The 288358-nt window shown below is 42.3% G+C and overlaps 4 protein-coding genes and 2 long non-coding RNA genes across 25 annotated transcripts; 2 read left to right on the forward strand and 4 right to left on the reverse strand.

Annotated features, from left to right (window-relative positions):
* Positions 1-7481: 7481 nt before the first annotated feature.
* On the reverse strand, positions 7482-12005 carry LOC129350672 (copia protein). The gene is made up of 2 exons (XM_055017867.1): positions 10721-12005; positions 7482-10073 (listed from the first exon to the last, which is right to left on the reverse strand). The coding sequence occupies exons 1-2, from the start codon at positions 12003-12005 to the stop codon at positions 8071-8073; spliced, it is 3288 nt and encodes a 1095-aa protein (XP_054873842.1). The 3' UTR covers positions 7482-8070.
* A 4504-nt stretch (positions 12006-16509) lies between these two features.
* On the reverse strand, positions 16510-187103 carry pde4dip (phosphodiesterase 4D interacting protein). Of its 18 annotated transcripts, XM_055005960.1 has the most exons (44): positions 186945-187079; positions 184480-184637; positions 164137-164189; positions 158569-158636; positions 108640-108750; positions 106758-106834; positions 89195-89318; positions 88837-88997; positions 78523-78637; positions 67303-67440; positions 66818-66937; positions 66188-66280; positions 65772-65981; positions 59875-60033; positions 57907-58002; positions 56591-56728; positions 56316-56495; positions 55794-55985; positions 55460-55714; positions 54335-54497; positions 51281-51366; positions 50155-50288; positions 49461-49776; positions 49157-49337; positions 48916-49032; positions 43032-43497; positions 41543-41778; positions 41374-41422; positions 32528-32796; positions 31524-31700; positions 31152-31343; positions 30263-30544; positions 29744-29875; positions 28217-28336; positions 27893-28082; positions 27687-27811; positions 27218-27343; positions 24763-24888; positions 24139-24326; positions 23145-23276; positions 20945-21077; positions 20517-20563; positions 20297-20411; positions 16510-18283 (listed from the first exon to the last, which is right to left on the reverse strand). In XM_055005960.1, exons 2-44 carry the CDS (start codon positions 184563-184565, stop codon positions 18141-18143), a joined length of 6621 nt encoding a protein of 2206 aa, XP_054861935.1. In that variant the 5' UTR covers positions 184566-184637; positions 186945-187079; the 3' UTR covers positions 16510-18140. The 18 variants fall into 18 exon arrangements, with proteins under 18 accessions (XP_054861935.1, XP_054861939.1, XP_054861932.1 ...); XM_055005964.1 differs by lacking the exon at positions 184480-184637 and having other exon boundaries at positions 186945-187103; XM_055005957.1 differs by lacking the exon at positions 186945-187079 and having other exon boundaries at positions 184480-184712.
* On the forward strand, positions 111500-112826 carry LOC129347776 (uncharacterized). The gene is made up of 2 exons (XR_008600024.1): positions 111500-112069; positions 112168-112826. It is a non-coding gene; the product is annotated as an uncharacterized LOC129347776 (long non-coding RNA).
* On the forward strand, positions 182428-188270 carry LOC129347775 (uncharacterized). Its single transcript, XR_008600023.1, has 2 exons — positions 182428-182566; positions 184547-188270. It is a non-coding gene; the product is annotated as an uncharacterized LOC129347775 (long non-coding RNA).
* Positions 188271-198887: 10617 nt separating this feature from the next.
* On the reverse strand, positions 198888-216852 carry prrx1b (paired related homeobox 1b). 3 transcript variants are annotated; one of them, XM_035958549.2, is made up of 5 exons: positions 216113-216852; positions 208019-208194; positions 203390-203571; positions 201218-201283; positions 198888-199734 (listed from the first exon to the last, which is right to left on the reverse strand). In XM_035958549.2, the coding sequence occupies exons 1-5, from the start codon at positions 216357-216359 to the stop codon at positions 199602-199604; spliced, it is 804 nt and encodes a 267-aa protein (XP_035814442.1). In that variant the 5' UTR covers positions 216360-216852; the 3' UTR covers positions 198888-199601. The 3 variants fall into 3 exon arrangements, with proteins under 3 accessions (XP_035814442.1, XP_023148813.1, XP_023148814.1); XM_023293046.3 differs by having other exon boundaries at positions 199679-199736; positions 201224-201283; XM_023293045.3 differs by lacking the exon at positions 201218-201283 and having other exon boundaries at positions 216113-216847.
* Positions 216853-228524: 11672 nt separating this feature from the next.
* gorab (golgin, rab6-interacting) lies at positions 228525-235570 on the reverse strand. Its single transcript, XM_023293043.3, has 5 exons — positions 235352-235570; positions 234933-235248; positions 233327-233428; positions 233076-233216; positions 228525-231213 (listed from the first exon to the last, which is right to left on the reverse strand). The coding sequence occupies exons 1-5, from the start codon at positions 235404-235406 to the stop codon at positions 230799-230801; spliced, it is 1029 nt and encodes a 342-aa protein (XP_023148811.1). The 5' UTR covers positions 235407-235570; the 3' UTR covers positions 228525-230798.
* Positions 235571-288358: the final 52788 nt, after the last annotated feature.

Genomic DNA, 288358 nt, shown 5'->3' on the forward strand with positions numbered 1-288358 from the left:
ATGCTTAAATTGATTTGTTTAAATTGATTTGGTTTGAAGGAATTGCGGGGACAACATATTTTACCAAAGTGTGCATTTCAGCTCAGGAACAGCATTTGAAGGTTCTAAAAAATATCAAGGCTGCAGTAACGTGACCTTAATGGTGACACAAATTTCTTCTTCGAATGACTTGAAATGTGATAAATATGAAGGCAAATGATGTTTAAGTTGCTTTGGGTTGAAGGAATTTTGTGTCCACAACATATTTTACCAAAGTGTCCATTTCAGCTTTCCAAAAAAGTGAAGGCAGCCTCCATTCACCAAGAGCACAAGAAACACCTGGAAGTAATGCACCAATATCAGGGCAGAAGGAACGAACCGCCGCTGACGCGGACCAAGAGAGCGTCTGTACCAGGACAGGCTCTGCCTCTGAAGAAGAAGAAGCGCCAAGTGATCAACTGGACGACGGATCTGACGACGACCGATGCTCCGGGGCCTAGCGGATTGAATCCTCCAGCTGTGACGCCTCGCCACAGCCCAACGTGGGATCCAGGGATGTTGACCCCCAAAGCCCAAACTGGAGTAAAGGCGGTGGAAAAGATGGGCCAGCGACACGGTTTTCTCCTACAGCTGTAGGTGGCTGCGACCTTGTCGAGGTTGTCCACCCGTCCCTTGGTATGATTGTACTTGAGAACAGCAGCGGGTTTCCCTCCTCCTCTTCCCCCTCCTCCGAATTGTTCTCCCGCAAGCCCAGTTGGAACGGCAGCGGCGGCGGCGGCTGCGGCAGCGGCGGTGACGACGACGCTCTGATCCATGGAGAATGAGGACATTTTTGTTCTTCTTGGCCAGGTACGAGAGCCGAGGGTCTCCTCCTCCTGGCTCCGTGGCGGTCGCGACCATTGAGGAGGATACGGCCCTGCCCTTGCAATCGAGCATTTCTGGCAGGATTTCGGGTCTGTTGTGCCAAAGGGTGCAAAGGATGGCAAGTCCTCGATCCCTGAAGAGGCGGACCGGTAGCTGGCCCGAGGTGAAAAAGTTGTCGCACATCACGGTCCTACCCGAACCCAGCCCCTGGGTCAGGTCCATGACGACGCGACAAGCTAGGTTCTTCTCCAGGGGACCTCGTTTGTCGGGTATTCCCAGGTACATTTGCATGTGCCACGCGTAGCTGGACCTGGCTCGCAGGTGACCCATATCTTGAGCCCGTACCTGGGCATGTACTGCCTGAACGAACATTGTTGTTGTTGTTGTTGTTGTTGTTGCTGTTGTTTGGTGAGTAAGGAAAGAGGAGAGGAGAATAAGGAAAAGAAAAAGGGAGTGATTATTATTATTATTATTATTATTATTGTTATGACTAATTTCATTATGAGCTACCAAAGATGCAACTGTAACACACACACACACACACACACACACACACACACACACACACACACACACACACACACACACACACGTCTATAAGGTGACATCGGGGTCTGGGACGCACATTTCCGGCAACCTGGTTCACACCACAGGTCCCACACGTGTCTCGTGGCAGCCAACTTGTCTGAACAGAGGCGTTGCCTGGACTCTCTGGTCCTTCGGTTGTCAAACCGTAGCACGCTAGATGACGCTTTGAACGTCTTTAGCAACATGCTGGACCGCAGTGGTCGTCCGGTATCAGGATGCCAGAGACTCTCGCAGGCTTCGCCTCTGGACCTGTACACGCCGGAGAGAATGAGTGAGCCCAGGTACGCTCAAAACCATGTCCTGTACATCCTTCACCATCTAGATAAAAACAAATTAAAGCAAGAAAATGAAATACAATGCACGTTGTCATATGTATTTCCTTTTGGTTCGTGCATTTACTCCATTGATAGCGTATGCTAAAAGGACAATTATTTAATTTTTACCCTCCACCTCGAGATTGGTCATTTCGATCACTGTGCCCTGGATGTCTGGGTGGATGAACGCCAGGGGAACGTGGAGACTATGTCTTTGGTCGCATCTTTGGCAAAGGCCGTGGGTCCCAGAGCTGGGTGGAGGTGAAGATCGTTTTCGTAGTCATCATTTGCCCCCCGGGCGACCTGGGCACAGGCCTTCGCCGTCTCCATTGCCGGGCACGCTCCTCGGGCTCGGTTGTACTCCTTGTTGGGCTCGTCCCCTCTCATCCCGGAGATCGAGCTGCTGGAGCGGTGTCCATCGCATGTTGGTGGTTCCTTTGTCTGACTCTGGAGGGCCAGAGGAGGCCGTTTTGGTTCTAGGACTCTTGTTCTTGTTCTTGTTGGTGGTGCTGTCGGTGTGGTGCTGCTGCTGCTGCTACCGCGACTACTACTGCTGCTGAGCAGTAGTCGCGGTAGCAGCAGCAGCAGTCTCTTTTCCCCCGTTCCTGACAAGTTTTCAGGGTTTTCGTTGTTGTTGTTGTTGTTATTTTAGTTGTGCAGTAGAAGCAGTAGTCTCAGGGTTTCCCCCGGTCCCAATGAGTTCCTGGGTCCCGAGAGCTGGGTCTGAGCATGAGCATATTATCCTCTTCCTTCTGCTCGTCTTCAACCCCCATCTCCTTTTTCTATACTATATTGGTGGCCTACTATCTGGGTCTGAGGTGAGCCCCATGGTCGCGAATAAGGGAAAAGATACAGTCGATCTCTGTCACGTGTAGGAGGTGGTGGTGTCGGTGGGAGTCACCGTCATGTTTTTATTGTTTAGTTTACCCCGACCGACCGCTTCCGAATGACCGGCTTTTCTTCCTCCCGACCAACTGGGTCTTGCTTTTTTTTTTTGTTTTGGTGGTTTGGTTTTCATTCAGCCCGACTAACGGGCTTTCTTCCTCCCTATCAACCGGGTCTTGCTTTTGTTTTGTTTTTTTTGGTGGTGGTCTGGTTTGGTTTTCATTTTGCCCGACCGACAGGCTTTATTCCTCCTGACCGACTGGGTCTTGCTATTGTTTTTTTTTTGTGGTTTGGTTTGGTTTTCATTTAGCCCGACCGATGGGTTTTCGTCTTCCCGACCGACCGGGTCTTGCTTTTGTTTTTTTGTTTGTTTGTTTTGGTGGTTTGGTTTGGTTTTCGTTTAGCCCGACCGACGGGCTTTCTTCCTCCCAACCGACCGGCTCTTGCTTTTTTTTTTTTTTTTTGTTGTTTTGGTGGTTTGGTTTGGTTTTCATTTAGCCTGACCAATGGGTTTTTGTCCTCCCAACCGATCGGGTCTTGCTTTTTTTTTTTTTGTTGGGGTTTGATTTGGTTTTCATTTAGCCTGACCGATGGGCTTTCTTCCTCCTGACCGACTGGGTCTTGCTTTTGTTGTTTTGTTTGTGGTTTGGTTTGGTTTTCATTTAGCCCGACCAATGGGTTTTCGTCCTCCCAACCGATCGGGTCTTGCTTTTTTTTTTTTTTTTTTTTGTTGGGGTTTGGTTTGGTTTTTGTTTAGCCCGACCAACGGGCTTTCTTCCTCCCGAACGACTGGGTCTCGTTTTTGTTTTGGTTTTTTTGGCGGTTTGGTTTGGTTTTCATTTAGCCTGACCGATGGGCTTTCTTCCTCCCGACCAACTGGGTCTTGTTTTTGTTTTGTTGTTTTGTTGGTGGTTTGGTTTGGTTTTCATTTAGCCCGACTGACAGGCTTTCTTCCTCCCGACCAACCGGGTCTTGCTTTTTTTTTTTTGTTTTGGTGGTTTGGTTTGGTTTTCATTTAGCCCGACCGATTGGTTTTCGTCCTCCCAACCGATTGGGTCTTGCTTTTTTTTTTTTGTGGTTTGGTTCGGTTTTCATTTCGCCCGACCGACGGGTTTTCTTCTGCCCAACCGACCCGGTCTTGCGTTTGTTGTTTTGTTAGTGGTTTGGTTTGGTTTGGTTTGGTTTTTATTTAGCCCGACCGATGGGCTTTCTTCCTCCCGACCGACCGGGTCTTGCTTTTGTTGTTTTTTTGGTGGTTTGGTTTGGTTTTCATTTAGCCCGACCGACCAGGCTATAGTGTTTTCTTTCTTTCTTCATAAAAACATAGAAAACACACACACACACAGACACAGACACACACAGACACACAGACACACACACACACACACACACACACACACACACACACACACACACACACACACACACAAAACACAACAACCATAGACGTACTCTGGTGTGTGGTCACATACAGTTGTTGTTTTATTTTGTTTTAGTTGCTCACATTGGCTGAAAACAGGTCAAACACGACTTGTCACCATAAACATAGCTTTGCCTATGTTGGTCATGTCCACAACATCCTGATCCAGAGTGCGCCTGGTTCCCTCCGGGCAGCACTCCTGGGCTTTGACCTTGACTTTGAGCTTGAGGTCGCCTGTGACCTCCCCTGAGAAACACAGGTCCAGCTGCTCTTCGGTCAGGTCCGAGAGCAGTGACTGGTCGAAAGGCTCTGGACGGGGTTCCCCCACGGCCGTGCCTGGGGGAACCCAGGTTGTTCAGCTTCACCAAATTTTGTAGTACTGCAGGTGCAGCGGGGGAGAGTCGAAGATCTCGTATGCAGCAGCCTTGGCCCAATAGCTTGGTCCCAGCTCGACACCATTAACTTGTAGACAATCGAGAACCGAGCTGCCCATGTCCAGGAACACCGGCAGCTCTGCAGCAGCGTCGGGGATCGGTATGTGTTTCTCTTGTTGCTGTTGCTCTTGTTGCTGTTGCTCTTCCTCCTCATTGCTGTTGGTATTGCTGTCATTGTAGCCACTTTCGTCGCTATCGTCATCGTTGCTATCATCGTCGTCGCTATCATCATCGTGGTCACTGTCTGGTTGCGCTGGCTCGCCCATGATCATGTCACGTCGCCTCTCCGAAGCCTGGCTATCTGCGTTCTCGCCGCTCCCGGAAGGCATCTTTTTTTTTTGTTTGTGTTTTTCCCCTTGGGTTACTGGCAGACTCTGGCCGCTTTGAGGCTGATTATATTCCCTCCCTCCCTGCCCACCCCCCCTTCTCTCCCTCCTCTCTCTCTCTCTCTCTCTCTCTCTCATATGTGTACGGGAGTCATAGATAATTTTAAAAAACACATTCTGAAGGAGTGGATGTCTGGTCCCCTAGAAACCTAGAGGCAGTGACCGTGCACAAAGGTTAAAGTAAATGTTGTATTTTAGGATTCTAGGATTAGCCAAAAGATAACATAGTGATCATGTTGATGTCTGCATAGTCTAAACAGATGTTGATTTGGTCTGTTGAGAGGAGGACAGCACGGATGAGCTGCGGGACGGGACTGGTGAGCTGCAGAGTAGCGGTCCTGGTACCTGGACCTCATCATCGAAAGCCGACAACTAAATAAAATGAAGAAATGGTGTTGATAGCATCTGTAATTTAAAACCATTTTCTCCATTAATTGATTATTAATTTGTCCATACAATGTTATAAAGTGTTACAACAAATACCTGTAATAATTTCCAACAGTGCTAAATGCCTTGTTTTATTTGAGCAACAACTAAAAACCACCAAAGAAATCTGTCTATACGAAATGAATGCATTGAATTTCCACATCTGCAAAACTGGAAAAGAACAATCAGTGTTTTACCTTGAAACTATAAAAATAGCTGCACATTACCAGTACTCTTTACTTCATTGTGCTAATTTGATCATTTGAATCAGTTTTAGACTTGCATTAATGATAATGTTTGGTTCTTCAACAGAAATTTCAATGATTAAAATATAGTTCAATCATATGATTAAATGGGCCATTGTGTAATACAGGTCTTGTAATGAAATATTGCTGCTACTTTTCTCAGGTTTTCTAAGGCATTGTTTCATAGCTAGTTAGCTTACCAGTGGCTAACTGGATAGCAAACAATAGTCACGTTTACGAGAAACTACACGTGATACACGACAATTCAATATTATAGTTTATTTTTTTCTTTTTTTAAATATATTTTTCATATAAAAAGTGTCAGTAACTGACATCAGTCAGAAGTTTGAAAAAAAAAACCTCCACTTCCTCTCAAACCTCTTCCAAATGTACCATTCCTTTATCGTGCCCCTACCATGTTAACTGGCATAACGTTCATAATATTGTTTTGGAATTATGGTAGCTAGCGTATTGATAGTATGCTAACAGCAGGGTGTTTGAGGAAAAAAACTTACCAGGATCAGGGTCGGTGGGTCTGTTCGGCAGCCTAGCCTATTCATAGTATGGTAACAGCAGGGTGTTTGAGAAATAAAATTTACCAGGATCAGAGTCGGTGGGTCTGTTCGGCGGCCTGCATCCAGCATGGCTGTGGCGTTCAGGGCCACAGTTGGAAATCAAATAGAGCCTCCATTTTGGCTGGCTGGTCAAAATGGGGGCTCTTTTTGGCCAACAACTGCTGTGTCCCACCTCCCTTTTCTGATCCGTGTAGTCATTTTTGAACTTTTTAAGTTTGTTGAGGAGTTAGTCAAGGCGCCACTCGTACCAAACTAAAACTGGAACCATCTTGGTCGAAAAGAGGCTAGAGCAACCAGCAGCAGATCAAAATCAAACAGTTTTTATTACAAAAACCCGCACCCTCCGGACCACCGGTGCAGCGGTGTGTGGTGGCAGCCACTGGACAGATCCGGGAAAGGAGCTGCTCCATGTCCTCTTTCTGGAGGACGATGGGTGTCCAAGTCCTGTATCTGGAGGACTGCAACCAGCAGGAAGGGAGGGGGGGGGGTAGGCAGGCTCCTGAGGTCCGGTGGTCCGGAGGGTGTGCGCTTGCGCTGCAAGACATGTGGCAGCAGCCACTGGGTGGGCAGGTCCAGCACCTGCTCTGCATCCACACTGATTGCCAGCAGCGTGGAGTGCAGCAAGCAGGGAGAGGAGCAGATGGCAGGAAAGGGGGACCAGGCGGTGACCATGATATTTGTGTCCATTAAAGCTAATTCTGTTTCTAAATGCCTTTTTAATTAAAATAATCGAAATATATAATTTCACAAAGTCATGGTGGTGCATCAATGCAAGTCCGAGTTCAACAATAGTTCTTTTTCACATATATTAGCCAAAAATCTTGTCTGACCTCCTTTGGCCCTGAAAACAGCTTGCATCTATGCTGCCTTTGTTTTTACATGGTTATCCACAGTCTCTGTTGTTATTGAGTTCCAAATAGTTTTTAGCTATTCCCAGAGACTTGCTTTGGATTAAACTTTTGTGTGATCTGTTATTGAATTCAATAAATCCCAGATCTGTTCAATAGGATTCAAGTCTGTACTTTGACTTGGCCAGTCCATCAATTTCAGTACTCCATATTCCTTTTTCTTGGTCCAGTAGTCTCTGCACAGCTTTGAAGTATGCGTGGAGTCATAGTCTTCTTGGTATGAACCCACAACCAATCAGGTTCAATCCAGAAGGGATTCCATGATGCATCAAGATGTGGTAGTAGACCCATGGATGGTAACATGAACAAGAAGCTTCTTGTTCATGTTACCATCCATTTTAATTAATTTGCCCATCCCATTTCCACAGATGGAACCACATACCATAATAGAATCTCCACCGTGTTTCACTGTAGGTAAAATCCATCTAGCATGAAAATGTTCTCCAGCTTTTCTGCCAACAAAAACACAACGATGCTGACCAAAGAGTTCAAACTTGGACTCGCCCGTTCACAGTACCTTTGTAGCGTGAGACATCTCGCAGCAGTCTATCGTGAATGCAGTCACCACTGTGGCTAACTAGCACTAGCTCTAATGGCTAATATTCACGGGAGAAAATAACTGACGCTTCACCATCTCTTCGGCCTGGAACTCTCTCTCATACACACTGGCAATTTATTCTGCGCATGCTCACAATATACATTCCGGTGCACGCAGGCACTCACGTTCAGCATGTCGTCACTGCGTAGGCTATTCAACATGGCTTTGCCACTGTTTATCAAATATGCTTAACACTCCCACTCAAAGACATGTTTATAGCTCTCTCTAGTGGTAAACAAAACCAAAAATACATAACTCTAAAATAAAACCTTTGACATCCTGGCAGTGTTCTGAAAACCTCAAAAATAAAAATTTTTACATCATTATAAAACTTTGCAGTTCATATTTCTATCCAGAAACATTCATATCTGCCAGTTCACATTACTCTCCAAACAAATACCCCTTGAACTTCTCAAATTTAGCCTTTGTCAACGGCTTGGTAAGGACATCAGCTACCATGTTTGCAGTAGGGCAGTATACTATGCATATCTTCCCTTCTGTGTGTGCGGACCGTACAAAGTGATACTTGATATCCACGTTTGCTTCTCTGTCTGCATACTGGGTTTTTAGACAAAGCTATTGCCCCCTGATTGTCCTCGTATATCTTGACTGGTACATGCTGGTTACTACCATCCATTCCTCTAAGAAGTTGTACAAGGTACATACTCTCTTGAGTCGTAGCTGCTACTGCCATATACTCAGCTTCACAAGTAGATAGTGCCACTGTTGGCTGCTTCCTACTCTTCCATGATATAGCTGGACCACTCTCAGTTAAACTGAAACAGTATCCAGTTGTGCTCCTTCTATCATTTTTGTCAGCTGCCCAATCAGCATCACTATATCCCTCAAGCTGTAGGCTTTCCTTACATTTTCGATAGTGTAATTCTTGATCTATTGTGTCCTTTAAGTATCTCAGTAGGTGTTTTGCTGCAGCCCAATGTTGCTGCTTTGGTTCAGCCAGATGTTGCGATAGCTTACTAACAACCCAGCTCAAGTCTGGTCTGGTGCATGTCATAATGTAGATCAAGCTACCTACAATCTCTCTATATCCTGTTGAGTCAATAATCTCACCCTCACTGTCAAAATTTAACTTTTGCTCAGATGGAGTGGACCTCGGCTTGCACTCAGACATTCCAAATTTTGTTAACATCTTCACTATGTGTCTCTTTTGAGTCATCTTGATCGCTCCCTCATTGTGACTAAAGTCAATACCTAGGAAGTGTTTAAGTGGACCCATATCCTTCATCTTAAACCTTCTCTTCAGCATCTCCTTTACATCACTGAGTAATGTATTGTTACTCGCTGCTATAATTAAGTCGTCTACCCACACGAACAGAATCACTTTCTCATTCTCAGATTCTCTGCTGTAGACACAATGATCAGCATCATTTTGCACAAAACCATTCCCTGTAAGGTGATCATGCAGTAACAAATTCCAGTTACGACCGGACTGTTTTAAACCATATAATGACTTGTTGAGTTTGGACACTAATCGTTCTCCTGTTTCTGACCTAAACTTAAAACCTTCTGGCTGCTCCATATATACCTCACAGTCCATCGGAGCATGGAGGTAAGCAGTCTTTACATCCATTTGGTGTAAGGTAAGATCCTCTTGTACAGCCACCTGCATTAATGCTCGGACAGAGGTCATATTGGCTGTGGGTGAAAATGTCTCTTTATAGTCAATCCCTTCCACTTGACCATACCCCTTTGCCACGTATCTGGATTTACAAGTCTCAGATCCATCTGGGTTCTCTTTCACTGCATATACCCAGCGACCTCCCACTGCTTGTTTACCCCTCGGCAGTGGGGTCAGAGTGAAAGTTTTATTCTCTGTCAAAGAGTTCATCTCTTCTTCCATTGCATCAGTCCACATTTTTGATTTCTCAGAGTCCATAGCCTCTCTAAATGTTTTAGGTACATCATAAACTACTCTGTAGAAATAATCCACATTTTCACATTCATCATTGTTACACCCAGCTTTGCATTGGTACTCCTTTAAGTACTCTGGGGGTTTTCGCTCTCTCGTAGGATATCTCTCTTCTCCCTGTTCTCTCTGAGTGTTATCTGCTTGGGTTGGACTTGCCTCAATAATCTCCACACTAGGCTCTTTACTCCCTTCGGGCTGTCCCTGACCCTGGTTAACTACCTGTGGTGGTGTACCTCCATAACTCTCAATGTCATCCCTCATGTCACACTCTGTCTGAGTCTGACTATTTGCGCTGCCTTTTGTGATTGATTTCACGAGTCTGTGTTTTAGGACTTTTCCTGTCTCAGGATAATACACGTTGTATGCTGGGCTATATTTATCATAGCCGACAAAGATTCTTTTGTCACATCTGGAATCCAACTTCTTCTTTACCTGCTTATATACATAACATTCAGAGCCAAATACCTTCATATGAGATAGGTTTGGTGTTTTTCCTGTGAAAACACGGTAAGGCGTCTGCTCTAGACGTTTACTATAACACCTGTTGCGAATTTGAGCTGCTGTCTGTACAGCATAGGTCCATAATTGCTTTGGGAGGTTACTCTCCAATAGCATGCATCGTGACATTTCAAATAAGGTTCTCCACCCTCTTTCAGCAGTTCCGTTTTGGTGAGGTGAGTAGGGTGCTCCTGCCCGGTAAACTCCGTACTGTTATCTGATCTGATGCATTTTATCTTTCCATAGGGAGCTATATCTGCTATGAATTTCTCTGCAGCTTTAGTCGTGTCACTTTTTGCTCTGATAAAGTATGGAAAAATCATCCCACTGTAATCATCAGTGAATGCTATTGCATATTTGTATCCATCTTTATCTGCTGGTTCTATAGGACCGCATAAATCTGTGTGTACTAACTCTAGTATGGCAGTAGCTTTAGCATCTGCCTGCCTGTTTCTGGTTTGTGTAAACTTGCCCTGTGTGCATATTTCACAGTTTTGATTGGACTTGTCATTTTTCCTTTTTACTGACATTCCTTCAACCACCTTTTCTAATTTTGCAATATCATCAAAATTACAATGACCAAGTACCCTATGCCAGGTTTGAATGTCATGACAACCATATACTTCATCAACATTTTCATCCTCTACCGTACTAAGGTAATACAGCCTACCATACACGTCCATCCTGAATTTTGTACCATTCTTATTGACCAGCCAGTCGTCACCGTCCTTGAAGTGGATCTCAGCTCCATTGGTTGTCGCTGCCTTAACTGAAAAGATGTTCTGTGGGAACGATGGGATGTAGAGAGCTTGCTTGAGCCTCGTTCTCACTCGCCGTCCCTCGCTGTCCAGCAAGTAGATTTCGGCGTCTCCTCTCATTTTGGCCATCCCGCTCACCTTGGTTCCGTCGGCAAGCTCGATCTTGTGGTCCTCGGGTCTGAAGCTCTTATCCACCGTTTTGAACTTTGTGGCATCGTTGATCATATGCGATGTGGCCCCGCAGTCGACCATGAGACCCTTCTTGCTTCCTTGCTGTATAGCACAGTCACTCATCTGGAAGAAACAGAAAGTTGGAGACTCTTCCTCAGTCTCTCTATCAGCTTTCTTCACGTAGTCACGGCCTCGCCCTCGACCGCGGCCTCTTCCCCGCTGTGGTGTGTCCCACTTTCGATCCTCTCTTCTCTGTTGGGTGTCGTCAGGACACGCCCTGGCCATGTGTCCCTTTTTACCGCACGTGTAGCACTCGACATCAGCCAGGTCCATTTTCTTTCCACGTCCTCTCTCGCGCGCTCTCGTTGCCCCGCTAGTCTTCATTACTTTGTCTTCAACATTCACGTCACCTCTCCCATATTTCTCTGTACTCTCATAACTTCGCAGTTTTGCTTTAAACTCGACGAACGTTACAACATCCTTCGTCTGTGTGATGTGCACGACGAATGGCTTGTATGAGTCAGGTAGCCCTTTAACTACCATTGCTATCTGAAGTCTATCACTAATTTGTTCGTCTGCCCTTCTTAATGACGTGAATATAGTCTCTGCTCGAATAATATAGTCTGTCACTGTTTCATTGCTAGCTTTGTAGAGCGAAGAAAGTTCACAATATAAACTCACAACTCGGGGTTTGTCCTTTCCTGCGTAGTGTTCGCGAAGTATTTTCAGTGCTTTTCTTCCATCACGTTTCGTATCTCTCATTATCAACGACAAACTCTTGTTGTCCAGGCATTGCACTAGCTCCGCATATGCCTCGCCGTTCTTTGCCTCATCTTCCGCGAGAGCTCCTTCGTCATCTGAATCTATCTCCGGATCCTCCAGGATAACATCTCTGAGGCCACGCAACTCCATCTGCGCAAGGAACCTTGTTTCCCAGAGCTCGTAACTTTTCTCGTCACCGTCGAATAAAAGTCTCAGCCACCTGTGGCCCGCCTGACTGGGCCCATAACCTGTAGCGTTAGACATCTCGCAGCAGTCTATCGTGAATGCAGTCACCACTGTGGCTCACTAGCACTAGCTCTAATGGCTAATATTCACGGGAGAAAATAACTGACGCTTCACCATCTCTTCGGCCTGGATCTCTCTCTCATACACACTGGCAATTTATTCTGCGCATGCTCACAATATACATTCCGGTGCACGCAGGCACTCACGTTCAGCATGTCGTCACTGCGTAGGCTATTCAACATGGCTTTGCCACTGTTTATCAAATATGCTTAACAACCTTCTTCCAGTCATCTACTGTCCATTGTTTGTGCTTCCTGGCAAATTCTCGGTGTTTTTGGATGTTTGAAGGCAGAAATTAAGAATAGCATATAACCACTAAAACAGTTCTGGTCAGGAATGCAAGCAAATAACTGATTTGCATCTCAATCAAAAAGTAATAATGTGCTTCACTATTTTTTTTTTTTTTGTTTTGCTTTTTTGTGAAACAGTAAATTTGAAAATTCATGGATAACAACTGTTCTGCCTGCAGATAATTCATCATCCATGTGTGGCATGAGGAATAAGGAGAAGAATGCATGTTGAAGCGCGTAAATAAACGCACAGCGGCTAGGATTGAGATTGAGGTTGCGACAACGCCACCCAGGGGAATTTCACCCCCGGGATATTCTATTCAATAGGATCAACCAAGGATCATTTAAACACTCTCAAGGCACACACCGGTTCATAATCACTCGGGCGAGAGACGTGTTCCAAAAAATAATAATATCTTTATTTAATTACAACATTAATTATTATAAATAAAGGTCAAGGCCACCAGGTTAAAATAAAAAAATAGAAGCACTCAACTTAAATATTAAAGGGGTAGGTCGGCTTACCATGGCGGCAGGCAAAAATCAGAAAATCAAAGAGAAATGGGGTCCAAAAATAATCCCACACCTGTGACATGACACACCAACGAAAAAGGGGACTCGTGAAACCACCACCAGGGATTGGACTGCCGCCGAGGCTCGCTGAACCTGCACAAAAGAAGCAAATTATTAGTAAGTCACAGAAGCCTGGTGACCAGACCGATACACCTAATCATAAAACACGCACACACACACACGCACGCACGCACGCACTCATTCACTCACTCACTCACTCCACAGAACAATAGTTAAAACACATATACAATATGAGGCAATATAATAGCGTTACAAAGCCTAAGGCTTTAGTGCCGAAAGTGCAGCGTAATAAAACTACTACGCTGAAGCAAAGAGCCACAGAGAGAGCGAGCCGACACAAGTCGACGAGAGAGCTGAACAGAGAGCCGAAACAGCCGTAGGAAAAGACAAGAGCCGAAACAGCCGCCAGTCCAGGGAAGCGGTGGCGTCTGACAGGCCACACGCTTAGCTGCAGCCTATAGAAGGTAAACAATTAAACAAGCATAATTATCATTAGATGACTGTTCATCTGCGCTTCATTGATCACCTGCCCCATTAGAGCGATACATACCCGATCAGCCGTGGCGCAGCGTGGCAGCAAGCAGGCAGAGGAGACTTACCAACAACCGCAGCAGTTATGCTGCAGCAACCACACAACAAAATCAGGGACCAGTTACCACACCAGATAACACAAGTCAGACAACGTTAGCTTACCCCGCCAACATCGATGCGCCCACGGCACGCTGAGTGGAGCGACCCATCTCCCAGCGTCAGAGCCGTCGCTACGCAACAGAGCGGGGAAAAAAAGCCGTCACTACTTGCGCCGCACATTACAGAAAGTTAAATGGAAAAGCCCATTACCTGTACCAGCGATGTTACGTGCGCCCCGAGTTACCACGCCAGATCGAGCACGCCCGGCTGCAATCACCTCCACGAGGAGAGCTCAGAGCGGAAAGTATGAGACTGAGGTGAAGCCACCCACCTGTAAAAACAGAGGCTGGTAGAATTTATTTTTCCTTCTGTGGATGTTTGATTTGTGCAAAGCTGTTTTGCCTGCATTATATATTCCTTGTAGAGTTCCTCTTGAGATTTATGTGGATTCTAAACCCGCTTCCTGGAGAACTGTGTGAACCAGAACCTTGAGTTGATTCAGACTTTGCTTTTGTCAAATGATTTGCTGCTGTGTGCGTCGTTAGGTTTTTCAGTTGGGTGTTATTTGGCCATTTTGTGTAGTTATACGGAAATAATTTTTTTGTAGCAACTTGTTGATCACAGGAATGAGGCGGACGCCGTTTCCTTTCTTCATTACACTTTTGTATCTTCTCCTCAAACTGTCCGAGATTGTAGTTTTGTAACTCTTCCAGGAAAGATACTTTCTGTAAGAATGTACTCCACTTTTGTACTCCAACTGAACAATAGCAGGGTCTCGAGGGAGACCATGGTGTGGCTTATTATACTCAGAATTATTGAACAAATGTTTTGCCTGGGCAATTATTTTTTTCCAAACACAACCAGTATTATGGCTTATTTTACTTTTCTGGTACATTTTGCTTATATACAGTGGCGCCGGATGCCGCCACAGCGGTGATTGAATTGGCACAGTGCCATACAGCAGCCAGGAGGGAGAAACCATCCGGCTACACATGGTTAAATAATATACAGTTTAAAAAGCACGTAAAAAGTATTTTATCAGTATTTTAGTTTGAAAGGTTAAAAAGGGCTGCGCAGTGGAGTAGTGGTTAGCACTTTCGCCTTGCAGCGAGAAGATCCCTGGTTGGATCTTTCTGCACATGGAGTTTGCATGTTCTCCCTGTGCATGCGTGGGTTCTCTCCGGGTACTCCGGCTTCCTCCCACTGAGGTTAATTGATGATTCTAAATTTGCCCATAGGTGTGAATTGAGTGTAATTGTTTGTCTGTATGCGATGGTCTGGCGACCTGTCCAGGGTGTTCCCTGCCTTCGCCCCAAGTCAGCTGGGATAGGCTCCAGCCCCCCGTGCGACCCTCGTGAGGATCAAGCGGTGTATAGATGATGGATGGATGGATGGTTAAAAAGGATGCACTTTGCATTATGGGAGAGAGATGCCCACTTGTACACACGCAGACACATGGTGATAGCGTTCCTCCTGTTACGTTTTTTCTACACCCGTGATAGCAATGGCTGTAAGTTTTTTTCATTGTCAAGCGTTGACGATTACTATAAAATACTTAATTTGGCTGTTGTTTATTTGTAGAGACGCATTTATTGTGGTTAAGTCCGTTTTGAGCTCAGAAATGTGTTACGCTAATGTCCGACTATGTTAGCATGTGAATGAGCACATCAGCATATCAATGGCTACATGATAAATTACGTAGCATGTTAGCATAGCTTTCATTCATTAGTCTGACGTTTAGTGGTCGTTGGTAGCACTTTGCTAGCAGTTTATATCAATCTTTATCTTTATCAATCTTTATTGGTCATTGCACATTTTCATATACAACGAAATTTCATTTGAGCTGCCCTGCCAATGACAGCTCCGGCTGCTGCGCAGTGCTGCACGCACCTTTCTTGAAGAAAAAAAGAAAAAGGACATGTTGGGATCTTGCAAAGGGTAAAAGAAAAAAAAGGCTCGTACCAAATGAAACCTCCAATGTTGGGAAATTCAATTTGAGAAGGAACCTAAAAAAAACAAACCCGCAAACAGGCAAAGCATGACGTTAGACAAGGATAGTTGGGATAAAGATGTGGGGTGGTGGAGGGGGGAGCACCGCACAGTTAGCCGGTTCCTGTGCAGGTGCACGGATTCCTGGCTCCTGTGTATGGTGAGGAAAGCTTGTGGAGGCGGGGGGGAAGGGGGATATGGGAATGTGTGTGCGAATTATATCAACCTGGTAACTTTACAATTTAGCTAAAAATTTTTTTTTTCTCTTCTCTGTTTGTACATTACAGTTTCACTCATAAATTTTCACCTGTCATCCATGAGATGTAGGAGCAAGGCGCTCGCTTCCTGGCTTGTGAAAACCGAGTTTGGCTGTCTGTTTAACTGCATTAACATACAAGCTGTATATAACACGTAGAGAGAACAGTACAACAACAATAATTATATTTTAGCATTAAAGATATCATTTTGATTAAAGACCTGCACGTACTGGTGGATTAACCATTACAGAAACATAAAGATTTTGGTAATCAGCAATACTGTTAATTTAGGGCAGTGCACACACACACACACACACACACACACACACACACACACACACACACACACACACACACACACACACACACACACACACACACATATATAGCAATATTTAGAAGTAAAGCAACCATATGTTTCTAAGACTAAATCTAGCCATTATAATATATGCTCTAGACTATATTGGCATTAAATTAATTCATAATGGGGATATATTCTTGTCAACTTTACTTCTTTGTATTTAACCTGCTTTGAAACTGCTTCAGTGAATAAAGCGTTCCACAAAAAATAATTTCTCGATTGAACTTCTTGTATTCCTCCAATAGCAATATTATTATATATTAATTCACTGAAATATCTTGCCCAGATGCTAACAATAAAGGCACACACACAAAAACACACCAAATAAAAACACTACAACGCACAAAGCAATGCATTTTAGTCAAAAGAAAATAATTTTTGTTTGTGGGACAATATTTTACTTGAGAGAAACAATAAAAAGTGTTAGCAAGAAAGACACCAAACAAGTCAGATACTGTATTATCCCTTTTACCGAAAATGCCTTTCTTTTCTCTTTTAAACCCAAACATTTTAATAAAGAGAACATGCAGAAAAATACAACTTTGTCTTCTCTCATAGCAGTAAAAAAACCCCTGTAGTACACCCTAATATGTACATACATGAGATGTGGTTCCTAAAACCACACGTTTTGAAATTGCCCTTGGGGGAATTATACAACAAATATTCAAAACTGATTATTTTACACTTTAAATGGACAACATACAAGCTGTTTGGTTCGTCATTAATATACTATTACCGTGCTCTTTTATGCTCACACTTTGCCTTTACTCCATGTTATATCTAAAACTGATTCGGATTAAGGCAAATATGATTGGGCCAGTAAAACTGCTCAGTTGTCAAAGGGTGATTTTTTCTATAGAAATAGATTATCAGGTATGAAGGCATCTGTAACGTGCTTGTTTTAATTTAACTTGGTTTAAGATGCTACATATATCAACTTTTCATCACTGCAAGTTACTGTTTCAGTAAGAAGCAAATTGGTCAACCCTGTTCATATCTAAAGAGAACTGTCTCCATGTTTAACAGGAATACTCTGGACAGAAAAGAGAAAGGTCCCTCAAATGGTGTTTTGAGAGTAAATGCAAGTGAACATAATTTAACATTTGTGTGACTACACTGATTATTGATAATTCTATAGTATGTCTTTCTTATATTATCAGTAGTTGGCCATTTTTTGGACATTTTTGTCTACAGATAGGGCAAAACAAAAACATATCTACTGTACCCTTTGTTTCCACTAACTGCTCCAACCACATCCATTTATTCTACACACAAACTACAACCATGAGACTCCACAGAGGCCAAGAGGAAGCATTTGGCTGTTTGGTTTGGCTTTTTTGAAGTTCTCTTTTCCTGCTGACATCAAATTGATTTTATATTCTTGAATTGCTGCTGAAATTCAAAGCTGATGATGGCTTATAATTGTCTTTTGATTAGCATTTTCTGATTTGTAAGTTGAGAGAAAATGTGAGGAAGCTTTGGAAATTTTGTTTGAGAAATTCAACACTTAAAAAGAATAAATTAATGAAATAAATCGGCCTAAACTACATAAGACCAGTCTACATTTAAAACATGCAGTTATTTAACTTTAAATCCTTAACCAACTGGCCCCTGCAATCCCAACCACTGTTTTAAATTAGGTTTCATATTTGTTGAACTCTCATATTGTGAAAATGTAAAAGGAAAAAAATATCAGAAGCAATAAATCATAAGCCAATTTCCACTAAATTACAGAGGAGTCTCATATAAAGGAGGAAAAGCACTTCAGGTGCTGGCCTCCAGAAAAATCCTCATACCCACTGCACACATTATACCAGTAATAAAACAGTCACAGTCATTCACATCCATAAACAATCATGTGTCAAACACTCACATGAGATGCTTCTACAAGTAATACAAAAGACAAAATTTCCAGCATTCTCTTTTTTGAAGAGGAACACATATCAGTGACGAGGGACTTGGGGCTGCTGAATTACAGGAAAACTGCCTGCAGGGGGTGCAGCTGGTGAAGCAGGCCCTGGACAGAAGTGGAAGAAGAGATGGAGGGTGACGTTCTGGGTGTCACACCCCAGTCAGAAGAGAAGGTGGGTTCACAGACATTTCCTGTGTTTTTATCTGTAAGACAACAGAGGAAATATTCAGGAAATCTCAGTGGAGTTAATACTATTTCCTCAGAGCCTGTTATTGTCTCAATGAATTCTCTTTTGAAGATGATTTTATTGAATTTTTTTTTTACTGAATAAGATAAAAATAAACTGACAGTTTCAACTGATAAGAATTAGATTGAAAGCAAATGCCAACAAACCCTGGTGACAGAAATATTTGACCTCAAACTTCAGTCATGCGTGTTAAAACTGTATAAAAGGCACCTGGTGGAGTTGTTAGGTCTGTTCTCATCAAGGCAAGGCAATGTGACACTTTTCAAACCCAAAGGTTGTCACAGAGAATACAGGCAATAGCACAGGAAGCAAATAGTTGAAAAAGTGACACATACAAAAAAACACCAAGTAAAAACACTGCATATATAATGAATTTTTGAATTTAAACGCTATCTTAAACAGGTAGGTCTTTAGCTTGGATTTTTTTTAAAGTCACCACTGCCTCAAGTCCGTCTCGCAAATTGTTCCACATCAGTGTTTGCAACTAGCACTGCTCCCTTTAGACTGCACACTGAAAAACTGTCATAATTCATTTTGATGAAATATCACCACATTCAACTTGTGTATTACAAATACTTTGTACATGTAAAAACTCAATGCAATGTCAACCTTTCTCTCTCTCTTTCTCTCTCTCTCATCTCTCTCTCTCTCTTTCTCTTTCTCTCTCTCTATATATATGTATATACATATATATACAAGAATCTGTGTGAAATCAGTATTTCTACTCATGGAAGAATCTGTGCAATGCCTTTGATATGTACAATATTGTTATATTCAACATTCAGATGATTTTTTTCCTATGCCATTTAAGCCTCATATACAAGCAACAGAATTTTGAAGTTGATTCAGTGAGAAACTGGTAGCCAGTAGAGGGACCTGAGAACCTGTTGAACTTTTTTTCCTTGTACAATCCTGTCACCAGTATTCTTGATCAACTGAAGCCATCTGGCTGATGACATTACAGTAGTACGGCCTGCTAGAGGCAAAAACAAGGCGGCAGAAGGCTTTAATAGGACTGTTGAAATTTAATTCTGAATCCAGGTAAACATAGAGGTTTCTAGCTTCATTATCATACTGAATGGAGTGAGCATTGACTTCAATGGCCCCAAAAACCTTTACTTCTGTTTTGTAGTCATTTACCTGGAAAAAATGTTGGACTATCCAGCTACTAATTTGTTGAATGCACTGTCTCAGAAAGTCTATTCAACTATGACCATTTGATGGTACACAACTATATGTATTTGCATGTTGTCTGGATATATGTGAGATGAAATTTCAAATTTGGAATAGTTTGAGATAACAGGAGTATGTAAAGATGAAATGACATAGTTTGGATGCAACACACATCTGCCTCTGAAGTCGGTTTCTCTACAGTATTGAGTGCTCCAGTGTTAGTACAGCACAAAAGTGACCAGTATATATAAACACTGCTTGCCATTGGTAAAATAAGTCTTATTTTTTACTTTTAAATTCAAGCAAAATGGGTCTTGATGAGTATACCATGCTGCTTGACTGACAGCTGCAGCAACACAGGGATCAAATCACTTTTTTTCTGACAACTGTAACTTTACAAGCAAAGCACAAACATTGTTTTGGTATTTGAGAACCCAAGATCACATTTTTACATCTTAGGCAAGCTTAAGCTTGCCTAAGATGTAAAAATGCTTAAACTTAAGCTAGCTACAAGGTGTGCTAGTGCTTATTTAGTATGCAAACTGATACTGGCAGTTCACTTGTCAAAGGATATTTGCAAATGGGAAGAATATTTTCATGAGGAAGACTGTATATGGTCTTCAGTGTTAAGACACATATGAGTCAGGGGTACTACATTTCACAAGATAATGCAGAAAAGAAATGACCTGATTGGCTACATGCAAAACATTTTGATACAAAGTTATTTATCAAAAGCCATCAGCTTCATCGTGTGACAGGACACTACTCAGGTCTGAGCAAGGCTAGGGACTGTTACCTTTACCAGGCCAGGGGTATGAGGAAGAGGAAGAGAAAGAAGAGGAAGGTGAGGGAGAGGAAGCAGGAATGGAGAATGAGGCTTGGCGAAAGGAAGAAATCCTGTGTTCATTCTCCTGAGATGACCCAACAAGAGTCAGGAAAGAAGAAAAGACAAGAATAAAAGGTTCATTATGCTTTACAGTTATGTGACAACACTCACAGGAGAACTGAAAACTCACCTGTAAATTGATCTTGGCTCTCCTCAAGACATCTTGTGTTCTTGACACTGTAAACAAACAAACAGAGCATTTGTAAGTCATCATTTATTTTTTCATTGGGTAAACAGACCAAATCAGAATGACTAGCAAAGTGAAGGACTGACTTACAAAACTACAGTAATTCGAAATTCCTGCTCTAAGTTGTAAAACATCTTAAACGTCAATGGGGACATAAAAGGAGCAGACTGGAGAAATAGATAGAGGAAACTCATGCAAGACAGTAAAACAGTCTTGTGTGATCTAACCTGCCATCAAATGCTGAAAGATCATCATCATTAAGTTTTCAAGACTACAGTGAGTAACAGATGAAATATGTTTGTACTTAATATGATGTATGGCTTTATATTTTCCTTAAACGCGTAGTGTAGGTGAGTGACCGAGTGACTCACATTGACTAACTATAAAGTGTTCCATGCTATCTTTGGTGTTGTTTGAGCTCTTCACTTTCTCCATCGCATCCTTTAGAGCCTGATCTCGCTCTGAAAGCTTCAGTCGGAGAGAAACAACCTCCTCCCTAAGAACCTGGTCCAAAAAAAAAAAAAAAAAAACACATACATGGAAAATTATTACTGTATATCCACACAGCCAGTTAGACGTATACATAGTAAATAAGTCTGGATGTACGAGTAAAGGATTGGTAAAACAGATTTTTTTGGGAGTTTTACAAGGTTTGTCATTAAACGTCTAGAACTTAAGTTACCAGTGACTCAGCTAGTACTTCCTGAAATTACATTAGGGAGTAAGAGACATTGGCCAGTGTGTTACTGCCAAGAAAACCATCCAGCCTTCTCTACCATCCAGCCTTCTCTGCTTAGGGTGAAGCTTGAAGGAGCGGGAGTAGACTGTCACCTGGCTGCTTGGACCATCGACTACCTCACCAACAGACCACAGTACGTGAGGCTTCGGGACTGTGTGTCTGATGTGGTAGTCAGCAGCATGGGGGCCCCACAGGGGACAGTGCTCTCCCCCTTTCTCTTCACCCTGTACACATCGGACTTCCACTACAACTCTGGGAGCTGTCACCTCCAGAAGTTCTCCGATGATACAGCCATTGTTGGGTGTGTATCTGAGGGGGACGAGCGGGAGTACAGGACGGTCATCTCTGACTTTGTTGACTGGTGTGAGCGAAACCATCTGCAGCTCAACGCCAGTAAGACGAAGGAGATGATCGTGGACTTCAGCAGGAGGAGGACACCCCGGACTGCACCGGTGAACATCCAGGGTTTGGACATTGACATGGTGGACACATACAAATACCTGGGTGTTCACCTCAACAATAAACTGGACTGGACACACAATACAGAGGTTCTGTACAAGAAGGGCCAAAGTCGTCTCCACCTGCTGAGGAGACTGAGGTCCTTTGGAGTGTGCAGGACTCTGCTCAGGACATTTTATGACTCTGTGGTAGCGTCTGCTATTTTCTATGCAGTGGTCTGCTGGGGAGCAGGGAGCACTGAAAGGGACAGAAAGAGACTAAACAGACTGGTCAGGAGGGCCGGTTCTGTCCTGGACTGTTCCCTGGACTCCATAGAGGAGGTGGGTGAGAGGAGGATGTTGGCAAAGCTCACATCCATCATGGACAATCCCTCTCACCCACTGCATGACACTGTGGGGTCTTTAAGCAGCTCCTTCAGCAGCAGACTGAGACATCCACCCTGCAAGAAAGAGCGCTATCGCAGGTCCTTCATTCCATCTGCTATAAGACTTTACAACATCAGCATCACTGGCTGATGTTAACATAAACTGGACTATATCATTACCACCCCAAACCATAAAATTTGCACTGACATTCTTGCACTGCACATCTCTGCACTTTTAAACTTTATTTTTATTTTTTCTGTTAAGCCACTTTACCCTCATCTGTCACCCTTGTATATATTGTAAATATTATTACTATTGTTCTATTATTCTTTTATTCTTATCACTATGTCTACTGTTACATAAGCTGCTGTAACAATGTAAATTTCCCCTGGAGTGGGGAGAAATAAAGAACTTTATCTTTATCTTTATCTTTAAAAACTGAAAAATAAAAGCATTGACCTCACTGGCAATAGCAAAGTGACATAGAAGAATCACATAAAGCAGATTTTTAAAACTCCCGAATGGATCATGGCGCTTTACATGGCCCATTCAAACTCAAACTATCCATCCATCCATCCATTATCTATACACCGCTTAATCCTCACTAGGGTCGCGGAGGAGGCTGGAGCCCATCCCAGCTGACTCGGGCGAAGGCAGGGGACACCCTAGACAGGTCGCCAGTCCGTCGCAGGTCCACATACAGAGACAAACAATCACTCTCACATTCACACCTACGGGCAATTTAGAATGATCAATTAACCTCAGCATATTTTTGGACTGTGGGAGGAAGCCGGAGTACCCGGAGAAAACCCATGCATGCACAGGGAGAACATGCAAACTCCATGCAGAAAGATCCCGGGAAAGCCGGGACGCGAACCAGGGATCTTCTCGCTGCAAGGCGAAAGTGCTAACCACTACACACTGTGCAGCCCAAACTCAAACTATCAAATTCAAATTCCTTTATGTACCACCAGGAAGGGTTTGCTCAGACTTGCTGCAGGTTCTGACCTGTTGGGTTTCCTCGGACTCAGGCAGAGCTGCTCTCCAGAATATCTGCACAAGAGAATCAGCCTTGTTTAGGATCTGTCGCAGGGTCTTAGTGTCTGACAGCAGCTTTGTGACGGATCCTGTGCCTGAAGACTGAGACACAAAAAGTATTAAGTCAGTAAAATGTTAAAATAATGATTCATCTATACATTTTTCTGTATCACCAGCAGCCAAAAAACTGTTTAAAGAATCTTATAATAAAGCAAAAATAAATAAAATGGGCCAAAATAAAATAAATTAATGGACACTATGAGATAAAATAATGACTTGATGATGAAGAAATATAAAACTAAATAAATGGAATGAATAAACAAAAAAATGACTGAATCAGTACTTTTACATTTTTAACTGCATTTCCATTTTCAGAGATGTACTTTTGAATTGCATTGTTTCACAATGCAGTTTTCAAATTATATTTATGTTTTTCTCATAAAATCTCATATCACCAGCCTCTTAGCAAGTATAAAGAGCCCATATTATGTACATTCACAGTTTTAGTTTGGCTTGCATCTCTTTAAGGGCTCCTCCTGAACAGCCCAGTCCTCTGTGACTGGTCACTGGGCCTGACAAAGTGAGTCAACACTGGTTATTTACCGACACCACCAGATCTTTGAGTATAGGGATATAACCCTAGCAGAAGCAGCTCCAGTAATGAAGTACAGCATTCAAAACATCAATGGATAAAGATTTGGAAAATTTATTTATAAGAGTAACTATGGAGCAGTCTCATTTTGTCCAGAAACAAAAACATATTCTTACACTACAGCCTTTTTTCACAGAATAGATTTTATGATAGCTGCAAACTCTAAAAGTTACTCAGTGGAGCTTTTCATCTCCAATCTTGATTTAGATTTTCTTCAAAGAAACTAGACAGAAGATCAATCTTGACTAGTTTCTTCATAAATCCCCAGTATCGCCTGACCTCTCTGGTGTGTGTGGTTCCTCAAAATCTCACCTGTTGGAGGAAGAACTCCTGTGATGTACTCAAGGAAAAAAGGGTGGCTTCTATCCCACAGAGGATGGCACTTCCTTCAAAGATCTGCTGCTGCAGAGCCTTGAAATTATTAATGTGGCTGACTGCATGGCGGTCATTACTGTTGACAAAGGAGCAATTTGGGGATTGCACCTTCAAGGTTGAGGATGCTGTGAAGGAAAACAAGAATTTGGAAAAAGGACAGAAGAATGGTACATGAGTTGTATGTGTATTATACTGCAGCTACAATAAGGGCAAAGATGCTATCATTTACTTAAAAAAATCTGGAGAGGTATATTTAAGTCACTCTATTTGAGTCAAAACTGCATAATTTAACCCTCTATTGGGCATTTGCAACTGACAGTTTTACTCCAGCTTTAGCCACAGACGTTTAAGCTGCCCCACTGGCACATTTTCAACAGCTTGAGAGTACCATGTATTGGAATGGGTACCAAACCCCAGTACTAAACGAGCCCTGGGTGAAAATACCAGAGGATCGATTAGCTCTGACGGTAACCGTTTTGCAAACAGTACTTTAGGAATTAAGAACATTGAGTTGCACATTCTTTCTCGTCACCATAAAATGTGTCAGTGATGCATTTTTACCTTCTAAATCTAAAACAGAGTTATGTCTGTTGGAGCCTGTTAACTCCGACAGACAGAACTCCTGGTGTCTGAGGGGTGGAGCAGCTCCTTCACTCAGCTGCAGCTCTGTACAGCAACACAGATAACCTTTGAGAAGAGAAGCAAACATTGAAAACTGTGACTAAACTTCAGTGGAGTTGATGCAGAAAATGTTTGTTTCCACAAGAATAACAAGTCATTTGCATGTCAGAGCAGAAACTTTCAGTAAACGTTCATCGCATACAGGAGAATTTAGTGATTTAAGGGCTGCAGACAAACTCTGCCTTTCTTTATTTTCACTGTATCTCTGACTGAATGTTGATGTTAGTGGCAGAAGAAGTACTTCAACTGTTTACTTTTTGAACAAGTGAAAAGTGAAACAGGGTTTTTCAGCATAATGTGCCGACATTTAAATAGTATCTGTTGAGGTGGAGCTTTTAAATCTGATATAATGCTAGACAGTTTAACAAAACACGCTGCATAATATTTACATTTTTGAGTAAAACCTCTGACACTGTCCACAGTACTCTGATCATTCTCATCAACACAATATTAGTCCATAAAGTGATTTGGCAAGGGACTGCTTTACTTTGCTGCAAATAATTATTGTATGTATTTTACATTTCAATTGTCACCTTGCAGTAATTAATAATAGTGTCTGGTTCAAAACAATGTTCTTGCAGAGTGCTTACTCAAGGATTTCAGTTTATACCCAGTCGGTATGAGAAAATAAAACAACTTTAATTTTGTTCTTAGTTGTTTTGTTTTCTCTGAAAAATAGAAAATAATCAAAAAGTACCAAAAAGTGTACCGGATTGATAAGCAGCACTGGTAATAATAGCAGTGCCATGAACGATACCCATCCATAATCATGTCTTGTCTGAAGCTTAGAAGATTTTGCTGTACTTTAAGTGGAGCCGCTAAAATTTTTTTCCAAGGTTTCGGGGGCCTTTCTCTGGCACTTTCCTCCAGTGTAAGTGTGTGGTTGATGCTTCTTTTTTCACTTTCACAAACTCCAAAACACCACACTTTCTTGCAATTTTTTGTTGGCTTATTTCCTCCTCACCAATTTTCTGTGACATTTGTTCTGGTTTTCACTGCAGTCATATATTTCACTGCGTTTTCAATCACTAATTTAGCCACTGTCCATAAAAACTTTGACTTGTCACTGACCACGTTGTTTTTGACTTAACTAAAACTGGACATGCAATTGTAATATCTTTAGCACTGTAAAATCCTTTTTGATAAGAAATTTTCAAAAAGGATTTGTTAAAGGCATGGAGTGCTCCGGTGCGACATATTGATGTATCAAGAAAATCTGCTGTAGAGAAGAGAGTGGAGTAAGATGAGCCTGTGGGTTAGTTGAGCCACGACCTTATTTCTAGAAAACCATGGAAGATTATTGGCAATGTGACCAAATGTTTTTGAAGACATATCCATTCTACTCTCCCAGTGAAGAGAAGGAGCATGGAGTAAGAGGTGAGCACATTTGAGATTTACCAAAAACAATTTTCTGCTGTTCAAGGTAAATTTTTCATGTGTACGGTTTTATGAGTGCTGTGTCTGAACAATTATTGAGACATCTGAAACAATTTTACACACGTGTTGCTGCATTAGGAAGCTACACTATGAGGCTAAAATGTTAGCATGACGTTAGCTCTAAACTGCCTGGATGATGCACTTTTGTTTAAATGGTCGCAGTGGGGTTAGTTGAGCCACTGGCTCCCACCTATGATTACTGGTAAACAATTACATTACTGTAATTCTACATCATATTTTTACATTTTAGAACCAAAGTGATGTGACATTTTGATTTTGAGACCATGGCCGATGTGTGTAAGTGGAAAACACACAGGGCTTCAACTTCTCTTAAGGATTTGGAGAGAGCTGTAGGAGAAGTAAAAAATAGGAATTCCATACGTCAGGTGGAAGATGAAGCTCAACAGAATGACTTTAAAGCATTTCATGGACAAAAACAAACAAAAAAAAAGAAATAATCAGAACAGGGCTCAAGAGAACAGGACCTGCTCACCAGGTCTTGGATGAACAAATGGAGGCAGATGTTGCATTATATATGGTGAGGCCCCGTATACCTATATGTACTTCAACATAATTGAAGGCACAATTTACCCCTACCCCTGCTGCAGTCTGCTTTATTCCACCTCTTTGACCTGTTGCTCTCTGGCACCACCTCACTTCTGTTCAACACTCAACAACTACTCACAATATGTATATTACTGCTGCTACTAAAATTGTGTTTTTGTAGTGTTTTATAGTTTTACAGAATTTTAGAATGTTTCATAGCATACATTGATGGTGCACTTGGGGAGCGGCTCTTCTAATTGAGTTGTACTTTGTACAATGACAATACAGGGCTTTCTATTCTAGTCTATTCCTCATTACTTTAAGATATCGTTTGTGTGTATCAGCTACTGACCACTGAGGAGCTGTCTCCTGGCTTGAGGTTGTGTGTCATTCTGTTCACTCAGTTGCTGATCCAGCAGCGTCTTGGGGTCAAATGTGACAGTGCTGTGTCCTGGCTGGTCAATAGCACTGATCTGACCTGTTTAGAAACAGACAAACCCAGGTGGTGAATACAAAAAAGCAACTAGTTTATCTAAAAAAAATAAAAAAATAAGCAGGGCTGTGAATGTGAAACCATCAAAAGTGAAAGAGTTGTAAATTTGGCAGGAAATTTCGAGAAAACAATTTACAGTCTCAGATGTGATTGATGTATATACTTTGCACAGTAATCATGTCATGCTTTTATTTCCATTGTTTCTAGCTCATTTCGGATTGGTTCTGCATAACTTCTTTTTCAGGTTTTGCAGAATTATAGTCAGTTACTGATCTGCAGACAAAAAACAGAAAATGTGATTGATAGGCTGTGTGCGGACGATTCTTACCAGAGGGTGTGTTTGAAATGACTCCACAGACTCTACGATACACATGCAGCTCACATTGAAGGGAGTGGACTAAACTGTGGCTCTCACAGAGCTGCTGCCAGACGATGTTCATGTCATGCTGGAGCCTGTCAACATAAACATGCCACTTAGTGTAGCTTGTCATGACGAAATAATGACAAAAAGCTAGAGATGCACACAAACACTACCTATGGATAGATTCCTGGTCCCTCAGTCTGTGGTGTTTCAGTTGTGTGATCTCTCGGCTGTGGGATTCAGCCTCAGCTTGCAGCTTCCTGCTTTGCTCTGCCCACCTCTCTGCCTCCAACTGGGCCTCTTTCAGTCTGGACTGCTCAATGAATGCTGCCTCCCTCAGCTGCTCTGCCTCCTTATTGCTTTCTGCATGGGACATATGACAGCAAAGAGCACAGAGGATATTTTGATTTACCCCGAAAATTTTATGTTTGCTAGAGGTGCCTGAACCGACAAATGATCCTTCAGTTTAGGCTATGATAGAGAACATTAGACTGTACCTCTTGTGACCTGCTTTAGCTGGTTTTCCAGATTGACATTTTTCTCTTTCAAAAGCATAATCTCACTGGAAAGCTGGCTGGCTGAATCCAGGCCGTGAATGTAGATGTTAGTAGGAGCACCTGTGAAAGGGAGATGGAAACAAACGAGTCCCGAATAATTTGCTTAAAAAAACATTTTAAATGCACATGGAGGTGATGTGGTATTTTCATGTTCAGAACAATCAGAGAATGATAAAATTTATCTAATTAACAAATAATCAGTATTTCACATCTTTATATAATGATACTTCCTAATTCCTAATCTACACTGCCCTCCAAAACAATTGGAACACTAAGGCCAATTCTTTTTTTTTTTTTTTGCTGTAGGAGGAAGATGGAGGCCACAAGATTCCCAGGCTGTGGGGGACCAGAACTGGGTGAATGACTTGAACCAATTCTTCAATAGGTTTAATCAGACTCGTGCCCCACCCCACCCACACCTCTCCTTTCACAACCTTCAGCCCACGAACCCATCACCCACTGCTTCTCCTGCCAAATGTCTCTCGGACTGGATACTAGACCACCTCACAGACAGACCACAGTATGTGAAGGCACAGAACTGTGAGTCTATCTATCTATCTATCTATCTATCTATCTATCTATCTATCTATCTATCTATCTATCTATCTATCTATCTATCTATCTATCTATCTATCTATCTATCTATCTATCTATCTATCTATCTATCTATCTATCTATCTATCTATCATGTGCAATAAACCAATGGGCATTTCGTTCATGTAAATATTCTTGAGTTTGCGTTCTTAGTATCATTCCATTCTTCTGTTTTCCTTATTCTATTCTATTCTATTCTATTCTATTCTATTCTATTCTATTCTATTCTATTCTATTCTATTCTATTCTATTCTAGATTGAAAACGTTTGGGTTTGACATCAAATGATGAATAAATAAGTCCTATTCATTTAATCTATGTTAAGTCTATCTGTTCCAATACTTTTGCTCACCTAAAAAGTTGGTGTTCCGTTACAAATAATCCTATCTTCTAAGTTGTGTATCAGATCCAGATGTAAATACCTGGAAATAAAAGCTGAAATGTTGATCTCTTGTCTCATATGACTCTTGTCTCATTTGACATCAAACGATGAGTTTGATGTCAAACCCAAATGTTTTCAGTCAACAGCAAAAATAAAGGAATTGGCCTCACCATTCCAATACTTTTGGAGGGGAGTATAATTTATCGATGATTGTGACCTGACGTCAGGTATAGATTACTGAACAGGTCTTCCTGACTATTCAGTATTAGGTGACTTTATATTCTTAAAAGTCACAGAGGTCAGTCAAAAAAATACAAAGACGGACTTGTCTGTGCATGAACAGTTTGGGCCCTAATGGGTCCAAGAAGCAAGGCAGAGAAATCTGATGGCTGAATTGAGCAATGACTGCACAATTTAATATTTTGCAGTGTGTGTGTGTGTGTGTGTGTGTGTGTGTGTGTGTGTGTGTGTGTGTGTGTGTGTGTGTGTTACCTTTCTCTGTGGCAGTGCAAGCCAGTCTCTCTTCCAGTTGCTGTCGAAAGCGGTCATTGGTTTGAATAGAATCTTCCAGTCTCCTTCTCAGACTTCTAATTTCTGTCAAGTGCTCTTTCATTAAGTCTGAACCTACAGTAAAACACAATTTCAGACTAAAGATCTCATCTAAAAATTACAAACCACTCTCCCTTAATTAGTCACTTATTTGACTGTGGAAAACAATTTAAAATTTATTGTCAAATATAGATACATATATAATATTGATCATTGATCATTTATTTGAAGTATTTTATAACTTAAATGAGACATTGCTTGCTCTTCTTTGCTTTATATCATCATTTTATGTTTGCAGATACAAAATCTTGGGATTTCGAACTGTGAATCAAACAAAAAAAGCAACATTTACTATGGTCTATTCTACAGCCTTACTCATTCATCAAATAATCTAAAAATTAATCTTGACATTAATCAAAGAGACAAATGATGAGATAATTGAAGCTTTTACATGTGTTCTACCTGTGATGGTACCTGACTGGTACCCTGATGATCCTGATGACAGGTCGGCTCCAGCTCTCACTGGTCGAGTATCATAGGCCATATCCAATAATGCACTGCTGTGCAGCAGGTTTGCACTGGCTTTCATTGCCAAGCAGGCATCCAGGCTGCTGCTGCTAGCAGCACTGCCAAAAGGAGACGGTTGAAATCCTTGGTAGGAGAGAGACAGGAAGCCAGAGGAGTCTGGCTGCTGATGGGATAATGGGAAACCCTGCAGAGGTTTGGACTGGGGAGTGGAAAACCCTGTTGTGGATGATGATGAAGAATGAATAAATGAAAACACTGCAAAAAACCCCGACAATAATATGGTACAAATACACTGACTGTTTTCAAGTTTTAGTGTATTATTTAAAGATAAAGGCAAAGAGATGACAGCACAAAGAAAATAAGAAAGAAACAAAGGCAGTTAGGAAGATGTGGATTATTAAAGCTGGTTAGCTCTCACAGTTTCACACTGTTTGTCTACATGAAGCAGCTACAGTACCCACAGAGTAAGGCAAACTATAGACATGCATAGAGGCATGCCTACAGTATAAAGTGACTTTAAACTCCATAATATTCATGCTTTTCGAGAAAATGAGTACAGCAGAGCACACGCGTTAAATTAGACGGTCTACACATCTATATATCAAAATTCATCCCAGCACAGATGGCAGCTGTGGATAGCAAGTCTTGTACTTAACATTTACAAAGTTTCTTTGACATCAGTGGCTAGATTTTGTTCAGCTGAAATTCTCTTATATGTTTTTGCTCATTTAATTTTTTAGCTGTACATTCAGATATATATTTAGGTTGGTAAGTTTTAAACCTGCTCACACAAAAATATGCATGTACAGTCAAATCAACGCACTGTCACTGTCTCCCAACTGTCTCTGTAACATCTGCAGCTCCTGATGCACCTCAGCCAGGGAGAAGCCCACACCCCCGCTGCCTTGGTAACGGGTATGCAGGTTTGAGGGGTGAGGATGGAAGGGCAAGTGTGTCGTCTGGGTGGAGAAGCAGGGAGGAGGGTGATAGAGAGTAGAGCTGACTGAGGCAGAAGCTGAGAGAAAAGAAGAAGAGGAAGGTAAAATGATGGCCAGACAATAGAAAGCAGAAGAATGAAAGAAAGACACAAGAAGGTGCAGTCTGTACAAAGTATCAGCTCAAAGGCAAGAGGGGAAGGTATAATAAGCAGCAAGAAAAATCATGTGAAGGAGAAGTCTTCTTTTTAATAACTTGCCTGATGCATTTTTGGGTTTCTTCATACCTGTCTGACTCTGCGCAGCTGTAGGTTTGTGTGGTGAGCCTGAGCATTGCATGCTGGGACAGCTGAGACAGGACTGGGCACGGTGAGATGGCGTGATGGATGGAGCAATGGATCCATGGCTTGACATGGTGCCACAGTAAGAGTGACCATCTAGAAATAAAACCATTCTGCTGTCACCAAAGGACACAATGGAGAGCACAGACCATGGACACAGACATCACAACATTATCTGACACAAATCATCTCTATGTTTAATCCCTGAATGAATTCTGCAGTTTCACATTTCTGTCATTTGTGATGAATGAGGTGGAAATAACAATACTGGAGAAACTAACTTGTACACACTTGGACAAAATTGTTGGTACCCCTCGGTTAATGACAGAAAAACCCACAATGGTCACAGAAATAATTTAAATCTGACAAAAGTAATACTAAAAAAAAATTCTATGAAAATTAACCAATGAAAATCAGACACTGCTTTTGAACCATGGTTCAACAGAATTATTTTAAAAAATAAACTCATGAAACAGGCCTGGACAAAAATGATGGTACCCTTAACTTAAAATTTTGTTGCACAACCTTTTAAGGCAATGCTAACATGCTAACTCAGGTAGAAGGAAACTGTGCAATGTTTGGGGAATGTTTTTAGCAGAGGATTAATACACAATTGGTACGCTTGTGAGTACATTTGGCAGCAGGGTGGTGTATGTATAAAGAATATGACCAGACCTATTTCTCCAACCCTGTTCTACACACGTGGACAAAATTGTTGGTACCCCTCAATTAATTCCACAAGAATAAATGTGTAGGAAGAACTCTCTTTTGTGTTCAGTTATTGTGTCTATAGCGGTATTTTCTTGAAATAAAAGTTTTAAAATTTTTGTGCTGTTTCCCGTGTTGATTGTCTTTCTGTTATTTGGACATGTTTCTGTAGCAGGACAGAGATAAGTACAATCTGAATGATATACAGGTCTTACCTATGCTGACACCGGTCGAAGTCTGGGTTTCCTCCTGACCAAGCTCACTGTCTGGATCCATATCAGAGCACAACTCCAGCTCCTCCTTTGTGGATCCATGCTCATCGGACACATACGAGATGCGATCTGATTGGTCAGTTGTGTCTGAGAGGGCATGGCTACTGCAGGGCGTGTCAGAACGATGAGGATGATGATGTTGGTGATGCTGGTTTAGTTTGGCATGGAGAGACTCAATGACCTTGTCCTTCTGCTGCAGCTCCTTACTGAGCCTGCACACACACACACACACACACACACACACACACACACACACACACACACACACACACACACACACACACACACACACACACACACACACACACACACACACACACACACACACACTTACTTACTTGATGTACAACTCACACACATAAATCAAAATTCAATTTTCCAGTTAACTTCAGGTTTCATATTTTAAGTTTCTGTTCCCAGACCATAGGATAAATCTGGGTAGAGAAGGTAAAAGTTCAGCTCCTACTCCTCTATCAAAAACAATTTTGAGTTGCTTTCAAGCAAAGTCCTTGACATCACACAACTACACGTCTTAGTATGGCATATTACTTGTCCTATAGCCCATGTACATGAAAACCAGGCATGTGCGAGCTCATAGAACAGCACCTGCAGAAGAAAAATGATCCTCGCAATAGAGGACCTCTGCTCTGTGTGCACAAACGTGGTCCCACCAACACTTTTTAGACTTTGAAAGCAGGGCGAGTGCCTAATAACCCTCCGGCCTTTCTCCTGCCCTCTGACAGTCGTGGAAGAAGTACTCAGATCCTATACTCAAGTAAAAGCCAAAGTGTAGAAATACTCTGCTATCAGTAAAAGCGACAGTAAGCAAAGCAAAAGCAATGGCATCACTGGATTCTAATTTTTGATGAATTCATGTTTCACTGTTGCAGCTGGTAAAGGTGAAGCTGATTTTAACTGCTGACCCTTTGTAAATTTCCCCCTGCATGAAGAGCAATACAGTATCATAATAATCTGATAATAAGGCATCATTGTGGGGGACTTTCAACAATTCTAGGCAACAATGTGTGTTGATCATATTTTGTATTATTATTTGCAAGTCACTGGTGAATAAAGCTGTCAAATCAATGTATAGTACAACAACTATTGCACAAAGTTGTAAAAAGTACAATATGTAGCAGAAAATGGAAATAAGCAAGTAAAGTCTAAGTACCCCAAAGGATTTGGGTAGATGGACTTAATTACTTTTTACCACTTGAATGATGTCGATGACGACTAATACCACAAAGTGTGCTAAACTCAAACTGATGTGTGGAAGTAGTGTGCAGGCAGGAAGGTCAGAGAGGACCTCTGTGCTGTGGAGCAGCTCCATGAACTAACTCCAAAGTTTCACTGAGTCCCGCTACAGCTTTAACCACTTCCAAGATGTAACTCTAACTTTTAGAGAAGTTTCTGTTAATTTCTCTTATGCATTTTAAAATGATTGTAAAATGTGACTGTGAGTGGACAAATAAAGTCAGATAGACTAGTCATTAATTCTTTTTGACATAATAGCTTCCTTTGTACTGTTTGCATCATGTATTGTTAGCGAGTGCTTCGTGTTCGTTTTATAATTTTCTTGATGTCACTCTCTTGTAGTTTACTAGTAGACATCCCAGTAGTGTTTATTTCCCCATCAGTTGTGCTCCCCTTCCCCCTTCTCTTCCTAGAAGGCATGTTTAGTTTCCCTATCCTGTTACCGTTGTACATATTTTCACCTGTGCCCTCATGATTTGTAATAAATCTCCTTGTACTGATTCTTGTCTGCTTGTGCTCTATGTCTACACTTGGATTGAAACCATGACACCTCCAACTTTTAGATACAGTTTTTGTGACTCTTTCTACAGTTCTACAATTTCATTAATCAGGCACGTTTATCCAAAGCGACATACATCTGAGAGTTGATACACCACAAACAAGGATCTAGTCAGGAGAAAACAACCTGAATAAGAGTCATAAAACAAGTTCAAGTGTGATAATAGGACCTTGGTGTTTACAGGCAGTGCAGACGTAATAGAAATTTATTTTTTAACTTTTTTCTGTCAAGTGAAAAGGTATTTAGTGAAGATTTTCTCTTTCAGACTGACTGCCTACAATTTCACGTGACAAATTCTGTTTATTTTTAAATTAAATTAAATTCCCTAAAAATGTAATTGACAATGCAATTTAGTTGCATAGGACTGGCATTTTGTGGAAACAAGGGTGAAGTAACATTACTTTAGTTAATCACAGTTGTCCACATTAGTGCTGCTACAATTCAAGCAAGCATATTTTAAAATCATTGCTTTTACAATGAATTCTTTAAAAGAAGTTTCACTGCATCAAGAGAATCTGTGTCACACGAGCTGCCTTGTGATTTAAAGGATAACAAGCATCAGTGTTGTTCTAAATGTTTGAGTCACCTGCATGCTGTTCACATACAGGCTTTGCTGGCTGCATCGTGTTGCTTAGCAAAGACGGAATGGATAGCAAAGACATGAGGGGGGTTCTGGGACTGAAAGTAGTGCAAGGTGAATGGTCTAGCCTTTGACGGGTGAAGTTCTGAAATTCTGCACCTAACGCTTGGGATGCACTTTTTTTTCCTACCCAAATTGCGGTTCTACAAGTATCAAGCTGTTCAGCATTTCTTCAAGTGTTTTTGAAGCTGCTATTGTGGCGTTTGTCTGGGCATCAGTCATGTTGGCCGTTGTGGAATCCTCGTACTGCATGTGTGATACAAGGCCACATCAGGTCACATGTGTGAAAATGCAGACTTTCACTTTCATAACAATAATATATTTACACTGACATGGAATAAGTCAATACAACAATAGGTGGGACAAGCAACACACTCACCAACTACACAAGTTGCGTGGCAGTGTTGCCAATAACTGATTTAAATAACAGTGACAGATGCTATGGTGAAGATCATCTAATGCCATACCAACATACGCACACGTGCCCCTGCCCCTCTTCATGCAGAAGTGTCCTTGGGCAAGACACTGAACTCCAAATTTCTCCAACCAGCCATGTCTGGCAAAACACTCACCAGACAAATGTTTAAAAGAGGAATATATTGCTGTTTATTAAGAACCAGGCCATGCATATAACGTCTCTTAAACCACAATTTGCTGTTCTTGCATCTCTGTTTGTGTAATCTAGAATACATTCCTTATTTAAATAACGCAGCTTTAGGTGTTGGTGGTGGTAGGTTCAGGTGTTTAGACAAGCAAGGCAAACATTTTCTTCTTTTGTTCTAAACAAAGCAAATGAAAACCTGGCTTCAGGTCTGTAGTTAATACACAGATATGAGACATAAAAAATACTTTGTACTGTTGTTTAATGAACTGATATATATGAAATTTAGTTTCTTTTGTGCTCGTCTTACTTGTTGAGTTGTGCAAGCATCATTCTCCTTTCCCAGTCAGTATGTTTCTTCAGCAGTAGCAGCTCTCTTTCCTGAACCTTCCACTCCCACAGGGAGAAGGAGAACAAAGAGTCTCTGTACAGTGGGCTATTCTTCGACAGCATGACCTTCCACAGTGGAGCCATCACCCACCTTCAGTCCCTCTCTGCTTCCTTGGCCAGTGGCCCTTCAGGAGCGAGCTGGAGGGTGAAGACTGCGATATTCTGTTTTACTACTACTACTGATCAGCCACGACTCTCCTGTCTGCCCTTCTTTCTGTCAGACTCTAGGGTCAGTTGAACTTTCTCTGTTGCAGTATTTTCCTCTCAGCTCTGTTTCCAGAGGTAACAGAGCATGGCTCATTAGTTCAGTGGACAAAGTCCTATCCCTGGTGTGTATGACAGAAGGCACAGTAGACAGGTAGAGCGTGAGCAAGGGATGAAGGGATGGAGGGATGACAGAGTCATCAGTCATACAGGTAAAAAGCCCAGCAAATCTTGATTAGGTCTGGCCTTCCCAGGGAGATGGATTCTGGTGACTCCCTTCTCACACACACACAGCTAAAACAGATCCTGACTGGGCTGGGAGTATAGGTTTTAACCCAAATAATTCCTGAATCAGAATCTAAGGCAGGAACGATTATTTGTATTGAGATCATGCAGACTGAAGAAAAACTGGAGCTTCACACAGCAGATTTGAAAGATTTATGCATTTACTGGCATTCAAATGTTTTGGATCCAACCACACTAGATTAGCTGTACGGTTTGGTGACAGATGCAGGAATAACTCCCAGCATGGATCAAAAAGAATTCTCCTGTGTGCAGCTCAAAAAAAAGCAGAGTTGAGATTTTACCCCATCAGCACATGACGACATGAAACAAGAAACAAATATGTAGTGTCAAGTTTGAGGCAGATCAGACAAATGGGAGCCATTTTCGGGGTCTTTCCGTAGTATCTGTGTGGTCCCTAGCCTGGCCTTTGGCTGCCTTTGGACGGAACCTCTGTTGCTAGGCAATACCATCAAAGGTAAATATAGAATTTCACATAATATTCCACGTTTGGCCAGCAGGTACTGCGTTGGTGAATTTAAATACTAAGATACAAAACTAATGACTGGGTAAACCTGTAGCTGCATTCTGAGTCTACCTCTTTCCTCTGCAAATCAGCATCCTTCTTGTTTTTCTACTACTGCAGCATTTTATGGTCCCTAGATTAGTATTTTTCTGCATTTAAATCTTGAATAATGCTTTCAAAGGAAAGTCTCCAGCACCAATCACACAGCAGCGAAGCCCCAAGGCAGAGATGTCACAATGAAAGAGTAACAGAAAAAAGCAAAGGTGTGCAGCTGTAAACAGATGTCCAAATCCCAAGGGCTTGTAAGCTTATGCTCTCATCAGAGAAAGAAAGAAACAGAAGTTGAATGAATGATGATCACCCTCAAAATCCTCTTTCTTCTGCATGTTTGTGTGTTTTCTGACCACATCTGTCCGATTACAAACACATCCAGGCTTCCTCTCTGATGCAAGAGTGGATTCATAAAACAAAAACGCTGTTTTGTCTTTGCAGGATTGAAAAATGTAAAACAAAACAAAAAAAAAAAAAAAGCAAAAAACTATTTGGAATGCACTTCAGGCGCTTCACGAGGAAAAACTTTAGCTCCAGCCATAGCAAGAAGAAAATTCAAGAAGTAGGTAGAAAAGCATACAAATTCAAGTCATCACTGAATCATCCCCTATCAGTACAGAAATGAAAAAAGCCCTGGTCTATGATGAGTAAATCTTCCATAGTAGAGAGTGCTCTGCTGGATGTGTAGCATCATGTGCTGCTCCCGATATACTGAAGCAAAGTGATGTCCTTTCTGTCGAGCTTCATCCCTCACATGCTCTCTCTCTCGGCCTCTCTCTGTTCCCTAGCCCGCCCCTCCCTCTCTCTGCGTTTATCTCCTCCTGACCTATTTCCCTCCTCATTCGAGGTCTTAATAACTTAACCTGATTAGAGGCCAACAACATGCCCTGAAATGTGTAGCCCAGACTGTATGGACATGCTTACCGCTATCCATCCATGCTATATATGCTGTATTTAAACTGACCCTTCCGACTGCTTGATGGTATTATGTTCTGGATAGCATATTATCCAAGTTATACAAGTTAACACTGAATTTTATGTCAGCACCCCTCCATCAGATGGCACTGATTGATCATCATTTTGGAGTTCAAGCCTGACATACTGAATGTCTTTGGAAACTTTAGGATCTCCACTATTTCTGTAGGTTTGAACAATGTTTGGCTGCACAGCATCAATTTGTAATCTCAGACCCATTAAGAACATCGCCTAACCATGGGTTCAACAGACGACAAATAAACACTACCGTTCAAAAGTTTGGGGTCACCTAGTCCTTATTTTTGAAAGAGAGATAATCATGATTCAGTGAAGATAACATTAAATTCATCATAAATCCAGTCTAGACATTGTTAATGTGGTAAATGACTATTCTTGCTGGAAACGGCTGATTTTTAATTGAATATCTAAATAGGGGTACAGAAGCCCATTTCCAGCAACCATCACTCCTGTGTTCTAATGCTACATTGTGTTAGCTAATGGTGCTGAAATGCTAATTGATGGTTAGAAAACCCTTGTGCAAGGAGTCTATCCCAGGTGACTTAGGGTGAAGGCAGGGGACACCCCGGACAGGTCACCAGTCTCTACATATAGAGACAAACAATCACACTCACATTCACACCTACGGAAAATTTAGAGTTACTAATTAACCTCAGCATTTTTATGGACTGTGTGGGAGGAAGCCGGAGTACCTGGAGAAAACCCACATATGCACAGGGAGAACATGCAAACTCCATGCAGAAAGATCCCAGGTCTACGTCGAGATGCAGGATCTTCTAGCTGTGAGGCCATGGTGCTAACCACCAAGACGTGCAGCCCACATTATACTCTGAGGTACATAATATACAGAAAATAAAGGCACGGCAGTCCACTTTTGTGCTGTGCCGGTCGTCATTTCAGCATTGCTAATCCTGCTCATTTGCTACAAGAGATATTTCATGTATTCAGTGAATATTTGTCAGACACATTCTTGTCACAATGTGTGTAAAAGCGACAACCCCATTGTACATACTCTCAGAATCAGAATCACAGCGAAGCCAAAATGTGATGGTCGGCCATCTGTGCTCTAACAACACAATATTAGGTTACTGGAGGCCTCCCCCTCTCCCTCTTTCTTTCCCATTTAATGTCATTATGTCTGTCTCTCTGAGGGGCACCTCTAATATTCTACAAAGCACTGTGTCTTTATTAGTACTGACCTAGCACTCACCCTTTGCTACCCAAAACACTGGTCAAGCGTGAATAACCATATTGTTGTTATAGTATGTTTTGCCCATTTAATATAACTCAACAACACTTTCACACTACAACTTTTAAATGTGCAATAACTATTATGACAAATTTTAAAAGGCATTTCTTTTACCTTAGAGACATTTTATTGCTTTCATTTCACTAATTTATGAAAGATCTATGTTGTGAAACAGAAATAATTAGCTGCTATGGTACAAATGATTGAGCATCCAGGACATTCATCACTCATCCAGAAGAGAGGAGCACCACAAGCTGTGCTCCTAGCTGGAACCTAATGGAGTCATATTTATGTTTAAAGCTCAAAAAATTGTATATTATATTTACATTAAATAGCATGAATGAAGATTTAACTAATGAGGCTGAAAAGTCTGTGCTTAAAACATTCTTTGTACTAAACAATTTTCTACTGAAGACATGGTAATGTTACAGTTCATTTTAATAGGTCAACTTTGCAAAGTTTGCTAAAATGTTATCTAATCATTGACTTATTATTCAGATGTTTCTGTGTCAATAAATAATGAACTCAAAAAGCTAAGTGCTATGGTTCAGTAAAAAAATAGAAATAGTACATAGAATGAATAATGGAGAATTAATGGCTACTTGATTTTCCCTACTATGTTGTTTATTCTGAAATGAACATAAAACATAGCATCAAGGTTTTTGCTTCTCCAGCACAACTGTCCTGATCAAACTAGTGGTGCTATTTTGTTCATCATCTCTCTCTCTTTTTTCCTGTGCTGTCTGCCTAATTAGCTGATCAGTCACCTGGACTGTTAAAGATAAGATAAAATAAGATAAAGTTCTTTATCTCTCCCCACTCCAGGGGAAATTTACATTGTTACAACAGTTTATGTAACAGTGGACGTAGTGATAAGAATAAAATAATAATAGAACAATAGTAATAATATTTACAGTATATACAAGGGTGAGAGATGAGGATAAAAGTCTTTGCTCAGAGAACAGCTGTGTCCTGCTGCTCACCAATCCCTTGCAAAAATGAATGAGCTGTATGATTCGTATGGCTCTGCCCTACAACATGGGATGGGGAACTTGTGGATTTTGTGTGACTTCACAGCAGCTCCTCTGATAAACTGCTAAATGGCCCAGACATGAAGCCAGCTGTAGTCAGCAGGAAATAAGATTTGACATTGTGAGTAAGAAAAAAGAAGAATACAAGAAAGTAAATAAGGTTGAATATGGCACAGAAGATTGAAGAAACTGAGGTTTGCTGACATTTCCAGATTTTGCAGGGATACATATTTTGGCCAATCCTCTTAATCTCACAAATATGCAACCATTGTTAAATGGGTTGTGCAATGCATCAATATTTGTTATTTGTACAAAAAGCTCTTATATTGTTAAACTGTAACCAGACTTTGGTCTGTGGGTTTGAATCTCTGCATTACAGGATAATAGAGATAAGATTTGAATTAGCAGGGCATTGAGTTTGAGCAGAAAACCATTTGTTTTATTTATTTTTTTGTTATTCTTTTGACCATTATGGATGACATGACTTGGCATTTGTCAGTAGGGAACTTTTCGTAACCTCTATAGTTTAATACTAGAACTGTCAGTTGCTCTGCAATGGATTTAATTACTAATTTCACATTGTATCTGTTTACACAGGAAGTTGAGCAGCTTTTTAAAAATATGATATGGATGTCCCGCTTTTACTTGTGATTTAACATTAAGCTGCTAATCGATATTTTTCTTTCTATTCATAACTTACTATCTTTAATGTCATGTCTGTCTTTTACAGAAGTAAGACATGACATTATTGAGGAGAACTAGCTTTTGAACTAATTAGGCTTGGAGCTGTTGTGTTGTTGTTGCTTTTGCTGTATGTATTATTGAGTCTTACTGTGCGTATGGATGAAAAATGTTTTTGTGCTTTTTATCATTTTTATCAGTCAAAGCACCACACACCAATACTTTCCTTTATATAGAATCTGACTCCAAAGCAGAAATTTAGAGACAAAACATGATGATGCACAAACAAGGACATATACAAAAACACAAAAAGTTAATGAACACTGACCGGATGGCAAGCAGTTCTGTCTTCTCATCTGGATCTTCAGAGTGATCTCCTGTTGGAAAACATACAAAGAGCACTGATGTCATTAACTTTCCACTACACTTTTTGCTGATCAGGCAGCCTGGGTGACAGAATGAAACTGTGTATAATGAAATAAAGCCAAACAACTGACTTGCACTGATCTTTGCACTGGCTCGCTGTGCCAGAGCACAGTTCTTAGCTAGCTGGTCCCTGAAGCTCTGGCCCATGTAGTAGTCAATGTCATTGGCCCGCAACAGCTCCTCGAAGGCCTTTGTGGTGTCTCCCAGGTGCTGGGTGAGGATGTTGCACATGCATCGACCTTCTCGCAGTCTCTGGCGAAGGTGAGACAGCTCCCTGGCCTGACCTTGGATCAGTGTGTCAAATTTACTAGAGTATCAACAAAAAGAAAGTAACAAGTGACATATAGAATGTGAACAAAAGACACTTGTATAGACTATCTATATCATGGCGGTCTTGAGTTTCCTGATTCTCAATTTTCTATAATGGAATGATTCAAACTTATGCCTTACAAATGTCAATCATGCATTTTGGTTTATTCAAAGATAGATATACATTTAGCAATGCTAATATTTGATTAAATGGCTTTTGGCCATTTTCACCTCAACTAGGCACATTTGGTAGTCGTCTACAAGCTTCAGGTTGTATCTATGATCTCTCCTCTTGGCAGAATTAGTGTAGCACAATTCAATTTGACAGTTTACTGACTTGTTTTTTTCGTCACAGTCTCACAGGTTTTTGCTAGGGTTTAAATCAAAACTTTGGAAAGGACAGTCTAAAACCTTAATTCCATCAGATTTAGCCAATTGTTTACCATTTTTGATATGTGTTTAGGGCCATTGTCATGCTGGAATACCAAACCGTGTTCAAGACCCAACCTTCTGACTGATGATTTTAGGCTTTCCTGAAGAATGTGTAGGTAATCCTCCTTTATTATTCCACTTATTTTGCGTAAAGCTCCAGTTCCACTGGCAGCAAGACAGTCCCAGAGCATAATACTATCACCACCGCAGTTGATGGTAGGTACAGTGTTTTTGGAGTTGAAGGCCTCATTTTCTCTCTTCAAAACATATTTCTGGTCTTCGTGGCCAAATAGTTAAATTTTGTTTTGCATCTGATCACAGGACTTTTCTCCAGAAAGGTTTTCTTTGTCCATTCAACCCACAGAAAACTTCAGTTGAAACATAATTTTAATTTTATTTTCGAGAGGAAGGTCTTCCTTCTTGCATGGCAACTTCTAGCCCATGGTGATATCAAACATACTCGATTGTGGACACTGACTCCTGTGTTCCAGCAGCTTCTAGTTCATTGTAGACCTGCTTTCTTGGCGATTCTTGGTTGACTCTTGATCATCCTGAATGATTGTCTCTTAGGAGCAGGTGATAGTTGTAGTAGTAACATGGACTGAACCACATATCAAGCAGCAAGAGGTTGATACTGTAGGTCCAATAAAGTTTTTCCCATTTTATCCCAAAATCATCCATCCATCTATCCATCCATCCATCCATCCATACACGCAACCCATGGAGGGTTTAGGTTTGCACGATACATGTTCAGGGTGTACAGAGCATAACCAAAATAGTACCCAAAATAAAAGAAATAAATGACATTTTCCTTCTCACCCCGGCCAGGTGGCAGACTTTACGTCCTCAGTGACAGCCTTCTTGCCACCTTTCCTAAGCTGGTCTTCCAGTGCATCCACACGGGACACAAGCTGCTGAAGGCCCTTGTCTGCATGATGGTGAAGGGACAAAGTCAGTGGTCCTCCATCAGATGACTGCCAGCCCTCGTCCTCCTCTGTCCCAGCCCGTGAGGGAGAGGCCTGGAGGGACAAATTGATCTTGCTAGGTGTGGAGGGTCCATAGTCACTAGAGATGGAGAGGCTGCAGAGGCGGGTCTGAAGTCCCCGAATGACTCCCTGAGAGCGGGACAACTGTGAACGAAGGTCCTCAACATGGCACTGAAGAGACAAGACCTCATCTCCACAGCCAGAGCTTTGGGTGGTGGTTTTGGTGAAAGTGGTGCTGCTGGCAGGCCACCACTGGGAAGAACAGTCAAGAGATGTACACATCTCTAGGTCATCAAATTCTGTACAACATACAAGAGGGGTTTATCAGATTAATCAGACAAAAAACATGTTGCCTATGAGCAGCATTAAACTGCGTTTAAAAAAAATTAATCTGTGAGCATTTCCCATGTTTCCTTTATTATCATACGCACAGATGACAGTCAACTGAGCTTATGTTTACTGTTAAACAATGTTCCTCTAATTTTTCATGAGTCTGAGCAAACACACAAACTCCCTGAGCGGTCCCTTGGACCACTGTGAGCAACATCAGATGTGTGCACTGTGGTCACACCAGCATCACATCCATCCAAGTTACATGGTTTACTAAAAGAATCAAATTACAGCATTTACATTTCTGTTAAAACACTTTGTCAACAGGAGCCAGTTGAAGGCTGCAGTGAATTTGGTGACACTACAATGTATAAGAGTGAAGTTATTGAATATTTGTGTCTCTCTTTGCTGTTGCAGTGGTGTTGCAATTTGCAGACGGTCCCTGTGCACTCGATAGACACCAATACTATTTCTGCAGCTTGAAAGACAGCTACTTTTGATAAAACTGGGCTTGTAGCACATTGTCTGCCTTACAGCGATTTGAAAGAGGCATTGTTTATGTTTTGACAGCGTATATCTAACGAGTTATTGATCTTGGAAGTCTGAATCTGTGAATATCTTTCCAACTTTACCGAACCTGGGGCCACTACCACCCAAGGAGTGGTATATTTAATTCTGAAAAAAGCATTTAGCCATACCTAAAGCTTCAAGTGCTTTATTAACATGGAACTAAATGTTTTGTATTGTTTTATGATCACAGGTTCTGTCTGAAAAGAAGTGGCCTCATTTTAAACATTGAAACCATACTAATAAAATAAAATGTAATGACCAACCAGTGTGCAATACTGTATTCTGTAAAAACATAAACAACTGAATGCAGAATACTGGACAAAGAAATTCTCTACAGACATTTTTTAATCTAAATCTTATCTTAACACAGTTAATGTATTATCTTATTTATGTGTGTATGCATGTATTTATTGATTTATTTAGTACTGTTAACATATCAGAGTTCTGAGTGAGTTTTTCTTTAGATAGGCAAAGGCCATTTATTGATCACATATAGGCTATTAAATAAATGTTTATTTAAAACTAAAAAGTATTAAAAAAAAAACTTATATAGCATAGCTTATAAGCATATACTGTCACTAAACTACTGTATAGTCTAGGACCACATCAGCATGATTATAAGCATCCTCTGGTAAATTCACAACCATATACTGATGTCCCTTACCATATCTACTTCAGGAGATGATTGGGGGAGGAAAAACTGTGACCTGGTGGTTGGGTCCTCTATTCTCATGTTTCTTACATGTTGGTGTCCTGATGCTGCCTTACGTCAGCCAGTCCGTGAGCAACAGAAAACACAGTTTGCCCTGAACCTATTGCCAGGGGCTCGAGTCTTCCCACTCATGTTGGTACATTTGCAAATGTTTTTGCTTCTATGGACGTGGTGGAATTTCGGGTGTGGACATTTTTAAACGCACGGGAGCATCAGCGTCTGTAACCCTGCAGCCCGCGACTGGACCATAGGACCGGGCACAGAGTCTATCCGCTGGACCCAGTGTTGCCACCTCCTCAGTAAGGAAAGTAGCTATTGGCTGTCCTAAAAGTTGCTAGAAGCTGCTAAATGACCTCATCGCCTAATTTGCATAATTCCCCATTCTAGCCTCTAGTTCCCGAACTAGAGGCTAAATGCAGTGATTTATTTTAGTATGATAGTGAAGAAACATTTTCATTTATATCCCGCTCTGTAAGGCAGGACGGGATATGCAGTGACATTGTGCATGGGGCCGCGGAGCGATGTGGGTCTCCTCTAATCAGACAGTGGGACTGCTGCGGGGTTACTAGACTGTCCGCCTGTGCTTTGTGAAGGGGAGGATCTCACAGCAGCACCTGCTGCTCGTGGATGACAGTAACTGCAGAATGATCCGAGCTTTCATGTCAGAGTCTCCAAAACGCTAGATTTGTCGCGAAAGTGACCAGATTTAGCAAGAAGTCGCCAAGTTGGCAACACTGTCTGGACCTCGCATCGGGTCCTCGCTACATAGGTCCGACGAAGATGATATTGGCTGCCCTTAATATTTCCTGTGTTTTCTTTTATTCATTATACAGTTTTGATAAGTGTGTGACAGACGTGTATGGGACATTTATAAAAATACGGGACGCAACAATTAATTGTCAAATAAAGGACGATGACTAAATAAAATGACTAAAAACACCAACTTACAATTGATCCAATTTAAGGTGCTTCACAGAACGCATATAACGCAATATAAACTGTATAAAGTGGGCTTCTCTCGCTCAGACACATGTACGCAATGCACCCAAAACATGACGGACACTTACTTTCACGCTCTGTGGCTTTGTACACCTGTCTATCAATTCTGGGTAACGATCACACAGAAACTCTCCAATATTTTGGACTGCGGGATTCCGCATTCCCCAAACGTTTGCCTAATTGGTGATCTAACGCAAACAGCCCTACCAGACATTCATATCCAACCCACACTTGCAGCTATCGCCATTGCCAAAAAAACTATCTTAGTTAACTGGAAAGATAAGAAAGCCCTCAACATCATCCATTGGCTGAACCTCCTCACAGAAAACATTTCACTAGAGAGAATATCTGCTATCAGAAAAAACCAATTGGACTTCTTCAAAGAAAAATGGTCTCAATTTATTAAATCAATAAATATTAATCTATAGCCTCCGCTTGTATGTGGGCGTATGCCATTTCCCTCATAAAATTGTAATTATTATTCTGTCTGTGTGTATGGTCTGACTTCTCTCTGCTTTATTTCAGTTTATTAACCCTCTACCTTTTTAAGTAGGATGGCACCATGGACTTCAAGGCTGTTTGCATGCACTAGTGGTGTCCCTTCCCTATTGCTCTTGGGGTCGCTCTCTGGCTCTGCGGGGCTGGCGTGGCTCGGGGCCCTCTGCCTGGGGGTGGGAGTCCCCGGTGTCTCTCCCTTTGAGCCCTGGGTCTGCTGGGTCTGTGCGCTCTCCCGGGGCCTTGGGGGTAGCGGCGGCTGGTCTCTTCTGGCGTGCCCTGGCTGGCCCTGGGGTTTGGGGTGGGTCGGCCCTCCGGTCACTCCCCTGTCCCTTCCTGCTCTGCTTCCCTCCTCCCTCCTCTCCTGCCTGGCCGCTCGTCCTCGTCCCTCTCCCTCCCCTGGGGGGGCTGGGGGCCCTCCGCTGCCTGGGGGACTGGCATGGGGGCCGGGTGGTCTCTCTGGGGGGGTGGCTCTGGCTCATCCGGGCACAGGCCTTGGTACTTGCCTGTGTGCCGCCACTGGAGATCAGTTTCTGCTGGCTGGGGGCTTCTGTCTGGGCCCGGTGCTGTCCTGGGGAGTAGTGGGGTGGATGGGGTCTCGGTGGTGCTGCGGGGTGAGCGCCCTGCATCCTGGACGTGCCGGCTCCGGGGTGGGCGTGGGGGCTCATGGCCCTCGCTCCCTGATGGTGCGGCCTGGTCCTCCCTCCGGGGCGGGGTGCTGCATGCGGCTGGCCCGTGGTGGGGCTACGGCGTCTGCCGGGGCTCTGGTCTAGCGCTGCGACTTCTGGGGGTTTTGGTGCTGGCTGGGCCGGTCGGGTTCGGGTGGGCCCACCTCGGCCTCTTGCCTCTGGGCTCTGGGGGCCCTCTGCATCAGTACCAGTGGTCTTACTACCTGTCTCCCCCGCTGCTCTGTCCTCATGGGCCAGATCCACACCAGACTGCCTCTTACTGTGCACTTCACATACTTCACACATCACTGTATATAGTTACTCTTAGGCACATATAGGGACACGACAGTTAGGGCCCCGAGAGCAGGTGGGGGCAGGAATGATGGGCTCTGTGGTGGGCGGGGTTGGGGTTTGGGTGGCGGGTGGGTCTTCGTGCCCCGGGCCGCCTGGGTCGGTCTTGGCGCGCTGGGGGTGTCGGTAGCTGCTCCCTCTTGTTCTCCGGGTTCCCGTCGTTCACGGTGGCCCCGATGGCTCTCTGGGGGCGCCGCCCTGTGGCTCCTACGGCCCGGGGGGAGGGGTGCCCTGTTGGCTTGGCCCTGCCTTACCGTGATTGCTGTTCTGGGCTTCGGGGTTCTTCACACTTGCATGTTTGATCAGGTCTTGCCAGCTACTGCCGAGTCCCATTTCAGCGAATGATGGGACCCGCCAGAATGTGCTGAGAATCTCTCCAGAGTCTCTACCCTAAACTCATTCTCTCTTGCACTCGTATCCTCTTCTGGCCTGTTCTATTCTATTCTACACTATCAAGACATCCACAATTATGGTGCTCAGTACCGTTTGTTTAATTATTTATTTATTGTATCTCTTTTTCTTTTGTGCTGGTTTGGTTTTCTTTTCTTTTTTCAATTTTTTTTTATTTTTTTTATTGATGGACAGTTAGTAGTTGGGAATAACACACCACCTTACTATCTTTAATTGCAATAGCACCGCCTGTTAATTTCTATCCCTGTTCGTCCTGTTCGTCCTGTCCAGTCTTTGTTTCCCCCACACATCACTGAGGTGTAGCACTGCCCTCCCTGGCTTATAATAGGGAATTCTAATAAAGAATGTCTGCTTAGCTTTCAGGGAGGGCCGGTGATGGTCACACACATGCACTAAATATTAAAATATTTGGCTGCAAGACTAAAATATGCATCGATCTCATACAATGTTGACTCCCCTTTTGTGGAGTTAAACAATGAGAAAAAATGCAGACAAAAAAAAACAAAAAAAAACAAAAAAAAAAAAACAAATAAAGGACGATTCCGTATTTTAAGGGACGGGTGACAACCCTAACTCCAACAGCCATTCCATCTTAAAAGAATCGCATTTCTTTTTTACGTTGGCTTGGTGATGGGATGTGCCACTGCCCGTTCGTTTTGCCATTGTTATAAAGGGTCAACATAAGCAGCACTTAGCATCATTAGCGTGTCTTCACTCAACATCGGCCACACTGCTCTGCTAGCTATAACAACGGTGGCTGCAAATACGGACGCCTGTCAATGACGTTGATTCGCTGCATAAATACGTATGTGAATCGCATCATTGGCTGGAGCAGCCAGCCACCGGTCACTCAATGACTCGCACTGAAAAATAGCACAGAATGAATTATGTGTTTATTTTTATTTTCAATTTAGGTTGGATTTTTTTGTGCGCAGTGCAGATTGTCTGTGTGCGGAGACCGTGTCAGCAGTGCGCAGTTACGCACGCGTGCAGCTTAGAGGGAAAAGTGCTGTTAAAGCAGTACTTTGCCTCCCTCCAGTGTTTCTCTGACAACACTATAACTATACAGGGGAGCTATTTTTCAGAAAAGTTATTGACATTGTCATTTTTACATAACTTGGACACCTATCAAACTATGAATTGCCTCGTTTTCGTTTCGGTTTAAAACAAATACACAATACCTGGGCTGCTGGTGTCCTCCCTCTCAACTTCGTTCTCACTGCGGCCACAGGTCTCATAGCCCAGGTCTTGCGGGTCCACCCGGATCTGCTTACTGTTCTGTTTCACAGCTGTTTCTGCTGAAGAGACACAGAAAAAGATTAAGCTATACATTTGCATCTGTAGTTGGTGTTTGCTTATTTCATTAGGTAAATATAGTCACCACCTATCACATGTTGTATAAGTTATCATCTGTCCACTTACTAAGCAGCTCCCTGTAGTCTTTGAGCTGCTCCGCCTCAGCCTGCACTGTGGCCTCAGACACCATTAGCCTCTCCTGCAGCTCCTTGCGCTTCTGCTGCAGGTGAACTGATTTTTCCCACATCCCAGAGGACGCAGCAGTCTGCTGGCGACCAGCCAACTCCTTGTTAGCCAGGCCATCATCCTGAAGTCCAGAAATTATTGTCACTTGCATATATATTGCAATACAGTTTTTGGTTTTCCATCAATATCACATTTTAGACAATAAAACAAAACAAACAGAAATAATATGTTATGGTCCTCCAACCTGTGAGGAGTTGCTAAACAGGTCCAGGGATTCAGGTCTATTGGCTGTCTTTTTCCTTTGTTCATCACTGATTTGGACCTTAGCCTGAGACAGGGACAGCTCTCCATCACAGGCCTCCCACAGCTCTGATGTTTCTTCCTCCTCCCATTCCTCCTCTTCCTCACCTTCTATGGTCACATCCAGTTCCTCTTCCTCATCCTCATCTTCACCCTCCAGCACCATCTGCTCATCAATCTGTTTACTGCTTTTCTGCAGCCACTCAGTCAGCTGATGCTTTAAATTTTTGTTTTCTGTTTGTAGATTGAGTAGAGCTTTCCTTTAAAACAGAAAGAGGCGGGTTAAAAAAAAAAGTTTTGCCTTGTAGTGGCGAAACAAATGTATTCCTGTTGCCCCAGAGGATAAGGCTGGTCTTATTCCATTAGTCTCTTTTATTTTTTATTGTTGTCAATATATGCCACGAAAAACGACCGACAAAAACAGCAACAGTTCTGTTTCTTAATAATTTCAAGCCTACCCTGATTGTAGATCTCATAAAGGACATGAATTTCTAAAAAAGAAAAAAAAACTCACAAAGATAGAGGTTAATTGCTTAAAAATCAAATAGGTGGTAGCAGTGTGTTTGTTGTGAGTACTTAGAATAGCAAAACAGCTTAAGTGGGACTGAATCAAAAATACATTTGTAAAACTGCCTCACCTCATCTGTGACAGTGAGGAGAACCCAGCCTTCTCCAGCTGAGCCTTCAGCTCTCCCAGCTCTCTCTCCACCACTCTCTTCTGCTCCACTAACTGTTTCACCTCCATCAGCCCATGACCATCATGCCAAAGATCCTGGGACAGAGCATTTCTTGAACCTTCACAACTCTTTTCAGACAGCCAATCATCGATATGGCTAATGAATACATCCCCTCATATATAAAATACATGACTTATTTACTTTATTTATCCATTTTCCAAACAGGTAAATTGGAAAACCTCTTTTGCAAGGCAGACCTGACCAATAGGCAGTATAAATAAAAGAAGACTAATCAATATAAATTCAATAAATCCAATGTTACAAAAGAAAAATACTAAAATAGGACGAAACTTGGGCCAGGTGCAGACAGTGTAGAAAAAAGTAATTTACCAGACTTTCCAATAAGCTTAAATTTTGCCAGAGATGTCAGATTAATCTAATGCCTACTGGTTTGATATGTGTTAAGTTTTACTTTAGCTTTTTTCTGTTTTATTTTCAGAATATAATTTTTCTTGTGTGTTTCTGGTTGTTTGCTTCCATTGTTTTCCTTCTAACTGTATGCACTCGTATCACTTCACCCAAGCAGCCTGTGTGTACATATAATCTTTTTTCTTTACACCTAACAGAACAAACTGACCATTATGAGCAGTACACACTAAAAATTCACCTTAGCAAAAGTCTGCTTTGATTTGCTGAACCGCTTGTCTGTGTGTATCTGGGTCCTGTTCTGATTTATACATAATGTGGTTGGCTTTCATTCCCAACTCATACACAATAAACTGACTAGAATCTTGTCATCCAAAGAATGACAAGATCGTGAAATGTTCTTGTTCCAATGCTTCACTCAAAGTGCATCATACTTCATGTATATTGAGTCAAAAATCATTTTTCTAGCTGCACAATCACAACAATGAAAGAGGGTCTTGAAACAATAAAGAAATCTTTAGGCTAAAGAGTTTAAAGAAATCCCAGATGTCCATCATGAGATTGTTATGACTAATGGCATTAAGCAAAAACAGGGCATTAAACATCAAACTGACAACAAAATAAATTCCTGTCCAGATGTTTCAGCTGGTTTATTACATACCTTGGTGTTGGACTTCTCTTCATCAATGCTCTCAGTGTACTTGCTGTTAATGTCATCGGCCTGGTCTTCATCCTCCGAGCTAAGTTCTTGTGAAAGCAGAATATAATTATAGCAGGCACAGAAACACAACAAATCAACTGAAAAACATGGTCATAAATGTGTACAATCTTAAAACATGGCCATTCTTGACTTCCATTTTTTCAGCTTGTGACTCTGCAATGCAGCAACCATTCAACTGAGTGTCACACTGTCAACACAGAGAAAATGTGTATTTCTGAAATAGCTGTAGGTAATGTTTACCTGACCTACTGGAATTCCTCACTTATGTGATGGCGTTGGTAATTTGTAACATAGCACCCAGTAACACTACTAAGCTTTGGACCACAAATGAGTTTGACTGAATAGACCTAAGAACACATCTTCAGTCTTAAGATCTACTAAATGACCAGTTTTTTTTTTTTACTGTACCGTGCTGTATTTTAAAATGCAATACACTTATACCTTGCACAGGGATCTGTGCAGAGTTGATTAGAAAGAGTCAGATTATGGGATTTAATCCTGAGTTTGGAGTCAGTGAAAAATGCTCAAGTTCAGAATGGACTAGTAAAAAGGACAGATGGACATGGCTTCAAATTCCTGAACAAAGAGATAATGAGCAATCTGAGTGTGTGAAAGTCAACTGTGGTAGTTATTTCACAGCTAGCTAAGACAGGACTCTCTTTTGTTATCATCATGTAATATGTATACATTTATAGGTTATATGTCATTTTAAAGGGCTATACAGCCCAGCTCTCATCATTAGTGGAAATTAGTGCCAAATCTATACAATGATCAGAGCTGACATCACTGAGGACCCATAGGACATGTTCTTGTTTTTTATGATTTCAGGGTTTTAACAACCCTTTAAGACACATACTTTCTGTGATTCAGACATTCTATTAGTGATTATAAACCAGAATTTATAATATTACCTGGAAAGGGGAGAAATTTTTGCATTTCCTAAACTATTATGGGGGGATTTCAAATATTTGGACCCATGGTCAATGGTATTTTATCCTTGCTACTGCTCCCAAAACTTCCTCATATGTAAAGACGTAAAAAAAAAGTTTGACATTTAATACTTTTTGTGCTAAAGTCCAAATGAGTGTAAAATAATTGCATCATAACGAGTTGTATCATCAGCATCATCAGCGTGCTTTAGTTTGACACAAGTTCACACAATCATGGGAGCATGTGCTGTGTTCATCTGTGGTCTCTGCTCTTGGGTTGCCAAGCTTTTTTGTTTGTTGGTAGGTTTTGTTTATCTTTTCTAGTTAATGAATATAGTAAACATGCAGTGTGCTTTCATTTGGGAAGTGGAGAAAGTTGCACTTTGTCGCAGTACAAAGGGGAAAATAATGAAAACTTGAGTTAGTGCAAACACATAAAGAGAGTAACTTGAACGATACAAACAATGCAAACCTTCTGAAATCAAAAATGCATTATACAAGTGTTGCAAGTTTTGGTTTATTTATTAGGCACTGCTATAGAACAAGTTATGGCCTGAAAGTTTATAAATTTGTTTATAAATTTGTTGAAATGTGCTGGAATGACTGCAATGCATCAAATGTGCCCCTTCAGAGAGTCTTTGCAGACACATAAACTTTACATTCTTTGGATTTTCTGACTATAATAAGAAAAAAATATATACTTACTGTGCTCCAGTGTGACACTTTAAATAATATTCACCCATTTCACACCACAGAGTATTCAAGCCAATGGTTGTTAGATTGCACAAGCTACAAAAAATCTGAGAAGCAAGCTCTAAACTAAGTGTACAGTATCATAAGAACAACGGCAACATAGCAAAAGTTTATATCTCCATATTTTTCAAGAAGCATGCGACCTGGGTTCAGAAGACTCAATCATACTGCTAAATATGCAAAGACATAACCACTCAACTTTTGCACGGTACTAGGTTACATATAATGACATTTAAAACTGACAACATTTTTACAAACTAGAAAATATCTTGGTATATTTTAAGCAAAGCAGTTGTATGAATAGAGTAACATTGCAATAACTGCACTAAATCATTAACAAAGCAAATAAATAAAATATTGTCTGAGATGTTTCCAAACTGGCTGTCAATCAGACCAGACCCAAATGAAGAGGCTGAATAATTTGTTTCAAAATAAATTAAAATGTAACATTTGCACAATAAATGATAATAAAAACTAAATAAATTCTCAAAATTTTCAAACTTCAATTCTCCAAAGGTGCAGTCGGTTTTAATGATCAATTTTAACATCGAGACATTAGTTATTTGCATTTCTCTTTTGTATTTAAAAAAAAATATTATTACATTGTCCCCCACCACACCAAACTGGAATCATGCTTTCTCTTTTTGTAGGTCAGTGTTTCCTTTTATACCCAATCCCTCAACAAGAACACCAGTGAAAATGAAATTCCCATAATGAAATGTATAATGTTTTAGAATCATTTTGGTTGCAGTTAGGGTCCTGATCTCTTCTAAAACGTATCCTGTGAGCTTGCTATCTAAAAGTCATTTATAGAGTTTTGTTATATGTGTAGCCATTGCTACAAAAACAATTAATTGTTGTCACAGTGAGGTTGGAATCCTACACAAATCTACACAGACTGGGAGGATTTGCAATTTCAAACAGTGTATAGCTTGTTAGGGCTGAGAGGCCATCCAGTCTCTCGGCCCAAATTTAAGCTGCTGCTTGTTAAAGGATGAAATAATGTTGATGTAATTTTAAACGTCTAATTAATAAAACACACACTTCCATCATCAGTGTAAAGAAGCAAGCAGGCTGACAACCGTTGAAAAGACCTTGGGATTCATCAGGCTTTCAGCACTGGTTAAAATACAAAAAGTGTTCCATGTTAGTATGCTCACCAAGAAACAAAATGTTAAATTTATGGTGAATTAGTACAAAAGCCACCACCACAGTGAGTCACGCCGCTGAGAGGCCCACTCAACAGCCACTAATCCCTGGCACCAGAGGAGTTGCTATTACAGATACTGTCCCATGGTTTTCTGATGCCCACCTCCAGACTCAGGCTGCCTACTGTTTGGCCAGTCATGGCCAAGAGCAGGGCCTCTGGCTAAACCATCCTGATGGACCAGACTCTCCCTCAGCTCTTGGACCTCCTGTGTCAGTCGCTCCACCAGGGGGAGGCCTGAAGGATCCATCATCTGTAGCTCAAATTCCTGCAGTACACACAGACACAGACAGACACGGACAGACAGACATGTGTGCACACACACACACAGACACACACACAGACACACACAGAGACACACACAGAGACACACACACACACACACACACACACACACACACACACACACACACACACACACACACACACACACACACACACACACACACACAGTGACACCGTAGATGATTAAAAGCCTCAGCTAAATTTGAAATCTTTGTTTTGCTGATTTTGTTACCTTTTATGTTAATGAATATTGCTCTCTGAGTCCCTCATATTGTGGTAAATGTTTCCTGACTGACAGTAAAAAAGCTCTTAGAAATGCTGTGAGTCTGGATAAGTACTGCCTTTTGAATTTTCCCTTCAGCGCTGTCAACTGTTGTTTCATTACAGTTTAAAAGTCAGGAGCTATTATTTACTGCTGATTCTTCTTACAAGTAAACTAATCACTTGACACGTTTATTCATTATATTATACTTTTCTCTGAGTTTCACTGTTTAACAGATATAAGGTTCTCATTCACTCATTTAATCTGGTCATTTCAACCCTTTCTTTCAATGTTCCACACAGAAAGCCTTGTGGTGGCATTAATTCCTCTCTTTTGTTGTATGCTTGTAAAATGAAACATCAGCAGAAAGTGTTGTACTTCACAGACAAAAGTTTAACAATTATTTTAAAAATGGCATGGAGAAGCAAGCAGATTACACAGTGAGATTACACAGATCAGTATGACAATAATCTGTTGCTGTAATGATGGAATTAGCATTGTGACAATGGACATTTTGCAGAATTAGTAGAAGAGAATATCATAATGCAGTACAAGTAATTTCACAACCCTTATTATTATTTACTTAGGCATACTTTGAGTATGAGCTGTTTATATGAGAGGTTAGAGTAAGATAAATTATAAACATGCTAAAAAAAAAAAAAAAGGCACTCTCACACACTAACCCTGATAATCTCCTCCTTCACATGCAAAGCCCTGTTGAGGGAGTCCAGCCTGACAGCCTGACTCCTGCTCAGCTCCCTGCTCTCCTTCTCCCTCCTCAGGGCCCGATGAAGTTCCTCCTGAACCGCATGGAGCTGCACAGCCAAGTCTGGTCCAGAGTCCTGCTGTGATCCCAGACCTGAGTTCAGCTGTTTGCGAAGTACCTGAAGTCTTGATGCTTGCTCAGTTATCACCTCACCAAGCCGGGTTGCAGAGTCCTGGAGGGAGGCTGTTGTTAGTTTTCCTATATACAACTCTAATATTCAGCCTGCATTTCTAGTTGGTTGTTCTGTTTACCTGAATGTATTGATCCCTGGAGATGATGTTTCTGAGCAGATTCTGGACCTGCTTCTGGTGGTCGTGGGCCTGATAGGCCCGGTCAGCTAGCACTTCCTGGAACAGGCGGTCTTTAAGTTGGAGGCCGACCTTCAGCTCCTCCATAATGCTTGGAGCAGACTGGACCTGCGCCACCAGGGAGCAGCGCAGATCCTACATTCAAGAGCCATGGAAACATGATTGTGTGGGATTGTTGTCTTGAGTTTAACTTCATTCATTACATTTTGTTACCATAGCATAATCATTAGATTCACCACAATTATTAAAAGAAGATCCGAGTTGATAAAAAATCCCTTACTGTTAGATTAAGTTATTTTGAACAGTAATATACCCTTATTGTAAAATGATCACAGGACGGTGCTTATTTATATTAACATGGCATTATGAACAAACACACTGGGAAAAAAAATTGCAGTTATGCCGGTCCTAACTGAATACATATTTCCAAAAATTGATTCTATTTTGGTCCTCCCTTCTCAATACCTGTGCTTCCTGTGTGCGAGTATGTAGCGCTGCTTGCAGCTGGCTGATAATGGCATCTCTCTCTGTCAGGATGCGGGTCTGCCTCTCCTCGCTCTCCTGCTGCTGCTGCTTGATATTCCTAAAGGCATCACACACCTGCTCCAACTCCAGAACCTTACCCCGCATCAGCATTTCCAGGCTCTGTCACACACATACAAACAACCAAAAACGAGGGTAGGAGCAGTCAGTACATTAAAAAGAAAGAAGGGTGTGTTTCTGTAGGAGCTTTTACTTACAGTGATGGTCTCCTCGTTGTTGGCCAGGGTGCAGCGCTGCCTCTCCACGTCTCTCTCCTTCTCTCTGAGGAGCAACTGCAGTCGACGAGTCTCTTCTTCTTTCTCCTCCATGCAGCGGAACTTCTCATCCACCGCTTGCTGAGGGTTAGCCGAAAAGGTGTGAGTCATCACTAAATGGTAAACTGTTTGCATTTACATAATGCTTTTCTATGTTATTGCTACTCAAAGCACTTTACAGTGTTTCCCATCCACTAGCTTTGGGTTCAGCGTCTTGCCCAAGGACACTTCAGCAAGCAGAGGGACTGCAGATTCAACCAACAACCTCACAATTTGTGGGCAACCTGCTTTACCACCTGAGCCACAGCTGCCCAGGCCTGATGTGTAGAGCTTTGACTTAGCATGCATCTAATCAGATACCTGTGGGTTTGAGTCCACAGACCAAAAAAACCCCACTTATCTTACCTTATGGATTTTAACATGGCATTAAATTAAATGAATAAAAAGACTTTAAGACTTGTATTTTATGTTGTTTAAAACAGTAATCCAGAACTTCTTTTAAAGCAAAAGCACAGAATAAATCACCGGATTTGCCAAGATTTGCTCATGCATTTATCTACAGCAGCCTACTGTAAAAGTGGATCACATTGCTGTCAATGTCAGTGTTAAAGAATTCATTTTAAATTATGTTTGTTGTGTTACAAATGAACTAGACCTCTCAGGTAGTCTACGTACTGTCCTCTGAAGCAAAACTAAACATGAAGACTCACCATTGACTTTTTACGTTCCACATATCTGGATCAAACTCCCAGAAAACGAGTGGTCAGTTCAGTTCTTTGAAATCAAGGCTTAATACAGGGCTTTCTGTTTGTGGCTACCTTTGATTAAAATAAATTTGAGCATAAAACATTTGTATCGCACAATGCCACGCAATTTTTATTCTTTGCTTATTCTCTGGTTTATTCTGTTTTAGGCCTATTATTACTTTATATCCTAGTTTATTCTTAGTCAAAAAAACATCTTTTTTAAATGTATTTCTTTGTAACATTTCTTAATGTATTTTATGTTTAATGTAAAGCACTTATTGCCTTATTGTTGAAATGTGTATCTTGCATATGCTTTCATGAACAAAAAGATTTATTGTGACATTTAAAGCTAAAAGTGAAGGATGGGTACATAGTGCATGATTTAAACACCATCTCATGAACATTAAGTATGTCTTGTGACTCACAGAAGGTCACAAGACATACTCAACACTGTTGGCCTGTGTTTAGTGCATTTGCTGTTTCATGTGTTGGTATGTGTGTTGTGGGGCTCACCTCCAGAGCCCGGTCTTTCTCCTTTATACGCTGGCAAAATTTCTGAAGCAGAGAGTCTCTCTTCTCCTTTGGGTTCTCCAACAGTTCAGAGCAGTCCTGATGCACAGAAGACAGAGTTTTTCAGCACAGCACACAAGTGTACAGTGTGTGTACATGTCTGTGCGCATGTACACACAAGGGTATAGCTTGTGGGGTATAGATAATCCACAATGGATTTTAAATGAAACAATCAAGCTGTGTTTTAAGTGCAGAGCTTTCAGCTTTAACTGAGGGGATTTACTTCTCTTTACTTTAATCAGGTGAACGGTGTAGGAATTACACCACATTTTAGATGTGTCCACCTGACACATCTAACCTGTTCCATGGTCAGGTGTGTGTTATTCTCTCATTTATCCATTTACAAGGAGCAGATAAAAGGTCTGGAGTGCATTTCAAGTGTGGGATTTGTGTTTGGAATCTAGTGAGGCCAACTCTCAATAACAAGTCCAAAGAACTGTCACTATCAGTGAAGCAAGCCATCATTAGGCTGAAAAATCCAAACAAATCCATCAGAGAGATAGCAAAAACATTAGGTGTGACCAAATCAACTGGTTAAAAAGACAGAATGCACTGGCGAGCTCAGCAACGCCAAAAGACCCAGAAGACCACGGAAAACAAGTGTGGTGAATGACAGAAGAATCCTTTCCCTGGTCAAAAAAAAAACCCTTCACAGCAGCTGGCCAGATCACGAACACTCTCCAGGAGGTAAAAGTCACCAATTAAGAGAAGACTTCATCAGAGTCAATACAGAGGGTTCACCATGAGGTGGAACCCATCAGGGACCTTCAAAAACAGGAGGGCCAGATTAGTTTGCCAAAAAACATCTGAAAGAGCCTGTGCAGTTCTGGAACAACATCCTATGGACAGATGAGACAAAGATCAATTTGTACCAGAATGATGGGAAGAGAAGAGTCTGGAGAAGGGAAGGAACTGCTCAAGATCCAAAGCATACCATCTCATCACTGAAGCATGGTGGTGGTAGTATCATGGTGTGGGCATGTACGGCTGCCAATGGAACCGGTTCTCGTATATATTTACTGATGATTTGGCTGCTGACAAAAGCAGCAGGATGAATTCTGAAGTGTTTCAGGCATATTTTCTATTCATTGGACGGTGCTTCATGGTGCAGATGGACAATTGACCCAAAACATACTGCGAAAAGCAACCAGAGAGTTTTTTAAGACAAAGAAGTGGAATGTTCTGCAATGACCAAGTCAGTCACCTGACCTGACTCCAACTCAGCTGCGTTTCACTTGCTGAAGACAAAGCTGAAGAAAAAATGCCCCAAGAGCAAGCAGAAAGTGAAGACAGCAGCAGTAGAGGCGTGGCAGAGCATCACCAAGGACCAAACCCAGCGTCTGGTGATGTCTGTGGGTTCCAGACTTCAGGCTGTCATTGACTGCAAAGGATTTGCAACCAAATATTAAAAGTGAGAATTTGATTTATGATCACGTTAGTTTGTTCATTTACTTTTGGTCCCTTGATAGGGTGGGGGACGCATATAGAAGGTGTTGTAATTCCTCCAATGTTCACCTGAGTTGGATGTAAATACCCTCTAATTAATAAAGCAAATCTTGATCTTTTCAAATCTACCGTTGGGTGTACAGAGCCCAACTGCTGAAAATTTTGTCAATGTCAAAATATTTGTGGACCTGACCGTAGGTGAGATGAACAAACATGCCACTAAAATCTATACTGTTGACAGTATACATTCCACATAACAGTAAATGGAACCGTCTACCTAAACTAAAACATTCAGCAGTTTTTCACTCCTTGTGGTGTGAGTGATTTTTCAAGTTGTACCTAGACGCTGTCACAAGACCTACAGCTTACCTAACTCTTTGATGCATGGTGTCTGCTAATAAATGCAACATGGTAGGCATTTGTAGTGATTTACATAGACAGTTTGATTGTTTCAGTGTGTTTGACCTTCATCAGGTGCTCTTTGGTCTGCAGGGACATCTTCAGCTCTCTGATTGTCTTCTCTCTCTCCTCCTTCTCCCTCTGCCTGTCTTGCTTGCCCTCTCTCAGCTGCTCATCTCTGTCCTGCAGAGCTGACTGAGCATTTTCCAGAGCCAACTGCAGCTCCTAAACATCACATATACATGACATGATAGAGTACACAGAGCCAAGATATAAAACTGTCATGCAACTACAATATCTGAGTCTGAACTAAAGTTAAACATACTCACTAAAATAAAACAGTGAAAGATGGTTCATCAACAGGTGTTATTGAATAATTCTGATAATTCTATGATTCATTAACATCAAAATTACTAGACCTCCCTGAGTTTGAGCTTTTGATAGGAGGTGATTTTAATGCGCCGGGGCTGCATGAGATAGACCGAACAGGGTTAACAGAGGGTAGAGATCAACAGCTGTCCTCTAAAACATTACGAGAATTGGCTGCTGATCATGGACTAGTGGATATTTGGCGTGTGATGAACCCTTCCAGTCAGGACTTTCCTTTTATTCTGCTTGTCACAAGATTTTCTCAAGAATCGATTATATTTTTGCCTCCAATACTCTTTTTAGCAATATTGACAGCACTACTCTGTGTCCAACACCACTATCTGATCACAGAATGGTGCGTTGCACTTCTTTGATAAGAGCTGGCCAACCTAGAGCTCCTCGTTGGCGTTTTAATACTAGTTTACTTCAAAATGATGTGTTTATAACAGAACTGGAGGCTGAATTAAATACTTTATATACACACGTGGACAAAATTGTTGGTACCCCTTGGTTAATGAAAGAAAAACCCACAACTGTCACAGAAAGGATTTGAATCTGACAAAAGTAATAATAAATTAAAATTCTATGAAAATTGACCAATGAAAATCAGACATTGCTTTTTAACTGTGGTTCAACAGAATTATTTTAAAAAATAAACTCATGAAACAGGCCTGGACAAAAATGATGGTACCCCTAGAAAAGACTGAAAATAATGTGACCATAGGGACATGTTCAATCAAGATGTATCCTCTAATTAGCATCACAGGTGTCTACAAACTTGTAATCAGTCGGCCTATTTATAGGGTTACAAGTAGTCACTGTGCTGTTTGGTGACATGGTGTGTACCACACTAAACATGGACCAGAGGAAGCGAAGGAGATAGTTGTCTCAGGAGATTAGAAAGAAAATTATAGACAAGCATGTTAAAGGTAAAGGCTGTAAGACCATCTCCAAGCAGCTTGATATTCCTGTGACTACAGTTGCACATATTATTCAGAAATTTAAGATTCATGGGACTGTAGCCAACCTCCGTGGACGTGGCCGCAGAAAGAAAATTGATGACAAATGGAAGAGACGGATAATACGAATGGTAACAAAGAGCCCAGAACAACCTCTAAAGACATTAAAGGTGAACTCCAGGGTCAAGGTACATCTGTGTCAGATCGCACCATCCATCGTTGTTTGAGCCAAAGCGGACTTCATGGTAGACAACCAAGGAGGACACTATTGTTGAAAACAAATGATAAAAAAGCCAGACTGGAATTTGCCAAACTGCATGTTGACAAGCCACAAAGCTTCTGGGAGAATGTCCTATGGACAGACGAGATGGAACTGGAACTTTTTGGCAAGACACATCAGCTCTATGTTCACAGATGCAAAAATGAAGCATATGAAGAAAAGAACACTGTCCCTACTGTGAAACATGGAGGAGGTTCTGTTATGTTCTGGGACTGCTTTGCTGCATCTGGCACAGGGTGTCTTGAATCTGTGCAGGTACACTGAAATCTCATGACTATCAAGGTATTCTAGAGAGAAATGTGTTGCCCAGTGATAGAAAGCTTGGTCTCAGTCGCAGGTCATGGGTCTTGCAACAGGATAATGACCCAAAACACACAGCTAAAAACAGCCAAGAATGGCTAAGAGGTAAATATTTGACTATTCTGAAGTGGCCTTCTATGAGCCCTGATCTAAATCCTATTGAACATCTATGGAAGGAGCTGAAACATGCCGTCTGGAGAAGGCACCCTTCAAACCTGAGGCAATGGAGCAGTCTGCTCATGAGGAGTGGACCAAAATACCTGCTGAGAGGTGCAGAAGTCTCATTGACAGTTACAGAAATGGTTTGATTGCAGTGATTGCCCTCAAAAGGTTGTGCAACAAAATATTAAGTTAAGGGTACCATCATTTTTGTCCAGGCCTGTTTCATGAGTTTATTTTTTAAAATAATTCTGTTGAACCACGGTTCAAAAGCAATGTCTGATTTTCATTGGTAAATTTTCATAGAATTTTTATTTATTATTACTTTTGTCAGATTCAAATTATTTATGTGACCATTGTGAGTTTTTCTTTCACTAACTGAATGGTACCAACAATTTTGTCCACGTGTGTACATAAACAGTGCATCTTTCGACGACCCACGAGTGCTATGGGATGCAATCAAAGGCTGCATCAGAAATAAAACCGTGTCATTCGCATCAAGTCTTATTCAAAACAGGAAGTGCCATATTGACTTTCTAGAGACTGAAATTGTAGCAATAGAACAAAGTATGTTGAATGATATGTCACCTGGAAACATGAACAAGCTCCAGAAGTTATTGGATGAACTTAGTAGTTTACTTAGACTAAAAACAGAATTCATTATGCATCGCACGAGAAAAAATCATTATATGAATAGTGCCCGACCTAGCCGTCTTCTTGTGCTCAAGTTAGGAGCAAACAATCAATTAGCAAATATTGCAGCAATTAGAATTGAAGAAGGAATTTTAACCTCTGATCCGGTAAAGGTTAATCACACCTTTAAAGCGTTTTTTCAAAAGTTTTTCAAAATACACATCAGAGGTGAGTTATGAGGAAAAAACCTGTAATGATTTTTTGAATTCGCTATCTTTATCAAAATTGCCCCCTGATGCTGTACTCTCACTAGACACACCCATCACTTTAGAGGAGCTAGGCCAAGCTATCCAATCAATGAATAAAGGCCGATCACCAGGCATTGATGGTTTACCTCCGGAGTTATATTCGGCTTTTTGGCCTCAGCTCGGCCCTTATTTGTTGAATATGATAACTGCTTCTATTTGTAGAGGATCTTTCTCTACAAGTTCTAATATGGCTATAGTTTCTCTTCTGTTAAAGAAGGATAAGCCTCCTGTTGATTGCTCATCTTACAGGCCTCTAAGTCTCCTCAACTCTGAAATCAAACTGTATGCAAAGGTTTTGGCATCCAGGTTAGAGCGCTATATGCCCCATCTTGCTCACCATGATCAGACCGGGTTCATTAATAAAGACTAGCTTCGGATAATGTCCGCCGCCTACTTCATATCATAAACTCCAGTTCAGAAAATAACAGCTCTGTTCTTTCTTTGGATACGGAGAAAGCTTTTGACCGGCTGGAATGGTGCTAGTTGTGGTCTGTGCTCCGACATATGGGCTTTAGTGATAATTTTATTTTCATGATCAGACTGTTATATGTTAACCCTTCTCCTGTAGTGATAACTGGTAATATCTGTTCTTCTAGGTTCCCAGTTTGTAGATCTTCATGCCAGGGATGCCCTTTGTCCCTGCTTTTATTTTCGCTGTCATTGGAGCCTGTAGCTCAGGCAATAAGGCAGTCAGAGATTATAGAGCCGATCAGAGTATGTGACACACCACATTTTATTTCCCTTTTTGCACAAGATATTTTGATTTTCATAAAGAATTTGTCAAAATCACTTCCACACCTGATGAAAATATTTGACACTTTTAGTAAAATTTCTGGATATAAAATCAACTGGAGCAAATCAGCATTAATGCCACTCGATGAGCAAAGCGGTCAGACTCCCACTTAAATTTTCCTATACCTGTTGTTACTAATTTTAAATATTTAGGTGTTTCTATTTTTCCTTCTTTGGATTCAATAACCACAAACAATTATGACTAGATTCTCAAGGATATAGAGGAAGATTTAATGAAATGGGGCAAATTCCCTACTTCCTTCCAGTCTAGATTATTGGTGATTAAGATGAATGTCTTGCCATGGGTAAATTTCATAAGTTCAATGTTACTTCTCATCCCTTTAAATAATTATTGGAAAAAGTTACACTCCACAATAAACCAGTTTCTCTGAAATAATAAAAAACCCAGAATTAAAATATCCACACTGCACAGGCACAAATCAGCAGGAGGTGTGAACTTACCCAATTTTGAGTGGTATTCATGGTGCTTCATCTTACGTCCACTTGCTGTCTGGCTAAATCCAAATAGTCTGGTTTCATGGCACCCCATTGAGGAGAAATTAACATGTCCATATAACCTACATAATCTGATATATTCCAATATATCACATAAGGTAGTGAAACGTGATTTCGGACCAATTATTTCACACCTTTTCACTGTGTGGCTTAAAGTCCATCAATTTGCAAAAATACATTCTAATTTTTTCTGTCAGTCTCCAATCTTTCATAACTTTAGTCTTCTAATAGATGGGAAACCAATTTCCTTCCCCCAGTGGAGTGATAGAGGAATAAACACTCTTCAAGACGTTATAGGGAAACAAGGTCTCCTTGAATTCCAGGAATTACAAAGAACTTCTGACCTTTCAGGCACTTCCTTCTTCTTTTATTTACAGTTACGTGCAGCAATGCGCGCTCAAGGTGTTTCGTGGGACTCTTAATTAGAAGATCATCCTTTCCATATCAAATTGAGTACTAAAGATAAAAACAAAAGTATTGCCTCCGACTTATACAAACTGATAGCTGAGGCTTCTTATAAACATCTGCATCTAAACAGACTTTGGAAAAGTGATATTGATGTTCCCTCAGAACTAAACTGAAAATCTATTTGGTCAAATATTACCATTTCATCTAGAAATTCAAACCATCAGATGACTGACTATAAATTTATCCATCGGTCCTATTTTACACCTCAAAAACTTCATCAAATGAAACTCAAAAATAACTCATTTTGTGATTTCTGTCCAGGAAATACCATTGGTACATTTTTTCATTTAGTTTGGCAGTGCCCGGAAGTTAAGAGTTTATGGAAGAACATTTCAAGTATATTATCTGATGTAATGGAGAGAGCTGTTCCTTGTTCACTGTCTCTACTATTACTTAATGACATCTCTTCTCTGAAATTAACAATAAATAACAGCCGTCTTCTGTTGGCTGGGCTTACAGCAGCCAAGAGGATGATAGCTTGCCTTTGGAAAACCCCACATTACTGTCAACCAAGAAATGGCTTTCTTCCTACAAGAACATTGCACAGCTAGAACTTACCACAGCATGATTACATGTAGCTAAACCACAAAATATCAACTGTTGGTCAAACCTGGTAAAAAAAATTTGAGAGCTTATTATAAGAACTATACTCTAATTCTCATTTCTGGCTGTACAGTGAATTGTATGCTTATCTCTTTTATATTTTGTTTTCTGTCCATCTGGTTAAAATGTACAAAATGTCGTACAGATGTGTTTGCATGAACTGATATACTGGTATGTACACAGCGATCCTGAGATTTCTGGACTAGGGTAGAATGAGTGAGTGAATGAATGATGTATGAGTGTATGAGTTTTTAGTTTTTGGTTGTTTGTTCTTTTCTTTTTGTTTGTTTTGTTTTTTCTCTGCCCCTTCCTTATGTATGTGTGTGTGTGTTTTTTGTTATTTGAACAATATTGTGCATTTACTATGCTAACCGGGAGTAGGGTGGGGGAAGGGAGTTAATGGGGTGAAAACAAAGACAGCAAAGGCAGTGATTTACTATACTAACCCTATCGATGGGTTTATTTCATTTCCTTTTCCTTTCTCATCTGTCTTAACTGCTGTCTGTTGAAAATCAATAAACATTTGATCACAAAAAATAAATAATTCTGAAACAGACACACTCCTCTGTTTCTCACCTGGTTGTGCCTCTCCGTCTCCCTCCTGTGCTGCAGTGCTCCCTGCAGGTCCTTCTCTAGCCTCTCCATGGCCCGCCTTAGGTCCTCTCCAGTCCTGGCTGCCTGCCGTTGTGACCTCTGGCTGGCCTGCAGCTCCAGCTGAGCCTGGAACAGAGACGTTTGCAGAGCCAGGATCTCTGCCTGACCTCTAATAGTCTCTGCACCAGAGCCCTGCAAGGAAAACCAGACAGGAAGAAAGACTGAAGAGAGGAACAGATAAAGGACACAAGGGCTTCTCCAATTCAAAACAGTGGTTCACTATATCTCAATTTACAGGGTACAGAAATAAGATTTTAGATAATAATAATAAACAGGGTGCTGATTGATATTACAAAGTTACAGTTAGGTAACATTCACTGTCATCGTAGTGGACAAACCTGCAGCTGCTGCAGCTGATTGTGGTTAGCGAGTTCTTTGAGACAACACAACATCCTACTTTGCTCCTCAATCACCCTGTACAGCTCCGCAACCTGCACACACGACAACACAATTTAAGTCAGACACTGCATACTTTTGTTAACTTTGAGTTTTGACCTTTAACTCCCCACTCTGCTTAAACTTTTAATTATCTGTCTAAATGCATTTCTTCCCCACTCTAGTTCCTCCTTACATTTTTTTATCTTTCCATTTTTAGCTTTAACTTTTTTCCCAGGTCTGCAAAGTGGCTTGGTTAGCACTGTTGCCTTGCAGCTAGAAGATCCCTGGTTTGCATCCCGGCCTGGGCCTGGGATCCTTCTACATGGAGTTTGCATGTTCTGTGTGCATGTGTGGATTTTCTCCGGCTTCCTCCCACAGTCTAAAAACATGCTGAGGTTAATTGGTCATGCTAAATTGTCTGTAGGTGTGAATGTGATTGTAGCCCTATGATAGACTGGTGATTTGTCCAGGGCGTCCTCGGCCTTCACCCTAAGTCAGCTGCGATAGACTCCAGCCCCCCCACAACCCTAATATAAATGGATGGATGTTCTTTTCCTCTGTATTCATCCATCTATCCCTCACTCCTGTACCTCTGCCTCCTTGGAGTTTACAGTATCAGTCACGTTCTGGATATTTCGTTCCTGCTGCAGGGCTTCCTCTCGGACTAACCGCACTTCAAGTTCCATTTCACCAAGACGCTCCTGCAGTTTCTACATACACAAACACAAAAAGGGGAATTTACCTCTTAACTTCTTGGAACATTATTTGATTTCTGCTTATAACAGATCTTTTCTTATGTGAGGATGGCTGGATGGATGGATGGATGGATGGATGGTAAAAGAACCAAGTTAAGGTGCAAGAAAAAGAACAGATGGTGGTGGTACAATATAAAAGTATTTTTTTCTATGATTAAAAAATATAAATACAATATAAGAATAAAAATAAAAATAAGAATAAAAATAAGAATAAGCATGCAGAGGGAGTGCCAGGACCGTGGTGTACCCCAGATCATCGCACAGTTAGTTCATATTCAGATGTGCTCAAAGTGTGAAGATGGAGGGTTGGGTGTTTGTACCTGGTTCCTGGTCTCACTCTCTCTGATCTTGGCCTGTAACGAACAGACATGATCCTGGGCCTTCTGCAACTCTCCAACACACTGACCTGCAGCATTCTCATACTGGCTTAGCTGACCATGCTGCGCATCAATTAGCTGCTGAAAAACCCAGGAGGAATCATGTCAGTACAGATCAGCCAGCAGGGGAAATCTGTAGTAGTTCTAAATGATAGTGTGATCAGGACCAAATATAGTAGATTATGAGAAGGTATAAAGGTTTATGCTTAAACGGTAAATTCAATCATAATTTTAGTAATCAATTAACATTTTGACATTAATTTTTACTACAGACTTAAAATCCTCCAAGTAGCTGTCATGCTGTGAAATTAATCCTTTATGGTAATATTGGACAATGACAATCACATCATTGTTTGCTATTTTTAGTGAAGTTGTTCATCAGAACTATAGTTATCAGTGGCTAAAAGTTGCTGTACCAAGAAAATTATTGTATGCTGTGTGTTGTCCTTCCAGCTGTTGCACGGACGACTAAAAGTGGAAATGAATTGGAGCTCACTCCAGAAGTGGCTGTTGCCACAGCAGCAAACTGTTGACCTCCTCTGTTTTTATGGTGTGATGTCAGTCAGCTCTCTCTGGCATTTTTAGCGTCATGTTCAAATTTCTCTACAGCTGTTTCAACTATTCCCCAAAACTATTCTAAGTCCAACTGTAGGGCTGCAAATGGAAAATTTTTACAAGAAAATCATGCTATTTTTTAATACATGGATTCCATTGGCTTCTAATAATTTGCTTCTAAGTTTCCTGGGGAAAAATGGTACTAATTATTTGGAAAATAAAGAAAATTCACACAGTAATAACAAATAAATAGTTTGCACTTTTCAGAGCAAGACCAGGATTTATAGGGAAATTCCCCTGAAAGAACTGCTGCATTTACATCCAAACAAGTCAGTTCTCATGTGATTCTCCACCATCTGTTGAACTGTATTCTTGTTTGTAGATGTATTTAACATTCATGCTAATGTCTCATCACTGACTGTAGGTTGGTGAATCACTGAAATTATGCAGTTTATAATCAAATTACAAAGTCCTACGGATAGAATGGAGGACACGCACAGGGAATTGACATTTTTTTGGACATTCATAAGATGCTATTGGACTGGCCTCAGTGCTAATGAAGACAATTCATTAAAAATAAACAGCACTGAGCCCTCACTGCATATAAACAGAATATTCTCTGCTAGTTAGACAGTCTAAAGGTTCACAACTTCTAAGGTCTGTCTCAAACATAACTAACAAAAATTAGTTTTTAAAATAAATTCCCATTTTGTTAATTTTGCAAAGCATCATTTTGATTTGACTCCACCAGTCTCATATTTGCTTCAGAAAAACTTTGGAAAATTTTCACACAGAACAAGGATTGAGGACTTTGTCTCCATTGCTCACATTGAAACTGATTTGGGAACAGATCACTTCAGAGCCAGTGGGGCCTACTGGCTCTGAAGTGATCTGTTCCCAAATCAGTGTGTCGGGAAAGGGGATTGACGATTGTTTTCAGACACACTTCCTTTAAAACCTGATCTTTAAGACTGCTCTGCTTGATTTTTGCCCAGTAGTTAGGAGAAAACCCAGAAATTTTTGAACCACAAACAGGGCAAGCTGTTAGTGGACTCATCTCTACACTATGAGCTGCAGTCAAGCTAAACTAAATCGAATCAGGAAATAAATCTCAGCAAATCTGACCTGAAACTAACTATAAACAATCTGGTGTGTTTATTAGTGTATGAATGTCATGCTCATAGGTTTCCTCATTCATACCAGTAAAAGGTTCGCTGTACAGTTATTATTGCTATATATTAGACCAGCACATACATGTGTAACAGCCTATAACAGAGCTGTCTTGTCACTGCCTAGCAAACAGAATCACATTCAAATTGATCATTAACCTAACAATAGAAGTTATGAAGCCAGATGAGACTGAGAAGGACCTTCGCATGGGCCAACTGCAGTAGTGATTGGAGACTGTTCCCATGGCAACTGCAGGGTTGCTAGGTTACTGATGAAGAGGAGTATTTCTGCTCCCTGAGAGGGTAATCAAGTCATTGTGTGTGCTGAGCTGTCAGCAAGAAGAGTAAAACAGTTATTTAGAGACATGTTATTCAGTCTGGATAACAGTCAGATTTAGTTGGTTGATCTTAATGGGTGTTGCTGCATCTGACCCTACATCTGATTCTACAGTGCAGTAAATCCTAGATTTGTACCTTAGTTTTTAGCTGTTTTAAATAAAAAAGGCAACCTGGACAATCAGTTTAAATCATGTCTGGAATCAGCCTCGTCCAGATTTTTCTTTTTTTTTTTTTTTGCTGCAAGAGCAAGAGAGAATCTACTGTATTTTCACTGCAAATTGCATTTAAAAAAAAAATCTAATTATTTTTTTTTCTTAAAGAGGCACTCCCACAAAATTTACAGACTTGTTTAAGTGTATTTATAAAGGTTCAACAAGTTTGTGCAACAAAGTGTAAAAAATAAGGTACTGACTGATCCCTGGTGTGGCTTGAACTCCAAAAACAGTGGATCCTACATTTCCCTTAAATGCACTACAATAATCAATTATTCACTCCCAGTCTGGGAGACACCCAAAGCTTTCAGACTCCACACCACCATTTTAGGTTTTTTGTTAAAAAATTGTAATTTCCATCTCAACAAAAGAGGCAAAAGATCTTTCAGCCTAGCTGAGTGCATCAGTGAGGTTGAAAATTTCCTGAAGTACTGTGGCTTCTGAACTACCTGCTGAAAGTGAAAGGGACCGCACTGAACATATTCATCTAGCCACTGTTGCTCCATTTCAACCAGTTCTGGCATTACAATCTCTGGTATAATCTGGTGGCGGTAGAGGTCGCAGTCTGCTTCACCACAGGGTGAGCGCAGTGGGAAAGGCAGTGACAGGCCTTGTTCAAGTTTGGCTTTGACGAGAACTGGAAGCTTGCTGCCCTTTTGAGGTTTCACAGGCCGGTACTCCCAGTCCCGCAGGAGGCTCAGCATCATTTCAAGCCCAGAGGGGGAGGTCTCACTTGGTGGTTTGCCCCAAGGAGCATCCCTTCTCAATGGAGCGTTCTGTGCATCTTTATCTGGTTCAGTGTCTTCGCTCTGTACGTGGTTTGCAGAGGGGGAACCAATGTCCACGGTGGTATTGAGAGACTCTACAGATGATGCAGGGCTGAAACGGGTCTGGTTACACATGGTTTTCTCAGTCTCTGTCTCAGCTGAAGGGGACTCAGAGGTGACAGCTGTAGCCTCAGCTGCTCCACAGACTCCGGCCAGATCCTCCATCCCCAGGGTGGCTGCTGAGTAGCGGGTAGACGGACCGCATGATGTGCTCCTATGTCCAACCCGTCTAGGCACCTTACACACGGCCTCATAGTCAGAATCAGTGACACGCAGTGCTGCGCAACCTCTGCATCGCATTGGCTTCTGGCCAGAGATGGAGTCTGCTCCTGTGCACTGATGGTGGTCCAGAACAGGGTCCTCCTTATCAGCCCATGACTCATACACAGAGTAAGCCAGATCATCCTGGATCATATCTGAGTATCTCATATCCTGCAGTGCTGAGAGATCCATCACAGGAGAGCATTCACACTCCACCTCAATCCCAACTACAAAGGCAGATCCAGATGGTGCCACATTGCAGTCCTCTGTATTGTTCTTCCAGTACAGGTGTCCAACACACTGCCTCAGCCGGTCTTTTTCCAGCAGCAGCTTATGAAGACGCTTGAGTGACAGTGCCTCTACCCTGGCGATCACTGTATCAAAGCGGTACATACGGTCCAACATGAAGGCGCACTTGGAGCAGGCAAACTCACCACGGCCGTCCCTGATCAGCTCCTGACCCAGGGCGTGGGACAGCAGAACCTGCAGATTGAGCTTGGCTGCAGGGTGAAAAATCCATCGGCGCTGGTTGCCACAGAGCTCGCGGGCGCAGATCCTGCAGGTGTCTTTCATTTTCCCTACGTCCAGCATCACAACGGTATGTGACAATGTGTCATATACTCATCAACTGATTTAAAGTCAGTTTCTTTTAATGCATGCAAGAGATGTGGGGTGTTGGATGAAATAACATCTGTTCGGACTAACTTTAAAGTGCTCAATTTTTGCTTGGAGTTTTGCTCTGGTGTGTTCTAGCGGTTCTTGCACTAATAAATCCAAGCTAAAAGACTTTAAATAATCAAATGCACTTATTTCACAAGTTACAATAAATTAAAATTAGTCCAGTCTGAGAAATGCCTTCTTTAGTTTTTATACCTTTTCAGCTTCTATGCTTTCTAATAATGACAAGTAAGCTGGCAAGTAAGCTTGCCTTTACAGTTTTTATGTATTGGAAAAACAGCATTTGCAGAGGAAGATCCCGAGCTGCTACTAAAAGTTCCAAAACAGCTACTAAATGGAACATGCCCCCCCCCCCCCCGAGCTTCCGTTAAAGTTATGAAAATACATGTCATTGTGTTTTTTCCACACTGTATGGGTTTTAACTTTGGATTAAATCATTTTAGAAGCTTTGTCAAAATGAATCAAACAGATTTCAACGTTGGAAGGAGGTTAATTATGTTTTGAAAATCTGCAAGAACAAACTGACAAACTGCAAGACAAACTGTTGTCTATTCATTCCTTTGCGATGAGAAGAAATAAAAGTAGGTCGCTTTATGATGGAGATTAGGAAGTTGCAGCAGCATCCGTTCTAGTTTCTCCAGTAAACATTCAGGTGTATTGGGATCCGGCTGACAGGACTGATCACTGGGTTCAACCCAACACATTCCCCACAGACCGGATGTGAGTGAATCTCTCTGTCACGGGTTGCAGTTTCACTTCCTCGGTGATGAAGTACAGACGTCTTGTTGTATCGTTCAGGGTTTCAATCCCAAGCTTTACTCCTGAATGATTCCTGTGTAAAAACAAAACAAAACAAAAAAACGATCCTCCTGGTGTCACTGCGGTATTTTCTGCCGTTTACATCAACGGCATCACATTATCTCCGCAGCGCAAATGACCAAAAAAAAGCCTTTTTTGTCGACGGGTTGGATCTCTGTAGCTTGAACAGCTTTTGTCCATGTCCTTGTTCAGTCCTCTGGAACCGACCGCCGCTGGCTGAGGATGCCGCAGAGGAGCGGCTGTCTGACGGTTTCACAGCGAGATGAGGAAACGTTCACACCAACCGAAGATCGTCTACAGTGGGAGGAGGCCTCACTCCGCAGTTTAACTATTCAAACATTGGGCCTTTCGTTTGCTGCCCTGTCAGTCCCAAAATTTTGTTTGATTTCTACCTAAATGTTCAAAGTACGTAACTAAAAATAAATAAATAAATAAATAAATAAATAAATAAATAAATAAATAAATAAAACTATTATTTCATCTGAGTGCAAAGAAATCAGACACCACTAAAAAGATTATGTGCATTAAATTACCAAAATTGTCTAATGACCGAAGACTATTTCCACTACTGATCAAACCTCCTCCCCCAGCAATTCATTTAGTCTGCAAAGTGGCATTATTACTGAAAATGTTCATTATAATTTCCTACAGACCACGCATCCTTAAATGATGTTTAGTGTGACCAGCAGTGGGAACACAGAGTCCTTAAAGTTATTATTATGTACGACAAAACATCAAGTCCTCACAACTGAGTGGCTAGGAATAGAAATCATCTGGGCTTTTGGGTTCAAAAATGGTATGCTTAATGGTAAACAGTTTGCAATGACACAGCCTCTTTGTACTTTAGTGGTACTTCAAACGCTTGACCATGTGTTTTCTTTCACACATTCACATACCAATGGCGACAGAGTTGCCATGCAAGGAGCAACTTCCGGTTCAGTATCTTGCCTAATCGGCATGCAGAGAAGCAGGGAACTGAACTGACAGCCTCGCAGAAGTGACAACAGCTACCAACAAGTCACAAGAGTTGCTGATTAATTTTCCGTTGATGGTTTAATTAATTATTTGACTCATCTTTGCAGCGCTATGTATAAAAATTTACATCACTGTGTATCTTGGTCACATAAAGGTTCGTAATTATTTTTACCTCTTTTTCTGTCCTCAATATCAGTATAGGAGTGGGAACTCTTGCAGCTTCTGGACTGAACTATTTCCAGGAAATGGAAGGGGGTTGAGCCCTATGCTTTCATGTACTGACTGTCACTATCTAATCTCGTCTGTACGCTATCTTCACTCTTTGTTTTTCTCACTCTTTATTATAAGCGTGATTATTCTGCCGTGACTGTCAAGATCTCATTCACTACAATAGAAACAGTAGGCAGACTTTCCCTGCACCCTCTCAACTCTTCAACTTGGAATATCTTCCTTTATGTTTGGAATGTGATGATGCTGGAAGTCTGAATCTGTGAATATCTTCCAATTTTACTGAACTTGGGGCCACCACCACCCAAGGAGTGGTATATTTGATTTTGAAAAAAGCATTTAGCCATACTTAAAGCTTTAAGCGCTTTATTAACACGGAATTTGAAATTTTGTATCGTTTTACGATCACGGGTTCTGTCTGAAAATAAGTGGCATCATTTTAGACAGTGAAACAATACTAATAAAATGTAATGACCAACCAGTGTGCAATACTGGAGTCTGCAAAAACATAAACAACTGAATGCAGAATACTGTACAAAGAAATTCTCTACAGACATTTTTTTTAATCTAAATCTTAACACAGTTAATGTATTAACTTATTTATGTGTATGCATGTATTTATTGATTTATTTAGTACTGTTAACATAGAGTTCTGAGTGAGTTTTTCTTTAGATAGCCAAAGTCCATTTATTTGTCACATATAGGCTATTAAATAAATGTTTATTGAAAACTAAAAAGCATTTTTTTAAATAAACAACTTAGGCATCTATTGAGTCACTAAAATACTGTAGAGTCTAGGACCACATCAGCATAATTATAAGCATTCTCTGGTAAATTGACAACTACTGTAGGAAATCTAGCTGATCACATCATGATGTCCCTTATCATATGGACTTCAGGAGATGATTGGGGAATGAAAAACTGTGACCTGCTGGTTGGGTCCTGTCTATTCTCATGTTTCTTACATGTTGATGCTGCCTTACTTGAGCCAGTCCATGAGCAACAGAAAACAAAGTTTGCCCTGTACCCATTGCCACTAACGCTGTCAGGCCAGCGGTTCTCGTCTTCCCAGTCACGTCGGTATATTTGCAAACGTTTTTGCTTCTTTGGACATGGTGGAGTTTCGGGTGTGGACATCTTTAAACGCACGGGAGTAGTGCGCAGCACCGTCTGTAATCAGGCAACCCGCGACAGGACCATAGGACGGGTCACACAGAGAAGGTTTATCCGCTGGACCTCGCAATGGGTCCTCGCTACACAGGTCCTACGAAGATGAAATTGGCTGCCCTTAGTATTTCCTGTTTTATTTTGTTCATTATACAGTTCCAATGAGTGTGTGACAGATGTGTATGGGACATTTATGAAAATATGGATCAATTTAATTTCAACAATTAATTGTCAAATAAAGGACGATTCCGTATTTTAAGGGACGGGTGGCAACCCTAACTCCAACAGCCACTCCATCTTAAAAGAATCGCATTTCTTTTTTACTTTGGCTTGGTGAGGGGATGTGCCACTGCCTGTTCATTTTGCCATTATTATAAAGGGTCAACATATGCAGCACTTAACATCATTACCGTCTCTTCACTCAACATCGGCCACACCGCTCTGCTAGCTATAACAACGGTGGCTGCACATAATGAAGCCTGTCAATGACATTGATTCGCTGCATAAATACGTATGTGAATCACATCATTGACTGGAGCAGCCAGTCACCGGTCACTCACTGACTCACATTGAAAAATAGCACAGAATGAATTATGTGTTTATTTTATTTTCAGTTTACGTTGGATTTTTTTTTTTTTTTTTTGTGCGCAGCGCAGATTTTCTGTGCGTGGAGACCGTGTCAGCAGTGCGCAATTGCGCAGACGCGCATCTTAAACGAGACAGTGCTCTTCAGATGACTGGTTTGATGTGAGGGCAGAGCAGTCACCATTGACAAACTGAACCTTCTGGCTACAATAGGACAGTATCTAGGCCTTTGATTTATTTTAGGTAGTATGGTGAGGTATACCATAGAGAAAGGAAAATAAATGCCTGTTTCTGTTGTATCATACTCTTTATGTTTATATTTCTGAACACATTGATCCTGTCATATGATTAATACTAAAGACAAAATAGGTATGATGTTTTGAAAACTGCATCAGTCTTCATAACATGTAATGCAATATATTTTCACAAAATGTAATACAGCTGACAAAAGCTGGACAATTTAAAAGCCAAATAATTATGTTTTTGTAATTTGTGTTTTCTTCCTTGGATTTTCATTCCTTCCTTTTGTAAATTATAATTTTTTTTTAAATTTTTTGTTTCAATTACAGATTTGTCACTTGGCTGTACTGTTAAAATCTGTTAAAAATTTTATAGTTTAAGTATAAAATAGTAAAGTTGATTGTAAGTTGCAAGCTTGAAAATTAGAACAGTATCATCAACACAGATTTGGAAGAACAACATTTTGCTATAATATGAAACACTTAGTTTTAGGGATTTTTTCTTCTTTCAAGCTTTTCTTGAAAAGGAGAAAATGAAGAACAGGAGCCAGAAACAAAGACGGGGACATAGGGAAATTATTGAAGAAGGCAGTGACAAAAGGACAGAAGGATAATGAGGAAAAACAGGAAATTATTTTAAGAAAATAAAAGCAGCAGTCTCATAAATGTGAAAATAGATAGATAGATAGATTAAACCTTTACTGATCCCGCAACGGGGAAATTTACAAATGCAGAGTAACAACGCAACAAAGCAGTAAAATGCCATCTTTGAATTGCTAGACTCATAAGTATATGTGCAGGGCAGGTTAGGCAACACAAGATGGAGCTAGCTCTCCATGATCTGAAAGGAGGAAGGTGGTGAAACATACTGTATGTTGATTCATCACATATGCACACTCCACTTCATATGGTGAACTGGCTGCCAATAAAAACAGTCAAGTTTTGTTGTGAGAGTGAATGACTACCAAAATATGCTGCAGCTGCAGTAGGTAACAATACACAGATCTCGTATCAAGCAGATGTTTTTATCGATCTATATTTATGACCCTGCCCTCATCTAGCTTATCATACATGTATCCAACTGTGTGTTATATGTTCCTTGTTCCCCACCCCCCTCTTCTCCCATCTCTCCCCCTCTACCTCTACTCCTCTACCTCTGTCCCTCTACCCCTCTACATCTATCCCTCTACCTCTATCTCTACCTCTCTCTTCTGTCCCTCTCAACCTGCCCGGCCAGCAGGCAAATGGGTTCCCCTACATAAAGAGCCGGGTTCTGCTCAAGGATTTTTTCCCTGTTAAAAGGGTGTTTTCCTTGCCACTGTCGCCTTGGGGTTTGCTCTGGGGGTCAGGCATATGGGTTCTGTAAAGCGTCTTGAGACAATTTGACTGTAAGTGGCGCTATATAAATAAAATTGAATTGAATTGAATTGAATTGAATCCTGACACTGCAGAAAAGGAAACGAACTCAAGCTTCACACAAAACACCATTTAGAATGTTCTTTTCTTTTGGCTGTACAGTTCTCACAGCATTTAAATTGTAATGAAAAAAGGTGCATTGACACTGCAAGCTATAAAAGGCAGCTATCACCAGCTTCCCCCTTTTCCTTCAGGCAATATCCTATCAAGATTTATTGTTTAATGATGAGTTATGTCACGTGTTTCAACTACATAAACATCGACAGCTATATCAGGTAACAAGAGCAGTATTAATTACAACCAAAAAGTACCAATCGTGGTAGTTTTTATATTAGAAATATTTTATATTTTATTTTAATGCTGGTTGAAAAAATAACCAAAAAATACTGTTCTTGTCAGCTATAACATGCATATGTTTTTTCTTAATGGACATTTGCTACTCTTCAAATCTGCCAAATTTTCACTGACCTGCATGAGGATCTACAAATAGTTTAATGTCTACATCAATTTACCCATCTGGGCTTTGAGCCAGAACACTTGGAGTAGAGAAATGGGAGATGAGGGGAAAGGTGGGGGAAGTCTAATTTAGTCTTCTCATGTGAGCGGGTCACGTTCAGAGCCTAGATTTGAAGTCCGTATCTACTAAGCTGCTACAGGTCCTCAGGACTTTAATGTAAGATAAAGCAAAGATTATTAAGTTTTTTTTTAACAATTACATTTTTTTTATTTTTATTTAAGATAGTGCCTGTTAGGTCTGATAAGCTGCTCATGACTGACCCATGTGCTGCAATGCAGATCTTGAGGCAACTATCTTTTTTTTGGAGACAAGCTTTAGAATAACTAGAAATTTTCATTAGCCTTAGCATAATTTTGAAAAGTGTAGTTTTCTTAGTGCACCAGTTGGACCTGTTGCCTTAATATGGCATTAATTTATCATTATTTAAAAAGTATTTATTTATTTTTTAACTCTGTTGTGAAATGTTTACATTTTGACTAAGTTTATGAATTGGTGTGTCTTCCTCAAACTCTGGTCTTTTACCGGAGACCTGGGAGTTTGAGGGATCTGTGTTCTGCAGGAGAGACTTCAGATGTTGTACGTGGAATCTGCTGGAGCCACTTTTCCAGTTTGGAGGTCATAGCTAGCATGCTACTCTTACCAGCTGGCTCACCTTGGCCTTCATCTTCCACATATGTTCCAGTTGTTCCTTCAGCCCTCAATATTTTTCAGTCTTTTCATCATTTTTCCTCCAGGTATTACTATCAGATGGGATTACCATATCTACCACAACAACTGCCTTCTTCTGTTCCTTGTCAACCACCACTATGTCAGTTTGATTAGGGAGCACATGCTTGTCAGTCGGGAACTTGAAGTCCCACAGGATCTTAGTTCTGTTGTTAGCCACTTTTGGTGGTCTTTCCCACTGAGACCTGTGGATTTCTAGGCCCGTTCAACGCTGCTTGCAGCTTTAGTTTCAATTGTCTCCCAAGTACTGGTTGGTTTCTAGGTGTTTAGAGGTCATAATAAAATTGAAAGGTACAGTAGGTATCAGCAAGAGCCCAACAACACATTTCCATCAGGAGGTTAATTCAGCTGTGCTTGCTGTGCAAAGGTGGATGGATTCAACAAATGGAAAGCTGTATGGAGTATTTGTTAGAAAAACATAAAGAAGATGGGAACATGGCAATAAAATACCTCAGATTCTTGTTCTTTCCTCTTCAGAGATGAGACAAGGTTGTAAACTTTGACCTCAAGCTCTTCAACCTGAAGACCCAGTGAATGTTTCTGTTGTGTCAACTCCTCAATCACTCTAACAGAGAGAGAGCAGTGAGAGAAATAAACAGGTTAAAATGGTTAAAGCTTCACTGAATTTCATATATCTAACTCAGGGCCACTGTTGAGACAATATGTGTATCAGAGCACTGGTCTTTTGTTTACCAGTCATAAGATTTTAAAATTTGACTTTTGATCTTGGCTAGATAAAACAAAGTGCCTTACAATGTGTTTTTCATTCACCCATTTACACACTCTTGGTGGAAGTGTTACTATCAGGAGCAACTTGGGGGTCAGTGTCCTGCCCAAGAACACCTAGACATGGAAACCAATTGCAGAGTATTGTCAAAGTATGCAGCAAAATTGTGGACCTTTCATTGAATGACTTCCCTGAATTTAGGACTTTAAGGAAGGGCCCAGTACATTGGACTGATGTGAGCCAGCTCCTGTCCAGTGAGTTCAAGTCGCTAACCGCTTGGTTGCAGATATAATACGACTGAGCCATGCCATCCACAGCAGCCATGAACAGGTCATTGGTAACTCTTTTTTTTTTTTTTTTTTTTTTTTTTTTTTTTTTTTTTTTTTTTTTTTTCTTTTTTGTCTGCATTTGTTCTCATTGTTTAACTCCACAAAAGGGGAGTCAACATTATATGAGATTGATGCATATTTTAGTCTTGCAACCAAATATTTTAATATTTAGTGCATGTGTGTGACCATCACCGGCCCTCCCTGAAAGCTAAGTAGACCTTCTTTATTAGAATTCCCTATTATAAGCCAGGGAGGGCAGTGCTACACCTCAGTGATGTGTGGGGGAAACAAAGACTGGACAGGACGAACAGGACGAACAGGATGAACAGGGATAGAAAATAACAGGCGTTGCTATTGCAATTAAAGATTGTAAGGTGGTGTGTTATGCCCAACTACTAACTGTCCATCAATAGAAAAAAAAAAAAATAAAAATTTGAAAAAAGAAAAGAAAACCAAACCAACACAAAAGAAAAAGAGATTCAATAATAAATGAACAAACGGTACTGAGCACCATAATTGTGTGTGTCTTGATAGTATAGAATAGAATAGAATAGGCCAGAAGAGGATGCTAGTGCGAGAGAGAATGAGTTTAGGGTAGAGACTGGAGAGATTCTCAGCACATTCTGGCGGGACCCATCATTTGCTGAAATGGGACTCGGCAGTAGCTGGCGAGACCTGATCAAACATGCAAGTGTGAAGAACCCCGAAGCCCAGAACAGCAATCACGGCAAGGCAGGGCCAAGCCAACAGGGCACCCCTCCCCCCAGGCAGTAGGAGCCACAGGGCGGCACCCCCAGAGAGCCACCGGGGCCACCGTGAACGACGCGAACCCGGAGAACAAGAGGGAGCAGCTACCGACACCCCCTGCGCGCCCAGACCGACCCAGGCGGCCCGGGGCACGAGGACCCACCCGCCACCCAAACCCCCACCCCCCCCCCCCCCCCCCCCCCCCCCCCCCCCCCCCCCCCCCCCCGCCCCGCCCACCCCCCCCCCCTCTCCCTCCCCCGAGGGGGCCAACGGCCCCACACAGCCAGGAAGCCAGACACAGGGGCCGAGCGGCCCACCGAAGGGGCGGCAACCAGCCCATCACAAGGCAGGCCACCACCGGGAGCCGGCCAGAGGAAATCGGAGCCGGGACCCGATGCGAGTCCAGAGAGTAAAAATGGACAGTGTGGTGGGGCCCGGCGATGCCGACAGGGAGGCACCCCGCATACCCCCCGCACCAGGCCCCAGGCGAGCGCAGTACACCCAGGGCCCCCACCCCCCGCAATGCGCCCTGACAACCCACCGGGACAGAGCCACCACACGCCACTAGCCCGCAGCACAGCCACAGCGCCCACCAAGACGGCCAATCCAGCCCCCGCAGCCCACCAAGAGCCATCGCACCTGCCCGGACCCGTCGGGCACGCAGGAGAACCCCCCCCGACCACAGCCCCCAGGTCCCGGGGACCCCCCAGCCACAGCAACACGGATGATGGTCCACCCCCGCCACCCCATAGCCATAAGGGGGCCGGGTCCCACCAGCGAGGCCATATTAGTGAAATCCCCCCATTACTCCCTATTAATATGTCTCCCGATCCCAGACTGGAGACATTATCCCTGCACCGTGATAGTGTAACCCTGAGTGTCATGTGGTGCATTAAAAGTGGGGAGGCTGGGCGAGGCGTCCAGGGGGCAGGCCAGAGGACCACAGAGGATGGCTACTCTGCAGCCTACCCTGACCCAAGTTCCCTGAGCCGTCCCAGACCTACCCCCAAGGTGTGAGTGTGTGTGGTGCATTAAAAAGAAATTAGAGAGCAGGGGAGGCAAGCAAGAGGGTGATGGGGAAGAGACAAGGCCGTAGAGCCCTGCCATCCGCCCCACCACAGAGCCCATCGTTCCTGCCCCCACCTGCTCTCGGGGCCCTAACTGTTGTGTCCCTATATGTGCCTAAGAGTAACTATATACAGTGATGTGTGAAGTATGTGAAGTGCACAGTAAGAGGCAGTCTGGTGTGGATCCGGCCCATGAGGAGAGAGCAGCGGGGGAGACAGGTAGTAAGACCACCGGTACTGATGCAGAGGGCCCCCAGAGCCCAGAGGCAAGAGGCCGAGGTGGGCCCACACGAACCCGACCGGCCCGGCCAGCACCGAAACCCCCAGAAGTCGCAGCGCCGGAGCAGCGCCCCGGCAGACGCCGTAGCCCCACCACGGGCCAGCCGCATGCAGCACCCCGCCCCGGAGGGAGGACCAGGCCGCACCACTAGGAAGCAAGGGCCATGAGCCCCCCACGCCCGCCCCGGAGCCGGCACGTCCAGGATGCAGGGCACCCACCCCCGCAGCACCACCGAGACCCCACCCACCCCACCACACCCAAAGACAGCACCGGGCCCGGACAGAAGCCCCCAGCCAGCAGAAACTTATCTCCAGTGGCGGCACACAGGCAAGTACCAGGGCCTGTGCCCGGATGAGCCAGAGCCACCCCCCCAGAGAGACCACCCGGCCCCCATGCCAGACCCCCAGGCAGCGGAGGGCCCCCAGCCCCCCCAGGGGAGGGAGAGGGACGAGGACGAGCGGCCAGGCAGGAGAGGAGGGAGGAGGAGGGAAGCAGAGCAGGAAAGGACAGGGGAGCGACCGGAGGGCCGACCCACCCCAAACCCCAGGGCCAGCCAGGGCGCCCCAGAAGAGACCAGCCGCCGCTACCCCCAAGGCCCCGGGAGAGCGCACAGACCCAGCAGACCCAGGGCTCAAAGGGAGAGACACCGGGGACACCCACCCCCAGGCAGAGGGGCCCGAGCCACGCCGGCCCCGCAGAGCCAGAGAGCGACCCCAAGAGCAATAGGGAAGGGACACCACTAGTGCATGCACACAGCCTTGAAGTCCATGGTGCCATCCTACTTAAAAAGGTAGAGGGTTAATAAACTGAAATAAAGCAGACAGAAGTCAGACCATACACACAGACAGAATAATAATTACAATTTTATGAGGGAAATGGCATACGCCCACATACAAGCGGAGGCTATAGGTTAATATTTATTGATTTAATAAATGGAGACCATTTTTCTTTGAAGGAATCCAATTGGTTTTTTCTGATAGCAGATATTCTCTCAAGTGAAATGTGTTCTGTGAGGAGGTTCAGCCAATGGATGATGTTGAGGGCTTTTCTTATCTTTCCAGTTAACTAAAATAGTTTTTTTGGCAATGGCGATAGCTGCAAGTGTGGGTTGGATATGAATGTCTGGAAGGGCTGTTTGCGTTAGATCACCAATTAGGCAAACGGTCGGGGAATGTGGAATCCCGCAGTCCAAAATATTGGAGAGTTTCTGTGTGATTGTTACCCAGAATTGATAGACGGGTGTACAAAGCCACAGAGCGTGAAAGTAAGTGTCCGTCATGTTTTGGGTGCATTGCGTACATGTGTCTGAGCGTGAGAAGCCCATTTTATACAGTTTATATTGTGTTATATGTGTTCTGTGAAGCACCTTAAATTGGATCAATTGTAAGTTGGTGTTTTTAGTCATTTTAAATGTGTTTTCACAGATTTGGGTCCAAAAATCAGAGTCAAAAGATTTGGATACGTCTTTTTCCCATTTTTGAGTTGGTAGGTGTATAGAGTGTGTCTTTGAGAGTAAACTATAAATTTTTGAGAGATTCTTCTTATTTCTTGGAGAGAGTTTCACAATGTAGTCGACAAATTCAGGTGGCTGTAAATCCGTTGGCTGTAAAGTAGTCTGAAGCGATGGAATTCTACTTGTAATAGTCTTCTTTACCTGTAGGTACTGAAGAAAATTTCCATTTCTTATTTCAAATGTTTGGAATAAGTTTATATATGTCCTAAATGTGTTATCATCCAGAAGGTGATGGAGGTGAGTGACTCCTCTCTCTGCCCATGTGCTGAAATAAAGAGCTATTTTGTTGTTTGCAAAATCAGGGTTGTGCCAGATTGGGGAGAGTATACTGGGTTTTAATTGAGAGCCTGTGATTTCCAGTGCTTTCCACCAAGCAGACAAGGTGGAAGCGATCATAGGGTTCTTGAAGCAGGAGTGATGTTTAAGAGCAGAAGAGATAAAGGGAAGGTCAGAGATTTTGATCTGGTTACAATCTAACTGTTCTAGTTCTAGCCAGGAGTTATATTCTTCATGTGGATGTATCCATTTGGTGAGATATTGTATTTGGTTGGATAAATAATAATACATGAAGTTGGGAGCCTCCAGTCCCCCTTCGGATTTATTCTTCTGGAGGGTAGTCAAGCTGATTTTAGCCTTTTTATTCTTTGAGTAGAATTTACCAATAGCGGAGTCTAACGATTGGAACCACTTTGATGTGGGTTTAAATGGAATCATGGAGAAAAGATAGTTGATTTTAGGTAATATTTTCATTTTGACTGTAGCTATTCGTCCCAAAAGGGAGATGGGGAGGTTGTTCCAACGCCTCAGATCATCACAGACTTTGTCCAAAAGTGGAGTGAAGTTCAGGTGAACTAATTCTGAGAGTTTGGAGGAAATATTTATGCCCAGATATCTGATGTTGCCAGTAGGAAAAGAATAATGCGAGTTTTGGGCTGCGGGCTTCCACGAGTTTTCTGTTAAAGGTAATATAATTGATTTTGACCAGTTGACGGAGTAGTCTGAAAGACGCGAGAAGGTTGTGATGAGGTTAAATACTTCCTTTACTGAAGTTTTGGGTTCTTGTAGATAAAGTAAAATGTCATCTGCGTATAGGTTAATTTTATGTTCAGACTCCAGAGCGCAGATACCTTTGATATCGGTGTTCTGACGTACAGCTGTTGCTAATGGTTCGATAAAGATCGCAAACAATAAGGGAGAGAGTGGGCATCCCTGTCTTGTTCCCCTTTGCAGACTGAAGCTTTGTGAAGTGATCCCATTAGTGGTGACTGTAGCCTTGGGTGAGTTGTACAGAGCTGATACCCACTGGATAAATGATTCTCCGAAGCCAAATTTGTGGAGCACAGCAAAGAGAAAGGACCAATTGACTTTGTCAAAGGCTTTTTCTGCGTCCAGTGACATAACAATAGCTTCTTTGTTGTGGCGTTGCGTCAAAGAGATTAGATTTAGAAGTCTTCTGATGTTGTTGGTGGAGTGTCGGCCATTTATAAATCCTGTTTGATCGCTGTGAATTATTGACGGGATGATTTTCTCCAGCCTAGAGGCGAGAGCTTTTGAGATAATTTTGATGTCGGTGTTGATTAGTGACAGAGGTCGATAGCTAGAGGGAAGCGTAGGATCTTTGTCTGGTTTCAATAATAATTTAATTGCAGCTGTATTCATGTGCGGACTGATATAACCATTATTTTTAATCTCTGTCACTGTCCTGAAGAAAAGGGGTGCTAACATTGACCAGAAATGTTTAAGAAATTCAGCAGGGAAACCATCAGGACCAGGTGCCTTGCCTGCTGGCATACTGTCTAATGCACATTGTAATTCTTTCATAGTCAATGGAGCATCTAATATGTCTCTGTAATTTGACGTTAGTTTGGGCATGTTTAAATTGTTGAGAAAATTATCTATATCTTCTATGTTTGGGTTAACTGCTGCTGAGTATAAACTCTGGTAATAATTATAGAAGGTCTGGTTGATTTCCTGAGGTGACTGAGTATATTTTCCTGAGGAATCCTGAATTGCTGTTATGAAGGATTTTTCTTTATTGCGCTGGAGTTGGTTCGCCAGAAATTTTCCTGATTTATTATTGTGTTCGAAATCATTATATCTTAGCTGTTGTAATAAAAACTCTGTTTTCTTGGATAGGATATTATCGAGGTTTAGTTTTGCATTTTGTAGTTCGGACCATAATTGATCACTTGGGTTTATTGCATAATTCTCTGTAAGTTGTTTAATTTTTTCTTCAATTTCTTTCTCTGTTTGTAGATCTTTTTTTTTCTTGTATGAGGAGTATGATATTATTTTACCTCTGATTACGGCCTTTCCAGTTTCCCAAAGCAAAGATGGGGGTAAGTCAACAGAGTCATTGTTTTTTAGAAAGTCTGCCCACTCACTCCTTATTACTCGATCAAATTCTGGGTCTTTGAGTAGAGAGATGTTGAGGCGCCAAGTCTGAGGAGGTTTAGGGATGGAATCTGTTTGCAGGCTGAGTGATATTGGTGCGTGGTCGCTGATAATGATTGGGTGGATTTTAGTAGTGACTTTATGTGCGATAGAGTTATTTAAGAGGAAAAAGTCAATTCTTGAAAATGTTTTGTGTACCGCAGAGAAAAACGTATAGTCCCTCTTTGTTGGGTTTTTGAGTCTCCAGACGTCGTCTAGTCCGAAATCTTTCATATAGTCATGTATGACTTTAACTGATTGTGATTGTTTTACGTGTATTGGACTATTAGATCGATCTACTGAAGGGTTTAAAACTATGTTGAAGTCACCACCGATAATAGTTATTGAGTTAGCAGATAAGTCTGCTAAGTGAGAGAAAACAGTGTGAAAGAAGGCTGGATCATCATTATTCGGAGCATAGAGGTTTACAATAGAATATAATTTATTAAAGATTGTTGCCTGGATAATAATATATCTGCCCTCTGAGTCCGTTACTGTACTGTTTAAAGTGAATGGAATTCTCTTATGGACTAGAATGGAGACCCCTCTTTGTCTGCTGTTATAACAAGATGAAAAGATGATACTATAATTCGAGTCTGATAAACATTTTTCTTCCGACTGTAGTAAATGTGTTTCTTGAAGGAGCAAAATATCTGCTTTTAATTTAGAGACATAGTCCATGATTTTAACTCTTTTTGTTTGTGAGCGTATGCCATGAACATTCCAGGCTACAATATTAAACTTGAACATACAGAGAGAAGATGTTCTGTCACTGAGTATGTAGTAATGTAATATAACATCTGTGTGTGTCCTTGTGAGCTTTCTGTTGCTGTCTGTGAGCTGTGAGTGTTGGAGAGAGATGTATACAGCAGGTCAGGATCTATATATACATTATATAATAGCACATCATTGCCTGGAAAACTATCAACAAACACATTATAAAACATACAAGCACAATAAACATGGGGGGTACATAGAGTGTGAGTGAGAGTGTGGGGGGTGAGTGTGTGAGAGGGGGAGAGAGCTAAAGGGAGACATATAGAGAGGGAGAGAGAGAAAAGTAGAAGGAGGAGGGGGTTCTCCAGTGGGGAGTGTAGGTTAGGAGAGTGAGACATTTACACCTGTGACATTTTTTTTTTTTTATAACATTTTCTAACATAAATGACTAAATGATATATTAAACGTTTAAGCCATTTTTTTTTTTTTTTTTTTTAGAAGAGCCAGGTGGTAATGGAGGGTTCCCGAAATAGCTGCCCATCTATGTATAGTTTGTCCACAACCAGTGCAGTCCGTTTACCTTTCTGTCTGTGTTCTTTCATGATGGGGTATAATACTTTGCGCCTCTCGTTGATTTCCCTGGGAAACTGGTCGTTCATCCCGAACGACGTGCCTTTCAGCTCCCGTCCTTTGCTCCTTACGAGCACTTTCTGCTGGAAGTGCTCGAACTTTGCAATGATAGGACGGTGACGGTTTCCTCCTCGGGGTCCGAGCCGGTGGACGTGGTGGAAAGTGATGTTTTTAACAGTTTCCGCAGGGATTTTAAGCGCCGACACCATGAAGTTTTTAACAAGGGTCTCTGGGTTATCCGGTGTGGACTCAGGGATACCAGAAAAGATTAGGTTGTCCCGCATGCTCCTCGACTGGATGTCCAGGGACGGTCTCCCTCAGGGTTTTGTTTTCTTTTTTAAGTGTATTCACCTCTGAAGTGACCGCTGTCAGCGTGGACCGGAGTTCGGTGTTGTCCCTCTGCAGATCCTCGATCTGCTGGTGGGTGAACTCCAGGCTTGCTTTCAGGTCTTTTATCTCCTGGTGAAGCAAACTAAGAATATCGAGCTTCTTATTAATAGACTCGAGAACACTTACCTGGATATCCGTGACCTCCAAGTCTTGTGTGTCCGTCGAGGAGTCTGCTTTCTTCCTCTTGCTCGGGTTGGCGTCTTCCATGGTGCACCGGACGAAGTAGTCGTCAATAAAGTTCTCAAGGTCCTCCACTGTGAGCACTACCGTTTCCGATCTTGAGCAGGCTATTTAGTTAGGTTGTTGTTTTATTTATTTATTTATTTTTAATACAAATACGTCGAGATAACGGCGATTTGTTTACTTCTCATCTAGCAGCTGGGAGCCGCCATGTTGAATTTCGTCACTCTCACTGAATCTCGCGATCTCACAGCATCTCGCCATTGGTAACTCTAAGCAGTGCAGTCTCAGTGAACCTCTAGAATTCAGACCAAAATTTTCCAGTGCAGTTAAAATTTGTTATATTCTGAGATTTAAAAAAAAAAAAATAAAACAAAAGGTAATTTGGAAATACGTATATAATTCTGAGGGAGAAAATGATCTAAAAGAACAATAAATCTATACATATATGATCCAACGTATAATATGTAATCATATCCATTGATTACAGAAAACATATTTATACACCAAGGGTAAAACCAAAGTACAAAGGATACACATGATTATGTGTTGTTGGTCTGCACACATACTGACTAAAATTAAAATAAGCTGTGATGTTTAAAAAAATCATTAATGTGAACATTAGTAGAGTTGTCAACATGTATATCAAAATTGCCACAAAGAACAAACCTGTCATATTTAAGAAAAAGAGCTGTTTTAAATTTAAGGATTTCTGGTAAAAAGATGCCAGTTGACTCCAGAGGGAGCTCAGAGAAGAGCCAGCGCTCGTCTGCATCAAAAGGAGCCAGTTGAGGGGATTCAGACATTTGATTCGGTTGCCTCCTTTGGAGGTTTTCCCAAGATGTCCATCTGGGAGGAAAGCCAGAACTTGTTGAAGGGATTATATATCTCATCTGGTCTAGGAATGCCTTGAGATCCCCTAGGAAGAACTGGAAAGTGTTGCTGGGGAGAGAAATACCTGGAATGACCTGTTTCAACTGCTGCCTCTGTGACCTGATACCCAGATAAGCAGAATTAAATGTAAGGAAGGATGGATGGATGGATGGATGGATGGATGGATGGATGGATGGCATTGGGAGACATTAAATAATAACAATTAAATTCAGATTGGGACTGCCAAGTTTAAAAGCAAGTCCTTTAAAATAAAGAAATTCCTCAGAACATAAAAGATAACCATCGAAGCTCTTCCTAAAAAGAAAAACACTCAGAAGGCCACCACTATAACTACGTTACTCTTACTTGAGTACAGTTTTTGGCTACTCTACCCACCTCTGTACAGCATACAGATATCTTTCCTTGCAATTTGCAACGCCTGGAAAAAAAGTGAGTTGAGGTATGAACTATAGGGTCTGGTGGTGGCCACCAGGCAAGGAGAACAGCAATATCCAACAAGAGAAGGAGGCTGGCATTCTACCATTTGGTAGTGATCTACTGACACCAGCAGCTAGGTAGCTCCAATGCCAAAAACAAGCCCGGTTATGCTAGCAGCAGCTCCAGTTGCAGTAAGACAGGAAATGTATAGCTCACGGTCTGAACATCCAATAATTTTATATAACAACCAAGATCTAAAAGTGCAGCATAAAATGCAGCTCAAAACTGGCTAAAAATGTCCATTTTTGGCAGAACTCTGATGGACCCGCAAAACACAATGGAAACCCATGCTGGCTTTATTGGCTATCATATCTGATCTGGTCTGAAAAAGACCTGTTATTGGTCTTATGTCACAAGCACAAGCTTTAAACATAAATTACCTGTCTTTGTCAGTCAGGACTCGCTGGGTGAGCAGTCCACCTGATCCTTCATTGTTCTCCAACCTTGCCTCTATTTCTCTCTCCACGGCTAGACAGCACTGGGCCTCAGAGTCTGCTAACAAGGCCATCCGTTCAGCCTCACCTCGTGCAAGTTCAGCCTCCTGAACACATCATGGACAGAAGAAAATGCTGGCAACTTCTTAACACTGAATCAATGTAAACTTCTTCATGTTTTTGTAGTTACTCCAAATATTGTACACCATCTTGTTTCAATATTTTTTCTTTCCAAATTCTAGTGTTTTATTCAAATTTAAATAAGCAGTGTTAAGTAATGTAAAGCTTGTCAGTGAACCTGTACCTCTTGCAACAGCTGAACTTTGGTTTCCAGGACACCCTGCATGTGCCTGATTTCCTCTTGTCGCTCCACCAGGTGACACTGCAGCTCTGCTTTATTCTGATTGGACAGGCTTTCTGCTGTTGATCTAAATGGGTTGCAATGTTTGTAGAGCAATAATTACACACATTAAACAGCAAAATATAATCATATCTTTCGTGACAAAACACCTGATCTAAAATATATAGATTCAAATAACAGTGCAATGCATTTCTAACCCCAACAGTTGACTATAGCAGACAAATATTTTACAGCAACGATAGTTGATGCCTTACGGACATCCACCTTTAAATACATCAAAAATTTATGTTTAAAACCTCTATGTACAAAACGTAGAACGATATTAGGCATCTGTATCAAATATTCAAAAGACAGACATTTTAAAAATCTTTCATTATGAACCAAACAGAGATGTCCAGTTAACTAAAGAGAACCTAAAATCATTGACTAACACACGTGCAATAAAAATAAGACTTTGGATTTGGGTCTTTTCCTCCACTCATGATTCATTCATGTTGGTCACTTGGGTTGGGTGTCATTGACAGAAGCCTTTCTCAAAAGACTTGCAATGTCATGATGCACTGTATGTGTCTAAATATTTATTAAGCACTTCACAAAATGTAATTTATAGTATGCCAGTTCATGCAATTTATGAGAAGTTGTGAGTTTCATAGGCTCTTATTTCTTAAGTTGCTCTTTGGTTAGGTACTGAGTCATCATAGACTGGGGCCCTATCACAGTAGAAGATAGACCTGTGTTTAAAACTTTAAATTCTCTGCATTCCATTTCTTAAATAAAAGAGAATGTATAAAAAATGTTTGCAAAAAAATGCACATTGTGTCAGAGTCATGCAAATGGCAATGACAATAGACAATGCATCAAACATGGGTGAAGTACGAATTCTAAAATTTGAATTTTTCACACAGCTTGAAATCAGCAGCACAAAAGATTTGAACAATCATCAGCAATTCAAGGCTGAATGAAGTGTTTATGTACGACATTATGATACTACAGAGAAGTTGACCTTTGGCCTTTGAAGTACTACCCCATAGAATTGCAAAGAGGGAATAGCCTGTCTAATTTTCATATTTGGATGGAAAGGAAGTTTAAAAATTTGCTACTTGGATCATTTCCTGACCCTGGATCCTCTGATGTTGTTGTTGCTGTTTGAAGTAATTTACCAAATAGCAAACAAATATGCAAAAGGGGCAGAAAGCAGACCCTTTAGTGCAGAGTTAATAACAAAAGTTTCAATCACAGAGAATTGTGTTTGGTGATAGAATGGAAACATGGATTCCAGTTGGTAATGTCTCCTGCCCTCCTCTGAAGGATGAGGAAGCAATCTGTTAGTGCAGTGCTTACAATTAGTTTATCTGGCTTGCCAGTGACCACTGAGAAGAGATCAGTTGACATCCAGGAAAGACTGGAGGGCAGCCAGGAAAGACTGGCTGACGGCAGGAAAGACTGCAGTAGGGGTGGCAGGGCTAGTTACTCATGTCACAAGTCCAAGTAGGTTCTACTTGGACGCTCAAGCTAACTACAAGCAGAATGTGTCAGGCTGGCTGCTGCCAGGCCGAGTTAGTGCCCTCCCCTCTCCTTCCTCCTGCCTGTTAGGGCAGCCCAGCAGCAGAGAGGAAGCAACAGGTGTTCCCCATCAGCCACAATCAGCAGCTCAGGGGGTGAAACGGATCAGCCTCCTCCAGCTCACTATAAAACCGGACACAACCCAGCTCTCATCGTGGGAGCGTAAAATGGAAAATGGAAAACGAAAATGGAAAAAGAAAGCGAAGCAAAAGGAAAGAAGAAGAAGGAACGACGCATTGCTGCTGGACCCACCCGTTCCTGCCGATTGTGCCGTCAGCACTGGATCCTGGATCCTCCGAGCGAGGAGACCCTCAACCGAGCCGATTTCCCCTTTTTGGTATCTTTCCCCACTCACCGGTTGCTGCTCCAAACCTTGACTGCCATCGTTGTGAGCAAGTTCGGAGCATCCCCAGCGTACTTGTGAGTTTGTTGTCCCGTCTTAGTTTAGTTTGTTAAAGAAACACTGTGTGTATAAGGACTTTGTTTGTAGTTACCTCTCGCTATCATTAGAAGGATAGCCCCGTGTTTAGTTAATATTTTTGAAATGGACTATTCTCGCCTGGGTGTTGCCCACCGCGAGTTGAGGATCAGTTTGGGCCTGTACAGTTCCACCCGGCCCCAAGGAGCCGCTGTAAGGTTCAGAGCCTAGTGCGCTCTACTTTTAGTTTATTGTATATATAGATTTCTGTTGTTGTCCCTGAGGACATTTATCAATAAACCTGAGTTACGCATTATTTATGACTGTTCATTTCCTGCGCCTGAGCTCACATTGAACAATCGTGACAGTACGCTCCCACCAAGACATGAGCTCAGCAGGTAAATGTAACAGTTGGAGCCAGCCCGAATTGGAGCCAGCAGGCTCAAAGGCTGGCTCAGCTCTTTCACCAAATCCCCTGGACATTTTTTTTTCTAGTGAGGAAAACCATTTATATTATGACAACCTTTTCGAATTATGGTGTGAGTGGAAAGAGGCTCGGGATCGGGATCACCGAGACATGACGGTGTCTCGAGGTCGCAGGGCAGCCTCCCAGATGCCCTGGTTAATGGGCCACCTTCCAGCCCACATCCAAAAGTTTTTGAACTCTCCCTTGCGGTTTGTTACCCTTCCTATCTCAGCCACGTATCCAACCTGCACTCAGCCCGCTAGCCTCCAGCCCACTAGTTTCCCCGCTAACCCCGAATCCACCCCACGTTGTGTTAGAACTGGTGTTCTGAGTTTTCAGTCGAGGAGTAACCATGGACATACTCCATTACCCGAATTCCCCGCAGATCCTGTTTCCCCTAGCCCCCTGGATGATGTTAACAGCAAGTCCCCTTTCGATGGGACCCGTCTCGCTTTTAAGACAAGCCCTGGTCGAAAGCGGGGTTCCCGACACCGGAGTCCCCAGTCACCTCTAATCTCCATCTCCTCTAATGACCTGTGCTCTTTCCTGCTCGATAGAGCACTCGGACTAGATAATTTCCACCCAAGTCAGACCAGTTCCCCATCAGAACCTGCCCCCCAGCTGCCAATTGAGCCTCATGAGAGGAAGCCTCGCCATAGGAAGCGTGGCTCTAGAGGACGCCATACCTCACTGCTCCCTGGCCCCCAGACGCCGCCGCCGAGTGCCGCAGAGGTCCTGCCGCCGCCGAGCGCCACCGAGGTCCTGCTGCCGCCGCCGCCGAGCGCCGCAGAGGCCCTGCCGCCGCCGAGCGCCGCAGAGGCCCTGCCGCCGCCGAGCGCCGCAGAGGTCCTGCCGCCGCCGCCGCCGCCGAGCGCCGCAGAGGTCCTGCCGCCGCCGAGCGCCGCAGAGGTCCTGCCGCCGCCGCCGCCGAGCGCCGCAGAGGTCCTGCCGCCGCCGCCGCCGAGCGCCGCAGAGGTCCTGCCGCCGCCGCCGCCGAGCGCCGCAGAGGTCCTGCCGCCGCCGCCGCCGAGCGCCGCAGAGGTCCTGCCGCCGCCGCCGCCGAGCGCCGCAGAGGTCCTGCCGCCGCCGCCGCCGAGCGCCGCAGAGGTCCTGCCGCCGCCGCCGAGCACCGCAGAGGTCCCGCCGCCGAGCGCCGCAGAGGTCCTGCCGCCGCCGCCGCCGAGCGCCGCAGAGGTCCTGCCGCCGCCGAGCGCCGCAGAGGTCCTGCCGCCGCCGAGCGCCGCAGAGGTCCTGCCGCCGCCGAGCGCCGCAGAGGTCCTGCCGCCGCCGAGCGCCGCAGAGGTCCTGCCGCCGCCGCCGCCGAGCGCCGCAGAGGTCCTGCCGCCGCCGCCGCCGAGCGCCGCAGAGGTCTTGCCGCCGCCGAGCGCCGCAGAGGTCCTGCCGCCGCCGCCGCCGAGCGCCGCAGAGGTCTTGCCGCCGCCGAGCGCCGCAGAGGTCCTGCCGCCGCCGCCGCCGAGCGCCGCAGAGGTCCTGCCGCCGCCGCCGCCGGGCGCCGCAGAGGTCCTGCCCCCCAGCTGCCAATTGAGCCTCATGAGAGGAAGCCTCGCCATAGGAAGCGTGGCTCTAGAGGACGCCATACCTCACTGCTCCCTGGCCCCCAGACGCCGCCGCCGAGTGCCGCAGAGGTCCTGCCGCCGCCGAGCGCCACCGAGGTCCTGCTGCCGCCGCCGCCGAGCGCCGCAGAGGCCCTGCCGCCGCCGAGCGCCGCAGAGGCCCTGCCGCCGCCGAGCGCCGCAGAGGTCCTGCCGCCGCCGCCGCCGCCGAGCGCCGCAGAGGTCCTGCCGCCGCCGAGCGCCGCAGAGGTCCTGCCGCCGCCGCCGCCGAGCGCCGCAGAGGTCCTGCCGCCGCCGCCGCCGAGCGCCGCAGAGGTCCTGCCGCCGCCGCCGCCGAGCGCCGCAGAGGTCCTGCCGCCGCCGCCGCCGAGCGCCGCAGAGGTCCTGCCGCCGCCGCCGCCGAGCGCCGCAGAGGTCCTGCCGCCGCCGCCGCCGAGCGCCGCAGAGGTCCTGCCGCCGCCGCCGAGCACCGCAGAGGTCCCGCCGCCGAGCGCCGCAGAGGTCCTGCCGCCGCCGCCGCCGAGCGCCGCAGAGGTCCTGCCGCCGCCGAGCGCCGCAGAGGTCCTGCCGCCGCCGAGCGCCGCAGAGGTCCTGCCGCCGCCGAGCGCCGCAGAGGTCCTGCCGCCGCCGAGCGCCGCAGAGGTCCTGCCGCCGCCGCCGCCGAGCGCCGCAGAGGTCCTGCCGCCGCCGCCGCCGAGCGCCGCAGAGGTCCTGCCGCCGCCGCCGCCGAGCGCCGCAGAGGTCTTGCCGCCGCCGAGCGCCGCAGAGGTCCTGCCGCCGCCGCCGCCGAGCGCCGCAGAGGTCTTGCCGCCGCCGAGCGCCGCAGAGGTCCTGCCGCCGCCGCCGCCGAGCGCCGCAGAGGTCCTGCCGCCGCCGCCGCCGGGCGCCGCAGAGGTCCTGCCGCCGCCGCCGCCGAGCACCGCAGAGGTCCCGCCGCCGAGCGCTGCAGAGACCTCGCCTCTCTGCAGCAGTCACCGAGGTTCCACTGCCTCACCCGTCTCCGAGGGGGTCGACGACGCCGCCTCACCCGTCTCCGAGGGGGTCGACGACGCCGCCTCACCCGTCTTCGAGGGGGTCGACGACGCCGCCTCACCCGTCCCCGAGGGGGTCGACGACGCCGCCTCACCCGTCTCCGAGGGGGTCGACGACGCCGCCTCACCCGTCTTCGAGGGGGTCGACGACGCCGCCTCACCCGTCCCCGAGGGGGTCGACGACGCCGCCTCACCCGTCTCCGAGGGGGTCGACGACGCCGCCTCACCCGTCTCCGAGGGGGTCGACGACGCCGCCTCACCCGTCTCCGAGGGGGTCGACGACGCCGCCTCACCCGTCTCCGAGGGGGTCGACGACGCCGCCTCACCCGTCCTCGAGGGGGTCGACGACGCCGCCTCACCCGTCCTCGAGGGGGTCGACGACGCCGCCTCACCCGTCCTCGAGGGGGTCGACGACGCCGCCTCACCCGTCTCCGAGGGGGTCGACGACGCCGCCTCACCCGTCTCCGAGGGGGTCGACGACGCCGCCTCACCCGTCTCCGAGGGGGTCGACGACGCCGCCTCACCCGTCCTCGAGGGGGTCGACGACGCCGCCTCACCCGTCCTCGAGGGGGTCGACGACGCCGCCTCACCCGTCCTCGAGGGGGTCAACGACGCCGCCTCAACCGTCTCCGAGGGGGTCGACGCTGTCGACGCCGCCTCAACCGTCTCCGAGGGGGTCGACGCTGTCGACGCCGCCTCACCCGTCTCCGAGGGGGTCGACGCTGTCGACGCCGCCTCACCCGTCTCCGAGGGGGTCGACGCTGTCGACGCCGCCTCACCCGTCTCCGAGGGGGTCGACGCTGTCGACGCCGCCTCACCCGTCTCCGAGGGGGTCGACGCTGTCGACGCCGCCTCAGTTCTCGAGGGGGTCGACGCTGTCGACGCCGCCTCGAACGAGCCTCCGCCGTCGGCCTCCCGAGGGGTTCTGCCGCCTCCACCGCCGGCCTCCAGAGTGGTTTCGCCGCCGGCCTCCAGAGTGGTTTCGCCGCCTGCCTCCAGAGTGGTGTCGCCGCCGGCCTCCAGAGGGTCCCCGTGTCGTCCGCCGCCGGCCTCCAGAGTGGTGTCGCCGCCGGCCTCCAGAGGGTCCCCGTGTCGTCCGCCGCCGGCCTCAAGAGTGGTTTCGCCGCCGGCCTCTAGAGTGGTTTCGCCGCCGGCCTCCAGAGTGGTTTCGCCGCCTCCGTCGCCGGCCTCCAGAGTGGTTTCACCGCCTCCGTCGCTGGCCTCCAGAGTGGTTCCGCCTCCTCCGCCGCCGGCCTCCAGAGTGTTTTCGCCGCCGGCCTCCAGAGTGGTTTCGCCGCCGGCCTCCAGAGTGGTTTCGCCGCCGGCCTCCAGGGGGTCCCCGTGTCGTCCGCCGCTCTCCAGAGTGGTTCAGTCTCCTCTGTCGCCGGCCTCCAGAGTGGTTCCGTCTCCTCCGTCGCCGGCCTCCAGAGTGGTTCCGTCTCCTCCGTCGCCGGCCTCCAGAGTGGTTCCGTCTCCTCCGTCGCCGGCCTCCAGAGTGGTTCCGTCTCCTCCGTCGCCGGCCTCCAGAGTGGTTCCGTCTCCTCCGTCGCCGGCCTCCAGAGTGGTTCCGTCTCCTCCGTCGCCGGCCTCCAGAGTGGTTCCGTCTCCTCCGTCGCCGGCCTCCAGAGTGGTTCCGTCTCCTCCGTCGCCAGCCTCCAGAGTGGTTTCGTTGCCGGCCTCCGGAGTGGTTTCGTCTTCTCCGTAGCCGGCCTCCAGAGTGGCACCCGGGCCGGCCTCCAGAGTGGCATCCGGGCCGTCCTCCAGAACGGCCTCGTCTGCCCGTTCAGCACCCAGGTCATCCTCCGGAATGGCCGTGGGTGCCTTGTCCGCCCGCCTTGGAGTGTTTTGTTTTTGACCAGCCCTTTGAACAGATTTCTGGTCTGTTTTGGACTTGTTTATTTGGCTTAGCGCCACCCCCAGACTGTTCAGGACACTTGATTTTTGGCCCTCCTTCCACATCCCCTCCGCCCACCCATCTCCTCTTGGACTTTTTGTTTCGGTCCCTCCCTGTCCATCCCCCTCCCCCTCCCGGGATCACCCTGTTCGGGCACCAGGAGGTGCCCGTAGAGGGGGGGGTACTGTCAGGCTGGCTGCTGCCAGGCCGAGTTAGTGCCCTCCCCTCTCCTTCCTCCTGCCTGTTAGGGCAGCCCAGCAGCAGAGAGGAAGCAACAGGTGTTCCCCATCAGCCACAATCAGCAGCTCAGGGGGTGAAACGGATCAGCCTCCTCCAGCTCACTATAAAACCGGACACAACCCAGCTCTCATCGTGGGAGCGTAAAATGGAAAATGGAAAACGAAAATGGAAAAAGAAAGCGAAGCAAAAGGAAAGAAGAAGAAGGAACGACGCATTGCTGCTGGACCCACCCGTTCCTGCCGATTGTGCCGTCAGCACTGGATCCTGGACCCTCCGAGCGAGGAGACCCTCAACCGAGCCGATTCCCCCTTTTTGGTATCTTTCCCCACTCACCGGTTGCTGCTCCAAACCTTGACTGCCATCGTTGTGAGCAAGTTCGGAGCATCCCCAGCGTACTTGTGAGTTTGTTGTCCCGTCTTAGTTTAGTTTGTTAAAGAAACACTGTGTGTATAAGGACTTTGTTTGTAGTTACCTCTCGCTATCATTAGAAGGATAGCCCCGTGTTTAGTTAATATTTTTGAAATGGACTATTCTCGCCTGGGTGTTGCCCACCGCGAGTTGAGGATCAGTTTGGGCCTGTACAGTTCCACCCGGCCCCAAGGAGCCGCTGTAAGGTTCAGAGCCTAGTGCGCTCTACTTTTAGTTTATTGTATATATAGATTTCTGTTGTTGTCCCTGAGGACATTTATCAATAAACCTGAGTTACGCATTATTTATGACTGTTCATTTCCTGCGCCTGAGCTCACATTGAACAATCGTGACAGAATGCCAAGAAAAAAGCCCAGTGGCCCTCCGAGAGGTGGGATGGAAGATGGACCAACAAGGACAGACAACACGGTAACGAACCAAATGGAAAGGACAAACGACCAAAGGATCCAAAGACAATGCAGCTGCGGATGGTCAAAAATAACAACATACCACGGTCTGCGCATCCACCAGGGGAAGACAAAGTGTGTTGGCAACAGCCAGCAGCAAATTTGCACTGCACTAGCAGGTCAGACAAAAAGGAGTCACAGCCAGGTTGAGCACCACAGTGCCAGTGATCCCAATACTGCGGTTGGATTAGACCAACAACGCCAGTCTTCCCAGCAGACCCCACAGCAGCAGCAGAACACCCCACGGCAGGAGAGCCACAGTACAAGTATAGTGCCCTCAAATCGCCCTCTAGAAAAGCACATCCACAAACCCAAAGTTAAGTGGCCGAAGGCCAGCGACAGGCATGGAGAACCTTCGATGAGAGCCTATCCCATATCGTCCAATCCTCACTAAGAGGCAGCGTAACCTCCAAACTGAACATCTTTGGTAGTCTCATCCACGAGGAAGGGAGAAACCATTTTGGAGTTATGCCCCCAAAGAAGATCGTCCCTAAACCACAGGGAAGGCGAATAAGGGAAATCTTCCAGTTGGTCAAAGAACGACGCCTCCTGAGGAAAGCATGGAGAAGAGCTGAGGCCGAGGAAAAAGACGGCCTAAAGGACCTCTGGAACAAGATCAAGGAAAGGCTTGCACATCTTAGGAGGGCAGAAAGGATAAGGAAGCGCAGGAGCTGCAAGGAGAGAGCAAGGGCACACTTCTTCAGGGAGCCCTTTAAATATGCCCGCAGCCTCCTGGAGGAGAAGAAGAATGGGGCATTACAGATCACAGAGCAAGAGCTGGAACATCACATCAAGGAGCAGCTGAGCGACAACCAGAAAATGACACCCCTCGGATCACCAGGCGATGTACCCCGCCCACCTGAGCCCTCCACAGAATTTGACATATCTCCACCCAAGTGGTCGGAGGTCAGACATGTCATAGATAGTGCATGAGCAGCATCAGCACCCGGACCAAATGGAGTGCCCTACAAGGTGTTTAAGAACTGCCCCACACTCCTCAAACTGTTATGGAGACTCATGGTGGTTGCTTGGAAAACCCGGTCCATCCCATCGTCCTGGTGTAAAGCAGTCACCACCTTCATCCCAAAGGAAAAAGATTCCCAAAACATCAAGCAGTTCAGAGGCATCACCCTGTTGAATGTGGAGGAGAAAATCTTTTTCTCCATTTTGGCCAGACGCATGACCAGCTATCTCCTGGCGAACAAGTACATTGACACCAGCTGCCAGAAGGCAGGTGTTCCAGGGTTCCCCAGCTGCGTGGAACACTCTGCGATGATCTGGGAGCAGATCCAGTCAGCCAAACGCAGCAAGTCGGACCTCCATGTTGTCTGGCTGGACCTCGCAAACGCCTTCGGATCAGTTCCCCACCAGCTCATTATGTATGCCCTCGACTTCTTCCACATTCCATCATGTATCCAGGACCTAGTGGGAAACTACTTTAACAATCTGTACGTCTGTTATACAACCCGGGATATCTCTACTGGTTGGTACCAGCTCGAGAAGGGTATAGCAATGGGATGCGCCACCTCTCCCATCCTCTTCACACTAGCATTTGAGGTAATCCTGACAGGAGGAAGGCAGATGGCCCGAGGAGTGAGATCTCAGACAGGCCAAAGGCTTCCTGCCATACGGTCCTATATGGATGATGTCACCACCCTCCTCCAAACAGCAGCCTGCACGTCTAGACTCCTCAAATGCCTACAGGAACTGCTCGGATGGGCCCGCATGAAAATCAAGCCTCGCCGCCTGTCGATCCGAAAGGGAGTGAGGAACGACAACATCCTCTTTACTGTGGATGGCGAAAGGATTCCCTTACTGGTGGAACAACCCGTCAGGAGCCTTGGCAGACTATACACAGCTGACTTGTCAGATAAGAGCATCACAACCCAACTTCAGGACAGGCTCCACAAGATCGACCAATGCTTCCTGCCAGGGAAATTCAAGGTTTGGTGTTACCAGTTTACACTATACCAACGCCTGATGTGGCCTCTGAAACTGAGTGACATCACCTTGACAACCGTCCTGAAAATGGAGGCAAAAGCCAACAATTTCATACGGAAATGGCTTGGCCTTCCTCGATGCTTCTCCACCACAGCACTTTTTGGCAGAAACACCCTACAACTTCCACTGCAGTCCATCAGCATGGGGTATAAAAAGGAGAAGGTGAGACTCTTATTTGAGCTAAGAGACTCAGCAGACCCGGCCATCCAAGCTGCCAAGCCTCATGTTCAAACAGGACGCAAGTGGAATGTAACCCAAGCAGTCAACCAAGCCATAGACCGACTAAAACACCACAAAATTGTTGGCTTCGCACAACAGGGCAGAACGGGCTTAGGATGGGGAGCAGCACCAAAGAGATGGTCAGCCACCATGAAGGAGAGGAAAGGCTGGTACATCTAGAGCCCAGAAGGGGATCCAGTTTGTCAGGCAAGGGAGAGAGACTCAGCACCACACACACAAGGCCGGGCGCTCCCTCCTATCACTAGGTGGTGAGTGGCAGCTGGCAGCCGATCTCAACCGCCAGCTGAAATTCCCTCCAGAGATCACCACATCATCTCTACGCCCAGACATTGTGCTATGGTCAGCTTCTGCCAGAACAGTGATCATGGTAGAGCTCACTGTTCCATGGAAGAAGAGATGGAGGCTGCATATGAGAGGAAGAAGGAGAAGTATGCGGAACTATCAGCCATGTGCCAGCAAGCTGGATGGAAAGTTTTCACTTTCCCAGTTGCAGGGGCTTCACTGGGACATCCACTCAGCGGCTCCTGAAAACTCTGGGAGTAACAGGTCCCAAAAGGAAGCGGGCACTCCGGGACCTGGCGGAAGAGGCAGAGCAGGGAAGCTTCTGGCTCTGGCTCCGGAGGAAGGACAAGGCATGGGGAAAAGAAGAATCCTAAAAAGGCTGCAGGGAGTGGTAGGGAGACGTCCCTACCGCTGCCCCACCACCCCGAGATGTTCCGGGAATAATGGGGCGAAACATCAAAGAAGGGTGGCTCCCGGCTGGCGACCCTGCAGCCTGCACAATGGCACCGGCGGAGGTGTGACAGGCAGAAATGCCAAGCAGATGAATCTTCTGTGCTTACAATTAGTGCTCCTCCACTCAACAACATCAACAGTCAGATCACACTCAACTTTTTCCTCCTCATGTTTTTCAGCCTGACTCTGTTATGGTTGTAATTAAAGACAATTTTTTATGCAACAGCTGGACAGGGACCTTAGGGCTCCTATCTCCACTCCAACATTTGCTTTCCTTCAGGGTTCGAATTTCTACCCTTCATTATTTTGACACTGTGCCTGCCTATTTCAATTAATTACTGTCTATACAGAATGTTAACACTGTGTAATCAAGCAGTGGTTGCTTCACCACCTAGTCTATAACCATGTCCGCCTACTGCATTCTGCATGAGCAAGGACCACGCCATCAATTAAAAGCATCCAAGTTTGTTAACTGTTATGATCCCTGTTCCAGCTCCTGCCTTTCTTTCTCCTTCCTTTTTTCTTCCTTCTCCCTTCTTCTTCCTGTCTTTGCCATCTGTCTCTTTTGTATTTCTGTCTCTCATCCTGTCATCTCTCTTCCTGTTGTCTCTCTCTCCTTGTCTTGTCCCTCTAGCTCCCTCTGTTTGTGTTTGTTGGTCTCTGCATCTGTCTGTCTGCCTCTCTTGTTCCACTCACCTGTCTACACTTTGCTGATTGCTGTAATGCACATCAGCCCCCCCCCCCCCCCCCCCCCGATTTAGTTTTCCACACCAAGCCTGTGAACCTCTCATCTGCTTCAGCCCCTTGGACTCTCCTGCTTCCCCCCCATCCTGGATTTCCCCCTCTTGGACTCTGTTTTGTTCCGACCTGTTCGTGGATATTCCCCAGCCTTCTATCTGCCAGTTTTGTTCCCCCACTAACTTCTGGATTCCCCGAGCCTGCCTGCTTTGCACCCCTTAGTTCTGTTTTCCCCTGGTTTAGTAAGTACATTGTTTGTTGTCAGTTTAGTTAATCCCTGTTTGGTTTTTTTTGTAGTTGAGCTGTGTTTTTTTTTTTTTTTTGTAGGTGTAGTTTGTAGCTCATTCTTGTCTTAGATTTGGTTTAGTTTATCTCCTGGTTTGTTTTCCCCTTTCTGTATTGGTTTAGTTAGTTTTTGTTAAAATAAAGACCTGTTTCTGTTGCCACCTGTCTGACTTATCTGTACCCCCCCCCAACATTAACTGAGAATACAAGTGTAATGTTGGTCAGGGTCAGAGGTCAGGTAAGTGACTGTGGTAGAGGGAAGGCTTTGCTGAGGATCAACTCCCTGGCTTCCAGACTTCCAAAAAAGTCCAACTAAGGAAGTAGAAAGGCTTCAGCCTTGTACAGAACTTGAAGGCTGGAGTGGATGCAAAGCTGTTAAACTTGTAAATATCAGTGACAAAAAGCATTTCCATGGGTTCTGGAATATTTTGACTGAAAGCTGTTAAAAGCTGATCCAATGGAGACAGAGTAGCCAGATCCTGGACAATATGAGAACAGTCTCAAGTGCGAGAGGAACAAGAATTGGATTGCCACTTTGGCAGGCTCTGTAATGTACACAGGACTGTAAATGGAAACATATAGAATTTCTATTTTACTTAATATACAGGGTGTCCACAAAGTGTCTTTACAGTTTCAAGAATTTATTACAAAGGCAGTTTGTAAGATATCTTAACCAAATTTGTTTTATTGTAATCAGTGTTCATTAAAGTTTGTATCCACATTGAAATTGTGTGTTTCAGGTATGCTGTTATTGAAAATGGTACTGTTAAATGAAACTCAAGGTTTTTCTCAGATGTTCATCGTCGCCCACTCCTCTCTTCATCCAACACTGTCCCTGTCTCGATAAATTTCTTGTGCCATGCACAAATTGAAGGACGTGATGGTGAATCTCTTCCATACTTAGTTCTGTAGTTTCGTTGAGTCTGCACATCCGATTTTGTCTCAAAAAACCATGGTACACATCGTGCCTTCTCTTGAGGAGTAGCCATTTTTTAGGGTTTCATTTAACAGTGCCTCTTTTTACCAACAGGATACCTGAAACACACAATTTCAATATGACGTCGGTCCACCTTTTGCAGCTAGAACAGCTTCAGCTCTTCTGGGAAGGCTGTCCACAAGGTTTAGGAGTGTGTTCATGGGAATTTTTGACCATTCTTCCAGAAGCGCATTTGTGAGGTCACACACTGATGTTGGACGAGAAGGCCTGGCTCTCAGTCTCTGCTCCAAAGGTGTTCTATCGGGTTGAGGTCAGGACTCTGTGCAGGCCAGTCAAGTTCATCCACACCAGACTCATGGAATTTTTCAAAATGTCTTGGTATGCTGAAGCATTCAGAGTTCCTTTCACTGGAACTAAGGGGCCAAGCCCAGCTCCTGAAAAACAACCCCACACCATAATCCCCCCTCCACCAAACTTTACACTTGGGCACAATGCAGTCCAACAAGTATGGTTCTCCTGGCAACCGCCAAACCCAGACTCGTCCATCAGATTGCCAGATGGAGAAGCAGGAGTCATCCCTCCAGAGAACACGTCTCCACTGCTCTAGAGTCCAGTGGCGGCGTGCTTTACACCATTGCATCTGACGCTTTGCATTGCACTTGGTGATGTATAGCTTGGATGCAGCTGCTCGGCCATGGAAACCCATTCCATGAAGCTGTCTGCGCACTGTTCTTGAGCTAATCTGAAGGCCACATGAAGTTTGAAGGTCTGTAGCGATTGACTCTGCAGAAAGTTGGCGACCTCTTCTCACTATGCGCCTCAGCATCTGCTGACCCCACTCTGTCAGTTTACGTGACCTACCACTTGGTGGCTGAGTTGCTGTCGTTCCTACACACTTCCACTTTCTTATAATACAGCTGACAGTTGACTGTGGAATATTTAGGAGTGAGGAAATGTCACGACTGGATTTGTTGCACAGGTGGCATCCTATCACAGTTCCACGCTGGAATTCACTGAGCTCCTGAGAGCCACCCATTCTTTCACAAATGTTTGTAAAAGCAGTCTGCATGCCTAGGTGCTTGATTTTATACACCTGTGGCCATGGAAGTGAATGGAACACCTGATTCTGATTATTTGGATGGGTGAGCGAATACTTTTGGCAATATAGTGTATCTATCTGTCTGTCTATCTGTCTCTGTCTGTCTGTCTGTCTGTCTATCTATCTATCTATCTATCTATGACCATTTAATATCGTCCCTAGACATAGCTATTGTATATAAAAGTTAACATCACCTTGATAATAGAACAGAATAGAGTAGAACAGACTAGAATAGATCTTTATTGTCACTATTACAGAAAACAATGAAAATCGGTTTAGTACTCTCCAAATAGCAGCATTAAAAATAAACGATATAACACACCCTAAAAAATGTATACAACATATGAGCAAATATACAGTATGGAAACTGTTTGTGGCTAGAGACCTGCTCTACACATGATTATTGGACATGATATGAATTGCACTGACATAAATATTGCACTTGTAGGTATGTGATATCGTCATTCAGGGGGGAGGGAGCAGACATCTGACAGCTTGGGGAAGTCTGCTGGTGTAAACGTCTCTGAGGGGAGGTAGTGTGGTCCCAATCACCTGTTCTGCTGCTCTCACCACCGGTTGCAAGACCTTCCTGTCCTCTGCAGTGCAGCAGGTGAACCACACTGTACAGCAGTAGTTCAGTAGGCTGTCAGTGGTGGAGTGATAGAAGTTTATGAGCAGCTTTTGGGGGAGATGAGCTTGATGGAGCTTCCTGAGGAACTATAGTCTCCGTTGGGCCCTCCCCACCTGGTGTGTAATGTAAGTGGACCATGTGAAGTCTGCAGAGATGTGGACCGTGAGGAACCTGAAGCTCTCCACCCTCTCTACCTTCTCTCCGTCAATGTAGAGGGCGGAGTGCTCAGTGCACTTTGATTGTCTAAAGTCCAAGACCATCTCCTTGGTCTTTCCAGTGCTGAGGTTCAGGTTGTTGTGATGACACCATTGTTGCATATGCTGGACCCCCTCCCTGTAGGCTGATTCATCATTGTCTCTAATAAGTCCTATGATGGTGGTGTAACCAGCAAACTTGACGATGGTGTTGCTGGAGTGAACAGGAGAGCAGTCGTGTGTGAATAGAGAGTAGAGGAGGGGGCTGAGGACACACCCCTGAGGAGTACCGGTGTTCAGGATGAGAGTGGAGGAGATGTGGTCTCTGATCCTGACGTTCTGGGGTCTGTTGCTTAGGAAGTCCAATATCCAGGAGCACAGTGAGCTGCTGAGCCCAAGGTTGCTCAACTTCATAATCAGTTTGTGAGGGAGAACTGTATTGAAGGCGGAACTGAAATCTACAAACAGCATCCTCACATAGGTGTTACTCCCTTCCAGGTGTGTGAGGGCTGTGTGGAGAGATGCGATGATGGCGTATTCCATTGACCTGTTTGCCCTATATGCAAACTGATGTGGATCGAGGTCAGCAGGAATAGCAGCCTAAATATGGAGTGATATGAGTCTTTCAAAGCCCTTGGTTATGATGGGGGTTAGAGCAACAGGGCGATAGTCATTCTCACTGTGCTCTTCTTGGCCACAAGGACAATGGTCGCTGTCTTAAGGCAGATGGGGACTGCAGACCATCTTTAACCTCTCGCTACTGCGAGAGGTTAAAGATGGTGGTGAAAACCTCTGCCAGCTGTTTTGCACATGACTTGAGCACTCTTCCTGTGACACCGTCTGGACCCGGTGCTTTTCTCATGTTGACTCTGCTGAGGGTGGCTCTGACCTGATGCTGCTGCAGCTGGATGGGGGTGTCGTCCCTCTCTGGAAGAGCAGTGAAGGTGTGGGCCTGTCCATTGTGTTGGTCAAAATGAGTGAAGATCTGGTTCAGAGTGTCCAGTAGGGTGCTGTCTGTGGAGTCTGACATTGCCTGACCATCCTTATAGCCGGTGAGTCTCTTGACTCCCTGCCACATGTTCCGGGTGTTGTTGTTGTCAAAGTGTTCCTCAATACGCTGTTTGTATTTGCGCTTGACCATTTTGTTGCCTTTCTGCAGGGACCACTGTGCCTCTTTATAAGCCTGTTGATCTCCTGACTTGAAGGCAGCCTCCCGCTCTCTCAGCAGGGCATGCACCTCACTGTTAAACCACGGCTTTTGGTTTGGGAACACTTTGACAGTCTTTGTTGACGTTACACTCTCAGAGCAGAAGGTGATGTAGGAGAGCACAGCAGATGTGTGACTCTCCAGGTCTGCCCCTTCTGCAAATATCCCCCAGTCTGTGGTCTCAAAACAATCCTGCAGGGCTCAGGTGGCTTCTTCAGTCCATACACAAATTCTTTTTGATGATGGTCTTTGACTGCAGATCTTAGGGTTATAAGCAGGAATCAGGGAAAGAGAGAGAAGATCTGAGAGTCCAAGGTGTGGCAGGGGGATGGATTTGTAGGCATCTGGAATGTTTGTCTAGACCTGGTCCAGGATGTTACTTTCCCTAGTTGGAAAACTCACATTTTTAAAGAATCTTGGCAGTACTGATTTCAGGTTGGCATGATTATAGTCTCCTGCCGCAACACAGTCCGGGTGCGCCGATAGCTGCTGGTTTATGGAATGTTGTAGTGTATCCATAGCAACCTTAGCATTAACTTGCAGCGGCACATAAACTGCAGCTATGATGGCCGATGTGAGCTCTCCTGGTAAATAAAAAGGTCTAAACTGTACCATCAGATACTCTACATCTGGACAGCAGTGAATGTCTTTAACTGTGGTGTTGGTGCACCAGTTGTTGTTCACATAAACACACAGTCCTCCACCACGTCTCTTATCGGATACACTTGTTCTGTCCGCTCTGAAGTTAGCGTGGCCTGCTAGCTCAGTTGTGGCATGCGGGATGAGAGAGTCCAGCCAACTCTTTGTTATTTTAATACACCTTGGTTTAGTCTGTTACCATGATAATACTTGCTATTTAGCACTAAATGCAAAGTACAGATGAGGCTGATGGGAATGTCAGTAAGTCTGCAAGAATGCCTCACTAACAGGGGCTAGAGGTTGAATGGTTCATAATTCAGAAACACAACAACCACAAGGCTCCTTTACTCTCTAAATCCTCTCCCTTTAGTACGAACCCGCAGTAGGATCCTACCCCCCCCACCGCCTCACCTCTTCATCGTCCAGCCCAGAACACAGAGCCACTTCAAAAGCATTTCAGTGCTTAGTCCATACATTGCATTCCTTAGAGCTTAGTCCATGTTGTGATAGCTAGGTGAGCCTACAGGCCCCCAAGCTCACACATGAAGAGAGGCTGTCAGGTTCTGACAGCACTTGGCACTAATATAGAGTCATGCGGATTCATGGGAAATAAACTAGCAATGAAAGGGGGTGGTTCATTCTCAGGATTCTCCAAATGCATTTCTACAAATCTGTGCAGCACAAGCAGCTCAGTATTTGAAAGCATGGTGGTTACTGCAGGAAGAAGTCAAATACTTACAGTGCTTTGTCCAAAAGTTGTTGTTTCTCCTCAAGCTCTTTTTTCAGGCTCTCAACTTCAACCTTCAATTCGATGTTCTGAAAGATATTCATTAAGCAGAACAATAAAAGGTTACAGATAGGAAGTAAAGTGATTTTTCTGTCTTATAAATTAAATTTCATGTTTTTGGAAAATGACAAAATTACAGGTGTTGACTAGATTAGACACAGCCAATACTAGTTTTTAAGTGGCAGGTAGTTTATCAATTTGGATGCTTCATGGTACCTTGTAAATTAATTTGTGAAATTAAGCAAGCAACCTATAGGTTACTTTAACATATGAAGAAATGAGACTCTTACTGACACAAGTTAGTTCAGGTCACAGTTTTCACAAAAGAAATTTGACCTGAATACAATTTAATTAGTGATTTAGGCTTAGCTAACCAGTGACACAGGTACCCCCAAATCTTTACAGTTCCACTTCATCCTTAAGCAGAGAAATGGCTCTATTTTTCATTTGAACTTCTGTTCAGTATACATAGCAGCAAGATGCTACCCAACACTAAATCAGTTCATAAGTCTCACATGCCAACCCATATCTCAGGGAGCTTAGTAGGTCTATAAATAGGCAGTGGTGACAGGACCACCTGTTGCATCTGTCTCCTCTCAAAACCCCGAGAGTCACATTTACCAACCCCCTATCACTGATTCACTTTGAGCTATTACTAAAAGCAGCAACAAACTGGACCAAACTGGCTATTACTCCACTCACGTGCAGGTATTGGACTTCACTGATGATTTATTTTTCTGTACATCAGTCTGGAATTACATATCAGTGCTCCTGGCTGAACCTTATGTTCATGTGCAGTGGGTTTGATTACTGACACACTGACAAAGAACACATTTCACAACTTTAGTGTTGCTACTTATAAGTGAAAGACCACTCACGTGCAACATGTTAACATGCATATAGCTTGCACACGTGAAATCAGACCAGTACTGTAAATGCACAGTGTGCACGTAAACATGCAAACTGAGTGGAGGTTCTTGAGCAAACATAATATGGGTAGTTGTAGATGATTGAAAACAGGTCAGACTTTTAATATGGGGGCTAACAGCCATTCTTTTGGCAGTCATGTGAATCTCTTTAAATACACTGCACAGTTTCCACAGTGAACTGAAATCTTATTTTTCATTATTAAACAAGTTCACCATTTTCAAATTATTGTGCTTCCTTTTGCAGGACCATAGTAGTGAGGACTAATTTCAGTAAACAGGGTCTGCTGGGTCAGTTCAGAAAATGCATTCATCTATGTAAACTAAAGAAGAGAATAAGGAAAGATTGCAAATGCAATTCAGATTACAAAATGCTTGTGCTACAGAATGTAGTCTTTTAGAGACTTATTCAAGTCTTTAAAAGGCTTTTTAAAGTTCTCATCATCACCAGAGCAATCACAATGACACCGCAACAGCTATGTACATACAAAACAAGCCTTCCCAAGTCAGATTCTTTTGTCTTTGATAAGGCACTTAGAAATCTAACTTAAATTTGTTAGTTCAGCACTTGAGTAATGTACTCATTTACAATTAACCACATTTTGATTTTTTTCTGCTTTTTTTCCCTGCTTTTGGTGTTTTTGTGACCATGCTGATCTGACAGCATTGAAACAACTGTAGTATCTAAATCAGTCTCATAGGCAGGAGTGTATGACTGCTTGTTTCAATAACTGTTGCAGAGTACAAACCTGCCGTCAACACGAGATACGGTGAAGCGCAAACCTGTGTAGCTCTGCAGAGCACATAATTCAAGAAAAACATTAAGTTCACGCAAACACTGATGTTTTTGAATAACTCCATAAACATGTCTCACAGTTAAATTTTCACAAAGATTGTGATTCTCTAACCTTCTTGAGCACATCATCACCGCTCTCTTCAAAATTAAGCTGGAATGTTTCCTCCAGGAAGTAGATCCTGAGCTTCAGGCTGAAGTTCTCCTTCTTCAGGTCATTCAGATGCTGTGAGATAGTGCGGTAACCAGGGACACTAGAGTTAGACATGATAAAAGGTTGCTGTTTTGCAGGGGACACTGCAGCCCCCCATTTAGTACGGCATAATATGTGAAAATACAGGGCTGCAAAAGCTGTCTGAAAAATCTAACTATTGTGTTGATAATGCACAACACAAATCAGGTTCTCTGCTCTTTCGTGTTGTTACACATCAACAGGCAGAAACAAGAACAGAATACTAGTCAAAACATAAAGGGGGCATGAGCTCCTCTCAGGGTGGATTTGGTACTGGAGCCAAAGGAATGCTACACAGGCAAGCAGCAGGGGATTATGGGTGCTGGGTGGAAACGAAAGGATGTTTCCTTTTTTACCATGAAGAAGACATGCCAAGAATGTGAGACAGCGTATGCATGTATGCATGTGTGTGTGTGTGTGTGTGTGTGTGTGTGTGTGTGTGTGTGTGTGTGTGTGTGTGTGTGTGTGTGTGTGTGTGCACTTGTGTTCCACTGCAGCAGCAGCCATCGGCATCGTTGCACACTCACCAAGTGTGGCCCTCAATACCAACAAGGCACATTTTGGAAATTTGTACTTCCTAGTTTGATTAGGTGTTCATACTTGACTCCAAGAGAGCCCTGCACAAGAATTCCAATGTTCCAAGACTGTCTGTTTGCTCAAATGGCAAATAAAAATCTTGAATTTTTTTCCGGTCCTCTCTTGGTCATGCTTTAAATCATGGTAAAATCATGATTACAACCTTCTGATGAAGGTTTAGAATTTTTGCCAAGTGGGGGACTGGCAGGTGTGTGTGTGTGTGTAAATACACACACACCACAGCAGGTATTTCAATGACCCATTCACATACTTCTGACACTCCTCTATTGTTTGAATGGCTTGCTGCAGGGAGCCTTTGGGGCTGTAGAGGGGCTTTTTTTTTTTTTTAACACATTACTTACTGAGGGAACCGGTCTCTTTTGACATGATTTAAGTCTTTTTGGTAAATGTTAATGTTAATCCATGTTCTAACTAGCTTCAAATTTCACATGACATTATAATCAAGGCTTACATTTAGATACATTTTCATAGTTAATACAGATGTGTTTCTTTCTTTCTTTCTTTTTAAAAAAAAAAAGATCAGCCCGAAAACACCCTGATCACGTCTCACTGGAACAGATTTTCAGCCAATCTGACTTGTTTCTACAATTGGTTTATTATAGAATGTGTGTTGATACATATGAGGAGAAACAAAGGTCCCTATTTCTACTTTGTGAAAAGAAAGAAGTCCCGTATTTGATGGGACATAAGGACATGGGGTCCCACTTAGATAACACTGAGTGATGTAAACAATCCACAATTACCGTAATTGGTATGAAAGTAGTGAACGAAAACTGTGGGTGAAAAATGGATAAAAATAATGATCTAAAGTTAATAGAATTAAAAAATTATACTTTAATGATCATCAAAACATGACTGGTCCTTGTGTCCCACCCCCCACCTCTCTATCTCTACCTCTACACCTCTATCTCTACCCCTCTACCTCTTCCCCTCTACCTCTATCCCTCTATCTGTATCCCTCTATCTCTACCTCTACCCCTCCATCTCTATCCCTCTACCTCTTCCCCTCTACCTCCATCCCTCTATCTCTACCTCTCTACCTCTTCTGTCCCTCTCAACCCGCCCGGCCAGCAGGCAGATGGGTCCCCCCACATTAGAGCCGGGTTCTGCTTTAGGTTTTTTTCCCTGTTAAAAGGGTGCTTTCCTTGCCACTGTCGCCTTTTGGCTTGCTCTGGGGGTCAGGCATATGGGTTCTGTAAAGCGTCTCGAGACAATTTGACTGTAATTGGCGCTATATAAATAAAATTAAATTGAATTGAATTGAATTGACTGAGCTTGTAAATGAAAGTTGCCTGTATGTTTCAAGATGTGTTTTGAGGTAGATAAACAATGGAAGTAGATTTGCAGTGTATTGCATTCCGCCACTGTCTAATTGACTGGCAGCCCATAATTTTGAGACTGTAGGGTGGATATTTAACAGGCTATTTACTGAAAAAGTAAAGTCTTTGTCACGGCCACAGCCTGAGGCTGTGGTCAGTTGCAGTACTCTCTCCTCCTCTGGCCCTGTTCTCTCCCTCTCTCGCGCTCTCTCGCAGGATTCTTTTTTGTGGACAAGAAGGATAAGACTCTCCACCCTTGTATTGACTACTGTGGCCTCAATGATATTACAATCAAGAATTCCTATCCTCTGCCCCTAATTAATTCGGCGTTTACTCCTTTACAAGGAGCCCAAATTTTCACTCAGCTTGACCTTACAAATCCATACCATCTAATCCGGATTAAGCACGGAGATGAGTGGAAGACGGTTTTTAACACCCCATTAGGGCATTTTGAATATTTAATTATGCCTTTCTGCCTCACCAACGCCCCAGCCGTTTTCCAAAATCTCATTAATGACGTGCTTCGAGACATGCTGGGCAGATTTGTTTTTGTATATCTTGATGATATCCTGATTTTTTTTCTAAAAATTTGGAAGAACATGTGGGCCATGTCCGACAAGTCCTCGAGTGGTTATTGAAGAATCAGCTTTTTGTTAAAGCAGAAAAATGCGAGTGTCATGCTTCCACTGTCTCCTTTTTCGGCTACATAATTTCACCTCGACAGATAAAGATGGATCCGGAAAAGCTCTTAGCGGTTCGGGATTGGCCCACCCCTGAAAATCGCAAGCAGCTACAAAGGTTCCTGGGTTTTGCCAACTTTTATTGAAGATTTATTCATAACTATAGTAAAGTGGCAGCCTCTTTAACTTCCACCCTAAAGAACTTCCAATGGTCCCCTGACGCTGATGCAGCCACCGCCCAGGATGATCAATGATGCTCCCGCATATACCGTCTGACAGTTAGTGGATGTGCGTTGGGCGGGGGCGGGGGGTCCAGTTCTTAATAAACTGGAAAGGTTATGGCCTGGAGGAGAGAAGTTGGGTGGAGACAGATTCTGGATGCTACACTCATCAGGGACTTCTATCGTAGGCATCCGGATCGATTTCGTCGGGCACCTGGAGGTGCAGGTAGAAGGGGGGTACTGTCATGGCCACAGCCTGAGGCTGTGGTCAGTTGCAGTTCTCTCTCTCTCTCTCTCTCTCGCTCTCTCTCTCTCTCTCTCTCTCTCTCTCTCTCTGGCTCTTAGGTGTGTGTTGGTGCAGAGGTTGGCTGCAGGTGCTGGTAATCAGTGATTGGCAGATTGTGTGCAGGTGGGAGTCATGCAATCAGGCTGCTCCTACGCCTCTACTTAATCAGATGCCACTCTTCTTTTGACGCGGGACCGTGAACAACGACTAGTCAGTGCATTGCACAGTCTAAGTCTTCGCCACTGCTGTTGTATACTTTCAGTAATCCTGTTTTCTTTAGTTTGACTCCTGCCTGCTTCTGTTTCCAGATCTTCTGTCTGGTGCCTCTGCCATCGTTTCCTCTCCAGATCCGTTGTGAGAAACACCTGCTGCTAGCCGAATCTGTGGAGATCCTTACCTCGCCACCTAAGACGCCATGACCACCTAAGCAGATAGAGACATTGAGGAAGCCAGGATTCCCACACCTCCACTTCAGCCACTCCACCGCTGCCATTACATCTGTTTGGGAGGATTCACTATCTGGACTGGTTGAGCCTGGCCTTCCCCTGATTCCGAACTCTGTTATTCTGAAGCCCTCAGTTAAGTCCCTGTTCCTTATTGTTAACCTGTGTTAGTATTTGCAGTCATTCGTATAATTCTTATCCTGTAATATTTTCTGGTTAAGGTTAGTCATGTAAATAGTTTTTCTGGCTCTGGGTTAGTCTTGTTCAGGATTACTGTAGTGTTTATTCTGGTTCTTCTTTGTTTAGTCCTCTGTTTATTTCGGGGATTCCTGCCTTGGTGTTACCAATCGTGGGTTTTCATTTAGGTTTCTTTATTGAGTGTAAATATTCTGCCAGCCCATTAGAGCAGTTCATTCCATACTGAGATTTCAGTTCAGTATTGCTTCCTGTTCCATTTTGTAGTTTCTGGTAAAATTGTAGTTCTTGTTTTCCTGTGTTCTAAATAAAAGTATTCTAAAACTTGATCTGTCTGTAATCTCTTCCCTGCACCTGAGCCTCTGCACTCACATAACAGTCTTAAAATGTTATTTAATACATGTTTTTGTAATATAAAAATGCTCAACCTAAGCAGGTATCCGAACTAGTTTCCAACTTGTAATAAAATTGACGTCAAACCACAATCTGGGGGGAAAAGTATCGTTTCATCAAAGGGAAAAAGAATTGAAGCCAAAACACAATTAAAAATTAACTTTGTCATCCCAAACTTTTACTTGTTTTTGAATTAACAAGTAAAATACTGATTTAAAAACCTTTACTGAACTACTATAATTTTTTAGTCCCAAAAAACTCCTGATCAGTTTTCACAAACACAGGGTTTCGATCAGTTTTTTATTTAATTTGTTTTCTAGAGGATGGTGTGGCCGTGTCCAGACGCCCATGTGACTGCTCTGCATAGACTTTGGGTTTATGTCTTCTTTTTTACTATGTTCACTTTTATAATGTCATTTTCTTTCCCCAGTAGAATAATGCATGACCGTAGCACACTTCTAGGCATAAGAATGCTTATTATAAACAAATTATATATATATATTGTATATATTGTAAATGGCGTGGGGAGAAATAAAGAACTTTATCTTATCTTATTCTAGCTTTTTTTTAACGAAGATGGGACGTGGCCACCTCAGATCCTGCTTGACACTGACGATAATAACACAGACAGCGACACAGAAATGAAGAAGAAAAAAGCTCCAAGGGTGACAAGGTGGTGTTCGGAACACGCTAAAAACTCAGGCCCATCGCCTACCCCTGTCCAGTATCCTTCTTGCTAATGTCCAGTCACGGGGAAACAAGTTGGATGATATCAGCAAGATATGAAAGACTGCGACATTGTCTGCATGACTGAGACATGGCTCACATCTCTGGTGCCAGATCAAGTCATCCGGTCATCTGAGTCTTTTTCTGTGTTCTATAAGGACAGGTCGGAGGAGTCTGGCAAGTCTAAAGATTGTGGAGTTTGTTTCATGGTCAACAGCCACTGGTATAACTCCCAAAGCACGAGAACTCCCTCCCACAGTTGATTTTACAGATTTGGAACATCTAACCATCTTGTGTGTATTCCATCTACCCCAGGAATTCACCTCAGTCATTGTCACAGCGGTATACATCCCACCACAAGAGGACACCGACACTACACTATTGGAGTTACAGGACATACTGTGTTGGCACCTAAACAAACACCCGGACACTGCCCTCATCGTGGCTCGGGATTTTAATAAGGTGAACGTTAGGAAAGTCATGCCAAATTGCCAAAGTGTTTCACCAGAGGGAGCAACACACTGGACCACTACTACACACCATTCAACGAGGGCTATAAAGTGGTTTCTCTGCCTCCACTCAGTGAATTGGACTATGTCGCCATTCCCCTTATGCCAAGGTATAAACAAAGAATGGTACAGAACGAAGGTGTTGTGACAAGGCAGGTAAGGCACTGGAATAACCAATCTGAGGCTATGCTGCAGACTGCTCTGAGTGATGTTGACTGAAAGAATTCTGCAATTTCATTTAGCAGATGCTTTTATCCAAAGCGACGTGTATCTGTTCCAATCCAGCTCCAGTGATATGGACGAATTTATGCAAGTGTTTACAGGCTTCATAGTGAAGCTGGTAGATTATATTGTTTCCATGGTGACGGTTCATATTTTTCTGGAGCAAAAGTCATTGGCTAACAAATCTATCTGCACTGCTCTAAATGCTCATACCGGTCTGCACTTATTTGCACGGTGAGTGCAGACACTGCTCTGGCAAGTGACCTGAAGCTTTCTATGCACAGTTTGAAGTGATCACAGACTCTAACGCTAGCGCAGACTCTAAGAAGGCAGCCAGTCCAGAAGGCATTCCAAGAAGAGTGCTGAATGCTGAAATCCTACGCCGACCTACTAGCTCCAGTGTTCACAATACTGTTCAATCTCTTCCTGAGTTAGTGTGTGGTCCCCACATGCCTGAAGAGAGGAACTACTGTCCATTCCTCATCATATTTTTGATTTTTATTTTATATTTAATTATATATTTTATATCGGCCGATTAATCGGTTATCGGAATTTTTTTCAGCCAAATATTGGAATCGGCATCAGCCTCAAAATAATCCATATCAGTTGGGCCCTACTAAACAGCATGTTGGCCCTCTTGGTGGGAAATTTGAATACAAAAAAAATAAATAAAATAAGACAGAACAGTCGACCAACTTACAGTAATATGCACAAAATGCAGGAAGGAGTTTTCTTGTCACTGAAGCACTTCCAGCTTAAAATACCACATTAACGCAAAGCATGTGTTCATCGAGGATTCTAACATGAACCTTTAAAGGTGTTTAATAAACACCTTAAGTGCACATTATCTTTTTTTCTTGAGTCTGTTTGCCCATGCAAAATGAAACATGATTAATATGGATTAAGAATGAATGATATTTAATCGCGAGTAATCGATATTAATCCACAGCAACCATGTGATTAATCTGATTAAAAAATTTTATCGTTTGACGGCACTAATTAATTTATAAACACGTATATTTCTATTCATAGATTCATCTGTCTGCCAAAATGTATTTGAAATGAAAAACTTTACTTATTGTGTCAAATATTGCTATTTGACAAAAAATGCGATTAATCACAATTAAATAATTACAAAGCCTCTAATTAATTAGATACATTTTAAAAATCGCATCCCACCACTAGTTTTTAGTTTAGAAGCACCAGTATGGTTAGCACTGAAGTTATGAGAATAGAGAGAACCAATGATAACCTTCCTCTGTCAGTACAACAACAAAATACGTTCAGATCTACTTGAAATATTGACATCAAGGTGTTTGTTTTATCCTTTATAAATAATATATTTGTCACTTTATGGGAGAAACTTTGTGGTGAATCTGGATTTCATGATCGAAGGTTCAGATGAACTGCAAAATCTCCATTGACCAAAGTCACTAAAGGTTAGGCATTAAAACGAAGGGCTTAAACTACTGACCAAAACATACACACAGCATGTAACATTTTTTCTCTATCAAGTTTTGAACATTAGGAAACACTGTCTCTCTGCAAGTGAATGACTGACAACCAAGTGTGTGTGTGTCCACCACTAAAATTGCATAGATTTGTTTTTTTGTCTATTTTTAGTGTAAACTTAGTTGTACCAACATTCTTTACCATTTCAAACTATCTTTCCCAACCCTGCAGAGTTTTGCATTAGCAAAGACATACAATGCGTGGCACAAGTTTAACCCTGGAAAAAGGAATGACCCATGTCTCAGTCATTCTAAATCCTTTAATGAAAGGTTCATGAATATCATGAACTAACTTGATTGTTAACTTCAGGGTAGACAAATAAGATTCAAACCATTCACCTTCTCGGACACAGCACTCACCACAATACCCGTACCACTCATGAACTTCCAACTTTAGAATCTTTGAAGAAAATGATGCCATTAGTTCTGAAAAATGCAGGAATTAAAAAAAAAAAAGTACTATCTAATTTTAATACAGTTCAATTTCTATTCAACCTAAAAATAAATAGAAATTATGTACTCCTTTGGCTTCTGATCAACCTTCAATATATTTTTTGTTTCATGTTTAAGTTTCTTTTTTTTTTTGGTTTTTAGTTCAGAGAGGGAGTCAGAGCAGTTGTTCAACTGTATCATTTACTCAGCACTATAACTATAACTATAACTATAACTATAGCACTATAACCCAGAATGCTCTGATCAGAGAACATTCTTATATACAGTGTAAAAAAAGTTCCAACATAAGTTATTATTCATCAGTTTCATTCTGCATTACCTTAATGTTATGTGGTAATTTCTATGTAATATTTTATACTGATAAACTTCCTGTTGCTTCCTTTACTTTCTTTCCGCACTCGATCAGAATGTTCAACCATCTCTCCTGTTTAGCTTCCTCTCTGAAATATCATATTAGTATTCACAATAGTACTGATTAGAGAAAGAATAATTTAGAATCTTTAATCTGACATTGTTTTTTCTAAAATGAATGTCGTAAATGTGCTCATCAGGCCACAACAAACTGTAGTCTTTAAATCAGAATTGCAAATGAAAGGTATACACACACACACACACACACACACACACACACACACACACACACACACACACACACACACACACACACACACACACACACACACACATATACACACACGTATAAATATATATGTATATACATATATATGTGTATATATGTATACATATGTATATGTATATATATGTATATATATGTATATATGTATATGTGTGTATATATATATATACATACATATTTTATTTATATATATATATATATATATATATATATATATATATATATATATATATATATATATATATATATATATATATAAATAAAACATAGATGCCTATATAGAAAAAAGTAGTTGTTACAGCAATGATAAATGCATGCAGTGATTAGTGCATGTAACCAAGCAAAGCGAGTTAAGAACAGCTAAATAAACAAGTAGATCAAAGGACTTTTACATTTGTATATAAGTCTGAGGTGCTTAAATTATTAAAATTTTAGAGTAGCACTTTTTAAAGACTTTGTACAAATTCATTTGCATAAACACACACAGTTAATTTCTAGGCTATGATTTGTACAAAAAAGACTTCTACTGTAGAAATTGCATCTAATGGCTGTTGCAGCAACATTTCAGTATTATGCTGCAAATGCACTAAAGAAGTTACCAAAACTAAACTAGCAGGAATTTTTTTTATGAGCTAAAGGTGAACAGAAAATAAGTCACTGAAGCTCAATTGTTTCATATTTCGAGCATTCATAATTCATGCATTTTAGAAAACTCTTCCCATTCACTTTACTTACTAAACATTGTTTTTGTAGAAAGAAGTCGCAAACTCCCCATCGGCAGGAAATAAAGCAGATAAGGTGCAACAGGATCACTCCAAACTCCCTAGTAGGATTATTAGCATTTGTAAACATATCACAAAACAAGAGAGTCTGACCACAGGGAGGCACCAGTGATCTACCAAAACTCCCAAAATCTCTGCAGAGCCCAGTATGGACTGCAAGGCTCCAGTAACTGTTTACAGAAGTTGCTCTATTTTATACACATCTGCTTATCCTAGGGTCGAAATCTGTCAATAAATGATGTCTTTAAAAATCATTTTCATGTATTATTGACAGATGTATTTTTCTTTACCGATATCCTAAGATATAAACTTGACCTATAAATAAAAACCAAACTAGCTATTAAAAGTAGCTATTTAAATCTAAGAATAGAATATAGCTACTGCGACCACTATAGTGAAAGGAACTAAGGAGACGTAAAAACTAAAAAATCTGCACAAAAGGGAGCAACTTACTAGCCCAAAATGAATTACTAGTATACTATATTTTGAAAAAAAGCAAATTTAGTCTTAAATTTCTTTATAAATTATTATAGATTTTGCTTCACATAAAAGACAAGACAATTATATTGGCAAAGAAGAAACAAAGATATGGACACAATAACCAGAGAAACTGCATCCAAAGTTGTTTAAATCAATCCAACTGGACTTTAAGAAAGTTCCTTGAAGACATTTAACCTCTCATCCAAGAGGCTTCTTCAGTTCAGAACTTTGGATAACCATGACCTGGATGAATGAGAAACTACACAGACAGAGAAACTGCACTTATCTAATTAATGTAACTATAAAAATCTGAAAAAACTTGGGTTGATTAAAACTGCAATGTAGAATAATATACATTATTTCTGTTTATCTATAATATGTCAGAAAATAGTAAGAAATATAGATTACAAGCTCTAAGGGCCTAGCACAGTCCAAATTTTCAGCAATATTCAATTCAATGCAAGAGCTCTTTAGGCAGCTTGACACCTATAGCAATAAATACAAACATAAGTGATAGCTGAAACCTCAAATCCTCTCATCAGAGAGTGTAGAACCAGAAAACGTGGGAAATTACCCTGCATTTCACTACCGTGACTGTTAGATTCTATTACATGAAGACAAACACTCCTCTTCCTGTCATACGTCTATAAATGCCCTGACTGCCCTGCACACCCGTTTGATCATGTTGCCATGCCCTGTCCTTCCACCCTCTTCTACTGCCTCTCTTCTTCCTCTCTCCTCCTCTCAGATAGGGGGATCTGATCCTCAGTGATGCCTTCCCCACACCACAGATGCTTACCTTACCTCAGCATCACATTTATTCTTACTTTCATGCGCATGTCATTGATGGTGTGGTCCTTCCAAGTGAAATACATACATAAAACAGTAGACTCCTTACCGATTTTCATTTTCTACTTAATACATGTTTAACCCTTTGATGCACAGTGTGGGTCAGGAGATACCCATTTTCCATTGGATTTGGGTCACTTTTGACCCATGTTGTGTATCAAAGGGCTAAGAGCTCATCTGTACACTGAGCCCTAGTTACACAACCAAGTAGCCTAACATTGTGCTTGGAGTGTATACAAAGACGTAGATCCTTGTGAGCATCTGAAATGCACTGTATGTACACCCTTGTCATCTGGTTTAGTCAAGGCACTTTGTTTCCAATGAAGCAAATCCTAATGCTACAGCATAAAGTGATAGTGTGTTCTGTCTTTGCATCAATGATTTGTGTTTGTCACTTTCCCACTGCAATGTGATCCAATGCTCCATCAATATATCAATATGATATTTTTACATTTTCTGTTATAGCAGCAGATTGATGTCCAGGGTGTCATAAATACTTATAATGGTGCCTGTCTATAACCAGCAATGCACTATCCACAGCTACTTGTCAGACAGAAATGATAAAATAAATGTGACATCAATATGATGCTGAAGACAACATTTTATGGCAAACTCATTTTGACAGAATTTGAAAGCACAAAGTCACTAATAAAAATAAATCATCAATCATAAATTATTTGAAAAATCAACTTTGTAAGATTTCTGGGTTGCTATCGCCGTGGGATACGTGGTAAAGATGATCAGTGATTGAAGTGGACACACTCACACAAACATTTGAGTAATCTTTTTTTTGACCAAGAGCATTTTTGAGAGGTGCCGTGCCTACACTGAAAATCAAAGTGGAGTTGATGAGAGTTGGAGAAAAAACATCAACTGCAGCAGCTCATCCAGAGGTCATGCAGAGAGAAACAACTGAATTTATTGCAACACAACGTGTCCATGAAATGAAGTCATTCTGATTCACCAGGACTTTTCCAGTGTCAGAGCATAATCCAGTACTAGACAACAAGGGGAAAAAGAAGCATGAGAACACTTTTCCAAGCAGTTTTTGCTCGAACTTCTACACTACGGTGTCCTATTATTTAGATACAAACTCAAATCCCTGTTCTTAGAATGAAAAGGTATTAAGACTTTAAATATCATGAGACAAGGGAGGATCCACATTGAATATGTTCACTGTCCCTTTCCACATTTTCCACAAAGACTGTTCCTTTCTCAGAGATGGTAGGGGGCAACCATAACAGTTTATTAACCCCCATCCTCTGCTTGCTCTTTATGTCAAGAAAGATTTACAAACCAACTCTGTAGCAAAAGGAGTGTAATTGGAAGTTGGCATGTGGAGTGTGTGAGTTTGTCTGTGCTCTGAATTGGCAGAGCACTGCAAGTTTTCCCCCTTTACCGGTAACAGGAGCTCCTTGATGCCAGCCAACTTGACGTTTTCCAGACCTGCTCTCTGGCAGTGCCAAGCCTCTAATGCAATTCTGCAGGGGTATGTCAGATTGTGTTTATTATGCTGCCATGGGCCATGGTAGGCATGATGGTTAAAAATTGTAATTTGTAAACCTGATTAAATCATCAAGAACGCCACTAAAATATCCCCAGGAGCTAATTAAAATCATGGACTGAAAGAAAAGAAGACTATTGCTGAAAACATTAGCAACCTGATAACACCTGCACTGGATGGATGCTGCCTACAACATTTAGTTGTGAAACAGCTGGCTATAGTGAGTTTATGAAAGTGCATAAAGAACTGTATAAGAAGTAGGAGTCTGTAGGAAAAAATCATGTTTTGGGTTAAAAAGCACTCTTTGACAACATGTAATGTTGAAGCCTCTACTCCCTTTTCGGAGCTACCAGAGTGACAAGTCCCATCTGTTCTAATATATAATTTGTTGACTGAAAAAGAGCAGTAAAGCAAATAAATAAATAACAAAGACACTATAGTGAAACAAGGAGGCTGATCCATGCGTCTCTCATTGTTCAAGTCAAAATTGATAAGCAAGTAGCTTTGTGATTGTTGTTTTGCTTCTGTTATGTTTGGACTTGGATGTGTGAGGTGGCCTCTGGTTTTGGTTGAAAACAGGCCAACACGACAGAGACTGCTTTAGCAATTATTTATTTCTGACTAGTGTTTGTTTTTGACTATGCAAATGCTTAATTAAACAGTTTTCTAGTGCATCTTGACCATGCCAAGAAGTTTAACTGTGTGCAAGAATTTTGTTTTATTTAATCATGCTGAATCAACAGACTCAAGCTCAAAGCTTGTGCAACATTTTTGGGGAAACTATTTAACCAAGTGGTTTCAGTGCAGTAATAGCTGAAATGGTGTTTGTAAGGGACTCTGACATCAAGATTAATTTCAACATTATTACAGACATAATATGATGTGTCTTGTGTTGCAGGTACAAGGACTGTGATGACTTGAAACAGCGTTAAATCACAGAGGTCACACTGTTGTTATTAGTTATTAGTAAATATAGGACACTGTGAAAAAACTCAAGCTAAATCCAATAAGAAACCTTTAACAAGCATGTAAAATAACAGAATTCATTAATCTATATACACAGACACACAGACACACACACACACACACACACACACACACACACACACACACACACACACACACACACATATATATTAGTGGTGGGACGCGACTAAAAAATTCATCTAATTAATTACAGGCTTTGTAATTAATTAATCACAATTAATTGCAGTTTTCGCAAATAGCAATATTTGACACAATAGGTGAAGTTTTTCTATTCAAATAAAATTGTGGTTGACAGTTGAATCAATGAATAGACATATGCCTGTTTATAATTTAAAATTTATTTTAAAAAAGGAAAATAGGACATATAGAAAAAAGTGATTTTGATGATTTAAAGCCTGGATTTAGTTGTTTTTTTTCCACTGTATGGCACATAAAATCAGCATAAGAAGTTCAAAGAGCTTTCGAAAGTTGAAAATCCAGACATTCATTCTGTTTTCATCTTTTCTGGGTCTTATGAATGGTGTAATTTTGATGGTACTTTTTATAGGAATATCAATTTTTATTTATGTAATTTTTTTATAAACAAAAAGTTTATAGTTATTAAAAGAGATATTTTTGTTGTTTAGGTTATTCCTCCTCCAAGGAGGCAAAGCCTCGACGGAGTAAAAACTTAAACCACAAAAATGTTTGTTTCATTTCTATTTATCTGCATTTTTCATGTGTCTGCTACGTTCAGAGATTACTGCAAAATCTAAATGCAATTATAGCGATTTTATTCAACATTTTAAGACTTTCTGTAAACTCAAGCACTGTCTAGAAAAGTGGTCTATTATGGGATGGCTACACCGTTAGCCGTTAGCATGACTGTCGCAGCTAACATTAGCTCTGGTGCTAACAGCAAAATGTTTTACATTGAGGTGATACCGTCGGCTTGAAGTGCTGCAGTGATCAGAAAACTCTTTGTTGTACAATTTGCACACAACCAGGCTTTTATCCAAGCTGCCATCGGGAAGATTTTTAAAAGAAAACTTTCTGCCCAACAAGCTCAATCTCATCTTCCTTCACTGTTCACCAGTGCCTGACTTCACTCAATGCTTCCTGTGCTTCTTCTTTATGGCTACAAACAGACTTTAGGTTCATTACCGCCACCTACTGGGCTGGAGTGTTCATCAGAGTTACCGGTGTGCCAGAAACGAGGGAACTGAGGAGGGTGCAATTAATTAATCGCGTTGTTATTTTTAATGCATTATTTTCATTGTAATTAATTAATTGAAATTAACGTGTTAAAGTCCCAGCCCTAAAATATATATATATATATATATATATATATATATATATATATATATATATATATATATATATGTATGTATGCATGGCCATAATAGATGGCCGACCCTGCTTTGATTTCAGCCTAGCTGCATTTCAAGAACAAGCCAATATATTTTGAATTGCAATTATATATGGAAAGATAACATCCTTACAATAGAAAAAAACAAATGAATGGAGTTCCTTCATTCATTTACTACAAATTGTTTTTATTGGAAATTGTGCATGTTAATGTCTCATTGTATTCTGAAATGAAAGCATAGAACAAATAAACAATTAAATGTTTAAAAAAAAAAAAAAACAGCAATTCAGAAACCAAAATGTATTTTATACTTTTGGCTCATCAAAGTAGCCACTTTTGGCAAATATAACAGCTGAACACACTCATGGCATTCTTCAAATCAAAATCAAAATCAAATATTCCTAAGAAAGTTCCTCTGAACTCTGTTGCTGAAGTTCCCCATAAATGTGTGGCACTTGCAGGCTGCTTTGCCTTCACTCTTCTGTCCAGTTCATCCCAAACCAACTCTATGGGGTTTAAGTCTGGAGACTGTGCTGGCCACTCCACGTTTTCAAGCTTACTATCTTGTTTTTTTTTTCCAAAGGTAGTTCTGGCATAGCTTGGACTTCTGTTTTGGGTCATAATGTCTTAATGTAGGATGAACTCCTGACCAATGTTCCCTCTAATTTTTCATGAGTCTGAGCAAACACACAAACTCCCTGAGCGGTCCCTTGGACCACTGTGAGCAACATCAGATGTGTGCACTGTGGTCACACCAGCATCACACCCATTCAAGTTACATGGTTTATTAAAAGAATCAAATTACAGCATTTACATTTCTGTTAAAACACTTTTTCAACAGGAGCCAGTTGAAGGCTGCAATGATTTTGGTGACACTACAATGTATAAGAGTGAAGTTATTGAATATTTGTGTCTCTCTTTGCTGTTGCAGCAGTTTTGCAATTTGCAGACGGTCCCTGTTCACTCCATAGACACCAATGCTTTTTCTGCAGCTTGAAAGACAGCTACATTTGATAAAACTGGGCTTGTAGCACGCTGTCTGCCTTACAACGATTTGAAAGAGGCATCGTTTATGTTTTGACATCGTATATCTAACAAATTATTGATGCTGGAAGTCTGAATCTGTGAATATCTTTCCAACTTTACTGAACTTGGGGCCACTACCACCCAAGGAGTAGTATATTTGATTTTGAAAAAAGCATTTAGCCATACCTAAAGCTTTAAGTGCTTTATTAACATGGAACTAAAAATTTTGTTTTGTCTTATGATCACAGGTTCTGTCTGAAAAGAAGTGGCCTCATTTTAAACAGTGAAACCATACCAATAAAATAAAATGCAATGACCAACCAGTGTGCAGTACTGGATTCTGCAAAAACATAAACAACTGAATGCTGAATACTGTACAAGGAAATTCTCTACAGACATTTTTTTTTCATCTAAATCTAAATCTTATCTTAACACAGTTACTGTATTTATTGATTTATTTAGTACTGTTAACATATCAGAGTTCTGAGTGAGTTTTTCTTTAGATAGGCAAAGGCCATTTATTGATCACATATAGGCTATTAAATAAATGTTGATTAAAAACTAAAAAGCATTTAAAAAAACAACGTAGGCATTTATTGAGTCACTAAAATACTGTACAGTCTAGGATCACATCAGCATGATTATAAGCATCCTCTGGTAAATTAACAACCATATACTGATGTCCCTCACCATATTGACTTCAGGAGATGATTGGGGGATGATAAAGTGTGACCTTCTGGTTGGGTCCCCTCTATTCTCATGTTTCTTTCATGTTGGTCTCCTGATGCTGCCTTACGTCAGCCAGTCTGTGAGCAACAGAAAACACAGTTTGCCCTGAACCTATTGCCAGGGGTTCGAGTCTTCCCACTGACGTTGGTACATTTGCAAATGTTTTTGCTTCTGTGGATGTGGTGGAGTTTCGGATGTGGACATTTTTAAACGCGCATGCACCATAGGACTGGGCACAGAGTCTATCCGCTGGACCTCGCATCAGGTCCTCGCTACATAGGTCCTACAAAGATGAAATTGGCTGCCCTTAATATTTCCTGTGTTTTATTTTGTTCATTATACAGTTTTGATGAGTGTGTGACAGACGTGTATGGGACATTTATAAAAATACAGATCAGTTTGTCAAATAAAGGACGATTCTGTATTTTAAGGGATGGGTGGCAACCCTAACTCCGACAGCCATTCCATCTTAAAAGAATCGCATTTCTTTTTTACTTTGGCTTGGTGAGGGGATGTGCCACTGCCTGTTCATTTTGCCATTATTATAAAGGATCAACATAAGCAGCACTTAGCATCATTAGCGTGTCTTCACTCCACATCGGCCGCACCGCTCTGCTAGCTATAACAACAGTGGCTGCATATAATGACGCCTGTCAATGACGATTAGCTGCGTAAATATGTATGTGAATCACATCATTGGCTGGAGCATCCAGTCACTGGTCCCTCACTGACTCACATTGAAAAACAGCACAGAATGAATTGTTATGTGTTTATTTTATTTTCAATTTAGGTTGGATTTTTTTTTGCGTGCAGCACAGATTTTCTGTGTGTGGAGACCGTGTCAGCAGTGCGCAGCTCAGAGGGAACAGTGCCCCTGACCAACTAGGAAGTACCAGAGGGTACTGCATGGCGCTGCAGAATGCTGTGGTAGCCGTTCAGGTTCAGGGTACTTCTCACTCAATACAATTCACTGACCCTGGATCCAGCAAAACAGCCCCAGACCATCATGCTTCCTCTTCCATGTTTGACAGTTGATGTCACACACTGAGGAACCATCCCTTCTCCTACTCGATGGCATACAAAAATCCTGCGTGATGAACCAAAGGTTTGAAATTTTGATTCATCAGTCCATAATACCTTCTTCCAGTCTTCAGTAGTCCATTGGTGGTGTTTCATGGCTCAGGCAAGCCTCTTTTTCTTATTCTGACGTCTTAGCAAGGGCTTTCTTGCTGCAACTCGACCTGTCAAACTTGCAACTCCAAATCTTCTCTTCACAGTTGAAATTGAGACTTCTCACTACAACCACTTCTAAGCTGTGCTTGAAGCTGTTGTCCTGTGAGCGCCTATCACCAAGATGTTGACTCTCAGAAACTTGTCTTCTGATTGTGTTGTGGTCTTGGGTGTTCCAGACCTCTACCTGTCAGAGTTCCTTCCAGTTTCTGAGTGCCTTTTGACGGTGAAGAAAACATCTTGACTTTCTTCATAATTTTTCGTAGGAAAGACCTACATTTTTAAGTGTTATGATGGTCTATCTCTCTTTTCTATTGTTAACTGCTTTTTCTCACCATTTTTATAGCAACACACTACTTTCTGCAGTACAATACTGTTTAAATAATGCTCCGGAGGGTATAGTGTCACAGTGTATTCCAACACTCTTTTATGCAGACAGAGGGGGTTGTAAGTAGTCAAGAAAAGTTGAGACACCTGTAAGATTTGGTAGCACCAACTTTCAAGGCTTGATCAACCTCCATTGCTACAGAACAGCTTTAAGTTGTTTACCCATTTCTTGTTCCCTGAAAAAGGCCTTTTTGTGTAATTCTGAAATGTACATTATTTTAAAGTTTCTGATAATTTAAACATAATGTACATTAATGTAACTGGCTAACCTTACCTTTTTTTAAAAGCCTCTTAGCTTAAAAAACTAAAATTGTCCATCTGTAGATCACATCTTGTAAGTCCAATGGAAACCTTAATCTTAGCCCCATCAATTTGTCTTGTAAAACAATCAGTGAAAAAAGAGTTATAGCTGCAAATTCAACAATGTTAAAGTAGTACCCCAAAGGATGCCAAGCTTAAATGCATGAACTTCAAAAAAGTTAAAAAAAAAAAAAATGTCTCAGAAGCCTTTTAAACACTTACAGATTTCACTGTGTCACAACTGTTATAGATGGAAGACATTACAGAGGGTGGAGGACTGTAGGACCTCATCTCCTCATCTCATCTCACTTTCTCTCTCTCTCTTTGGTTTTGATAAAATCCTTTCCAGATGTGGTGGCAGCAGCTGTATGTGAGTGAAAAATGGTCTAGTGTGAAGGTGGCGGCAGCAGACGGTCTGCTACAGTGCAAACCTCTGATCGGGGTTTACTGGGGTGGAACAACACGAGTGGATTTGGTAAGGAGACAATTCAATGACTTTTCCACACTATCTGCCAAAGGTAATGCAGTAAAAAAAAAGCCAAAAAACCCCCCAAAACAACGATTATGTGACATGTTGATTTTGACACTGGAATAGACTGACACATTAAGTTCAAGTGCACACAGCAATGTTTGTTTTACAACCTTCTTTAATGTCCAGAAACATGCTGTACATTATGTACACAGCAAGGACTAAACTGAGACCTGTACTTTAAGATGAGGTCAAGACAAGTGTGTTGCCTGCAGCCTATGGCAGCTGTTTTAGTGGAAAAGAGTGGCTCACACAACTGGAAACCCTGGCTGGCCTCTCTGTTTAGCTGCAGCCCTCTCTGTGTTTCCATGGCTATTTACTCTGAGCGCCATTGTTTTGCATTAATGATGCCAGAGAACAAGAGGCATGAAGCAAAACAGGATCTGAATCTCTTTAAAAGCACACACTGAGTCCAGGCACTTAGATACAAAGTATGAATGCAGAACGAGGCCTGAGCTGGAAGAGGATTTTTAACCTCACCTCCACAATGGGGACAAGCAAGCGCCTGGGCCAACTCCACTCTGTAACACAAGATCAAAAACACTCGTCATCTGTATAAAACTGAAGCCTGAAAGCAAATCAATAAATAACAAGCAAAACCCTATTTTGTCTCTATAAAGCTCTGTGGCAGAAATCACAGACAAGGGTTTAGGGTACTTGTCGGTGCACTTTGCTGTTTCACTTTGTTGTTATGTTACCAAAGGAAACCAGAGAATTTCTGCTCTGAGCCTGATTTTTTACAACCACTGCCACAGCTAAAGAAGCACCTACATTTTGGGAGCAGGCCCATGACTCTGACACATCCTCTCCTTCTGTCTCAGTTTAAACCGTTCCTCCTTTCCCTTTTGAGTTCTTTAGTATTTTCATTCACACCTTAAATCCCTGCATTTCCACCTCCCGTAGATCTGTCCCATACTGGCCTACTTTGATATTGTCTTCATCCTGGCCTCCTTCTGTTTTGATGGGATACCTTGTCTTAACAAATGAGCTTGCAGCTGACAGGTGTCAAAGTTGTTCACATACCTAGTCATTCCTCGTGTTATTATCATTTTGTTCTGACACTTCCATTCTTACTTTCACTTTGTCAAAGCAACACCAATGAGTAAGAGGAAGGTGTGTGTCAGTTTCCAGGTTAGGATCTCTCTTCCAGGGCTACTGTGTTTCTTCTGTGCATATAGTATATCTGCATTTTGAATGTCCTGGTGGAGAGGTATGCATGCACATTTCTTTGCCAGTTGAGGTCTTAGATATATGTATCTGAGGATCAATTGTGCTGTGTTTTGTCACTGTGATGCACAAGGCAGAAAAATCTGTAATCTGAATGAAAAAGGACTTTTTCTGGATGCAGATCTGGCACCAAATACTCTTATAAAATGCCCCCTCCATCTGTCGTCCATCCCTCTATTCTCCTTAATTCAGAGGTGTGAGCACTGTGAGTCAGCCAGAGAGGAAATTACCTCATACAGGGACTGAGGGAATAGGGGACTGACGCAAAGATAAAAGCAGAAAATCAGGGCGTAGTCAAATAGGGGGTGGCGTTGGGAGCTTGGGCTCTATTAGTCAATCAACATATTCATTTCTTGAACAAAAATGCCAGCATCTCAAGTTGCAAAAATGACATCAATCTGTGGGTATGCATATTTCCTACGTCTTCACAACAAATCAGCTACCTAAACACACTTTACATAAAGGTCATCAAAAATGTTGTTGAAACTGATCTTTCACCTGCATAGTAGCCCTAGGTTTGGACAGACAAACACTGTTGGATTCCATTAAGCATAGATTGGACACAACACTGAATCCACTGACAGGTTAAATTAATAATATTGATTTTCTCATTACAATTCACATTTTTTTTAATGTTACATTGATACATGCTGGCACAAAGCACAAGCTGCCACGGCAACGGCACTTCTCTCCAACCAATTAATAATTCATATTTGCCAGAGAAAGAGAACAACTTCACGCAGTCCCTCAGAGACTTGTTGAGGACCACTTTTTTATCTACAAATTCTTCTGACTGAATTTTCTCAGTCTCTCTTTATCCCTTTCCCTCCTCCTCTCTCTCCATTTATTGGTCAAACTTGGAAGACTCAAGGAGGATTTAGAATGTAGTTTCAGAACAGCAAAAGAAATAGTGATTGGGACAGAAGAGACCATATAGCATGACCAAAACAATGTGAACACACCAATATTTAAGAGTACTTTGTCTGGGCCTGATTTCCTAGATTGATCTCTTTTATTTTTCTAAATTTCCATTGGCACCAAAGCTTAACATTTACTCATTCAATTCTAAACCATTCAAAAATTTGACTCATGTTCACTCCACATATGTCATCAAATTTGAGTGGCCTATGTTGATGTTTTCTTCACTGATCCAAAATAGAAACAGTGTTTTGGCACTTATCTTGACTGTACCTCCACTGTTTATCTAAGACTCTCTCTACAAGCTGAATATTGAAGGTAAAAATTTTTTTAGCTGAAGTTCAGGAGCAGGACCACACCTTAAACACTCCCCTTCCTGTCATTTGTCTGTCATTGCCTTACCCACCCTGCACACTCATTTGTTCTTGTTTGTTTTACATTCTCATCAGCACCTTGCATTCTCAGACTGTGGTCACTTCAGAATCCCTATTGAGTGCCTCTGCCTGTTCTGAAGAGACAACTCTACTCAGAATTTCTATCTCTACTCTTCTCCCTCACCTAGCAGCTATAATCTGAGTGACTTCATTAAGGGATAACTAGCCACCTCCAGGAGAGCAAATGAAATGTAATTACTCCCTCCTCAATTTTCACTCAGCATAGATGACCAAGGCAGGTGTGCCTTCAGGGAAGCCGATTTATGCAGCATCCAGACCCGCATTCCCACCCTCCTGACAGATCTCCCAACAATATCCTTTGACATGAAATCTCTGACCTGGCCGTCATGGGTTTTTAGAAAGCTTTGAAGAGAAAGCGGTCATCTACAAACTGTTGATATAAACCACAACAATCCTCTCTCCAGGTGATGCAGCAGATGTGTGCCTCATCATGTCATCACCACACTCTCCTTAGCTCTGCCCAGGTGATCAGTATAGCTTTGTTCTATTCCCCATTTATCCCATCAACCAAGTCCCAGCTGCATCACATCAAACAACATCTCTATTACTTTAGTGGCATTCCACCTTTCCACTATCACATCTTCTCAACAACTTCCTCCCTCCTCTTCTGGCACTAGGTTGTCAGTTTGTCTGCTCCATATCTCCGTTCTCAGTAACCTCTTCCTCTCTCTACTGACACTGCGTTGCCAGCTCACCTTTCCTCCTTCCTCTCTTTCCAGCAACTTCTCTCTCCCTCTCTTTCTCTTGCTCCTCTCTCTCTACTGGCACGGGGATGCCAGCTCATCTGTCTTCCATCCTCCTCTCCCAGCAACGTCTCCCTTTTTCTACTGGCACTGGGCTGCAAGCTCATCTTTGCTATTTTTCCCTTTGCCAGCAAACTCCACATCTTTCAACTGACACCCAGTTTGCAGCTACATTCTGCAGCACTAATGACCTTTTATAATCAAGTTTTCTTCCTGCAGCCCATCAACGATGTTTTGGCCTTCCATTTATTGTTCCTCTCCATGCAAATATCCTTCAAGGAGCTTACAGTTTTCCCCGGCAAAAATGATCCCTCCACCAAACAAACCACCCTGTAAACCTCCACCAGTCTCAGCCTGGCTTCCCCAACAAAACCTTACTGCTGAATATATCAACCTACCTGATCTGCTCATTCTTCTCCCTTGACTAACCTTCTCAAGGAAAAATGACTGACAGTCATGAAGGTGTTTTCATGATGCACACTAAAGTCCTAGCTGGTCTCTCTGGGGGGGTGGCTCTGGCTCATCCGGGCACAGGCCTTGGTACTTGCCTGTGTGTCACCACTGGAGATCAGTTTCTGCTGGCTGGGGGCTTCTGTCCGTGCCCGGTGCTGTCCTGGGGTGTGGTGGGGTGGGTGGGGTCTCAGTGATGCTGCGGGGTGGGCGCCCTGCATCCGTGGGGGCTTATGGCCCTTGCTTTCTGGTGGTGCAGCCTGGTCCCCCCTCTGGGACAGGGTGCTGCGTGCGGATGGCCGGTGGTGGGGCTGTGGCATCTGCCGGGGCGCTGCTCTGGTGCTGTGACTTCCGGGGGTTGTGGTGCTGGCTGGGCCGGTCGGGTTCGTGTGGGCCCACCTCGGCCTCTTGCCTCTGGGCTCTGGGGGCCCTCTGCATCAGTACCGGTGGTCTTACTACCTGTCTCCCCCGCTGCTCTGTCCTCATGGGCCGGATCCACACAAGACTGCCTCTTACTGTGCACTTCACATACTTCACACGTCACTGTAAATAGCTACTCTTAGGCACATATAGGGACACGACAGTTAGGGCCCCCGAGAGCAGGTGGAGGCGGGAACGATGGGCTCTGTGGTGGGGCGGACGGCGGGGCTTTACGGCCTTGTCTCTTCCCCATCACCCTCTTTTTTGCCTCCCCTGCTCTCTAATTTCTTTTCTTTTTAATGTACCACACACACTCACACCTTGGGGGTAGGTCTGGGATCTTGGGTCAGGGTAGGCTGCAGAGTAGCCATCCTCTGTGGTCCTCTGGCCCTCCCCCTTGATGCCTCGCCCAGCCTCCCCACTTTTAATGCACCACATGACACTCAGAGTTACACTTATCACGGTGCAGGGATAATGTCTACTGTCAGGGATTGGGAGACATATTAATAGGGGGTAATGGGGGGGTTTCCTGATATGGCCTTGCTGGTGGGACCCGGCCCCCTTATGGCTATGAGGTGGCGGGGGTGGACCATCATCCCTTTTGCTGTGGCTGGGGGGTCCCTGGGGCCTGGGGGTTGTGGCCTGGGGGGGGTCTCCTGCTTGCCCGATGGGTCCCAGCTGGTGCGGTGGCTCTTGGTGGGCTGCGGGAGCTGGATTGGCCGTCCTGGTGAGCGCTGTGGCTGTGGTGCAGGCTGGTGGCATGTGGTGGCTCTGTCCTGGCGGGTTGTCAGGATGCATTGCGGGGTGTGGGGGCCCTGGGTGTGCTGCGCTCGCCTGGGGCCTGGTGTGGGCTGGGGTGGGCGGGGTTGGGGTTTGGGTGGCGGGTGGGTCCTCGTGCCCTGGGCCGCCTGGGTCGGTCTTGGCATGCTGGGGGTGTCGGTAGCTGCTCCCTCTTGTTCTCCGGGTCCGCGTGGTTCACGGTGGCCCCGGTGGCTCTCTGGGGGTGCCGCCCTGTGGCTCCTGCAGCCCAGGGGGAAGGGGTGCCCTGTTGACTTGGCCCTGCCTTGCAGTGATTGCTGTTCTGGGCTTCGGGGTCCTTCACACTTGCATGTTCAATCAGGTTTCGCCCAGCTCCTGCCAAGTCCTATTGTCAGCGAATGATCGGACCCACCAGAATGTGCTGAGAGTCTCTCCAGAGTCTCTACCTTAAACTCATTCTTTGTTTCACTAGTATCCTCTTCCGGCCTATTCTATTCTATAATGTCAAGATATCCACAATTATGGTGCTCAGTACCGTTTCTTTAATTATTTATTTATTGAATCTCTTTTTCTTTTGTGTTGTTTTTTTTCTTCTATATTTATATAGCGCCAATTACAGTCAAATTGTCTCGAGACGCTTTACAGAACCCATATGCCTTTTTCTGTTTTATTGATGGGCAGTTAGTAGTTGGGAATAACACACCACCTCATACTCTTTAATTGTAATAGCACCGCCTGTTAGTTTCTATCCCTGTTTGTCCTGTCCAGTCTTTGTTTCCCCTGCACATCACTGAGGTGTAGCACTGCCCTCCCTGGCTCATAATAGGGAATTCTAATAAAGAATGTCTGCTTAGCTTTCAGGGAGGGCTGGTGATGGTCACACACATGCACTAAATATTAAAATATTTGGCTGCAAGACTAAAATATGCATCAATCTCATATAATGTTGACACCTCTTTTGTGGAGTTAAACAATGAGAATAAATGCAGACAAAAAAAAAAGTCCTAGCTCAAGTCAAATACCTCATACCAGTAGAGTTTACCCATGCATTTTCTCCTTCCTTCTCATAGATTACCTGACAGGAAGACCAAGTTTGTCAGGCTTGGGAACTGTGTTTCTGGGACATTAAAGAGCAGTACTGGGGCTCCACAAGGAACAGTCCTGGCTCCATTCCTGTTCACACTGTATACATCTGACTTCAAATACAGCTCTGAGTTCTGCAACATTCAGAAATACTCAGATGACACTGCTATCGTGGCATTTATCAGAAATGGACATGAAGCTGAATACAGGGATCTGATAAGTGCCTTCAGTGACTGGAGTCACAAAAACTGCCTGCTACTCAACACCTCAAAGACAAAGGAAATGATCATAGATTTCCGCATATCCAAACCTCCTTTTCAGCCAGTGAACACTTGTGGTGTGGACATCAAAGTGGTGACATCGTATAAATATTTAGGTGTCCACCTTGATAATAAGTTGAACTGGTCTAAAAACATAGACTTAATCTACAAAAAGGGCCAGAGCCGACTTTTTTTTTGCCTCAGAAGACTTTGATCATTAGACATCTACAGTAAGATGCTGCAGATGTTTTATCAGTCTGTGGTAGCAAGTATCCTGTTTTATGCTGCAGTCTGCTGGGGAGGCAGCATAAAAAACAAGGATGCAAGGCATTTGAACAAACTGATTAAAAAAGCTGGCTTTGTGGTTGGAATGAGATTGAACACACTGGAGGATGAGGCGGAGAGACGGGCACTTAGAAAGATCACATCTGCCTCATCGGTGGACGGCTCCTATCTCTGCACTGCAGGACAGGAAGATTCAGGAAATCTTTCTTACCATCAGCAATTAGACTATTTAATTCAAAAGTAAACAGATGAGACCAGACAATTGAATTTCCCTTCGGGGATTAATAAAGTCATTGTATTGTATTGTACAGAGGTGTCATTTGCTCAGTTTTTCCTACTTAAGAGTTCAACAAATACCTGAACCATATTCTTGACCTAGTTCTCCATTTTGGAGGCACAGCCATACAGCCATTTATCATAGTTTTGTTCCGTTTGCTGCCAATACAGCAGCTCGCCTCCAGCAGCTCAGTCAAGACAAGACACAAGATGTGAGAGCATCTCAACGGAGAGTTCTACCGTAGCACCTTTGTCACACGTTTAGCTTTAACATGTCACATATATGGATCTTTAAATGAACCAGTCACCACACAATCCACCACACTGTTCTATCCCCTTTCCAAAAACCACAAATTTAAAGCAGATCTTTCTCCTACAATCATCTTCACTCTAACTCATGTAGTATCTGATGTGTTACTTATCATATGGAATCTGGGATGTGTGACTTATCACAATGGAATATGTTCTCCTTTTAGAAGGTACCTTTATAAGGGTTCCTATGTCCAAGATATTGATTGACAGGGCTCTAAGGAGTCTCTGTGTCTAGGAGGATGGTTGACGGGGCCCTCTGTTTGCTATTTTGGTCTTTTAGCAGAAACCATTTGTTGTGACCTCATACTTGACCTTCTTGTCCAAAGCATATAAAATGACCACCGGTCCTTTGTTCGAGGGGAGATTCATATTGGCTGGGGAACTCTCCACAGGCAGACCATGGTACCTGTTCAGATGCTGTCTAATTTACGTAATAAATTATATCATAAAAGCAACCAGTCTCAACAGATGTTTTCTTCAACATCTGCACATCCTTGATGGCTAAGAGAAACTACGACACGCACCACTGCTAGCAGCTATTGCAGAAGCCACAAGGTTTCACATACGCATGCCCTTGTGCCAAGGCATTGACATGAAGGGAAGACAAGTGCATGTGTCCCATAGAGGAAACATCTGCGACAACCTTAACTTAGCCAGTTGTAGCACATCTCAATGCAGATCCCTTTACACTTTTTGAAATTACCAAGTGCCTTCAGATGGCTTCATCCCTTTAATCATCTTACTTCCCTCGGTATCTTTGAGTGCTGCAATCTTTACTCTGGAATTAAATATTCAATTGCAGCAGACCCTCTGCTGGCCAAGGAAGTAAAGAGGTTTTGTGACCTTGACATCAACAATCTCCTGCCCTCATTTATGGCACCAGAATGCCAGTTTTACTAGTGTCTTTACTACTCATAAATGGTTTGCTGCTTACATTTCCAGCACTAAGTAACCAGTTTCTCAGAATGTCAAAAACATCCATCTTAAATTTCTGACACTTTCACTAACCTCCTTCTCCCTTCAACAAGCACCACACTGTCTTACCAAGCACCAGGGCATCACTTGTTCTCACCTCTACTTCCCACATCAACAAGCTCCTGCTCTTATTTATGGCATTAGTGTGTTTGTTTCTCAAACCTTTCTCCCTCACTTTAGCAATCAGTGTCATGCAATTCTGATGCCAAGACTGCCAACTTCTCTCCCTTATCAATCTCCTCATATCAACAACTTCCCTCCACCATTTCCTCTATTCTCTCCCTTCAGCAATTCAACACTTCCAAGACATGCACTGGGATTCCAGACTCCCATAATTCTGTTATTCCACTCAACAACTACCTTTAGCTGATGCTGACTCACTATTTGAGAACCCACTAAGCTACCGCCCAGAATCTCTCCTTGCTCATTATTCAACAAAGTCACCATTGCATTTTTCACTTGTTCTCCCATCATTTACACCCTTAGTACTGGACACAATCTGTCATGGACTCACGCCATCAGCGCCGACGTGTGCCTCTCCGCTGCCGACAACATTAAGGCATATATATATATATATATATATATATATATATATATATATATATATATATATATATATATATATATATATATAGCGCTTCGCTGGTTCTAGCCGGCACAGCTCCCCACGTGACGCTACCAGCCAATCAAATTTGCATTTCCGCTTCGAGCAGTTCTGCAACCCAGTTCTTCCAAATGACTTTGTCCCTACGTTTAGCGACTTTTCAGAGCCCGTTAAGGACTTGTCGCCTAGAGTGACTAGTGACTGTAAGTTGAAAAGTGTCGCTAGTGTTGGTCCACGAGTGTGAGGGTTTTCTCTCTTGGACGGCCACAGGCTCCTCTCTGTCCTCCATGGAGTGGCAGGCAGAGGAGAGTTCTAGTAGGCGTGTTGGTAACTGAGTTGGCTGTGCACTGCGAGATGCAACACATCTCTGATTTCAGGACAGCAGGAACTTAACAGGTAATCTTAATTAGCCACGTTTCACTCAGTAGTTCACACTTGTTTTGACAAAAATAAGTGAATGAAAACAGCATTAGGAATTCTGTTGTATTACTATGTGCACAGATAGATGGAGAGTAGAAATTAGAGAGATTAACGAATTTTCATGTCGACTTAATCTCGTTAATTTCCAATAAAAGTAGTTGTCAACAGAGTGAGATGTGCACAGAGACCACAGGGAAGAGGGGCACCCTTACAATGAGAAGACTGTAACTATGACATGTTCATTTGAACCACTAGCATGGGTTAAGAAGCTAAAATAACAGCAACTTTTTTGAGGAGCATTTTTATTAGAATGACATTACTTTGTTTTATATTGATCTTACTGCACTGCAGGATAAAGTTTTGTTTTGATATTTTAGTTATATTTATGACAATTTATGTCATAAATTGCGTATTTTGGCAGTGATTTTGATTTTAATTATATTTGAGAAATGCAGGTGCCAGGTGAATCTGAGTTGTGCAGTAAACTGACATGAAACAAAGTAAATTGTTTTTCAGTGATTTATTGAAAATATACAAATATTTTTAAATGAATTGCACCAGAGAAAGTAAGAGAGAAGACAAAGTTGAGTTGGAAATTACCCAGTTGAACACTGTAACTCCAGTTTGTCATGCTAGTGAAGTGCTACAATGTAATCTGTGGATGTGTTTGCATTATTCTATGATGCATTTGTCATAATTATTTTTCTTAGATAAATTATAGCCATAGACAGCACATCAAATGTCTGAGTAATAAATATAGAAACAATCTGGGTAAATGAAAGTTACAACTGTAGTAAAGAACACTTCCAAAGAGTGAGGGGGACGGGAATGTATTAGTGTATAACGTGATAACGTGTGTGTGTACTGGCTGAAAATGTCCTGGAAAAGTCCTGCAAAATAATTTCAGGGAAAGAGTGGGAACCCTGAGTAAGTATGGTTTTCAGCAAGAATATACTGGTTGGATGATATTTTCTGAAATGCACTTTGAGAGTCATAGCTTAATTTCCTTCTATTTTTAGTTCCGCAGGCCTGTATGTTTGATTTTCTTTCAAAGAACAAGAAATATTTTTTAAAAAGTTGTTTTTTTTATACTAGCAATTCAACTGGGAGAGTCGTCTCTGTGGGAAAAGCCCAGGACTTTGCTCTGAACACTCTAGATAATTCCAATCCAAAACCCTATATAGAGACCTGTCCATCAAGAAAACAAGGAAAACATATTTCTTCAGCATCAACATCTCTGCGATTGTAATGTCATGTTTTGTTGCAACTTGCATCTAGTAGTTTTCAATGGCAATGCATCTGAATACACATCTGTACAGAATTCAGCTGCCGGACTTGGATGGTTTTGGATGCTTGAGAAAGCCAAGTATTTTGTTCTACAAACCTGGCATAGAAGCTGCATCCACAATATCAGTCATAATTCAGGTTCTGCATGTGTTTGCTGGCTGCTGGTCCTTAGACTGGAAACATTTGAAATCTTCCACAAACCGCCTCTCACTTTTTGGAGGTGCCAGAACTAATCACAAGACATGAACACACCTACACATTCGATAATGAGCATAAGCAGAAACACTGCATATAAAAACGCACACTCTCCACTGCACAACCGAACAGACAAAAACAATGATTATGATAATTAATTTATCTTCAGATCAGCACACACACAACCCCAGATATAACAAGGACACCAGATAGAGTCAACATCATCTGCACATCAAAACACCAAAGCGTCTCGGATATGTTGTCCTTGCTCCCGAGCCTCTGCTCTGTACCCATTGCAGGCAGCAAGGGCAAAGCCAAGCAGATACTTTTCATCAGTTTGTGTAAGCAATGATAAACACATTACATCTATGCAAGAGAACATGTTTTTATATTACAGTTCATGCACAGCTTTCGCAGTTAAAATGCCCCGTTTCCCATGGTTGTATATCAGAGTTATAGTAGGTCTGTGTCTCATTTCTTTGTGTTTAGGCAGTCTTGGAGCTCTAAATTACAGTATCAAGTTCCCTGCAAACTGAACCAACTGTTAGCTGTCATGGCCGATTCTCCCATATAGGCCACTTTTGTCTCTGGGAAGTAGTGCAACCCAATCTATCCCTGAATTTTGGACTCCCCACTTGGTTTCATTTTAACTGTACAGAGAGAGAGAGAGCAGACATATCTGAAAAAACAAACACATACCCATAGAACAAAGTTAGCAATTCTTTTTTTTAGCTTCTTCTTCTCTAAATAGAAAGCAGAAAAAGGGCTGCTGGCAGAAAAACGCTTTGTGAGTGCAGAGCTGACAAACATTGGAAGACTTAAATGTTAAGGACATCAGAATGTGTGTGTGTGCGTGTGTGTGTGTCTGTGTGTGTGTGTGTGTGTGTGTGTGTGTGTGTGTGAGCATGTGCATGTGTGTGTGTGTGTGTGTGTGTGTGCATGCATGTGTGTGTGTGTGTGTGTGTGTGTATGTGTGTGTATGTGCGTGCGTGCGTGCGTGCGTGTGTGTGTGTGTGCATGTGCATGTGTGTGTATAATCCTGAATATATACAGTTTTGTAAAGTCAAAATGTACACCTTCATGTATATACAAACATACACTCACTCTGATAACAGCAATGGAGCGTAATCATATATCTGAATGGTTCTATAATGTATAATTAATCCTGATTACAAGGATGCCTCCAGATTTTTTTAATTATAGGGGTAGCAAGATGGAGCCACAGAAAGTCTTTGGGTGTCACACAAAATCCAAAAACCATTACTTGATGTAAGAAATTTTACTGTGCTTTAATATTTATGTTGTAGGGGCTATTAACAAACTATGTCAATCAGATACTGATGTGTCTTATTTCACATACTGAAGGTAACTACTTGTTTGTTAATCACAGACTAATGTAGGTACAGTAACATTTTTGGCATTAGACTCCACTCTAAGTGTTGCAGTGTATTTGACTGGAAATGTTCACCCATAGGCAAAACATGTGGAGTTTGTTTATGATTTCAATATTGATAATTCTGTCATTTATCAAACACATTTGCATTTGTAGAAAAGTGTACACCTAAATGTGTACTGTTATTTTCAGTGGTGCAAGTGGACAATTTGACCACTGAATAACAGATGGGTCCCCACTGACTGTCACGAAAGTGCACGAATGGATGAATGGATTTTGCACTGTATAAACTATGGTGCACATGCAAGTACTGGTTTGTGTGTCTGCGAGTACTGTATACACTGGTTGCATGCCCTCCTTTGTGTTGTCTATGGATGGAAATCAAAGGGACAAGGAGAATAACCTGAGGGCCTTGCTGCACTGAACCATCAGGAGGATGAGAAACGACTGTATAATGAGACAAAGAGGTGAGGGGTAGGGGGATAGAATAGAATAGAATAGAATAGAATAGAATAGAATAGAATAGAATAGAATAGAATAGAATAGAATATTCTTTATTGTCATTATACAATGTATGACGAGATTGCAGAGCTTCTCCTTTACAGTGCAAGGAAATCTTAAAGTAGTGCAAAAACAGTCTATTTACATATATACATTATAAATAACAGACATAAATAACGGAGTGAATATAAATAGCAGTGAATGAGACAGTGGTGTATATTGCACAGATGCACTATGTTGTTGGCTTTGTGTGAGACCTGTGAGAGTTCAGGGTGGTGATGGCTCTCGGAAAGAAACTGTTTTTAAGTCTGTTTGTTCTCGCTTTAATGCATCTGTAGCGCCTTCCAGAGGGCAACAGATCAGAAAGCTGAGAACCGGGATGTGAACTGTCCTTGATAATGTTCTGAGCTCTGCTGAGGCACCGGGTGGGGTAGATGTCCATGAGGAAGGGGAGAGGACAGTCAACAATCCTCTGTGCTGCTTTGACTGTCCTCTGAAGCCTCACTCTGTCTGCCTCAGTGCAGCTCCCGTACCAGGTGGAAACACAGTACGTCAGCAGGCTCTCTATGGATGAGCTGTAGAAGGCCAGCAGCAGCTTCCTGTCCAAGTTTTTTTCTGAGGACTCTCAGGAAGTGTAGCCGCTGTTGAGCCTTCTTTATGACAGCCATGATGTTGTCTGTCCAGGAGAGGTCATCGGAGATCTGGACTCCCAGGAACCTGAATGTGTGGACTCTCTCCACACACTCGCCATTGATGTAGAGGGGGGGCGGGTCAGTTCTGTTCCTCCTGAAGTCCATGATGATCTCCTTTGTCTTTGAGGTGTTTAGTGTCAGGTTGTTTACTGAACAACAGGTTGTGAGTTTCTGGACCTCCTCTCTGTAGGCTGTCTCATCACCTTTTGAGATCAGACTGACCACTGTGGTGTCGTCAGCAAATTTGACGATGATGTTGTTTCTGTGGACCGGTCTGCAGTCATAGGTGTAGAGACAATACAGGAGGGGGCTCAGCACACAGCCCTGTGGTGTACCGGTGCTCAGTGTGCGGGTGGAGGAAAGGTGGGGGCCAAGTCTCACAGACTGGGGTCTGTTGGTTAAGAAGTCCTTAATCCAGCTGCATGTGAGAGGGGGGAGGCCCAGGGTGTCCAGTTTGTTTATCAGGATGTCTGGTATGATTGTGTTGAAAGCTGAGCTGTAATCCACAAAGAGCATCCTGGCATAGCTCTGCGGTTGTTCCAGGTGGGTCAGCACAGCGTGCAGAGCTATGGCGATGGCGTCCTCTGTGGATCTGTTCGCTCGGTATGCAAACTGGTGGGAGTCGAGTGTGGGGGGAAGACAGTCTTTGATGTGCCGGAGAACCAGTCTCTCAAAGCACTTCATTATAACCGGTGTGAGGGCAACAGGGCGGTAGTCACTGAGGCTGGTTGTGGGTGACTTTTTTGGTACAGGGATGATTGTGGCAGATTTCAGGCAGGTGGGGATGACTGCTTGGGCCAGGGAGAGGTTGAAAATCCTGCAGAAGATGCGAGCCAGCTGGTAAGCACATGCTCTGAGCACCTTTCCAGGGACTCCGTCTGGACCAGCAGCCTTCCTTGGGTTCACTGCCAGGAGCACACGCCTCACATCATGCTCCTCCACAGTGAGTGGGGGGGTGCTGGAGTCTGGTGGGGGTAGGGCTGGGGCAGATGAGTGTCGCTACGAAGATTCAAACCGAGCAAAGAAGCAGTTGAGCTCCTCTGACAGCGACTCGCTCAGGTCTCCTGGTGTTGTATCACAGCCTCTGAAGTTTGTGATGCTCTGCAGACCCTGCCACACCTCCCGTGGTCTGTTGCTGGTGAAGTGGGACTCTATCCTCCATATAGTCCGCTTGGCTTCTTTGATTCCTTTTTTCAAGTCAGCTCGAGCTGCACTGTAGAGAGCTCTGTCACCTGACCTGAAGGCAGCATCGCGGACCTTGAGGAGTGAGCGGACCTGTCTGGTCATCCAGGGTTTCTGGTTTGGAAAAACCCGGATGACTTTGTCGACAGACACAGTTCCCATACAGAACTTAATGTAGTCCAGTACTGTCCCTGTGAATGTGTCCAGGTCCTGGTGTTCAAAAAGGTCCCAGTCTGTGTGTTTGGAGGCAGATTAAGGAGTGCATTCTCAGGCCAAGTTGTTACAGTCTTTATGGTGGGCCATGATCTGCGTCTCAGTGGGGTGTATGCAGGGATGAGCAGCAGGGAGAGATGGTCTGACTGGCTGAGGTGGGGGAGGGGTGTCGTTCTGTAGCCGTGCTTGATGTTAGAATAAACATGATCTAGAGTGTTTTCCCCTCTGGTTGGACATTTGACATGCTGATGGAACTTCGGGAGTACAGTCTTTAGATTGGCCTTATTAAAGTCTCCAGCTATAATGTGAATGCCATCGGGGTGGGCCCGCTGCTGTTCGTTTATGGCGTTCAGCAGAAGAGAGAGCGCCGTGCTAGCATTAGCATCCGGTGGAATGTAAACAGCAGTGACGATCACTACTGTTAGCTCTCTCGGGAGAAAAAAAGGCCGGCATCTAACAGACATGTATTCAATGTCAGGGGAGCAGTGTCTCTCTATAATCACGCTGTTGTTACACCAATCATCATGCACGTAGATACGGAGTCCCCCACCTCTGGTTTTGCCGGAGTCCTCGGTCCGATCCCAGCGGTGCAGAGAGCAGCCGGCAAGCTGCACGCTAGCATCGGGGATCTTCGGGTGAAGCCAGGTCTCCGTAACGATTAGTCCAGCAGATATGTAAAAAAAATGTGCCTTTGGTGATACAAGCATGAAATTTGGCACACTGCTAGGGCAGTATCTTACAAAGATTTTTGGATATAGGGACATTCCAGATTCTTTCCAGGGCCAAAATGGCAGCCATTTTACAAAATAGACGATTTTGTGTTGTACGCGACTTAGGATTCATGTGAATACAACCATATTTACTTATTGAAGAAGCATACCAGTGGTTTTATTCAACTAAATATTTATTATAGCAAATAAGAGACAGCAAATTACCTAACATCAACTTACATAGTCAAAATTATACAGTGGAACCTCTAGATCCAGGTAACAAAATTTACTATATGCATAGATGCATGTGTACATGTTAACATACATGTAATTAGCATCTGTGATCTCTCTTGTCCCAACACATGGTTCTACTCTCTCATACATTCCCCACCACAGTGACATAGAGCTGTGCACTGGAGTGCAGCCTTGGCACACTTGCACTGTCCTCTGCATCCCTTTCTGCAGCCACACCTTAGAAGTTGCCGACATGCCTCAGTTGCCTCTGGGAGGGTTGTCCAGTATATGTCCCAGCCATTATCGGTGTGAACCCACCCCCAGTCACTGGGGGATGGGAGCTCTGGTGTGGACACCATCATCTGGCCTCAACAGTAGTCGGCTTGGTAAGCAGCTCTCTTGATGTGCTGTTTCAGGGCTTCTCGAGTTGGGGGGAGAGCATCTATTGATCTGCCAGTCTGGGTGAACAGGTGCTTGCGACACTCATTGACATGTTCCTGACTACTGGTGCGATCATAGAGCAAAACAACAAAACGCTCCAGTGCATCCATGTGGTCATCTATGGCTGAAGGAGTTGGCGAGGCAGCCAAGGCACAGAATGCTGCAGTGACATCAGTGACCTCATCACAGGCTTTCCAGGTTTCCCATGCTTTTTTCTTCCCCCTGCCTCCGAAGCTTGAAATGGTGTCACATCCAGTGAGGGCATGGAAGAATGGCAACCCTCGACACTTGTTAGGTCCCAGTGCCACAGCCATCTCGTGAGCGGCCAAGAACCTGAAGTTCTTTCCTGTGCCAAAGGCAACCCAGAGCTCATCAATGTCCAGACGTCCAGCTGCTATTGTTCCCCAAGTCCGTGGAGATGCTTAGCACCCTATCATAGGAGACGGAGAGACCCAAGTGGAACAGAGTGTCAACCAGGTCTCGTTTGCGAGTCTTTGTGTGCATCAGCATTCCCAGGTACACAGGCAAGGGGGTCTCCCGATTGTGGCCGTGCGTGATAGACTCAATACTCGTACTCTGTCGGCGGCATGCGTAGCTGTTGAACATGAGGAGCTGTGAGATTGTAAGAGTCGGTGTTGATGCAGATGAGTGGCCTGACTGCTCTTGGATCGTAGGACCATTCAGGATCATAGCAACTAGTGCCAGGAGAGAACTTGGCACGGATTGTTCTTGACGGAGGGCGTCAAATGAACCACTGAAAGCTGTCTTCATCTTCAAAATATCTCTTCGGACTATGTTCGCGGCTCTAGCAAGATGAACACCATCACTATCAGCATCGTGTTCACAGGCCTTGTGAAGGGCTGATTCGATGTCCTTGTTGAAAGCAAGCAGAACATCTTGGCCAGGTTTGTGCTCCTCCATGTCCAGAAAATATGCCATGATCCGGTACTTGAGTTTGGTCGAGTGGACACGTCCAGGCAAGACTGTTCCAAGCTGTTTCAGCCGGTTGCTGTACAAACTTGTTAGATCTGCCAGCTTGAACACTGGTGCCACATGAGAGCCTATGCGGGCATCATCGATGTAGGACACCAGTTCTCCGAGAGCTATGCCATCATTGATATCATCCTGGTCATCCAAAGTTCTCTTTGTGTCCCTTGCTTTGTTATAGAGGGAAACCAGACACTTCACATGGTACAGGGCATCTTGCGCCATCATATCTCCAGCACTCAGTTTAGCAATAAGTGACTTGTCTTCTAGTTTCAGAGCACATTTCCTGACCCGTCTGTCCAGGTCAAAGGTAGAAGCTTTGCGCAGAGACTCGTTACCTGCTGGCTTGTCACAAAAGAAACACGTTTCGAGCAGTGTCTCTGAGCGGTCCACACTCTGACGGGTAAACTTTGGTGTCACGCCTTCGGTATCGCCACTGGTTGTTGTTTTCCTCTTCTCTGCCCGAGTCAATTGAGTTTTGTTGTATTGTAATCTGCACGAATCATGCCACTTAGCCCTGTGGTGCTGGAAGGTGGACTCAATACCCTCACCATCGTCTAAGCGGGACATGTCGAGAGATTTTGGGAGGCAGTTGATCTCACTGAACCTGAGAAGGTTGTCTGCAAGAGTCTGGTATCCAGATCCTCCTGTGCTTCGCTTGGAGTCAGCTGGACAATGAAGAGGTTCAGTGGTGTCCATCTGACACAACACACATAGGTTCCAGTCTGTCTGGTTAATTGATGTAACAGTCATACTTGGCCCTCCCTGCCGGGGGTCTAATAGTTTGAAATTCTTGGCCATTGTCTCGAAGAACTCTCTGGGAAGAACCACCACCAAGTAGGGGATTAGTGTATGGCTACACTACAGTGGAGTTATCACCTGAAAACAGAGCAGAAGAGTTAAAATATTGAACCCCAGCCCAGAGGAGATGCATAATTATATACACAATAGAGATTTGGGTGACTGGCACTCGATGTCCCCAACAGGCCACCATACATTATTTCTTTGCGCTGTTCAGGACCATATTAAAACCAAATCAATAGGAACACACCATTGTAGTTTCAACATTTCTATTATGCAATTATAAAAATGATACAGTGAGTACATCAGTATCGATTGCGCAAATTTGTGTATTTAATCATGACATTGCTAGCTACTGGTATGTAATTATTAATGGAGATATTCATGGGGTCTAAGTTCCTTTCACCAAGTTTGATTTTTTTTATCCATTTATATTTCCAGGAACAATATTCAGGTGTCATTCAGATGCATGATTATGTTTCAGAGCTCTTATTCCAGCCATGCATTATTGCGATGGTAAACTGTTATCTATGCCCCTCATAGGCCACCGTAGATGCATATTTTTAGTCAAATATGAAATAGATAATAAAGCATGTGCATACTAGTTGATAATAATCATATTATACTCAATACATTGTGTTTTGCACCAAGCACATATGACTTTGCTGATCTTGTAGGCAGAGTTTAGTTATTCGTGGCAGCCATTTTGTAAAATGGCCACCATTTTGACCCTAGGGGTGATCTGGAATGTCCCTATATCCAAAACGTTTCCTAAGGGTATGCTATAACTGTGTACCAAATTTCATGCTTGTATCATCAAAGGCACAAAACTACCAGAATATTTCACAGATCTGCTGGACTAGATGAGAATGCAGCAGTCTCGAACGTGGCGATTACCCGCAAGTTGTAATTCCAGGTCGTCCGTTTTGTGTGTGATGGATCTGGCATTGGTGAGGTACAGGCTCGGTAGAGGTGGCTTGTGTGGATTGGTCTTTAGCTTCAGCAGAAGGCCAGACCTGTGGCCCCGCTTCTGCTTCCTCTCTCTCCTCCGCCGCTTCCTCTTCCCAAGCCCGACAACAATCCACGGAGAGCCCGGCGGTCTCGCTATCTCGTCTGGGATCTTGTGGTTATGATGAAAGTCTCTGGAAACAGCTATCTTGTGTCGATAGCCGATGCCCACAAGGTCTTGGCGGGTGTATTGGTTGTACGCCGAAGTGGACGTACATAGAGTGGAAAAACAAACAAGAATAGAAAGCAAAAAGGAGCACTGAAAGGGGGAGCCGTGAGCCGCTGCGTCCGAACGCACCGCCATCTTGGGCAGTCATCCCAGGTGAATGGATGGGGTTAGAACGAGGGATGAATGACTTGATGGAAGGAGGAGGATGAGGAGAATGGAGCAAGCAAGATTTGAGGGCAAAAATGTGGCAGAGAAATGAAAGTTTGGATATCGGGGCAACAGCAACGTGAGTCAATTAAAAATGACCCAGTCTCCTCTGGGTTATTTTAATACATAACACAAAAATATGTACACTTGTGTAGGGTGTGGAGGCCAGGCTTTGGACTGGCATTTGCCTTGTATATAATTTGACTCTGACTAATTATGTCATTAAATACAATCGGCAGTATTGACAACCGAAATTTCTCCTTAACCTTTAAAGAATATAAAAATGTGCTGTTTGCGAAATACAGCAACTGCATTCAAAGCAGTATACATGGATTTCTGCAACATGTGACACATTACAAAAGAATTTTGAAGCATTCCATCACTTAAGCGCCTGCCTGTAGCTATGCATACTTTACAGAAGGCATGAAATTGTTTGTAGGAACATATATTATTATAAACCAGATAGTAAATATTAAACATACAAACATATTAGTGCAGCTTCAACAGCCTTTAAAAAATAGTAGTTCCATTACTTTCATCATGTAAGTTAATACGGCATAATCTTTTGTCTGTTTATCAATACTAGAGAGACCTTTTCTGATTTATTCCATTGTTTACATAGTTAGCATTGATTAGTGCAGTAAATGTGTTTCACTGTGTATTTACAATATGAAAATGTTATGTATTAAAGAATATTAAGTACTATTCCTTTACTAAAGAATGCAGTTTCCCTCGGGATTAATAAAGTACCTTGATCTTGATCTTGATCTTGATCTATTAAATATTATCAGTAAAACAAACAAATATACTACTATAGTATCAACAGTAAAGCACTTGTTGAATATAATGATCCCTTTTACAGTTTTATTACAGTATATTTATCATATTAGTGGAATGTTATTACTGCTGTTTCAGCTGCATCCTACTTTTGTCTGAGAAATTTAAATTCAACTATAACAGACGGATTAAGAGTGCAATAGTTCCCCTCTGATGTGTAGGAAAGTGGAAGTGTAAAGCAGCATAATAATACACTACTCAAAACACAAACTACACTTCAGTACAGTATTTGAATGTATTCAGTAACTTTCCACTGCAGGTCCACAGCTATACAGTTGTGAACACATGCTTTCCTGCACTTGTAAAGCATTGTGTATCATGGCAGTCTTGAGTTTCCAATGACTCTTACAGCCCTTAATTATATTTGATGGAATCATTGAAACCCATGAGTCTTCATCACACCTTAAGCCTCAATGGAAGTTTGCTGATGCTAGCATTTGTTATGATCCTGCTCTAGCCCCTGTCCTTCTTTCTCTTTCTTCTTTTCTTCCTTTTCCCTTCTTCTTGTCTTTGTCATCTGTCTCTTTTGTATTTTTCTCACTGATCCTGTCATCTCTCTCCCTGTTGTCTCTCTCTCCTTGTCTTGTCCCTCTGGCTCCCTCTGTTTGTGTCTGTTGGTCTCTGCATCTGTCTGTCTGCCTCCCTTGTCTCACTCACCTGTCTGCACTTTGCTGATTGCTGTAATGCACATCAGCTGCAGTAATCAGTTCACTCCATTCACCTGTTCTCCACCTCACCTCCACCTATTTAAACTCTGTCCTTTATTAACTCCCTGCTGGATCATCGACTCACATTCCGTCACAGACTCTGGTTCCCCCCTTGGATTTAGTTCTTCATACCAAGCCCTGTGAACCCCTTGTCTGCTTCAGCCCCTTGGAATCTCCTGCTTCCCCCCATCCTGAATTTTCTCCACTTGGACTCTGTTTTGCTCCAACCTGTTCATGGATATTTCCCAGCCTTCTGTCTGCCAGTTTTGTTTCCCCATTAACTTCTGGATTCCCTGAGCCTACCTGCTTTGCCCCCTTAGTTCTCTTTCCCTTGGTTTTGTAAGTACATTGTTTTGTTGTCGGGTTTAGTTTATCCCTGTTTGGTTTTTGTAGTGGAGCTGTGGGTTTTTTGTAATTCTAGTTTGTAGTTCATTCTAGTTTTAGTTTTGGATTAGTTCATCTCCTGGTTTGTTTTCCCCTTTCTGTATTGGTTTAGTTACTTTTGTTTGAATAAAGACCTGTTTCTGTTGCCACCTGTCTGTCATGTCTGTGCCTGCACCTGGGTTCTCCAACCACCCTTAAACCTTTAGCTTAAATACAATTTTGTACTGAGTTGTCAAATAAGAGACTTTTCTCCCTTTAACTTGCTACTTTGTGTGAAAATGTCTCTGTAGCATTAAATGAGTATAACATCACAAACATGGGAAAACACTGTGGCACTGCCAGGTAAATGATTCCCCAGCTCCTGGCTGCACGCTACGGCTGCACTTCATTATCTGTCTATCCTCTACCTTTCTCTGACAAATTCAATAAATGTCCATGTGGTTCCAATTAGGCCCTCGTTAGCAATAATTGGCCTGCTATTTACTAACGACATTACTCAGCACTGGCTGGTGCGGGCTAGGCTGGTCTGATCTGAGCCAGCGTTCTGGGCTTGTTAGTTACCTGCCAACAGTCTAATGCCCTGCAGAAACCTGCAATCCCAAAAGGTAAATTTACCACAGCTTGAAACCCCCTCAGATGATTTTCCATACTGCATTTGTTTTTCACATTCATCAGTTTTAAAACAATAATTTTGCTTTGACCCAGGACCCTAAAACTGCATTAGTTCTATTGCTGTTTTCACTATTTAGCAGCCGGTTACAACTGCATCTCTACGAACAAGCATTATTCAAATCTGAAAAACTTTACTTTTAATTGTAATAAGGAACAACCTAGAATGAGATATGAAAGACATAAATTTAAAGTGAAGTACCAGATAACAAGAATATTTTAAGGGTAAAGAAAGGTGAAGCTGTACATGTTTTTTGGGTTACCCACCAAGTTACACTCACTGGAAGAAGAGTCATGGATTAGACAAAGCTGTGGGTAACATTTGACTAATTTGGTGTTTTCATCAGCATCCCCTAAACATGTCTATGGCTATGACCAAATGAGCATCACATACCATTCAGTCTTCTGTGTCTGCCTCTTAAACACAAACTGCAATCATTCCATTCTGTTTGACCCAACAGTTTCCCTCACTGTACCAAACCTTTCTTCCAAAGCAAGATATTTATCAAAATGTGGATTTTTGTATACTGTTATACACCTAGAATAATTTGGGTGATGTAATAGTACAACCATAAAAAAATTATTATGGGTTTGCATTTGAAGTATCATATATTTGTTATAACTGTGCTGGAAGAAGCAGATGCTAAATGCACAAAAAGCAGATGCAGTGTAGAAAAAGCATGAAAAGTAAATTGATGATGATTTTAAAAGAATTACTACACACACACTTGCACACAGTTTTTCAAGGTATTCTACAGGTAGATTGAACATCTTGGAAAAGTTCCCTCTGTGTCCTCTGCCTCTTTATGAACCTGGCTATGTGTATTGGATTATTACCATGCTTGTAAATGAAATTAGTGCCAGACACCTCAACATGTAAAATACCATAACCTTTTGCATAGTGTTGCATATGTGGTACAGAAGAATGCGTTTGTAAACTACCTGGAGTCATTAGTGTTAAGATGTTTTGGAGAGGTTCGGTCAGTCTTATCTAGCGTGGGCAAAAGTGTTTGCTATGTGCAGCATTTGATGGTTCAGTTCTACGTTTTGTTTCATAGGCTATTAAAACTATATTTACAGAGTAGAAAGGGTACTTGAGCATTAGCTGTTGAAGACAAAAGAAAAAACTCCTGATATGTTTTCAAATAGGCTCTGAAAAAGCAAAAAAGTTGAGCTGGTCCTAGACAATTGATTCCTACTGAAGCACCTACTACACAAAACATACACTGCTATTGCTGCAAATTCTAACAGGGTTCACTGATTTCCAAAAAAGTATCTCCTCCTTGCAGTTTTGAACAAACATTACTCCAACAGGAGAAATAGTGTATTTATCTGTACAGTCCACATTTGGTGGCCGTGGTGAGTATTTGTGGCAACAGGATGACATGTGGGATTCAGTCAAAATAAACCATAGTGTGTGTGCTCATAATGGAGGCACGGTGTGATAAATATGTTTGGTAATTTCAACAGTAGAGCGCTCTGGCACAGAGGAATTTAACACTAGGCTCCACACGTGATACTCGTCAGCAGGACACAGCTGTATCTTTTAAACATATACCTGAGTCAAGCTGCTGGGAAAACAAGGCCTTTCAAAACTAAATTGAGTTTGAAAACATGTAGACATGCTCAGCAGAATCATCACAATCAAAATAAGTTGCTGAGTAGTGCTTGAACTCATAAAATAGTAATGAGAATGTCAGTGACAGATAGCATTAAGGAGAAACGGTGGCAGACTGACAGAGGAGTATGGGGACCAAAAGAGATGAGCAGGATGATTTCAAATAGAAAAGCAAGTGACTGATGAAAATCAGGAGTTTCCCATGCTGCTGCTGGTCTATTTTCTTTTGCTCGTAAATACTGCTAGCAATTATTTTATTTACAGGCTCTCTCAGTCACAAATGAATAAAAAGGTTTCATCAAAAAGTAGTTGTACCCAAAATACAGCAGAAAAACTTTCAATTTCAACACCCAATTTTAATGCGCTGATTCCAGGAACCCGCTCTGGAAATAAATGATGACACATGTGCATAGGCCAGCTCTAAGTTAGGAATTTTTTCAAACATGAATTTTTCCTCTGCAGCGGGTGATTTTCTCTGGTATGTGAGGAAGTAAAGGAGTAAAGAAAAAGAAGTTTCTCTGTTCTGAGGTCTGCTCTCCACATGTTGCTCACTACCTTTTATAAGATATCCCTGCCAAAAAAGAAAAGTTTAAAGGAGGTGTAGAAGGAAAAGCGACAAAGCGAGAATCTGGAGAATGCATCTGGGAGAAAAAGAGAAGTAAGGGAGGAGGAGAGTAGATAAAGGGATGGCTTTAATTACACACAGATCTGGCCATTACTAGCCCATAGAGAGACTATAAATTAATAACAAATGGAGACCATCCATCAGTCCATCAGTAATAAATTACAGCATGCCGGCTGATGAGAAACACGCCTACTAACAGTTGGAGCAGTGACACTGACAAGATACAAACAAAGCAAAACTTTGCAAATATTTGAAATGTTCTGTACTGCAATATTTGTCCAAAGCTTGAAAAGTCTGGCCTTGGTGTAACTTTTAGGCCCACATACCTGATTGGTGCTGGATGGTGATAGTTATAAAAAGCACTGTGTACAGGACTTTTTTTTTTTTTGTCAAAATTGTGACTGGCAGACAGCAAACACCTTAGGACCAATTAGCTGGGCATTAAATGCTTAAATGTAGTTTTTTTTTAAAAAATCATGTAAAGCATAATTTCTCAAATTTCATTTGGTCAGGCCTTTGTTACCCTAACTGTAACTAAAGTATGGCTTTTTTAGTGGTTTTTATCTGTTTTATTGTTGTTCTTGACACATTGGGTGTCAAGAAAGGTGCTTACAAATAGAATATATTATTATTTTTATTATTATTATTATTATTATTATTATTATTATTATTATTATTATTATTATTATTATTATTATTATTATTATTATTATAAAGAAAAGTGGACATTTCTTTAAAATTATGTAGATTTTAGCACTCTCAGGCACATGCCTGTTTTGTGATTTGATTAAAACAACAGTTTCTCCATGCTTACCTGATGTCTTGATAAATTTTGTATAATATACACTCCCCTCCAAAAATATTGAAACAGTGAAGCCAGTTCCTTTATATTTACTGTAGACTGAAAACATTTGGATTTGACATCAAACGCTAAATATGAGACAAGAGATCAACATTTCAGCTTTTACTTCCAGGTGTTTACATCTGTATCTCATACACAACTTAGAAGATAGCATTAATTGTAACGGAACACCAAATTTTTAGGTGAGCAGAAATATTGGAACAGATAACAGGCTTAAAATAGATTAAATGAATAAGACTTAATATTTAGTTGCAAATCCTTTGCTTGCAATAACTGCATCAAGCCTGTGACTCAGGAACAAAATAAATACCGTCTTGTCAGATATAAAACACATATTCTGTCTTACCACTGGGAGTATGGTGAGAACAAATTACTGTACATTTTGGCTTATCAGTTATCATTCATGGCCGATGCTGTCATCAAGTCAGTATGTCTTCTCTGACTTCTCTGTAGAGAACTAATTTATTGCGCATGCCTGGGATCAGTTTACATTTTAAGTTGAGCTTGGACTACAAGTGCACCACTCAGTCCCTTAGTTTTTCCAGACGGTGGTGCGGAAGCAGTACACTGAAGGATATCTGGAGTCATAGTCCCTAGACAAATCCTCTGAGGCTTCACAGATGCTACAAGATACTGATGACAACTTAAGGTGGATTTTTTATGTAAGTAAACCTGACTGCACTGAAAATCCATCATTTCATCAGTGATTCATCTGTGAAATATGATCTTTAAAACTTTTTAAAGAAACTTAGGTTTATGACTGGATTACTAACTGGCCCCTGATAAGCCACCGTGACCATCTGACGGTTGGTTTTTTTATTTACATGTGACTCCTAGATACAACAGGGCTTGAAAATTAGCCAATAATCACATTCCAATAAACAACTGGGGCTTTTAGGGCTTTCAGGGATACAGAGCAGTGGCCAACTTTGCTTTGCTAAGCCTCCAGCCTTGTTTGGGTGACTATCAATTAACAGTTTGAAGTCTTTTTTCCAGTCTATCCATCGAAAAAGTAACTGGCAATATAGGCAGATATATGGTACACAGGCTCATGAATGTCAACAAAATCAACCACATTTGCTGACAGAATATGTCAGAATGTATACTGTGTACTGTAATGTATACTATAAAGCAAATTAATACCAAAATAATGTTTATTCATTTCTTATTTGATCACACAGTTATATCTCTGACTTGCTATGCAGTCATTATGAATGCAAAATGGTACCAAAATGGCAACAATGCAAAAGTACTGTTATGTTATAATTTTAATGAGACACTGAAATTTCAGCATTTTCGAGGATGTGAAGTGAAATGGAAGGCTCAAATAAAGGAATGAAAATTCCTTGAAAAATCATATCTCATACTATACATATAATTGATTTTGTCCAGATTGTACTGCAGGTTATTGCTGGTGTCCCTTTTTGGATAAATGACAAAAGAGGCATATACCAATGCTCATGCTAAAGATTTTAAAGTAAATTTTAAAGAGCAATTGTCATGCCCTTGCTAAAACAATGTAAATCCACTGAGAACATTTTTACTCAGTGTTTATGTAGGAAAAGATGGTTTGAGCGCAAGTAGATCTGCTGGTTAGCTGAGCTGAAAGCTGAGCTGCTGTGTATTGATCTTCAGCCTGTCTGAGTGCTGCTGTGTTGAAAACTGACTCCTCTAATGTCAGCACATCCATTAAAGCTCATCAGCTCACCTACCGGGTACACTGCACACCATACACTCCCCATCTTAGTGCTGTGATCATACCAAAATGACCATGCACTTAGGGTAATGAACATTTACTTTATTTATTCTCAACTTGTTACATAATATTGTAATTAGATAAGTTTCAAATGTTTTTAAAGAAATAGGATTGTTTCCTTATGTATGTTGGTCAAATGTTTTATTCTCATAAAAATGAAAATACTGTCCCAATAATTAGACAAATGCCAAATATCGGCCTCAATAATCTACCAGGGCAATAATCCATCAATCCCTATTGTAAACCCCACTATAACCACTTTGCAACACACTTGCACCTACTTTGAAAGGTCTATTTCTCATATACAACGCTCCAGACTAACTAATTCACTGGACGTGCTGGTGCGACTAAACGTCCAGGTGGTTTAGTGAAAGACTAATGGCTCTGGCAACTCCTTAGCAACTGACAACCACTTGGGGAACGTTTTAAGAACTATTACTAGTACCTAGACAGTTATTAAGGTGTCAGCCACACATTAGCTATCTAATTGAAACTGTTAACTTTGAATTAGTGTGTTTGGTCTTTGATAGCAATATAATAAACATAACTGTCATCCATCCATTATTATCTATACACAACTTTATCCCAGCTGGCCTGCCCTGGAGCCCAGGCTATGGCCAGTCCATCACAGAGAGACAGACAACCATGCACACTCACACTGTCAATTTAGGATCACTTAATGAAACCCTGTAACACTCCACAGTGAAAATACCATTTAATAACATTTCCCTTCATTTTAACTGTACATCACTGAGCTTTTTGTCAGCACAGTGCTGTAATGTTGTAGTGATGGTAAGCACCATGCTCATTTTCTGCTATTACTGAATGGGCTGTACATTTGTTTGCTTTCTTTGTGTTTTATGCACTGTCACTACTTCTGCATTTTATGACATACCATATAGAGCTGAAGTTGGCAGGCACAAAAATCAGTGAATCATACCCACACACACACATAGTAATCTGACCTGAAGCCTGGTCAAGATGAATGACTCTGGAGCTAAAGTGAATCAAAAGAAATATGCTATTTTATTCACATGCAGTTCTGCTCTCAGCTGCAACATTGATATAATTTGGATATTCTGCCTTTGTTTTGGTCTCTGTACAGTGCAAATACAGTCCTTTTCTACCACTCTATCTCTGACAGACCTTTCACAGCATATGGGTGTTTTTACAACTGAACATTGAGGCCAAGAAAAAAAATAACAGATTACCAGCCTTAATTTGTCCTGAGGTTTTAATGGCCAAGATTATACATAATCCTCCCCCTTCTATCATTGTAAGAGTGTACACGGTCTGTTTGAATTTACATTTATAGGTAGCCATGTGCTTTCAATTTATCCTGTGTACTAATGAAGGCCATTTGAGAAAGGGGCCTTTTGGTTGGGTGATTTTCCTTTTTTCTTTTTGAAAACCTCAGGACTGGATGTTTGACAGGTGCAAATACTGCTTTGGCAGGTTTACATTTCTTCCAACCAGCTAGCAGGAGGATTGATTGTTTAAACTGACACAAATGTGGAGAGAGGACAAACTGTACAGAGACACAGTCAGCCATAGCCTGGGTTCACTAATCAAGACTGCTCTATTAACATGAGAGGACCAGCCACACTATCACTGTCAGAGACTGTAATGTAAAACTTCAGAGGTAAAGAAAGGTCAACCACTTTAATGTGTTCCATCAGAATGTGGATATTTTTCAAGCGAGACCCTGACTGTTATGTCTCTGCTCAACATTGAAAATCAGTTGTTTCCAGTTGTTATACTTTGAGAGTCTGAACTGTAAATACTCCAGCCTGCCGATGGAAATCAAAAAAATCGTATTCTTGCCTGAGAAAGTCTTACACAGTAAAGATATTTTTGCAGTTTTTTGTCACATTTCTCAGTTTCTCAATAGAAACTGAATAGATGGATACAAGTAGTAATGTCACAGCCCTGATGAGAGAAGATGAGGTGCAGCTGCAGGACCTGCGCAGCTGCAGCTAATCTCTCATCCTCCCCTGCTATAAAGACTGGCGCTGTGTGCAGTGCAGCGCCGGATCATTGTCTGTCGTTCCTGTGATATATATATATATATATATATATATATATATATATATATATACACATATATGTACACTGCCAAGGAGGCGGAACCTTGGTAGAGTCATGTGATGATACACACACACACACACACACACACACACACACACACACACACACACACACACACACACACATATATACATACATACATATATACATGCATACATACATACATAAGGGCTGGGACTTTAACGCGTTAATTTCGATTAATTAATTATGGCGAAAAATGCGTTAAAAATAATAACGCAATTAATTGCACCCTCCTCAGTTCCCTCATTTCTGGCACACCGGTGATGAACACTCCAGCCCAGTATGTGGTGGTAATGAACCTTGAATGAAGTCTTTTTGTAGCCATGAAGAAGAAGCACAGGAAGCACTAAGTGAAGTCAGGCACTGGTGAACAGTGAAGGAACATGAGATTGAGCTTGTTGGGCAGAAAGTTTCCTTTTAAAAGTCTTCCTGATGGCAGCTTGGATAAAAGCCTGGTTGTGTGCAAATTGTACAACAAAGAGTTTTCTGATCACTGCGTCACTTCAAGCCGACAGTATCACCTCAATGTAAAACATGTTGCTGTTAGCACCAGAGCTAACGTTAGCTACGACTCATGCTAACGGCTAACGGTGTAGCCATCCAATAATAGACCACTTTTGTAGACAGTGCTTGAGTTTACAGAAAGTCTTAAAATGTTGAATAAAACTGCTATAATTGCACTTAGATTTGCAGTGATCTGTGAATGTAGCAGACAGTTGAAAAATGCAGCTAAATAGAAATGAAACATTTTTGTGGTTTAAGTTTTTACTCCGTCGAGGCTCTGCCTCCTTGGAAGAGGAATAACCTAAACAAGAAAAATATCTATTTTAATAACTGAATTATAAACTTTTGTTTTTAAAAAATTACATAAATAAAAATTGATATTCCTATAAAAAGAACCATCAAAATTACACCATTTATCAGACCCAGAAAAGATGAAAACAGAATGAATCTCTGGATTTTCAACTTTCTGAAACTACTTATGCTGATTTTATGTGCCATACAGTGGAAAAAACAACTAAATTCAGGCTTTAAGTCATCAAAATCACTTTTTTCTGTATGTCCCATTTTTCTTTTTTTAAATAAATTTTAAATTATAAACACATATGTCTATTTATTGATTCAACTGTCAACCACAATTTTATTTGAATTGGAAAACTTTACTTATTGTGTCAAATATTGCTATTTGACAAAACTGCAATTAAATGTGATTAATTAATTACCACACCTGTAATTAATTAGAATGATGTTTTTAAATCGCGTCCACCAATAATATATATATATATATATATATATATATATATATATAAAAAATAAAATGTTTTTTAAAAAAATGAAAAACATTTTATTATTCAGTGGCAACAGGATTCCCCAACAATAATGTACAGTACTTTTGTAATTGTACAGTGATGTTGGTGCAGGATGTGATAAGAGCTGACATAGAGTTTGTTTGAAACCAATATACTCACGTAAAGTTTCAGCATGCAATGGGACCTAAAACACTGATTAGACATAATATGGATCCAGCCAAACTCAGGTTGCATTGATCTTGGCTACTTTGAACAGAGTGGATTCATGAAACTTTGATACAAGTTTGCTGAAAAAAGCCTCAGTGGTCTGCATATGCAGACTTTTGAAAATGTATTTACAGTCTAAACAGTTTCACTGCTGGAACGCTAATGTTTCTTGTTATTATATTATTGTCATAAGGATAGGGTTAGCACTGTCGCCTTGCAGCTAGAAGAACCCCGGTTCATGTCCCGGCCTTCCTGGGATTTTTCTGCATGGAGTTTGCATGTTCTCCTTGTGCATGCATGGGTTTCCTCCAGGTACTCCAGCTTCCTCCCACAGTCCAAAAACATGAGGTTAATCAGTGATTCTAAATCGTCTGTAGGTGTGAATGTAAGTGTGATTGTTTGTCTCTATTTGTAGCCCTGTGACAGACTGGTGATCTGTACAGGGTCTCCCCTGCCTTCACCCTAAGTCAGCTGGGATAGACTCCAGCCCCCTCGCAACCTGAATGAGGAGTAAGCAGTGTGTGGATAATGGATGGATATTATTGTCATTTTTCTTCTTTTAATTTTTCTCAGCTAAAAATGTTTGTATAGTGAAAGACCTGGATACCAAAAGTGAGAAGTGGGTTTCAACCAATGCAATCATGATGTGATGCATATCATTTCAATGGAAGTTTAAATTAAGTTTAAATTGAAATATTAATTAGCAATGTGCACTGTGCAACTGTATTATACAGGACATCAGCAAAGGATTTCATATTGGCAAACAAAATGTTTTTATTCCAGATCTGGATAAGGACCAGGGCAAAGAAAACAAACAAAAAAGTGAAAAAGTTGCATCCTTAATATTAATGTAATAATAAGGAAACAGTATCACAGTGTGTGACAGGGACTGTGAGGAGCCAGAAGGAAAGAAGAGAATTCTCTGAATCATTCAGAATCTCAGTTGCGACATCATTACCACAAACACACCTAAATCGTCATTAACAGTGAGCAGAGGTAAGCCTATGACACAGAAGATATTAGCACGAGAAGATCGGTTTTTGCTGTTGCCTTATTTTGCCAGCTCTTCTTCCCATCGCAGTTGTAGCATCACACACTCACCAAATAGCATGCATGATCTGACCCCAGTCAGGGTAATAAAATGACAACACAGCTTGTATTAGAACACACACTCTTACCTGTTCAAACTCTCTGAGGCTGTGCATCTGTACCGGCGGGCCTTTGTCTGTTTCATCACATGAAAAATCTGCACAAACAGAAACATGGAGGCGAATTGATCAAATAAAATATTAGGCTATCATTCTAAACATACCCTGTCTTACCTGTAACTTGGGGCTTCCTATCTGGTTCTTGTTTGCATTTCCACTGTTCATTTCAAATGCTTTTGATATAGTATACATGCCATTGAAAAGACTCCAACATTGGTACATGCTGATTGTAAATGTGGGACAGAACAATGGAAGAACCTGCACTGATGTTGTTCATGAGTTTCTTTGAGCCAGTCCTGCGTCCTAAAATTGTTTCTTAACATGGAAATTGCTTTCCCAGTGGCCGAATTCCATTCAGATCTAACTTTTGTTACATGAATTTTGAAACTGAGTCCACATGGGGTGGGTAGGATGGATGGTGGGCAGATAAAGCCCTTAACTTTACACTAAAGACTAGGCTTTGCATCCAGGCTTCTGCCTTGGATTTAGATAACAAAAGCACTTTGGTTAGGGAAAGGTTCTGGCTTTAAATAAATGTTTGATTTTGTCTTGAACCAGCCCATGCTCTTTCCCTTATTTTATCTAAGAGCTGCCATGGACTAAATGTGGCAAATAAGATGAATATTACTGTAATCTCTCTAAAAGTGCACATTTTATTTCAGGTAAAAATATTGAAGTAGAACATTAACTGATACGCTTTATATACACATAATTGCAACTTTTCACATTAAATAATATTTCTTCATTAGAAAAGACAGTGAGGTTGCAATTCTGTTTTCTTTAAAACTTATTTGCTGGAAGAATTTAGTTGCATTGAAATGTAATTCTTAGGAGACAAGACAGATGTTTGTACATTAATCCATTAGCTATATCCACTCAAGCTTTTAGAGAGTCACAGCTTTGTGCATATCGAGGATTGAGGCTCGAGAAGGCTGCTGGAGGGGCTGTGAGTGAGGATGCACAGCTGTATCCTCACTGTGTCCTCTATGGTTTTACTGAACAGACTGAAGAATCTTATTGGAAAGGTGCTTGTTGTGGAAGGAGCCGTTTCCTAATGACAGATCGAGCACATTCAATGTAGATTTTTTTTTTCTAAATATGATACAATTGTTTATATCTTTGAAGCACTGTATTGAGAGTGGATTAGGGTTACTCATGCTCATTTTCTTCTTTTTCGCACATAAAATAAAACAATGTACAGGTGATCGACTGTGTCACACTTCATATTTACATGACGTGGCTTTAAACTGATGCTGTAAGGTGAAGAGGTCTCATTTTGTTAAAAACCTGCTGCCTTGACTGTTCTCTCCTTGCATCAACTCCTCACCTCTCCTGCTTACATCTCTGGTGGGAGGGATTACTATGAGATTAATGGTCAGAGTCAGTATATTGTGTAGTTAATGCAGCCAACGATACCATTAGCATTAACTGTGTCCCTCAAAGCTCTGTGGAAATTGTGAAGAGAGTTGACATTTCTTTCCTACCATTTGCACATGTGTACTGCATTTTAATACAGTTACTAAACCTCATTTAGACATGTTTCTACTTCTACTGTAAGACAACAGAATGACTATTAAATAGTGACTGAAATGCAGCCTCTTAATACTACATGTTAATCAGCAGTTATTTCATACTTATTTCCAAGCTGCTCCAAGCTCTGCTTTAATGAAATATTGATTTCGTAGCCAAGCCATTGTCCGACAAACTCGACATACAAAAAAACAGCAGTGCTTCGAATTCAGTAGTATGGTCATGTAAAACGATTGCTCGGAGAGAAAGTTAAAACCAAGAGAAGGTCCCTCTTTCAGGTACCAGCTGCTGAACCATCAGCCGTTTCTCTATGTCAGTCACAGAAGCATGTGACGAATGTTCTCTCCGACATGTGTAGATAGTAGCATATCAATGGTTTGCAGCTGGTAAGCTGAAAATGTGAGTCTTTCATTAATTTGCTGAAAAGGGGACAATACAGAGTACATATACAATAGGGTCTAACAACAAGGACTCAAGACTTGCATTGTCTGAACAGTGTAGAAAGTAGTTACAAGAACTGAAGCAGAAACACTGGAGCTCCTACTGTTGGGGGGGCGGGGGGGGGGGGGGGGTTGGAGAACTCAGGCGCAGGCACAGATAAGTCAGACAGGTGGCAACGGAAACAGGTCTTTATTTTAACAATAACTAAACCAGTACAAAAAGGGGAAAACAAACCAGGAGATAAACTAAACCAAATCTAAGACAAGAATGAAGTACATTACAAAAACTACAAAAAACCCACTGCTAAACTACAAAAACCAAACCAGGATAAACTAAACTATGCAACAAACGAAGTACTTACAAAACCAGTGTGGGACAGGACTAATGGGGCAAGGTAGGCAGACACGGGGAATCTGGAAGTTGGCGGGGAAACAGGACAGGCAGACAGAGAGCTGAAGACAGAGGGGACCGGCAGTTATCCACGAATGGGGGTGACAAGAGTCTAGGTGAGGCTATGGCAGGCTGGAGACTAGAAACAGGGCAGGTGGAAGTCCTGAGAAGAACAGAGTTCAGGTGGGGAAAATCCAGGGGGAAAAACTGAGCCAAAGAGTGGGGAAGCAGAGTCCAAAAGAGAGCAGTGAGTCCATGACAGGGAGTGAGTCTTTATGATCCAGCAGGGAGTGAATGAAAGGACAGAGCTTAAGTAGGTGGAGGTGAGGTGGAGAACAGGTGAATGGAGTGAACTGATTACTGCAGCTGAAACTCATGGTTATCAGCAGGTAGCAGAATGCAGGCAGGTGAAACAGGGAGAGCAGGAGGGTGAGTGACAGGGAGAGAGAGAGACATGAGGGAGAGGTGACAGACAGAGGGAGCCAAAGAGACAGGTCATAACAAAAACAAATCAGGACCCAAGGGAGAAAGGAGGAAAAAGAGGAAGAAGGGGAAAGAAGGGCAGGGGCTGGAGCAGGATCATAACACCTACAGAGTAAATGGACTTCACATTTCCAACATTATCAGGAAAACGATATCTAAGCCTGACCTCCGGCCTCTGTTTATGTAAAAGCATAATATAAGAGACTAAATAGTTTCAAATCAGTGGATTTAGAGACATATCCTGTTGATAGTTAAGTATTATTTCAGTTACAACATGTTTCAAAATCTATTTTCTGTGTTGCTTGACATTTACGATCCCTCTCCTGTCACTGATTTTATCTCCCACAAATTCAGAAACAATTTTCATGAAAATAAACTCTTTCCATCTAAATATGGAATAGATGTAATGATACATGCATGCTTCCTTCACAATGTGCAACTCTATGAAGTCCCTGCCTGTCTCTCCAGCCACTCCTTACCATTGGGCTGCAGCTTGAGCACACTAGCTCACCAACGACTCTGCTCATGCCATAAAACTACTCTATGCTACACAATGGCAAGTTGAAATATTGTACTAATTCAGCCATACATATTTGAACCAGAAAGTCATCTGAAGATGAATGATGATACAGAAATCATCACCCCACAAGTTGACAGAATCAGGTCTGTTACCTATGAAACTGTATGTAAAGTCTGAATCTGTGTTTTTGAGACTGTCAACAGTATACTGTACCTTTAACTAAGAAATGATGAGCCATGGTAATAAACTGCTTATTTCAGTCGTTCCAGCTCCAAATAAGGTAATAAAACAACCACACATTTCTTGACCATATCACATAATCATCAGCTGGTGAAAGATCCTTATGTGCCTAAGAATTGCAGATATGGAAGTTTCTATTATTTCGAAACCTTTGGGATTTCATTTCCTTACTAGCTTATTATTTGAGCTTGATCGTTTGCTCGCAATGTCTGAAAGACTAGGTGTATTTTTAGAAAAGCTGAAACACAAAACAGGTTTGTCTTTGTAAACAGTGTTTAACATTTCCAAAATGTCGCTTAAATGAAATCTTATAATACTTACTGCTTACAGTCAAAGTGTATATAATATATATATATATATATGTATATATATATATGTATATGTATATATATATATATATATATATATATATATATATATATATATATATATATATATATATATATATATATATATATACACATATACGTATATATATATATATATATATATATATATATATATATATACACATATATGGGCTGTGTGTTCATATACACACACATACACTCAGAACTAACACAGTAGACTGTAGCCCAGCTGAAAGGCTTCCAGAAGCCTTAAGACATCTCAAGCCAAAAATGCCAGGAGTGTTCCCAGACAACTTCGACACTCAATGGTTGAGTTTTATTCCTTTGAAAGCAAGGCCAGTTATACTGCAGGAGAGAAGGGGTGCGGGTGGATCAGATCCCATGGGATATAATCAAGACAGCTTTGGCAGAGTTTTTATTTTTGACAGATCTTTAAAATTCCAGCACATTAAACATTATTACAAAGCAGTTCTATAACATAAAGGTCAGAGGTATTCTCAATAAACTTTTTAGATGTTAACTGATGCAGTGACTGCAGCAGGCCATATTACAAAATACAGCCCAGTGCTGATATGACTGATGCACTGCTATAAGCATGCAAATATTCATATTTAGTTTTACTGTATTTGTAAGGACCCTCACCCATGCAATATAATGCCTTCCCTTTGTCCAAATTGTTACTGAAATCCTTACTGTTTAAGCTTATATATGGAATTTTCTAACCTCGTCTTTATCAGGGTGATACCAGAAACTGTTTAGATTTCCTTTTGATAGATTTACACTAATTTATCATGTGACAAACATATACAAAAAATCAGAATGAATCACTTCTTCCAAATTCCCACATTAAATTTAAAAACATTTTTAAGAAATAAGAAACAGTAATCACTAAACAAATTCTGTCTCCTAAAAATCATTGCAAACCATCAATCAATGTTACATTTTTATCTTCAGTTTAAGAAAAAAATGTATGTTTTTTTGGCCCAAAGTACTCTTTCCACATTTCTATTATTCAACTTTTCTCAATAATCCCAAACAAATTAGATTTTTTTTCAATACACTGAAGCACATTCCGTCAACCATTAATAATATTATCACCAAAAAATATTTTAGTGAGCAATTGTAACCTTTTTTCAGCCAAATTTACTATCAAGACTGGAAACAGATTGAAACAAAGTAGTTTAAATATAAATAGGTCAACAGCTGCACCATAGGGAATGATTAGAAAACTATGGGAGCAGAAAAATAAAAGTCACCAAAAAACATTTGATCAGCATCAATTTTACTTGCAGTAAATGTAGCCAAAACTCTCAAGCATCAAAGATGTTAAAAATCTCTCAGACTTTGCAAATCCATTCTCAGACTGAAGTAGAGAGGAAGGAACACAGATGTATAAAAAGGGTGGTGGCTGTTACTAACAGTTAACATAATCATTCATAGAGCATCATTGTGGCATCAATAAATAGCTGATTTATCAACACAGAAGCTTGTATGAAAGGGTGAGAAAACTCTAATGAGGCTTATATTATAGAGGCATGGACACAAATTGTTTAAACATTTCATGATATTTGAAGAGGCGCTTACCCATCATAGGTCCAATGGTCTTCAGCCTGACCTCTTTATCTGCACCGCAATGCCTGGAAAAGAGACAGCTGTCAGGCAAATTCCTTCAGATAATGGACTGTTCCGTGTGCCTTCCTGAGCAGCCACAAGCTAATTGTTATCTTTACATTAAACCCCACTCTCTACCTATGCCCTGTCTACATGATACATCATTGAAAATGTGGTAAACTCTCCACAGCACAGAGGGTCAAAAAGTGCCTTCTCATTGATTTGTCAGAGACAGCAGGCACACTCACACACTGGTGGTGGAAACTGAGTCAGCGCATGCTTCAAGTCACCCAGTCATCACTCACCACGGAGAGACAATACAAAGATAGACAGCAAAGAATCCATGAAATCCTTCCACCAACTGCTCAAGAAACTCTCAGGGGCTTCCTGCCTATTTATAATTTATACAGTCATATATACTGTATTAAACAAAGATTGCTTGTTCACCGATTAAGAGACTTATAAAAGACTTCATTAGTTGATGAAGTGGGGACATTTGTGTTTTCTTACCTCAAACAACAGAGAAAAACAAGCGTTTTAGTCTCTGCAGTTCACTTCTAAAAACTGGCATGAAGTTGGTAAATAAGGAAGGTTTTAAAGCGAAGGTTAGATTTTCCTCCTTACTAGCACATCTTCTAAAGCTTTATGAATAATTAGTAAGAGAGATTAAGTTAGAGTCGATCATGTCAGGCTATTAAGACCTCACTTAGTAACTAAAGGGAAAATAAGGTTGACAAGGTAGCTTCACAACAGGGTGAGAATGGAATAAGTTCAGACAGGAATCAAAAGCTTTCAGATAAAACAGCGTATTGTTTTGTTTTTTTTTTTTATTTAATGACATCTTGGCCATTTAAGTGTGTGTGCCAGTCAGAACTACAATGACTTCCATGCTGGCCTAAAGAAAATGACACTTTAGGGGCGGGAGTGATCGCGAGATGCTGTGAGATCGCGAGATTCAGTGAGAGTGACGAAATTCAACATGGCGGCTCCCAGCTGCTAGATGAGAAGTAAACAAATCGCCGTTATCTCGACGTATTTGTATTAAAAATAAATAAATAAATAAAACAACAACCTAACTAAATAGCCTGCTCAAGATCGGAAACGGTAGTGCTCACAGTGGAGGACCTTGAGAACTTTATTGACGACTACTTCGTCCGGTGCACGATGGAAGACGCCAACCCGAGCAAGAGGAAGAAGGCAGACTCCTCGACGGACACACAAGACTTGGAGGTCACGGATATCCAGGTAAGTGTTCTCGAGTCAATTAATAAGAAGCTCGATATCCTTAGCTTGCTTCACCAGGAGATAAAAGACCTGAAAGCAAGCCTGGAGTTCACCCACCAGCAGATAGAGGATCTGCAGAGGGACAACACCGAACTCCGGTCCACGCTGACAGCGGTCACTTCAGAGGTGGATACACTTAAAAAAGAAAACAAAACCCTGAGGGAGACCGTCCTGGACATCCAGTCGAGGAGCATGCGGGACAACCTGATCTTTTCTGGTATCCCTGAGTCCACACCGGATAACCCAGAGACCCTTGTTAAAAACTTCATGGTGTCGGCGCTTAAAATCCCTGCGGAAACGGTGAAAAACATCACTTTCCACCGCGTCCACCGGCTCGGACCCCGAGGAGGAAACCGACACCGTCCCATCATTGCAAAGTTCGAGCACTTCCAGCAGAAAGTGCTCGTAAGAAGCAAAGGACGGGAATGAACGACCAGTTTCCCAGGGAAATCAACGAGAGGCGCAAAGTATTATACCCCATCATGAAAGAACACAGACAGAAAGGTAAACGGACTGCACTGGTTGTGGACAAACTATACATAGATGGGCAGCTATTTCGGGAACCCTCCATTCCCCCCTGGCTCTTCTAAAAAAAAAAAAAAAATGGCTTAAACGTTTAATATATCACTTAGTCATTTATGTTAGAAAATGTTATTTAGAAAAAAAAAAAAAAAAAAAAAAAACTCACAGGTGTAAATGTCTCACTCTCCTAACCTACACTCCCCACTGGAGAACCCCCTCCTCCTTCTACTTTTCTCTCTCTCCCTCTCTATATGTCTCCCTTTAGCTCTCTCCCCCTCTCACACACTCACCCCCCACACTCTCACTCACACCCTATGTACCCCCATGTTTATTGTGCTTGTATGTTTTATAATGTGTTTGTTGATAGTTTTTCAGGCAATGATGTGCTATTATATAATGTATATATAGATCCTGACCTGCTGTATACATCTCTCTCCAACACTCACAGCTCACAGACAGCAACAGACAGCTCACAAGGACACACACAGATGTTATATTACATTACTACATACTCAGTGACAGAACATCTTCTCTCTGTATGTTCAAGTTTAATATCGTAGCCTGGAATGTTCATGGCATACGCTCACAAACAAAAAGAGTTAAAATCATGGACTATGTCTCTAAATTAAAAGCAGATATTTTGCTCCTTCAAGAAACACATTTACTACAGTCGGAAGAAAAATGTTTATCAGACTCGAATTATAGTATCATCTTTTCATCTTGTTATAACAGCAGACAAAGAGGGGTCTCCATTCTAGTCCATAAGAGAATTCCATTCACTTTAAACAGTACAGTAACGGACTCAGAGGGCAGATATATCATTATCCAGGCAACAATCTTTAATAAATTATATTCTATTGTAAACCTCTATGCTCCGAATAATGAAGATCCAGCCTTCTTTCACACTGTTTTCTCTCACTTAGCAGACTTATCTGCTAACTCAATAACTATTATCGGTGGTGACTTCAACATAGTTTTAAACCCTTCACTAGATCGATCTAATAGTCCAATACACGTTAAACAGTCACAATCAGTTAAAGTCATACATGACTATATGAAAGATTTCGGACTAGACGACTGGAGACTCAAAAACCCTACAAAGAGGGACTATACGTTTTTCTCTGCGGTACACAAAACATTTTCAAGAATTGACTTTTTCCTCTTAAATAACTCTATCGCACATAAAGTTACTGCTAAAATCCACCCAATCATTATCAGCGACCATGCACCAATATCACTCAGCCTGCAAACAGATTCCATCCCTAAACCTCCTCAGACTTGGCGCCTCAACATCTCTCTACTCAAAGATCCAGAATTTGATCGAGTAATAAGGAGTGAGTGGGCAGACTTTCTAAAAAACAATGACTCTGATGACTTACCCCCATCTTTGCTTTGGGAAACTGGAAAGGCCGTAATCAGAGGTAAAATAATATCATACTCCTCATACAAGAAAAAAAAAAGATCTACAAACAGAGAAAGAAATTGAAGAAAAAATTAAACAACTTACAGAGAATTATGCAATAAACCCAAGTGATCAATTATGGTCCGAACTACAAAATGCAAAACTAAACCTCGATAATATCCTATCCAAGAAAACAGAGTTTTTATTACAACAACTAAGATTTCGAACACAATAATAAATCAGGAAAATTTCTGGCGAACCAACTCCAGCGCAATAAAGAAAAATCCTTCATAACAGCAATTCAGGATCCCTCAGGAAAGTATACTCAGTCACCTCAGGAAATAACCAGACCTTCTATAATTATTACCAGAGTTTATACTCAGCAGCAGTTAACCCAAACATAGAAGATAATCATAATTTTCTCAACAATTTAAACATGCCCAAACTAACGTCAAATTACAGAGACATATTAGATGCTCCATTGACTATGAAAGAATTACAATGTGCATTAGACAGTATGCCAGCAGGCAAGGCACCTGGTCCTGATGGTTTCCCTGCTGAATTTCTTAAACATTTCTGGTCAATGTTGGCACCCCTTTTCTTCAGGACAGTGACAGAGATTAAAAATAATGGTTATATCAGTCCGCACATGAATACAGCTGCAATTAAATTATTATTGAAACCAGACAAAGATCCTACGCTTCCCTCTAGCTATCGACCTCTGTCACTAATCAACATCGACATCAAAATTGTCTCAAAAGCTCTCGCCTCTAGGCTGGAGAAAATCATCCCATCAATAATTCACAGCGATCAAACAGGATTTATAAATGGCCGACACTCCACCAACAACATCAGAAGACTTCTAAATCTAATCTCTTTGACGCAACGCCACAACAAAGAAGCTATTGTTATGTCACTGGACGCAGAAAAAGCCTTTGACAAAGTTAATTGGTCCTTTCTCTTTGCTGTGCTCCACAAATTTGGCTTCGGAGAATCATTTATCCAGTGGGTATCGGCTCTGTACAACTCACCCAAGGCTACAGTCACCACTAATGGGATCACTTCACAAAGCTTCAGTCTGCAAAGGGGAACGAGACAGGGATGCCCACTCTCTCCCTTATTGTTTGCGATCTTTATCGAACCATTAGCAACAGCTGTACGTCAGAACACCGATATCAAAGGTATCTGTGCTCTGGAGTCTGAACATAAAATTAACCTATACGCAGATGACATTTCACTTTATCTACAAGAACCCAAAACTTCAGTAAAGGAAGTATTTAACCTCATCACAACCTTCTCGCGTCTTTCAGACTACTCCGTCAACTGGTCAAAATCAATTATATTACCTTTAACAGAAAACTCGTGGAAGCCCGCAGCCCAAAACTCGCATTATTCTTTTCCTACTGGCAACATCAGATATCTGGGCATAAATATTTCCTCCAAACTCTCAGAATTAGTTCACCTGAACTTCACTCCACTTTTGGACAAAGTCTGTGATGATCTGAGGCGTTGGAACAACCTCCCCATCTCCCTTTTGGGACGAATAGCTACAGTCAAAATGAAAATATTACCTAAAATCAACTATCTTTTCTCCATGATTCCATTTAAACCCACATCAAAGTGGTTCCAATCATTAGACTCCGCTATTGGTAAATTCTACTCAAAGAATAAAAAGGCTAAAATCAGTTTGACTACCCTCCAGAAGAATAAATCCGAAGGGGGACTGGAGGCTCCCAACTTCATGTATTATTATTTATCCAACCAAATACAATATCTCACCAAATGGATACATCCTCATGAAGAATATAACCCCTGGCTGGAACTAGAACAGTTAGATTGTAACCAGATCAAAATCTCTGACCTTCCCTTTATCACTTCTGCCCTTAAACATCACTCCTGCTTCAAGAACCCTATGATCACTTCCACCTTGTCTGCTTGGTGGAAAGCACTGGAAACCACAGGCTCCCAATTAAAACCCAGTATACTCTCCCCAATCTGGCACAACCCTGATTTTGCAAACAACAAAATAGCTCTTTATTTCAGCACATGGGCAGAGAGAGGAGTCACTCACCTCCATCACCTTCTGGATGATAACACATTTAGGACATATATAAACTTATTCCAAACATTTGAAATAAGAAATGGAAATTTTCTTCAGTACCTACAGGTAAAGAAGACTATTACAAGTAGAATTCCATCGCTTCAGACTACTTTACAGCCAACGGATTTACAGCCACCTGAATTTGTCGACTACATTGTGAAACTCTCTCCAAGAAATAAGAAGAATCTCTCAAAAATTTATGGTTTACTCTCAAAGACACACTCTATACACCTACCAACTCAAAAATGGGAAAAAGATGTATCCAAATCTTTTGACTCTGATTTTTGGACCCAAATCTGTGAAAACACATTTAAAATGACTAAAAACACCAACTTGCAATTGATCCAATTTAAGGTGCTTCACAGAACGCATATAACGCAATATAAACTGTACAAAATGGGCTTCTCACGCTCAGACACATGTACGCAATGCACCCAAAACATGACTGACACTTACTTTCACGCTCTGTGGCTTTGTACACCCGTCTATCAATTCTGGGTAACAATCACGCAGAAACTCTCCAATATTTTGGACTGCAGGATTCCACATTCCCCGAACGTTTGCCTAATTGGTGATCTAACGCAAACAGCCCTTCCAGACATTCATATCCAACCCACACTTGCAGCTATCGCCATTGCCAAAAAGACAATTTTAGTTAACTGGAAAGATAAGAAAGCCCTCAACATCATCCATTGGCTGAACCTCCTCACAGAACACATTTCACTTGAGAGAATATCTACTATCAGAAAAAACCAATTGGACTCCTTCAAAGAAAAATGGTCTCCATTTATTAAATAAATAAATATTAATCTATAGCCTCCGCTTGTATGTGGGCGTATGCCATTTCCCTCATAAAATTGTAATTATTATTCTGTCTGTGTGTATGGTCTGACTTCTCTCTGCTTTATTTCAGTTTATTAACCCTCTACCTTTTTAAGTAGGATGGCACCATGGACTTCAAGGCTGTGTGCATGCACTAGTGGTGTCCCTTCCCTATTGCTCTTGGGGTTGCTCTCTGGCTCTGCGGGGCCGGCGTGGCTCGGGCCCCTCTGCCTGGGGGTGGGTGTCCCCGGTGTCTCTCCCTTTGAGCCCTGGGTCTGCTGGGTTTGTGCGCTCTCCCGGGGCCTTGGGGGTGGCGGCGGCTGGTCTCTTCTGGGGCGCCCTGGCTGGCCCTGGGGTTTGGGGTGGGTCGGCCCTCCGGTCGCTCCCCTGTCCTTTCCTGCTCTGCTTCCCTCCTCCTTCCTCCTCTCCTGCCTGGCCGCTCGTCCTCGTCCCTCTCCCTCCCCTGGGGGGGCTGGGGGCCCTCCGCTGCCTGGGAGTCTGGCATGGGGGCCGGGTGGTCTCTCTGGGGGGGTGGCTCTGGCTCATCCGGGCACAGGCCTTGGTACTTGCCTGTGTGCCGCCACTGGAGATAAATTTCTGCTGGCTGGGGGCTTCTGTCCGGGCCCGGTGCTGTCCTGGGGAGTAGTGGGGTGGGTGGGGTCTCGGTGGTGCTGCGGGGTGGGCGCCCTGCATCCTGGACGTGCCGGCTCCGGGGTGGGCGTGGGGGCTCATGGCCCTTGCTTCCTAGTGGTGCGGCCTGGTCCTCCCTCCGGGGCAGGGTGCTGCATGCAGCTGGCCCGTGGTCAGGCTGTGGCGCCTACCAGGGCGCTGGTCGAGCGCTGCGACTTCTGGGGGTTTCGGTGCTGGCCGGGCCGGTCGGGTTCGTGTGGGCCCACCTTGGCCTCTTGCCTCCGGGCTCTGGGGGCCCTCTGCATCAGTACCGGTGGTCTTACTACCTGTCTCCCCCGCTGCTCTCTCCTCATGGGCCGGATCCACACCAGACTGCCTCTTACTGTGCACTTCACATACTTCACACATCACTGTATATAGTTACTCTTAGGTACATATAGGGACACAACAGCTAGGGCCCCGAGAGCAGGTGGGGGCAGGAGTGATGGGCTCTATGGTGGGGCGGATGGCAGGGCTCTACGGCCTTGTCTCTTCCCCATCACCCTCTTGCTTGCCTCCCCTGCTCTCTAATTTCTTTTTAATGCACCACACACACTCACACCTTGGGGGTAGGTCTGGGACGGCTCGGGGAACTTGGGCCAGGGTAGGCTGCAGAGTAGCCATCCTCTGTGGTCCTCTGGCCCGCCCCCTGGACGCCTCGCCCAGCCTCCCCACTTTTAATGCACCACATGACACTCAGGGTTACACTATCACGGTGCAGGGATAATGTCTCCAGTCTGGGATCGGGAGACATATTAACAGGGAGTAATGGGGGGATCTCACTAATATGGCCTCACTGGTGGGACCCGGCCCCCTTATGGGGTGGCGGGGGTGGACCATCATCCGTGTTGCTGTGGCTGGGGGGTCCCCGGGACCTGGGGGCTGTGGTCGGGGGGGGGTTCTCCTGCGTGCCCGACGGGTCCGGGCAGGTGCGATGGCTCTTGGTGGGCTGCGGGGGCTGGATTGGCCGTCCTGGTGGGCGCTGTGGCTGTACTGCGGGCTGATGACATGTGGTGGCTCTGTCCTGGTGGGTTGTCAGGGCGCATTGCGGGGAGTGGGGGCCCTGGGTGTACTGCGCTCACCTGGGGCCTGGTGCGGGGGGTATGCGGGGTGCCTCCCTGTCGGCATCGCCGGGCCCCACCACACTGTCCATTTTTACCCCCTGGACTCACATCGGGTCCCGGCTCCGATTTCCTCTGGCCGGCTCCCGGTGGTGGCCTGCCTTGTGATGGGCTGGTTGCCATCCCTTCGGTGGGCCGCTCGGCCCCTGTGTCTGGCTTCCTGGCTGTGTGGGGCCGTTGGCCCCCTCGGGGGGGGGGTGAGAGGGGGTGGGGGTGGGCGGGTGGGGTGGGGGGTTTGGTGGGGACTGGGGTGGGCGGGGTTAGGGTTTGGGTGGCGGGTGGGTCCTCGTGCCCCGGGCCACCTGGGTCGGTCTGGGCGCGCAGGGGGTGTCGGTAGCTGCTCTCTCTTGTTCTCCGGGTTCGCGTCGTTCACGGTGGCCCCGGTGGCTCTCTGGGGGTGCCGCCCTGTGGCTCCTACGGCCCGGGGGGAGGGATGCCCTGTTGACTTGGCCCTGCCTTGCCGTGACTGCTGTTCTGGGCTTCGGGGTTCTTCACACTTGCATGTTTGATCAGGTCTTGCCAGCTACTGCCGAGTCCCATTTCAGCGATTGATGGGTCCCGCCAGAATGTGCTGAGAATTTCTCCAGTCTCTACCCTAAACTCATTCTCTCTCGCACTAGTATCCTTTTCTGGCCTATTCTGTTCTATTCTATACTATCAAGACACTCACAATTATGGTGCTCAGTACCATTTGTTCATTTATTATTGAATCTCTTTTTCTTTTGTGTTGGTTTGGTTTTCTTTTCTTTTTTCAAATTTTTATTTTTATTTATTTATTTTTTTTTATTGATGGACAGTTAGTAGTTGGGCATAACACACCACCTTACAATCTTTAATTGCAATAGCAATGCCTGTTATTTTCTATCCCTGTTCATCCTGTTCGTCCTGTCCAGTCTTTGTTTACCCCACACATCACTGAGGTGTAGCACTGCCCTCCCTGGCTCATAATAGGGAATTCTAATAAAGAATATCTGCTTAGCTTTCAGGGAGGGCCGGTGATGGTCACACACACATGCACTAAATATTAAAATATTTGGCTGCAAGACTAAAATATGCATCAATCTCATATAATGTTGACTCCCCTTTTGTGGAGTCAAACAATGAGAACAAATGCAGACAAAAAAAAAGAAAAAAAAAAAAGAAAATGACACTTTATGATGACAAGCTAAGGGAACAGAGGCTGCAGGAGATGTAAGTAAATGGTCCAATATGACAACAGTAGCTGAGTAGACGACAGTAACGCTCTCCTCAGCAGCTGCGTGGCAGCAGACCACCAGAGCACTAACCAACAGGTTGAAGTTGTTTTGCGTGAGAACAACATTTGTTCTCACATATGCTGGCTTTCTTAAACCACAAAGCAGCTCTGCGTTAACTATGTTTCAGCAAATTGAAGCAACTAGCACTTGCAACACACCCCTAACCTGGCCGTCCTACAGAAGGAAGCTGACATGCTTACTCCATAATCTGGCAAACATATACTCTACAGTGTTGGAAAAAAAGTTTTGGGACACCCTTAAAAGGTTACACAGTCTCAAATATTGTCATGAAATATTTGTGAAAAAGTCTTTTTTTTTCCTCTTACTTACATCGAGGAGTCCCTTGATGCCTTAACAGGCGCTCGCTGGTTCTCAACCATGGACCTTGCCAGTGGTTACAACCAGGTTCCAGTTGCAGAGGTAGATAGACCTAAAACAGCCTTCTGTACTCCGTTTGGCCTCTTTGAATGGAATCACATGCCTTTTGGCCTCTGCAATGCCCCAAGCACCTTCCAGAGGTTGATGCAACGGATCTTTGGCGATCTGCAATGCCAGTCGTTGCTATTGTATCTTGATGACATTGTGGTTTTCTCTTCCACCGTGGCCCAACACCTGGAAAGATCGGAGGTGGTGCTCAGGCGGCTGCAGCAGAAGGGCCTCAAGGCTAAGCTCACCAAGTGTGCCTTTTTCCAGCGGGAGGTGCGTTTTTTGGGCCATGTGATCTCTGACCAAGGTGTTGCTTCCAACCCCAGCAAGGTGGAGGTGGTCGCAAATTGGCCACCTCCAACTACCATCTCTGAACTGCGGTCGTTTCTCGGTTTTGCAAGTTATTACCGCCGGTTTGTGGAAGGTTTTGCTAAGTTGGCTGCTCCTCTACACAGGCTGGTGGCAGAGATGGGGGGCACCAAGTCTGGGAAGAGATCAAAGCATGTAATTGCTGAAAAGTGGTCCGACGACTGTCACCAGAGCTTTGAGGCACTTAAGACCAAACTTACCACCGCACCTGTGCTGGCTTATGCCGACTTCTCCCTCCCCTTCATCCTGAGGTCGACGCAAGTCATGGTGGTTTAGGAGCAGTGCTGTTTAGGAGCTGGGTGTCAATATAAGGCCAATTGCTTATGCAAGCAGAGGTCTGCGGCCCACTGAGCGCAATATGGACAGCTATAGCTCCATGAAGCTGGAGTTTTTTGCACTCAAGTGGGCTATGACTGAAAAATTCAGGGAATATTTGCTTGGTCATAAGTGTGTGGTCTATACTGACAACAATCCGCTTAGCCACCTGTCATCTGCCAAGCTTGGTGCCACGGAACAACGCTGTGCCCATCTTGCACTCTTTGATTTTGACATCCGATACCGCTCGGGGAGGGTTAACAAGAACGCTGATGCGTTGTCCCGCCAGCATCTTTCTGGTGCACAGAACATGAAAGCTATGCTCCCTGGCACATCACTTCCTGTACCCTTGCAACAAGCCCTGCAGTTGGAAGAGTCCAAAGCAACCCAAGCTGCTATCGCAGCTTTGCCTCATTATGCCCCTTCTAATCTACTTCAACTTCGGCAGGCTGATCCTGTTATCCAGGAAGTTTTGGAGTTCTGGATACAGAAGTGGCATCCAAACCAGACAGAACGCCGACATCTTTCTCCACCTGCCTTGGCTCTCCCGCACCAATAGGACCGCCTGGTGGAGAGGGGTGGGATCTTGTATCGGCAGGTCTATCATCCTGATGGTGCCGTGGCAATTTTGCAGCTGCTGTTGCCGGCCACCTTGAAAGAGGAGGTGCTAACCGAAGTTCACCAGTGGCAGGGCCACCAAGGTGTGGAGAGGACCTTGGAGCTGCTACGGCAGTGGTGCTATTGGCCAGGCATGTCCTCTGATGTGGCACAGTGGTGCCAGTCTTGTGAGAGGTGCCAGGTTGCCAAAAACACACAGCATGTTGCTCGCAGCTTCATGGGGCACCTGCTGGCCTCTCGGCCAAATGAAATCCTCACCATGGACTTCACTGTGCTGGAACCCACCCATACTGGGATTGAGAATGTCCTCGTCATGACCGACGTTTTCAGTAAATATACACTGGCCATTCCTACCCATGACCAACGCGCTCCCACTGTGGCTCAGGTTTTGGTCACGGAATGGTTTTGTAAGTTTGGTGTCCCGGCCCATATACATTCTGATCAGGGTCGCAATTTTGAAAGCTGTCTGATTCAGCAGCTTTGTAGCCTTTATGGCACTGAAAAATCTCTCACCACTCCATACCATCTGGCTGGCAATGGGCAGTGTGAACGGTTCAATCGAACACTCCACAACTTGCTGCACACTCTGCCTGTCTCTCGGAAGGGGGACTGGCACTCCTGTCTGCCCCAGCTCCTGTTCTCCTATAATACCACCCTCCACCAGTCGACTGGTGAATCTCCATCCTTGTTAATGTTTGGCCAGGAGCCCCGGCTCCCAGTTGATTTTCTGTTGGGTCGTGTTCAGGATCCTGTTGGTGACATCACCGAGTGGATTCAGGAGCACCAGACCCGCTTACAGATTGCCTTTGAGGGTGCCCAAGAGATTTTGAGAGTCGCAGCAGAGCGTCGCAAGAACAATCATGATCGGCGTGTTCACACTGCTCCACTGCAGGAGGGTCAGTGGGTGTTGTTACGGGACTTCAGTGTGAAGGGGCGCACAAACATTTCAAGTGTCTTGCTGGACTATTTAGTACAACGTGCAAGTGGCGTCAAGTAGGTCACTGGTCATTTGTTATGCCTGGTTCAGTTAGGGCAGGGTCCTGTACACATGTTAAAGGCCTGATCTATTTGTAGGAAGCTACGGCGGCTAACCTGCTTCTGTCGTGCTCCATCTTCCCCGTGTGTGTGTGTGTGTGTGTGGCTCTCAGCCATCTGCAGGTACATGGCCTGTTTTGTTTTCGGGTAAGGCATTACCTTATCATTTTGCATCATTAACCTATGTCTTTTTGTGTTGTTTGGGTGTTTAGTGGCCAATTGGCTCTGATTCCTGCTGCTGCTTTGCTGCAGCTACAGTTTGCCTCGGGTGCCGCAGGCTGAGCTGCTTCACTAGCTTCGAGGCTACCAGCATCAGGTCTACCTCCTCACAGTTCCGCGCTGCTCCGTCGCGTGGTTGTATGATTGGCCAACACTGAGCATCGACGAAGCAGCTGGGTTTCGTTTTATTATTGTGGTATATTTGCACTGTTGGCTTTTTATGTCGAGCCTCTGGCTCTTGTATTTTAAACAAAGTAAACAGTGGGGACACTCTCCCATTATTTGTTAAGTGCTGTTATTTCTATTAATTTGGCCCTGAGTTTGCTTTGGTTTAATCATTTTGTTTAAATTTCTTGTCTTTTTGTGATTTAGTAATTATTTTATGTTCTGTATATTTTTTGATTACCGGATATGTTTTTTTTCTTTGATTTTGTGATTAGATATATGTTGTAATTTAGTCTTTGGTTTGTTTTTGGTTAGGTTTTTATTGTTTTCCAAGTGAGTAGTTTAAACAACGTGGCCTCAGTTTGTTCTGATGTATTTTAGCAAATCAAGCTAATGTTCTGCTGCGTGTTGTTATGATGGGAGGCTGCTGAGGGTCGGAGTGTTTCTGAGAACAAACCCGAGTTAAGCTCGAAGTTCTGCTCTGGATCTGTTCCACTGAACACACAAACTAACACACAACACAGCAGTGGACGTGCTTCTATGTTGTGAGTTTTCTTGGTGAGACAATAAATAGTTTTCTGACTCGTTCTTAACCAGGCAGCCTGTGTTAAGTTGTGATTATCCCCAGCTGACATGGGCGTGATTCCTGAACAATCACCAGGTGTTAAACACCTGACAGGATGACAAGCTGATCGGTAGCACAATGAGTAAAACAGTGAGCTTGTAATTTTATCGCTGGTTAACGTGGTTTCGAATCCTCTCGTCGTACTTGAAAAATATGTGTTTTTTACTTCAGCCCGCACATTTCTTTTTACTGTCTGTAGATGATATTTACACGGATATAGACTTTATTAAGTAGTGATGCCGACATTTTTCGGCGAGGTCTTCTTTATCTGGTATCTTTATTTCACGTAAAGCCAGGTCTGATCGTGACGAATCTGCAGACGAAACATCTGGAGATGGCAACTATTGCCAGGTAACCTGATCACCAGTTAAACTGTAGCACCGGCAGCAACTGTCCACATTTACAGTTCATCCAGTGTACACTGGCTTCTCACACTTGCCCTCTATGACTGGCTATATCATCAAGGTGCATCTCACTATGCCTCCGCTTCCACATTCGTCTCTGCAACAACACACACCGCTGCAGCGCTCATCCTTAACTCACCCTCACTCACACACATGCACACACACACACCGCAACCTGCCTAGGTTAATATAAAGGACAGCAGGCTAACAGGTAACTGACACAGTGTTCACTTGTTGTCATGGTTACGGCAATGGCCGCTATATCTCGCAATGGAAAATCCTCAACAAATCCGTGGATCCAGACTACAGACCTGATCAAAATCTTAAGACCAGTTGAAAAATAGCTAGAATTTACCTTTTGCACATTTGGATCTTAATAAGGTTTTAAGTAGAGCTGCAATATGCAAAAGCAAGAAGGGGGAGTGAGACAAAAAGCACTTTGAAAAAGTAATTTATTGAAAACAACAAGTAAACTGAAATAGGCTGTTTATCAGCTGATCAAAAGTTTAAGACCAATGCTCAAAAAATTACAAAAAACTCTCCAAACCAGAACAAAACATTTTCTCAGTTTTTCTCACCGTTCTTGTTAATCTCTTCAAAAATTCGTTTGGGCATGCTTGATGTGAGTGTTTCCAGGAGGCTGGTGGGAACATTGCTCCAAGTGGTGAAGATGGCTTCACGAAGGGCATCAACTGTCTGGAACTGATGGCCATTTTTATAAACTTCCCTTGCCATCCATCCCCAAATGTTCTTTATGGGATTTAAATTAGGGGAACATGCGGGATGGTCCAAAAGAGTGATGTTATTCTCCCTGAAGAAGTCCTTCGTCAAGCGAGCATTGTGAACTGCAGCATTGTCCTGTTGAAAAACCCAGCTGTTACCACAGACAAGGGCCCTCAGTCATGAGGGATGCCCGCTGCAACATCTGCACGTAACCAGCTGCCGTTTGACGACCCTGCACCACCTGAAACTCCAGTGTTCCACTGAATGAAAAAGCACCCAGATCATGATGGACCCCCCTCCACTGTGCCGGGTAGAAAACATCTCAGGTGGGATCTCCTTGTCAAGCCAGTAATGTTGGAAGCCATCTGGACCGTCAAGGTTACATTTTTTCTCATCAGAGAATAAAACTTTTTTCCACCTTTCAATGTCCCGTGTTTGATGCTCCCTGGCAAAGTCTAAACGGGCAGTTTTGTGGCGTTGTAGGAGACGAGGTCTTTGAATTCGTTTTTTGTTTTTGAAACCCTTTTCCCACAGATGCCGTCTGATGGTTATTGCACTGCAGTCGGCACCAGTAAGGGCCTTAATTTGAGTTGAGGACCGCCCTGTGTCTTGACGGACAGCCAATCGGATCCTCCGGCTCAGCGCAGGTGTAATTTTTTTGGGTCTACCACTCGACTTTTTTGTTCCATAATGCTCAGGATCTTTCAAAAAATTTAGAATGACTGTCTTACTGCATCCAACCTCAGCAGCAATGGCACGCTGCGAGAGGCCTTGTTTATGCAGCTCGACGATCCGACCACGTTCAAGAAGAGAAAGCTTCTTAGCTTTAGCCATCAGGAGGGCATGACCGTGTGAATGCCTGACAGAAGATGAGAATTTTGAGCAGATTTGGGCTTTTATAGCCTGTGGTCTTAAACTTTTGATCAGCAGATAAACAGCCTATTTCAGTTTACTTGTTTTCAATAAATTACTTTTTCAAAGTGCTTTTTGTCTCACTCCCCCTTCTTGCTTTTGCATATTGCAGCTCTACTTAAAACCTCATTAAGATCCAAATGTACAAAAGGTAAATTCTAGCTATTTTTCAACTGGTCTTAAGATTTTGATCAGGTCTGTATAAACTGCATCACTGCCAAAATCTAATGAGGTGGTCCTTTTGCCATTTCTGACCTTCCCAGAAAATTTCACCCAAATCCGTTTGTTTTAAACTAATGTTGCAGACGGACAGACAGATTCACAGACAAATGTACGCCGATCGTCACATAACTCCGCTGCATTCCGTGGCAAGTAATTAACAAATCGACACCGAGAGGAAAGTCGCCCTGCACATGTTGACTATGTTAGGCTCAACATACAGCTGTAAGCCAGCTTCTCAACTATGAATATAATCCAAACTAAATATGGTTCCAGACTCATCAATGAGCTTTAAATGTGGTTGAGAATGACCCTGACACCATTCAGACCACGATTCAGAATACTGGCAGCTCAGTTCTCCCATTAAGCAGCAGGGGTATAAGGGGAGTGATACAAGACAGAAAAAAATGTAAAGGTGTTCAACTGTTTAAATTTTTTGAGATTTAGGTATTGTTAAAGATGTAATCAGTTGGTTCAGGTTGTTCAGTCATTATTTTTCACTTTATTTTAGAATGTACAGTTATATTGAAAGTTATTTATTAATAAATGTTGTCAAAATGTTTCCGAACCGTACTGAATTTATTTGATTTGATGGTCAGTTATTGATTACATGCAGACACTAATAAAACTACCAGGTTACATCAACATATATCACACTAATTCAAGTTAGGCATTAAGATTTTCTGGATCTTTGCTTTAATGCATTTTCTCTGACTGGACCTCTTTGAATTTTAGTTGAATACCCCTGCGCTAAACAGCACGTTGGCCCTCTTTTTGAATACAAAAAACACCCAAACATGGAACAGTCGACCAACTTACAGTAATAGGCACACTCTGCAGGAAGAGTTTTTTTCACCGAAGCACAGTTTAATAAACATGTTAAGTGCATATATATTCCTTTCTTTCTTGAATCTGTTTCCTCATGCAAAATGAAATACGATTAATATAGATTAAAAATGAATGATATTTAGTCATGATTAATCTAAATCCCCCCGCAGCAACTCTGTGATTAATCTGATTAAAAATGTTAATCGTTTGACAGCGGTTATATATATATATGTATATATATATATATATATATATATATATATATATATATATATATATTAGGGCTGGGACTTTAACGCGTTAATTTCAATGAATTAATTACTGCTAAAATAACGTGTTAAAAATAATAACGCAAGTAATTGCACCCTCCTCAGTTCCCTCATTTCTGGCACACTGGTAACACTGATGAACACTCCAGCCCAGTAGGTGGCGGTAATGAACCTAAAGTCTGTTTGTAGCCATGAAGAAGAAGCACAGGAAGCACTGAGTGAAGTCAGGCACTGGTGAACAGTGAAGGAAGACGAGATTGAGCTTGTGGGGCAGAAAGTTTCCTTTTAAAACTCTTCCTGATGGCAGCTTGGATAAAAGCCTGGTTGTGTGCAAATTGTACAGCAAAGAGTTTTCTGATCACTGCGTCACTTCAAGCCGACGGTATCACCTCAGTGTAAAACATGTTGCTGTTAGCACCAGAGCTAACGTTAGCTACGAGTCATGCTAACGGTAACGGTGTAGCCATCCCATAATAGACCACGTTTCTAAACAGTGCTTAAGTTTACAGAAAGTCTTAAAATGTTGAATATAATCGCTATAATTGCACTTAGATTTGCAGTAATCTGTGAACGTAGCAGACAGATGAAAAATGCAGCTAAATAGAACTGAAACATTTTTGTGGTTTAAGTTTTTACTCCATTGAGGCTCTGCCTCCTTGGAAAAGGAATAACCTAAACAACGAAAACATCTATTTTAATAACTTAATTATTAACTTCTTGTTTATAAAAAAATTACATAAATAAAAATTGATATTCCGATAAAAAGAGCCATTAAAATTATACCATTTATTAGACCCAGAAAAGATGAAAACAGAATGAGTCTCTGGATTTTCAACTTTCTGAAGCTCCTTGAACTACTTATGCTGAATTTATGTGCCATACAGTGGAAAAAAACAACTAAATTCAGGCATTGTCATCAAAATCCCTTTTTTCTGTATGTCCTATTTTCCTTTTTTTGAATAAATTTTAAATTATAAACACGTACATGTCTATTCATTGATTCAACTGTCAACCACAATTTTATTTGAATTGAAAAACTTCACTTATTGTGTCAAATATTGCTATTTGACAAAACTGCAATTAAATGTAATTAATTAATTACAAAGCCTGTAATTAATTAGATTAATTTTTCAAATCACGCCTACCACTAATACATATATATATATATATATATATATATATATATATATATATATATATATATATATATATATATATATATATATATATATGATATGCAATATAGGACACTGTTAGTGTGAAGTAAAATACAATAACAATACAATAATACAATAACTTTATTATGAATGAACCCTTAAGCTGCTTTAAGGGGAAAAGGGGAATGTGGGGATTATTGGATCCACTGTCGTAATTAACAGACTTGAACAGATGTCAGGAATAAACAAAGAAAGTTAAGGCAATTTCATTGAAATGACTGAAATTAGTTCAGCCAATAGCTGCCGAGGATCCAGGAACCACTTGTGGGAGTCGAGACCTCATTGTGTATTACTGGCAAAAAGGCTCTCCTTTTTACTGAAAAGTAAAGAAAACTTTTTTTTATTGTATTTTTTCTGCTTTCAGTGCAGAGGATAGCATTTTCTATTCACATTGAATTCATGAATGCACTTATGCATGCACAAACACATATAACACAGCCACAGCTTACAAACCTCACACTCTCACCAAAAGAAAAGCTGAATAACCTTACCTTCCTCTATAAAGAAATCCACTCATTTTCAGCTGAATAACTTAAAGAAATACACAAATGCTCTTCAGATTCCCATAGCTCTGACAGACCCTCTTTATATATTTCCTAAGCCATTGGGTAAGGATGAGTCTTCAATCTGACAGTTTCCACAGACCACATCTGTTTATCTCCCAGGTGTCAGCCGAGTTCCAGTAAACGGACAAAGGAAAAATATCAGTGGCAAAAAGTAGAGATGTGAATAGACAGGAGTCTTCCAGCCAGCTGTATCTGACTCTTCAGACCCAGAGTCGAGTGACCACAGTCAAGTTGTCTGGCCACGAGGCTACCGGAGGAGCAAGCCAAGCACCCATGCAGTCATTTGACGTGGCAGAGAGAGCAGGAAGGAGAAGAGGTAAACACCACTGGGGAGCAAAGGTACACAGAGGCTGCCTGGTTCAGCATGAAAGAGTGATCTGTTTCAACTTGTTCCCAAACAGCCTCTTCGCTAGGTGTGTGCGTGTGTGTGTGTGTGTGTGTGTGTGTGTGTGTGTGTGTATCAGCATGTGTACAAACCACACTAATGACTCCCTGCCACTGCTTGTAAAACAGTCACTAAACTGTCAGTTGACTATTTGCCTGTGGTACTTTTTTAAGGCAGGGTGGAGCACAAGGAGTATTGTGTGTGTGTGTGTGTGTGTGTGTGTGTGTGTGTGTGTGTGTGTGTGTGTGTGTGTGTGTGTGTGTGTGTGTGTGTGTGTGTGTGTGTGTGTGTGTGTGTGTGTGTGTGTGTGTGTGTGTGTGTTTATGCATCACCTCTTCCCCTGCAGGTGTGTATGACATGTTGGAGCAGGTAAAACAAGGTATGATTCCACACACTCCAATGTAAAGCAAACACAAAGTTGCTTTACCTTTTTGTCTGTGGGCCATACACAGATACATACAGAAGACACATTTTAAATTTAAAAAAAAAAAAAACTTAGATATATAAGAGAGGCTATTAGCAGTTTCTTGAGAAAGCAGCTCAAATGAATCACAGATAAGCTGTACTAACTCTATCCAGAGCAGCACACTGAGTCTGGTTGAGCAAGGTCGACATCAAAGACAGGCAATGGCAGGTCCAGAGTCAGCAGCAGAAATCTGATCAGTGTTTGTGGAAATTCATCTTCAGTGCTTTTCTTAGCAAGAGGTTGTGGTCTGCTGAAATGTGGGTCTGCATGTGAAAAAAAAAGTAATTTGATAGTTTCATAAATAATCACATAGTGTATGAATTTACCTGAGAAGCAAACCTTTATTTGATCATAGTATAGTAAAAAATAAAATAAAATAAAATAAAAATAAATCAGATTTCTGACCTTCTATCATTTGCCATTTTTATTTACTGTTGCTTTTTGCTGTCATTTCCTTTAATTCTCTGCTTGATTTTTATTCTGAAACATCTACAATAAAATACAGTTTAACAGAAACAGTGTGCCAGTATGTAAGACTTGTATTTGCTCTTTACAATATCAAGTCACAAAATCATATTTATCCTGATTTATTACTGACTTTGCTACAAAACAGCTTTAAAAATACTTTATCATAACTAGACATAAATGAATTAATTACAAGATTCATTTTGTAAATGTCCAGAGTTGTCCATACTGATTCCCATCAGGCAGAAAGTCATATCAGACATTTGTGATTTTTCATTGTTTGGCTTCAGAGATTTCTAGTTGTACTTTATAAATGCAATATTTCTTAGCTCAGAAGTATTAGACTTCTAAGAAATCTTTAAGGGGAAGATTTTTAACGTGGTCTCTGGATTGTCTCTGGATGGTTAGTAGTCATGTAAAATTTACATAACTCCGACATATGCACAAAAACTGGAGTGTCATGACTGCGAGTGAACTGAACCTCTACACATGCTGATAGCAGCCATGAACCAAGAATCAATGAAAAGGCAACCACAGGAGTGATGTTGGACAACGGGAAATTTGAAGAAATTCATCATGAAGCAGAGATTCTCTGACAGTGGAGAGCAACAATCAATAGTCTCTTTTTGATTTTCATGTGAAGAAGACAACAAAATAGAGAAAAAATAGCACAGTGATCATAACTGACTAAAATTTAACATTTGAGAAAAATATGAAATGGAAAGAGACCTAGTGAGAAATGAACTACAGCATTCTATGCCAGCATAAAATCAATAACGACCCACTAGCAAAAAATGTAGTATGGCCCTATAAACAGACAGTGTTCCTGAAATCAAACGCATGCAGCATGGGGAGGCTTTTACAACAGACATTCCAAATTCAGGGCTTTGTGAAATCTGTCACCTACACATACCTGTCCTGTTGGCTTTTGGTAAATTCGTGGAATTTCTCTTTCCCCTCTCTTTTGCTCTCTCGACCAGAGCAGAGATATCCACACATAGCCCCACATTCCACACATGCAGCTGGTTCACTCAACGGTGCTGTGGAGCTGTGGGACCAAATGCTGCAGTTCTGGAGGAGACAGAACATCAGGGGCTGGACTGAGAAGTTTCCTTTTGCTGAGCCGAACATGCTGCAATTATCCAAAACAACAACCCTTCACTCAGTGTGACTTACTGCTCGGGGCCTTTTGGAGTCTTAAATGTTTTTGCATTTTTTTTTTTATGTATGTCATGATTATAGTGTAAGACAAGAGTTCCCAGTCTGGGACTTGGGATCCCAAGGCAATAGCAAAGACAATGATCATTTAAAGAAAGAAAAACAACTCATTTCTACTACATAAAATCTATTAAGTCTATTTTTTTCACATATCTCTGAAATTTAGCTTTTTTTGTTAATAAAAAACAAAGTAGTTTTACCTCATTCAGGATTCTAAACAGTATTTGATCGAAGATCTTCCTCTAGTGACACCTTAAGGGTCAACTGACGTTTGCTGCTGATCACATGGACAAAGGAAAGGCTTTATGGAGGAACGTTCTGTGGTCAGATGGAACACAAAATTAAGCTTTTTGCCCACAAACACCAGAATTATGTTTGGAGGAGAGAAAGTGAGGCAACCCTGCCATCAAGCATGGTGGTGGCAGTATAATGCTCAGGGATTGTCTTGCTGCCAATGGAACTGGTGCTTTACACATATATAATGAAATAATTACAGAGGAGGATTATCTCCACATTCTTCAGGAAAAAACAACTAAATCAGGCTGGAATTAAGGTTTTAGACTGTCCTTCCCAAAGTCCTGACTTAAACCCCAACAAAAACCTATGGACTGTGATAAGGAAACAAGTCTGTTTTCAGAAAACTATCAAATTACAATTAAACAAATAAATTAAATTTAGTTGAACTGCTCCAATACTGCCAAGAAAGAGTGATCAGAGATACAACTAGAAGCTTGTAGACGGCTACCAAAATCCCCTAATTGAAGGGAAAGTAATCAAAGGATGTTTACCAAAAATTAACACTGCTGTATATAAATGTAGAGTTCTTTTTTTTTTTAGTTTTTATTGTAATAGACAGAGAGAGAGACATGAAACATGGGGAGAAGAGTCGAGGAAGGACATCCAGCAAATGACCGTGAACTGGAATCAAATCCTGGTCACTGCGTCAGGGACGATAGCCCCTGTTTATGACTCACCTGCTCAACCTGTAGGGCTATCTGGGAGCCCGTATATGTAGATTTTTTTTTTTACATATTTCCAGAAGACTATAAACCAAATGCATGATTGTTTTTGTTTGTTTGTGTTTGAGACTCGTGTGTTTCAATTATTCCAGCATAGAAAATTAGGAGTTATAGAAGTCATTGATAACTGAAGACTGCTTGGATATATTTTCATCACTTTCTTGCCTTCAGCAAGTTCATAATGCAACAGCTCAACACATAGACAAGAACAAGGCTGCTGTGCATCATAGACTGCATACATGTTCTGTAAATATTTTTATGCAGTCTGTGATGCGTATGGTCTGAATGTGAATATGATTGTTTGTGTATTGAATGTGTAGCTCTGTGATAGACTGGTGACCTGTCCAGGTGTCCCTTGCCTTCACCCTAAGTCACCTGGGATAGACTCCAGCCCCCCATGACCCTAATGAGGGTTAAGTAGTGTATCGATAATGGATGGACGGATGGATGGATGATATGCAGGCTTTGTGGTTCCAAACTTACAGAAGTGTGTCAGATTCAGGTACCTCATGGTATCAACTTCTTTGTAATAGAACCATGGCACAAGCCCATTAGGAGAAGAGTTACCCACAATTACTTAGGCCTCTTGTACTTGTAAGAATGTCCGACATATTAAGGTATGTCCAAACCTGTTACACGCCATTCATTTTTTCAAAGCACAATGTTTTATATGCAGAAATATGCTTTTCCCGCTATGTCCGGGCCTCTATTTATTAGAACAACAAAACACCGACTGTAAACTTGATCAAAAGAGCTACTCTATTAAAAACACGAGCATATGCCTTTTCATGGAAACCTACAGTATGGATAGAACCCCATATTGGGCCAGTTGGATGTCATACAACTAAGAAATCAATAAATCTTTACCCCCCAGGGAGTAATTGATTCTCATCAATCAGACACTTCCTGTAGACCCAGCAGACTGCTGTTATGCACTGAACACACTGGATCCTAATAACACAGCAGTGTGCCTGCTGCCAGTAAATAACAGAACCATAAACACAGTGCAAAGGCATTAAATTGTCCACTTGTAGGTACATTTAAACTTAGATTAAGCAATGCTCAAAGTCTGCACTAAAATTGTTGATGTAGTTCACCTCAAACGTTTCTACATGGCAGCACAGATGACATCCCTGATTACCTCTCTGCCCCTGACTAGGATGGTGTGTCACGGTGGCAGCAGCAGTCTCCTCTCCATCTTCTTCAATTCACCTCCAATGGATCTGCCGCTCACATCCATGCACCAGTATCCCTTAATGAGCATTCTGTTCTCCCACCCCGGTTAGAGTGGACTGGATCCTTCCGCCAGCCACCTTAATTCTTCCATGCAGCTGGAGTCAGAGAGGTGCTGCTGCTCAGACACCACTGCCGATGCTACTGTTGCAGCTCATTGGTCGGTAGCATAGAGGACACACCCCCACCCACCCACACTCTCTCGCTACCCAATAAAGGACAGACTGGATGTGGTGATGCTCTTTGTCCTTCCCAGCAATGCTGTCTATCCAAACATCAAAGGCATGAGCCTCGTGATCTACTTTTGGCATGTGGGAGGCTCATCAGTCCATGGAAGAAGGTGCTGAATGGATGATAGGACAGGAGATCAGGGCTGTGCTCAGATGTCATACACAGATCTAGATTGCCATCTTTAGTATTATTTGTTGAAATTTGTAGGTTTAAACAACTTCAATTTTCATCTTACAATTAAATAGATTGGTATAATTGAACGCGAGTGTAATGGGGGAACAGAAAGGCTACAATAGGTGTAGGCCTAAAAGATGTCTACTAATGTTATGTCACTGTAAAGGAATAACTGAGTGACTCGTTTTTTAAATCTCTAAAAGTCTTGGAATAATTTTAAGCAAGGCTTAGCTTTCTTGTAAATTGTGAAAATATTTAGCACCTGAAATGTTGAAACCATAGCTATAAAATACCTTTTAGCTCATCATGATTAAAAAGATAACATTTTCAAATCATATGTATTTAGCAGCATAGCCATAAACTCTACATCCACAAAAATAATAATGCTCAGTTGGGGTGGTAATTTAAATGCAACAATGTTGATGAGTTGCAGTTTACAGTGGTGTTGAACTAGACCACGGGGGGTGGGGAGAAGAACCTTTTTCTGTATGTTGCCCTCTGTATGTTCATTTGTAAGGCGCTTATCCCATGTAAATCTATGTTGCAACTTAAGTATTTACACTTCACTGTAAGGCAACACATTATTTATTTCATCCATTTATTACAGAATTATAGAATTATAAAATAAAGTAGTTTTTTAATGTGCAGTAAAGGTAATAATGAAGCTCTTTGCCTGAATATTTTGATGTTTGAATTCAGCATATCTGCTATAAATGACAGCAACATGTACTCTGTATTGTAATTATGTTATAACAGCTGAGATTAAGTTAAGGTTGATAAATGATACCTGTGAATTCAAAGAACAGAGAATAATAAACTGCTGAAAGAGTTGGTCTGTGCTTCTCTAAGTGAAACCTAAACCGGAAGTGGTTCACTGAGGATGTCGTCCAGTCAGTCTCCTTCTTCACAACCAGATGAAGAACACCACATGAGGTTTTCCTTCTGTTAGCTTCACGCAGAAGTTATTCACAGTGATTATGAGACACCTGAGATGAAGAAAGACATCTCAGTATCAGCATTAGAGCAGAGGTTCATTTTACAGTGACCCTGGAAAGATTTCAAATCAAATCAAATCAAATCAAGCTTTATTGTAATCACTTTGCTATACATAGAACAGTAGTACAGGCAAGATGAGAGACCATTCCTCCAGGATAAGGGGCAGATGTGTGTGCAAATCCATATCGGCAGTTCAGTATTCCAAAAGCTTGAGGAACAAACCTGTTGATCAGTCTGGTGGTTCTGCGTTTGATACTCCGGAAATGTTTGCCTGACGACAGCAGTTCAAAGAGTTTATGGAGAGGGTGGAAGGAGTCCCTGACAATGTTCAATGCCCTTCTCCTGCAGCGGCTCTAGAAAAGTTCTTTAACAGAGGGGAACGAAACTCTGATGACCCTCTCAGCTCCCCTGACTATCCTCCAAACGGTTTTTCTCTCTGACATACTGCAGCTGGAGTACCATGTTGCCTTAAAACTAGTCAAAAACTTAACTTTGTGGAGATCCTCCATCAGACATACATGCTGTCACCACACCGATGCATGCGCCAGTGTGGCAATCATTCTCTTCCTCACCGAATAATGTGCGTTTTGGATGTGTTGCTGCAATGCTATTGCTGCAATATTAGTGTCTTGTAAACTCACGAGTGTTGGGCCCACTTGTGTGTATGACACAAAAATAAAGAATTCAATCAATCAATCAATAGCTAATCAGCCAATCACATGGCCATAACTCAATGCATTTTGGCATGTAGACGTGATCAAGACAACCTGCTGAAGTTCAAACCAAGCATCAGAATGTGGAAGAAAGGGGATTTTAGTGACTTTCAACGTGGCATGGTTGTTTTTGCCAAATGGGCTGGTCTGACTATTTCAGAAACTGTTGGTCTACTGTGATTTTCATGTACAACCATCGCTAGGGTTTACAGAAATGGTCCAAAAAAGAGAAAATATCCAGTGAGCAGCAGTTCTGTGTACTAAAATGCCTTGTTGATGTGAGAGGTCAGAGGAGAATGGGCAGACTGGTTCATGATGATAGAAAGGCAACAGTAACTCAAATAACCACTGGTTACAATCAAGGAATGCAGAATATCATCTCTGAATGCACAACGTGTCCAACCTTGAAGAAGATGGGCTACAGCAGCAGAAGACCACACCACTCCTGTCAGCTAAGAACAGGAAACTGAGGCTCCAATTCGAACAGACTCACCAAAATTGGCCAATAGAAAACTGGAAAAAAGTTGCCTGGTCTGATGAGTCTCAATTTCAGCTGCGATATTCAGATGGTCAGAATTTGGCAACATGAAAGGACGGCTCCATCCTGCCTTGTATCAATGGCTCAGGCTGGTGGTGGTGTAATCGTGTGGGGGATATTTTCTTGGCATACTTTGGGCCGCTTTGTAAGTGAGCATCATTTAAACTCTACATCCTACCTGAGTGTTGTTGCTAACCATGTCCATCCCTTTATGACCACAGTGGACTCATCTTCCGATGGCTACTTCCAGCAGGATAATGCACCATGTCACAAAGCTCAAATGATCTCAAACTGATTTCTTCAACATGACTATTAGTTCACTGTACTCCAATGGTCTCCACAGTCACCAGATCTCAATCCAAAAGAGAACCTTTGGGATGTGGTGGAATGGAAGATTGGCATCATGAATGTGCAATCAATAATCAGCAGCAACTGTTTGATACTATCATGTCAATATGTACCAACATGTCTGAAAAATGTTTCCAACACCTTGTTGAAAGTATGCTGTGAAGAATTAAGACAGTTCTGAAGGCAAAAGGGGTCCAACCTTTTACTAGCAAGGTGTACCTAATAAAGTGGCCAGTGAGTGTATAAGGAACATACTGACACCTATCTACTGTGTATCTATACACAGGTCCAGGAAACAGAGACATCCAAGCAACTAGAAAACGGTATAATAACAACAATATGCAACCATAGATGTCTCTGTGTTAGTATGTAATGAGTGAAATCAAAGGCGTAAGACTCTTCTCGTGCACTATTTGGTCAGCTAAGAAGAGATAGCTCTAATGCTCTATTCTCAGCCCACTTGAGTGCACCTGGGAATGTATTGACCAATGAGGAGAATGTAACCTTCCATCAATTCATTACCATTTATTAAGAAATTTGGTTAAAATTTCTGCAAAATTTGCAAAATGTTACCAGCAGTTCTTTGAAAATGCATTCACATTTGGAAATAAAATAAGTGAAGGAGTGTAATGGTAACATTAAATAATTGCATATAATAAGTCCATTGAAGTGACTAATGGCCTCTCTATCCCTCTCTGCTGCCTGTCTTGACCGGGACACTCTTGAGACATTCTTGATTTCAGTGAAACTTTTCCTGGTTACATAAAGGTTAAATAATTAAACAAACTAACTAACAAAATCTGTGATGGTAAAATTGTTTTTGTATGTCAGTCAGAAATATTATTCTCACCTGGTCCTCAGTCTATTACATAAATATTTCGAGCCGGTTCTAATCAAATTAACCAAGAGTACAGATCCAGGAGTTGTGTCTCTAGGAATGCACTCCAATAGCTAATAATAATAATAATGCCTTGCATTTCAAGTAAATAAAGTAAAGTGAAAATGGTCTGCGCGTGTATGTGCCTAAAGAAGTTGTGATGATAAGAGGTGATTACTGGAACTAGAAAAACAAAGAAACAGAGCAGTGTCAGAGCCAGCTGTCTCAAAGATCTATTTTCCAGTGGTGACTCACTCTCGATAATCAGGTATTAGTTTAAATAGCATTGTTAAATAAGAACAATACAAACATTTCCTCTCGGCATGGAGCCCATCAGGTGCCTGCCACTTACACTAAATGGATAATTGAGAAAAAAATAAACTGTGGGGTCCACTTGCTGCAGGCCAACTAGATCTCCAAGTTAGTGTCTGTATGAGGGAGCGAACTCGGCCTTTGGTTTGCACACAGCGTGTGTGAATGAGAGAAAGAGTTGGAAGGGTGAATGCGTGCACATTCACCAGTGGGGGAAAATTGAAGGCAGATTTTCCACGGCAGGCGTCAGCTCTAAATTGCTCGTTTTGTATGGGGAATTTACTCTGGCACAAGATGTGACAATGGTATTCATTTCATAGCTCGCCCCCATTTCTACATTAGTGACAACACATGCTTACACACAAACACGCTCACAAGTTCCAGCTGAACCAAAACTATTGCAGAAAGTTACAAGTGCCTTCAAATGAAAAAAAGAAACATTCCTCACTGGCTCAAGTTTCGACACTGATCAAAAAGCTCACAAATAAACTGTAACCCTCTTTAATACTTTCCTTTGTAAACACACATGCTCAACACACAAGCATATCTCTCTTGTTTGGACATCCAACGTACATACCCAGACCTGTAACATGTGCCCACAACTGGCAAATGTGATTTAACTACCTTATGTTTCTCCAAATAATCATGTCCAACTGGCCAATATGCAGTGCATCAAAGAAAACTCTGCTATGGATGACTGGGTGGTTTTCCTCCTCTGCCTCAACAGCACAGAAGAACATGAACAGAGTGAGGAGGAAAAAAAATGTCAAAAATAAATTAAAATACATATATGTGTGTGTGTGTGTGTGTGTGTGTGTGTGTGTGTGTGTGTGTGTGTGTGTGTGTGTGTGTGTTTTATTCATGTGCTAACATAATTGCACAAGGGTTTTCTAATCATCAATTAGCCTTTCAACACCATTAGCTAACACAATGTAGCATTAGAACACAGGAGTGATAGTTGCAGGAAATGTTCCTCTGTACCCCTATGTAGATATTCCATTAAAAATCAGCTGTTTCCAGCTAGAATAGTCATTTACCACATTAACAATGTCTAGACTGGATCTGTCATTCATTTAATGTTATCTTCATTGAAAAAGCTGCTTTTCTTTCAAAAATAAGGACATTTCTGAGCCCAGACTGTGTTTTATTTCTCATAATAAATAATAGCCTTTCTTATGAGGTCAGTCTTTGTCTGCTAACAAGTATTATTTTCCTCAAAATAGCAGGGGAAATTAGTTTCACTTCTCATCAAATTGTAAATCTCATCACTCATCACAAATCTCCAGAAAACCTGGTGAGTGCATCTTAAATATTTTCAAAGATCTAATTTAGAATTTAAAAAAAATGTTTTTGCACTTGCTGAATGTATTACTTCATAAGAATACGATCTTGCAGACATGTTAAAGGGCAAGACTGGCTTTGGAAGAGGCAATGAGCGTTTTTGACAGTCCTTTTTCTGACCTGCAGCTCTATGCCTATCAGTGTCCACCAGAGGGAGTGAGACGTCTAATAATGTGAGGACCAGTTCCTGTAAAGATGACACGAGGCTCATCTCATTTCACTTATTTCAGCCTCCTCTGGTTGATCTCTGGTGGGAGGGAATATCCCCTGATCTCACTTCAATAATTACACATCCTCCCACCAGAGATGCAAGCAGAGGAGATGAAAAGTTGTTGCGAGGAGAGAGGAGTCAAGACAGCAAGTTTTTAACAAAATGAGACATCCTCACCTCACAGCATCACTTAAAAGCCACATCAAGTAAATGTGAAGTGTGGCACAGCCAATCACCTGTCCATTGTTTTATTATATGTTTTATTATATATTTTATCCTAATTTGTCTGTGTATTTCAGCTGTGTGTAATACATCTTGTATGTCACGGGTGCATAAAATACTTCACAAGATGACACAGTGAGGATACACCTGGGCGTTCTTGCTCTTAGCTCCTCCAGCAGCCTCCTCAATCTTCAATTCTTTGCATTTTTGGAAATGAGATGTCCTTTGTTATGATGCACAAAGATCAATTTCTGGGTCAAGGGCTGGAGGGTGGAAGATCGAGGAGTCGAGGAGTTGAGCAGGCTGAAATGAGTGAAATGAGATACAGGAATAAACGTCACAACAGTCAAAGTAGTCAAAATCATACCTCTTATGATGAAACAGATTCTAATGACATTTTTTAGACATGATTTTTCCGGTTTAAGCTTCTTTCAGATATGTGTTGGAGCCGTCGTAGAGCAGGGATTTGCAGTTTTCAAAGCAAAGAGTCAGAAGTTTGAACAATGTGTCAGGCATCCATCATCAGCAGACGGATGCATCTGATAGTGAGCTCTGCTTGGAATCTCACAAACTGATAACACTGTCATTTAAAACCATTGACCTGCTTTTCTTTGGTCATGAAAATCTGTTATAAAGGCAGAAAGAATTCAAAACACTAGTGGTATAGCATAAGGCCTTCATGACAAGTAATGTAGTATTTCATGTAGTCATTCAAAGTCTGTGCTCTTGAGACTTCTTACATATTTCCCAGGTCATACGCAGAATCCCCAAAATAGTTCGTGTGCCATTCAGGAATATGAGCTCTAGCAACGATTATATAGTGATGGTGTCTCAGAGCAAATGTCATATCACTCACCATAATTGTTGTTGTGGTTGTTTCCCTGTTGGACCTCAGCAGGACTAATAGAATTAAAATGCTAATTGATCCAAGACCCAATGGTCATAACAGCCATTTAAGTCAAGCCAGAAGCATTTATTACACCATAATTAAGTTAGTTCCAGGACAAGACAGAAACTATCTTTGTCACTATGTTACATACAGCATGGGAAATGTGACATTTAGGTTTACACTACCATTGTGCAGTTTTAAATCTCTTTCAGATGTCTACCATGTGGAGTGGAATTTAAAGTTTTATTCCCATTTTATTACGAGTTCAATAGTATTGTTATAGCTGTGTCCATCAGTTCTATCTCTATAATAATGGTATTTACTAAATTAACAGCTAAGATCTGCATTTTTTAACACTAACAGAAAACCAGATGGAGCAAAATGCACAATATAATATAATATTAATCTTGGGTAATGCCTTGCAACAGTAGAAGAAGACCTCTGGAGCCTTCAGATTGGGTCATATTTAAGCCTATTTGAATTCCTTTCTCCTGTGATATTCACAACCTTCCAAGTGGAAATCCTTAAAAACCTCAGAGTTTATGAATTGTGACTTGTTTGTTGACATTATCAGAAATGGTAGAGGAAAGGAAGTTAACTTTACAGTGGATGGTAAGTAATATATTATAATTTTCAAAATACAGAGTTTTTGGTCATGATCTTATCATGTCTGCCTCACCTTTTCTTTATATCTTTGTATTTTTGTTACCTTTTATTATGTTACCTACATTCTAGCTTGGTTACAGTGGCATCAAATATATCAGTATGGCCGTGTTTTGTTGCCTTGCAGCAGTGGTTTCACAATTTGCTGCTGATGTTACCACTTGAAGGCCAAGTCATTGTTGTACTCAGATTCCCATGTGCAATCATGAGTTCCATTTGAAGGCAACATATAACAGAGAGACAACAGGTCAAGGGATGAGAGCTAAAGTGAGCAGAACTTTGCAGAGCTGATTCAGACAACAAGCAGCCCTACAAGTAAAGCATTATAAACAAAATATCATGGAATTTTGTAAATAAGTGAATAATTGTGAAGGAGGCCTGTTTTCTTGAGAGTATTTTTGATGGCTAATGACTACCCAAAAACAATCATCAAATGATACATTTACCATATAGCAATATATCAATAAATACTGTCGTAATATTACTATTCCTAGGAAATGTCATTGACAAACATTTTGAAGTGTTCATTCATGGAGATATGAAAAGCGGTAAAATCAAATTCTGCCTTTGGATTATACAGTGAAGTACCATCCACAACAAGGTTGTCTTTTTTCTGATTGAGTTGGTTCTACAACTCAAACTGTCTGTGCATGTCCCTGATTTCAAGTATGCTCGCTATTAGTTTAACTTCCACATAAAATGGTTTTGATGATCTATATAAACTGCTGGCTTGTTTACAACTTTTCAGATCATTGGACTGCTAATATTTGTTGCCCATCAGACTTTATTTCATGATTCTCTTGGAGTCAGTGTCCCTTGGCACATTCAGTGTCATGATTTGAACAATTAACTATTACAAAATCTGCATATATTTTTACAATTAAGGATGTTGAATAGCAACACAGAGCCCTCTACATGATGAAGTGGCAGGCCAAATTAACCAACAATTCATTGTCTTGTTGGGGTGACCTATGGAGACCTCTGCAATCAGTATCATACACACTGCTTTGGATGCTGTCATTTGCTTACATCTTTTAGTGGTCAGTCCCTGGCACCACCTTCCTGACATGACATCACATGGGTTGTGAGAGATGGCACGCTATGATTGTTCGGACCAACAAGTCAAGCATATAGACCAGAGAGATTTGATGACTGTAATCACCCAGTGTGATCCAGTAACCATCTTATTGCACAAAAATATTGTGTTGTCTAATATTGTGTAGTCTGAATGCAGCTGTAAGGTTTAGCAAGTTTATCAAAAATAAGTTCATAGTACATATTATCCATCCGCATATAAAGGGTTTCTATCTGCTCAGAATCTCAATACTGGCGTCATCCTACCAGTTCCCTGATCACTCCCCAGCAACTCTTTGTCTTTTGTGTGTCAAGGTTTGTGACAGGAGATTTTAGCCAGTCAGAGTGCTTTACCCAGATCAGGTGAGGTGGTATAAATACCAACAAAGTCCACCTTGGCTGTGCCTTGTGATGGCATATTGGGTTAGATGGAGGAATTTCACTTGGCAGAGTGAGGTTTGAAACCTGGGTGACGTCACAAATGGTTGCTGGCTTTTGACCTGACTATCCTCGTAGGTTAAAAGCGCATGTTCATCGGTTGGGTGGGAGGTGCTTAGAACAAAGCAGGAGAAGGGGAGAAGGTAGAGCTGTAGGCGGAGGGCTGTATATTATATTTTCAAATTCTTATTTTTTTTTTTTTTGCCTTTCCCAGATCAATGCTCCTTGCATTGAGTGAATGCAAACAGCAAAATTTATCCAGACATAACTTTGAAGCATACTGGGCTTGTTTCCTACCCTGCTGCACTTGAATTGTTGCAATGTCACTGTATTTACAGATGTCAGCATTTAATTGGTTAGTGATGGTACAAGCACGGACCTACTCGTACCATCAAGCTGTAATAAACCAAACTTACCCCAAGGGTTAAAAGAGAATCACATGACTTGGGGCTTCAACAGAAAAATTGCCCATGTTCAGAGACAACAAGCATCTTTTTAATGGGAAAAGGCAGCCAGATTTTCTTTGTTTCTGAGGACCAGAAAAACAACCACATGTTGGCAATGGAAGTGCAGTACATATGGTCATCAACTTTAACCTTGAGATTTGAAGTTAATTTTGTTGCTTTTACAATCCAACAGAGGGTGTATTCGAGTCTGCATCTGTGTTTATGAAAAGTGTGCAATAAAAGTGACTTAATCACACAAACAGTGCAACCTCTCAGTCAACTTGACTTTGCGTGGAAACTCCACATCTCAGGACATTCTTTTGGTTGTTCACCCAAACCACACACTGTTAGCAGCTGTGCTGTATTTCACTCAGACTGCTTTCAGACTTTCTATTTTTTTGTGCCGAGCTCCTTTCCAAAACCACTCATTAATAAAGTATTTGTTATCATGTGGCACTGACAGTGGGACAAAGATCACTGCAGGCGGTGTGTGTGTGTGTGTGTGTGTGTGTGTGTGTGTGTGTGTGTGTGTGTGTGTGTGTGTGTGTGTGTGCGCGCGCGTGTGCGTGTGTGTGTGTTGGGGGAATAAAGTAAAAGTTAATTAGAAATAAACAAGGGGATAAAGAAAGAAAAAGATCGATGTTTTAAAGGAGAAGGGTTAAGAAATGCTCTAGTTCCCGCTCTCTTGCACACATACACTCTGCGCACAGACTCCCTGCCCCTCCCTCGCTCTCACTGTCTCCTTTATAATGAGCTCCAGATGTACTGCTGAAGACGGGGGTGAATGGGTGAGGGTGAGGAGGGAGGAGAAGTGGTAGTGGGGGAGCTGCCTTGTCATGTGCTCAGGCAAGGAGAGACGCTGTCCGAGGGGACGCTGTCAGTTCTGATCGAGTGGCTGACCAGGCCCTAGGGGTGAAAGAAGGAGGGGGGATGTCCACATCTGGAATCGCTTCAGGTTAGCCCAGACCCTGGCCATGAAAGGTGAGACCGGGCGCCTGGCAGGGGAGAGGGGGACAGAGGTCTGACACTGGACATACCACAGTCAGGGATGAGTGATCAGAAACCAACAGCAGAAAATGAAACTGCTCAAAAGAAAACAGAAATAGCCCTTTTTAAATCTAGCCTTCAAGTCAGGAAAAACCCTGAAGTTACATAAAGGAACTGTTGCTTTCTTATGACTAACTCTCGCTCAGCACAAAGACACAACTGTTGAAAAAGATTCCTTATGTCCTTTAACTAAAAACGACAAGGAACAGCCCTAACTGTAATCCTTTTTTAAAAATAAAACAAATCAGAGAGCTTTAAATTTCTCCCTTTTAAACAGATGAAGGCTTTCGTGATGTTATTATACCTCAATCCTTTTCTAAAATTTAACAAAAAGTCCTTTCCTCAAGTAGCAACGAGGCTGCTTTTAAGAGCTTTTCAAAGATGATATCATCGCATATTTAAAGCGTAAATTTACAAATATGAAACATGCAAAGTCTTAAAAAATTGACCTCCCCATGCCCCTCACCGAAACACCCAGCAATGGATGTGTTAATTTTTTGCTGAATTATGTGCAAGACAATAAGAATTATTAAAGCACTCAAAACTTTATAACATTAGTCACTGTCTGTATAAATTAAAATGACAGACTTTTTGAAAGGAGTTCAATAGTAAAGATGCAATTAAGGGTTAATCCTTTCTGAGGTATTTATGACTTGTACATAACAGGCCTTTGCAAATAGCATTTCCAAGGAACATGTCACACGATGGCACATGTGTAGCTTAAAGTCTTGCACAAACTGAAACTGCTTCACTGGCTTCAATTTCATTCGGCCCTGCTTTTACGGTCTGTGTGTGTGTCGTACGAGGACGAGTGTTGACATGTGTTTGTTGACAGTGAAGGTTATGAGGGGCCACAGAGAAGAAACACCTTGCATGACAACCGCAGAGTTAAACGAGGCCCAGGGGCCCTCCATATTAAAGAGAGGATTTCCCTGCTCATAAATATTCTGTTTTTAAGATGGAAATTTCAGGTTGTGGTAATCAGGAAATAAATGCACACAAAGGAGGAACAGCTTGAGATTTCTCTGAAGGAGAATCTGTTCTCGGGTTGTAAATCTCGCTTTTATAAGGCATGTTCGAGGTCCAGGATCATTTTGCTTTCCAAATGGTCTCAACACTAAACGTAATTATTCCTTATATTTTCTGAGGCGTGATTTAAGCCAGACAGTATTGTAGTATTCATATTTCTTTGATAATAACTTATAAATCTTCCTACCATAAGGATTCACTCAGAGGTTGTTTGATAAAACTGGCAAAATACTTCAAAAAGAGGAAAATGTCCGTTATTCCTTCTTTTCTAAGATTGGTCAAGTTGGACACTGTGCCGTGGCTTTGCTTGAAATGCATTTTTATTAATATACAAGTTTTTCTTATTACAAATAAAGGATATCATAGGATATTATCTACTATTTTTTGGATTCAGAAATACATTAGCCTTTTCCCTTATATTGGACTATTACATAAAAATCAAAATGCATTGAAAATGTTTGCTTGTCATTGGCATAACATGGAAAGACGTGAAAAAAACAAAACTATCTTTAAAAAAATTAAAAATGTCAGAGGAAGTCCATGGCTGGTTTGTTGTTGACATAAAAAGAAGAAAAATATTATTCCAATTTTGGTGTGTAATTCTATCCAACACCACAAAAAAGTGGGACAAAGGGGTTCCACATAGTCCATATATGAGTCTCCAGACAAACAAGTTGTTTGATTGGACCTCGCCTTCCTTTTCAGTCACAAACACAAATGAAAAACTATGCAGATATGTGGTTACAGCATCCAATCTAGATGTCTTTTTGTATGAACAAGAGTTCAGTGATGCTCAGGAGAAAGGCTTGATGAAAATCCTGCCATCACTTGGTGTCCAACATTTGACATGTAGGTGGTAGCAGTATGCCACCATGGCTGCTCCAGAAAGGAAAGAAGACTTCATGATCCAGGCTATGTGAGTTGATGTTCATCTCAGAGACAGCATCCATCTGCAGGCGTACAGCAGAGGGGACAGTGTCTCCCCTCCTCCTGCCCAGGCTGTGCCTCTCCGTCTCTCAGTTGACTGTGGGCACCTGGTTCAAGCTGTATTCCTTGGCTTTGAGCCGGAGGTTGGCGATGCTGTTGGCCATGTTCATTCCCTGGGATGTACTGGGGTTGGAGCAGGTGGGTGGGTAGGTGGCCATAGTGCTGAGAGGCAAGTGGAGAGGGGAAGAGTGGGAAAGGTTACATCACCTGTGTGTAACAGCAAGCTAATGCTCAGCATGAGGCACAGCTGTGGAAATACATAACATAACAAACAAAAAATATAATTGATCATGTGAAAAGCTTTGACACACTCAGAAAACAAAAAATCCCAAAGGAACACAACCAGTGTTTTTGCACATTTTAAATCAGCTCATGTTAACTGTGCTTCATGTTGCATTACCATTTTTCAGGGCATGAAAATATTTAGGCTGAGTTTTGCTTTCAGCCTCTTATAATTATATTCATGAGAAACTTAGATATTCACTTGTTGAATTAGTGACCCTAGGTCTTTGCAGAATCCCAAACAGTCTTTCTTTTCTCCTTGCAAACTACATTGCAAACTACAGGGGTCTGATTATCATGAGATTGCAGTTTGGGGATAAAAAGCCTATAAAAACAAACAAACAATAACAAAAAAAATCCCACAAATGTATATTTAGCAGTAATCAATCAACGGAGTGTAGATTACAAACCTGCCATTTTTGAAATTTTCTATGTTTTGTGTTTGGAATCTTCCGCTACCATAATGCATAGCTCAGAGTTCTTATGTGACTCAGTTCATCATCTAAAACAAATGTCAGCTTGAAAAACATTCTTTGCACAAGGTACACTAGTTTCATCAGAGGATGGTTTGATTAGGGCAATGAAATGCATGCCCAGTGCTCCACAGTCTATGTTTATCAGACAGCCATTTTAGTCATTTATCTTCAACAGCTCAGTTACCACAATGTGGATTTTTATCCTAATGTGTTACTTATGTTCTGTTTGGGTGAGTTGATTTAGGTAATGTTTTTTGTTTTTTTTCCTTTGTCCTTTATAAGAGTTTTTTTCTGTCTTCTATATTTTAAAGTGATCTATCTGTGTTGTGTACTGCAAACATTTGCTTTGCTTTGTGTTCTTGACCTGTTTTTGTCTTTTTACCAATATATTATAAATAACTGTTGACAAATTAGTTTTTGGTTTTGATGCATAACAGTAGTTAATCTACAGAGGGGCAAACTGTACTTTATTTGATCAATCATCTTGTTTTCTTCTGCAGGTTTACTGTAATGATGTTATCAAGTTTCAAATTAATTACCAGGGGTCCAACACACATTTATAAACAAAATCTGAAAAATAATCTATATCTAAATGATGTCTGATATTTGTCTATCAAGCATCATTCTTGTTCCCATATTTGCATGAGCCTGTATTTCATATGCGTATTTTGGCTGCTTTCTCCTGTCTTCTGCTGTTTCAAAGAACTTTTGATGAACTACTTTGAGTTTAAAGTTTGTGTGCTGTAAACACCAATGACTGTTGTGTGATAAAGCCGTGTGCGGTGCACCAGACTACTATTACCAGCTAAACTTTATGTGCAAAAACAGTGGTATACTTCTTCAAAGATAGCAAGAAAAGAACTAGGTGTAGTAAAGTGAAAGCATACTTGTTCTCTGAGGGCAGCATTTTCTGTGGCACTCGCACTGGCCCCCCCTCCGGCATTGGATACCAGCTTAAGGATAATGTACAGTGATGTGTTAGCAGTACATAGCATTATTTCTGCTTCAGAAAAGATTTCCCCCACTGTTCTGCCTCTGGCCAAAAAGCTCTCAGTGAGTTTAAGCCTCGGCCATAGGGTCTGACATTTTATACAGAGTTTCATAATGAAGGATTACTGTAAATCATGACCAATGTAACCAGAGTCACAAAAAATGTTGCCCAGTAGAGCTGTCTCTCTGTTTAAAATTCATTATCTGGTGCAGTGTAGCAGAGAGGGGTCACAGGGGTCAACAGTGGATTTAATATGGTTTGTTTTCACATTGTCACCTCATCAGTAGGGTCACAGGATCTAGACCTGTCTGCTGACAGAGGGGAACGATGGAGGAGAGGGGAAGGAAAAGGGTGTTTGGATTCATCACGGTTAGTTTGGAGTAAGATATGAGAAAGGCAAGATGGTTACAAATACAGTGTAAGAAAGACAGAGAAGTAAAAATGTGGAGATTTTAAATACAGAAAAGTCAGGGAGCAACAAAAGGAAGAATGATGGAGGTAGAATTTCAATGTTTACCTAAAGTATTTACATATTTTATTTTTACAACAGACTGTTACTGCATGAAAAAGGAAATACTATATTCCCAATTATTGTGATTGTGAGTAAAACTTCATAGGTCACACAAAATAACAAATGGATCAAATCAATATCATTGTGTCAATTATCACCATGATTGTTGAATTTTAAAATGAAAAATATTTAGGAAATGTTGTTGTGGAACAGTATCCAAAATGTATAAAAATGCAGCATAATACTGTTATTTCTACAAAGAGCTGTGTGTGTATATATATATATATGTGTATATATATATATATATATATATATATATATATATATATATATATATATATATATATATATATATATATATATATATATATACATATATATATATATATATATATATATATATATATATATATATATATATATATATATATATATATATATATAATTTCACATTTGGTGCTCCAGCTGGATTGAGGCACAATAAACCACAGTGCAGTGTATGTGGACATTGTAATGATGAAACAGTTTGGCTTGGTTTTTATTGAATATTTAGACAACAATAGAGTCCTACATCAGTGAAGGATAAGATCTCTCAGGCTTTGGATACACACAATACTGACTACTGATGGTGCACATTTAATTTGTTGACAAGTCAAATAATAACATCATTTTATTGTCCTATGTCCACAAGGCAGTGCTGACCGTGTATAAAGAAAATCTAAATGAATGAAGTATCATATATGAGAGGTTTTAGTCAGTTTGAGTTCCGGTGGATCAGAGAAGATGAAGACTTTCAAGAGAAGTATGAGGAGTATGTTCAGGTCGAAGAGGAATAGGAAATGAAACAATAACAGACAAGCAGTGCGTGCGTATGTGTTTGTGTGTGTGTGTGAGAGAGATGCTAAGGTGGTGTTAACATGTGGTTATCATGGTATCATCTTGTGCTTTTTCAGCTGAGGAACCACAGTACTGCAAAAGTATCAGAGCAGTGAGTATTTTGGGAGACCTTCTACTCCACTATGCATATTTGACTGTGGTAGTTCATTCAGAGCTTCTGAATTAAACAAGTAAGTTTTTTAAAAATGACATCAATCAAGTTTTATCTCTTTGTCTCCCTTATTTGCTGCCTCATTATTTTTCCTTTGCCTTTCTGCTTTCCTTTCTTCTCAGTCCTGTGTTTCTTGACATGTCTTGTATTTTTTTCTTTCCTTTCTTTGTGCCATTTTATTTCTCATTTTTTCTTTGCTCATTGTTTCAGTTGTTTCTTGAGTCATTATGTTATTTTTTCAGTTTTTTGCTGTTTATTTTTTGTTCTGTATTGTTTACATGTTTAAAACTTAATCATGTTTATATGGACATACAAACACTGAAAACAGAAAGCTTGTTTCCAATATATTTTATATATATGTAAATAAAGGATTTCTGTTCTTCTCCCAATGCAGACCATCAGTGTAAACACACTTGACTTGTTGGTACAGAAAGAGTGCAGAGTGTGGATGTAAGGTGAATGTCACGTTATTACGTGATGTTAGCTAAGCTTATCAGAGGTGACACTACCTGTAGGGGGCAGCACTTCCCCAAGACAGGTAATCATTCGGGCGCGGTGCAGGCCGAGGAACAATTGGCTGCTCCACCGCTGTCACATCTCCTGAGTAAGATTTGAGGAGTGAGGCGTTTTTGCTGGCCAGCATAGCTCTCTCATTCCTGCGGAACTTAGCTCTTCTGTTCTGAAACCAAACCTGGAATGACAAAGAACAAAATGAGTGAACTGTTAGCTTGTTTGTTAATTTTTCAACCTCTTCAGTATTGTGGGAGGCACCACCTTTACTGTCCTGTGCTGTGTATTCAAACCCGGCTTAAAGCCCCTTAAAATTTCCAAAAGTATCAACATGTAGGGCTGAACTCTGGAGATAAACTTGTTTACAATTCTAAGGTCTGTATCTTACTATTCTAAGCGCTGTGAGATGACATACGTTGTGAATCTGCACTATATAAATGAAACTGAATTGATTTGAAATAGCGCATAACACATCTAAATACATTTGATGAAATGACGCTGCCATAAAAAAACATGGATCCTAGTTTGACTAATTCACTTAATTTACAGGTAGAATTTATTATTGGAATGTATGAATCTATTTGGAAAGTTATAAAAACTGTATAGAGTAAAACAACTAACACTGACAGGTGAAAGAAAAGCTCTGAATGTTTGCTCCAACACAGTGACATAATTTGAAGTAAGTCCTGGATTTTGTTGTGTTATCTGTTTTTTTTCTCCTTGCATCCATTTTCTACATACGACTGAATCCTCTGTAGGGTCATGGGGGGCTGGAGTCTATTCCTGGGTGACTTAGGGTGAAGGCAGGGGACACCCTGGACATGCCACTAGTCTGTCCATGGCCACCCAAACACATCTCAGTCTTCAAGTCATTAGCAGATGAAACTATCAGGTGATATCACACAGCAAAAGTAACAATAAGTGACCATAGCCAGTCTTCCACACACAGGTCACCAGACACCAGCAGTTACTGTCTATTAAGTAAGAGACAATATAAAAAATGCTGCACCAGCAGCCCGTCAATGATACATTAACTTCTTAAAGTATGACACATGATAGAACATATGGTAATAATGTCTGTACGAAAATTAGTAATGTAGCCTGGTTTTGTTGGCTGGGATTCCAAAACCTTTTGTGATTTCGTCCGTTTCTGACATTTAACTGTTTCTACTTGATGTAAAGGCTCAAACAGAGCATAACTTGGCAGCCAAATGTTATACAATATGCCGCAATTTCTGGGTTTATTTTGACTTGGACATGAGGCTTTTGTCCTATGTTGTAACCAGGTTTCTTTATACAGTTTAAAGTCAAATGTAGGAGTAGGATCCATAAAATTCGATGTAAACAACTGTCTCAAAACTTCTATCTCGTGCCATAAAATTGCCATGCCTGCATCCTCACACAAATGTATACACCTGCATTCCCTTCATCTACAATTAACCTCATCCAGTACCAAGGACTAACCCCCCCCCACCCCCCCACCCCCCCCACACACACACACACACACACACACACACACACACACACACACACACACACACACACACACCTCCACCTTCCTTAACAGATGATGATGACTGGAGGGGTGCTAATGTTGTTCCTTGCTGTGAAATCAAATCCATTATTAGAAGCTGTGTGCCTTCACAGGGGCTCGCTGTTCGCTGACGCACAGCCTCAGGAATGAGCCCAAACTCTTTTTTATCAAAGGATTTCTGCATCGCTCTTTGCTACACATTAATGACAGATGTGCTGCTTCTCTTGCTCCAACATCACTATTTCCTTTTAACTCTCAGTCTACCCACAGAGCAAATACTTACTTGTTTTTGAAAGAGAATACATTTAAAAATATTATGCATACATTAACATTTTCAAGAAATATGCTGGAAATGTTTAACTATTTCTTCTACCATAAGTTCTATATGATTATTAGGTGCAAGTGAGGCCTGTGTGCATCAAAGCTGAACGTTTCTTGAGTTGTTTTGATGACAGTTAGGTTTATCCAGTATCTCCCTCACATTTTGCTCTACGCACTTACAATTTCACAGTTGCAGCAATAGTACCGTGTAAAAGCTCCTTAAATGGTCTCCTCTATATTAGGCAGTTACAATCCAGATGACACAAATTCTGTTGCATACATGCTGGTTCAGGAGTCACCTTCAGTTATTATGTTGTACTCATAGCCACACAAACAGCAGCAACCACTATTTTTGCCATGACTTTTGAGTCTCTAGCTACATACAGGCTGCCTCAACGGTCTAAGCAGGGTGAATTTAGAAGAGACTGTTCTTGCCTAAACAGTGCTGGCTGCAAGCTTTGTTTACAATACTTTACAGGTTTACACTTAAATTCAATCTTTATCAGTGAACACATTATTATCATTCCTCCCTTAAAGATGGGCCATTGTTGATAACCTACTGGAACCTATAGTATCTATTTTCAAATATCTGATTGAGGTTTTAGGGTTGTGGTTTATGAAGCTATCTGTTGGTTTGGCTCAGGATAGTGTGTCATTTATTTTTATATTTTCATGAAGACAAATATTCCTTTAGACAGTGCCTGTGTGGATTGAATTTTATTTTAAGTCAAAGGAGGAAACACCCGTTTTGTTTTGTTTTTTTAATTCCGTCTATTTGTGAACTACAGTGACAGAGGAATATCACACTCACAAGAATTATGGTTCACTAGGTGTATTTCTAATTACCTAGACAAGTGCTTTGCAGCTTAAAAGACAATTATAGTGAGGTACTCACCCACTTATGCATGTTTTTGTTTGTTCTATTGTTATGTGCTATATATTAGTGGAGTTTTTTTTTTCTGTGTGAAGACAGGCAATACATGGAGGGATTAGAGAAATGGACAAAAAAGGAATCAAGTGGCCCAGTGCTTTCACTGATATTAGTTTGCATACTAAAATGTCCCATTGTTAGGATATCCATTGACCCATAGGTTAAGGCATATATCATATCATATCATATCATATCATATCATATCATATCATATCATATCATATCATATCATATATATATATATATATATATATATATATATATATATATATATATATATATATATATATATATATATGTAAAACATTCATGTCAAAAGGACTGTTTTTTAATAGAATTTTATTTAATATTAATATTTTTACTGTAGTATTTGTATGCCGTTTTTATTACTGTATTTATTTGTTTATTTATTTTGTTTTTATGCTGAAAGATATAAATGCTTTGTCACTATATCCACAGTGCGCTTAAAATCAATTTGTTGTGAAGTTAGTGCAGTAATAATTTAAAAATTAACACAGCCTCTAATTCTTTTGTTCGATTTAGTTGGACTTAATCACCTTCGTATTTATACTGTTTGGGATGCACTCTGAGTTCGGATACTTGTGTAAACATAACTGTATAGTGAAAGACTGAAAGAAGCCCTGTGTGTGTGTGTGTGTGTGTGTGTGTGTGTGTGTGTGTGTGTGTGTGTGTGTGTGTGTGTGTGTGTGTGTGTGTGTGTGTGTGTGTGTGTGTGTGTGTGTGTGTGTAGGTGTGTAGGTGTGTGTGTGTGTGTGTATGTGAAACCATGACTTCATTGTGTCCCATATCGCTTACTTCTAAAACCAAACCTTCACCTGTAATTACAGCTGTCAATCTGACAGAGACTCATTACAGAAAAAAATATTCATTGCTTGAAAAAAAAAAAGTTAATCCATTATGTGTTTCGATTGGCAGATCAGGTCTTGGTGTGTGACATCACTCATTTACCAATTACATGCCGTTCTGCTGCTGACCTCGTGTTGCAGAAACTTGCAGTTTGTCACTTATCTGTAAACATCTGAGGAAATTAGACATCATTACATCCACTTTTCTCATCACATCCAGTCCACTGGGGAGTTCTTGCAAACTGTTCACAGACCCTAAAATATCAGTCATTATTGACAAGATCATGCAACCATGATAGGAAACATCTGTAAAGTGCTGAGAAATTATCAGTCTATTCCAGTTGCTTAATATTAAATCAAAATATGTTAACGACTTTCAATCACCAATTACAATTTTTAATACATCTAAGATTATTTGAAGCTGTAGGGCTGGGCGCCCCGCTGTTTGTATGACTGCATTGGCTTTGGATTCTTTAAAAAAAAAAAAAAAAAAACTCTGTCCTCGCTGTTGATTTTTAAAATAATCATTTCAACTTTAAGATATGAGATGTGAGTATACTACAGTGTTGCCAGAACTTCAAGAATAGTTTTTTCTGCAACAAATAATATAGCAAATTTCTGTATCGTGTGTGTTTACAGCAATCTTTTTTTGTGTGTCTCTATATGGTAAAAATATGACTGTGCCAGCCTTGCAATCTAGGGACATTTTTTGGTTAATCTCCTGTAATTTATGGCTAAATATGTCTGATAAATTACTGCTACTGAAAAACCTTCATAGATCAAGTAATCACAAAAAAAGTGCTATTTTAAGGGAGGAAACTGTGACAAAAAAGCTCTCTGAATGTGGTGTTTGAATCATTAGAGAGACTGAGAATGTAAGTGCAGATTTGCTACTTGAGGGGAACAAGGGAACATGACATTGAAAGAATAAGGGATGTTTTTTTTCTGTCATGTATATAGCGTCCCTGTTTCCTACCTGGACTCTGGCTTCAGTGAGATTGACCCGGCGAGCCAGGTCCTCTCTGACGAAGGCATCAGGGTAATGTGTCCTCTCAAACACTCTCTCCAGAGCCTGAAGCTGGCTGCTGTTGAATGTGGTCCTGTTCCTGCGCTGCTTCCTCTTTTTCTTTTCCTCTGTGTTCATCTGTTCATCTGCCGGCAGACAAAAGTGAAAGAACCCTTATTAGACAGAGTGTAAGTTTTCACATACTAAACACTTCTTTCTTTTAAGAGGACAAAGGAAATATCAAGTTTAAAGAACGTCAGAACACATCAAATCTTAATATTATAGACCTCTCTACATTTGAAAATGACTGCTTCTACTGATACTGCTGCAGCTTAATAGAAAGTGTCAATCAGAAATTAAAAAAATAAAAAGATGCAACAATGATCCAAGTAACATTTTAAGTCTAATGTCTAATCACAGGTCTGAAGGCCTGGCATAAAAGTAATAAATAATATTGATTGTTTAGACTGCATTACAAAAATACTGATGGGTTTATATGCACCTGAAAGGTGCAGTATGACATTATATTCATTTGGCAGATGCTTTCATCCAAAGCAACATTTTGTTCCCATGCATGCAGACAGACTGGGAGCAGCTTAAGATTCTTGCTCAACAATTTAACCATAAAATTTATAGCCAACCTGCTCTCCCTCTTAGGCTACAACTGCACTGAGTAAAATTTAGATTTGAATTTGTGTCAAAATGCACACAGTGACGGATGTTCCATAAAACCGTCATGCTTTATACTACAGCATTACGGTTTTCCATCTCATACGCCGACACACCAAATTCAAAGTGACACAAAAATTTGTCAATCAATGAATCCTTAATTTAAAAAAAAATCAATCTATCCATTTGTGTTGTTAATGTCAGGCTAAACAGTACAACAGTGAAACTAATTTTCCAAGGTTTTCTTCTTTGTGCACATAACGCAAAAATTCAAAATGAATTGATGTAATGATCACCAGACACCTAATCTGACTTGTTAGTTTCTTTTCCTCCGTTTAGTAATATGCTTTAACTATCAGAAGTATTTAAAGTATAGTAACATAGTTGCCAATTATTTTATTTTTTGTAATGCAACAAAAAAATGAATGAAGTTCAGCCTGATCACAAAACTGATGTTTGTGCTCTAATTTACTGAGCAGTCCCACATTTAGTAGAGCAGCTCTGTTTCTGCCCTTGGTTCCTGCCTTTCTTCCTCTATCCTCTCTCTTTCTTCTTTAGAGCCATGTTCACCTGTTTCTTAGGATTTTACAAGTCATTTTTTTACTGAGCTGGCTAAGAAATATGATATGCCTTGTAGGTTGTAATGTTAAAATAGAACTGACACTAGACCATTAGAATATATATATATATATATATATATATATATATATATATATATATATATATATATATATATATATACACACACATATATGTATACATATTCACACACACATTCACGGTCACCGTTTACAACAGTTTTTAAAAACACTTAAGATAAATTTAGCACGAACTTCTCTAAAGTCAGAGTAAAACCTTGGAAGTGGTTAAAGCTGTAGCAGGACTCAGTGAAACATGGAGTTAATTCATTGAGCTGCTCCACAGCACAGAGGTCCTCTCTGACCTTCCTGTCTCTTCATCACCTGCACACTGCTTCTAGACATCAGTTCAAGCCTTTTCTTTGTGTGCACCTTCTCAGGATGCCACTTGTAGCTTTTCTCTTTTGGTCCATTTTCATTTCACCTACAGTTAATCAGTGGCGGATACCTGTGGGTATGATGACAGCTGCTACCTGCCATCACTGATGTGACCAGCCCTGTCAGTAGAAACCTTCTATCAGTAGAAGCCTTCTATCTGTAGAAACCTTCTATCAGTAGAAACCTTCTGTCAGTAGATGCCTTCTATCAGTAGAAACCTTCTATCAGTAGATGCCTTCTATCAGTAGATACCTTCTATCGGTAGATGCCTTCTATCAGTAGAAACCTTCTATCAGTAGGAATGTAGGTTGGTAACGACGGGATTAGGATGAAAAGACGAGACAAGACACGAACTTCACAATGAAGTCTGTCCCCGATTCATGCAGAACCTCAGTTGTCTTTATCCCTGCATTCTGTCAACTGCTGATTAAAGACTGAAGAAGCAGTGAAGGTAGAGCTGTAGCTGCAGGAGATAGATCCTTCACACCAGGATCAAGGTGTTCACACATCTACTGTCCTAAAGAGGTTCCAGCATTCACAGTAACCTGTCTCCCAAAATCATATTCCTGTTCAACTAAACTGCATTCTCGGTTAGGTTTTCAGAGGAACGTATTTTCTGCCTGATTCTGAGAGTTTGTTTTTGATCAACCCGGTGCCCGGTAGCCGGACCGGACACCGACGCAACCGTCGGCTCCTTCTCAGCCGCGCAGTCCGGCCTCAGCAGCAGCAGAGCGGAGAGATGTGGTCCTGTAGTGAAGGAGTTTTCTGTCTGAACCCAAACACACATTCCCATTCACAAACATTACCAACCTTCATCAAGCTTGTAGTTATCGTTGTGAAAATGTCAACCGAAGCCTGACATTTTCCGAAAGTGGTTTTAGTGCCTATTTTGGTGTCTGTCATAACCCAGCAGCGGCTGAAAACGAAACTTCAATCGAAAAGTACTGCTTCTAAACGGGACGCAGAGCCACCCGGGCCTCTGTCCGTCCGGTCACCGACCAGAGGCTCGTTTCATACAAAACGTGAATGTAGTTTCTTTTAAGCTGACGGGGAGTATTTCTGGAGACAGCGTAGTTCATGTCGTCTCTCTCCACACACACTGATGTTCACTCCATCAGTGCCACCAACACAACATATTTACCCTACGTGAAAACTTGAATTTGAATTTCAGTCAGCTGGTCTCTGAAGATCCTTCAAATAAGCCCCGAAATAGCCAGAAATAATTCCTTAACCCTTTTCTTAACCGAACAAACATCTAAAAAAAAAAAAAAGCAGAAAAAAAATGGAAGTTCTTTGCCAAAGTGTATGTATTTATTGTGCAGTACCTTCAGCGCTGTGCTCAGCTCAGTATTCCTGCAGGGTGCAATTAGTGGAGTTGCCTTGTGGCTCAACAAGACCACAAAATCACACTTTGACAAAAAGGTTCCCGCCTAATTATCTGCACCACACCGTGTAGCTGCTCTGACATGCACATCCATGTGTTCTTACACTCAGTTCAGAATGCAATAGATTAGGATTAGTTCTCAGCTTCAGTTTCTCTGATTATCTTTGACCAAATATATCATTTGTTGCTTTAAAGTCTTTCATCTCCTTCTGTGTTTTTCAGAAACTGTTGTTGGTAGCTGATGACAGTCAGTTTTAGACATTTTAGACACACATAAGTATATCAACACCGTTGCTCATTAAATGCAGCACAAGTACTGACACTTGTGTAAACAGTCAAAAATTATTTATCTGTTTATTCAAGTGTTTTTTAAATTTGTTTTTTCCATTTTGCGTCATAATTGCATTTGCATTTAATTAAGCTGGCAATGGATCAATATAAATACTTATTAGAGTCCTGATCAAGTATCACTGTGGGGTGTTGCTGATTCAGGTTAGTGTGTGTGTGTGTGTGTGTGTGTGTGTGTGTGTGTGTGTGTGTGTGTGTGTGTGTGTGTGTGTGTGTGTGTGTGTGTGTGTGTGTGAGAGAGAGTGTGTGTGTGAGCGCGCGCGCGTGTGTGTGTGAATGTCTTGCCGATATGTTAAGTGTGAACATCTCAACGTGGAAATTAAAAAGTGATCAGAATGAGTGAAAAATTGGAATATTAAGAACCATAAAAACAATCAAAGAGTTGACTTATGTGGTCAAAAACTATTTCAGTCGCTGATTTAAATTTCCACTTGAGTATATTTTTGAGTATATATATATATTTTTATTTAACTGCAGTGAGAATTTATAGGTTTCATAATCCAGTAGGTCACATTTAACCACTCTATTTGTAGAGTTGTACTTTTAAAAGGGTTTTAGAGTATGTTTTGCCTTTAGTAGAATTCAAGGCTTGACATGAAATGAATGGTGTAAAAGTTTTTCTGGGCTGCTTTTACTATAAATATACTTTCTCCACACACAAACACGTTCGATCATTGAATACTCCATTTTGTTTGTTTGTTTGAATTTTGTCTGTTGTCAGACACTGCCATGTGTATATCACATATATTCACAAGAAACTCAGAATAGAAATAATATTTAAAGCTTTATATTTCATTTTTCTAAATATGGAGGAAGAAGGCTTGCATTTGAAATGATTCTCGCAGGTAAGACCAGGCTGATGTATATCTGAAGAAAAGTGTTCATTTTGGTTTCTTTCAGCCCATTCATTTGGATTCCAGTTTGTGTCAGGGGTCCACCGACATACTGTGTTTCAAAAAGCTGCCTCACAATCTCTTTGGCCTTTGACCCATACTTACAATAAAGCCACCAGCAACCATCTGAGCTGTGAGCTCAACTGAAAAATGTTTCCCCCTCTTCTGTTGTAGATATGAAAAAGTAGAAACATTTCACAACAAAATGCAGCATTTCTCCATTCATTTCTCTTTATTTGTATTCAGATTAATTTTTTTCCACTTATTTTACATCTTTTTGAAAATCAATAAAAAAGTCTGGCCTAAAAGAAAACTTTCTGTTTTCCCCTCATACTTCTTTTAATCATCATTTGACCTCTCAGGTTTATTTTAGAAGTCCTTAGAGGGGGTCCTGGGTTCACAACCAACTCTAAAAATGCACAATCATTTCTATAATATGATGATTCAATATGTTTTTGTTTGTTTATTGTGTGTTTTAATGCTCAATCTAAGCTGATTGATATAAATTACAGAAGTTTATTCTTCTTTCTGCTCCCTTTCTTTCAGAAGTTTGGAAACTTTAATTTTTGTATTGAATTGAATTATTTTGTTTGTTTGTTTTTTCTTTTGTCGGTGAATGAAATAAAAACTAACTATAACCATCACTTGTTTCACAAGTAAAATGCTAATCTGCAAAGCAAAGGACTAACTGTGTTGCTTCCTTTGAGTTTGATTCAGATCAGTGGCTCAAGGTAGGCACATGGTGGATTCACAAGGAAAAAACAGAGCAAATAGCAGTAAAGTGTGGCTGTAAACGGTCAGCAGCCGTTTAACGGGTCATCAGTCCACAGACTTGTCTACTCTGGTGACAACCTGAGAGAAGCTAGGTCTGGTTGGAGAAGAGACTTCTGGGTAGGCCGCTGTCACTGACAATACATTCATTATGGGTCTGTATGTCAACAGCTGACAAAAAGGCTCTGCAGAGGGTGATAAGAGCTGCACAGCAATAACAAACTCACTCTCCCTGCTTTTCTTGCCTCCAGAAGGCAACAAACATCATCAGGGACTGGTCCCATCCTGTTCACCAGGCTGCTCAGACAGACGCTAAATAAAAACTACAACCTCTTGTTCACTGAATAGTTTTCACTCAAGAAAACTATCATCTGAACAGTCTCTCTGTAAAATACTCACGAATACACTTGCCTTTTTTAAAGTGGAATTTCACTCAGGGAATCTCCCGAAAATTATTTTATGTGTACAAAATGTGTGTGTGTGTGTGTGTGTACACACACACACACACACACACACACACACACACACACACACACATATATATATATATATATATATATATATATATATATATATATAGTGTATATATTGAGGTCAGTTTTACTAGTGTTTAAATTTAGTTGTTCTGTGCTATGACAACAAATCTGAATGTGAAGGTGTTCAGCTGGAGGCTGAGGCGTAAACTGGCCAACAAAGGGGGTTGGATAGTTAGTTAGGTTAATTAAATCACCAGAGAAAGTAAAAATAGCTCACTAAATGAATTGTACAGGCTGTTTTAACATTTCAGTTAATTTTATTTTCGCTATTTTCACGAAACATTTATGGAAGGTGTGTGAAGAAAAACCTGCGCACAAAATATCCAAATGTATTTTAGTAAAGCTATATTTAGAATAATTTTAAAATACCTTGGAAAAGAACAAATGCAAGGTCCTGTAATAACACAAGACCGACTTAAAATCAGCTTCATGTCTTTTCTGGATAATGACCCCATATATGTTCATTCTGAGTTTTATTTAAAGTGGACTCAAACATCTAAATAAAATTCAAATAAACTGATCATTTTCCACAAAACACTGTTCTATTAATATCTATCCAGCCTGTCTCTTCAGGCTGATGTTGAAATGAAACCATGGTGGTGATCCTCCTGCAGTGACTGAGCGCATTTGCAGGAATTAACCCACTCAGTTCCATGCCATCAGCAATTTCTTATAATAAAAGAGTAGGAAAACATATCAATTTTGTTGTTTTAGAATGAAATGCTATTTTATGTATTATGGAGTCAATAAAAAATAGAGATGTGTGTAACATGGTGGAGATTTGTAAAATACACTACCGTTCAGAAGTTTGGGCTCACTTGAAGATGTTTATCTTTATTTTTGAAAGAAACACATTTTTTTTTCAATGATGGTAACATTAAATGAATGATAAATCCAGTATAGACATTACAAATCTGGTAAATGACTATTCTAGCTGGAAACGGCTGATTTTTAATGGACTATCTACATAGGTGTACAGAGGAACATTTCCAGCAAACCATCACTCCTGTATTCTAATGCTACATTGTGTTAGCTAGTGTTGAAAGGCTAATTGATGATTAGAAAACCCTTGTGCAATTATTAGTTTTCATGGAAATCATGAATTTGTCTGGGTGACCCCAAACTTATTTTGTGAAAATGACCCAAAATATGTAGAGCAGCTGTGGCTTTCACGTCTCTGTCAGTAAATTGAAAGAAAAAAAAATCGTATAATGACATCCTAAACATGTCGCTGTGAATCTGGTGTAAATCTGAGCCAGAATACTGGATAGAATACAAGAGACACGTTTCTACTGATCAGAGCAGACTGCGTTTTCTGAACATGACCGATTCATTTCCTCTGCCATGTGTTAGTCACATTTGCACAAAATCAGATCCGATCAGATGCCGTTATCTGACTCTTTCATTGTCGGAACGAGGATACGCGCGGTAATTATGACAAACGATTGGGCTCCGATGTTGCTGAAGTGTTTTGACAAGCCGAAAATAAGCGTGAATTAACCCGGCCACTTCCTCACGTATATTTCTCACAGTCGCCACTTCGATTTTTAGCCTTAACAATAACAATAACAGTAATTAAACTGTGTAACCTTTCAGGTGAGCTCGGTGAACGGCCCTCTGTAGATCACCGTTTATTTACTCTCGCAATGGAGCGCCGGAGAGCGACCGGTTTCTTCGCTGTCACGAGGATTTATCCAACTTGTAGTCGACCTCCATGCACGCAACGGCACAGTTAAGTACAGGACAATGATAAATAAAAAGTAGGATTATCGGGCTGCGATGAGCAAAGGGACTGCTTCCTATCTGCACTCAGGAATTAATGAGTAATAGTTCAAAAAGATTATTTTTACTACAGGAAAAAAAAACTCCATACAATCACAAACTTGGAGCAGTTATCATGACACTCACTGTTAGTATGTTTTTTAAAAGATAAATTTTTAAGTAATTGTTTTCGCCAGACTAAAAAGATCAAAACGTGGACGATAAATAATGTGACATTCTTTCGGTCTGCAGTTATGAGAAGGAGATTTATGAGCCCTGAGTTCGAGCCGTGAGATTCCTCCGCTGACCATGTCCACCAACATCACCATACCTCAGCAGCTTCAAAGTGTTAATGGTAAATTAATGGGGGTTTGGAGCGGGAGGCCGTCAGGGATGATGCACTGCCAAAACTCACTAAAGGATTCCTTCCATACATGCTCTGCTCCATCCACACTCCGCAACACTAAAAACAAGTCAGTTTAGCTTTCAGCTTGTCACGGTCATTAAAACTATATTTGTGTGAAATGTGATGTTCCCTGTGCCTGATTACGTGTGGTTTATCCACAGAGGTTCTACAAAAACATCAGTTTTTTTAAATGGAAAAAAAAACTTTAAAGGTTGTTTCTGATCTCCCGTGCTTAGTCCCATTCTGTGTTCAGCCTCTCTCCGATCTGCCTTTCACTTACTCTCCTGCTGGGTCGTGTCGCTCCCGCTGGTAAGCCCCGGAGACTCCAGCATATTCCTTCCCGCCTCCGCGACGCTCTCGTCTGCGTGGGTGCCAACCATTTCCCCTGCCTCTTCTAGATCCAACAGGTGGCTTACCGAGAAGTTTTTTTTGGCTTGCAGGTTGTCCAGGTTAGACGTGATGGGACTCTCCAGGCGGTTTGATATCGTAGCTTGCCTGTCCATTACATGTGCATAGCTAGAAGTCATGACGCAACTGGGGTACTGCGGAAAAAACGGAGGAGTAATTTTAAAAAAAGCAAAGAATCACAAGCGAGCCAAGTAGATCCGTGCGTGCAGAACGCACAAGCTGCGTCTCCAGAAAATAGCCAGATAGAAAGTCGGGTTTTCCGAGCGAGAGACAGATTTGTTCACATCTAGATCAGCCTCAGACGGCTCAAACAAACTTCAACAAAGTTTTCTTTTCGCCTGCGTTTCTCCAATCGAACCCGTTACAGCCAATCCATCCAGTGGTGCGCGTCAAACAGGAGAAACATCGGCCTCTGCTTTGTCCTGTGGCCAAAGAGCGAGTTTCAAATGAGTATTTCTAAGAAGTCATATAAGAAGAAGAAGAAGCTCTGTTCTCAGTCGGACTGAGACACATCTGAGCATGAAAGCTGCTGCTGCTGTTGCTGCTGCTGATGACGACCAGATGCGCAAATCTCCGAGTGTGCACACAGCTTGCTCTGGCGCAGGGAGGCAGAACGTTACCGCCGCGCCTCCAGGCTACATACTCTCTCTCTCTCTCTCTCTCTCTCTCTCTCTCTCTCTCTCTCTCTCTTACACACTCTCTCTCTCTCTTAAATGAAACTTTGCGGCCCCTGCGAGGGTACACACACACTCTAACACACCCTTAATAGGAGCCGTATAATTACATGCCTTTATGCTGTGTCTGACGCTTCACAGGCCCCCACCACGAGCTGCCACCCCTCTAAACCCTCTCTCACCTCCTTCCTCTTCCTCTCCCTTCAGCAGAAACATCAGCAGCACCATCAACAACCCTGGCTTGGTCCGCTGTTGTGCTCCTGGCTGGCAAACATCAGAACGACTAACGCGAGTGGGAGTGTGTGCGAGGGGAGCATCAGTCAGCAGTTTGTAGGGAGACACACTGTTGTTATCACTGTTTGTGTGTTGATAAACCCACTCTAAATGTCTTGCGGTCTGCCACCAACTAAATCAAGCATAACCAGCAGCAGGGTATCCACAGAGCTGTCTGCCTGGGTACAGGCTGCTGTCAGAGACTCTAAAAAACACAATCAGAGCAGAAAATGATACTGAATTCATTCTTTTAAATATAAACTTAAAATGAAGCTAAAGTGGTGTCTCACATTTTAAACTATTCAGGGCGAAGCAGTTTTTTGGGATTTTGACTCCTGCTCTGGACTAATTTGGATAAACTGAAACACTGCTGGTAAATCTAGGAGTGAGTTTAGGCTCCTGTTTGGTATTTGACTATAACATCTATTCAGGTGCTTACCACCCAATTACCTTGTTTTAAATTTAACATACTTACCAAAAGACCCTTTAGAATATAGGCATCAGAACTTCCACATTCACTTTATCAGCCAACCAGTCATCAACAGTCATTTGCTGATTCTATGGTCTTATAATGTCTCAGTAGTTTAACAGAATCACACAGCTGCTACTAGACATGTCTGTGATTCTCCTATATTTTAATCAGAGCAGGAGGAGCATCAGTGATGTACACTCCATCAACTGAATTCTGAACTGATGGCCTAAAACACACCCAACTTTGTTGGCAGGTAGTGGAAGGAAAACTGAAAGAGTATGAGCATTATTCTTTTTCAATTCAGTTCAATTCAATTTTATTTATATAGCGCCAATTACAGTCAAATTGTCTCAAGACGCTTTACGGAACCCATATCCCTGACCCCCAGAGCAAGCCAAAAGGTGACAGTGGCAAGGAAAACACCATTTTAACAGGGAAAAAAACCTCGAGCAGAACCCGGCTCTTTATGTGGGGGGACCCATCTGCCTGCTGGCCGGGCGGGTTGAGAGGGACAGAAGAGGTAGAGAGGTAGAGATAGAGGGATGGAGGTAGAGGGTTAGAGGTAGAGGGGTAGAGGTAGAGGGGTAGAGGTAGAGAGGTGGAGGGGGGCACATCATAAAACACACAATTTGATACATGCATGATAAGACAGATGATACATGCAAAGTACAACTGACATGGAAACTAATTATAGTTTACTGCAATGGTGTACGGCTCTGGCATTAAATATACTACATATATAGCTGGTGGTAAATTCAAAAATATGTAGATGAGCAAATCAAGTATAGTAAGGGCAATGCAGAGTAGATTGGTGGAAATGGGCAGCTGGAAGCAGTGGGCTGGAGGAAGGTCAGCAGCAGCATCCCACAGATGGAGATTAGGCCAGTTGGTGGGAGAACAACCACACATCTGAAGCATCCCCTCTGGGACCAGGGACACTCAGAGAAAGGACACAGAAAGAAACAGAGTGAGTGTAATGCAATAATGTATAGTAAATACATAGGTAGTTAGAGAAGTGCTCAGTGCATCAAGAGAGGTTCCCCAGCAGCCTAGGCCTATAGCAGCATAACTGGGGGCAAACTAAAGGACGTCAAGAGGGGAAGTCAGTTGTGCAAATGAAAACACCAGCTCACCCCGTCAGGGTCCCCCAGTCAGCCCTAACTATAAGCTTTGTCAAAAAGGAAGGTTTTAAGCCTGGTCTTAAAAATAGAGAGGGTGTCTACCTCCCGAACCCAAACTGGGAGCTGGTTCCACAGGAGAGGCGCCTGATAACTGAAAGCTCTGCCTCCCATTCTACTTTTAGAGATTCTAGGAACAAGAAGTAAGCCTGCAGTCTGAGAGTGAAGAGTTCTGCTAGGATATTATGGTACTATCAGGTCTTTAAGATATGATGGAGATTGGTTGTTAAGAGCTTTATATGTCAGAAGAAGGATTTTGAATTCTATTCTAGATTTAACAGGAAGCCAATGAAGAGAAACCAGTATATGATCTCTCTTTTTCAGAGTGTTTTGACATTAGAAATCCCTAATGTTGTGTATATATATATATAAAGAAAATACCATGAAGTCCACCAAACATTTGGGAAGATTTTCATGTTCAAATCAATTAGGAGTGGGCCAATGAGCTGAATCTGTTCTTTAACAGATTCGACTCTGCTCCCACTCCTCCCCCCTCTCATCAAAGCACCGACCAGCCAGCTCCTTCTTCACACCTCAGCTCTCTACCACCAACACCACCAACAGCACCCCTCCTCCCATCCCCGTCTTCTACCACCTCCGGACTCCGCATACAGCCCCATCACCCCTCCTCGTCTCACCCCCCACCACCACCATCACCCCTCCTCCTGCCACCCTCCCCCTGCCTCTCCATAACAGCTGATCAGGTGAGAAGTGAACTTAAAAAGATCAAGACCAGGAAAGCTGCAGGTCCTGATGGAATCAGCTCCAGACTCCTTAGAGACTGTGCAGACCAGCTCTGTCAGGTGCTGCTGCACATTTTTAACCTGAGCCTGAGTCTGGAGAGGGTTCCTCTGTTATGGAAGACTTCCTGCCTGGTTCCTGTCTCTAAGACCAGGAACCCCAGGGAGCCTAACCACTTCAGACCTGTGGCCCTCACTTCTCACCTGATGAAGACCATGGAGAGGATCGTCCTCAAGAACCTCCGTCCCCAGGTGAGCCAGTATCTGGATCCACTGCAGTTCGCCTACCAACCGAACATTGGAGTGGATGATGCAGTGGTCTACCTGCTGCACAGATCACTGACTCACCTGGAGAAACCCAGCAGCACTGTGAGGGTCATGTTCTTTGACTTCTCCAGTGCTTTCAACACCATCCAGCCTTCTCTGCTTAGGGTGAAGCTTGAAGGAGCGGGAGTAGACTGTCACCTGGCTGCTTGGACCATCGACTACCTCACCAACAGACCACAGTACGTGAGGCTTCAGGACTGTGTGTCTGATGTGGTAGTCAGCAGCATGGGGGCCCCACAGGGGACAGTGCTCTCCCCCTTTCTCTTCACCCTGTACACATCGGACTTCCACTACAACTCTGGGAGCTGTCACCTCCAGAAGTTCTCCGATGATACAGCCATTGTTGGGTGCGTATCTGAAGGGGACGAGCGGGAGTACAGGATGGTCATCTCTGACTTTGTGGACTGGTGTGAGTGAAACCATCTGCAGCTCAACGCCAGTAAGACGAAGGAGATGATCGTGGACTTCCGCAGGAGGAGGACACCCCGGACTGCACCGGTGAACATCCAGGGTTTGGACATTGACATGGTGGACACATACAAATACCTGGGTGTTCACCTCAACAACAAACTGGACTGGACACACAATACAGAGGTCCTGTACAAGAAGGGCCAAAGTCGTCTCCACCTGCTGAGGAGACTGAGGTCCTTTGGAGTGTGCAGGACTCTGCTCAGGACATTCTACGACTCTGTGGTAGCGTCTGCTATTTTCTATGCAGTGGTCTGCTGGGGAGCAGGGAGCACTGAAAGGGACAGAAAGAGACTAAACAGACTGGTCAGGAGGGCTGGTTCTGTCCTGGACTGTTCCCTGGACTCCATAGAGGAGGTGGGTGAGAGGAGGATGTTGTCAAAGCTCACATCCATCATGGACAATCCCTCTCACCCACTGCATGACACTGTGGGGTCTTTAAGCAGCTCCTTCAGCAGCAGACTGAGACATCCACCCTGCAAGAAAGAGCGCTATCGCAGGTCCTTCATCCCATCTGCTATAAGACTTTACAACATCAGCATCACTGGCTGATGTTAACATAAACTGGACTATATCATTACCACCCCAAACCATAAAATTTGCACAGACATTCTTGCACTGCACATCTTTGCACTTTTAAACTTTATTTTTATTTTTTCTGTTAAAAATTTTGCCACCCTTGTATATATTGTAAATAAAACTGCTGTAACAATGTAAATTTCCCCTGGAGTGGGGAGAAATAAAGAACTTTATCTTATCTTATCTTAAAGATGAGAGAAAAGGAGAAAGACTTTTACTGAAAGAGTAACCTTTCTAAGACTGTGGTCCTCCAGGAGTCTAAAGAAGAATCTGACAGGACATCATCACGGTAAAGTATATTTGCCTGATTTTTAAAATAAAGTTTTGAATACATTTATAACTTAAAAATGCTTTAAAAATGCTTCAGAGGAGACAAACCTGAACAGGAAAATAGCTCTGTAGTGAAACTGTGATGTGGGGGTCACAGTTGTATTCAACACAAGCCAAAAGTGCAGCCTCTGCTTAAGGTCATTTTAAAACACTTTATTTTAGACCTTTTTCTGAACGTGTAAAGTACAACAACCCCAGCCATCAGAAAAATGTGGTGGAGTAAAAAAATCCAATATTTCCATCTGGAAGAACAGTCTCCTCAAATGTCAGTAGGCTATCGCAAAACTGAAATGTATAGACTCCCTTCTCAGAGCTGGTACTGAGCTGTAGGTTATTTGGTTTAGAGATCTCCATGATGAAGGGATGAAAGAAGGCTGGAGCTGGATGCGGGTGGGTGGGGGGTTAAGTTTTGGGAGGGTCGTGTGTTCATATGGCAAGAGTCAACTCTCTGCACTGAGCTGCCATAGACAATCCCATAGCTTCCAGCCCCCTGATCTGGGAAAAGAACACTTGATGCCATCAAAGGGACGGGGATTGAATCCAGATGTGCCTCTCTCGTTCTTTCCATGTATTTAATGAAGACACAGGGATAGAGTAGACTTTTTCATCATTAGTTTTCCCCCCAGATTCTCTTTTCCTGGCTACAAGTCCAATCCAATGCCAGCTAGGGCCAAAAAAAAAAAAAAAAAAGGTGGGGGAGTGGAGAGGGGGTGGGGGTGGGGGGGCTATGTCTCAGACTCAGTCTTCTCCTACAGGGCCCCTATTCTTTGTTCAGAGCTCAATGTGAAAGTGGCCTGTTTGTTCTAGCCACTACAGTCTGCAAATGGAAACTTCCAAACATCTCTGTGAGGAAAATGTCTTCCAAAGCTGATGTTAGCAGAGACAGTTTGTGCAAAACACAGAAGTTAGCTATGCATTTTATCCTTGTGTTCATTCATAAAAAATCAATAATGGCCTAATAGTGACAGCAGAGCATATTAAACACAGCATAGTTCATTTGAATAAATTTGGGGCTAAGTATTTAATGGCCATTAGCAGAAGTGTCAAGTCACTTAAGGTAAGTACATTTGGTTTATGCATCCCACAATCGCAGATATGTCCTGAAAGAATGTGGGGAACCCTAAATGTGGATACACTGCAAAATCTTTGCAGGGATATTCTGAAAATCCAGTGGTTTGAGATGCAAACCACATAAACAAACATTCATAGGTTGAATCTGTCTGCCTCTACTCTATACAAAATGCCCAGAAGGTAGTCTTTACAAGTATTTCATTGAAAATACTAAAAATTTCAATAAAAAATCAACAAGAGCAACAGAGGAGTGATTTTTCTTTGAGAAGGAGCATGCAAAGCATGTAACTATTTACAATCACCTCTCACATCTTTTACAAAGTCCTGAGTGTCTATTTGGCCTGATAATAAATTTAATAATCAAATTAATTAATCAGTTGCACTCATTGCCTCCTATATTTTACTGATTTGCAGAATATTTTAGTCACTGTTTCCAAAACAAAACTTATTGAAAGAAAAATTTGTCAACAAAATTTGTAAATCAGTACTCTTTTATTTGTGTTTATATGTGGAAAAAAGACATCCAACAGAATTAAAAGTATCCATTTGAATGCAATGTCCGTGGACATACTATATGCGAACCATTTGAGTGTCATTTTCCATAATATGATTTGGAGGAACCCGGGTTGCATTTCTGATCTGTAACATGAAATAGTTGACTTTATTTTATTCCTATGCCGAAACCAACAGTTCAATAAATGTTTCAAGAATTTTACCAGCATTAAAAATGTCTGTCTGTCTGTCTGTCTGTCTATCTGTCTGTCTGTCTGTCTGTCTGTCTGTCTGTCTAACCAACAATTTCTGGGCTCAGATTTAACTTCAATAAAATGCATTACCTAAATCTTAAAGCCTGAACTTTTTCTGTTTGATACAGTTTTAAACTGTGCAAGTCAAAAACACAAATGATCATAAATTAATGCTGGATTTCATAAAAGTAGTTTTGAGTTTAAGGTGGAACCTCACTACAGAGTCATGAAACTCCACACTGTACTTCAAGTCAGGACCAAATGCCTGCACAAGAATAATTAGGGTCAGGACAGGTTTGCAGTTGGTCCAGCTTGATGAACGGTGGGTGGTGGCTGAACAGCAAATGCACAAAATCCTACTCACCCATCAAGATGAATTTTAAATGTTAATGGTTAAAATTCAATGGTCAGATAAAATATGTATATTACATCGTATTTATACAGCCAAGTTATTTTTTTCCCCCATTGTTTAAACTTTCACCTACATTTTTGTTTGACACAACTCATAAGGCCTCTCCACACTCGCCAGAACACATCACACTGATTATTACTTTGATTCATTTGCAAATACTGAAAGAGATACAATAAATAATGATATAAAACAACAACAAGTCTACAAACCACAGCTACAAAATCAGGAATTAATTGCAAAAAGAAATGGTGACTGAATTGACGTAGGCTGCAGCTTTACCTTGGATTAAAATCATTTCCATATCAGATGTCTCTGAAATTTATCTCAACATCCCAAGGTAAACACAAAGACATGCAAGAAATGGCTTCACTTATCACAACACAAAAATAATTATGCATGTATGTAGTCATGTTTACTGTATGCCCATGTGCACATTACACTACCATTCAAAAGTTTGGGATCACACAGGCAATTTCATGTTTTCCATGAAAACTTACACTTTTATTCATGTGCTAACATAACTGCACAAGAGTTTTCTAATCATAAATTAGTCTTTCAACACCATTAGCTAACACAATGTAGCATTAGAACACAGGAGTGATGGTTGCTGGAAGTGGGCCTCTGTACCGCTATGTAGATATTCCATTAAAAATCAGCCGTTTCCAGCTAGAATAGACATTTACCACAATAACAATGTCTGGACTAGATTTCTGATTCATTTAATGTTATCTTCAGTGAAAAAAAATCGTCTTTCTTTCAAAAATAAGGACATTTCTAAGTGACCCCAAACTTTTGAACGATAGTGTATCTACATTCAATTAAATTCAGTTCAATTCAATTTTATTTATATAGCGGCAGTTACAGTTCAGATCGTCTCAAGACGCTTTACTGAATGCCTGAACCTCCATGCACATGTGTATGAATATGCATATAGGCAAATATTCAGACAGAAACAAATTGACATAGATTTCATGAACATATCATGTATTTGTCTGACAGCTGGACTTCCTCTCCAGATTGTGACTTCCTATTTATCCATTATGCCCTGTGCTGCAGACGTCAGCTTGGAGGTCCTAGTATTTATATCTTCTGCTTCGATCTCCTTATTAAAGAAAAAGGGTACTTTTTCCTCCTCTATATTTATCTGGTTGGTACCAGCTGGAGGTAAAGTTTTAAAGGTAATCTTTGTCCAGACAGTAATTAAAATGAGTTCCCCTCCTACTGGCTACAGACTGGTAGAACTGTTAACGCGCTGATTCCTGACAGCCTGGTGGCATCCCGTTAAGAATCTTTTCAAATACCGGAGTTTTTCTTACTGACTGAATTTTTTATTTGTTTATTTATTTTTACTTCGACGGGACCAAAAAATTACCAAAATAAACGCTTCAAAATAAGAGCTCAGTCTTGGTCTTCATGTCTTCTCTGTCTCTGCTCTTCCTGCAGGAGGCCGGCCCCGGGCTGCAGGGGACGGGGAGGACAATCCGGGCCGCCGCCGCTGTCCACTGACCCCTGGTGCTGATTGGAACAGCGCTGCGGCCCGTGTCCGGTTTTATTTCCCTTACCAGGAGTAAATGGTCTCTGTGTTGACTCTTTGTGCAGGAAACCATATGTTGCAGACACGCTCCCCCTGCCTGATTGCAGCGGCCGCACCGGGACGTGTCCCCACCGCGGAGCCTCGGAGGAGGCTGTCAGGACCTGCTGCTCCCGCACAGCAGCGGGTAAACCGAAGGAATCATCTGGCCTGTCCAGCCTCGTGTTAGCCTAAACATAGAGAAAATATGCTAGAAGCCTACTCACATCATTTAATAATCTCACATCTGTTATCCATGGAAATAAATATAGAAGCGTATCAACTGTGCAGTGGTGAGACATTAAGTAGCTCACATTTACTGTACAGACGTACTTCACTTGAATAGTGTTTCTATTGCTACTTTATAGTTGCATTTCTACACATTTCAGAGGCAAATATTGTGTTAATATACAATCCATATCATAAGTCTGGCTGCTTTGGGCATCAGTATTTTGAATAGAGAACACAGTCAGTTCAAATGTTGTTCAATGACTCAGTGCCCTCCATAAATGTCACACCTCTATGACTACAGGTCATTACACGAGGGGAACAATTCAATACTCAATACTGTAGCTCAATAGTAAAAATCCTATTATGTGAGAGTTGCAGTTCAACTTTGGCTAAAGAGAGTTTTTCTTTGGCCATCCTCTTTAGTGTGAGGTGCATGCAGAAAGGCTTTCTAATTTATATTTATTTGTACTATAGATTTTTTTTTTTAAATCTATATTCTGTTTCCATCTATATATTGTGCAATTCTGATCCTAAATATCCCTCCATGTGATCAAATAGTCATCGTAAATATAGATCTCATGAAATGTCCTGCCGAATATGCATTTTAATAAAAACACAATATTAACATTAACATGAACTTAGTAAAGAAAATATTTTCAAATCCCAACTCTGTGCCTAGTAAAATACCGAAACCAGCTTCTCCAAAATTAGGGTTGTCCTCTTCAAAAAAGCTGACTTCTCGATGGAGATGCAAGATTTTCACATAGAAATTTTATGATTGTAATCTGGCAAGTAGCTGCAGCTGTCGGATAAATGTGGTGTAGAAGGTAAATAGCTGTGCACACTGTGTCCACCTATCTGAGCTTTGGGAGTGGATCTGGGTTTGTTCTGTTGTTGCTCACATGGCTGCTCTGTTGAAACTGTAAACGGTCTGCGGTGTTCCGACATCAAAAAGCAAATCTGCTCCTGATTAAAACAACACGGAGAGTTTACAGAGCCAGAGGGCGCTGAGATGAATTCAGCCGCACTGATTCTCATCATTTCAAAGCTCTGAACGTGACTGAGAAGATCCTGGTCTTCAGACAGAGCACAGCTTTCAACAAAAATCTGAAAGAATTTCGCTGAAAGAGAAACGTCTTTTGTCTATCGTCCAGATACTGGACGATAGGAAATAAAGTATAGGAATTTGCCTACAAGAATGAAGCTTCAAACAGAAGCGAGCTTTAGCTCTAGAGCCAATCTGCCTCCAGTAACACAGTTGCAGCTGAAGTGGAGTTCAGAGTCCAGAGCTGGGGGTGCTGGGTGGGGGTGTGGGTGGGGGTCTCTGTGGCTCTCGGACTTCTCGGGTTTCGGGGTCTTTTTCGGCCTGTCGAGCGACGCCAGCGCCACATAAATCACACTTTACTTTATAAACCCACTGCTCTCTGAAGTCAGGCCCGACACGCACACACACACACACACACGCACACACACACACACACACACACACACACACACACACACACACACACACACACACACACACACACACACACACACACACACACACACACACACACACGCCTAGTGGATATGTATTATGTATTCTCATGTAGAAGTGATTTCTGCCCGGCTGGACGCTGTAATCTCCGCTGTCTACATCGTCTCATTTTTCTTAGTCATAATCCAGAGCACATTTCTTTTCCTCCCAGAGGACTTATCCGAAAAGATCGTGACAATTCTTATCATTCCCATTTAAAACTGAAGCAGCGAAGGGAATAAACACCTTTATCCTTTTGTGCAAGCCTTCATTTAGCAGAAACCTGAAGTAAACGACGTAAAATAAAACACATAGACAATCCCTATTCACTGATGAAGGGCTCACAAGCGTCAAAATGACACATGGACATTGTTCACTTGACACAAATACACTTCCCACGTGAGCTTGGCATATTTTCTATGTAGGTAAAGTGGATATGCGAGTTAACTGTACTAAGATTTATAAAGCATATACAGCCTATTTTAATCAAAGAATTTTAAATTGAGTAGAAAAATATTTTGTGTTTGGTGGTCAGTTACATATGCAATAAAGAAAAAAATTATATAGAAAGAAATATGACAAGATTTGCAGTTTTATGGTGAACACAAAAATATTCTGCTGTCTAATATTCTGCTGATTTCATTGTGTGGTTCAAAAATTCTGTTGCTTTGAGTCCAACATATCTCTGCCTGTGTGTCAGATGTACTCAACACTTGGTCCAATAAACGTTTAAGTACAATGAGCAAGCAAGATATATGGTGCATTCCAAAACATTTTTAAAAAAGCGTTTAAATTATGTGTAAGTGGACAGAAATGTACTTCAAGTTTCACAAGTAAATGCTCTCAGTGTAGTAAATGGTCCTTTGCATCTTAGTTTATGGTTATTTTACAGATTTGTAGAGTTGATGAATTCAAATATAAGCTGTAGTTTATGATTGCAGCCAGTCAAGGTGCAGTTAAACAATACGTTTTGAAATTTGACATTTCTTGAAAGGGTCTAAACATAAGATGTAGCTTGAAATGAATAACAAACATGAAAATGTTTAAAGAATGCTGGAGAAGTAAAAAATATAAATAAAACCTTCAGTGCTCAAATACAGGCTAAAGCGTGTTGATATATATTAGGTCAGTACACAAATGCTAAATATTTTAGAATTTGCAGTGTACCTGCAGATACTGAATAAATGCAGCGGTCTAAAAATGACAATATTGACCTCTTAAAAGTAATGGGAAAAAAAATACAGTAACATGAAATGCAAATACTCAAGAAAATATACTTTAGCAAAAGCACTTGAACATTCCACCACTGGATTATTTTCATATAGATGTTCACAAATTAATGGAAATTGCCTAAGCCTATCAGTTTTAATTAATTTGCATAGTTCAGTCAATTGAAGAAATGAAATTTACAGCTTAGAACATCAAACATTGATCTTGGAGGTTCTGTAAATACCGGGGGTCACTTTCCCTCTCTGAGCTTGTAGCTCCCGACTAATTAAAAAAGCTGCTTTTACAGCCTCTCATTCAGACTGCCAGATGTGACTGGAGCACTGCACAACTCAAAGCAGTTAGGCAACAACGTGTAAATGTATTGAAAAAGCAATGAGAGAAGGACTCTTACACTTAATGTGTATCAGTCCTGCAGACAGCTCAGTGTCTTTGTGTTAAAATGATAAATGGGAGGACAACATATGTATGAAAATATGTTTCTTTATTTCAACGAAGTATCACCCTGTAGTGGAAATCTAAATACAACCTTTTTTAAATATTCATCACATTTAAATAAATTTTTTGTGCTTAAGAATATACAAATTAATGAATCAGACTTTGGCCAGGCGAGCAGTTTCTACATTTTCATTAGACCATTGTAAATTATTTCTGACATGTTTTTTCATGTGCAGCAAGAGAAAGTAAAACCTGTAAATATGCACAAACACATGTAGCAGAAAGCATCTGTACATACATTAACATATCATCTTACCATTCAGAGGGCCACTACTCCTCAGCTGCACTTACAAGATGAGAATTAGCTTTGTGAAAGATGAGCCCGGCGCAGCCCAACAAGTTCATCGACATCGCATAAGTCAGGAAGGTTTATGTTTAGAACAGAAATGGATTCATGCTTTGCGAGTCTGCATGAAACAGAGAGTTTTCCAGGAAACAAATGGAACCAATCTTTCACAACAGCCATCTTTCGAATTCAACCTTTGCTCTGTGATTTAATTCACATGATGTAAAGCCACAATTTTGGAAGACGGTCCTTTTTTAAGAAGGCACACATAAAAAATGGCCAGTTGAGGGTAATGGCTACAAGATACTTTTGTGATTTACTCTGCCGCTGAACACGATTCTGACTGATCCTGCAGGTCCAGATGAAGGACTGGGTATCATTTGAAATTTTGGCAATACACAAGTTTCTACCAATACCATAACAATCCTTTGCCTCTGACATCTTGACTTTACAGTTTTAAGACACCAGTTCTCCGTGCAACATGTCCTAATTAAAGCAGTCTCACGAGAAATACCTGAATTAAATGGACACAATCAAGATTTAAATCTCAAAATATCTGATCAAAAACTTACAGAAGATTGCAAATCTGGTCACATGTTCCTTAGCAGCTTTTGTCACTTTGTGCAAAACACCAACCCTGTCTGCTAAAAACTACTGTAACTGACTACTTCTTTGCAATAGTGATTACATTTTGGAAGAAACGTGTAGCCATCCAGACTGTTTTTTTTCTTTTACAAAACATGATAATAAATAAATGAACTGATATTAGAAACAAAATTTCAACATTACACAAACAAGGAAAATACAGTATTGTGGGTCTGTCACATCTGCTACCTGTCCCTGTTGCTAACGTCAGTATTCTTCACTACCAACACACTTCCTTTCCTTGCTTTCCAAAGCTGCTCATGAAAGGCATTAATGTAATGCTATATTTAGGGAAGTGCAGGACCTTGACCAAGGTTAGGTGTAGGTTGTCATGTGGTCAAAAATTAAATGGTCAAAGGTGGCATGTTACTACCATGACATTAGTCAAACCATAATGAAAGTATTGCTATAGGCTAAAGTTACGTCTCTAATTGATTTGCCGATTAAAATGTTTGTGTTTCTATGAAGATATAAATGCTTTATCAGGTTATTGAGATACATGATTGGAGCTTTACCAGCCAAACACAAATAAATAAATGTTGCTGTAGACGAGGATAAATTACAACCGGAAAGGTGTAAATGGTTTTATAAAGCCAGACCACTGTTTGTAAAAACTGACAACTAAAGAACCTGCTTATTATTATTATTATTATTATTATTATTATTATTATTATTATTATTTTTATTAATAATAATAATAATAATAATAATAATAATAATAAATAAACAGTCTTGCTAGTGGTGCTTTGTTATTGATCTTGCACATACAGCCCTTGTTACTAGGCAAGGTCTGAAGTTTCACTGAATAAAAATATTTTTGAATCATGTTTAATCTTGAGTTTATGTATACAATCAATTCAATTTTGAAATTTTCCAGAAGATTGTGAGTTGATCAAAACATTTTAAATTTCTGATCTCCAGTTAACTTTAACACATGGGATACAATACCTGGGTTTGTTCGCCCCATTCAACCTGACTACCTGCTGGTGTTTCCATGGGCAACTGCTACAAATAGAATTCAGGTAGCAACTATGCTTCCTCTTAGGCAAAAACATTTAGTAGCATAAGAATGTATTTTTGGGGACAGGGTTATGCAGACTCCTTTTCATCATTATCAAAATAGTATTACGTTGCATTAGATGAACAGTCTCCCCCAGAACTAAACACATTTCATCAATCTGACAGTACTAGTGGGAAAACATTAGTATTAGAGTTTTAGAGTGGACAATATAAGATAATATCCTCATATGAGTGTCTTTCCTCTCTGCTGATCAGGAGGCTACGATTTCACTTTGTAGACAGTTTTCTGATGTTATACAGTCTTGTTCAGTATGATGGAAGCATCTTCCATCATAGGTTTGTAGTCTAGCTGGATAGCACCTCTGCTCTCTCTCTTCACAATCTCTTCAGCTGTGGGTTTACAGTCTCTGGTTGATAGCACCATTTCCCCCTGATTCTCCACTGAACCAATTTCTTCTTTCTCCTCTCTCTGTGTCTCCATACAGTTTCTCCTCTTCTCTTCTTTTTCCTTCTGCTTCTCCAACTCCTCCTCAGTGGCCTGAAGCTGCAGCTGCTGCATCAGTTCCTCCAGCTTGAGGGCTTTGCGCAGCTCGTTCTGCTGGATGATAGCACAGAGGTGCTCTGTCAGCTGCTCCTTCACCTCTGTTTTCTTGTGCAGGTCCAGCTTAGCCATCACATACTCAGCCTCCGCCTTCTCATAACGCTTTCTGTGACAAAATGTGAGGAAAAAATGACATGAAAAAGAGTAAGAAATAAAACAGCGAATTTGCGACAATTCTATAAATAACAATAAATCTAATTGAAATCTTGATTTCCTCAATGAATCACTGAAACTCTGTGACAGTGTTTCATTTCATTTAGAACATTTGCTGTAACAGATTCAAGTCAACAGTTCAAAACAACTATAGCCAATGTGCTGGGGGAATATTATGGAATATCAAGCAAAACTGGTCAACATTCTCAGGCTCCAACTTCTACAATCTAAGGATTTATTAGATTTGTTCTTTACCTTATATCCATTTTCAACTGAATATCTTTGAGCTGTGAGACTGTGGGTCAGACGAACAGCAATATGAAAGACTGCTTCTACTGGGAATCTCATAGTGACAGACTAATTCATTTACATTCTGTACCAATGGCTGCTATGACAGTTTGAAAGTACTGTGGTTTATAAAGAACAGTGGAAAATGACTTTTCATCATAAGTGAAAATACAAGAAGTTAAACATATATTTAATTTTGTATTTAGTGAGTTACACAGGATTTTAGTTTATATTCAAGCCTCACTGATATCTGCATGTTGTAGCAGAGTCGCAGATGCTCCAGAACATCTAAGTAAAACACCGTTGTGTATAAAACCCATGAGCTCGGTGTTGTGGAAAAAGTCTCTGTGAGTACAGAAATACAGCTGCAGAGGGCAGTGTTTCTAGGGTTTAAAAACAAAGCATTAACAGTTAATGTACAGTACATTATGACTGAAACGGCCTATTTTTAAAAAACTTACTAGCTCACAGTGATTTTTTTAAGCACGACTCTGTGATTGAATGTAAAACAGCACAGTGCCTGAGAAACTGCATGTACAGTGGCAGAATGAAAGCAAAAATTTAACAAAACATTAAGCTAATTTGAGAACAAAACTGTTTTTAAATTAGCTTAATGAGGAGGATATTTGAAGAAAACATCAGTATTTTAAATAATTAATTATTATTATTCGCCTCCAGTGAAAACAAGAGTCCCAGCAAACTGAAGACCTGGCATTACTATTGCTTCAACTGTTAATGTAACCATCCCAGGAGTGTTGTGATTTGAATGACACCCTGTGAAAGGTCTCCATTAGGGAAAGTTAGTAATTGTGTTTATATTTATAGCTTACATATTGACAATTACTCAATCAAACCTTTGCCTACTTGACATGGTAACGTTACGAGAGGCATCTCTCACACTCCCTGATATTTGAATGAAGATGACTTTAAATTGTCATGTCAGAACAAAAGGGACCTTTTTCACTGCAGACACTTTGGCTTGTGACAACAGCAACAGCTGTTAACATTGTGTTAATAGAGTATCAGTTCCATCAGGTCTTCTAATAAGCAATGACAGTGAAATAGCATGCTCTAGAACAGGCCTTCTTCTAAGTGAAATGAACCCGTCAATAAGTAAAGCTTTGACTTCCCAAGTGTGACAAGTCATCGTATCTCGTCTCTGATGAAGACAGTATTGTTGAAACGTTTGTTTGCAGAATAAAAAGCAGTCATTTAAGCAGTGTGCTCCAGCCCCCTATTTTTTGTACTCTGAAAATTTGCTGTCCTCGAGCTGAGAAGCACCAGTTAAAGATGCACTTCACTAGAAGATGTGCAGAGAACCCTGCATCTATGTGAAAAATATGTATACATGTGTAGTATTCGAAGTAGTACTCCTGTATGTGTAGTACTCTAGTACTTTCCTCCTCTCTGCATGCAGTTTACACAGCTTCTCACCAATACTGTGTATCCATCAGAAATCATCCAATTGTTCTTTATGAACTCATCTTTCTCTAACAGTTTTGTATTGTTACTGTAGCGTCTCTCTACCTTGCAGCAGTGTAGTCCCAGCTGGCTTGCTCTATCTTTCCTCTAAGGATGCCAATATCATTAGACACCATATCATCAAGGGCCTGCAGCTCTTTCTGGATTCTTTTCAGTTTCACAGCCTCTGCCTGAGTCTGTCTGGATCTGTGGAGATAAACTTTTAGGGTTATTTCTTGATTTTCACAGTATCTGGGATCATTTCCATATGTCATGATTACATGTTACTACACATCATCAAAATAACTTATACTTACTTCTCCGCGATAGTCTTTGTCAGTAGAGCCTTCTTACGTTTATTATTCTCTTCGATTAATTTACGCTCTTGCTGCAGTTGCTCGAGGCGCGTCTTTTCCCGTCTGTGATCACACACAAAGAAATGTAACACATTAAATGCATTTTAAATTCTAAGTCAGAAAAAAGAGAGAGAATTGACACCACAAACGTAGCTATAGATATGACACAATCCTTCAGATTAACTTGTGAACAAAAAATATGAACACATATCTTTGTAAAAGCTGCTTAATCATAAATGGAGATTGTAAGATTTTCCCCACATTGTGGAAGCATATATTGGATTTGGCAAATGATACAAAATAACTTTGATCCAAACCAGCCTCTGCTTTAAGCTGTCCCTGTCTTGCCTTCACGGCTGTGGCTCAGGTGGAAGAGCAGGTTGTCCACTAATTGCAAGGTTGACGGTTCAGTCCCCTGCCTGTCCACGTTATCATCTTCTGTGTATATAATGTTGTCTGTGTTTCTAATTTATTCTTGTACTGCCTTTGCACTTTTATTTCTCCTTTGGAGATGCTGTAATGGTGAACTTTCCCCACTGTGGGATCAATAAAGTTTATCTTATATTATCTTATGTCAAAGTATCCTTGGACAAGACACTGAATCCAAAGTTACTCCCAATGCAGGCAACCACCCTGTATGGCAGCTCTGTCGCCACTGGTGTGTGAATGAGAAACATTGTATGGTGCTAGATAAGTTAAACATATCTTAATGCTCAGTTTACATTTTTTAAAATTAAATCTGGTCTTTTGTGTGACATGTACATGTGACGTGAGGTGGAACTAAAGCTGTAAACTGCCATGTATGTATAGATTCAACTGAAATGTGAACTCAACTTGAGCAAGACTGATTATGTTCTCATTTGTGCAAAAGTCAAAACAAATGTGCAAAAATGTCAGATGTCAAAACACATGAATTGTGACCTAACCATTCTGAAAGAGTAGAGACAAACAGGTGAATATGACTCACCTGGCAGATCACAGCTGGAAAGTTATTTTCACAATACATTGTCAAGTGACACAAATCTGATTTGTAAACAAACAAAATCAGATTTATTTTTTCATTAGATCTGGACCACTTGTATAGAACAGACAAATACCTGATTTCTGGCACACAGTAGCATGTTTACATATATATTATCCCACATATGATTCTTGTCCTGATTTTGATCACATTTGGGATATAATGTTTTATAGAGCATAAGAAACTAAATAGTTGTCACTGTGCACATAATTACTACAGTTACCACGTTTCCCATTACCTGTTAAATTGTGTCTTAATTTGCCATACACTCAGCAAGTATGTTTTGTACACACAAACAATGTTCAATAACCAGGATACAATATGTCACAGTATTCTGGTTCTGTAGACATTAACCGGTTTCTAAAACCAAGACAAGATGTTTACATAGTGCATAAATCATGATAATCTAGATTCAAGATGACAGCGAGAGCAACATCTCCCAAAGCAGTCAACAACAGTTGTCATGGACAAGCATAATAAACAGTCTACATGTTTTACAGCAAAACTAACCCTTTATCGTGTATATGATAAGAAAACCATACTAACAGTTCCACCTCTTGTTTCTCCAGCTCTTGGACAGGCGGGTGACAATCATCTGCAGCTGGCTCATGGTTTTCGTCTGGTTTTGTCTCAGCGGGCTTCTGCTGCACTTTCTCCTCGTCAGTCGGAGCTCCTGACTCGGTCGTTGGCTCTGGCTCTTCCTTCTGCGGCGGTTTGGTGAGTTGCTGCTCTGGTGGAAGGACCGGGGATCCTGCTCCAGCGCTTTTCTGAGCGGCTAACTGCAGCGCCTTCTCTCGCTGTAACTGCTGCCGACTCCGGTTAGCCGGAACCGGTTTCCGACCGCGAGCAACCCCAGCAGAGTCTAAAAACACACGTGGTCCTTGTTACTGTTAATGATATAATTAACAACTGAGACAAAATAGCAAAATAAGAATCATGTGATAGCATTAGCATTGAAATGTTACCCTTTTGCTGCATCCTCCGTAACTCCTCATCAGAAAAACCTGCCCAGCTGCTCATTTTACAACCTGACAACTAAAGTGACCAAAACGGGACTGACAAAAAATGATGCATGTTGTAAATGTTCTGGTTATTGCAGGAAGACATTCATTGTAACGTCTCAAATTCACAGTCAGTCTAGGAAGCAATAAAACTGCACACCGCCATCTTTGTTTATTACTGCCACGTCAAGGACCCGAAAAAGACCGGCGAAATTGAAGTGACAGATATCGCCTGAATTAAAAATAAGTAAATAAATAAAAGAAGTAGACGAATTAGTAATTCATCGAGTTAACAAAATTGAATAATTGTTTTATCGAGATTAAAAATATACTTTTATGTATTTTACTTGTCTTAACAATTAATTATGACTTTATAAGTGATGAGATAGAACACATAAATAGTTTACTACGTAGCGGCGCCAGAACATTTTCAAGACTTGAAAATTAAATAGTTGTGAGTAAATAGTTTTAGTTTAGAATATACTTTTATGGCATTTATTCAGATAAAGTCAAATACCACTTTCAAAATAAATTGACCATTAGCATGAATTAATTTACTAACGGTGCACATTTTGCATTGTTGTTTATAGGCCTATAAAATTTCTTTATCAAAACACATTGGTTAAAGCCGACAAAAAAGTCAGTGAGTTCACTTCATTTTGTATTCATTGTTCTCGCATTCATTTCTCATCTGCTGCCACCTTCAGATCTTTAAGGGACTGCCTGTGGGTCAGAGGTTAATTAAAGAACCACTTGATGTGAAAGCTGCATGAAATTTGGTGGTTGTACTGCAAAGTGGAAGCATAGACACCCTGTTGTGTGGGTGCTGAGTGTCTAATTAAATTTTCTTCTTATTTGTAAACAGGCTAGATAATGTAAACACAATATTTTAAGAAACTAGGACTTCAATTATCCAATCTTTTGTTTTATATCAACCATAAAAGTTTTTTTTAACAAGACCACAAAATCAAAGCATACATATTGTTTGTATTACTCTGGTTTACCAGAGTACACCCGACACTAAATTGCCTTATTTTGACTTGTAAATGCTTGGTACACAGCTTTGATTCTTTTCCTTGAGTTTCATGTAGTTGCTTCCTGTCTTACTCAGCAGAGAGATGTGTGCAACTTCCCTGAAATAATCTCAATCTGCATTTCTTTACTAAGTTATATTAATTTACTAAATATGCAGAGAAGAATGTGACATAAAAGGAAGGGGGGGAGGAAAACATAACTTACTAGGTTTGCTTGGTTAACTTGCTTGGTTTTGAAATGTTTTGCTATAAAGAGAGGAACATCTTGATCACTGACCATCAGGTAATTTCTTCCATGTTGTTTTTTCAAATAAAGAAGAGAATGTAAAATACAAATGCAGAAAGCTGGTTTGTGGCTTTAACAAGGTTAAACACAGTAAAAGGTCTATATTACTGTAAGATAGGATTTTACAGTACAACATAATATATGACAATAACAAACACCATTTAGATCATTGCAAAAATACCTGCCGTGTTTTTGCTACAGGCTGTGCACCCTGCTTAACTAACACAGTGGTCTCTTGGTTAGGGGAATGCATTTTTGACATACTTTATTTCTAAGTTCTTTTCACGGCCAGGTTCCACTATTTATAACCTGCTGGAGTGACACTTTGTATTGGGTCTGAACTGTGATCAGACTTTTCAAACAACCAAGAAAGCTATAAATTTAAACTTCTTCATCCCCGTCATGTCATGCACTTTTTTGTAAATATGGCCTGTTAACGCATACAAAGTGATGCTACGCATATCATGTCCAATAAGTCATAGTGAAGGTGAAGGTGGGATCTGCGCACAGGACCAGAAAACTATTTCAGGACTTTGCTACAAGGCACTAAGTCCCATTATTTTTCCTCTTACTTTATTGCTATTCAACACACAAATCACATACTGCTTACATTCAGCTCCATTATAACTTATGCCGTCATTACTGTCTATGTCTGACTTTGCACAGTAATTGGTCAAGGTATAAACATAAAGCGTGTCTTTTCCTTGGCAGTGCTGAGGACTCAAAGCGATGTAAAAAGAATGACCTCTGCTTGGAAACTAATAAAAACTTGCCTCCACATCTTCTTTGCATCTGAGAGCCAATTATGTGCGAGTTAAAAGGCGAAACACCTCAGGAGGGCATAAATTGCCAGCAGAGTGCAGACAGAACCAGGCATGGAGGCCAGATGGCAGAGAGAGAACTACTTTGGGTTCAGAATGTATTTTGCTGCTGTAATGCTGGGCAAAGGATAGCACAGCTTTGGATCCCTGATTAGAGAGAGCCAGAGGGTGCACATGGCTCATTACTGAGATGACCTGTGGAGGAAGATCAGGGTTAGAGGTTGGGGGGAAGTGAATAAATCCCCTGTGGGAATAGGTGGTACGGGCTGAAGACGAAGTACAATGATGAGTCCACTCAGTTCAGGAGTTTAGCATTTCATAACTGTCACCCACGTGTGTTGAGTAGCATTTACCAAGAACTAGAGAAAGTTAGTCCTCTCTGTAACACAGCAAGTAGATATCAATCCAGACTTAGTTCAGATGTGACAAATTAAACAAAATGCATTTTGTAGATGAGAATGAGAACCATCAATTGTGTGAAATCTTTAAACATAAAGTTAGCCATTTGCTAGGCAACTATATTACTCAAATTTTTCTTCTAATCAATCTCTTGTCATCAGTGTCAAGGTCCTTCATTGATGATTTTGCATATTGCATTACATTTATAAAGGAATCATAAAGACACACATTTTTCCCCTTTCAGCACACCAATTTCTATGCTTTTTTCCTCACAACTATTTAGGTTCAGTCATCATTGAATATCTGTGGAAAACCATGCTGTGAAAACATATTTATTATGAGTTTAAGACTTCTAACAGAGGTCCTGATGTCAGCTTTTTTGTGTGTATGTCCACAATATGCAGTGAAGGTCGTGGCCAAATGTTCAGATGTAGACTTACAGTGCATGCAGCAGACACAGAAAGATGTCCGGATTTTGAGTATGTATGGTATGTGTCACAAACATACAAAATCAACATCATATCTCTGAAATGTGTGATATTCGTGTGGGAAATTTTATAATACGACAAGAGGAATATGGTCTAATTCTGTGGTATTGATAATAACCATTGCTGATGACTATTACGCTGGCAGAGGTAACGAAGTACACATTTGACTTTATTCCATATAACAATAGATCATTTGTTTTGTATTGAACATTGACTTGTGACGTGTACGATTTACATGTGCAGTAATAGTGCACATTACCTTTGGCCTCCCTGCTACACCTAAAGACACATAGCCTATGGAGCTCATTCAATCAAACAGGAAGCACTGTGAAACATAAACAGCCAGTTCGAAGTATCAGGGAGTAGAAGCCTGGAAGGAATTGAGGATGATTAGGGGTCAGGCCATGCCTATGACTCTGTGCTGGAAGCTGAAAGAACTTCTAATTGCTGTTTAAAAATATATGTATGTAGAATCAATGCTGATCCCTCAGCCTTCTTTCCTGCTCTCTTGCCTCCTCTCCTCCCTCAGCTGCAGTTGTGAATTTGCTCTTTAATTTCTATACCTGACATGTCCTTCCACCATTTGCAGCCAGTTTATAGTGCCAGACAGTGGCCTGACATCATGCAAACTTTTCCCTTTACCATTCTCTTCACCTTTGGTGTGTTTCCCCACCCGTCTGTTTTCTGTAGAAAAGTGCTACTTTGATTCAGTGATGTGGTTTTGTGAACTGTTACTCACCAGTCCCCTTTCTGCTTTTTGCTTGAGCCTGAAATTATTTTAAGGCGAGAAAAAACAGTCATTAAACAGTATTTGACCATGTCAACTCCTTATTCTGTCATGGAATATATGAGGGTCATTCCCTACAAAATCATTACATTTTTATTTATTTATTTAGGTCTTTTTTGTTTCTGCCCAAGCTCCTCTGATTTACCTGACAATTTAATAGAATAAAATATGGATATTTAAAAAGACAATTGTGAAATTTAAATTTTTGATATATTGAATATCTGCTGACATAACTTCTTTTAATACACCGCCACCCTTCTCTCATCATACTGAATTCCAGGCTTTTATCTTTAATAATTCCTGAAATATTGCTATCCAAACATAGCCTCAAATTTCAATGTGTGAAAAAACTTCTGAAAGTAAGCTGAAGGGCATTTATCTCAGAAAGTGCTCAGCATAGAAATCTAAAATTTTACAAATAGCACTTTAAATATCCATAGTTTATGATGAAACAAAGTTTCAAACATGTGGGAGATGTGGGCTCCTGATGAAGTGAAATGAAATAACCCTCAACCTTCAAAAATATTTGGTATTTGATCTGCAAAAGAGTGCGAGACAAAGAAGGTTTTCTGTCCCTTCACGGACTACATCATTGGTGCATTTTCATATTTATTCTGCTGTTAAAAGTCATCATGAGACTGAGGGACACTCTTCAATTTTATTACATATTAGTTAATGTCATACTGCCCTGTCCTCAAGAACATTTTTAAAATAATTAACACTCCTTTTTTGTATCTGATCAATCTATCCTTATTAACAGGCTACATAGAGTGACTTTTAAGTTCACTGTAATTAAACCCCTACTCAAACTTACTCTTGATTCAGACGTTTTAACCAACTATAGACTCATACCCATCATGTCATTTATTTCTAAAATTATTGAAAAGGCTGTTGCAAATTAACAATGTGACTATCTGCAAAGAAATGGTTTGTGTGAGGACTTTCAGTCAGGAGCTAGAGCACATAAACTAAACTTGTGAAAGAAACCAATGATATTATTAAAGCTGCAAGCAGCGTTGGACGGGTCCTCGCATCCTTGCCGGTCGGCGAATCCACGCATGTCCACCAGGCGGCGCTGCAACCGAAAGTGCATGTTGGCCTCTGAATGTGATGTGTGCTGGACTCTGATCACACGTGTAAAATTTCAGGCAGATTGGAGCATGTTCAGGCTACTTCTAGAGCTTTTCCTGTCCATCCACCAGGTGGCGCTGCGACCGAGAGTGTATATCGGCCTACGGATGTGATCAGGGTCGGACTCTGGTCACGCATATCAAATTTCAGGCAGATCGGACCACGTACAGGCTAGTTATAGAGCATTTCCTGTCTATCCAAGAGGTGGCGCTATGGCTGTGGCTGTATTTCAGCATGTGAACATCATCAGGGCAGGACTCTGATAATACATGTAAAGTTTGAGGCAGATTGGAGCATGTTTATGGCAGTTACACAGCAGTTGATGTTTCATGGCGAAGCATAAAAATTCACAAGGCCGCCATGGCCACGCCCTCAGACTTAAGGTGAGCATTTTGATAACTTTTGATCACCCATGCCTGGAGTACATCCTGGCCAAATTTCAGCTCTCTCGGTGTTACCCTGTTTGAGTTTATAGCTTTTGAAAATGTCTAAAAATGACCCAAAATCGTCAAAACATATGACATATAATTCAAAATGGCCGACTTCCTGTTGGGTTTTGGGCATGGGTGTCAATTACATTTTTGTGTGTCTTAACGAGTCACATAAGCCTACCAAGTTTCATAATTCTAGGTAACACGTTCTGGCCGTAGTAACTGTTTGAAATTTTCCAGGTGGCGCTATCGAGCCATTTTGCCACACACATGTGCAGTTTCCATAAACTATCAAATGGGTTGCCGGTCCAGATATGTGTGGCAATTTTGGCGAGCATTTGAGCATTTTTAACCTGTCGAAAACTACTTTGTTTATTACGGAAACAATGCGTTGCCACGGCAACAGTGTTTTACGAATCGTCAAAATCTTCACACTGTGGCATCGGCAAGGGGGGAATACTTCGCTGACCAATTTTCAAGATGATATGACAAAGTTTCTGGCAATGGTAGGTGTAAATGTAATGACAATTACTTCCTGTTTCCAATAGGTGGCGCCATGAGTATTTCTAAATTTATGGGTGTGGATGTGTTCAGACTCGGACTGGTGTCCACCATATCAAGTTTGGTCCAGATTGGACCATGTCCAGCTGAGATATTAATAATTCAATTTTCATGGCGAGAAATCAAAATTCGCCGCGCCGCCACAGACACGCCCTTTGATGACGAGCCACCATTTTCTCTGGGAATCATCATCAATGTGTTCTGGCTTATGTCACCAAATTTGAGGTGAATCTGATCAACGTGCTAAGAATAGTACATCAAAGTGTGAAAAATGTCAATTTCCTGCTACCACAAGGTGGCGCTATGACTGTGAATGTATATAACCAGATGGATGTGGTCAGGGCTGGACATTGATCACACGTAAAATTTCAGGCAGATTGGAGCATGTACAGCTGAGTTAGACACCACTTCCTGTTTCATGGCGAAGGATCCATTTTTTTGGGAGTCGCCATGGCCACGCCCTTTGAAATGAGATGAACATTTTGATAACTTTTCATCAGGTCGCGTGTTTGCATATATTGGCCAAATTTGACATCTCTCGAACTTATCCTCGATGAGTTATTAATTTTAAAAAATTTGCAGCTAATTCAAGATGGCCGACTTCCTGTTGGATTTAGGGCATGGCCATGATTGACTTTTTTGGGTTTCCTGATGTGCTGAATATGCATACAAAATTTTGTAGCTGTAGATGAAACGTCGTGCAAGTTGGCCTAATGACCAAATTTTCAATTTTCCAGGGGGTGCTATGGAGCCATATTCTCACACACATGCGCAACTCCCATAAAATATAAAATTTTTCGCCAGTCCTGATGAGCATGCCAAGTTTGACGCATTTTGGGGTATGATAAGGCTGCCAAAAAGGCAATTCAAAAGACGGTAAAAGAAAGAATAATAATAATAAATTAAAGCTGCAAGCAGCGTTGGATGGGTCCTCGCATCCTTGCTGGTCGGCGAATCCACGCACGTCCACCAGGTGGCGCTGCGACCGAGAGTGCATGTCGGCCTATGGATGTGATGAGGGCCGGACTCTGATCACACGTGTAAAATTTCTGGCAGATTGGAGCATGTTCAGGCTTCTTATAGAGCTTTTCCTGTCCATCCACCAGGTGGCGCTGCAGCCGAGAGTGTATATTGGCCTATGGATGTGATCAGGGTCGGACTCTGATCACACATACAAAATTTCAGGCAGATTGGACCATGTACAGGCTAGTTATAGAACATTTCCTTGAATCCAACAGGTGGCGCTATGACTGTGGCTGTATTTCAGCATGTGAATGTCATCAGGGCAGGACTCTGATCATACATGTAAACTTTGAGGCAGATTGGAGCATGTTTAGGGCAGTTACACAGCAGTTGATGTTTCATGGCGAAGCATCAAAATTCAGGAGGCCGCCATGGCCACGCCCTCAGACTTTTGTGGAGCATTTTGATAACTTTTGATCAACCATGCCTGGAGTACATCCTGGCCGAATTTCAGCTCTCTCGGTGTTACCCTGTTTGAGTTTATAGCTTTTGAAAATGTACAAAAATGACCCAAAATCGTCAAAACATATGACATATAATTCAAAATGGCCGACTTCCTGTTGGGTTTTGGGCATGGGTGTCAATTACATTTTTGTGTGTCTTGACGAGTTACATATGCCTACCAAGTTTCATAATTCTAGGTGACACGTACTGGCCGTAGTAACTGTTTGAAATTTTCCAGGTGGCGCTATGGAGCCATTTTGCAACAGTCATGTGCAATTCGTCTAAAATATCAAATATTTCAGCAGTCCTGATGTGTGTGGCAATTTTGGCGAGCATATGACCATTTTTAACCTGTCAAAAAGTACTTTGTTTATTCCGGCAACGATACGTTGCCACGGCAACAGCGTTTTATGAATCGTCAAAATCTTCACACTGTGCCATCGTCAAGGTATGTTCACTCACCTGACCAATTTTCAGAATGATATGACAAAGTATCAGGCAATGGCACGTGCAAATGTAATGACAATTTCTTCCTGTTGCCAATAGGTGGCGCTATGAGTATTTCTACATTTATGAGTGTGGATGTGTTCAGAACCGGACGGGTGTCCGTCACATGAAGTTTGGTCCAGATTGGACCCTTTCCAGCTGAGATATAATAAATTCAATTTTCATGGCGAGAAATCGAAATTCGCCGTGCTGCCACAGACACGCCCCTTGACGACGAGTCACCATTTTCTCTGGGAATCATCATCAACATGTTCAGTCTTATGTCACCACATTTGAGGTGAATCTGATCAAGGTGCTAAGAATAGTACATCAAAGTGTAAAAAAATGTCCATTTCCTGCTACCACAAGGTGGCGCTATGCCTGTCAATGTATACAAATACATGGATGTCGTCAGGGCAGTACACTGATCATACATGTAAAATTTCAGGCAGATTGGATTATGTACAAGAGATTTAGACCCCACTTCCTGTTTCATGGCAAAGGATCAGTATTTTTGGGAGTCGCCTGGCCACGCCCTTTGACTTTTGCAGAGCATTTTGATAACTTTTTATCAGGTTGGGCTGTTGCATATACTGGCCAAATTTGGCATCTCTCGGACTTACCCCCGCTGAGTTATTAATCTCAAAAAATTTACAGCTAATTCAAGATGGCCGACTTCCTGTTGGGTTTAGGGCGTGGCCATGATTGACTTTTTTGGGTTTCCTGATGTGCTGAATATGCATAAAAAATTTTGTAGCTGTAGATGAACTGGCCACACGAGACGAATCCTCCTCCCTCGATGAGCTCATTGCCTTGGCCATACGGCTAGACAACCGTATACGGGAGCGCCGCCGGGAGAGAGGAGCCCGGTTCCTGCAGCTGACTCTGCCATGCTCCTCCTACCATGCTCCAAGCCCCAGCCGTAATCCGCCGCCCCGCATACTACCGGTGGCATCCGCCCCCCCCGCCTGCTGCTTCCGCCCCGGAGGACGAGCCGATGCAGCTGGGGCGGGCCCACCTGTCTGAAGAGGAGAAGCAGCGCAGACGCCAGACCAATGCGTGCCTGTATTGTGGCGAGATGGGTCACTACGCTGCTGCCTGCCCATCCAAGCGGGGAAAAGGCCTGGCTCGCCAGTAACAGGGGGAATCCTGGTGAGCAGTACTTCAGTCTCTTCCCCCCTACAGCAGCTCAGAGTCCCAGCCACCCTAATCTGGGGTGAACAGCGCCTCACCATTTCAACCCTTATTTTATGGATGAGGCTCTGGCAATGCAGCTAGGAATCCCCATGGAGCCCCTGCCCGCTCCGCTGTACGCACGGGCACTCAACGGTCAACGCCTAGCCCAGGTTTCCCTCAAGACTGTACCTGTCACCATCCTCCTCTCCGGCAATCATCAAGAAGACCTGTCATTCTGTGTCCTTCAGACCCTTAGCTCCCCCCTGGTTCTCGGCTTCCCCTGGCTAAGACAACATAACCCTCACATTGACTGGGCCCTGGGAAGGATCCTGACCTGGAGCATGGGCTGCCACGCCACCTGCCTCCGTTCTGCCCCTGCTCCAGCAAATCCGGTCCAAGCTTCCCCACCCACACCAGTAGACCTGTCCACTGTTCCCTGCGATTACCATGACCTAGTCCAGGTGTTTGATAAAGACCGAGCCCTGTCTCTGCCCCCACACCGCCCGTACGACTGCGCTATCGAATTACTGTCCGGCGCCGCCCTGCCCAGGGGGCGCTTATACAACCTGTCCAAGCCCGAACATGCAGCAATGGAGTCCTACATCCAAGACTCTCTCGCGGCTGGACTCATCCGCCCATCATCCTCCCCAGTTGGCGCAGGGTTTTTCTTTGTGGGAAAGAAACACGGGACTCTCCGTCCCTGCATTGATTACCGTGGCTTAAATAGCATAACGGTGAAGAACAAATACCCACTTCCTCTGATCAGCTCAGCCTTCGCCCCCCTTCACGGAGCAACGGTGTTCACTAAACTAGACCTCCGGAACGCCTATCATCTGGTTCGCATCAGGGAGGGGGATGAGTGGAAGACAGCGTTCAACACCCCCCTAGGGCATTACGAGTACCTCGTAATGCCCTTCGGCCTGACCAATGCCCCCGCCATCTTCCAGAACCTGGTGAACGATGTCCTCCGTGATTTCCTGAACCGCTGTGTCTTTATTTACCTTGATGACATCCTGATCTTCTCCCGCAGCCAGGAGGAGCACCGTCTGCACGTTCGGCAGGTTCTCGAGCGACTCCTCCGGAACCGCCTGTATGTCAAAGCCGAGAAGTGCGAGTTTCACGCTCAGACGGTCTCCTTCCTGGGGTACATCATCTCTGCGGGTGAGATCAGGATGGACCCTGCCAAGGTTGCGGCGGTAGAAGAGTGGCCGAGGCCTGATGACCGGAAACAGCTTCAGCGGTTCCTTGGGTTCGCCAACTTCTACCGCCGCTTCATAAAGGACTACAGCCGTATTGCTGCCCCCCTCACGGCGCTCACCTCGACCCTCAGGAAGTTTACTTGGAACCCAGAGGCCGAGGCAGCATTCCAGGAGCTCAAGGTCCGGTTCACCTCGGCCCCCGTTCTCACCCAGCCAGATCCCAGCCTCCAGTTCGTGGTGGAGGTAGATGCATCGGATACTGGAGTGGGGGCAGTGTTATCCCAGCATTTCCCCAAAGACAACAAACTCCATCCCTGTGCCTATTTCTCGAGGAAACTGTCGCCGGTCGAGAGAAATTATGACATCGGCAATCGGGAGCTCCTGGCGGTCAAGTTGGCGTTGGAGGAGTGACGTCACTGGCTGGAGGGAGCAGAGCAGCCATTCCTGGTCTGGACAGACCACAAGAACCTCCAGTACATCCAGACTGCCAAGAGACTCAACTCGCGTCAAGCCAGGTGGGCCCTATTCTTTGGTCGCTTTAACTTTTCCCTGTCCTATCGCCCAGGGTCTAGGAATCTGAAACCAGACGCCCTCTCCCGGCTGTACACCAAGGAGGAGGCTTCCGAGGATCCAGAGCCCATCCTCCAGACCAAGTACCTCGCAGGCTTGACGTGGGAGGTTGAGTCTGTGGTTCACCAGGCCCAGGGACAACAACCTGACCCAGGAGGAGGTCCTCCAAACACCTTATTTGTCCCTGACACTGCCCGCTCCCCCGTACTACAATGGGCCCACTCCAGCCAGCTGACCTGCCACCCAGGGGTTTCTCGGACACTCGCTATGCTCCGACACAGATTCTGGTGGCCCTCCATGGAACACGATGCACGCGAATACATCTCAGCCTGCTCAGTCTGTGCACGTAACAAGACCTCGACCCAGCCCAGCGCCGGCCTTCTCAATCCTCTGCCAATTCCTAGACGACCTTGGTCCAACATTGCCCTGGATTTTGTGACCGGTTTGCCCCCCTCCAACGGAAACACGGTCATTCTGACAGTGGTCGACCGTTTCTCCAAGGCCGCCCACTTCTTGCCTCTACCAAAGCTCCCGACAGCCCGAGAGACGGCCGACCTCTTGGTAGCCCACGTGTTCCGGCCCCACGGCATCCCCATGGACATAGTATCAGATCGTGGGCCACAATTCACGTCTCAGGGCTGGAAGGCCTTCTGTTCTGCACTGGGGGTCACGGTCAGCCTAACATCGGGGTTCCATCCGCAGAGCAACGGCCAGAAGGAGCGGCTGAACCAGGAAATGGAAGCTGCCCTCCGATGCATCGCCTCTGAAAATCCCTCTGCATGGAGCGCCCAGATCCCCTGGGTGGAGTATGCCCATAACACCCTCCCCAACGCCTCCTCTGGCCTGTCACCGTTCCACTGCGTCCATGGTTACCAGCCGCCCCTGTTCCCGGAACTCGAAGAGGAGATCGCCGTTCCCTTCGTGGCCGCCCACCTCCGTCGCTGCGCCCGGACCTGGCGCCAAGCCCGGGCCGCCCTGCTCAGAGCCTCCCGTAAGACCCAGGACCAGGCTAACCGCCACCGCTCTGCCGCCCCTGTCTACTCTCCTGGGCAGCGCGTCTTGCTCCGGGCCAAGGACTTACCTCTTTGAGTGGAGGCCAAGAAATTGGCCCCACGCTTCGTGGGGCCCTTCGAGGTGGAGGCCATCATCAACCCCTGCGCCGTCCGCCTGAAGCTTCCCCGCTCTATGCGGGTCCACCCCACCTTCCACGTGTCCCAGCTCAAACCAGTCCGAGAAAGCCCTTTGGCCCCCCCTGTGCCTACATCACCACCGCCCAGGACCCTGGATGACCATCCGATTTACACCGTCAGGAGACTTCTGGATGTCCGCCGCCGTGGCAGGTGCCTGCAGTACCTGGTGGACTGGGAGGGTTATGGACCAGAGGAATGGAGCTGGATTCCTCGTCGACAGATCTTGGACCCAAGCCTCATAGCAGACTTCCACCAGCAACACCCGGAGCGCTTCCAACGTGCGCCAGGAGGCGCACGTAGGAGGCGGGGTACTGTCAAGGCTCCCTCCTCAGTCCCTGCCTCAACGCCCTCCTGATCACCTCCTCCTCCTCACCTGGTCTCCACTCACTCCCTACAGCAGCTGCCTGCAATAACCAATCAGTGTAATCAGAACTGTGGGCAGCCGTGATGCAGCACACCTGTTCTCCATCTCACTCCATAAAAGCCAGCTCCACACTCAACACCCTGCCAGATTGTTGCTCCAGCTCCAAGCTGTTAGGTTGGCCTCAGCACATTTGGTTTGTGTTCATCTGCAAACTCTGAACTAATCTTTTTCCCCTGTACCTGCAGTCTCCGCTGGTTACGCTGCCCTGTCATTCCTGTCCACCACCAAATTCTGAACTGGCGTTCACCTCTGGAGGAGGAGGTGTCTCATCCCTGCCTGCCTCAGCCTGTCCTCACTGCCCCTGCCTCTGGATCTCCAGGACTGCTAAAACCACTCTCTGCCGCTCATCCACCCCAGCGGAGAACAAAACCTGGACCGCCGGTCTCCGGTAGCCTGTCTGCCCCTTTTTCAGTCTCTAGTGAGTTCCTTAGTTAGAGTGTTTCCTGGTTTTAGTTTCACGTTGATTTAGTCCTTAGTTTCTGTCACTCACTCCCCCTTAGTTCTGTTGACATACTTAATTTGTACAAAATAAATTTAATTTCTGCTTGATCCTGCCGTGAGTTTGTGTGTTCTCGACCTGGGTTCACCAAAACCCTCGTGACAGTAAGTTTATTATGTTTACATTTCTTTTTATTGTCTCGGGAACCATATAAGATAATCCTATTATGTTTGACATTGTTTTAACCATCTGTTCAGTGGAATTTCAGATCTGTGATCATCATAGATATTTAATAACTGGATTTGTACATTTAAGAAATCAACTCAAATTAATCTCTAAAGATATTTGAAGACATCACACAGGCAGTTCAGAGAGAAGCTGAAGAGAAAATAAAAGATAGAAATAGATTACAGTTTTTCTCAATTGATAAGACACTGTTGCTGAAAAATAGCACACATTTCCCAACACACTGCACACTATTTTTTTTAATTTGAACACAATTCACAAAGCACTGCACACTTTATTGTCAAAATCTGGACTTTCTTTTCAAAACGAAGCAAAATTAGGCACTGCACTGCTAAATACAAAACACTCCTCTCTCATTTCACATGAAGTGTAAAAAAATGATACGGCCCTCAAAAATGACAACTTAAACACAAATGCATCCTATAAATAAATCAGATGGGGCCATTGCAGTGCCTGACTGTACATTATAAAATAAAAATGTTAGACAAAAATTATAGCACTGTATTGTACACAGTACAGTATGCAGATATTTACACCACAGGACCACAGGACCTCATCAACATCAACAAGTTATGTTTTCTCTGGAAAGAAGGACCTAGTGTGTTTGATCTAGCCCTGACATGCATCAACAGAAACATCATCACATGCCAAGACCATTGATTGCAAGAGATTTTCACAAAGTATGGCTGCTGCTCATATACCTTCCACATGTAGAGAAGAATTCTTCTATAGGATTCAGTAAGGGAGAATATGGTGGCCAAAAAAAACACAATAACTTGAGGGTTCATATTAAACCATTCATGAATCAATAGCCCTCTATGAAAACTAACATTGTCCCAGATGTATTCATGTGTATCATCAGAATCCAACTGAAAAACTGTCTGGAACAAATGCACACAAAACACAGAAAAAGTCAGTCATGTACACTTTCTGTAATTTTAGTAGCACTTGTGAAGCAGAATTATACATTAGACTTTTTACAGTATTCTCAGAACATTTCTGACTGCTTATATTGTTCCAGTATAGACATGTCACTGAAGTGACAAACATTTACATATCATGTAAAGTAAACCACAGTAAACCTGAAACCATTTACTTTATGCACCATCCTTACCATCTGCTGACCTTAACAACAGATTGCATTCTGAACAGCTAATGCTGTTTCCCAGCAGGTTTTATAGTGTGCAGTTAATTGGCAAAAGTGTTTTCAGTTTTGACCTGTTGTGCCTTAATTGTTACAGCAGTGCTAGAACAGTATCCCAATTCTGCTTTCTAGTGTTCACTTTTTGAAAAATGTGTGCTATGTGTAAAAAACTGTGTTCAAATGAGCAAAAACCGTGTTCGGTGCAAGAGTTTTGGAAACTGTATGCAAACCATGAATAGTGTCCAAAATTTGGACAGCAGTGTCCTGTTTTTGAGAAATGTGTGTAGTCAGTTGGTGGCTGTGTGCAGTCAATGGAATTTAGTGTCTTATCAATTGAGAAAAACTGTAAGATCAGGAGGTTAGAAAGAGGGACTACAAGCAGTGAAAATTTTAAAAGGCATAAAAAGGCAGAGAATGATAAAGAAATAAAAGAGAACTTTACTTGAAGGCGAGTCTATAAAAGTGGATTTTAAGAAGTGATTTAAAAGAAGTTACTGATTCGGTGAGTCTTATCTCCTCAGGCAGGTTGTTCCAAAGCTGAGGGGCCCTGACAGAGAAGGCCCAGTCACCCTTGGATTTAAGGCAAGGCTGGTAATCACCACTTATCTGGGGCAGCTGTGGGAGCAGCTCACCTGCAGCGCATCTCCACCGATCTATGCTACTATAAAGCCTGGCTGCGGATTCCATTCGGGGGTTGGGGGGGGATCCTAAAACTTCAGATTCTGTTGTCAGTACAGCTGGCCTTAGTACGTATTTGCAAGTTCTGAAGAATCTGTTTTACCACTGGTTTGTTCTGCCGACAGTTCTGCTGACTGGACTGCCAGATTCTGTCCTCATTTTCTGGATCCAGCCTTTTGCTGGAATTATGTTTCCGCCTCTATAAGAGGCCCTGGACCGCCTTGACGGCACTGTGCAACCCGGCCGTTTACTGGGCATCAGGACCCCCACTCCGTGAGGAGGACCTGGCTGCATTCCAGGCCACTGCCGCTTTCCGCCATTTGCTATGATCGCCAATGTGTTCAGACTGCCGGCCCTCGGGAGCCTGTCTGCCCCCTTTCCCTCCCTTAGTGAATTGAGCCTCAATTTATTTTTAGTTTTTAATTCATTCCCCAGCCTGGTGCAAGTTCACCTGGTAATTGTTAGACTCCTAGAATTATTTTAGTTCCACTCCCTCCTCCGCCTTATTTGTGTTTGTGTTGGTTGTAATCAAGCCTGTTAAATTGTGATCTGCCTCCGCCTACTCTGTGTGTTCTCACTTTGGGCCACTTTGAAGTTGTTTAATTGTAAGAAGTTTTGTGCCATCCAACAGTTTATACCATTAAAACAGTTAAAAATAGCAGCTAGGCTTTCAGCAGGTCGCAACGGGAGGTATATCTGTGTGTTGTCTACATAGCAGTGAAAAGAAACGTGATAATTTGACCGTGCGGGAGCATATAAATAGAGAAAAAAAAATTTTACCTAAAATTGAACCTTGCGGTACACCACAGGTAATAAAAGTAAGGAGGAAGAGTTGTTACCTATGGTGACCAAGTAGGTTCTGTTTAAAAGATAAGAATAAAACCAGTCAAGTGCAGTGTCTCTGAAACCAACCCAGGATCTAAGTCGGTTGATTAAATTGGTGTGGTCTACTGTGTCAAAGGCTGCACTTAAGTCTGAAAGAATTAAAATTGCACTCTCTACTCTGTCAGTAGCTAGAAGTAGGTCATTTGTAACCTTGAGGAGGGCAGTTTCAGTGCTATGAAGAGCTCTAACACCTGACTGAAGTTTTTCAACAACATCATTATGACAAATAAATGATAAAAGCTGGGTGGAAACCATTTTTTGTAAGACTATCAATAAAAACGGAAGTTTGGTGATCGGTCTAAAATTGTTAAGAACAGAGGGGTCAAGGTTGAAGGGGTTGGCCCACAGCATGCTTAAAAGCAGAGGGGAAATGACCAGTTGAAAGGGGCCTGTTAATACTCGATACAATGCTGGGCCCAACAGTGTCAATACCCTCTTTTAGAAATGTTGTGGGAATGCTGTCGAGACTGCACAAAGTTTGTTTCATTTCACTCGCCGGCCTGTACCTGCCTTGCCTGCCGCCAGCTGCATATTTTAGTCTTGCAGCCAAATATTTTAATATTTAGTGCATGTGTGTGACCATCACCAGCCCTCCCTGAAAGCTAAGCAGACATTCTTTATTAGAATTCCCTATTATGAGCCAGGGAGGGCAGTGCTACACCTCAGTGATGTGCAGGGGAAACAAAGACTGGACAGGACGAAACAGGACGAACAGGGATAGAAACTAACAGGCAGTGCTATTACAATTAAAGAGTGTGAGGTGGTGTGTTATTCCCAACTACTAACTGCCCATCAATAAAACAGAAAAAAACAAAACAACAACAAAAAAAGAGATTCAATAAATAAATAATTAAACGGTATTGAACACCATAATTGTGGATGTCTTGACAGTATAGAATAGAATAGGCTGAAAGAGGATACTAGTGAAAAAGAGAATGAGTTTAGTATAGAGACTCTGGAGAGAGTTTCAGCACATTCTGGCGGGTCCCATCATTCGCTGTCAATGGGACTCGACAGGAGCTGGCAAGAGCTGAACAAACATGCAAGTGTGAAGGACCCCGAAGCCCAGAACAGCAATCACGGCAAGGCAGGGCCAAGCCAACGGGCACCCCTTCCCCCCGGGCCGCAGGAGCCACAGGGCGGCACCCCGAGAGAGCCACCGGGGCCACCGTGAACCACGCGGACCAAGAGAACAAGAGGGAGCAGCTACCGACACCCCCAGCACGCCAAGACCGACCCAGGCAGCCCGGGGCACGAGGACCCCCCCACCGCCCAAACCCCAACCCCGCCCACCCCAGCCACCACCCGAACCCCCACCCCACCCCACCCACCCCCACCCCCAAGGGGGCCGACACAGGGGCCGAGCGGCCCACTGATGGCAACCAGCCCAGCACAAAGCAGGCCGCCACCAGGAGCCGGCCAGAGGAAATTGGAGCCGGGCCCCGATGCGAGTCCAGAGGGCAAAAATGGACAGTGTGGTGGGGCCTGGCGACGCCGACAGGGAGGCACCCAGATACCCCCCCCGCACCAGGCCCCAGGAGAGCACAGGACACCCAAGGTCCCCACACCCCGCAACGTGCTCCGACAACCCAACCAGGACAGAGCCACCACATGTCACCCCCCATTACCCCCCATTAATATGTCTCCCAATCCCAGACTGGAGACATTAGCACACAAGAGGGTGATGGAGAAGAGACAGGGCCGCAAAGCCCTACCATCCGCCCCACCACAGAGCCCATCGTTCCCGCCCCCACCTGCTCTCAGGTCCCTAACTGTTGTGTCCCTATATGTGCCTAAGAGTAGCTATATACAGTGAGGTGTGAAGTATGTGAAGTGTACAATAAGAGGCAGTCTGGTGTGGATCTGGCCCATGAGGACAGAGCAGCGAGGGAGACAGGTAGTAAGACCACCGTTACTGATGCAGAGGGCCCCCAGAGCCAGGAGGCAAGAGGCCAAGGTGGGCCCACACGAACCCAACCGGCCCAGCCAGCACCACAACCCCCGGAAGTCGCAGCGCCAGAGCAGCACCCCAGCAGACGCTATAGCCCCAACACGGGCCAGCCGCATGCAGCACCCTGCCCCGGAGGGGGGACCAGGCCGCACCACCAGGAAGCAAGGGCCACGAGCCCCCACGCCCACCCTGGAGCCGGCACGTCCAGGATGCAGGGCGCCCACCCCGCAGCGCCACGAGACCCCACCCGCCCCACCACACCCCAGGACAGCACTAGGCCCAGACAGAAGCCCCCAGGCAGCAGAAACTGATCTCCAGTGGAGGCACACAGGCAAGGACCAAGGCCTGTGCCCAGATGAGCCAGAGCCACCCCCCCAGAGAGACCACCCGGCCCCCATGCCAGACCCCCAAGCAGCAGAGGGCCCCAGGCCCCTCTCAGGGGAGGGAGAGGGGCGAGGACGAGCGGCCAGGCAGGAGAGGAGGGAGGAGGAGGGAAGCGGAACGGGAAGGGACAGGGGAGCGACGGAAGGGCTGACCCACCCCAAACCCCAGGGCCAGCCAGGGCGCCCCAGAAGAGACCAGCCGCCGCCACCCCCAAGGCCCCGGGAGAGCATGTAGACCCAGCAGACCCAGGGCTCAAAGGGGCACCAGGGACACCCACCCCCAGGCAGAGGGGCCCGAGCCACGCAGACCCCGCAGAGCCAGAGAGCAACCCCAGAAGCAATAAGGGAAAGGACACCACCAGTGCATGCACACGGCCTTGAAGTCCATGGTGCCATGTAGAGGGTTAATAAACTGAAATAAAGCAGAGGAAAGTCAAACCATACGCACAGACAGAATAAGTATCACAATTTTATGAGGGGAGTGGCATACGCTCACATACAAGCAGAGGCTATAGATTAATATTTATTGATTTAATAAATGGAGACCATTTTTCTTTAAAGGAGTCCAATTGTTTTTTTCTGATAGCAGATATTCTCTTAAGTGAAGTATGTTCTGTGAGGAGGTTCAGCCAATTGATGATGTTGAGGGCTTTCTTATCTTTCCAGTTAACTAAAATAGTTTTTTTGGCGATAGTTGCAAGTGTGGGTTGGATATGAATGTCTGGTAGGGCTGTTTGCGTTAGATCGGCAATTAGGCAAATGTTCGGGGAATGTGGAATCCTGCAGTCCAAAATATTGGAGAGTTTCTGTGTGATTGTTACCCAGAATTGATAGATGGATGTACAAAGCCAAAGAGCGTGAAAGTAAGTGTCAGTCATGTTTTGGGTGCATTGAGTACATGTGTCTGAGCTCGAGAAGCCCATTTTATACAGTTTATATTGCGTTATATGCGTTCTGTGAAACACCTTAAATTGGATCAATTGTAAGTTCGTGTTTGTTGTCATTTTAAATGTGTTTTCACAGATGTGGGTCCAAAAATCTGAGTCAAAAGATTTGGATACGTCTTTTTCCCATTTTTGAGTTGGTAGGTGTAAAGAGTCTGTCTTTGAAAGTAACCTATAAATTTTTGAGAGATTCTTCTTATTTCTTGGAGACAGTTTCACGATGTATTTGACAAATTCAGGTGGCTGTAAATCCGTTGGCTGTAAAGTAGTCTGTAGCAATGGATTCGACTTGTAATCATCTTCTTTACCTGTAGATACTGAAGAAAATTTCCATTTCTTATTTCAGATGTTTGGAATAAGTTTATATAAGTCCTAAATATGTTATTATCAAGAAGGTGATGGAGGTGGGTGACTCTTCTCTCTGCCCATGTGCTGAAATAAAGAGCTCTTTTGTTGTTTGAAAAATCAGGGTTGTGCCAGATTGAGGAGAGTATACTGGGTTTTAATTGGGAGCCTGTGACTTCCAGTGTTTTCCACCAAGCAGACAAGGTGGAAGCGATCATAGGGTTCTTGAAGCAGGAGTGATGTTTAAGGGCAGAGGTGATAAAGGGAAGGTCAGAGATTTTGATCTGGTTACAATCTAACTGTTCTAGTTCCAGCCAGGAGTTATATTCTTCATGTGGATGTATCCATTTGGTGAGATATTGTAGTTGGTTGGCTAAATAATAATACATGAAGTTGGGAGCCTCCAGTCCCCCTTCAGGTTTATTCTTCTGGAGGGTAGTCAAACTGATTTTAGCCTTTTTATTCTTTGAGTAGAATTTACCAATAGCAGAGTCTAACAATTGGAACCACTTTGATGTGGGTTTAAATGGAATCATGGAGAAGAGATAGTTGAGTTTTGGTAATATTTTCATTTTGACTGTAGCTATTCGTCCCAAAGGGGAGATGGGGAGGTTGTTCCAATGCCTCAGATCATCACCGACTTTGTCCAAAAGTGGGGTGAAGTTCAGGTGAACTAGTTCCGAGAGTTTGGAGGAAATATTTATGCCCAGATATCTGATGTTGCCAGTAGGAAAAGAATAATGCGAGTTTTGGACTGCGGGATTCCACGAGTTTTCTGTTAAAGGTAATATAATTGATTTTGACCAGTTGACAGAGTAGTCTGAAAGACGCGAGAAGGTTGTGATGAGGTTAAATACTTCCTTTACCGAAGTTTTGGGTTCTTGTAGATAAAGTAAAATGTTATCTGCGTATAGGTTAATTTTGTGTTCAGACTCCAGAGCACAGATACATTTGATATCGGTGTTCTGACGTACAGCTGTTGCTAAGGGCTTGATAAAGATCGCAAACAATAAGGGAGAGAGTGGGCATCCCTGTCTTGTTCCCCTTTGCAGACTGAAGCTTTGTGAAGTGATCCCATTAGTGGTGACTGTAGCCTTGGGTGAGTTGTACAGAGCTGTTACCAACTGGATAAACAGATCTCCGAAGCCAAATTTGTGGAGCACTGCGAAGAGAACGGACCAATTACCTTTGTCAAAGGCTTTTTCTGCATCCAGTGACATAACAATAGCTTCTTTGTTGTGGCATTGTGTCAAAGAGATTAGATTTAGAAGTCTTCTGATATTGTTGGTGGAGTGTCGGCCATTTATAAATCCTTTTTGATCGCAGTGAATTATTGAGGGGGTGATTTTTCATGAGCCTGGAAGCGAGAGCTTTTGAGATAATTTTGATGTCGGTGTTGATTAGTGACAGGTCGATAGCTAGAGGGAAGTGCAGGATCTTTGTCTGGTTTAAATAATAATTTAATTGCAGCTGTATTCATGTGCAAACTTATATAACCATTATTTTTAATCTCTGTCACTGTCCTAAAGAAAAGGGGTGCTAACATTGACCAGAAATGTTTAAGAAATTCAGCAGGGAAACCATCAGGACCAGGTGCCTTGCCTGCTGGCATACTGTCTAATGCACGTTGTAATTCTGTGATAGTCAATGGAGCATCTAATATGTCTCTGTAATTTGACGTTAGTTCGGGCATGTTTGGATTGTCAAGAAAATTATGAATATCTTCTATGTTTGGGTTAACTGTTGCTGAGTATAAACTCCGGTAATAATTATAGAAGGTCTGGTTAATTTCCTGAGGTGACTGAGTATATTTTCCTGAAGGATCCTGAATTGCTGTTATGAAGGATTTTTCTTTATTGAACTGGAGTTGGTTCGCCAGAGATTTTCCTGATTTATTGTTGTGTTCAAAATATTCAAAATATATGTGGATAGGATATTATCGAGGTGTAGTTTTGCATTTTGTAGTTTGGACCATAATTGATCACTTGGATTTATTGCATAATTCTCTGTAAGTTGTTTAATTTTTTCTTCAATTTCTTTCTGTTTGTAGATCTTTTTTTCCTTGTGCGAGGAGTACGATATTATTTTACCTCTGATTACGACCTTTCCAGTTTCCCAAAGTAAAGATGAAGATAAATCATTAGATTCATTGTTTGTAGAAAGTCTGCCCACTCCCTCCTTATTACTCGATCAAATTCTGGGTCTTTGAGTAGAGAGATGTTGAGGCGCCAAGTCTGAGGAGATTTAGGGATGGAATCTGTTTGCAAGCTGAGAAATATTGGTGCGTGGTCGCTGATAATGACTGGGTGAATTTTAGTGGTAACTTTATGTGTGATAGAGTTATTTGAGAGGAAAAAATCAATTCTTGAAAATGTTTGGTGCACCGGAGAGAAAAATGTATAGTCCCTCTTTGTAGGGTTTTTGAGTCTCCAGACGTCGTCTAGTCTAATCATGTATGACTTTAACTGATTGTGACTGTTTTACATGTATTGGACTATTGGATTGATCTACTGAAGGGTTTAAAACTATGATGAAGTCACCACCGATAATAGTTGTTGAACTCAACTACAGATAAGTCTGCTAAATGAGAAAAAACAGTGTGAAAGAAGGCTGGATCGTCATTATTCGGAGCATAGAGGTTTGCAATAGAATATAATTTATTAAAGATTGTTGCCTGGATAATAATATATCTACCCTCTGAGTCCGTTACTGTACTGTTTAAAGTGAATGGTACTCTCTTATGGACTAGAATGGAGACCCCTCTTTGTCTGCTGTTATAACAAGATGAAAAGATAATACTATAATTCGAGTCTGATAGAGATTTTTCTTCCGATTGTATTAAATTTGTTTCTTGGAGAAGCAAAATATCTGCTTTTAATTTAGAGACATAATCCATGATTTTAACTCTTTTTGTTTGTGAGCATATGCCATGAACATTCTAGGCTACGATATTAAACTTGAACATAGAGAGAGAAGATGTTCTGTCACTGAGTATGTAGCAATGTAATATAACGCCTGTGTGTGTCTTTGTGAGCTGTCTGTTGCTGTCTGTGAGCTGTGGGTATTGGAGAGAGATGTATACAGCAAGTCGGGATCTATATATACATTATATAATAGCACATCATTGCCTGAAAAACTATCAACAAACATTATAAAACATACAAGCACAATAAACATGGGGGGTACATAGGGTGTGAATGAGAGTGTGGGGGGTGAGTGTGTGAGAGGGGGAGAGGGCTAAAGGGAGACATATAGAGAGGGAGAGAGAGAAAAGTAGAAGTAGGAGGGGGTTCTCCAGTGGGGAGTGTAGATTACAAGAGTGAGACATTTACACGTGAGATAAATTTTTTTTTTTTTAATTACATCACCACCTTAACGCGGTGGAGGGGTTCGGGTGTCCCTGTGATCCTGGGACTATGTTGTCCAGGGCATTAGCCCCTGGTAGGGTCTCCCAAGGCAAATTGGTCCTGGGGGAGGGACCAGACAAAGAGCGATTCAGAAAACTCTGATGACAGCAAAGAAAAGGAATGCCCTGAGATGCTGAAGGCTCTGGTCATTGTTGGACTGTCTTGGCTGACACGTATCTACAATGTTGCATGGGCATCGGGTACGGTACCTGTGGAGTGGCAGACTGAGGTGGCAGTCCCCATTTTTAAAAAGGGGGACCTGGAGAGTGTGTTCCAACTACTGGGGTATCACACTTCTCAGCCTCCCCGGGAAAGCTTACTCTTGGGTGCTGGAAGGGAGGCTCCAACCAATTGTCGAACCTCAGATTCAGGAGGAGGATTCCTTCCTGGTCGTGAAACGGTGGATCAGCTCTTTACTCTTGCGGAGCTGCTGAATGGGGTCATAGGGAGTTTGACCTGCCAGTCCACATGCGTTTTGTTTGTGGATCTGGAGGAGGCCTACGACCGTGTCCCCCGAGGGGCTCTGTGTGGGAGGCACTGCAGGAGTATGGGGCATCAGGCTCACTGATATGAGCCATTTGGTCCCTGTACAACCAAAGTGAGAGCTGTGTCCGCATACTCGGCACAAAGTCAGACACGTTTCCAGTGGGTGTTGGACTCCGCCAGGGCTGCTCCTTGTCTCCAATCCTGTTCATGGTGTTCATGGATGGGATTTCAAGGCGTAGCCGGGGTGAGAAGGGTGTCTGCTTTGGGGACCTCAGGACTGCAACTCTGCTTTTTGCAGATGATGTGGTTCTGTTGGCTTCCTCACATCATGACCTTCAGCACGCACTGGGGTGGTTTGCAACCGAGTGTGAAGCAGCGAGGATGCAGATCAGCAACTCCGATTCCGAGGCCATGGTTCTCTGCCAGAAACCGGTGAATTGCTCCCTCTGGGTTGGGGGGTGGGAGTTGCTTCCGAAAGCGAGGGAGTTAAAGTATCTCGGGATCTTGTTCATGAGTGACGGGAAAATGAAGTGTGAATTGGTACAGCCTCAGCATTAATGCGGGCGTTGTATCGAACTGTCGTGGGGAAGAGGGAGCTGAGCCGCAAGGCGAAGCTCTCAATTTACCAGTCCATGTACGCTCTGGGTAGTGGTCGAAAGAACAAGATCGCAGATACAAGTGGCTGAAATGAGCTTCCTCTGCAGGGTGGCTGGGCTCAGTCTTAGAGATAGGGTGAGAAGCTCAGACATTCGGAGGGAGCTCCGAGTTGAGCCGCTGCTCCTTCGCATATCAAAAGGAGCCAGTTGAGGTGGTTTGGTCATCTGATTCGGATGCCTCTGGTGAGGCTTACTCTGGAGGTTTACCGAACACGTCCGCCTGGGAGGAGACCCCAGGGCAGACGCGGAACTCGCTGGAGGGATTATATATCTCATCTGGCCTGGGAACACCTCGGGATCCCCCAGGGAGAGCTGGAAAGCATCACTGGGGGGAGGGATGTCTGGAATGACCTGCTTTGTCTGCTGCCTCCGCGACTCGGCCCCAGATAAGCGGAAGACAATGGATGGATGGATGGATATATTTTAGATTCCTCAAAATAGCCACCCTTTGCTTTGACTACTGCTTTGCACACTCTTGACATTTTCTCCACGAGTTTCGTGAGGTAATCACCTGAAATGGTTTTCACTTCACAGGCATGCCTTGTCATGGTTCATTTGTGGAATTTCTTGCCTTCTTAATGGGGTTGGGACCATCAGTTGTGTTGTGCAGAAGTCAGGTTGGTACACAGTTGACAGCCCAATTTGACAACTGTTAGAATCCACGTTACGGCAAGAACCAATCAGCTAAGTAAAGAGAAATGGCAGTCCATCATTACTTTAAGAACTGAAGGTCAGTTAGTCTGGAAAATTGCAAAAACTTTGAATCCCCAACTGCAATCGCAAAAACCACCTAGCACTAAAAAAAGTGAAAAAAGTAAGACCAAGATTCATCTCTGCTGCTGGGGATTTGTTCATCTGAGTCAAGAGCCTTAGAAATCACAAGTTAACAGCACCTCAGATTATAGCCCAGATAAATGCCAGACAGAGTTCTAGTAGCAGACACATCTCTACATCAAATGTGTTTGTTTGTTTGTTTGTTTGTTTGTTTGTTTGTTTTTTAGAATAGAACAGAATAGGTCTTTATTGTCACTGTTACAGAAAACAATGAAAATCGGTTTGGTACTCTCTGAATAGCAGCATTGAAAATAGACTATATAACACACCCTAAAATATATACAACATAAGAGCAAACCCTAAAATATATACAACATAAGAGCAAAATACGGAAACGGTTTGTGGTTAGAGACCTGCTCTACACATGATTATTGCACATGAAATATGGATTGCACTGATATAAAAATTACACTTGTGATACGTGATATTATCATTCAGGGGGGAGGGAGCAGATATTTGACAGCTTGGGGATAAAAGCTGTTTTTGAGTCTGTTGGTTTTGACTCTCAGTGTCCTGTAGCATCTACTTGAGGGGAGAGGGGAGAAAAGAGAGTGTCCTGGGTGTGAGGGGTCTCTGGTGATTTCCCCGGCTTTCCTCTGAAGTCTGCTGGTATAAACGTCTGTAAGGGGAGGTAGTGTGGTCCCAATCACCCGCTCTGCTGCTCTCACCACCCATGAGAGCAGCAGAGCAGGTCCTTCCTGTCCTCTGCAGTGCAGCAGGTGAACCACACTGCACAGCAGTAGGTCAGTAGGCTCTCAATGGTGGAGCGATAGAAGTTTATGAGCAGGTTTTGGGGGAGCTGAGCCTAACACAGCTTCATGAGGAAGTACAGTCTCTGTTGGGCCCTCCCCACCTGGTGTGAGGTGTGGGTGGACCATGTGAAGTCCGCAGAGATGTGGACCCCTAGGAACCTGAAACTCTCTACCTCTACCTCCTCTCCATCAATGTAGAGGGCAGAGTGCTCAGTTCGCTTTGATCTTTTAAAGTCCAAGACCATCTCCTTGGTCTTTCCAGTGTTGAGGTTCAGGTTGTTATGATGACACCATCGTCGCAAATGTTCAGAGGAGACTGACCAATCAAGTCTTGTTGGTCAAATAGCTGCTAAGAAACCACTACTAAGGAAAAGCAACAAACAGAAGAGATTTGTTTGGGCCAAGAAACATAAGGAATGGCCTTTAGACCAGTGGAAATCTGTGCTTTGGTCTGAGTCCAAATTTGAGATCTTTGGTTCCACCTGCCGCGTCTTTGTGCGGTGCAGAAAAGGTGGATGGTCTCTACATGCGTGGTTCCCACCATGAAGCATGGAGAAGGAGGTGTGATGGTGTGGGGGTGCTTTGCTCGTAACGCTGTTGGGGATTTATTCCAAACTGAAGGCACACTGAACCAGCATGGCTACCACATCATCCTGCAGCGACATGCTACCCCATCCGGTTTGCGTTTAGTTGGACCATCATTTATTTTTCAACAGGAGAATGACCCAAAACACACCTCCAGGCTGTGTAAGGGCTGTTTGAGCAAGAAGGAGAGTGATGGAGTGCTGCGTCAGATGACCTGGCCTCCACAGTCACCTGACCTAAACCCAATCCAGATGGTTTGGGATGAGATGGACTGCAGAGTGAAGGTAAAAGGGCCAACAAGTGCTCAGCATCACTGGGAACTCCTTCAAGACTGTTGGAAAACCATTTCAGGTGACTACCTCATGAAGCTCACGGAGAGAATGCCCAGAGTGTGCAAAGCAGTAATCAAAGCAAAAAGTGACTATTTTGAAAAATCTAAAACAGGTTTTGACTTATTTCGCTCTATTTTGTTTACTACATAATTCCATATGTGTTCATTCATAGTTTTGATGCCTTCAGTGAGAATCTATAATGTAAATAGTCATGAAAATAAAGAAAAACCATTAAATGAGAAGGTGTGTCCAGACTTTTGACTGGTAGTGTAAGTGCAGACAATTTGCTTTAACAGAGTGTGAGTTATAGACTGTTCAAATAGGTTTTTTTTTTTTTTTTTTTTTACGGTGCACATTTACAGATTTAGATGTGGGGTAAGCAGTTGAGGAGGTTATGAAGTCTTGAACAGGGACCCAAAATGGTCTGTGCCTTCCTTGAAATATATGAATAATGAAACTGACAGAGGGCTGGAAACGCTTGCTGACACAGGCAGGTAACTGGCTAAGCAGGGGTGTGTTTTGACTTTGGACTGACCCTGGCTGAACCTGACTAAACAGAATCAGAAAGTTTGAGTATTTTTTAAACAACAATCACATGTGATGACAACTGATTCATCAGGCCTCATGCTCTGCCCAGAAACCCCCATAAAAAGACTTCGATTGAAGTCTCAGAAGCTCATTAGGAGGGAAAATGTGGTCTCACACACCAAAGCTCAAATAAAGATTCAGCTGTCTCCAGCATTGCCTCGAACGATTTGGCTGCTGAACCAGATTCTTAATCAAATTATTTTTAGCTATGGCACATTTTATCCACTGTTGTTTTATTCATTAGCCATTCCACGAATTTATTGTGACTCTGGAGGCCGCACTGTCTCTCATCTCAGCCATTTCTCAGAATGTAGCAGATACACACACATCTGGTCTGAATCAAGCTGAACGAGAAGGAGAGAATGCCTATTAGCAGTGTTTGGCATAGGTACGCTCTGTGAACAGCAGTGCCCCATCTCCCCTGGAGTTTCTGGTAGTCCTGTGCTGCATAAAAGCTTTAGCTCAGCTCCTTTGGTATGCCCTTATTAGTTGATTTCATTACAAGGGGTATAAAATGAACAGAACTCATGGATTGGACTTTTTCTGGCAGTGCTGGTAAGGAACCCCTGCTGAGAGCAGAGTATATAGATTTATGGGGCAGAAATATCAAGCTTCAGCTGAGTTAATCATAATAAATCCAAGTATGTGTTGTGTTTATGGATATGCAAAGCAATACTGATTCATTGTAACAAACAAACAAACTGTAATAATTACACAAATTTTATGACCCCCTCTATGTTCTTCATAACCAGTTACATAACATTGATTTGATTATTTTGCATATCATGTTGTATTTGGGGGCTGCACGGTGGCTCGGTGGTTAGCAATGTTGCCTCACAGCCAGAAAATGACCGGTTCGCATCCTGACCTGGGCATGGACTCTTTCTTGCATATCCTCCCTGTGCATGCGTGGGTTTTCTCCGGGAACTCTGGCTTCCTCCCACAGTCCAAAAACATGCTGAGGTTAATTGGTAACTCTAAATTGTCCGTAGGTGTGAGTGCGATTGTTTGTCTCTATATGTAGCCCTGTGATAGACTGGTGACCTGTCCTGGGTGTTCCCTGCCTTCACCCTAAATCAAGTGGGATAGACTCCAGCCCCACCACGACCCTAATGAAGATTAAGTGGTGTATAGATAATGGATGGATATTTAAAAATATCTGTGTTATGTGTTTTAATGTCTTCACACCTAGCATAAAACCACCATGCTTGTCCGTTATTAAATACAAAACATGCACTTCAACTTTTATCTGAAAAGGCTTAGAAATTATTCTGCAAGCCCTAGGTTAATGGAATCTCTTCTCTGTGGGTGTTTACCTAGTTTCATCACAAGACGGTTTCAACATTCTTCCCTGCTGGGGGCAGGCTTCTTCTTTAATATGATTCTCTGAACAGGTCACATAAAAGTGACAGGAACTTTTCTAAAAAAGTTCACACATTTCTATAAGTAAATCATCTAATCCTGTGTGTAACTGTCCAAAGACAGTGACTTTTGGAATTTCAAGTTGGTTGTTTTTTGTGTTTATTTTTTTTATGTGTTTGAATTCTGTATTATAATTGTTGATAATGTAAGAGGTGAATGTACACCTTTAAGAGGTCACATGGCTGCGTTTTAGCGCGGGGTCACCCGTGTGGGATTGTGGGTTATAGCAGCACGGCTACAGAGGAGAACGCCATTGTTGCTTCAGAGGATGGCATTATTGCTTCAGAGGACGGCATTCTACACGGTCTGAGAGGCGCACACGGTGAAGTGACTTTTGGGTTTTGTTTGTTTTTATATTTTTTTCTATTATTTGTTCACATGCATTGTCTAGCACTGTTGTACTGGCATGTCGGACCTAGCGACAGAAGGCTAGTTTGGAGTGTGTCTAATTGTAAATGTGAAATTATGAAATATTGTATATTTTTGACATGTTTGTATGTATTTTATTGTCTTAGTTTTCACGGTGTCGGCAGACTGCAGGGAATAAAAAGTCAAAAGACATCTGTATGAAGCGTGGCCTTCTTTACGTCAGACCGGAGTAGCTACAGTGAAAACCGGAGCCGCGGGTGTCCGTGGAGAGGAGAGAAGGCAGACGGTCGCGATAGCAGCAGGTGACCGGAGAAGAGACCGATTGAAAGCAGAAGACGGGAGAGCCGTTGCTGATACCGGGAGGAGAGTACCGCTACTTTACAGCACCGAGGACTACAGCTCTGCAGACATCCTGTAAAGGCTTCAGCGTGCAGTGACAGTTTCACCTCAACGCTGTTCACAGAGAAGAAGGCGGCTCTGCAGACGGCGGCAGGTTTGACTGTGCAACCCTATACTTCTACATGGACAATAGTATACCTTGAAATAAAGGACTCGTTTAAAAGGAAACAATAACATACTGGTTATTAATGAGAGTAGCTGATTTATTTTCATAACTTTATCGTTCTTGATTTACTAGTGCAGTTGTTATGAATGTTTAATGTTGTTTTTGATGTGAGGGTTTAAATGTACATTCAAAGGAGTTCACTGATGTGCATAGAAGTTGCATTTGCATTGTACTGATATAACTGATTGTGAAAGGTTAGTTGAAATGTCAGTTCATCAGGAAAAACCACAAAGCAGGGAATTGCAGACTGAGCTCCTTCAAGAAGAATTGAACAGATTAAGTGAACAGTTAAAATCACGAACAGATGATGTTGAAAAAGAGAAATTAGAGTTACTTATAGGTGAGATTCATGCTAAAGTAGAAATACTCAAATTAACAGTGGTTGAGTCAACCTCTACCACCTCCCAGACAGTAGAAATCAGAAAATCTTCACGAGAGAGAAAGTTGACCCCAAAAATGCTAGAACTGAAGCAGCAAGAGGCTCATCAGAAGGAGAGTACATTTATCAAGCTCTATGAAAAATGGAAAGAGCAGGTTAAAGCTGCACGCATCAAACTTAAGGATGAATGTTCTGATGAAGACTTAGGTGACTTGATGGATGCTGTTGAACAGCTGGAAACACAAGTGAAAGATGTGTATGAATACATACGATCTCAATCAGCACCTCCTACTGAGGTTAGAAGAAAAATGGACTCCTGCACAGCAGTAACAAGAGATTTGATGGAACTAATGAAAGTTTACATGAGTGAAGTGGGGCAAGAAGAATTTGATGCTAAAGCAGAAAGTGCAAGGCTTCATTTAGTACTTGACAGAGAGTATGCCCAGTCAGTATTTGGAGCTGCAAGAACCAAATCTACTGTTCAGAGCTACCATTCAGGTGCATCAGTAGACAAAAGCATCACAGCAAAAAGAGCAGAGTGTGCTGCACAACTGGCTGCAAAGAAAGCAGAAATTAACATGGAGGAAGCAATAGCTTCACAAAAGCAAGAACTTAAAAGATTAGAAAATCAGAGAGATCTTGATATGTTAGCTGCTAAACTTAGGGTGTACTCTGAAGCTGACTCAGATGAGGCCTATGACAATAATAAAGAGGTGTACAGTAAGATGACCAATTATCCTCCAGTACCTATTAGAGAAACTAAAAAAGAACAGACATGGCAGAACAGTACTAATGAGCAAAAAAATTCCTACGAAGCATCATTAGCTCAAGCCTTGCATGACACAATGGTTCTTACCAGACTTCCTGCACCTGAACCTCCAGTCTTCTCAGGAGACCCACTCAAGTTCTTAGAGTGGAGCACAAGTTTTAAGACATTGATAGAGCGTCGCTGCACAAATCCAGCAGATAGGTTATTCTATCTCCAGAAATACATCAGTGGAGAAGCACGATCTGTAATTGAAGGAAGTTTCTTCAGAAAAGATGATGACACTTACAGCCAAGCATGGGAATCACCGAATGCTCGATATGGCCACCCATTTGTAATCCAGTGGGCCTTTAGAGAAAAACTGAATAATTGGCCAAAGGTTGGTTCAAGAGAGTCAGCTAAACTAAGACAATTCAGTGATTTTCTGACAGCCTGCAGCAATGCTGTGCCTCACATCAAAGGGCTTCAGGTGTTAAATGACTGCGAGGAGAATCAAAAGATGCTCCAAAAACTACCTGATTGGCTAACCTCTCGCTGGAACCGTCATGTTACGAAACAGCTTCGACAAACAGAAGAATATCCTAGTTTCAAAGAGTTTACAGATTTTGTGGCAAAAGAAGCAAGACATTGCTTGTAATCCTGTAACATCCTTCCAAGCCTTGAAGCCTACTGAAGAAAAGCCAACAAGGGATGTAAAACGTCCAAAGGCTAATGTGTTCAACACAAATGTGAGAACATCAGATAACTCATTGTCGGTGATGAAAACATACAGTGTTGTGGAGAACAGCCTTAAAAATCCAAACGAGTCGAAGAAAGTGAATGCTTCATTTTCATCTGCAAACCCAGCTCCATGTATGTTTTGTGAAGAAAGTCACTCCATCCACAAGTGCCAGAAGCTCTCCAGTAAGCCTGTAGAGGAAAAGAGAAGGTTTATATTGGACAAAAGTTTGTGTTTTGGCTGTCTTAGGAGAGGGCACAATTCAAAGAACTGCAAGAATAAAGCTACTTGTGGCATCTGCAAGAAGTCTCATCCAACACCACTTCACGAGGACCGTCCTCCTGCAGCAGACACATCGTCACATGTCTTACAAGCAGAAGAAAACACATCCTCCCTTTCCTGCTGCGTGGACAGAGGCGATGGTGGGAGCACATCCATGATAGTGCCTGTATGGATTTCTTCAGCCACTACACCTGACACAGAGACCTTAGCGTATGCACTGTTAGATACACAGAGTAGCAACACCTTTGTAGATCAGCGGATATGTGAGAAGATGGGAGCAGGTTTAGAGCCAGTTAAGTTGAAGCTTACCACTATGATGGGAAGACATTCCATTGTTCAGAGTGAAAGAGTTAGTGGGCTTAGAGTTAGAGGGTTTTCCTCACAAAGCTTTGTTAACTTGCCACCTGTTTATACCAGAGACTTTATCCCACTTGAACGTTCTCACATTCCTACCCCAGAAACTGCTAAAAGGTGGAAGCATCTCAATCAAATAGCACAGGAAATACCAGAGCTGATGAAGTGTGAGGTTGGACTTCTCATCGGTTATGACTGCCCAAGAGCCTTGGCTCCACGCCAAGTCATAACAGGAGGAGACGATGAGCCGTATGGCATCAAGACGGATCTTGGTTGGAGCATTGTTGGCAACTCAGCACGTGTCGCAAGGTCAACTGAAGTAACAGGTCTGTGCCATCGTGTGTTAGTGAAGGAATTTCCACCATTGACACCAGCTACTGTTATCAGAGCCCTTGAAGCTGATTTCAGGGATACTAACTTTGGAGAAAAGAGCATCTCACAAGATGACATACAGTTCATGCAGTTTCTAAATGAAAGGACACATCAGAATGCTGATGGGCACCTAGAAATGCCCCTCCCCTTCAAAGTACGCCCACAACTACCAGAAAACAAGCGACTGGCTCTGGTAAGGTTGAAACAACTCCAGAGAAAATTTGAGAGAAATCTCAAATTCAAGAATGACTACATTAAGTTTATGGAAGGAGTCTTTAAAGATGGAGATGCAGAAAGGGCTGATAATCAACCCAAACCAGGAAATGTGTGGTATATTCCTCACCAGGGGGTTTATCATCCTAGAAAGCCCGAGAAGATCAGGGTCGTGTTTGACTGCTCTGCCAAATACGAGGGCACGGCTCTAAATGATCGCTTGCTGGACCTGATCTCACAAATGGACTAACAGGAGTGCTCTGCAGGTTCCGCAACCACCCAATCGCAGTGATATGTGATGTAGAAAAAATGTTTCACAGATTTCATGTAAACCCAGAGGATAGAGACTATTTACGTTTCCTGTGGTGGGAAAATGGCGATACAACATCAGAGCCTACAGAGTATCGCATGCGGGTCCACCTTTTTGGAGCAGCGTCGTCTCCTGGCTGCGCAAATTATGGAATGAAGTACCTTGCGAGCCAGAACAAAAAAGACTATCCTGCAGCGGCTAACTTTATCAGAAAAAATTTCTATGTTGATGATGGCCTTATCAGTGCAGAGTCTGTGGACACAGCCATCAAATTAGTCAGAGAAGCACAACATGTGTGTGCAAAAGGGAGATTACACTTGCACAAGTTCATCTCAAACAACCGAGAAGTCTTAGAGTCTATTCCTGACAGTGAACGTGCTAGTGGAGTTAATGACGTAGATCTCAAACACAATGAACTTCCAGTCCAGACTGTGTTGGGAGTAAAATGGAGTGTGAATATTGACACTTTCGCCTTCAAAGTCAATCTTGATGAGAAGCCTGCAACACGGCGGGGAATTCTCTCCACAGTCGCCTCAGTGTTTGATCCGCTAGGCTTCCTAGCTCCCTTCCTTTTACTGGGAAAGAAAATACTGCAGGAAATGTGCAAAAAGGGTATAGGATGGGATGAACAACTACCCTTGGAACTAAAACCACGATGGCAGAGCTGGCTAAACAATCTAGAAAACCTGTAGAAACTCCAGATCCCAAGATGCTTTGCTCCTGAAAACCTTGGGAAGGTGCAGAGGATTGAACTGCATCACTTTTCGGATGCCAGTAGCCATGGATATGGTCAGTGTTCCTATATCAGAGTGGTGGCAGAAAACAAAGTGCATTGCTCATTAGTTATGGGTAAGGCGAGGGTTGCACCAACCAACGTTGTCACTATACCTAGACTAGAGTTGACAGCTGCAGTGGTCTCCTCAGCAGTTAGTAGTCTATTAAAGGAGGAGCTGGAGCTCAAAATTGACCAAGAATACTTTTGGACAGATTCTCAGGTGGTTTTGGGCTATATCAACAATGAAGCTCGAAGGTTTCACATTTTTGTTGCAAATCGAGTCCAAAGAATCAAAGAAACAACAGACACAACACAGTGGTATTATGTTGATAGTGACCAAAATCCAGCAGATCATGCTTCCAGAGGCCTGAAGGTGGCAGAGTTGATAAGTTCAACTTGGCTTACAGGACCAAAATTTCTGTGGGAAAGAGAGATTGTGACACAAAAATCAACTCCACAGCTTATGATTGGAGATCCAGAAGTCAGAATGACGCAAATACTACAAACAACAGTAGCTGAAGAGGACAGCTTTTTGGAGAGACTAAAGCGGTTCTCAAAATGGCATACAGTATTGAATGTTGTTGCTCGTGTTCAGAAACTAGCAAAAAAGGACAAAATGATACAGCCCATAGATGTTGAGGACAGAAGAAAGGCTAGTCTTGCGCTTGTGAAGTTAGCACAAAAAGATGCATTCAAAGAGGAAATGCGAGTACTTAGTCATGGTAAACTGCCACGTAGCCATCAGCTGTTTCAGCTTGACCCAGTAGTGCAAGATGGTGTTCTTAGAGTGGGTGGGCGATTAGAGAAGGCCTCCTTACCTCAGGACTTGAAACATCCAATTATCTTACCAAGAGACAATGTGGTCACTAATCTGATTTTAGGTTACTGCCATGACAAAACTCAGCACCAAGGCAGAGGACAGACTCTCAATGAGCTGAGAGCAAATGGTTATTGAATAGTTAGTGGTAGCAAAGTTGTAGCAAACTACATCAAACAATGTGTCACATGAGGAGAGCTCGCAGACCAACAGAAACACAAAAAATGGCAGACCTACCTGCTGATCGTGTAGATCCCTCGCCACCATTCTCCTTCTGTGGGATGGATTGTTTTGGACCCTTCATTACCAAGCAAGGTCGTAAAGAGAATAAGAGATTATGGTCTGATATTCACCTGTCTGTCTTCTAGAGCAATCCACATCGAAATGTTGGAAGACTTAACAACTGATGCCTTCATAAATGCATTGCGATGCTTCATAGCTATTCGTGGAGCTGTAAGACAAATTAGGTCAGATCAAAGGACAAACTTTGTTGGAGCTAAAAATGAGCTAACAAAGGCGTTGAAAGAAGTAGACAAAAACAAGTTAAAGATTTACCTGGCCGAGAAACAATGCGACTTTATTATGAACGTTCCTGATGCTAGTCACATGGGAGGAGTTTGGGAACGACAGATCAGGACAGTTAGGAGTGTCCTTAGCTGGGTTCTCTCTAAGAGTGCTGGAAGATTAGATGATGCTTCTTTAAGAACATTTTTCTATGAAGCAATGTCAATTGTAAACAGCCGCCCTCTCACCACTGACAGCATTAGTAATCCCAAAAGTTTGGAGCCCCTTACGCCAAACCATTTACTTACCATGAAAAGCTCTGTCCCACTGCCTCCTCTTGGAAAGTTTGTGGCAGAGGATGTATATGTCAGGAAAAGGTGGCGCAGGGTGCAGTACCTGGCAGAGCAATTCTGGAGTAGATGGAGAAATGAGTACCTAGCAAACATCGCCCTCAGACAACGCTGGCACTGTCCAAAGAGAAATGTAAAGATTGGAGATATCGTCATTGTGAAAGAGAGCGAGAGTCCACGCAATGAGTGGAGGCTTGGAAGGGTGTTAGATGTTTGCAAAGATGAAGATGGACTGGTGCGAAAAGTTACAGTACAAATGGGTAGCAGAAAGCTGGGGAAGAGCAGTCAACAACTTAATAGTTCATCCATACTTGAACGTCCTATTCATAAATTAGTTGTGCTTATAGAAAACAATTAAAATGTATTCCATGAGGATCAATCTCAAACCACTTACCAATGTAGAACATTAAAGGTATCAACTTGACTTGAGAAATACCAGTTATTTGATGTTGAAAATTACTAGATTTATTCAATGTTTACAAACTGGAGCTCAAAGTAAATCATAGTAATTTGGTGGGAGTGTAACTGTCCAAAGACAGTGATTTTTGGAATTTCAAGTTGGTTGTTTTTTGTGTTTATTTTTTTATGTGTTTGAATTCTGTATTATAATTGTTGATAATGTAAGAGGTGAATGTACACCTTTAAGAGGTCACATGGCTGCGTTTTAGCGCGGGGTCACCCGTGTGGGATTGTGGGTTATAGCAGCACGGTTACAGAGGAGAATGCCATTGTTGCTTCAGAGGATGGCATTATTGCTTCAGAGGACGGCATTCTACACGGTCTGAGAGGCGCACACGGTGAAGTGACTTTTGGGTTTTGTTTATTTTTATATTTTTTCTATTATTTGTTCACATACATTGTCTAGCACTGTTGTACTGGCGTGTCGGACCTAGTGACAGAAGGCTAGTTTGGAGTGTGTCTAATTGTAAACGTGAAATTATGAAATATTGTATATTTTTGACATGTTTGTATGTATTTTATTGTCTTAGTTTTCACGGTGTCGGCAGACTGCAGGGAATAAAAAGTCAAAAGACATCTGTATGAAGCCTGGCCTTCTTTACGTCAGACCGGAGTAGCTACACTGTGACCTTTCTACTGTTCATTCTGTACAGATTCCTGCAGCTTTGACAGCTCCCTGTCCAAGCTGAACTTTGCTTCTTCTAGTAATGTAGCAGAGTAAAGACTGTCCAAAAACAAATTTTATTTGTCTGCCATGTCAGTTACAACTTCTGTGAGGCTCAGGCGCAGGAAAGAGATGGAGACAAGTAGGTACAGAATAAACAGTTTATTTACAAGGAAATAGTTACAGGAACTGAACCGGATGACACTACCGGAAGTAAATCGACTACGGATGTAAACAAGTATGAATAACAATATTGCCTCTAGAACAAGATCTTTATTTCTTCACAGCTTGCACGATTAGACAGGTGTGTTCCAAAGTTCATTCCATAAGTGCCTGCGTGAGAACGGCTGCACGTCTGTCTGCTTGGTTGTGTGTTGGTGCTTGTTTTTTTGATTTCTCTGATTTCTACTAATGCAGACCAGCATTAATAGACTCGTATATTCGAAAGCAGAGTTGCTGACACTGGAAAACAATGTTAAGGCTGGTGTACGCCATCTGATTCCACCGGAGCTAAGGCGGAAGTACCGGGGTTGCCGAGCCGGTCGTAAACACAAGGCAAAAATGAAGGCTAGAATCACCAATCGGACGCTTTTTAAACCACCTATCCCTTCCGTTGTCATGGGGAATGTTAATGCATTGACGAACAAGATGGATGAGCTTACCGCGCTGATTGGGAGCCAACGGAGCTACACCGAGGCAAGTCTGCTCATCTTCACGGAGACGTGGCTAACTAGCTACGTACCGGATGCTACAGTGGACCTGCCCGGCTTTTCCGTCGTGCGAGCAGATCGGGACCCCGATGCCAGCGGGAAGAGCAAAGGTGGGGGACTTATTCTGTATGCTAACCAGCGATGGTGCCATCCTAACCATCTGACTGTTAAAACTGCGTTATGCAGCCGGGATTTGGAGCTACTGGCTGTTAGCATCAGACCGTACTACGTACCACGTGAGTTCTCACACGTCATCGCGCTCTGTGTTTACATTCCTCCGAGGGCGGACGCAGAGGCGGCGCGTGAGTCCATTTACAACATCACTACGGCTCTTCAGTCCCAGCATCCTGATGCGTTTTTTCTCATTTCTGGTGATTTTAACCATGTAACCTTGGACACTACTCTTGCTTCCTTTCACCAGTATGTCAGCTGTCACACAAGGAAAAATAGGACAATAGACCTGTTGTATGCAAATATTAATGATGCATACTCAGTCTCCCCCCTTCCTCCTCTTGGTAAATCGGATCATAACCTGGTCCACCTGAAGCCCACATACACTCCACTTGTAAAGAGGCAAATTGTGACAACTAGGCAGATCAGGAGATGGTCTCCTGAAGCTGAGGATGCACTCAGAGACTGCTTTGCCACAACAGACTGGAGTGTATTGGTGGATTCATATGGGGAGGACCTTGAGGGGGCAGTGGGGTGCTTGACAGACTATTTGAACTTTTGTGTGGACCAGGTGGTGCCTGTTAAAACAGTGAGGTGTTTTGCTAACAACAAACCATGGATTACTTCTGAGGTGAAGAAAGTCCTGAATAAGAAGAAGAGGGCGTTTGGGAGCAAAAACGGTGAGGTGTTGAGAGATGTGCAGAAGGAGGTGAAGATCTGCCTAAAGGGGGCACATGAGGCATACAGCAAGAAGCTGGAGAAGCAGCTGAGTAACAACAGCATGCGGGAGGTCTGGAATGGTATGAAAACCATTACAGGCTGTCGCAGCAAGGGTAGTGTGGGCTGTCCGGATCTACAGAAAGCCGAGGAGCTGAACACTTTTTTTAATCGTTTCAGTCTCCCCATGACCACTGGCTCCACCCCACATCCCTCCTCTGCTCCTCTTGACCATCACCATCCTGCTCCTCCTGCACATGGCTCTCTTTCGCTCTCACGTACGCTCACCACTCCCACCTCGACCCCATCGCTTCCCACCATTACAGCAGTCCAAGTGACAACTGAGCTGCTACATCTACACCCTAGGAAGGCAGCAGGTCCGGATCAAGTCTGTCCACGGCTCTTGAAGACTTGTGCTGCTGAGCTTGGAGGACCTCTACAACAGGTCTGTAACCTGAGTCTGCATCTGGGGCGAGTACCCTCACTGTGGAAAACATCTTGCATCGTTCCAGTTCCAAAGAAGGGCCGCCCTCAGGAGCTGAATGACTACAGGCCAGTTGCGCTTACATCGCACTTGATGAAGATACTGGAGCGTCTGGTCCTGCAGTTCCTACAACCTCAGGTGCAGCTGGTAAAGGACCCCCTCCAATTCGCCTATCAGGAGAAGGTGGGGGTTGAGGATGCTGTCCTCTACCTTTTACACCGTGCCCTCGCATACCTGGATGTTGGGGGGTGCATGGTGAGGATGCTATTCTTCGACTTCTCCAGTGCTTTTAATACGATTCATCCCAGCCTTCTCCAGGAGAAACTTAACATCATGGCTGTGGACCCCTACCTCATTAACTGGATTACGGACTACTTGACCAACAGGCCACAGTTTGTTCGAGTGGGGGGTGGCAGGTCCTCAACACTGACCTGCAGCATTGGAGCACCTCAGGGTACGGTGCTGTCGCCCTTCCTCTTCACCCTCTATACTTCAGACTTTTGGTACAACTCAGACACATGCCACATGCAGAAGTTCTCTGACGACACTGCAATTGTGGCGTGTATCAGGGGAGGAGAAGAGGGTGAATATAGGGACCTGGTGAAAGACTTTGTGGGGTGGTGTCAGCGGAACAACCTTCAGCTGAACACCACTAAAACAAAGGAGGTGGTGCTGGACTTTCGCCGGGCACCCTCCTCTCTGCAGCCCATCGGAATTAATGGATCTGCTGTTGAGATGGTTTCCACCTACAGGTACTTGGGGCTGCAGCTGGATAACAAACTGAGCTGGTCAGCAAATATGGACTCTGTGTACAAGAAGGGGCAGAGCAGACTGTACTTTCTTAGAAGGCTGGCTTCATTCAGGGTCTGTTCTAAGTTACTGTACATGTTCTATCAATCCATTGTGTCCAGTGTCCTTTTTTATGCTGTTGTGTGCTGGGGGGGCAGCGCTAAGAGGAAGGACATCCAGAGGCTGAACAGGCTGGTGCGTAAAGCTTGCTCTGTGGTTGGACTGAGTCTGGACTCTGTGGAGAAGGTGCTGGAGCAGAGGACACTCTCTAAAATCAGGGCCATCCTGTCCAATGAGAGCCACCCCCTGAATTCGGTCTTCTCCCATCAGAGGAGCACCATGAGCTCCAGACTCCTGTCACTGAGGTGCTCCACTGAGAGACTGAAGAACTCTTTTGTCCCACGTGCCATCAGGCTGTATAATGCAGCCATTTCAGGTAGGAGCAGGAGAGGAGTGCTGGAGATGTCCTGAGCATTGTTTTGCTGTGTCTGATAACTTGCACATTTCAGTGTTGTTTTAATTATTTATTTATTTATCGCATTTTTTAAATATGTACTCTACCTTTTATCCTTGTTCTGTGTCTGTGTGGATGTGAGCAACAGACTGTTGTAATTTCCCTCGGGATTAATAAAGTACTTTGACCTTGATAAGTGTCCCCAGCAGGGTCGCCCTCTATCCTGAGTCTAGGCGAAGCTGATGAAGAGAGGACAGTGTGGCATGCCTGCTCTTCCTCAATGTCCTCCCTCTCCTCACACGACAATGTTACAAGCCCTAACACAGATTGTGTATGCTGCTGATGTGACGAGGTATAGGGCATGCTCAAAGAAGGGCAGCTTTCTCTCTCCCCTGTAACAATACAGAGTAAACTGTTCAGGAATCTTACAAAGCCTGTTTCTGCCACCAGCTCCACACAGTGGGTTAGCCAAATTAAATCAGGTAAATGGGGGATGGAGCAATCCAAAAAAAAGCAATGTCTTTTTGTAGCCCTCCCTCTGGCACAGTAGAGCGGAGGTAGCAGCAGTGCCTGGAGCCCACCATTCATCAGCCCCTGTATTAGTTGCATTACAACTCCTTACCTTTACCCACAGTAAATAGGGCCTGCACCCATGTCCGTACTTTGACGTAGTGTCCAGGTTCTGTTCATGTTCCCAGTTGATTCTATGAGAAAGTTGCAAGAGAAAAAGTCATTTTCCACTAGTACAGTCACTGCTCTTGCTTCAGGGCTGCTTCCATGTTTACCGGTGACATCAAGCATGCCATAACAAAAAAGCACGTGACTATGCTTCACTGTATTCACAGTGAAAATACACTTTTTTTCTATGCTACGATTTAGCTGCTTCCTCGCACAGGGTGTCCCTAAAGTGTGGACACAGGAAATCTCATGAACTATATCTTTTTACTGGCTTTGTCGAAAGAAAAAGAGTTGAACTGGTGTTTCTCAGTGGACGTGAAGGATGGACATATTGAAAGATAGCAGATGAATTTAATCTTTCAGCAAAACCATATTTAATCTGTGGAGGCAAAACATATAATGAGATTTCCTATGTGTCCACAGTTTAGGGACACTCAAGAAAGAGCCACAGAACTAGGTGAATTTTCACATTGGCGGCATCTGACAGGGCCTGAAAGAAAGGGACATGCATGAGTCTCCTATTCTCTCAATGCATTCAGACGTCTGTATCAACTTCCACATTTCCATTTTGCTCCAGCATAGGCAGTCTCTGCACACGATAACAGAGGTCAATTATAAGGAGACTGTACACATATCATTTTATGATAAATTGTATGAATTACCATTAACAGGACTGTGGTACTTCCACTTTAGGAAAATAAAATTACCAGCCGAAGAGACTTAATCTGTGCTTCACTTCATCGCTTTATTTTTTCTTCTTCTCGCTTACTACAACCACCTGTACATCACCTTAATGTACTCAGTAGCGCCCTCGGGTGACACCTTATTGTAACTACAGAACACAACATTTCCCCTTTTCTTGAAGGCATCTCATCCCTTAAACAGACCAGTAAAATGAAGCATTTTGTTGGACACAGCATCCTGTAACAATAACAAATGTCAAATAATTGTTTCAGTAGGAAATAAGATTATGTAGCAAAATGTGTACCAGATAACTATTTTGGCTTAACTGAATCCTATATCAGGTAGCAACTATTTGAAATCCAAGCCTGAAAACTGTTTGGCATAAATCACTTAACATGACGTATACATTACACTGTGTATTGAATCATGAAGTCACACATTCAAATTTGGCAAGCACATTGAATGAGTTTTTTTCTTTTTGTATAAACTGTATAAACATTTTCAATATACAGTATCAGAACATTTTCATTTAAATCATTATTCCAGTCCATAGTCCCTATATCTTTTGTTTTTGTCTCACATAACCTGTCAATCACTGTGGTGGGTTTCTCACTCTCGGGGTCCTTCTTGGGCACTGGGTATTTTTGACCATCGCTGAGCAAGTAAGTGCTTGGTCCTATTTTCTTAACAAAAGTCCGAGGTTCTGTAAATCTGGATGGTCCTTTAGGAACATGTTCAGGTCTCCGGATTCGTACAGTGTCATTTACTTGGAACATGGGACTTTTGCCCTAGTCTTAATGGCTCTATACACCTTGATCTTCTGTTTTTGTCTCACGGTTTCTTTTACTTGTTTGTGTGTTTTGGTTTTGTGTGAGACAGGAAGGATATGTAGCTTTGTGTGCATCTTCCTGTTTCTCAGTAACTCAAATGGAGTAGCTCCTGTTGTAGCATGGGGTGTGGCACGATAGTTCAGCAAGAACTCTCTAACTGCTTGTTTCCATGGTCTGTGCATTTTTTCAGCAGTCTGTATAAACTCTTTAAGCACCCTATTAAATCTTTCATGGCTCCATTGGCTCTTGGATAGTAGACACTGGAGAAAAGGTGCTTTATCTCTCTCTCCCTGAGAAAGTTAACAAATGCATGGGAGGTGAACTGGCATCCATTGTCAGAAACCAGGAAGGAAGGGTTTCTCTCCTGACTAAACACAGAAATTAAAAACTGAATAATGACCTCTGTAGTTAGAGTTGAGACAATGCTACTTCCGGCCACTTACTGTAATAGTCTGTGAGAGTAATGGCATAATGACAGTCCCACGTGGCATGCTGAAAAAGGACCTGTAATGTCCATGGCCACCTTTTCCCATGAACCATCTGGGAGTTCCACTAGTGTGAGTGCAGTTTTTGCTGTTTTGTCATTGTACTGACATGACACATGAAGACATCAAAGTCTGTACACAACTGTCCATTTTTGGCCACCAGTATAGTATTTTTGATGCCTATAGTATTGTATATAGAGTATAGTATATAGTATAGTATAGTGTATCACTTAGTCTCTGCTTAGTTTGTACTATTCCCTGGTGCCCTTCATGTGCTAATTCTACCACTCTGGACCGGAGTAAAGTAGGAACAAGCACGCCATCAGAGCACCTCATAATAAGTGCGTCATCAACAGCCAATTCATCTCGTACACTAAAGTAAGGAGCAAGTTCAAAGGGCACATTCTTTTTGCAATTTGGCCAACCTTTCTGTATCTGATGTCTCAGCTGCATCAGTTCAGGACATGTCTCACAGGCAACACTGAACTCTGATATAGACATGGCAGGGGAAGACTCCATGAAGACAGCAGCCACCATGTCTGGTCTCTCAGCAGTGTCTCCTGTAGCTGGAAGGGGAAGTCCGGATAGACAGTCAGCATTCACATTTTGTTTTCCTGGATGGTAAGTCACATCATATGTAAAGCAAAGCAGTCGAGCAGACCGTCAGGCAACTCTCAATCCAGCACAACTAGTACCTTTGGATGTAAGGAGACTTGTGAGTGCTTCGTGACATCTATGCAGTACAAAGTGACATCCCCACAGATAGGTTCTCCACCTTTCTACTGTCCAAACGCAGGCAAGTGCTTCACGTTCAACAGAAGGGTACTTTCTGTCAGCAAGAGAAAGCGTCCTGGAAGTAAAAGCTACTATCCTCTCTACATTGTCTGGGTAAAGTTGAGTAAGCATAGCCCCCAGTCCATAGTCAGAAGCATCAGTAGTCACTTGTGCAGGCAAAGCACGGTCACAGAGTGCTAAAGCTGGACTGTTTAGAATCAGTCTCTAAATTTCTGCAAAACTAAAATCAGCATCAGCAGTCCATTTGAATTGTAGGTCTGTAGAATCACAAAGTTTCACTCGTAGTGACTCAACAACAGTGGCAAAATTGGGAATGAATTTACTGTACCACAAATGCAAGACCAAGAAATGAGTGCCAGGAGGGTGTGTCATGTGGGGCAGGTGTATCAGCCACTGCTCTGACCCTGTCTTGGTCAGGATGAAAACCATCTTTTGATATGGTGTGGCCTAGAAAACACAAAGATGACTCGTTAAGCTTACACTTATGCATGTTCAGTTTGAGTCCCACCTCATTCAAGGCATTTAGCACCCTCTCCATCCCCCTCCATCTCCCCATCCCTCTCCTCCTCTATCTCTATACCTCTACAGTCCCTTTCAACCTGCCGGCCAGCAGGCAGATGGGTCCCCCCCATATAAAGAGCCGGGTTCCGGTCAAGGTTTCTTCTTGTTAAAAGGGAGTTTTTTCTTGCCACTGTCGCCTTAGGGCTTGCTCTGGGGGTTCAGCCATATGGGCTCTGTAAAGCATCTTGAGACAATTTGACCTGTAATTGGCACTATATAAGTAAAACTGAAATAAATTGACACACATACGAAGTTTTCCTCCCTCTTTTCTTTGGGTCACAACTATGGGAAAGACCCATGGAGATGCATCGATGCGTTCTATTATGCCTTTTTCTTCTAGATCTTTGAGCTCATCAGTAACAGCCTGTCTCACAGTAAATGGAAGCCTCCTCAGCTTCTGTTGTACTGGCCCTGTATCTGGTTTCAGTTATATTTTGTGTATGAATCATTTGGCACATCCAACTTCCTGTACTTGTATCTCTGGTGCAGTCAGTGGTGTTGCATTTGGTACCATAGGTGTATTCTGTGGAACAGGGGGGTCATTGGGGTCAATCTGAGAACCCAGGCGCAGACACAGAAGTGGGGAGACAGGAGGAATATTGGGAAGGGCTTTATTTAAACTAAACAAGAGTCACAACACAAAAAGGGAAACTGGATTGAGAGGGAAACCACAATCAACTCTCTACAAAAAGTTCACAATAAACAAAAGGGAGGAAATCTACAAAAACTAGGACAGAACCAACTAAAGGGGGTACTCACAAGATTGGGGAGGCAGGCTTGGGGGAAAAGAGAGTCCAAATATGATTGAGGCAGACATGAAGCAAAAACAAGAATTGGGAGAAATCCAGGTGACAAACAGAGTCCAAATGGGGAAATCCAGGCGGGGGAAAGCGGAGTCCATTTAGGGAAGTCTACGTGGAGATGTGAGTCTTTTTGTGGGAATCCGAGTCTGGAGGGAAGCAGTTATCCAGTAGTTCATGGTCCGACAGGGAATGAGTGACTGAGCAGAGTTTAATAGTGAGCAGGTGATATTGAGGGCAGGTGAGCTGATTATTGCAATGTGAGTCACCTGCAGTAATCAGCTGAGTGCAGGCAGGTGAGCAGGGAGAGCAAGACACAGGGACGAGAGAGACAAGAGGAAGAAAGGGGGCAAGAACAGTCCCCTGTGGGGCTCCCGTACTGCAGACCACAGTGTCGGACACACAGTCCCCTGCCCTCACAAACTGTGGCCGGTTGGTCAGGTAATCCAGCAGCCACATTGTGAGGTGGGAGTCTACTCCTGTCTGCTCCAGCTTGTCCCCCAGAAGCGCAGGCTTGATGGTGTTGAAGGCACTGGAGAAATCATAAAACATGTTTCTCACAGTGCTCTTCGTCTTCTCCAGGTGAGAGAGACATCTCTGCAGGAGGTAGATCACTGCATCATCAACCCTGATGCTGGGCTGGTAGGCGAACTGCAGTGGGTCCAATGATGAGCTCACCAGGGGCTGCAGATGACAAAGGACCAGCCTCTCCAGGGTCTTCATCAGGTGGGATGTTAGTGCCACCGGCCTGTAGTGGTTGAAGTCCTTGGGGTGCGATATCTTTGGCACCGGTACCATGCAGGACATCTTCCACAGCTGTGGTACTCTCCCCAGCTTCAGGCTCAAGTTGAAGACATGCTCCACAATCCTGCTCAGCTGATCTGCGCAGGACTTGAGGAGCCTGGAGCTGATGCCGTCCGGACCCGTAGCCTTCCTGATTTTCAGCCTGCTCAGCTCTCTCTTCACCTGGGATGTCGATAGGGACAAGTTGGGGCAGGCGGGCCGTGTGCTGGTTGTGAATGTGGGGCCCTGTGGGGGAAGGGAGGTGTGATGGTAGGAGAACTGTGGTGGAGCCGTAAGGAGGGGGAATGCAGTGGGGGTGGTGCAGTCAGCAGGAGGTGCAGACAGATGCAGTGGTGGCTGCTGCAGGGTGGACTGGGCCGGGGGAGGGGTGGCTGGCTGTTCAAACCTGTTAAAGAAGGTATTCAGGTCATTCACCCACTCCTGGTCCCGTCTCAGTTCAGTCCTGGGATCTTTGTTGCCAGAGATGGTTTTCAGGCCCGTCCAGACCCCGCTGACATTGTTGTGAAGCAGCTGATCCTCCATCCTCTTCCTGTAGCTGCATTTCCCCTCTCTGATCTTCCTCCTCAGTTCTCTCTGTGCAGACCTCATCTCCTCCTTGTCTCCTGACCTAAAAGCCCTCCGTTTTTCCTTGAAGAGAGCCTTTATATCAGGAGTAATCCAGGGTTTGCTGTTGGCAAAACAGCGTACAGTCCTGGTGGGCATGGTGTAATCCACACAGAAATTAATGTAGTCCATGATGCAGTGAGTGAGGTTGCCGATGTCCTCTCCATGATCCTCACAGAACACTTCCCACATGGTCGTGTCGAAACAGTCCTTGAAAGCCTCCTCAGCTTCCTCGGACCATCTCTTGACCATGCGGGTGACAGCTGGCTGTCTGTGTACCAGAGGTTTGTACACAGGAAGGAGGAAGGAAATAACCAGCCGAAGAAACTTCGTCTGTCCTTCACTTCATCACTTTGTTTTCTTCTGCTTCTCACTTACTGCAACCACTTGTACATCACCTTGATATGCTCATTAGCACCCTCTGGTGATACCTTATTGTAACTGGAGAACACAACAGAGGCAAACAGTGCAACTGTATTGTGCAGCATTCTCTTTATATGTTACTGTTTTCCACCAGCTACTAGATAACATCACAAAATTAAATGCAGTTTATTTAGTACATAAACTTTATGGCATGTTATCACTTGCAAAAGTTCCATACACAGTCTGAAAATGTGTCTGGAGGGGACTGAGTCTGTTCAAAATGTAAAGGAACATGATTGCACAGATTGGCTGTTGTTGCGTTGTCACAGCAACGCAACAACAGAAGAGATCACAGAAGAGTGGAAGAGTCAGTTCCTTCATTCTGATGCAGGAAGTGGTATCTTATACAGTTTTTTTCATTGAATATCCTTTTCTTTTTGCTAGATGTAGTTGACGCTAAGTCACAGTGCCATGCCTTTCCCGTTAGGCATTTAATTTGAATGGTACAGTGATACAAAATAGTGCAAAGAAAAGAAACCCACAAGTGAGGAGTACCATCCTTCCGTATAGTTGCAGGAGACTTGGCTTGTGTGGCGATCCACTACGTTAAAGAAATCCCCTTCATGTAATTCTTGATTAGTGGCCACAAGATCATCTTGCAACTGGGCTTTTCATTTATCCAGGAGTGATTCAGTTGAGGACACTTTACCATTCACCCTGAAGTAGCAGGGAGAGGTATATTTCCTCATTCTGTCTGCCCATTCTGCTATTATGTTGACTACAGAGTAGATCTGAGGAAGTCCAGTTAGCTGTTTGTCTGCTATGGTTACCAGCCAAGGATGTGTCCCCTACTGGTTGGTGTCAGAGCACTTTCAACTAGACCCTCTTCAGTGGCCTGTCACTGGAAGATGCTTGGTGAGGTGAGGTGCACTTGGTGAGGTGCACTTGTTCTTCCACTTTTACCTTTTTTACAGTTGGGTCTTAGAGACTTGACATCAGGTTTGGTGTTTTGTTCAGAGGTTGGGCCACCGTGTGAGAAAGAGGGAGGCAGCAGAGGCTCTCCTGCCTATTGTGATTGGCATGCAACCTCTGGACCCTGAGGCATGGTGCCTATGGACTTCAGCTCATTTTCTGAGATTTTTTTTTCTTGTTCAGTATATTTCTGGCCTTTATGGGTCAGGACTGAGGTCCAACTGGGATTACATTTATCCCTACCAGCCTTCAGTGCTAACCAGTAGTGAAGCCTGTTAGAGGGGGGAGCACATACAGAATAGCAATAATAGTTACTGGATGTAGCTTCAGTTCCTTTAGTACATGTGTATCGTTCTAAGTGGGCGGTCTCTTCCCCCGATTCAGTGGCAAGGGCAAATATTTGTCTCAGGGCGTCAAGGAATAGTCTCAGTAGGGCTGACCAAAAATAGAGGGCTTGCACGTAAAACTGGAGCTATGTCCAGTTGCTTCTTTTTTTCTTTGAATAATTGGATGCATAGTGACAATTTATGTCAGTGATTCTTGAACATTTTATCAGTCTTACAGTACGGAAAATAAAGCCGGTATCTTGTGTGACTTTAGGTCACAGCTAGCAAAATAGATGGAATTCTTTATTACAGTGTACACTGTATATGCTGGATATTTTTACAGCATATAGTAATGTGATGTAAACAAATGTAAAACAAAACAAAACAAAAAACATTTAAAACACAAAATAAAAGGGACACTTGAAAATGTCTATTTTGGGGTAATCCGGCTAACTAAATGCCAAAAAGTATCAAGGTATTTTTCCCTGATGCATTTTTAAAAAATCAATTATTCCCACATTGTTAATTAATTTTTAACTTTACCCACAGTTATGGCTACCGTTAGGCTTCTGCTGCCACTTGTTAAACTAGTTGTCAGCAGATGTTTTAGATATCAACATCTAAACAAAGTTAAAAATTTATCTATATATATATATGTATATATATATATATATATATATATATATATATATATATATATATATATATATATATATATATAATATAATAATAATAATAATAATACTATATAAATTCAGGCTTTAAGTCATCAAAATCACTTTTTTCTATATGTCCCATTTTCCTTTTTTTTAAATAAATATAAAATTATAAACACATATGTGTCTATTGATTCAACTGTCAACCACAATTTTGTTTGAATTGAAAAACTTCACTTATTGTGTCAAATATTGCTATTTGACAAAACTGCAATTATTGCGATTAATTAATTACAAAGCCTGTAATTAATTAGATTATTTTTTAATCGCGTCTCACCACTATATATATATATATATATATATATATATATATATATATATATATATATATATATATATATATATATATATATATATATTGACCTTGCACAGACCTCTTATTCTCAATACTTGAGAAAGACAGAAAGCAAGTGCAGAAGTAGTAGGGAATCGGTTTTATTGACATGTCATTCTAAAATGCCTTATTTATGCGTTACTGATTCATCTGTGCTACAATTTGGCTTTATGGTTTTTATGGTTTTATGGTTTTGTAGTAACCAAATTGTATTGTTTTATCATGCTGATGGAAAGAACTTTGATCTTGTTTTATGTTGTTGTAAACTGCTCTATAAATAAATCTGATTGATTGATTGATTGATTGATTGATTGATTGATTGATTGATTGATTGATTGATTGATTGATTGATTGATTGATTGATTGATTGGTTGAAGGAACTGCTTATGTGTATTTCCTTGTATTTCCCTCCATAATTGTCATGGGCAGAACTAAGCAAAGTATTGGGCTTTAGTGTCTCTCAAAATAGTTACACGTGGAATTGTTTCTATGAAACATTTGCATACAGAGAGATAAGCACTGTCAAAAAAGTTAATTATTAAAATGGATAATACACAGAAAAATAAATATATAAATAAAGGTTTACAGCCTCTGTGCATGATCCAGATCTTCTGAAAAACCCAAAATGCAGTTGTTGCCACCGCTGCAGTTTTTCTCAAGGCCAGTCTAAACGAGGTGTCTAAATCTGCAGGTGTCTGCAGATTCAGACACCTCGTTTCATGAAGTTTATTCATGAAACGAGGTGTCTGAATCTGCAGTCGAGCTGTTTCATCAGTGTGTTTGTTGGTGTTGATCATTTCTCAGAGAGCTTCCCTGCCTCTCTCTTGGTGACATGATTACCGCTGCACCACATCAGAGCCCTAGCACTGATGTGGTACCACATTTAATGGAAACACAAGGGGTTGCCATGGTGAGGCCTTCTTTCCCCCCTTTGTCTGCTCTTCTTCTTCTAATTGTTGCACTGCTTCCTAAATCGCCTTACCAGAGTCCTGTCCATTCAGCAGTCCTTTGCATGTGAAATACTCTTACGGCAAGCAATCTATAGGTGTCCACAGGATGTATCACTTTAATATTTCCAGTGTTGGGAAGTGGCAGGATGCCTTGCATGTAAAAATGCCCCGGTAGACATGTACCATAATTAGCAAAACATGTAATAAATAAAGCATTGTAATACATAAAACTACTGTCACCAGGATATAAAATGCTGTAAGACCACTCCACACAAAAGTGTAAAATATTAAAGCACTACCCATACAGATAAAAGTTTAAACAGATTATAAACCATTCTTCACCTGTGTGACACGTCTATGATGTGTCCATTTTGCCACACTTTTTAGATGCATTTTGAGAGTGTTTACTTGAAGTCTCAAACAACCCATAAACAACAAAGTCTCCTCAACTTTCAACTTGTGGTACCAAACATGACCCAACCTGTGTACATCTATCATCTGCATTATGTTGTAGGTTGATTGAGAAATAATTGTACAGCAGACAGTACTGGATTGTCAGTGCATTAGATAAATTAACTTAGTCATCCTCTGGTTTTATGGGGGAACTTCCTTTGCAACAAATGGATTCAGATGGCAAATAGAGTTAGAATTGGTCATGGCTAAAGCTAAATATCACGGTAAAGTATACGTTCCCAGTTTGACTTTTAAAAAAAAAAAATCAAATAAAATGATGCTAATTGCACCTGGTTGGGCAGCTGAAAGAGGTAGCGGTGACTGAGTGGTCTGACACGTGAGTACTGTTGCTAGATAGGTGGATATTGTCTGAAACAGACATGGGCAAGACTGTGGCTTGACCTGGAATAAATTCAGTCAGCATCAAAATAATTTATTGCCAAGTAGATGCCAATTTTTGCATTATTTTTGCACCAAAAATGGTGCAAAATGGTAAAGCAGTAATGTATAGATTAAAAATGTTGACAGTTACAGGTATCAAGTGTACAAGATAAATAAGAAACAGTGTTGTATGTCAAATAAAAATAAAAAAGTACACAAGGACCTGAAATGTGCAAAAGGATAATAATAATCCCATTTAAAAACTGTGCATTAATGTAACAGAGTTAATGTCTACCGTGGGAGTAGAGGGGCAGTGTCACTTGGGGAGTCTCTGGCCTTGTTGAAGAGGGTCATTGTTGTAGCAAAAAAGCTTTTTCTTTGACATGAAGTTCTGGTCTTGATGGACCACAACCTCTGCCAGAAGGGACGGGCTCAGTTTATGTCCAGGGTGGGATAAGTTGGCCACAATCTTCCCAGCATGCTTTGAGGTCCTAGAGGTGTATAGGTCCTGGAGGGAATGATCAAGTTTCTGGTCCAGTCTGGTCTTGACAGTGGCAGCAGCGACCCAGACGGTGATGGAGGAGGTGAGAATGGACTCAATGTTGGAGGTAGAAGTGAACCATCATGGTCTTTGGCAGTTTGAACTTCTTCAGTTGCCGCAGGAAGTATATCCTCTGCTGAGTCTTCCTGATGAGAGAGCTGATGTTCAAGTCCCACTTGGGGTCCTGGGTGATGATGGTGACCAGGAAGCAGCTGTGCTTGATAATTTTCAAGAACACTTAAAGAAGTCAGTGCAAGCCACTTATGTGCCATCTGTACAGAATTGGTTTGTTGGAAGAGTTTCACTCAGGATTTAGAATACATCATAATACAAAAACAGCACTGGTGAAAGTCACCAATGATCTTCTTATTGCCTCAGACAGTGGACTAGTTTCTATACTTGTATGCTAGATCGCAAGTGCTGCATTTGATACAGTTGATCACAATATTTATTAAAGAGACTGGAATGTGATAGTGGTCTTTAAAAAACTGCACTAAACTGGTTTAAATTATTTTTATCAGATAGATTCCAGTTTTTTCAAATTAATGACAGTTCTTCCACCCACAGAGTTAGTTATAGAGTTCCACAGGGCTCTGTGTTAGGACCAATATTATTTACTTTCTACATGCTCCACTTAGGTAGTATTATTAAGAAAAACTACTTAAATTTCCATTGTTGTGCAGATGACACCAAGCTATATTTATCTACGAACCCAAATGAAACCAATCAGTTAGTCAAACTCCAGGTCTGAAGGACATAAACACCTGGATGACTTGCAATCTTCTTCATTTCAATTCGAACAAAACTGACTGAAGCTCCTCGGCCGCAGTGTGTTGACATACCAGCAACACTGGATTACTTGGAATATTGGCAAGAAAGTTGTGTGTGTGTGTGTGTGTGTGTGTGTGTGTGTGTGTGTGTGTGTGTGTGTGTCTGTGTGTGTGTGTGTCTGTGTGTGTGTGTGTCTGTGTGTGTGTGTGTGTGTTTGTCTTGAATAAATATTGTCTTAATTAAATAGAAGACATGGCCACAAAGGAGGCCAAAAAATCTCTGAACTTCATGTCAGAGGAGTTAAGTAAGGTGGCAAAGCAACAGATTTGCCTACTGGACTTAAGTGAAGAAGTGAAACAACTGAAGGCTGTGATCAAAGAAAAGGATAAGAAAATTGAAGAGCTTGAAAGAAGAGTAGATGACCTGGAGCAGTACACAAGGATGGATGACTTGGTGATATCTGGACTTGAGACAACCCACCGTACCTATGCACAGACCACTGCAGGTGACAAGGAGGGTGAGGATGCACCAAGTGATGAATTACGCACACTGGAGCAGCAAGTCATTAACTTCTGCAGGAGCAAAGACATTCCTATAGACAGTCAAAATATGGCTGCTTGCTACACCATACCCCAAAGACAAGATAAGAGGCCCAGCAGGTCCAATATCATCATGTGGTTTGTGGTTAGAAAACACAAACAGGAGGTGTTAAAGCAGGCAAAAAAACTGAAGGGCACAGGGGTATATGTCAATGAGCATCTGACTAATAGAAATGGTGAAATTTCAAGACAAGCTAGAATCCTGAAAAAGGAAAAGCGGATACAAGACACTTGGACAAGGAACTGCAAAATAATGATACGACTAAATGGCACACCAGAATGAGTGATAGCAGTCAGAGACACTAAGAGCTGGACCGATACAAATGAAACTGATGAATCACATGGTGGAGAGGGGGAATAGTGGAGGGAAGTCAGGTATTTATTCTGTTGTGAAATATAGGTATATGCCAAATATTGCTTGTGAGGGACAAATATGGAAAAAATGAGTGAATACACAGATTTTAAGTGTTTTGACTTTAAAGATCACAGGCCTTATGTGTTAGAAAACGACTTTGATCCAGAGATCCATTTCTACCAGAACACTGATATGAACTGTGACTATTATTCAGAAGATAG

The sequence above is a fragment of the Amphiprion ocellaris genome, chromosome 2 (assembly GCF_022539595.1).
Source record: "Amphiprion ocellaris isolate individual 3 ecotype Okinawa chromosome 2, ASM2253959v1, whole genome shotgun sequence".
NCBI lineage: Eukaryota > Metazoa > Chordata > Actinopteri > Pomacentridae > Amphiprion > Amphiprion ocellaris.

What these genes read in the sequence shown, in the direction of transcription:
- LOC129350672 (XM_055017867.1), bottom strand. Translation starts at nt 12,005, where the DNA reads ATGTCTAACGCTACAGGTTATGGGCCCAGTCAGGCGGGCCACAGGTGG. An exon ending in ATTCAGGATGGACGTGTATG is followed by an intron (nt 10,074 to 10,720) that starts GTAGGCTGTATT and finishes GTAAACGTCTAG; the next exon opens with AGCAGACGCCTTACCGTGTT.
- pde4dip (XM_035943870.2), bottom strand. Translation starts at nt 71,313, where the DNA reads ATGCTGGACGTAGGGAAAATGAAAGACACCTGCAGGATCTGCGCCCGC. An exon ending in TGAAGGAGGAGATTATCAGG is followed by an intron (nt 54,498 to 55,459) that starts GTTAGTGTGTGA and finishes TGTGTACTGCAG; the next exon opens with GAATTTGAGCTACAGATGAT. An exon ending in TGTTTAGCAACTCCTCACAG is followed by an intron (nt 49,338 to 49,460) that starts GTTGGAGGACCA and finishes TCTGGACTTCAG; the next exon opens with GATGATGGCCTGGCTAACAA.
- prrx1b (XM_035958549.2), bottom strand. Translation starts at nt 216,359, where the DNA reads ATGACTTCTAGCTATGCACATGTAATGGACAGGCAAGCTACGATATCA. An exon ending in CGACACGACCCAGCAGGAGA is followed by an intron (nt 208,195 to 216,112) that starts GTAAGTGAAAGG and finishes GTCTGCCGGCAG; the next exon opens with ATGAACAGATGAACACAGAG. An exon ending in GGAAGTGCTGCCCCCTACAG is followed by an intron (nt 201,284 to 203,389) that starts GTAGTGTCACCT and finishes ATTATCCTTAAG; the next exon opens with CTGGTATCCAATGCCGGAGG.
- gorab (XM_023293043.3), bottom strand. Translation starts at nt 235,406, where the DNA reads ATGAGCAGCTGGGCAGGTTTTTCTGATGAGGAGTTACGGAGGATGCAG. An exon ending in ACGGAGGATGCAGCAAAAGG is followed by an intron (nt 235,249 to 235,351) that starts GTAACATTTCAA and finishes GTGTGTTTTTAG; the next exon opens with ACTCTGCTGGGGTTGCTCGC. An exon ending in ACAAAGACTATCGCGGAGAA is followed by an intron (nt 233,217 to 233,326) that starts GTAAGTATAAGT and finishes TTATCTCCACAG; the next exon opens with ATCCAGACAGACTCAGGCAG.